Raw genomic sequence first — 267,705 nt, 5'->3', positions numbered from 1 at the left:
ACATGTTATAAGAAACTAAAGTTGATTTGAAATAACCTTAGATAAAACACTATTCTATATAGAATACTCCTTCATGCCTTAGGATTTAAATGTTGTTGAGTTTTAAAAATGTATAGAAAGCTAGTTAGAAACTAGGTTTAAGGTTTTAAGCACCAACTCTGAAGCTTAAAAAGAAAACTAACAGTGTTGACAGAGAGCTCCAAAAATAGACCCTTAACGAACTAAACTCAAATCAAAGAAACTACATTCATATCATCTAAGCTAAATTCATAGAAAAATGCATCCAATCAGATTTCTCCAATTTTAGATCTACTAATAACTCTACGATTAAATGTTCATTTTAGCTCAAACAAGCTCGGTAAACTAGATTAAAACATCTAAAGCAGAATTTCAACAAGACTAAATTGAAATTCCAAAGAAATTTATAAGATGTACCTCTTAAAAGGCCACGAGGTAGGAAGAAAATTTGATTTGTAGAAACACTTAAGATCTCTAGATTTGAAGCAGATAAAAAATCTATTAATGAAGTGAAAATGCTAGGTGTTCTTCGATTTGAGCTAGCTCTGGGAGATTGAGGGACGTGAGTGAGAGTGAGAGATCGTTCAGTACTCTTGAATGTTTGGTTTGATTGATCGGTGTTCTCAAATGCCTCTCGAATGTTTGGTTCGATCGATGTTCTCGAATGCCTCTCGAAAGTCTGGTTAATGCCTATCGAATGTCTGATCGATTTGCGTTCAATATTAAAGGATTTGTGAATGTCGATCGAAGAGGGAGATTGAGAAGAAATTCTCGTTTTCCCTAAGAAGGAAAATCGAGGGTTTTAAGTTATTTTTTGGTATTAAAAAAAAAAAAAAAAAAAACGGTTGTTCATTGGGCTTGGCCTATCGATTTATTTTGTTGGGCTTAAAAACGGGTTTTGGGGCGAAGAAAATAAACGTGAGATTTGGGCCGTTGAATTTAACGCTATAAGAATAAAGAATTTGGGTTTTTTTGAGGTAGTGAACACAAACTATAATATCTTGTTTAAACAAAAACACAAGTGTCATCTCCATTGAATTTTGTGTAACAATTCCATGTTTTGATCTGATTAGAAATTTATAATATCTTGAAAACAAACTCCCTGCAATTTGTGTACACTACAATAAGATCAATAGCGAGAAGTAATGATTAAGATACTGTCCATCCTTTAGAAGAAGAAAGAAAAAACTTAGAAAGAGTTTAGAAATTTAAATAAATGATCTCATTTGGATTGTTTAGAAATGATTACATAGGAATGAAGTATGTTAATTCAATGACCACTCTATCCACTCATTCGTTCTATTCCACTAACCCAATAAGAATTGTAAAGATATCCATTCTCAAGCCTCTTGAGAGGGCCATAATGTCCCAAGACCATCTGATGATCACTATAATGAGTAAAGAACAGGAAAAGAAAACTTCTCTTTTGCTTCTTCTACATCAAGTTTTGTAAATCACATCCAAGGACTTCTAATGTCACTCAAAACCTACTGGTTACAGCTCTACTATTGAAACCTCACTAACCAATAAACCATACAAGATGGAGCTCTACCATTTAGGACCTATAATTTGTGGTGTGGTCTAAGCTACTTACTAATGTATGCCCCCATGTGCATAATAGCATAAAGAACTTAATATGTTAAAGAAATTTTTATGCTAGAGGGGCAAACAAATACTAAATTTTTTTTTAAAAACAATGTTTTAAAGATGCTACAATCAAAATAAGAAGGTTTATTAATAAAAAAAGATTTGATAAGTTGTAAAACTTTTAACTTTATATATCATGCTTGTGCTACAACTAAATATTAATAACTTTTTAATGTCAAAATTTTCCATATAAACCTTACAATTGTAGCAAAAATTTCCTGCAAAACAAAGGTTCAGATATCGATTGATGAAACAAATTTGAAATTTATAATTAGAATCTACTAAATTAGGTGAATCCTTCAAATGTTTTTCACAATCAATCACGAAAATACCTATATGAAGTTCTGATCTATTATTGTGTTTCAGTTTCTGCTCGCCGCATCAAAATAAAAGATTAAAAAAATAATTCCCCTTTGACTAATATGGATCAAATCAAGGAAGAAATCTTCTATCAATCAAAATTGCAGAATAAAAAACAGAAAGAAAAAAAAAAAAACATCAGATTTATTCCTAAATGAGCTCAAAAATTTAAACACCAAATCGTTTGTTACCTGTCAGAGAACTTTTCAGCTTAAGATCCGTAGATTTGAGACGAATCAGGGAAGCTGTGCAGAGAGAGAGTGCAAACCCTAGATCTGGGATGCTGTGGAGAGAGAGAGAGAGAGAGAGAGAGAGAGAGAGAGAGGGAGAATGAGAACGTGCGAGTGAGATCGTTCTCTCTGGAAATTTTCTCTTTCTTTTTGAAGATTGAGATTTTTTCTAGTTATGCGCCTTAAGCCAATAACGGCAACTTAATGACTGTTTGGAACTGTCACAATTAATGACAGCCATTAGCAGTCGTTTTTGGTGCATAATTGCTGTCGCTGAAACCGCAATGTGACATAGTGATAGCCACATCGTTTTTCTGAAAGTTTCCTTAGCAGTTGTATTTTGGTAACTTTACTTATTGAATCTTCATTCATCACCAGACACTAAAATCTGGAGAAGAGCGTGTTTGGATTTTTCAAGCATTTGTCATCAAATATTTAATTAGAAAACGATATTAATGGTCCAAACCCCAGGCGTTGCCTTACATATTTGGTAAATTTTTTTTAAATTAAAGAATCAAATACAAAGATTAAAAAAAAAAAAAGAAGAGAAATTTTTCACGGAGAAAGAAAGAATGACATTGTGTTAGTTTGTGTCTCCAATCACAACTCATCACAACTAATACTGAATCTCTCTCTCTCTTAAATCTAGAAGTACAAGATGAAGCATTTCTTGTATATCGAAAATGAATTTTTAGAACCCAAGAAAAAAAAATCTGGGATTTGGGTTTTTTAGTATTTGTTTAGTTGTTTTCAGTTATCTTCCAAAAAAATTAGTTGTTTTCAGTTTTTCTTGATTGTAGAAAATGGGTTCTTTCTGGTCTCTATTCTGGGTTTCTTCTTCTTGTTCTTCTACTGACCAAGACAGAGAGAGGATTACTAAGTTGCCAGGTCAGCAAAGTAATGTGGGATTCTCACAATATTCAGGTTACGTGACAGTCAGCAAACAAGCTGGGCGAGCCTTATTTTGCTGGTTGATCGAGTCGCCCACGAGTCGTAAGGCCGAGTCAAGACCACTCGTTTTGTGGCTAAATGGAGGCCCAAGTTGTTCATTTGTGGCTTATGGAACTATGGAAAATTTACTTAATTTTCACATTAGAGTGCCACTCTTGTTTTGTTTTTTCAATTAATTTCTGTTTTGAATTTGTTTGACTTCCATTGCTCAACATTAAGTACATAAGATAGTACTTTTATCATTGTGTTTGTCATAGTTTAAATTTGAACATGGTTTTTAAATCCAACCTGTACGTGATACCTGTCTTAATTGGTTTGGCTTGATTCTTCTATTAACTCATGGGTTCAGGGGTCGAGTTAGGATTTTCTTGTAGTGGGGGAAAACTGTGGTTAGTTGTATAATTGAAGAACCGGGCGGAGTTAGGATTTTCTTGAAGTGGGGGAAAACTATGGTTAGTTGTATAATTGAAGAACTTGAAGATGAATGGTTTCAGAGAGAAATTCAACAAAAAATTGAGAGGGGGGGGGGGGGGGGGGGTGGGTTTGGAATTGGAGGGAGGTGAGGGTGTGGGGGCAAATGGGGAGAGAGGTGAGGGAATGAGGACAAATGGGGCATGTAATTAGTTGAAAATACAGGGGTGACAAAGTACTGTGGGGGCAATTGCCCCACCAGCTCCTTACTAGCTCCGCCCCTGCATAGGTTCAACTATACCAATCCTATTCCTCCATTCAATTCTACCTACGACATTGGAGGGTGTTGATCAAATTCATTTGTTCACCTTTCCACTTCCATGTTTTACATTCTGAAATTTGAATTCAAATAACAGCACTTGAAGTTATCATGGTCGCTTTTGCTTCACTAGAAGAAAAAGATCTTGGACCGAGCTTCCGAGTGAGCTTCAATGGACGAGAGTGAAGAAGACAGTGAATAGGAGAGTTGAGAGAAAGAGAGAGAGAGAGAGAGAGAGAGAGAGAGAGAGAGAGAGAGAGTCCCAAGGGCTCTGTTGTCAAAGTACAGTTTTTTTATTTTTCTAATAGGGAGAGAGGTAGATAGTTGTAAATTTGAAAGGGTTTATTTGTAAAATTCAGAATTTTACTTTCAATGTGGTTGAGTGTTGTCTAGTTGTAAAAACAGATCTCGATAATCAATGTGTCTAGATCTAATGGATTTAATGCTCTGTATTTTGCTATGTTTTCTCACATGTCCCTTAAGCGCCCCATATATATAGGGAAGCGTTCGAAAGCCCTAAAGAGAGCCAAACATTATGCCAAACATTTTTCAAAATAGGGGTTAAAAGTTTTAGAATGGGCTGATTTTGGTTAGGATGATCTCTATGATGAAGAGGTCATCTGCACCAAAAATGAGCTCATTCCGTAACTTCTAACCCTAGTTTACAAGTTGAATAATCATGGGCCATTTGATGTTTGTAAACTACTTTTGAGGGTGTTAGAAGTTTCGGAATGGGCTGATTTTTTGTGAGCATAATCTCCTCATCATAGACATCATCCTCACAAAAAATCAGCTCATTCTGAAATCTCTAACCCATACATTGAAAAAATGTTTGACTATCTTTAGGGCCTCCAAACACCACCCACATATATATATATATATATAGGGTCCCATTCAGCACCAAACATTTGGGCCAACATTTTAGCCAACCATTTTTGTCCTACATGGATTAGAAGTTTTGGAATGGGCTGATTTTTGATGAGGATGATCTCTATGGTGAGGAGATCATCCTCACCAAAAATCAGCCCATTCCAAAACTTCTAGCCCCCATGTTTACAAGTTGAAAAATCGTGGACTGTCCATTTTTTGTAAACCATTTTTTATGGGGTTAGAAATTTTAGAATGGGCTGATATTTGGTGATGATGATCTCCTCACCGTAGAGATCATCCTCACCAAAAATCAGCCCATTTCGAAACTTCTAACCCATGTTTTGAAAAATGTTTTGCCAAAATGTTTGTTGCTGAACATTTCCCCATATATATATATACTATTTATCTTTATATAAGTCGTTATTGTTACTAAATTAGATAGTATTAAGGAAGAATGAACCAGGTCAACCAAACTGATCAACTTGACTAATATTATTCATTTTTCTTTCAAAATGATGATTATGAATGCAGAATTTAAATATACCTTAACTTGGTGAGTAAGCGAAGGGTTGAACCACAAGGAAAGGGGGGTTGAATCAAAGTAAAGGGAAAATGGATCAAACCAAATTTTAAAACAGTTTGAGTTGAAAGTAAGTCACAAAAATAGAGAATAAATTAGCTAAAATTAAACTAGAAATTATGGAAAGAAAAACTACTAGAGAGGGGAGTCCACCTAGAGCCATTTATCCAAGTATAATCTAGATCCTATCATCTTCTTTACTCAATCCAAGAAGCTTGGTACTGCATCTTGGGTTGGAAGATAAACATGAAAATCTAATGTAAGGTATTGTGATTGGGGTTCCTTCACTCATTAATATAGGAAGCCCCTACCATCAATTATCTAACTTAAACATGAATCATCTTGATCTAATCTTAGTATGAATTTGTTGAATTAATGTGCGATTTATCCTAATGTTTGAATGGAAGTGGAAGAAAAGTAAAAGCAAAAGAAAAAGTCAAAGTAAAAGTTAAAATAAAAAGTAAAAGTAAGAGTTAAGTAGTTTATTTTTCAAAGTTGTGGTATAAAATTTTAGTCCCACATCGAATAGAAATAACTAAAGAGTGTAAATCTTATATAGAAGCTCTCGCATAGTGTAGGAAGTGTGATAAAGATATGGGTCAAGCTCAATCACACATGAGAGTCCATGGGTTCTAAAAGGGATTTGGACCCATTGGTCTGAAAAACCTTAGTGCGTGTGTGCGCATGTGATGCGTGCGTAGGGGTTCAGATTTAAACCTCACGTAGGTAACTCAATGAGTTACAATTTGTGACTGTTCTAAGAGACTCGAGTAAAGTCAACTCATGATTGTTCTAAGAGAAACAAATGGTGTCTCAACTCTATAGACATATGTGTCTATTCAAATAGTCTCAACTCAGCTCTACAGACATGAGACTCAAGTAAAGTCAACTATGATTGTTTTAAGAGAAACAAATGGTGTCTCAACTTTATAGACATATGTGTCTGTTCGAACAGTCACAACTCAACTCTACAGACATGTGTGTCTGTTCAAACAGTCACAACCCAAACTCTATAGATAGGTGTGTTTGTTCAAAAAGTCACAACTCTTATCAACAATTTTGGTAACTGTCTAGTGAGGCACTTCTATTTTTATAAATTCACATTACTTTTTTCATTCAAATTCATTCAATTTTCATGTTATTACTTGCATAGTGTTCTTCTATTTTCAAGAGGTTTTTTCGTATGTCTTTGAGAGTACAATTCACAGTACAAGTTCATTTGTACGTGTACATTTGAAGTGTTGTCTTATACACGTGTAGAGCGTTGTATCTTGGGAGACAAACGTTCAGGAACTGTTGGCACATCACATGGGAAAAATCTGTCTTAAGGCCAATACAAGCTTCGCTCATTTCAACATTAAGATAGTATATTTTATGATATTTGGAATATACTTTGTTACTTTATTTTACATCATTTTTCTGTTTATTGTTGAAAGCGCCCTCGATCCGTGGGGTGCACGGATCCGCTTTTGACCCTTGAGGTTTGGGAGTCGCTACCTAGTTATTACGGTCTAGGAACCAAATTGACCCTACAATGGATAAAAAGAACTAATCTACTATAGAAATCTGAATCCGGGGATCATGTTACGGGGTTGGAAGGTGTTAGGCACCAACCCCGCCCAGCCAATGCCGGTCTCTACTTATCCCAAATAGATCTACATTGCTAATGATAAACCTAGATTAAAAAAAATAAAAAAAAATTTACCTTTGATCTGCAAAAGTGTTATTCCCTCAGATCTGGTGAGAATGGCTCCTTGTACCGTATTCCTTACTTCGTTCTATCTCCGGATCTGATTCCTGATCTCCGAGGTAAGGTATCTCCTTCTTGGATCTGGGTACTTCGAATTTGTTGTGGATTTTTATGATGTTTTTGAGAGGTTTTTGGGTGTTTTTTAGGTTAAAATCGGAGTAGGGGTGTTAGGGAAGGAGTTGGGACTCCAAAATTAGGGTTTTGGGGAGGCTATGGAGGCTTCTTTACCTACTTTTCCTAGGGTTTTCTCTTTTGATACGAAAATAGGGTGTGGAGGCTCCTATTTATAAAGTTTTTAGAAGCATTAGGGTTTGATTAGGGTTTCAATTTGGGTTTTGACTTAGTCTTTAGGGTTTTAGGGTTTTGACTTTAGTCTTATGAGATTGACTTGATTAGTTTTAGATTAGGGTTTGGATTTAGGGTTTTGACCTTAGTCTTATGAGATTGACTTGATTAGTTTAGATTAGGGTTTTAATTTAGGGTTTTGACTTTAGTCTTATGAGATTGACTTTAATTTTGACTTCAGTCTTGCTTGATTGACTTTAATTTTGACTTCAGTCTCACTTGATTGACCTTGACTTCAGTCTTGCTTGATTTACTTTTATTTTGACTTTGGTCTTATTTGATTGACTTTAATATCTTGACTTTAGTCTTGCTTGATTGATTTTAAATTTTTGGAGAACCCCTTTCTATTATATCTTTAATTCTTTGGACCCCCAAATGGAGGGGTCCTTAAAGAAATATCCCACGAACCCTCAACAATTTTGCCTGAGAGTCCAATTAATCGATTTTTTAGGTTCAACTTTTTAAATTAATTTCATTAATGTTTTACTTTAATTATTTAATATTTTATTTACTAATTTCGAATTTTTTAATTATGAAAATTGTGAAATTACCGTTTTGCCCTCAGAGAGGATTTTTTACGTTTTAAGTCGTTTTTCAATGTTCCAAGATGTTTTGGAATCAATTTTTCATAAGAAATTCAATGGAAATGTTGGTTTTTGTCATTTATGAAGTTTTTTATATGAAATGATCGTGAACTTTATGAGGGGTATTTTCGTAATTTTGTCAAATTTTGTGAAAATTGGCGAAGTGGTTTACTTGGTTTCGATTTGTTATTTTATGTGTTTGAACAGATTTTCCTAAGCGTAATGTAGGCTCTAAGGTTGTTTTGAGGTTAGGGGTATTTTGGTAATTTAATCATTTTTAGTGATTTTTATCGTGAAGCTTCTTTTTGGTTTGCAAGATGATGATTTCTATGTTTCTGGGGTCGTATTTTCCTAGCGTAGTGTGGTTTCTAAGTTTTGTCAGTTCGAGATACCTCATCCGGATTTCTGAAACATATCTGGTAACAAAATAAAGCATTGGAATAGACATCCATCATTGGGAACCTTTGCGATCGGGTTGACGACTTGATTAATCAGGCGGATGCAAAAATGGGGTGTCTACAATTGTATGTAATCTAACATCAGGTTGTAACAGAATCATCAAATTATAGCATAAAAGTTGTAATGGATCAATTATAGCTTTGCTCCAATAGAGCTGGACAAGGCCTTGAAATGAACCCAATAAAGAAATTAAAGAATAAAGAAGAGTTAAATATAGACTGTGACAATGGTAAGAGTTGCTCTTAGGCTTCTCTCGTTTCTAATGAAGGGAGTCTAGCCTATATGGTCATAGGAAGAACAAGAAAATAAAAGGGAACAATACTTGTATTCATGAAAATAAAGAATTATACCCTCTCCACTCTCACTATTTATAGAAATTAGAAAGCTAAAAATGGAACATAAAGAGATAATTGTGTTAATTCCATATTTTTTGAATTTCGAGATTATGTTGTGTGTCAGACTAGTTTGCATTTGAAAACATATGAAGACTTCGATAAAGTCCTTTAACCTCAAGTACTTCGACCAAACACTCCAAATATGTGTGCATAAAGTCTAAAAAGTAATAAGAGCACCTAGACCATTTCCCACCACATATATGATTGTTAGGTTGACTTATATTGGTAAGATCATCTTTTTCCTCGACCCGTTCGATCATCGAAAAATTCAGGAGCCAAAAATGACTTATAAGAATCAAAATGGCTATAAGGGTATTTTGGTAATTTTATCCTCCTTAGGATCTTTTCTTCCCCTGGTGATAGTTTGAGGACCCTATATTGATAAGATCTTCTAAATTCCCGAACCATTTGATCATCGGGCTTCTTGGAAAGCTCAAAATGACCCAAAAGGGCATTTTGGTAATTCTACCTATCCCCGATAGAAAATGCCTATTCTTTATCAGGGTGTTGGTAGAGCCTCCCAACGGTCAAAATTTTGAAAATTATGACCATTGGAGCTACCTGGGGCCCCTGATAGCTTATGGTTAGCTTTATAATTCTTTATAACTATGAGTTGAATCAATCTCTAGAGAATTTCTCTCTCCTCTCTCTACTCGTTGAGAGCATTCTCTACACATGAGGACCTAGCCTTAGTTGAATGCACCCTTAACACTAAAACTCATTGTTTGATCCCATTCTTCATCCCTTCACCATTGACTTGCACACATATTGAAACATCTCAATGGAGCATGGAACATCCTTTTGAAGCAAGGAATACAAAGTAATAAAAAAGGAAAACTCAAGGACATAAAAAACTCAAACATTAAATTGGAAGATCTACCAAGTTGAGTTAAGTCCTTGTGAGTGTATTTTTTTTTTTACTTTTCATTCTCTAAGGTTCTTGGTTTCTAATCAACTCTAAGCTCTTGTTAGAGTTGAAGACTTTAGTCAAGAGATCAAGGTTGTGGATTCCCTAAGGACAAAATCCACAAGTTTGAGAAAGAATATTTCTTCTCAAATCATAGGTTTAGATTTAGCCTATATAAAAATCTGAGTTGTAAGATTTTGAGGTGAACCATAAATTTCATTTGTTAATAGACCCTAAAGTAGGGTGCTTGATAGTGGATGTAAACAAGTTGGCGAACCACTACAAATCTTGCATCCCTTTTATGATTATGTTTCATGCTTTGTTTTGTGTGAGTATGAGCTTGAATGATGATGAATAACATGAATGCCATGACTTGCATGTCAAATGTTTGTTGTTTACATCATGTTTTAGATTTTTTACCTTGCTATAAGTTCATTTATTGCTCTAGCATAAACTTGAGACCTTGACATGCTTTTCCTTCAGTATATAGACTTAAATGGATTGTTCTTTTTCTTTGCCTTACCTAAAGAACCTAGTTTCTATTAAAATATTTTTTATTATCTTATTCACTCCCCCTTTAGGATTAGACAAGGTACAAAGCTTAGAATTTCAATTGGTATTAGAGCGGGTTGCTTTAGAAAGGTCTAACAACCTTGAGTTGATCCGATTGGCTTTGAATTAGGTTTAAAGTTGAGAAGTGGACCTCTACTCACCCTTCCATGTTCGATGGTGTCGAATACATTTAAAAAAAAAAAAATTGAGGATACACATTAATTTCCTAAGTAAGGATGTGTGAAATATGATCGAGGAAAGTTGGAAACCTCCCGTTGACACCATAGAAGTAAATTGTGTCTTTACTACGGTTCCATTGCCATCAAAGTTCTTAATGCCATAACTAATGTCATCTTTTATGATGAATATCAAAGGATATGCACGTGTATGTCAGCCAAATAAGCTTGAAAAATCTTACGGGCCGCACACGAGGGAACTAGTATTGTGAAGAAGTCTAAACTCCAACTCCTTAGAATGCAATTCAAAAATATTAAAATGGAGGAGAGTGAAACTATCTAGGAATTCTCTGCAGGGTTAAGTGATATGCAATTCTATGTTTTATGTAGGGGAGTCTGTTCCACAAAGTAGAATTTGTGCCAAAATCCTTAAATCCTTACCCAAGAGGTTCGCCTCTAAAGTTATTTCGATTGAGGAATACCAAGACGTGGTGAATATGACAATTGAGGAATTTATGGGTTCCTTCACCACTTTTGAGAAAAATCTCGAAGGTTCTCCTTATAAAGGGAAGACATCGATCCTTAAGATCTCATCGTCTAAGGCATCCTTTAAACAGTCATCTTGTACTTATATTGAATCCTCTTCTCAAGATAATAATAAAATTATGAATGAGGAAGATGACGAGAGTGAGATTGAAGAAGAAGACTTGGCCTTGCTTCCCTTAAGATTTCATAAATTCTTTAAGAGGAAAGTATCAAATAGCACTGATAAAAATGGTCAACCTATGGAAAGACGACTGACAATAGAAAAATTCTTGTCCAAATCTAACATCGAATGCTACAACTATGGCGGAAAAGGTCATTATTTCACCATGTGCCCCTTTAAGACAAAATCAAAAGGTCATCGAAGACCTAAGTCAAAAGGAACTACTATGGATACAAAAGTCGTGTAGGATGATGATTCAAATGAGTTGGGAGGTGAGGAACAAAAATCTTCAAATTTTAAATATTATAATACCCTTCGAATCCTTATGGCTTCTACCATTGTCTCTATCCCTAATGAAGATAAAGTTGAGGGAGAGCAAGAATTTAAAAATTAGAATCCTCTTCAAGATGCCTTCTCCTCTGATGAGGAGAGAGAAGATGTCAAAGACAATAAATTGAAATTTGAGTCAACGTTTGACCAACTGTTCATTAGTCATGTGAAACTGAATAAGAAAAACTTCAAAAATAATAATGGCATATTGAATATGAACAGGCCAGTGAGGAAAAATAGTCCTTAAGACTTCAACTAAAAGATATTAAAATTCAACTTGAAATAGCCTTGGAAAGACAATTTAGCTTGGTCTTAGTATCTGAGAAGGCCACTAATGAGAAAAATGAGATGCTCACCAACTGACAACAATTGAGAACTCTTCTTAATATGGCGAAGTCTACAATACCTTATCAAAATTTAGAACTATCAAACCTCCGTGATGAAAATATAATTCTTAAGTTTGACATCAATAAGCTGCAAAAATAAAATGCTAGAATTGAACGTAACTACATTCAATAAAGTTCAGAATTAGAAAAATTTCTAGAAGTTCAAAAGCTCTATGGGGATAAAGGAAGTATGGGCTATGATAGGTATACATTTACATCACCTCCATCTCCTACTGTGGCACCCCGCCAAACACTAACACAAATCCCCATATCAGATCTAGAGGTACTAGGTGGCACCTCGAAATTTCGGTATGGTCTCTTCTGTTTATGTTAGCATTTCAAGGTGTTCAACCTGTACCTGATAAACGACATACAATCCTGCATATAACAAATAAAATATAATACTAGCGGAAGCCTATATACATCTAATAATGTACGATAGATCAGAGTGCGGAAGAAGAAAAATTATATACAGGATTATACAGAGACTTCTTACTCTAATAAAATTCCTAACGCTCAAAACAAAAATCTATATTACTCTTGGACGAATCGACACCACTAAGGATAATAACCCCAATACTCACCAAGTGATGGACTCTGGTTGTCTACCTGACCCACCAGATGATTCTCACTCGTTTTCTACACTTATTTCACTAAGCTTCGGATCTGAAACTAAAAAAATAGATAAGGAAATGGTGAGTAACAATGGTTACCCAGTAGGAAAACAAATAATTTCTGCCAATAACCCCTTCTATCATGAACGAATAAACATACTGGATCATTTTAAAATATACAAAATTTTACAGAATAAACTACGATTAATTGGTACATATAGCCAGGGATGAGCAACTGAACATTTTAAAACTGACATTACATCAATCAACAGTACTCACTATACCATTTGCTTTATGTACAAATCTAATTGATCAAATAGAAACATTAAACATGCATTTCATTTTATATATCAAAGTAAAGCAACAGATACATAATACACAATGGTGGAGTATTGGAATTAGAGAGTTGGGATTCACGACTGGATCGTTCCCAATCGAGACATGATGTTACAATTCTTTTCTGGTTTTTAGTTCCTGATTTTGTGGCTGGTCACTGTTTACCACGCTTGGTTGACCATTTATCCGGCTCAGGTTGGCCGTTTGACGTGACCGTAAGCAATGGGTCTTTTTTCGATGTGTCAGAACGTTTGACTACTATAGATTGTAAGTGATCACTGACTAATCATCTTCGTCTATGCCTATCAGGCGTACATATGATTCTCGAATATACAAACCATTCGTATACGACCACCTTTACATTACAAGTTCACTGGTAAAGATAGAGAGGAATAAACCCGAATTCCAGTTCTGACTCCACTCTCATACGCATCTTATACCACGTATGAGCTTGGTGGTCCCTACCGTACATCCCAGAATAGTATACCACTCCGGATGATATGACGCACTATCCCTTCAAGCATTCACAGACTCTTTAACAGTTCACAAAATAGCTACATATATATATATATATATATATATATATATATATATATATATATATATATATATATATATATATATATATTTTTCATTTGAAAACAAAAGAGAAATTAACAATACAAGGTTGAGAATGGATATCCAGTTTCCTACCATGCAAATGTGGCCACCCGACCTAAAATAAATAATATAACGGAAATGTAAACAACACCTCACGCTAACAGAAAGTAAATAATCATGCAACCAGTAATATTATCTCTGGATATCTGTTCACCAATCTACACACAACACAACAACGTAAAATGTAGACATTACCCCTCGGGTGTGACTGACATTTTACCGTTTCATACCCTTTTTCCTTTTTTCGATTTTTACAGTTTTCAATCTCTTTAATAAAATATTTATTTTCTGATATTCATCAACTCAATATGAGATCATTGAATATTAAATCACATTTTCCAACTGAAGAATTTATTTTTATCAATAATATTGAAAAAAAATACAAATTTTTTTTAACAAAACGGGGTCCGAGCAGTGCACAAGACCCAATTGATGGAAATAACCCGTTAAAATACCCTACCCACGTATAATTTGTTAAAAAATACAATTAAACATATCAAACATGCAATTTCTGGCTTGAATTTTTAAATAACAAAAGAATTCTATATTTTGGAAATACATAAAAAAAATTTCAATCAAATCTTAAATGCAATTTTCACAATTTACGATTACTAATAGAAATTGAGAGTTCCTTACAATCTCTAGGCGAAGGGATCAAAGCGCGTGCGCGAAAATAGAGACGATCGGCATAAAAATCGAGACGGACCGAACTTCGAAGCGACTGATTTTTGAAATCGGCCTGGTGGTTTCGAAGATCTCGATGTGATAGTCTTTTCTCCCTTCTACGGCGGAGGACTGTTTGACCCCGAAACGGATGAAATCCAAGGTCGAAATTACGAAATTTTCGTATAAAAATACGACTGATTTTTGACAATATGGGGTGAAATAGAAAGTGAAATGAAAAAAGGTTGGGTGAATTTTATAGATGTCAAGGCTGCGAACGTTTCTCCCTTTTGCGTCGGAAGACGGTTTAACCCCGAAACGAACGAAATCAGATGTCAAAGTTTCAAAATTTTCGTATATAAATACGACTGATTTTTGACGATACCGGGTGAGAGAGAAGATGAAATGAAGAGTTCTTGGGTGAATTTTGTAGATGTCGAAGCTACGGATCTTTTTGTCTTTTGCGACGATCGTCGAAAGTGGACCGTTTACGAGGGATTTGAGGTGGAAGATCAGAAGAAATCGAAGAAAATTCATTATTTCATTGGCTTTTTTGGACGAGTTGGAGAAGATAAATAATTAAAAAAAAAATTAAAATTTTTATTTATATAAAATTTGGGACGAATTCGGTATTTTGCCAATTGTTTCTATCGACGATAATTTTACCATCCGGACTCCAAAACTGACAAATGAATACTCTATTTCACCTAATTTTTTGTTCTAGATCTAATGGTGTAGTCAATTTCTATAAATTTTATCTCTAACAAAAATTTACATTTTTGGCCTGAGGTGACCCTTTAAACTTGATGTCGTTTTCGTTTTTGATGATAATTCGACTTCCTGATCTCCAAAAATGATAAATAAATAGTTCATGTTCAATAATTTTTCGTTACGAACCCAATGGTATGATCGAATATTAATAATTCTTTTTCTAGCAAAAAATCACTATTTTAGCCTAGTCCGACTCGATAATCGAGGATTTTGTAATTTTTATATTCGGACTCGCATTTGAGCGTGCTTATAGGTTAAAATATATTTTTCGATCATTTTGAATCCAATTGTGAGGTTAGATTTCATTAAAAATGATCAGAAATATCCTAAAGTTTTACCCCTAAGTCCCACTTTCAGGATTTTCTCAAAATTTCATTATTTATTTTTCCTCGAGATACGAATCCAAAATTCGGAAGAAAGTCATTATATGCAACTTCTGTGGTGGTACGAGTTACATGAAATTTGAGTGTATCGAATACAAGACCATTTATCACACAACCATACAAGCTCTTATTAGTAAATCCTCAATGGTTGAGAAGAAAAAATATGATAAAAGGAAAACTGCTCTGCAAAGCAATGCTAAAGTGCTAAGAAAGAAGAGTATCCCAAGTCCAAGGGAGTGAAAAATCCATCTCCTCCTAACTAAGACAACAATGTTAGGAAACTTTACAAACACATTGCTTTCCTGAACTTAAAAGCTTGAGAACTTGCTGAGTCAAGTGGAGTAATGAAACCGTTGTCATTTCATCATAAATTAATATTTACTATTCTTAACTTGTGAGCAAATGAGGGATTGAACCCAATAGAAAAGGAGGATGTACCAAGTTAGCAAGAAATGAAGTTAATCTAAGTTATAATTTAAATCTATTTCTGTAGTTTTGTGAACTAAAGTGGAGAGTAAAATGTTGCTAAAAATTAAAATAATAATAAAAGAAAATTATACTAAGTAAATAAAAGATAAAACATCCATTAGTAAGTAGAGTAACTTAGGATTAGTACATAAAACTGTATTTGAGTTTATCCTTATTTGTATTCAACAACAAGGGCTTGGTGTAAGCTCTTTGAGTTGGAAGACATGGCATGAAACTTTTGAGAAAACACTGTAGTTAGGACTCCTTCACTCATTAATGTGTGAAGTCCCTATCACAAAATATCTAATTTAAGCATGTTTTATCTTGATCTTATCTAAACATATAACATCTAAGTTAAGTATATAAGATGTAGAGATTCAACTAAAGCTTTGATCTATTAGAGTTGGATAAAACATTGAAGTGGATCCTATAAACATTATGAAAAACATGGAAATATATATAAAAAAATAACATAAAATTAAAGCTTGATTTTAGGCTTCTTCTTCTCACTAATGGACGGAGTCTAACCTATGATCATGGCAATGATACAAAGAAAGTAAAAGAAACAACACTTGTATTTATGATAACCAAGCTACACTATCTCCTTGAGAAATTACAGAAGTTGTTAAATTAAAATCTAATTAAAAAATAAAAATTACAGAGAAAATATCAAGGGTATTGGGGAAGAAGAAAAGAAGGGACAAGAGTCCAATGACTCTTTCTAAATTAAGAAAATGATATATTTATAGACTTGAGGTATTATCGAATGATTCAAATATAATCACTATCACTCTTGCGTATAATCTTATGTTCGAAGCAAATAAGAGAAATTCTAGGGCATCCAATCGAGGTAGACTGTGCCACATTGAAATTTCATTGCATCGCATTGTTTAGGAAGCATTAAGATTTCATCTTTTGATTGAATACTTGATCTAACCTCTTGATTGTAGTGTACTCTTACTTAAGTGATGTGGTGTTCGGATGAGTTGATCATTTGCCTATACAATGAACACACACAATCAGTTTTCCAAAATTTACAATTATTTTGTGCAATTAAGCCTAATTAACATTATATAACATAAAATGTGATAATTTGAGGTTTAACATACTTATTCATCTAAACTAACAAAATAATGATAGAAATCAAGATAAATGTCTGGGAAAAGTGGGAATAATTCAGTGTTTTAAGACATTGATTACTCTCCCAAACTTACATTTTCCTAGTTTCTTAAAAAATAAATTTGTCACTTTTGCAGACATCTCGACTGCATTTAGCGAATGTAGCAAGCCCTTAAATCGTTAGGTTATCCCTACTGGATGAGTTTGACTTATGAGAGTTTGTAAAGAATATACCAACAAAATTTGAAACAATTTTAGAATTAATAATAATCAAAATCAAAACTTATATTTAAAAGCACAAGTTCTTTTATGATTTGTCAGTCATTTGGAAGTAATACTTGGTATGGAGTTCAACTCTTATTTCTCTATGACAAAACTTAGACTTAGATTGACCTTTAAGACATAGTGATTCTAACTTAAAAACTTTAGAAATTCAATTTCTTAGAACGAGTTTCAACCTTCTAACTAATTTGGGATACTTGGATCAACTTAGGATTTAATTCTAAACTTAGCATCTTGTTTGGGGTAGTGCGAAGTATGAATGTTCACTTTAATACCTCTAAGGGATTTTATTTGTGATATTCCAGCATACTCACATTTTTACTTCTAGTGGCTTTCACCCTAGTGAAACTTTAAACTTTTCTACTTTGATTATTTTCAATTTTTCTTTCTTTTTCACTTCAAGGGATCTTTTTCTTGTTTGCTCTTTTGTTTTTTATTTTTTTTATTTTTTATTTTGTACTCCTTTTTCATTCTTTTTTCTAAGAAAAGTAGGCAACCCTTTTCAAAGTACCCAGTCTAATTCAATGGTTCCTGCTCAAAACATATTCAACCCAGTTCTATTTTTTTTTAAAATTAGCCAACCAAATGAACAAGGAAGTCAAAGTTCATCAAACTCGATTTTTTCCTTATACTCTTGGTAGAAAAAAGGTAACAAGCTCACTCAATTAAACATATACTCTTGGTAACATTATTGAAAGTAACTATAAATAAAAGGTAATTTTACTCTAACTTTTGCCTAAGAGAAACACGAATGGAAACTCCAGATCAAAGCTTCCAACCAAAGATTGATTTAGTAATTTTTAACTAAGTGTTTAAAGATACACGCTAGGATCTTAAACAAAATACAACAAAGTTGCCAAAATATTTTTCAAAAATTTTCAAATTTTTATGATTTTGAATATAAAAGAAAATAACTGGCAATCTGACCTTACATTCCCAAACTTAAACATAATATTGTCCTCAATATTTTAATATGCATATGTCAATGCAAAACTAAAATTGACAAAAGGAAGTGAAGTGGGTTGGATAGTATTTGAAAAATGATCCTATAATCTTGTGAGATTAACATAATATTTCTTGAAATGAGACAGCACACCATTCACCACTGTCGCAACATCGATTGTATCTGTCGTATTAATCGTGATCATTTTGTATGATGCCAAAATCACCACGAAAGATACTGTGATTATCGATTAGGTAATTGGTTCCTAAATTATGTTGGAAACACACTAAAAGCGCCCTCGATCCGTGAGGTGTACGGATCCACTTTTGAGATTTGGGAGTTGCCGCCTAGTTATTTCAGTCTAGGAACCGAGCATTGACTCTAAATAGATAAAAATAACTAATTTACGAATAAAAAAAACTATAGTCTGGGGATCACATTACGGGGTTGGAAGGTGTTAGATACCAACCTCGCCCGACAAACACCGGTCTTTACTATTTTCCAAAAAATATTACATTGTTAAAAAACCTAAAATCAATAAATAAAAAAAAAGAAATACAACATTGCATCTTGAGGTACAACATTGATGCTTGAGGATGTGGGTTCATTCCTCAGGTTGACTCTAACCTTGGAGCTAATAGGTGTTATCAGAAAAAACTTGATTCATCCCTTTCTATGGCATTTACTATGGGTCCATTGCCTCCTCCGTTGTATATCGGTAAGGGGTTCTGATTGATGTTTTGGTGAGGCGCTTGGACTGTTGGACCGTCCAAGATTATTATTTTCCTATCGATCAGATTTTGAATTTGATGCTTAAATTACCAGCATTGATCGATGGCATGTCCCGATGCACCCATATGAAACTCATAGAATTGATTGGGATTGTACCCCGATCCCTTTATTGCCTTTGGGTTCGGCTGTCTCTTGGTGAGATGTTTACCCCTGAGTAGTGCTGGGAGTAATTTTGATATTGTCAAAGGCAAACGAGTGAAGACTCGAAGGATCTTGTTGGGTTTGTGATGCTCAGTTTGGTGATTTTGAGTAAACTGTGAGTTCTGACCAAATACTAGATTTTGTCCCAACTAGAATGCTTGTGGAATAGGTGTAGTTTGAAGTGGGTTGACCTTGAAAGGGACTTGAAGTGCTACTGCTTCTGGTTTGGTGCTGAGATGAAGAAAGGTTGAACAGGTTGTACACTGTTAACTTGTGCTTCATCTTTCTTCTTATTCAACACTATCGATTTTCATTAGGTGGACCCTCTATCGGTGCTCCTAGACTGGATAAGTTGTAAATCAGACTTGACCGGATACCGTCTTCTACCTGATTCACCACTTGGACCAATGACGAGAAGCTTGTAGTTGTATGACCCACCAGATGCGTGTAGAATGAGTGGCCCAAAGTTGATATGAATATGGTGTGCATTTCTTGTTCAGTCATTGGTGGCTTCACTTTGGAGGCTACTTCCCGCCACCTTTGGGCATATTCTTTCACGTTTTCTTTGGACTTTTGAGTTATTTTTGTCATATCATTCCTATCCAACCCTATGTCTATATTGAATTTATATTCCTCTAAGAAAATCGTGGTCAAATCTTGCCAGTTCTTAATTCAAGAATGATCCAACTAAAAAAACCATTAAAGGGCCGCCCCCGTTAAACTTCTTTGGACTAATAACCTGTCGTCATCACCAAACTGGCACATGGATCCACAATAGAGCTTTAAGTAGGATAGAGGGCATCCGATGCCATTATACTTCTCGAAGTCAGGACACTTGAATTTTGGCAGTAATGATGCATTAGGGTATAGGTATAGATTACTGAACCTCATTTCATTTGCAGAGTCCTTTCCGTTCATTCTTCAGATCTCCTCCTCAATCGCCTCAAGCTTGTTAGCAAGTTTTTCTTCTGTGGTGCTTCTCACCTTGGTTGCTCTAAATTCGCCTTATTCTTTTTTAACAACATCTTGTCATTGTTGGTTGCAATGAATGTGAATTGGTGGTCCTTGATTAGTCGGAGCCATGGGTGGTAGGATATTCTATTTTAGTAGAGGTTGTTGTTGTGGTTATTCCAACATGGCCTAATTCGAATATGAGGTTTGATGTTGAACAACCTGAATGATACTCGAATTTGCCATTAATAGAACCATAATCTTATCATGTTTTTCTAATACCTTCACTACAATATCTAGTTTCGATGTGAGATCTGTTATTACTTCTTTATTGACTGTTGAGATTGCTCTGAAGTGCTCATGGTCAGTTACGAGCGTAGAAAATAAGGAGGATTGTCAAGTGGCAAGTATTTTTTTCTAGGTCGTTTGGCCACCTGTGGACAAGAGGTTGAGTATTATTATATTATTTACACAATGAGAATGCATGGTGGTTTATTAGGTCAAATTGGATTAATTGGTAAAGTTGAATTAAGAAAGCCTTGGATTGAATTTGATGTTGAACTCAAATTTTTTCAGCATGGAGCAGGAGGTTCGTCGACACAGAATTGAAAGATTGTCAATACGGAGCTCAAGTTTGTGATCACGGAATTGGAGCTTGTCTGCATGAAGCTAGGAGTTCACCGACGTAGAGCCGGGGGTTTGTCAGCATCGAGCTGTAGGTTTGTCATCATGGAGTTGGGTAATGGTCAGCACAGAGTTGGAGTTTGTTAACATGGAGCTGGGGTTGGTCAACATAGAGCTATAGATTTGTCGGCACATAGCCGTAAGTTTATTAACATAGAACCAGGAGTTTATCGACACGATGCCAAAGGTTTGTCAGCACGGAGCTGAAGGTTTATCGACACGGAGGTGGGTAATAGTCAACACAGAGCTGGGGTTGGTCAGCAAGGAGCTGGGTATTTGTCAACATGAAATTGGAGGTTTGTCAGCACATAGTTAAGTTTTGATCAACATGGAGCTAGGGTTTGTTAGCACAGAGCTGGGATTTGTCTGCACAGAGCTACGGTTTGTCAGCATAGAGCTGAAGGTTGTTGATTGTGGGTACTTTCAGGGTCGATGCAGATGATAGACCCGATTAGGTTTAACGACAGATGGTAAACTTGATTAGGGTTAAGGAAGAGGTGAATTACCCAATTATAGTCTATTTGATGGGTGTGGACCCAATTAGGGTCGACTTGATGGATATGGACTCAATTAAGATCAAGGCAAAAGTAATTGACCCAATTAATGTCAACTTGATGGATATGAAACCAATTAGGGTCAAGGGGTGGCGAATAACCCAATGAAGGTCAACTCGATGGGTGTGGATCTAATTAGGGTCTATTTGACAGTATATGGACCCAGTTAGGGTCAAAGAGTGGTGAATGACTCAATTAGATTCAACTCGATGGGTGTGGACCCAATTAGGGTCAAGAAAAAATGAATTATTCAACTAGGGTTCATGGATGGATATGGACCCAATTAGGGTCAAATCGATTAGTATGGACCCAATTAGGGTCGAGGAAAAATTGATGATCCAACTAGTTATTATGGTCTAGGAACCAAACTGACCCTAAAACGGATAATGAACTAATCTTCTACATAAAATCTGAATCCAGAGATCATGTTACGGGGTTGGAAGGTGTTAGGCACCAATCCCGCCCGGCCATTGCCGGTCTCTGCTTATCCCAAATAAATCTACATCGCTAATGACAAACCTAGATTAAAAAAATAATGAAAAATCTTACCTTCGATCTGCAAAAGTGTTATTCCCTCAGATCTGGTGAAAACGGCTCCTTGTACCGTATTCCTTACTTCGTTCTATCTCCGGATCTGATTCCTGATTTCTGAAGTAAGGTATCTCCTTCTTGGATCTGGGTGCTTCGAATTTGTTGTGGATTTTTGGGATATTTTTGAGAGGTTTTTGGGTGTTTTCTAGGCTAAAATCGGAGTAGGGGTGTTAGGGATGGACTTGGGCTCCAAAATTAGGGTTTTGGGGAGGTTATGGAGGCTTCTTCACCTACTTTTTCTAGGGTTTTTTCTTTGATATGAAAATAGGGTGTGGAGGCTCCTATTTATAAAGTTTTTAGAAGCATTAGGGTTTGATTAGGATTTCTTTTAGGGTTTCAATTAGGGTTTTGACTTAGTCTTTAGGATTTTAATTTAGGGTTTTGACTTTAGTCTTATGAGATTGACTTGATTAGTTTAGATTAGGGTTTTGATTTAGGGTTTTGACCTTAGTCTTATGAGATTGACTCGATTAGTTTAGATTAGGGTTTTAATTTAGGGTTTTGACTTTAGTCTTATGAGATTGACTTTAATACTTGACTGTAGTCTTACTTAATTCACTTTAATTTTGACTTTAGTCTTATTTGATTAACTTTAATATCTTGACTTTAGTCTTGCTTGATTGACTTTAAATTTTTGGAGAACCCCCCTCTATTATATCTTTGATTCTTTGGACCCCCAAATGGAGGGGTCCTTAAAGAAATATCTTGCGAACCATCAACAATTTTTCTTGAAAGCCTGATTGATCAATTTTTTAGTTTAAATTTTATAATTAATTTTATTAATGTTTCACTTTACATTATTTAATGATTTATTTATTAATTTCTAAATTTTTAATTATTAAAATTGTGAAATTACCATTTTGCCCTCGAAGAGGATTTTTTACGTTTTAAGTCGTTTTTCAATGTTCCAGGATGTTTTGGAATCAGTTTTTCGTAAGGAATTCAATGGGAATGTTGGTTTTTTTCATTTATGAAGTTTTTTGTATGAAATGGTTGTGAACTTTATGAGGGGTATTTTCGTAATTTTGTCAAATTTTGTGAAAATTAGCGAAGTGGTTTACTTGGTTTCGATTTGTTGTTTTATGTGTTTGAGTGGGTTTTTCTAAGCGTAATGCAGGCTCTAGGGTTGTTTTGATGTTAGGGGTATTTTGATAATTTAGTCATTTTTAGTGATTTTTATCGTGAAGCTTCTTTTTTGTTTGCAAGATGATGATTTCTACATTTCTGGGGTCGTATTTTCCTAGCGTAGCGTGGTTTCTAAGTTTTTTCAGTTCGAGATACTTCATCCGGATTTCTGAAACATATCTGGTAACAAAATAAAGCATTGGAATAGACATCCATCATTGGGAACCTTTGCGATCGGGTTGACGACTTGATTAATCAGGCGGATGCAAAAATGGGGTGTCTACAGATGCCCCTCTTTGGTAGAGGGTTGAACCAAACTAGATAGCAAATCTATTTTGGTAGATAGTGCGATATTCGAATGCCAAAGCTAGTGACAGTTCATTTTACAGCTTGATTTAACAATTCGTCGGGATATTCGAATCATTGAGCGTAAAACTCTCCCCGAACTAGAAAAATGTCAGGTCCTTGAGCGCGAGCTCTCACTGGCAGTGTCAGATCCTTAAATTTTAAAAAATTCTCCTTGACTGATGTAACAACTGTGCAAGTGTGTGGGCTAAAAATCTGAGATAGATTTCAAAGAGTTTGAGTTGGAAATGAGTCAAATCTGAGCATGAAGGAAATATAAACTGAGCATAATTCCAAGAAAACCCTTGGCGGCATCTGAGCATAATTCCGAGAAAACCCTCGGCGGTAACTGAGCATAGTTCCGAGAAAACCCTCGGCGGCATCTGAGCATAGTTCCGAGAAAACCCTCGGCGGCATCTGATCATAATTCCAAGAAAACCCTCGACGGCATCTGAGCATAATTCCAAGAAAACCCTTGGCAGCATCTGAGCATAGTTCCGAGAAAACCCTCGGCGGCATCTGAGCATAATTCCAAGAAAACCCTTGGCGGCATCTGAGCATAGTTCCGAGAAAACCCTCGGCGGTATCTGAGCATAATTCCGAGAAAACCCTTGGCGGCATCTGAGCATAGTTTTGAGAAAACCTTCGGCGGCATCTGAGCATAATTCCAAGAAAACCCTTTGCGGCATCTGAGCATAGTTCCGAGAAAACCCTCAGCGGCATCTGAGCATAATTCCAAGAAAACCCTTGGCGGCATCTGAGCATAGTTCCGAGAAAACCCTCAGCAGCATCTGAGCATAATTCCAAGAAAACCCTTGGTGGTATCTGGCTGAGTAAAACTGAGAATGAATGAATAAATCTGGGAAAGAATGATTGAAAATGAAATCTGGAAAAGAGGGGTTGAATACGGGAATGAATAGATCTAGGACAGAATAGATGCCCTATCTCCTATGTGAGATCTAAAATGAATGTTTTTGAACCTCAAGGTTTTATCCAAAAGTTTTATAAATTTAAAACCTGAGTTTGAACCTCAAGAGTTTTTCGAAAAACTGCTATCAAGAGGGTAGCCTTAAGTTTGGAGTTCTCATTATCTTTTAGGATTAACATTGCTCAAAAACAAAATGTCCCTAGTTTGACAATAAACATGGCATTGAACACATCATTAAAAAATGCCCCCTAGTATAAGGGGGGGAATTACATATTTAGAGGAAAAAGAAAAATGCCCCTTGTATGAAGGTTTGAAATATTTGATTACCACAAGCGCAATAAAGATCCAACTTTTAATTTTGATTAATTTTATTGAAGATTTTGAGTCAGGCTCAAGAGAACAAAATATTTCCTTTTGAGACTCATCATAGAATTCACCCTTCTCTCCATTGGTTCACTTGGGGAAGTAAGAACTTTCAGATCGATCGTAGACAAGATACTTGTGGCTTCTGAATCTATGCCTGGTTTAAGCTGAGTATTGAACTTGATTATTCGGACTTCTGATGTTTCAGCTCGAACCGCTCTCAGCTTGGGATTTTTTTCTATTTTTTTTTATTTGCTCTAACTTTTGCCTAGATCGCCTTTTCAGGTTTTCAATCTAGCGACCTTGCTCTAGCTTTTGCCTAGATCGCCTTTTCAGGTTTTCGATCTAGCAAGCTCTTTCTTTTTTTCTTTGCTCTGATTGTTGCCAAAGTTGTCCTTTCAGATTTTCAACCTTGCGAGCTTGCCTTAATTTTTGCCTAAGTCGCCCTTTTCGGGTTTTCAACTTAGCAGGCCTTATCAAAATTTTTATATTTTTCTTCTCCTCTGAAGTTCTAAAATTACTATCTGATCATGCTTTGCTACCCTCCTTGACTTTTTCACACGATACTTAGGAGGACTTTTATAGGTAGGCTTGGGACTAGGCATAAAAAGAAAGGAATTTTGAGGCTCAAAAACCCAAATGCCCCTTGTGTGGCATTTCATTTAAAAAAATTTCTTGAACTTTCTTCCCTATTTTGGATGATATTTCTTTTTCTTTTGAATTTTTTTCTTTTTAGATTTTTCATTTGTCGAGGAATCTATTTTTTTTTTTTTTGATGTGGTCGGGCCTGAAGTAACTTCTCAGGTTGCCTACGTACCCCAAATTTTTGGGATCAGACCAAAACGTAGTTCGAATTTTTCCCTCCCCTAGGTTAGGTGATCAGGCTAAGAAATAAAAGGCACAATTTTTCTCTTTTTGAACAGGCTGCAAAGGGGTTGAGAAAGGAGATAAAGAATTAGGTAATAGGAAAATTGATTCGGCCAAAAATGGCCTCCTTAAATGTACTACCGTTTGATTTGGTCAAGGTTGGTTGGTTCTGGTAACTCGATTCCATCATGATCTTGAAGCCTGACAGCTTTTCCTGGTAGTATCTCCTTGATGATGTACCGACCTCCCCAATTTGGTTTGAACTTCCCTCTAGGGTCAAAGATAGGTGCCCGATTCTCTTTGAGTACTAAATCCCCGACTTGTAAGTGAAGAACCTTGATCTTTTTATCAAATGCACGGGCAACTCTTCTTTGATAAGCTTGTACGTGATACAAAGCTCTCAGTCGTTTTTCTTCAATCAAATTCAATTCTTCATACCGCTGGCGAACCCAATCTGTTTCTGACAATTGACTTTCCAATGGAATTTCCATTTCAACTGGCAAGACTGCTTCCATGCCATACACTAAGGAGTAGGGAGTAGCTCCAGTAGAGGATCGAATTGAAGTTCGATATGCCCATAGTGCAAATGGCAGTTTTTCAGACCAATCTCGATGTGATTGACACATTTTCCTTACGATAGTTTTAAGATTCTTATTAGCTGCTTCGACTGCTCCATTAGTTTGAGGGCGGTAAGGAGATGATTTGTGGTGTGAGATTTTAAATTTTGAACACAAAGTAATAACCTCAGCTTTGAAATGTGACCCGTTGTCAGAAATCAGTTCCGAAGGTACCCCGTACCGGCTAATGATGTTCGTTTGGATAAATTTTGCAACTCGAAATGCAGTGAGGACAGCATAAGAGGCAGCTTCGACCCACTTAGTAAAATAATCGATAGCAACCAAAATGTATTCATGCCCATTTGATGCTTTAGGCGATATTTTACCAATAATGTCGATTCCCCAAACTGAGAATGGCCATGGTGAAGTTAGACCAACTAATCGAGAAGGTGGCACATGTATGAGATTTGCATGTATTTGGCATTTGTGGCAGGTCTTGACCATGTGATGACAATCTGTTTCCATCGTTGGCCAGTAGTACCCTTGTCTCATAATTTTCTTAGCTAACATTTTCCCACTCATGTGAGGGCCGCATTCTCCTGAATGTAGTTCAACCATTATCTGTTCAGCTTGATCTTCATCGACGCATGACAAATGAATCCCATCATAAGACCTTTTGTACAAACTTCCTGCGCACAGGATGAATTGAGATGCTAATCTTAAAAGGGTTTGCCGTTCCTTCCTCGATGCTTCTTCTGGAAATTCTTGTTTTTCCAACACCTTTTTAATATCTGTGTACCACGGCTTTCCATCGGGTAGTCGAGTAGCAATATTGATCTGACAGCAATATGCAGGTTTGTCTTTGACTTCAACAGTGATCGGCCTCAATTCCATGCCAGGGGGCAAATGGATCATTGAAGATAGAGTGGCTAACGAGTCAGCAAATCTATTATCTTCCCTTGACACGTGTTGGAACAGAATAGCTTCAAACTTACTCACTAAGTTTAACAAATATTCATGATAAGGCTTCAGCTTTTCGTCCCTAGTCTTCCATTCTTCCAATGACTGGTGTATGACCAAGGCTGAATCCCCAAAAACTTTAATTTCTGTAATGCCAAGATTCAAAGCAGCTTCAAGTCCAGCGATACATGCTTCATATTCGGCTGTGTTATTGGTGTTAGAGAAAGCTAACTTAATAGCAATCGGAACATGACATCCTTCCGGAGAAAATAGGACTGCCCCTATTCCATACCCATTCTGATTGGCGGCTCCATCAAAATACAACTGCCATGTTTGGTTCTGAGGCTCTTCTTCAACATGCAAGATGTTCTCATCTGGGAACTGATCAACAGGCCTTATTCCTTCTGCTACTGGGTGATCTGCCAAGTATTCTGCTACAGCTCTCCCCTTGATGGATTTCTGTGTAACGTGCGTGATGTCAAACTCTGATAACAACAATAACCATCGTGCGGTTCTCCCTGTCAGTGCCGGTTTCTCGAAAAGATACTTGAGAGGATCCATCCGAGATAACAAGATAATTGAGTGAGATAGCATATAGTGTCGAAGTCTCTGAGTAGCCCATACTAGTGCCAAGCAAGTTTTTTCCAGGGCTGAATACTTTCGTTCATACTCTAACATCTTCTTACTGATGTAGTAGATAGCCCTTTCTTTGCGAGTATCTTTGTCATACTGTGCCAGCATGCATCCCATAGCTTCTTCTGTGACTGACAGATAAAGAAGAAGTGGTTCACCCGGTGTGGGTGGAACCAAAATAGGCGGGTTCAAGAGATACTCCTTGACTTGGTCGAAGGCCTTTTGACATTGCTCATTCCAAACTGTTGGTTCATTCTTCTTGAGGAGCTTGAAAATAGGTTCGCAGACGTTGGTGAGTTGAGCGATGAATCTACTGACATACTGGATTCTGCTTAAAAAACCTCGAATTTGCTTTTCAGTTTCCTGCGGTGGCATATCTTGGATAGCTTTAATCTTCATAGGGTCTACTTCGATCCCTCTTTGACTGACCACAAATCCTAACAATTTTCCAGAAGTTACTCCAAACACACATTTCTGCGGATTGAGGCGGAGTTTATACTTTTGAATCCTCGAGAGAAAATTTCTAAAACAGCAACATGCCCCAGTCGTTCTTTGGACTTGACTATCATATCGTCTACATAGACTTCAACTTCCTTGTGTATCATGTCATGTAGTAGAGTCGTGGCTGCTCTTTGATAAGTGGCTCCGGCATTCTTCAGACCAAAAGGCATAACCTTGTAGCAAAAGGTTCCCCACTGTGTGATAAATGACATCTTTTGCATATCTCGAGGATCCATTTTTATCTGATTGTACCCCGAAAAACCATCTATGAAGGACAATAAAGTGTGCCTTGCTGTACTATCTACTAGAACGTCTATGTATGGTAAAGGAAAACTATCCTTTGAGCTTACTTTGTTTAGATCTCTAAAGTCCACACACATCCTGACTTTTCCATCCTTCTTCGGCACCGGGACGACATTGGCAATCCACTCAGGGTATTCTACTACTTCCAAGAATCCAGCGTTAATCTGCTTCGTAACTTCTTCTTTTATTTTCAGAGTCCATTCCGGTTTCATACGTCGAAGTTTCTGTTTAATGGGTCGAGCATCTGGATATAACGGAATTCGATGTTGAACAATGTCTGTGCTTATTCCCGGCATATCCTCATAAGACCACGCGAACACGTCTTTGAACTTTCTGAGCAACTCTACTATCCCTTTGCGTTCATCGGGGGATAATGTGATCCCAATCCGAATCTCTTGAGGGTTTTCTTTGTTCCGAGATTGATAACCTCTACTTCCTCCATTGGAGGTTGAGCCCGACGTTCATTTTCTTGTTCAAGTAATTTGATTATTTCAGGGGGAGGTTCTTCATCAGAAGATTCTCCCTCCGAAGTCAGATTATTAGTTAAATTATTATTGCGCTCGGGGTAACCAAGAATTTCTTTCATTTCATTAAAAGAAGATGGGGTAACAGGACTCATTGCCAACTTGACAGACTCACTTAACTTAGCAGCAAAAGTGGACTTACTTGACTCAACAGAAACAAATGACTCATCTGACATGTCAGACTGAATAGGACTAAGGGGACTAACAGACCCAGTCTTGACATGCAATACAGGACTAATTACATGATAGCTAGAGAGACACCCTACAGCGGGTTTGATTGCAGACTGAGGATTTGGGATCCCCTTCTCAGTTGACAACACCAAGACACTGTGATCTTCAATGAATAACTGGTCGATGTTGAGGGAGTCTAGATTGAACTGTCAGTCTTCAATTTTCTTCTCTTCAACTTCTGTGCTTGCTTCCTCTTCAGGCCAATCCATACCAAAGAAGATCTCAAATCCCGGCAGACGAGTACCTGTGATGTGGTCAATGAATGGCTCGGGGAACCCACAGTAACGGAAATCTTCTCCTTCCTTCACGAAATAGCCATTAAGGGTCTTACGATAAGGCTTCATTTTGATGAGATCCGTGGTGCGTCTTTGCCTTTTCGCAATTGCCTTGTCTCGCTTTGTCTTCCAGTATTGGGCCCAATCTTCATTAGTAGGCTTATATCCTAGCCCAAATGTGTCGATGACCTCTTTAATCACTGGTGCCTCTTTAATACCTTGCTGCCTGCGACCTAAGCCCATGCCAGGGAAAAATCTCATTTTCTTGAATATATTAGCCATATTGCAGTTAGAAGTATTTTCCATTGGAAAATATTCTTTCATGGCTTGATCCCATTGGACTGAGCATATTTTCTCAAACTCGAACCCACTGAGCTCTACTTCCTGTTGTTCTGGTTGAATCTCAAGCAGCGGCTCATCCTTAGCTTCAGTACTATTTATGATCCCTACAATTTCAGCATCTCCATGGAGAGTAATTACTAGTCCATCTTTGATAAACTTGACCTTCTGGTGCAGCGTGGAAGGTATGGCTTTGATTTGGTGTAGCCACGGTCTTCCTAATAACAGATTAAAAGAGGATTGGATGTCTATGACCTGAAATTCTACCAGAAATTCAGCTATGCCCGTGGACAATCGAAGGTGCAGAATTCCCAGTACGTCCCTTTTAGTGTTATCATAGGCCCTAACCCCTTGGTTAGTGGGCTTGAGATCTTCAGTTTTAAACCCAAGGCAAGTGGCGGTCTTCAAAGGGCAAACATTCAATGCACTCCCATTATCGATCAATACCAGAGGTACCCTCATCCCGTTGCAGTCAACTGTGATGTGCAATGGCTTAGTGTGGTTTGCTCCTTCCTTTGGGAGATCGGAGTCTGAGAAGTATAAGATATTCTCTACATAAGTCACCCCTACTATGTTGGCCAGCTGATCTGGAGAAGTATCAAGGGAGACTTGGGCTGTACTTAATGCTTTGAGAACAGCCTCCCTATGGGTAGTGGAAGCCATAAGTAAATCCCAGACTGAGATGTTGGCTCTTGATTTCTTCAGTTGCTTGATCACGGAGTTATCTTCTTCAATATTTTCTGTGATAGGATCTTCTTTTTCTTTTCTTGCCAAAGCTGTCCGATTATCAACACAGAGTTCTTGTGGCTTAAAAACTCTTCCTCCTTGAGTCATATGTCTAACTTCATCACAGGAGAGAGAGTAGGGCTCATCTTCTTCAGTCAGCAAGTATGGATCTTCATCTGTCAAAGATACAGGACTTTTCAAGTTCATCTGAGCCAACAAGTAACTCGTGAATGCGGGACTACTGTATCGAGGTGGGGATAAACAATACGTATCATCTGAGGTTAAATCGAATGGTTCACAATTTGTGGTGAAAACCTCATCAGTGAAGGCTATCCCGGCCAGGGGGTAACTAGGCGGTTTGCCTTGGATGGGATGGATAAGAGAGACAGGGTCGAATGGTAATGGTGTGTGAGAAACCATATTCAAAGTTGGTGGGGGTTGATAGGTAGGTAGTGGATTACTGGTGACATTCGGTGGGCTAGGGATTGTGACCTTTTTGTTGTCTATCAGGTTTTGAATAGCATGGCGTAAGGTAATACATCGATCCGTGTGATGGCCAGGGTTTTGATGGAACTCGCAGAACAAGTTAAAATTGTGTCCAGCTGGCAAGGGATTAGGTAAAGGTCGGGATTGGATAGGGGTAAGAAGTCCTTTTTTCACCAATTTGTGAAAAGCTACAGTGAGACTCATCCCTAGATTGGTAAATTGACACGGAGTTCGAGGTTGACTTGGGTGAGCCTGGTTATTAGTTCGGACTGGGGGTTGAGCTGGGGTAGCTGATGTGTTGGCTATGTAGACATGGTTGGTGCTAGGTTTAGAAACATAGGGTTTCTTAAGCTTGTTATCCGAGGGGTTAGAAAGAATCCCAGAGGCAAATGCATCCTCGAGTTGGCTTCCGACTTGTAACAATGACTCGAAAGTAGGGAGATATTGGGCCACTAAGTGTTGAGCATATCCTTGCGAGAGGTTCTTTAGGATAATCGCTACTTGTTCTTTCTCTGACGGTCTATCCCACATTTGGGCAGCCTTGGCCCTCCAACGACCAATGAAATCAGTAAATGTCTCCCCATTTCTCTGCTTAGTCGCTTCCAAATCTCTTCTTGAAGTTTCAATCTCTGTACTGTACTTATACTGATGCCAAAAGGCCTTTGACATGCTCTCCCAGGTGCCCACAGTAACTAGATCTTGAGACATTAGCCAACGTAGTGCTGACCCTGATAAAGTCCTTTGAAACAACAACGTCATATGTTCGTCACTGAGCCCCATAGTGCGCATGTTAGTGACATATACCTTAAGATGTGTTTTTGCACACCCTATACCACTAAACTTGTCCATTTCTGGCATCACGAACTTCTCGGGCAGATGGATTCTAGGGATGCGGTTCAGAGCTTCAATACCTGCTGCAATTTCATTGATGCCTTTTATACTTTTCATAGCCGACTCTAATTGAGACATTCTGTTAGCTAACATCGGATTTTCATTGGTATATTCTTCATCTCCGTCGAGTTCGAAGACTTTATGTGGACGTCTCTCTTCTACTTTCTTTCCTTTTGGATCATTTAAGGGATTGCCTGTTGATTCCGAGGTCTGTTCTAGCACTTCCACTTTGCCCTTTATACTGGTGATATCATTGGCAAAGGCTGCCAAGATCTTACGGATCTCTGTAAGTTCAGATTCTGAAGCCATCTCTGCTTGTTGATTTGGTACCGTAGCTCGTTCTAACCGACTGGACTTACGACTCCAACTAGGAGGTGGACGCTTGAGTTTGGGCGCAATGATAATCCTATATGACCCCATCAAAGGTAAATTTAGTCAATTTCAGTATTACCCTCTTGATAACATTTTAAGGAATCATTTCATTGAGGTTTGTGCACCAATCCATTAATTAATCCATTCACATAATGAACATTCAAAGAAGAAATCAATATTTATTTGAAAGAAAAATAGCTTTATTGAAAATGATAAAACATCTTTCAACAAATTTGAATTGAATTATTTTTACATGGACGCTTGGCTTTGTCTTGACGGTCATTAGGATTGCTGTCAGGCTTGACCCTCTTGGCTCTAACAACTGGCTCTTTGAATTCTGCCGGTCCGTCTGGATACCCTAAGGTGCGCTTGTTCCAAGCTTTCTCAATGAGGTGTACTAACTTTTCAGTCAATGGCTCGGGGGGAAAGAAGGCTTTGTGCTGAGGTAAAGATAACTCTGTAGGTACGTCGTATTGTTCTGGGATCAGATTAGGATGGTAAAAAGATGTTTCTTCTAAACCAATCAGACGAACATAGTATGATCCTTTGGTTCCTAGAATAGGGGGATCAGTCATCCACCAAGGGCACCTAAAACCAATATGACAGGCAAGGCGAGAGTCTAACCATTTGCTCCAAGCTTTGACTGAGTTGTGACGCACTAACAGGTTTCTCTTGGAAAAGTGTTCTGGCCCATATTCGAGGTTTGAGGGAACCTCTACGATTTTGAGACGGTCACAAAGCCACATATAGAGTAAGTAGGGGCTTCCTTTGAAGCTTTCCCGCTCACCATTTTTTATGGCATCTAAACCTGAGAAAGTTTCGGCTAGGATGAGAGGTACCGGGTTGGCTTTCCTTGAGAGCTGAGAGGCTATATCTATGAAGGACTCAGGGATAGTTTGGCCATCACTATTGGAGGTCAGTATGTATTGGGCTAGGATTCCTAGGCACAATCGATAATCTCTAGTAACTCGCCAGGCTTCGGGTTTTACATTGATAGGGTGACTGCGGGAGCGATACGGGCCCAGTAAAGGTACTAAGTTCAATCTCCCGTTATGAACTAAGGCCTTGGCTTCTTCCTTGGAAATGTTTAGTCCTGTGGCGAGTTCACCAGAATATCCGGTCTTCAATGAGGGCCTGACTAGAGGTCTGAAGTGGATATCCTCATGATGCCGCAATAATCCTCGTGAGTGGGGCACAAATGCATATACCCCATATGGAATATGTGAAGATAGGGGTTCCAACGCTTAGCCATAGCATGTAGGAGGTTCCAGTCTATCTCAAACTCATGGAAGTAAAGAGCACTCCTCAACATGAATCTCCCAAAATTGATCTTCTCTACAGGGTGCATTCGTATGACGGTTGTTTTGACTAACTGTTCGATTGGGTTGTCGCCTGCGACTAGCATCCTGGTTTGACACAAAAGGGTATTTTAGTACTCTTCCAATGGTCCATGTAAAAGATCAATTTTTTATTTTCTTTTGGCAAATCTTATTCTTATGGAAGATATTTTCTGGAAAACATTTCTTCTAAAGAACACTTCTTTTGGAAAATAATCTTTTCTGGAAAATATTTTCTTTCTGTAAACTATTTGTCTTCTTTTGCAAATTTGATATTTTCAATTTAAATGGCTCGGCCCACCATGATTGTTGGATTGGGATGGACTGGGTCATTATTGTAAAAGAATGGATTCTTTATTGGATCGGTGGACCCATTTTAATTTTCAAAAACAACATTTTTGATCCTTGAGGACAACCATACACTCTGATCTCACCATTCATATCACTCACATACATTCATCAATCAATAGGTTCCAATCAATAAACAACCCGGGAACACCCACGATAAGTTCGAGTCGTGACCTACTGGGAAGGTTTCTAGACTCTAAGCTTACTACGTGCAATGCATTTTTTATCTGGCCACCCGTGCCCAAGCACACCTATATACCTTTCGATACGTGGTGACTTGGTTTGATATACCGTATAAGTGATAATCTAAAACCTCAATTCACTTCTCTGAAGCCAAAAACAGCCAGTTTGATCTCCAGTTGAGAGGTGGCGCACAATGCTGAGCAAGGGCCCACTTAAATACCTCTCGTCTAGAATAGACGTAGTCTATCCCCCTCGTACAGTAGGGTACAGCGGGGCAAGATCTGCTTAGGCACCGGTTTTGACCAAGAAGTGCAATTGATATACTTAGATTATCTTTTATACCTATGGGTACGAGTCAAGAGTTGTAGCTTTCATAAATGGTTTGGCATCCCACGAGGGGACCGACCACGTACTAGTACTACGTTGGCAATCGGGACATGTGACTATGTGACTTACAATAGGTCAAAGGCTCAGGTCGCTCCAGCCTGGGTGCATCAATATATCTCTTAGAATCACCTGATCAGACGGTATTAATGCCCCCAGTTTGATATACCCTAAGGTACGTGACTGGAGTTGTGGTTTTCATGAATGACGTCGCATCTCCGAAGAGACCGGGCCACGCACTAGTGCCACGTTGGCTATATGGGACGTGTAAGTGCACAAAACAGTAAACGTGCATGTGATGTGTGCAAAACAGGGTGGAGTGTGCCCAGGGCCTTTTCGAACAAATGGGCCCATGGGTCCAATCAAATTATCACAACATTGATGTGACATGAATATTAAATACCAATCCGATCACATTCCATCATATCAACATTATGATCAACATCATGCACATATCTCAAACAAGATTATGGCATGTTAGATATGCAATTAACATAATATGGTCCCATTTAAAATTTAAACGTGCACATTACCTTCATACATCAATCATGGCAAATTAATCAATGGATATGGCATATGATAATCAACCAGATTCAATCATTGCAATAGGCGTCATTTTTGCAATTTTTATAGTCTAATCAAGGGTCATTTTGGGGTGACCCTAACCAAATTGATATTTCTGAGGATATTGGATTAAGAACAAAATGACAATCGTTGGGATGATGATTTTTACGCGAATTGAGAGAGAGGAAAAGAATAATAAAAAAAAAGCATTAAAAAAAACCAATCGATTTTTACTTTTATAAACAAACTTAAAAAACACATTTTTTTTTAATTAATTTTTTTAAACTATTAAAAAGACAACAAGTAAAAACAGCAGAAAAAAAAAACTAAATTAAAAAATATAAAAAAAAATGAAAAAAATGAAACAAGAGCAATTTGGTAGGTTGTTATAACAACTAATCATCATTTTCAATGAAAGGAGGTGTGCCCTTAGTAAAAAAATAAAATTTTATTTAATTTTCACACCATCTTCTCCAACAGATTTCAGCCATGTTCGTCAAAAATTTAAAAAAAAAAAAAAACAGAGAACGATCTTGCTTTTTCAATCCAATTGGTTTGAGGTCACTTTGGTCGATTTGAAGTTCCTCGTTTCATCGATTTCTTATGACTTCAAATCCAGATTAAAGAAAGAAAAACGCTGCCATTGATGGTTTATTAAAGCTCAAAACCGATGCATAAAATACCATGGAATCCATGGTTTTCATTCGATCTTTACCATTGATTTTTAAGGTTCCCCATCTTCGATCAAAACACAGCAAGGTTTAGATTCACAACCCAATCAGATTTTCGCTAAAAACCCGAAACAAACCAAAACAAAATTTTTTTTTTTAGTGATCTCTTTAACCTTCATCTGCCATTAACGTTCTGTTGCAGCCCAAAACAGTCGCAAAAGCTCGCAAAAACTCAATGGAACCCATGGTTCTCAATCTCCATCATCGATTACAAAGTCCTTCTTCTTCAGCTCCCACACATTCTCTTTTGATACAGAAAAGTAAGTTAATCTAGCGGCTCATCTCAGCGGAGAGATCAATAGAGATTTCACTCGGACTCTACTTGTTAAAGCCCGATGTTGATGTCGACAACCAAAAAAACCAGAGTTGGGTTTTTTTCTTATTAAGAGCAGTCGGTCTCTGTTTGGAGACGATAAAAACTCCTTGGCAGAGAAGAAATAACAAAGAGAAAGTGATTTTTTTTTAAATGTATCCATTAAAAACCAATTTTCACTTGGGACACACCACCCAATAACTAAAAACGAAGATTGGTTCCTAAGTCACAGAACCTCTCAAAACATTTTTTTTTTATTTCATTTTTCTTTCTTTTCCTCTTGTTGTCATTGGACACGACTTGCAAGAGAAATTTTTATATATTAAAAAAAATAATAATAAAAAAAAAAAAAATCAAGCAACAGATCAAGCACACACTAAAGCTCTTTTTAAAAAAAATAAAAGAAAAATCTGCCCAAGCATTTGAAAAATTTTACTGTCCAACTATCAACATCCCGTTCTTAATAAAATCATCCATATTGAAATATCGCATTATTTAAGATCACCTTAGACGGCCCTTCATTAACTCACAAGAATAATATACCGAAGTCACATATCTAAGGTCAAAAATGGCATGCTCAATAATCGAACAAAACAAAAACATAACTTGAAAAACAGAGATGCAAATAATGAACAAACAAACAAAGAATAAATAACAATAATAAAAAATCTAGGTTATTTTAGCGATGCTCCCATACTTGGGGTTTTTCAAGTTTGATCCTCAAGATCCCCAGTGAAGTCGCCACTGAAAGCTTCCTCGATCCGCGGGGTGCGCGGATCCGCTTTTGACCCTTGAAGTTTGGGAGTCGCCACCTAGTTATTATGGTCTAGGAACTAAACTGACCCTAAAACGGATAATGAACTAATCTTCTACAGAAAATCTGAATCCGGAGATCATGTTACGGGGTTGGAAGGTGTCAGGCACCAATCCCGCCCGGCCATTGCTGGTCTCTACTTATCCCAAATAAATCTACATCGCTAATGACAAACCTAGATTAAAAAAATAATGAAAAATCTTACCTTCGATCTGCAAAAGTGTTATTCCCTCAGATCTGGTGAAAACGGCTCCTTGTACCGTATTCCTTACTTCGTTTTATCTCCGGATCTGATTCCTGATCTCCGAGGTAAGGTATTTCCTTCTTGGATCTAGGTGCTTCGAATTTGTTGTGGATTTTTAGGATATTTTTGAGAGGTTTTTGGGTGTTTTCTAGGCTAAAATCAGAGTAGGGGTGTTAGGGAAGGAGTTGGGGCTCCAAAATTAGGGTTTTGGGGAGGTTATGGAGGCTTCTTCACCTACTTTTTCTAGAGTTTTTTCTTTGATACGAAAATAGGGTGTGGAGGCTCCTATTTATAAAGTTTTTAGAAGCATTAGGGTTTGATTAGGGTTTCAATTAGGGTTTTGACTTAGTCTTTAGGGTTTTAATTTAGGGTTTTGACTTTAGTCTTATGAGATTGACTTGATTAGTTTAGATTAGGGTTTTGATTTAGGGTTTTGACCTTAGTCTTATGAGATTGACTCGATTAGTTTAGATTAGGGTTTTAATTTAGGGTTTTGACTTTAGTCTTATGAGATTGACTTTAATACTTGACTCTAGTCTTACTTAATTGACTTTAATTTTGACTTTAGTCTTATTTGATTAACTTTAATATCTTGACTTTAGTCTTGCTTGATTGACTTTAAATTTTTGGAGAACCCCCCTCTATTATATCTTTGATTCTTTGGACCCCCAAATGGAGGGGTCCTTAAAGAAATATCTTGCGAACCATCAACAATTTTTCTTGAAAGCCTGATTGATCAATTTTTTGGTTTAAATTTTATAATTAATTTTATTAATGTTTTAATTTACATTATTTAATGATTTATTTATTAATTTCAAAATTTTTAATTATAAAAATTGTGAAATTACCATTTTACCCTCGGAGAGGATTTTTTACGTTTTAAGTCGTTTTTCAATGTTCCAGGATGTTTTGGAATTAGTTTTTCGTAAGGAATTCAATGGGAATGTTTATTTTTTTCATTTATGAAATTTTTTGTATGAAATGGTCGTGAACTTTATGAGGGGTATTTTCGTAATTTTGTCAAATTTTGTGAAAATTGGCGAAGTGGTTTACTTGATTTCGATTTGTTGTTTTATGTGTTTGTGTGGGTTTTTCTAAGTGTAATGCAGGCTCTAGAGTTGTTTTGATGTTAGGGGTATTTTGGTAATTTAGTCATTTTTAGTGATTTTTATCATGAAGCTTCTTTTTGGTTTGCAAGATGATGATTTCTATGTTTCTGGGGTCGTATTTTCCTAGCGTAGCGTGGTTTCTAAGTTTTGTCAGTTCGAGATACCTCATCCGGATTTTTGAAACATATCTGGTAACAAAATAAAGCATTGGAATAGACATCCATCATTGGGAACCTTTGCGATCGGGTTGACGACTTGATTAATCAGGCGGATGCAAAAATGGGGTGTCTACAGGGTCAAATCGATGGTTGTGAACCCAATTAGGGTCAAGGGAAAGTTAATGACCCAATTAGGGTCAACTTAATGGATGAGGCCTAATTGGGTCGAAGAGAAAATGGATAACCCAATTAGAGTCTATTTGGTGGATGTGGACCCAATTAGGATCGGAAAAAGGTGACTAGCCCAGTTAAGGTCCATTTGATGGATATGGACCCAATTAGAGTTGTCTTGATTGATGTGGACCTAATTTGGGTTAAATTTGGATTGTTAACCTGATTTGAAATGGATATAATTCGTGGACCCAATTTGGATTAGATATGGGTCGGGGACCCGGTTCGAAATGGGTGCGGGTCGTGGACCCGGTTCGACATGGATACGGTTCGTGGACCCAATTCGAATTGGATACGATTCGTGAACCCGGTTCGACATGGATATGGGTCGTGAACCCTGATTCGAAATATGGATATGGGTCATGGACCCAATTTATATCATACATGACTACTTATAAGATTCGAAAATCCCATTTAAAATAGTGACACGTGTTGGGCCCTGAACTTAGTGATAAAAATAATTTAATTAAGCATTTTTAGACCTTAAAATCCAAAATAAAAATAAAACGTAAGAAAAAAGTTGTTAGGATTGATGTAAGGGACGAAATGAATTTTTTTTTTTGGAATCCATTTTTGAAAAAATAGATAAGCATAATTCATACTTATCCATTTTTTAAAAACGGCTAGGTATAAAATTATACCTCTCCATACTTCAAAAACGGATAGGTGTAAGTTATGCTTATCCATTTTGCAAAAACGGACCAGAAATATTTTTTTTTTTCAAAAAACTTTCATGGGCACAATGCTCACTAGTTTTGAGTGCATTATTAACTATTATTGTTTTTGGGTTGAAAATTTTTCAATTTTTTTTTACCTATGCAAAATGAAGATGCTCCCGTTTTACCTAGGGGCGAGTAAAAGGAAGAACTAAATTCTATACAATGTTGCTCTCATGAGTTTTAAAATAAATTTTACAAAGTTGTCTCCTTGAATTGAAAAAATTACAACAACGAGAGGGTTGATAAATCATTTTCCCAAAATTGTGTCTTAAGTCTCTAATCGTGTTTAATGCATGTGGGTATAAGTGGCTTCACGGTTACCCATTCTTCAAACCTTGATGTATGCTGAAGTACACATGTCTTAGGTTGGTTATTGGGTTGGATATGTTCGTCCCTGTACCCGAAATAAGCGATCTCGAGTCGTGAACTGCTAGACATCTAAGTTTTAAACTTTCATAGGTAAAGGAGGTTTGTGTAATAAGCTAAGCAAGAGTAAGTGCACAAGTGCATTTCAAAAGACAAGATATCAACTCCTTACAAACATTCAACCCACAAAAGAAAATGACAATATTACAATCATTCCTAAAAATAAAGAGCAAAGTACCAAAACAAATACAAACAATAAAATATTAGTGAACACATCGATTTTTTTTTAAAATTTTATAAAAATGGCCAAATAGTCATGGTTTGAACTCGCAAACTTCCCAATGAAGTCGCTAAGTTGTAAATATGAGAATGTTCATCTTTGAACATCAATACTATGTTGTTTGGAGTCGTCACAATTCTTTCTTGGAAATCGGTGTGAATGGGCACCCGAATCGATTTTTTAGAAAAAATCATTTTTCATGGCATTTTAATGACTTTCATTCATGAAAAATGTATGGTCTACTTAAAATCTAGGTAAGAGGATTCGGTTAAAGAATGGAGAAGGTGTTAGACACTTCATTCTCTCCACCTAGGGTAGTTATCTTTAAATTTGATCATTTTTTAAAATAATATCATAACAATAAAAATGTATTAAATACATGAAGTAGGTGTGTGCATATAGTGAGTATGTACCTCTTTGAAAGAGAATTTAATGTTAGCATTGACATGATAAATATCCTATAGAAAAGGATATTGTAGACATCCCATTTTTGCACTCGCTTGATTAATCAACTCGTCAACCTGATCGCAACGATTCCCAATGATGGATGTTTATTCCAACGCTTTATTTTGTTACAAGATATGTTTCAGAAATCCGAATGAGGTATCTCAAATTAACAAAACTGTAGAAATCATGCTACGTTAGGAAAATATGACCCCAGAAACATAGAAACCATCATCTTGCAGACCAAAAAGAAGCTTCACGATAAAAATCACTAAAAATGATAAAATTACCAAAATACCCCTAACATCAAAAGATCCCTAGAGCCTATGTTACGCTTAGAAAAATCCATTCAAACACATAAAATAACAAATCGAAACCAAATAAATCATTTAGTCAATTTTCACATAATTCGACAAAATTATGAAAATGCCCTCATAAAGTTCACGATCATTTCACACAAAAATTTCATAAATGACACAAACCAATATTTCCATTGATTTCCTTATGAAAAATCGATTCTAAAACATCTTAGAACATTAAAAACTGACTTAAAACGCGAAAAATCCTCTCCGGGGGCAAAACGGTAATTTCACAATTTTTATAATTAAAAATTTTGAAATTAATAAATAAAATATTAATTAATTAAAATGAAATATTAATGAAATTAATTTAAAATTTTGAACTAAAAAATCGATCAATCAGGCTCTCAGGCAAAATTGGTGAAGGTTTGTAAGATATTTCTTCAAGGACCCCTCCATTTGGGGGTCCAAAGAATTAAAGATATAATAGAGGGGGGTTCTCCAAAAAATTAAAGTCAATCAAGCAAGACTAAAGTCAAAATTAAAGTCAATTAAGTAAGACTAAAGTCAAGATATTAAAGTCAATCAATTAAGACTAAAGTCAAAATTTTAAAGTCAATCAAATAAGACCAAAAGTCAAAATCCTAATAAAGTTCTAATTAAATAATAACTCTATTTAATAGAATTCTAACTAAAATATAACTCTACCTAAAACAATTCTAATTAAAGTATAACTCTACCTAAAACAATTCTAACTAAAATACAACTCTAACTAAAATAATTCTAATTAAACACTAATTCTATCTAAATAAACCCTTAAAAAAATCTATAAATAGAGGTCCTCACACCCTATTTTCGTATCAAATCATAAACCCTAAGAAAAGTAGGTCAAGAAGCCTCCCCAACCTTCCCAAAACCCTAATTTTGAAGTCCTAACTCCTTACCTTACACCCATACCTCAACTTTAGTTCAAAAAACACCCAAACACCCTTTCAAAACACCTTCAAATCCATAAGAAAAATCAGAAAACTCACAGATCTAAGAAAAAGATACCTTAACTTGGAGATTTGAAATCAAATCGGTGACGGACGAATAGCAAGGAAATACATACATAGATACTCTTCGCTGGTGCTGAGGGAATTGTTGTAATCGGCAAGGTAACTTTCTTTTATATTTTTTTTATTATAATTATTTGTTATTTTTGGTCTATTTTGCAATGTAACCGATTTTTGGGAAGAAGTAGAGACCGGTACTTGCCGGGCGAGGTTGGTGCCTAACACCTTCCAATCTCGTAATGTGATCCCCGGACCCGTATTTTCTTTCGTAGATTAGTTGTCTTTGTTTTTAGAGTCAATGATTGGTTCCTAGACCGTAATAACTAGGTGGCGACTCCAAAACCTCAAGGGTCAAAAACAGATCCGTGCATCCCGCGGATCTAGAGCGCTTTTAGATATCCCATAGAGTCATCACATTTTACATGAATTACAATGTTGGTTTAGGATTTTAAAAAAACTTCTTAAATAAAAATTTCTTAGATCCATAACCTTAATGCATGTATGTTTTGCTAGAAACTTAGTATTTTAACCCTATCAAGAGAATTACACTTTTCTTCATCATGACCAAACATGTGTGGTATGTGTGCATAATATACATATGATGCACGAGAGAAAATGGGTTAAGAATGGCTCCAATCTCCATCTTTTCGACTAAACCATCTCAAGCATTCCATGCTTAAGGTTAAAGTTCCATCTACTCGAGATGCAGGAAGATTTTCCGTTACATCTTAAAGGCTACTAAAAGAAAGTGAATGGTGGAAGAAAAAAATGCAAGCTAAAAAAGAGTACAAATAAATAAACTACAACACCCACCTTATCCCTTTGATAGTCTTGAATGAACTTGAATCTTGAAAGATGAACTTGAAGGTTGAATGATTTAATTAAAAGTAGAAGATGAGGATTTTTGAGTTGAAGGTTGGGAGATAAGAGAATGATTAAGGATTTTGATAGAGTTTTAGGTTGAGAGATGGGGGCATGAGAGCATGAATTGTTCATAGAAAATAAAGGTATTTATAGAGTTTTTGGAGAATTTTTAGAGATAAAGTGGTTCAACCCTAAAAATAAAGAGAATGGACATGAGATTTAAGTTATTTCTTTTTGGATTTTTCATTTGTATGAGGATAAAGATGACATTTGTGAAGAAATCCTAAAAATATTATTTGATCTTTGATTTTAATAAATAGAGGTGAGAGAATAAAAAGTACTTTTAGGAGGATGAGTAGGGGAGTGACATGTGTAAAGGTGGAGTGGTAGGTGAAAAGTAAATCTTGGTTCATTTATAAATAACTTATAAAGTAAGGGTAGATGTATATTTTTGAAATGGACTAATGGGAGAACAAAAGTACTTTTGAGAGGGTGAGTAGGGGAGTGACATGTGTAAAGGTAAAATGGTAGATAAAAGTAGACCTTGATTCATTTGTAAATAACTCATAAAGTAAGGGTGGATGTATATTTTTGAAATGGGCTAATAAGAAAGTTTTATGTATGTACTTGAAAATTCTCACCTTTTGAGGGTATAATTGAAAGTTTTCTCGACTTTATAGATTATTCCTAAAGACCAAAACACCTTTTTGATTTGACCACACTTTTTAGGAAATGTATTCTTAGATTGTCACAAGGGGGAGTTGACTCTCCAATTAGATTGAAGCATTGGGTATTGGAGGCTTATAAGAGATCAACATGTGTCATCTTTTGAAGGGATGTGAGAGAATGAGTTTGGTATTGGGCTTAGGGGATGGACTTTGAGTTAGGAGATGGACTTGGTTTAGGGATAATGGTATTATGGACTTTGCGTTAGGTCTTAGGATGATTTGGCTTGATTAGGATATGGATTTTGTTTATAGATTTGGGTTAAGGTGTGGGTGATGGGTCGGTTAATGGAGAATGAATATATATTCGGATTAGATCATGAAAGTGGTATGAAATTAGATTGGATTATATGCATAAAGATTGGAATAAATGCATGAAAGTTGTATGAAATTAGATTGGATTAGGGACAAGGTTGAGCATATAAAATTATATGACATGATACATGTATGTATGCATGAAGATGATGCCAAGTGGCAATGCGGGCCCGTTAAAAAGTTTAAGTTTTTAATTGAAATTAATTTGAGAAAACTTAGATTTTCCTTACGGGTTCGTACAAATTGGGGTGTCTACACTTATATTCAAAACATTTTACACAATGTCAAGCATGATAAATGCACAATTGACAAGTTGGAATACCATAAAAAATTAGTTGGTTGGTAGACTAGTTATGGTGGATGAAATGACATTTTGAGAGGAAACATCTCCACTAAACAAAGAGTAGATAGCATGAAAACAACTCTTTTTGCTTCATTGATTAGTGAACTAATTTTTCGCATCAGTTTCTAGTTTTTGAACAGAATGGAATAAATCAATTATAACAACGAATTTGGGGTGGTGTTGGGATTGAGATGGCATGCTCAAAGGTCATCTTTATGTTATTTATCTTAGTGGGATTTGAAATCTTGGTGCTCAATCCATTGACTCTCTAGTTGGCAAAATAACACTTTATGCTTGTACGGAGATTACCAGTCGAACATTGCATATACTTTGAGGTCACTCATCTTGTTCATGCATCTATGTGTAGTAGACGTTTTTTCCCTTCGTCCATCTCTTTTTCCTTTAGTGGATAAGTTGCGAATTGCGATTGAATCCACATATGGAGCAGACACTCGGATATTTGTTGACACTGAGTGGAATATCTAGGTGATCTTAAGGTGTTGAAGTTATATAATCTGGATCGCCTTTTAGGATATTCTTAGGTAAATTCAATGAGTTTTTTTATTTCTACATGCGTTTTTTTTTTTTTTTTTTTTTAAATTTTCTGAATGGAAAGGAGCAGATAAGATGTTGTTAACTTCTTGTTATGTTTCTCTAGCTGTAAGTGAGATTAGTGTCCAGAGGTGGTCTTCGATAATTGCTTGAGAATATACCTTAGTTGTATTGGCAAGTTGTTATATTTTCACTTGTGATAGTTAATCTTTTTTTTTTTCCTTTTGTTAATGGATATTCTGAGCCAATTACCATTAGAGAAAAGGGGTATGCCTATCAGTGATAGCTCTATTATAGCTCTACTGTTTTTTCCACCCTTTGATTAGCAATTCTCCCATGGAAAATTGAGATTAGTTTTCGGGAAAGTTCCTGCTGTATTAAGTCTTTGTATTTAATATGTTCACGGAGATGTGATCTGGCAAGACAACATCTGTCTTAGCCCATTATTATCATCTATGCTTTATATGAAATATTGGGGTTGGAAACAAGAATCTTGTTTCTGCATTCAACTTTCTCTTAATCCATATCGTCAGTTAAGGTGCCTGCATGGATTCTATTACTACTTCCATCATTGTCATTTCATCCTTCCTCTCACTTTTTTTAGATTCGTTGACTTGCAGCAAAGCACTCCTCATTGGTGCGGTCTCTGGTCTTCACTGTACATGCCTATACCATCTCAATTACCTTCTAAAATACAATAGTTCTTGAAATAAAAATTAAGGCGGCTACTAGAATGTGGATATTTTGTTTTTGTGACTCTGTCTTTAGCTTGGAACTTGATTTTGATCTAGATGTCAATACAATTTTGTAAGTTCTACGAGCCAAAGTTTTAGTTGAAGTATTCGCTGAAATGATATTTATTCATGGATTTGTGCATGGTGATCCACATCCTGGTAACATATTAGTCTCTCCTGAACGTCGAAATGATTTTTCTCTAGGTATGTGCTTCAACAAGGATACTAGGCTGATCTAAGATGAAAGTGTTTTATTTTTAGTCTATTTTTAAAAAGACTACTCGCATGTTCTTGTTTACATCATAATTTTTTTATTTTATAGATATTGCATTTCACGGATGACATTTGCAGTTCTTTTGGATCATGGGATCTACAAAGAGTTGGAGGAAGGGTTCCGATTGGACTATTGCCAACTATGGAAAGCATTGATTCTTCAGGACTCACACAAAATAGAACTTCTAGTTGAACGATTTGGTGTTGGAAAGTATTCTAAATATTTTCCAATCATATTCACTGGGAGAACTATTGACTGGTAATGAAAACTTTCCATTTCACAGCCATCGTTTTGAATGGTGAAACTGTTTATTTCACATTAATTATACACTATTGAACCAATATTCATCTCCAGATGCAACTCTTCTTTTGTTTCAATCATTGTCAGATGTTCGGTTGTTGGCTTAATTCAGCCAATTTATAGGTTTTCTGTTGATTAAAAAAAAAAAAGGAAAATTAACTTTCTGCTGATTAGAAGGTAAATAATGTCGTACTTTTTATACTTCGATTGCCAAGCAATTTATGTAACCAAGTGGTTTTGCAGTAAATAAGCTCTTGGGAGAGGATTGTCAGCCGAAGATAGAGAAAATATCTAAAACTAGAATTACTGTCTTTGAAGATGGAAGATATTTCTTCCTTTATGGAATCCTTGCCACCTGACTTTCTTACAATACTGCGTAGTGAGTAAGAAACCATTTTTTCAAACAGTCCTGATGTGAAATGCAGAAATAGTTTCTTTTCCTTACCTGTATTTTCTTTCCCCATTTTTCCTTGTTTAAACTTCCATTTCAGTGGGCTACTGAGGTCTATAATTAGCAAGTTGGGCGGGTCAGGCTACTTACCTATGCTAAACAACGAAATCAAAACCTGAATCTGGTGAGTCAACAGCTATGTGCCCCGTTAAAAAATCTCAGTTCAGCAAGTTTACTTGATGACTTGGACAATATTTAACATATATAAAAAGAGTAGTTACTACTTGTAAAATATATAAATGTTGCTTGTCAAGAAGAAACAATGTAAATAGATTAGAGCATGGGAGGATATTGAGATGGATGAGTGGAAAGACCAAAAAGATAATAAAATTACAACTGAAAAGCATTTGTGAAAATTTATGTTGAAGGAGATGGTTTGGTCAATTACAAGTTTACAACCACTGGTTTGTTATTCAAGTTGAACATTCTAAAAGAGCGAGATGAAGACCCAGCAGAACGTATCTCAAGGTAGTGAGAACAGTGGGCTAAGACCTATATAGCTCAATTGACAATATTGCAGGTTTGTGGATTCGAGTCTAGCTTACCCATTTTGAAAAACGTAGTGAGAACAGATACGAACACACTTGCAATACCAATAGACATGGCTTTATATGCAGATTTGGGCCTTAATTCTCAATCAATAAACAGAATAAATAAACTATACCTAGTTATGAAGCTAACTTACCGAGATTTCTAACATTGCTACAAACTGACCACAAAAATGGATGGCACTAATAATAACTATCATGTATTCAGATCTCACGATTGGGTTCTTGATCTCTAGATTCAAGGGAAGCATCAGTTATTTTCAGTTAAGGCTGTTTCTTGGTAAGCCTGCAAACTAGTCCTTTTCCTGCTCGGTAATAAATTGCAAAAGATAAAAGCAATGTGGTAACTAATGTGTTTTTCACTTTTTTCAGTATTTCTGGAGTTGCTTTTTCAGATGGAAGATTTTCGGCATTCAATCATGAATAAGTTGAAGCGGATACTGGTTGAGGCTGTTCATTTATTTATTGGAGTTCATTCCCTTTGACGTCCTAAACCTATTAATTGGAGACGATAAGGATTGGCTCAGTGAAAGGAACTAATACTTTGATAATGGAAAAATGAAGTTGCTTATGCAGACGACAGAGCAACAACGCCGCAAGATGAGATTTTGGAGGATATGGGCCTCTTTAGTAGGTATTCTATTGTAATTTTGGGTTCTTTTATTTGTTGGATCAATATGCAACATACCTTCTTTGCTTATGCTTTTTAATTTCTATTGTCAACTTGAACTGTTGAACATGATGTTTAGAGTAGAATTCCTGTTTCATTCACTGAAATAGCAAAAACTGCTGCAATCAAATGGAAAATATATCATTTAATGGTTCCATTTTTATTGAACATGAATTGTTCTACTTGATAGTGGATTAAACTTTTCCAGAATTGGAATGTCAAATGTTGAATCACACTAAGGCTATTGATGGATTGGATCAGACCCGAAATCTGATCCATTCTGTGCAATAACTTTCAATAAGGATCCGATTTGATAATCAATTAAAAAGTCTAAGTTATTACATATTTTGTTTAAATATATGAAGTTTATTTAGATTTTGTATATCTAATTGGATTTGGTCTGATCTAGACCCAATCCAATTATTATGAGTTTAGTTTCGGATCCTAATATTGAGATCTGATAAAAATGTGATCCTTGTTGGATTAATCCCAGATCGACTGGACCCAATCCCTAAATCATGATAATGTATTTGCTGTTTGATTCAAGACTCTGACCAAGTCAAATGGTCAATCATGGAAAATCCATGAGCAGAAAGAGCCAATCCTATGTGTGTTAACCAGGTGAGAGATTTTCTTGCCCGACATAAAAAAATTGAATTCACACTTGTGACCTATTGGCCCATGAATGTTTGTATTCAAGAAAACTTCTATTGGCACACCAAATTTCCATATAAAAACCCAATATCCTTATTTTTAAATTAGCATGTGCATGGCACATGCCCATGCCCTAGTCTTAACAACAGCTACTGAAGCTGTGGCCTCCGTTTGAATCAATGAAATTAAACAATAAATAAAGATCAGCTTACCTTTCCCAGTGCTGTTGTTATCTCGGAAGCTATTCCATCTTCCACGTAACTGACATCCTCATCAATATGTTGACCAAATTTTTTGTCAGAAAGAACTCCTGTTATTAGGTATAAGTTGCAAGGGCATCCCCAAATCCTCCAATGAGCAATTCATTTCAAAGGTGCAGTGTTGCAATTTTCAAGTGCTAGAATTTATCCAATTTCACCCACCAAACGAAAAATAATACAACCGAGGATTACCCAACGATGGACAATCCATCCCATTGGGCGTCAAGGTAACAGATTAAGGGAACCATTCTCCTCTAACTAATAAATGATTGAAGAGCTCTCTTGCAGGTTTCGAAATGGAACTCCAGAAAGAAATCTCCTAGTCCGTTAGCTGACAATGGATAATTCTTTCGGGTGGTGTTTTGACATTAGAAGAGCCAATTGTAACACACCTTGCTGGCAAAGTCTCACAGGATTCTTGAAGACAGTGATGTTTGCTTTATCCGAGCCCATCAAAACTACGTGCACAATGCTGAAAGAATCACCTCTTTCGATTGCAAATTGCCATTCCCTCATTGATATATTGAACCAATCCTTTTTGCATATTTGGTTGCTTTAACTTCAACATATTCCTTGTGCTCATCCTTCTCTCCAATAACTATGTCAAAGGGAAGACCAGTCTCTTTATCTTCATTAACCCATTCCACACCTGCCTCACCAATCTTCTCGGTGAAATACTTGAAAGCTATGAGCTCTCCCAGTCTCCCTGTTATAGCTGCCTGGTACTCATTACGTGTACCAAAAGAAATTTGCACTCTACTGTCAAATTGATTCGTGTTGAGGTTTTCGGGGACGTTAACGACACCAACAGATTTGTTCAACACATCCAAACTAGAATTCATCTCTCCACATACAGGATCAGGGCTTCCCACTAATGGAGGTTGATCTTCCATGGTCCTTGAATCTTGCAAGACTAACGCCATTGTAGTCGCCGCTGCATCGTCCTGGATGACCCAATTTACACCAATTCCAACAGGCAGCCTATCATCTGTGTATGTAATGATTCCTTCAGGTTTATCCTTTATTTGTGAACAACCCTCACTAGGTAGCGGGACCGCCGGGAATGTCTTGAATCGATTTGCTTGGGCAAAACTGAAATCTGGTGCAGTCTTCCAATCTACAGGAGGCCAATTTGGATTGATACCGGGTTTTCTTTTGGACTTCAACAAGTTTTTCTCATCAATTGTGGCTGAAATACAATTTGTCTGGGGTGTCTCATCCTCGTCTGGAAGTAATGATAGAGATGATATGAACCAAAGGGGTTCGTCATCTGGAAGTTTAGGAACCTTTTGACTGTTGACAATGAAGAACTCTGTTTGATCCATTGTGGAGCCTGATTCTTGCATGGTTGCAATCATGTGGAGGAAATTTGCAAGGTGAAGTTCAGGAGTGCCATTGAAGAAAAGGCGAGATAGTTCCAAGAATATCGAATGGGAATCTGAGTCCCTAGTCATATACAAGTTGTTATCCTGGAATAAAAAGAAGTAAATTAAATAAATTTAAAAAAAACGAATACAACATTGGATTTCTATATGCCATAATAGTGCTACCTACTATCATAGAAAATTGAAATGTTACTACAATGTGGCAGTTTCAAAACAACACTACTGTGATAATTATTCAAAATAGAGGAGCTGTTTTGAGGTGTTATTATATTAGATAGAAGTTGGAGGCTGCAAAGGAAAGAACTCAGGAGGAAAAGGATAGGAAATAATAATTTAGCATAATTTTAAGAGTTTCATAATATCCATAAGTTGGCCCAAATGATTCCCCTATGAACTTCAAATGTGCAACTGAACCCGTTAATAGGAAATTCAACCTTTTGAAAATCCTGTCATTGATGGAAGTATGCAGCAACCTTTAAATTACATAGTTTCATTGTTAGGTTGCACAATTTGCATGTAATCCATCCATCTATTCAATCTCACCCATACTAACCAAGTTCGGATTCAGCAATTTCCCGGTGCAGAGGTCAATATGGTTAATACAGATAAATTTTGAGTAGAGGATAGGCCGAAAAGATTGTTGATTTTTCTAAATAATCAGAGATAAATTGAAAAAAAAAAAAAAATCAAAGAAAAATCCGACTGGCTGATTAATCGCCAATTTTTCTGGTGGACCCCTTATCTGACATATTTTTCAAATTTTTTGCAAGAATCTGGCAAATTTAGTGACTACGATCTCACCAACCCGTATACTCATTCATCATCAATCCAATAAACCAAGCAGCAAACGAAGGGATGAATTTTGATTTGCATACCTGCAGAAGACAGCAGCATTCAAATCGCTTCTTTGATGCACTGCTGCATCCCTTGATAATATGCCTATAAAACAATTTTTCGACCACAAAAAGTCGTAGGTTACTCAGGTTTTCAAATCCAGACTGCTTGAGTTGAAAATACTTATCCAGGTGCAATTTATAAATGTAGCGTTGTGCATAGGGAAGAACCCAGTTCACCAATGAAGCTTTGTCTCTTTGATTTTCCATACCATAAAATATTGCTTCCCGACTTACAACCTGATTAAAATCAATGAAACAAAAGTGACGATGAAAACTTGAAGCACAACAAGAACTTATCTCAGAATTGTCTCAGTCATAACACCCAGCAAACTGAAACAAAGACACCCATTTGGTAAAGCTAAAAACCGTCTCCAACTAGCATACCAATTGCATGGCACACATAAAGAGGCATGGACTTATTCTAAGTCCCTTCCATGAAAGCCCTTGATCGATCCAGATAGTTGGGATAATTCATTCTATGGACTATTTTTCTACCCCATCTTCCTCAAATTTTGATAACGCATAAGGTTATTAGTCAGATGGTTATGGCTGTTTGAACAAGTAAATCTTAGAATATATAGACTTCCTAGAGGTGACTAACAGTACAATGTGTGCCACCCATCCGCACATGGTGTGCAAGTATAAATTGGTACATTCTTCCTTCTGTTTTGTGTGTGTGTGTGTGTGTGTGCATACACAAACACAATGTTTATAAATGTTATAAGGCCCGAAGTGATGAGTTTCACCAACCAAAGCCCTGAGGTTATGACTAGAGGCATAATGTGTCTCAAACGCGTGCATTTTTTTTAGTAATAATAATTGAATATAGAAATAAATAAACAGAAAAAAACATCTAACAAAAGGAAAAAAAAAAAGGAATGTTATGAATATATATATATACTTTGAGCCAAAAAGGCTGTTCCATAAAGTCTGTAGGCCTTTTTTGAAATCCTCACCGAGGCAAGCCTCACAACATAAGCCTCCAACCGTGGAAAGCCTTTGAAAACATTGTTAGAAAGTATTACCTCCGAAAGTGAAGGAACTCCCATGGCTTGCATCAGGCCCGCAACTTTTGCTGGAATCATTTCTTTTTTGTCCTTGCTAAGTTCGCCAAAATATAAGAAATCGATATTGTCAGAATGCTTGAATTGCTTCTTTAATTCATCATCATCACACCAACATACAATGCCAAAAGATGGGTGGAGGGAAACCCATTTATCATGCATGGTTGGAAGTACTGTGCTTTCCAATTTGAGAAGAAAGGCTTTCAAATAAACGACATCTTCTGATCCCACTAATCCAGATTTGAGATCATCGGCCCACTTCAGAAGAACTTGGAAGATCTGATACATGAAATAAAATACTTAAACGTTACTGATTACCCACTATGATACAATCTGAACTGCTGTGAATATGAACACTTACTACATTAGCTGCCTGCGAAGGTAAAGAAATATTTGATAACTTCAGCAAAATCTTGAAGTAACTTCGGAAAGGAGGGGTCTCATGCACCCCACATTCATTCACAAAAAATTCATGAAGGCCTTGATAAACACAATCAAGTGTCATGCTTATGGGAAAACTAGTCTCATTAAGTGAGCCACATTGAAGAACAAATTCCTTAGTTCGGTCCAAGGCACCAGTTGGATCGTGCCAATACACATCCTCTGGAGACAAAAATATACCAGATACAACATCATCATGCCTAGAGACATTTGAAAATGGAACAAATATTGAGGGTCCCGAACTAAACTCCGCTGTGATTTTCGCCTTTGAAGTGCTTATTCCATCCGAAATGAAGGCATAAAATTTGGACATTTGTGCAACACTGGTATATCCACAAAAAAAAGGATCCCCCTCTGTAAGAATACTTATAGCAAGCTACCGGAAAAAGGGAACCTAGAATTATATTCAGCTTTGAAACAATACATATGAAGTACAACAAGAAACAGTAATACCTGGCCTTGAAAGGCGACTTGGATATTCTCCAGACTTGAATAATTTCCAGAGCGTCGTCAAGGGTAACATGACTCTTAAATCCAATGTCATTTAAAAGTTTTATGCTCCTCACCTGATTCAAAGATAAAAGTTTAGGACAATAAGGTATCAAAAGTCTGTAATTCAGAGCCTCTCATTCCAGCAGTACAAGAACCACATATGGCTCAGCTGCACCTAAATGCTTTACAAATTTATATTTTAAAAAGTGAAACTAATTTGGAAAACATAGAGAATAATAAATGACTTATATAGTTGTGTCCTATGGCCTGAATAATAATTATTATTATTATTTATTTTCTATAGTGGGATGTGGGATGTGTGTGTGTGTGTGCATGGAGGGGGGGGGGGGAGTGTCAACAGTGAATATTGAGCCAAATCTCCATGTCAAACAGCATAACAACCTTAAGAAAGAGGAAGAACTCCGGCCTAGGCATCAGGCATGAGGTCATCATCACACCCAGTGTAGAAGTTACCATCAACAGAAAAGACATGGAGTATATGCTTGTGGGACCACATGAAACATTATGAGACAAACCTCTAATGTCAGCAAGACATTACAAGATGCACCACTAATGTCTTGGTCCGATCACTTTGGTGAGCGAGACATCAAGGTAGACACTCTGAAACCAGATGACGCATGGAACCATAATTGGGATATAGGGAGATTTCTTGTTATAAATTTATTAATAAAGCAAAAAAGAATTCTACAGTTAACTGAAATGAGATTACCAATTACTAACCTAGGGTCAAACATTTTCAAGCTGTGTCACATTTTTAAACAGGGAGATCATGATATGTGCATATATCTCATAAAAGAAAATCTTGAGGAACAAACTGACCTGTGGAACAGCATATGGAGCAAAAGCTCCAAGGATAGACCTCACTGCCTCACAATCATAGAATAGATCTTTAGGATAATGAAGCATTTGATCAATACTAGATGCTACCCACTGAACATCATGAATGCTATTTATGAATGAAGACTTTAAAGGTTTGCTATCTTGGATGGATTTAGAAATGCAGCATCCAGTGACTTTGGCACTAAAACAATCATCCCACATTTTATCGAGAACTTCCAAGAGATATTTACACTTTTCTTGGTTATTCTGTGAGGATAAAACAGACAACATACGAACCAACTCAGGAGATTCCCAATCTTTGATGATTGAAATAGAGGGGATAAGGCCCCCATCAGAAATAATAGTCTTCAGAACAGTATTGGATGCATCAATCATCTTCTTGTCAGCTTGAACTACTTGCACGAAATCGGTAATACCTAGCTCCTGAAGAAACTCCCTCCACTTCATCAATCCACATGATAATGTTTTGGTACTTGGATGTGTCAAATAGATGATATCAACTTCATGCCATTCAGAATCCACAGCATCGATCAACTTATGCACATCAACAGGATTCCCAAAATCTCTACTGAAGTGAATTGATACCTCAACAAGCCTTTTATATCCATGATTTGTCAAAATGAAAGCTTTGTTTTGCAACTCTGAGATTATGCACTCCCTTTCAATACGACAGCTAGGGCAACTAGATTGAAGGTGGAGCATTACAAATGATAGGTATTCAGCCATCAAATTCTTGTCCCTATTTGTAATTCTACCATCAGATATGGAAGGTAAGATGTGCACTTTAATAATTTCATGTGCAGTGAAGCGTTCGACACCAATTTTATGTAGCATCCTTACAAGATTGTCTACTGATTTTTCTTCCATGCTGTAGGTAGTTATAGAAGCTGCATGGAGGAAGGCAGGACTCACAGTCCGAAGTTTTGCATATAAACGTGGAAAAGCTTCAGGACCATGTTCACCTTCAAACCCATTGTTTAAGGCATCACAAGGTAACCAAATTGTACCTTCGTCCACGGAGCCATAGGTACCATCCGAAAGCGGGATGAATGGTATTTTTCTAAGGATCTTATTGAGATCTGATTCTTCCCCGGCATTTAGAGAGTTTTTCGCAGAAGAATGGACAAACATCATATAAAGAGCATTAAGACAAGACGATAACCAATCTAGACCCACGAGTTTGATATCATTATTTGTTTGAGATATGGATGACATAATTTCAATTAGAATCTTGGGTCCATAGTCTTGTACACCCAAAGCCTTTGCTAAAGGATCAGAAAGAATGATGTTCTTATCCAAGTAACCAAGTCCAAGATGCTCATGAAGTAAGCTCTCAGGTAAAAGAACACGAGAATGATCGTTCCAACCTCTTAGAACCTTGCATGGAGGAACCCATTCATTTTTTTGTCCTTCAAGAAGCAAACAACTTGAAATGCGTAATTTAGAAATAATCATGCGAGGAACATGAGAAAAAAATCCATGAACTTCCCCCACAAGTGGAACAAAGCTCAAATAGGCTGCCACGGCTTTTCCTGGACTCTCTTGAAAGCAAGGAAGGTCACAGAAGGATCTCTGTGCACTAACAAACAAACCAGGTAACTCTGTCAACAACCATTGGTTCCAAGCACTATCTCCATCAACTTCTTCTCTAGATGAAGTCAGGACAAAATCACCTTGAAGAATAAACTTCAAACCATATGTTCTTAGAGGAAGAAAAGCAAAGACGGGCTGTTGGTCAAGATGTGGACTATATTCTCCATTAGTAGATTCCTGCAATGTCAAGGCTATTGCAATCTCTGTAGATTGCACGTCGGGGCGAATGACACTAGGCTCCAATTTCTGAGTTGCTACAAACCAAGTCATTTTCTCTTTTCCATAGGAAACCTTGACAATGCCATTTCCTACAGTTTGTCTTCTCATGACAATGAATGAATCATTGAGCATGTTCTTAAGCTTTATACATTGAAGGCGGTGAAGAAATAGTAACAAGGATGGATGAAGATCTGAAAACATATATGTGATAGTGCTTATACCTGCTGCTCCTCTTAGATTTGACTTGAAGGGAAGCACAATGCAAGTATTCCAACAAGTGGTATCAATTTGATCACTTTTACTAGGCACCAGTCTCCTAAACGAGTCAATATCACAAGGAGAGACCATTGTAGGCAAAACAAAACCAATCTGACCTTCACTTATGTCAAACTTGATATGAAACCCATTGGAATGAATCTCCGGAGCATCTGTGACCTGGACATGGACCAAACCAATTTCATGAAAACTGAATATCAATAAAATACAATCAACCATGCAATTAACATATGAAAACAATGGATGCCTTTTGTTGTACTTGTTAGAATTGAAAATAACCCTATTAGTTAGTTGGAGGGAGCTAAAAGATACTACCCAATATTGTATTGGTCAAAATCACCTTGGTCAATTGGATCTTGATCAATACGAGTTCAAGCGCGACCTCAATTGACTGAGATCAAACCCCTTTTGATGGACAGCAGAAAGAACAGTACAAACACACACGCACGGACGAATGTGCGGCATGCACACACACACACACACCCAATTCCGACAGAAATTAAAGTACTAGGTTATCATTGTTGACAGAAACATATCCAATTCCAACAGAAACTCTTTTTGCCTTACCCGAAACACTGATTTGAAGCCAATGCCTTTCTGACCTATATATCCTGCACTTGATCCTCTCTTTGTCGAATTTCCAACATCACAAAGTGCTCTGATGTTTTTTCCAGAAAACCCTTGCTCATTATTTAAAATAATGATGCCAGTAGTCTGAAGAATAAAAACCAGAGTGGGTTCTACTTTCTCCGGGTACATGTTATCGTCTGCATTCTGAACCTGAAGCAATAACATGGAAAGTCGGCTTTATTAAAATAACTCCAAACATTAGATCTTTACGAATGTAACAGTGGTAGATAACAATTAGTTAGCAAGAGTAACTGCAGCATAAGACACCACTAAAAGTTAATCAATCAAATTCAACAGAAACTCAAGTAAATACTAAATATTTTGTTTGCCAACCAATAACAGAAGTGATTGCCAACCGAAATAAACAGTGCGGAGACAATCAGAAGGAACACATTTGCACATGGCACAAATGCCATGGAAAACACTGATACTCGAGCCAAATCAAATGAACAAAAAAATAAATATCCAATCACCAAGCCAATCAACAGTTACATTTGAAAATTTTTCATTTTATTGGTAAGTCATCCGCATAATGGGAGGAATATAGAAACATACAAGTTCAAGATGATCATATTTTCACTTGGCACAAATGAAAAAAACCATTTCTTTTATCCTTTCATGATTTTTCAACTTTTTTACTTGTACATTAAGTCTAAAATATGTCAAACTAATGGCTTCTGACTCTATGAGAGAATTAAGAATACATTTATTTACATGTAAAACTAGCAATGCCGTGTGATTGTGAACTCCAATTTCCTAACATGACAACCATTATAACCTTATTTGTCATCTTTTCAATGACTATTGATTATCATTACTATTTTAACGACTGCCTATGTTTTATGGAGTAGAGCACGGTAATGGGTCTCTGAATTGAGCTGATCCAACACAAAAATTAAAGCAAATCTGAAACAACCCTAAGTGAGTCGATGCAAGACAGAGAGAAAAGTATTGCTCTAAACCATCAACTCAGGAATATCCAGGACTAGGTCAAGAAAGCCCCAAGACTAATTTGCCTTGGGTTGGCCTTTCAATTGTTTTACAACTAACACCGAACTAATGCAGACTTGACTTGGCTTAGGTCAGCATTGTCCAAGACATGAAAACATGGTGCCAAGAGTTGGGTGAACATGACTACTTAGAATGAATGTAGTTAAGATAAGTGTGATCGATGAGAGGCAAGACCAAGAAACACAAACAAAAATGGAAGCATCAATGAACACGGAAACTCTAAAGGGTGAAGAAATAAACAGTCAATTCAGAAGGTTTGATTTTGTGGAATTATAGCCATTGATGGCACCAGTGCAAAGTGCTCTATCATAGGTTAAAAGATCTAAAGATATGGATCAACCAGTTGGGAAGTGACGTTGGAGATTTAGGATTAAGCAAATAATTCTTGAAAAAAGGTAGTTGTGAAAAATTGAGTTTGATCTGTTGGGGTAGGGGAGTTAGAGGATTAGGAAACTGTAAGAGTGGGCTATGGGTTGAGATACAAAATGGGTGGCTCAGGTTCAACAAGGTATTAGAATTAAGGTTGGCAAGAATGATAGAATTTGATTTTAGTAGGATCTAGGATGTGAGGAGTCCTCTTTGATGAGAAACTTCCAGGGGCTCTATCCCTTCCAAGAAAAATATTTCAGTCCTTTCAAATATGTATTTTCTTTCAGAGAAAAAGTTATATTTTAAAGAACCATTCTCAAATGAATCGACTTCGAAAAATACCGAGAAATGGAGTTAGATCTCGTAGATTTAACTAAATCATTTGATAAGTAGCCTCTAAGCATTAAGGATTTCAAAAAATACCCAAAAAAGGAGTTATCACACCATTTCATGAGAAAATAAGTAATCCATACGGCTAGTCTTAATTGTATCCGTATCATAGAGCTATGATTGACTAGTCCCATGGTAAACAAAAATGGTGTTTTTTTTTTTTGAAAAAAAATGCATTTAAAACACGTCTTGTACATCTTACGATAAAAATGATAAAAACGTGACTTTCTAAAAGATCATATTTTTTTTAAAAGTTGTGTTTTTTGCGTTTTAAACAAGTTTTTTTTCAAAAAACAAAATTATAAAAAATAAAACTAAACTAAAACATTTTCTTTTTTTAATGTGGGATTTGATACATAATAGAATTTGTTGAATCATAAATGTAGAAATATGAGATGATAGTAACTTGATGTTATGGTTTTTAATATTTTAAGTAGTATATTATATTGAACAAAAGATATGTTGATGAGCATCGTAACATGTATAATTATGTTTGAGAACGTGTTATATTAAAAACATAGAATAAATTAAAATAAATGTCTTATGTATTATTAGAAATATACGTTTTTAATATATTTTTATCTTCTATGTTTCATCATTTTTTTTCCCGTTTCTTTCCCATTTTCTTGTGACTATGACTAGCCCTACCAAGTATGAGCAAGCAAGAGGCAGTTATTTTGCAAGTATGTCTGTCATGCAGAAAAATTCATACACGCATTCTAAAAAGAAAGCATGAGTGGGTAAGACAAAGATAGATAAAATTAGAAATTAAAGCATTTGTGAAAGTGTAGGAGTAACTCCAATAGGTGATAACTATTGAACATCGACTAAGGTGGTTTGGAAATGCACAACGAAGGTCGATTACTGCCCTATTTAGAAGCAATGTGCAAACTGAAACTTCTGAAGACCAAAATGAAAGTAGATTGTTGTAGTAAGAAAGGAAATGAACACACTTGAATTAACAGAAGATGTGGTTTGAGCAGATTTGAATGGTGGGAATATGACTTGTTCAGCCTCCCCAAAAAGAGATGCATTCACTAAATATACTCACCAGCTCAAGAAGAAAATGTGAATCTTGTGAATATAATTCTTGAGAAAGACAATGGAGGGCTCTCCCAAGGCGAGCATGCTGCTTCTTTAATACACTACTTGCTTCATGTGTAAGACTTGGGACCAGACCAAATTCCTCTCGCCTAATAGATTCAATAATAAAAGCTGCATCCTGGTCTTCGACATGTACTTCATTCTTCTCTTTGATGTCAACGGGAAATATCACTTTATCATCAAATAAGATATGATTATCCGAAGTATCGGCTGAATACTTCAAACTTGAAGCATTAACACTTGAGGTCCTGAAGGACACAAACAATTCATTAGCAGTGGAAGAACTGAATGCATGATAGTCTGCAATCCATTCCAATATACCAAGAGATAATCCAATGTCATGAAGCATGAGACGGTGATCAATTTGTCTACACTCTTGTAAAATGGCTGAAGAAGCATCTTTTATAAAAGACTGCAATCCTGAAAGCAACACATCAGCAGCAAAACTACGAAATTCCGGAGGTAGATAACCAAGACAATCAAGAATAAATCTTGATGCAAGAGGAACTGCTTTATTTATCCCCAATTGGTCATTGGAATGGTCATAGCTTGCCATATCTGCAACAGTAACCAAAGAATCAAGAATAAATGGGTTATTGCTGTTTTTTTCATCAAGCGGTTTTCCACTCAATGCTTTTGCATGCATATCAACATCCCACGTGGCTTTTACTTCGATGGAATCCATTGAATTTTTTAGGATGACTTCAATCGCTCGGCGTGCATGGATTTTTAAAAGGGTCAGGGGAGCATGCCTTTCTCCCCCATACAAAGAAAACAAAGACAATAACTTTACTGCTGTTTGAAATGAGGAACCTTTAACTGAGGCTTCCAAAAACTCATCAACAGTCGCCAAGTGATCAATCCGGATTAGCTTCCCATCTTTTGTCATTAAACACAATAACTCTTTGGTATGAACTTCATTCAATAAACATTCCACAAGAGGCCCAAGTGAGGGAGCAAATATAAGGTCCCAGTGTGACCATGCCTGTAGATCCGATAACATCGGTGCTTTGAGTAAACATTCAATTGCATCCTTGAATGAAACAGATCCAAGAGGCCCAGATTTCTGGCCTAGGTCGGCCTTCACGCCAGTGGTTTCAGACATATGGTTCTGATTTTCCACCAATGAGTCCCTAACATAGCATCTTCCGAACAACGTTACAGAAAACAAAACACAGCTGCTAATGTCACTATTTTTGTGATGCTTCAAAATTTCAGAAAGATCTAAAGAATCACTTCCACTCACTTGAAAGCTGATTAAAGGGAATTGCTTCCTCAGAAGCATTGAAATGTGCTGTTTGGTTATAGTATTTTTCTCCCCCAAGTTGCTAGCAGCTTGTGATAGCAATATCAATAACTGATGCCGAAACATCGATACCTCCAAAAGGGACTTATGGCTTTGGTATCCAATCAAACCTTCAAGAAATTCAATTGGGAGCAAAGAAGTATTTTCTTCCAACAATTTGAAGAACTCCCCACAACCAAGAGAATCAAATTCCTTGACAGAAAATTGCTTCGTCAACCATATCTCGCAATCACGTAACTTTCTCGAAAACATAAATTGTTTCTCTACAGATGATTTCCCTTCCCCGGGAATAGAATGATCAAGCTCTAAATATACAGCAACTTTTTTTATAATATCATCAACAGTAACACCTGCAGAATATATCAGGAAAATAGCCTATTAAAACAAACTAGCTACAGAAACATGCGGGATATATCATATTTTCCCATTAAGACAAGATCATACAAGAGAGGGAGCGAAAGGGTATAAAGAACTGCATAGATTTATGAATGCTAAATAATAGTAATTCTAATCTGATTATATAACAGTATCAGGTGTTTTCACAATAAAAGAAAGATATTTCGAGGAGCCAGCATGCCATTAACAATGACACTCCATGTCACGAACCAATACCCTAACATGCATCCCCATGATTAAGTGAACAATCTCGAGGTGTGAGATATTTCCCACATAGTTAAAACGCATATAACTCAATAATTTCAGACAATAGTAACATATATTGCAGCGGAAGCATAACTAAATACGGTACATAAACAAAAGCAACAATCCTCTCTCGAACACATAAATTGTTTCTCCACAGAAGATTTCCCTTCCCTGGGAATAGAATGATCAAGTTCTAAATATACAGAAACTTTTTTTATAATATCATCAACAGTGACACCTACAGAATATATCAGGAAAATAACCTATTAAAACAAACTAGCTACAAATGCATCCAGGATATATCATATTTTCCCATTAAGACAAGATCATTCAAGAGAGGGAGAGAAAGGGTATAAAGAACTGCATAGATTTGTGGTGTTTTCACAATAAAAGAAAGAGTTCGTGTTTAGAGAGAAGAAGATTAAGGGAAAAAATTAATCTATTGATTAGCCCTAATTAGACCATATAATGATTACATAATGTTAGTTATTTCCTGGGGCGTCCATGTGGACCCAAACAATTAATTATCCACGTATTAGGACTCCTTTTGGAGTTAAGAGTCCTAATAGGGTTTACTTCTTATTTTTATCTATAAATAGATAGATGTGGGACGTGAATAAGAGATAGAACAAGAGAAAAACGAAATACAACATTCTCCCAAAACAGAAACTTCTCTCTAAGTTGCAGGTTTCTGGGTTTCTATCAAGAGGACCCTAGGGTTTAAGGAGTGGAAACATCGACAGCTCTAGTAGCGTCAACGTGATGGTATTTTGGACTTCCGATCTCCGGCGATCGACTCAACATGACGCGAAACAAGGTTCGGATCTCCGTTGCAAACAAAAAGGTACGCTCCCTATTTTTAATCAACATTGGTATCAAAGTTGTATAGTTTAACAACACCGGTTATAAAAAATGCTCACCAACTTCATCTAAGTTGGTCTATTTCTTTGGTGTAGCCTTGAAGCAATATTTAAATTTTAAGATTATTTTTTATGAACATCACTCTTCAAAGTTTGTATGGTTACACTTTACGATAACTAAAATTGCTTGTTGATAAAGTAGCACATACCATGCAAATGAATATCTATGATACATCCATGTTTAATTGCTTGATTATAGTTGTTTGTAGAACTTGATATTAACAATTATTTTTTGTGATCAAATTTAGATATTTTTTAAATTATTACTATTTAGAGTGGTAACCTTTGGGGTTCCTCTTAAAAAAAAATAAAAAATTTTGCGTCACGGATTTAGCAATTGAGATCAAAATTATGATCAAAAGAGATGATTGCTAACTATGACAATTGTCAATGTTTAGTTTTTCGATCTAATGTCATAATATTGATCTTGATTGGCTGATTTGGGGGATTGAGCAATTTTTTTTGTGTGTGGCATAATTGATAGATATAACAAAAAATAAAATTATAATTTTTTTAACCAATTTGTACACGTTTTTTTTTTTTTTACAGTTTTTTTTTTTGCAATGGCATCTAAAAACGTAGTGGCGGATTTAAATAAGGGAGAAAAACTGCATGGTAATAATTATGACATTTGGCACCATAAGATCCAATATCTCTTAGATGAGCAAGGGGTCCTGGATAATTTGACCATAGTTATGGACAGACCAGAAGAAGGGACTTCTGCACAACACCGTCGTAGCATGGGCACATTCCTGAATTGGCAGAAACAAGATCGATGCGCTCGCTTTACCATGCTGAGTAGCATGCACAATGATTTTATTGGCGAATTCGAGGGTTATCAGACTGCCAAAGATATGTGGGATGCTTTGAAACTGTCATTTGCGGGTACTTCAGCAACCAGATTGCGCGCTTTGACGCTGAAATTTGACTCGTATAAGAAGGCTCCCAATGACACCATGGTTGAGCATCTTAGGAAAATGTCTCAAATGATACGCGATCTGAAAGCTGCTGGAAATGTTCTGATAGATGAGCAGCAAATTCTTGTTGTTTTGAGATCTTTACCAGATTCTTGGGAGCAGATGAAACTTAAAATGACGCACAATGAGAGTATCACCAACTTCTCTCAGTTGTCGCGACATCTTGAATTAGAAGTTGAACGTCAGTCTGCAAGGACTAACAGTGTCGTTTTCACTGCTGAATCCGGTAAGCGCGGGAACTTTAGATCCAAGCGCAGACCAATGAAAAGAACTCAGACTAATGAAATTTCGCCTAAGAAGAACTCGAATTTCAAACACCGCAGAGGAAAACGTGGTGGAAAGAAAGACAAATCTAAAATGGCATGCCACAACTGTAAGAAACTGGGACACTTCGCTCGTGAATGCACTGAGCCGAAGGTAAAAACCAACTCTAAAACCTTCTTTCATTGTTTTGTTTGCACAGAGGTGCTTGTTGCTGATTCTTGTGATCCTGATTGGATTGTAGATTCCGGAGCAACCAAACATATAGCAAGGGATAGAGCAGAATTCGTAGAGTTTCGTCGAGTCTCGCATGGTAGCATGAAGATTTTCATGGGAAACAGTTTTAGTGAAGACGTAGTGGGAGTGGGAACATACCAACTATGGATGCGTACAGGACGCACATTGTTGCTCCACGATGTTCTTTATGTGTCAGGAGTTCGACGTAGTTTGCTTTCAATTTCATCGCTATTAGATTTAGGTTTTGATTTCCATTTTTCGATAAAAACAGTTAGCATTTCTTTGGATTCAGTTGTTTATGGATACGCTTTTAATTCAAATGGTTTATTTAAATTAGATATTGTTTTTAGTAATTTAAACCCTGTTGTTATTCGATTTCCAATGATGTTGTTTCTGATTCTGTGAAATGACTTACTAGATTAGGCCATATTGGGCAAGATAGGATGAAAAGACTTATGAAGGATGGATTATTAGGTTCACTTTCTAAAGTCAATCTTCCGGTCTGTGAACACTGTCTAGCCGGAAAGTCGAGTAGGAAACCATTTGGAAAGACGGTACGTGCATCAATTCCTTTAGAGTTAGTCCATTCTGACATTTGCGGACCACTTAATGTGAAGGCACGCCATGGAGCGACCTATTTCATCACATTTATTGATGATTATTCGCAATTTAGATATGTTTATTTGATTTCACATAAATCTGAAGCATCAGATTGCTTTAAGAAATTTATGTTGGAAGTTGAAAATCAATTAAAGAGGAAAATTAAAACTCTTAGAACTGATCAAGGACGCGAATATTTATCAGAGACTATGAAGAGGCTCTATGAAGAAAAAGGTATCCGTAGGCAATTAACAATTCCTTCTACTCTGCAACAAAACAGCGTAGCAGAAAGAAGGAATAGAACCCTTTTAGACATGGTGAGATCGATGATGGCGCAAGCAAACCTTCCTATTTCTTTATGGGGAGATGCTCTTTTAACTGCAGCCTACATCCTCAATAGGGTACCCTCCAAATCTGTTACATCCACTCCTTATGAGTTATGGACAGGTAGAAAAACCGATTTGGGTCATCTACATCCATGGGGATCATCTGATTTTGTTCATATTCCTTCCCATCAGGTTGGGAAGTTAGACATGAGAGCTAAGAAATACACGTTTATAAGATATTCTGAGCATTCTAAGGGCTTTGTGTTTATATATGAACGAGATAATGGTGGAATAGTAGAGATTGAGTCGCGGGATGTGGATTTCATTGAGAATGATTTCCCAAGCAGAAAGAAAACTCAGACATCACATGAGTTCTATGAATTGATACAACTAACTCCGGAATCAGAAGAGGAATCTCCACCTATTCTCGACGAGGGTGGGGTAACTAAACCTTCTGATGATCCGATGATCGTCGAGGATAGTGGGAGCGTACCAATCAGTGGAAGTGTACCACTAGATGTTATTGATAATGATCTTGAGTTACGTAGGAGTAAACGTGGAACAATACCCCGTCGTCGATTTGAGATTGAAGGGGAATCATTCATGTTTGCTCTACTTGATGATGATGAACCTAGGAATTACTGGGAGGCATTGTCATCATTTGCTTCTAAAGAATGGATGACTGCTATGCAAGATGAAATTAGTTCTATGATGAGACGTAAGACTGTTGGAAACAAATGGATTCTAAAAGTCAAGCGAAAAGCCGATGGAACTATTGATAAGTATAAAGCCCGTCTGGTTGCGAAAGGATATACCCAAATAGAGGGTATTGACTATGATGAAACTTTCTCACCAGTAGTAAGACTCACATCCGTTCGCCTCATTTTAGCCATTGTCGCACATTTAGACTTAGAACTTTTTCAGATGGACGTTAAGACAACATTTCTCAATGGAGATTTGGATGAGGAGATCTATATGGATCAACCTGTAGGCTTCAAAATAGAAAGACATGAGCGCAAAGTTTACAAGCTTAAAAAGTCTATCTATGGTTTGAAGCAATCATCCAGGCAATGGTACTTTCGTTTTCATCGAGCCATTACTACAAATGGGTTTACGATAATGGAAAAGGACCATTGCGTGTATGTTAAACGGAGTGGAAAGAGTTTCTTAATATTATCTATGTATGTTGATGACATTTTGCTGGCTGGAAATGATATGGAGGTGATTGTTGCCACTCAGAAGTGGTTATCCTCAAATTTTAAAATGAAGGATATGGGTGAAGCGAATTTTGTACTTGGAATTAAGATCACTCGTGATCGCTCTAAGAGACTTCTTTTTTTGTCTCAGGAGACTTACATTAATAGAATGCTTGAGCGTTTCCGTATGCAAAATTGTAAACCCATAGACACTCCAGTCCAAAAGAGACATTCTTTACATTTTGGTTTTTGTCCTATGACGGATGCAAAGAAGGATAAGATGGCACAAGTGCCCTATGCAAATGCAATTGGGAGTCTGATGTATGCTATGATGTGTACTCGACCGAATATTTGCTTTGTAGTAGGATTGGTCAATCGCTATCAAAGTAATCCAGGAACTATTCATTGGAAGGCAGTAAAGAGAATTTTTCGATACTTGCGTAGGACTGCAGACTATTCACTTTGTTACCAGGGAGCAGACTTGAGATTACAGGGCTATAGTGATGCGGATTGGGCTAGTGATCTAGATGAGCGTAGATCTACTTCAGGTTATGCATTCTTGCTTGGAGGTGGTGTTATTTCTTGGTCTAGCAAGAAACAGTCATGTGTTGCATTATCCACGATGGAATCAGAATATATTGCATGTAGTGCTGCAGTTCAAGAAGCTGTGTGGTTGAGAAGGTTCCTTATTCGACTCAGTATAGTGCATAGTGCCTCACATCCTGTATCATTGTATTTTGATAGCATGGCAACACTAGCATATGCCAAGGATCCTAAATACCACAGAAAATCGAAGCACATCGATATTCGTTATCAGTTCATTCGAGATATGGTTGCACAGAAGGAGGTAGTCTTATCACATATTACTTCAGGACAGATGGTAGCAGATCCTCTGACTAAACCTATTCCCCGAGACATTTATCATACTCATGTTAGGAGTTTGGGACTTCGTAGGTTTTGATTTGTGATTGTAATAGACTTCTTATGTTTAATGGATATTTCTTTTTATATATAAATATTTGTTCCTTCCATTCGTTTAAATCATCATAATATTGCAAATTTCTTTTTGGATTATCTTATGCCCACACTTTTTTTTTTCTTCTATGTTTTTTGAACATGGACTTGTTTTTTCGTCATCAGGCTAAGATCATTCACTCACACAATGATCGCCCTGGCGCATAGACTGCGAGTAGGAAGGTATTATTTAGACAATTAAACCTTAAGAGTTGAACCAATTTTACAAGGCGCAATGATTGCGAGCTTGATAATTGTATTATTGTCACCTCGAATATTGTCGAGATGAGATTCATAAGGCTTGAGCAAGCCGGATGTGAATTTTAATCAGGTGCTTTGGTAAGCAATTGGATTGGAAAGTTCAAGTTAGGCGCTCATGGTGCGACTAGACTTGGATCCATATGGTGTTGAGGTTGACGAACTCTTAAGGAGCTCCACCATGGCATGTAAGTCATACTACGTGTGCTATTTATTTTTGACCTTTATTATTACCTATATGAGTAAGTGAATAATTCCCTGTTTCCTTACTGTGTGAGTATTTTGAATAATTAGGTAATTTTTGTGCCCTTAGTGACTTATGACTATGTTGTAAAGTAGAGGTTAATGTTTACTAACTCTAGCATGTTACCTATGACTAGGATTGATAAGGTCTAATGGAACATGACTGGGAAAGTAACTTAATCAAAACTAAGCAACATGAGGGCTTGAGGAAGATTATTTGGCATCACATTCTTATGATAGATTGTACATAATGACTGGAGCTTGTGCCGGCACTGATATTTTTACTTTCAATTTTTTTTTTTAAAGTATACTATTGTATATTCAACAAAATATATAATTTTACAAATTATTTTGTTTTTTGAAAGGAAGCTCATGCATCGTGTACAGGGTTGATCATTGTTCTGAGCTTAGGCTCATGAGGGTTTGGAAAATGTTCAATCCGATGTGGCCAAATAAGTCTGGGGCATATGTGACATATAGGAGATGAGATGTGTTTTGTCAGTTAGATAGAAACTTGGCATAATGCTCTCTCCGGAAGTTAAACTCTCGTTGGTCGCACACCTTATTCTCTTGTATGAAGAAAATATATGCATAACTTGAAATGAGGAGATGATTGTTGAATCCTACCATGAACGAGTGGGAGATGTTAGTTATTTTTTGGGGTGTCCATGTGGACCTAAACAATTAATTATCCACGTATTAGGACTCCTTTTGGAGTTAGAGTCCTAATAGGGTTTACTTCTTATTTTTATCTATAAATAGATAGATGTGGGACGTGAATAAGAGATATAACAAGAGAAAAATGAAATACAACATTCTCCCAAAACAGAAACTTCTCTCTAAGTTGCAGGTTTCTGGGTCTATCAAGAGGACCCTAGGGTTTAAGGAGTGGAAACATCGATAGTTCCGGTAGCGTCAACGTGACGGTATTTTGAACTTCTGATCTCCGGCAATCGACTCAACATGACGCGAAACAAGGTTCAAATCTCCGCTACAAACAAGAAGGTATACTCCTTATTTTTAATCAACACATAATATAAGTAAAGTGAAAAGACCAAAAAGGACATAGCCTCAAAACAGACTTATTTAACACTCCCCCTCAAGTTGGTGAGTGGATATCAACAATGCCCAACTTGGACAAGACATCTTCAAAGGAGGCTTTACTAACACCTTTAGTAAGAATATCAGTGAGTTGTTAAGATGTAGGAACAAATGGAGTACAAATTTGTCTAGAAACAATCTTTTCTCTAATGAAATGACGATCAACTTCGATATGCTTCATTCTATCATGCTGAACCGGATTTGTAGCTATGTTAATAGCTGACTTATTATCGCAATATAGTAAGAAAGGGACCGGCACAGGAAGACATAAATCAGCTAGTAAGATCTTGAGCCACAACAACTCACATACTCCAAGTGCCAATAGCTCTGTATTCTGACTCAACACTCGACCGAGAAACCACATCCTGCTTCTTACTGTGCCAGGTTACCAAGGGGGCGATTGATTGCGCTTCTAAACGCAATTTTACCGGCGTTTGCATCAAAATGCGGCGTTTTATTTTTTTTCCGTGTTTGATAGAGCGTCAAAACGCATCGTTTTGAAATTTTTAACGCAAATTTTCACTTTTTACCGCTGCTTTGAAAAGCGGTTGGGAGGAGCTTCGCGCAACAGCGTTAAAACGCATTGATGTGAAATGACTGTTATGCCCTTTGACTTTTTTAAAATTTCCATCACTGTTCGCGATTATAACCTCGTTCACACTTCACCCTTCGATTTCTACAACCGATTGATCTCATTGAAGACGACGACCAGTCGACTGATCTCATTGACAACAACGACCACCGAAGCACCGATCTAACCCTTTGACGACGACGGTATCTTTGTTCAAACGAAACCTATCGACGACGACGTTAGCTTCGGTCAAACGAAACCCACAGGCTTGAAAAACCCACCGTCGATCGACACCATTCATCTTTGAACCCAACCCCGATCAAGACACCGACGAAAATCGACGCCATTAACAACCCTATTGAATCCGACAACGATTCAAAATCAGATCGAAATCAATCCCTTCGTATGACCCATTTCTTCGATTAACGCCTTTTCAAATCTCTGTGAGCTCTCTCTCTCTCTCATCGATTTCAATTTGTGTGATTGTTGACGAAATTGCATATTTCAGGTTAGATTAACAAAAAAAAATTTGTTAGGGTTCTAATTTTTTGGTTGATTTTTATTAAAATAAAATAATATAAATAATTTTTTGGAAGAAATTTTTTTGTTATAAATTTTTGTGAATGATTGTTGTTGATTTTAATTGTTGCTTGTTTTGTTGTTTTAATTATTGCTTGTTTTGTATAATTTTTCTTTGAATTTGTGTGAATTTGTAAAAAGAACTTGGAATTTTTCGATTTGGAATTTTTCTGTTTATAAAATGAATTTGTAAAAATAACTCGGAATTTTCCGATTTGGAAAAATAACTTGGTTTTACTTATTTTAATGTTCTTCGAGTTTCGTATCTCTTTATAATTCATCGGCAAATAATTTTTTCCTTCTATTTTTAATATTCTAATAATTATTTTAATTTTATTTTTATTCATTCCCAATTTATTATCTTCGATTATATTTTAGGGATAATCATCGAATCAACAAAATTTTGGATCTGTTTATAAAGGGATTGCATGTAATGTGACATTAAGGGTTATGTCTTTGAATTCCAATAACGTGAGATGTGTGGTGCGAGATATTATGCCTTTCCGGCCTTCTCATTCGACATTCTTTTCTCGATGAGAGTTATAGAAATTTTTTATTTTTCAAATTTCACATAGTATTGACTTGGATCAAAGAAAACTATATTTCTTACTTGCCAAAATTTGTTCAGGAGTATTAAAGGGTTAGTTTGATTTTCAACACTTATTGATAGGCTTTGACACTATATTTGGAATGAGAACAAACACTTTCCTCTCCATTTGTCTTGTTTGAGAAATAAGTGAGGAAAAAAACGAAGGTTAATGGAAAGAAAGTAGGGGAGAAATCCAATTCAATTTTATTAGTCACTATCTCAATTCATTATCTCAATCCAATTGAAATCCAATTGTTTCACTCTCATTATCTCAATTCATGTTCTTTTAACACAGTCAACTTGTATATTTCTTCTAGCAAATAAAGTTTAAAGTAGAAATATACTTAGAAACTTCACTTATATGAACATAGCAATGGTGCCACTTCTAACAAGAATTCGGGGTTTATTCTTGTAAATGATCATGAAACTGGGATATAGTACAAAGTCATAATAGTACTAAAATTGATATGAACTTCTTATTGGAACTAAATATTATAATGTGTGTGATTTTTTCGATTTTGACATTAAGAAAACTTGGATTAAGCTTAGGCCACCATTGTATTCATTATAACTTTGAAATACTAACACTAACTAAAGGTTTAAATCGAAAGATACCTTTTCATATGCATAATAATGTCAGTATGATTATGTTTCTAATATTACAATCTAGTGGGGGATTGTAAGATGTATAATAATATTTAAAAGTGACATTTTTTGTTTGAAATGTTGTGTACCATATTGAAGAGTTGCAATAATTACCTTTTGAAAAATTGTGATCCAAAAAGCTTTGAAAAATTGCACCCAAGTGGACGATTACTTTAATAAGGTATTTTTTTAATAGGTACAATGATTACTTTAATGGAAAACTTTGAATGGGTACAATGATTACATTAATTGGTGTACTTTGAATATGTAAAATTTTGAAGAGGTAAAACCTCACCATAATAATAAATAAATAAATAGTTATATTTGAGTGTGAGGAATGCTATCCCTTCTTTCACATGAGTAGTTGCATCCCCTGTTTGTCGTCATCATCATATATGCCTTATCTCAAATATTAAGCTTTGTAACATCTATACCTTGCACAGCTATTTTAATACTTCTTTCAACATGATTTCAATAGTAATGAAATTATCACTGTGATTATGTACTTGTAGGTGAATACGAAAACTTTTTTTTTTTTTATGTAAACCTTTTGATTTATATTTGAATAAAAGTATGGCCCTCTAGCATAAGTCATTTTTAAAAACGATATTCAGTTGAGTAGGCAATTGCTTTGTTTAAATGCATGAAAATAACTTGTATCTCTTTATGAATTGGCCTCGATAAAATTTAAATTTTAGTTAGTTACGTTCAAATAACTAGTGACTTTTCAGTCTCATCTGTTGATTGTTAGTTCAAAACATGAGAGTTGGTTCTAGTTCAATAGTAATTGAAATGAGCAGTCCTAGGTTTTTTTCCATTTACATTTATTTTTCCAAGTGTAAAATACAGTGCAAGTCAATAACTACCGTGGGACTGAGAACTGTGCGTTCTTCCGACTATCTATATGATAACCTGACATTGCCTCCTGGTTTCTCTCTTTGATTATACACTGTGCAAAAATTTTAGGTTGAGATGATGTAAGTAATCAAATAATTTACATGATTAATTGAAATAGACCATTTAATATTCCGTTCTACTATCGTCTCTTGTTATTACCATTGGCAAATGGAAGATAACAATTCAAAGAATGCAAAAGCAGATTGGACACCCAAACAACATGAAGTTTGGGTCGAGATCTGCTATGAATTAGTTAAGAAGGGGAGGAGACCGCATAAAATGCTTGACAATACCGGTTACGATTTCTTAGTTAAGGAGTTTAATAAAAGAACTAATGTTTATTACAATAGAAGGCAAATAAAGAACAAGTGGGATAGACAAAAAGGCATTTGGGGATATTGGAATAAGATTTGCACGAATACTGGCATCTCTTATGATGTTGATAATGGCATAGTAGATGCAAGTGATGAGTGATGGGATGGGTGGTTAGAGGTACATTTATTGTTAATTTGTCATTTTATTTCTTTTAAGATCTTTGTCTCTTTATGTAAAATAAGGTTTTTTATTTTTTATAGCATCATCCAAAAGATGCAATATTTCGAAAGCAACCTCTGAAGTTTGCGAAACAATTGGATTTTATCTTTGGAGGCACATATGCCACTGGTAGCCAGATATGGTCACCTGCATCTGGTACAATGCCATCTACATCAGTACCTCAGGAAGAGAATCTTGATGATGATGATCTAGATGATGTCATGCCGACCCAGCATCCAGAGTCTCAGACACCTCTAGACTTTACTCCTGATGATATTGATGAGTTTGGGGATGATGCTACTCCTATTGTACCCTCACCCACAGCCCACGTTCGACGCAAAAGTGGAGATACTCTATTACCTCAAGGTCGTAGGCAGAAGATTACTACTATGCAAATTGGCCAGTCATTGGAGAAGCTCGCAGACGCAGTCCACAGTCAGATATCCGCTTCTACCAATCCCACTCTACTTAAGAAAGGCAGTATTCAAGAGTCGATCGAGCTCTTAGACCAGCTACCAGATGTACCCACCAATAGTGATCTCTATCGTTATGCGTTGAAGATGTTTATAAAGAACAAACAATTCAGAGAGGTTTTTTGTGCATTACGATCAGCAGATGTTCGTCTTGAGTGGTTGGAGGGTGAAATGTCTGATTTTATGGCTGGAAAAGGCATTTAGACATGTTTTATATGTTACTACAATATTTTTGTAGGTTTTATGATGCACTTATAGAGTGCAATATACATTGGTTATTTTTGGTTGTTGGATGGATATTGTGCATATTATATTTTCTGTTATATGGATATTTTAGTTGCTGTTAGATGGATATTGTGATTAATATTTTCTATTAGATAGATATTTTATTTGTTGTTAGATAGATATTTACCACTAATATGGATTCATAAGCAAGTCATGGATTCAGATGTTGATACCACGAATACTATCGATTCAGCTGATACGGCTGATACCATCGATTCAAATGATGATTCCACCAATACTGTCAACTCAAGTGTTTTAAGTATGGTCACTACCGGAGGCGTCCTAGGTTCTTTAATTTATTGCTAGAATTTCTTATATAGGGAGCCACATAATAATAGTCAGTTAAAGGGGATTGATTTTGTGCGGGAAACACTGGATGATAATCGTGCGACGTGTCATTCATTATTTAGAATGGAACGACATGTATTTTTGAATCTGTGTAGTATTTTAGAAGTTCGAGGTCTACTGAAGATGGAACGCTACATTACTATTCAAGAACAACTAGCGATGTTTTTATTGATAATAGAACATAATCAAGGACAAAGATTAGTAACAAATAGTTTTGATCACTCAGTTCAATCGGTTAGTAAGTATTTCAACAAAGTTCTTTTGGCTATGGTGAACTTATCAATGTCCTTAATTGTACCTCCCAACCTCAATGAAGTCTCTTGGCACATCCGTAACAATCCTCGTTTTTTACCATATTTTAAGGTAATATATATATTAAAAATACTTGCTTCATTAATGTTTATATATTAATATACCTTAAAAATATGTATGATTGTATTGGAGCGATAGACGGGAAGCATGTTAGTGTATTTGTACCAATAACGGAACAAATACGATATCGAGGATATAAGAGACTCACACAAAATGTAATGGCAACATGTTCGTTTGACATGTTGTTCACTCATGTGGTGGTTGGTTGGGAAGGGTCGACTAATGATTCACGTGTTTTCCTTGAGACATTGAATACTCCTAGTTTAAATTTTCCATATCCTCCACCAGGTCTGTATTTAAAAGTTTTTCAATTATATCTGTTTATATTCAATCTTAGAAATTAATATATTTTTTTGGATAATAAGTAAATATTATTTGGTAAATGCTGGGTACCCACTCATGGATGGTTATCTCGCACCTTATTGAGGTGTTCGATATCATCTACAAGACTATAGGAGAACACGGGCAAATGATCGAAATGAATTATTCAATCATTTACATTTTTCACTTCGGAACGTGATTGAACGAACCTTTGAGGTTTTGAAAGCAAAATGGCCAATCTTGAAGTTGATGCGTTTATATAATTTGGACAAACAACGAAACACTATTATTGCCTGCATGACATTGCACAATTTTATCAAAAAACATGCAATCGTCGATAAAAAATTTGCTCGATTCGAAAAAGAAGGATCAACGGGAGTAGAAGAAGAGGGCATCACTAATCAAGAGTATCCAGTTCCCCCATTAGTAAGTCGTCAGAATCAACAAACAATGAAAATACATAAGGATTTAATAACTGATGTCATTTTTACTGGCAATCATTGATGTATTTTCATATTCTATTTTTTTATTTTGTATTGTAATTATAAATACTGTTAAACAATGTTGGAATAAAGATTATACTGTTTTTAAGTCTATTTCGAAGATTCTATACTTATTTATTTATTGTCTTTGTGTATGATGAATAGCATTGATGGCGAACTATACATATCCACCATGTTGTTCATGTGGTCGAGTGATGACATTAGTCACAACTAAAACAAAAGAAAATTATGTGAGGATGTTTTATAAGTGTCCATCTTGGCAAGTAATATAGTATTGATATTAATGTTGGGTGCGTATTTATATTTGGTGACATTGATATTAATTCATGTGTTATTTTACTTTATAGAGACATGCAAGGTCTTTTTTGTGGGTAGATGAAGTTGACATTATCAAAGATAATGTTCCTCAAGATAAAGTAACGGAGTCAAATAAGAAGAATGAAAAATATATTCTGTATGCATTTGTTGAATGTATATTTTTTATGTTTTTATTTATTTCAATTTTACTTATTATATTAACTATGATTATTATGTTTAAATGATGTCAGAATCTAAATGTGGTGGTTGTGGATGTGTTATGTAAAATGTGAAATTTGGATTGCATATTATGCAAGTATTTTGTTTATCAGGAAAATTTCATATGTTCAATTTTAAGAGGAGATGTCGAAATTTTTATAGAATTTTCTTATATTTATCTATATTTAGTGTAATTATATATTTATAGGGGTATTTTAGTAATTTTTTATGCATTCTGCGTACATTATGTTGGATTATGTATTATGCAGGTATTTTGTTTATCAGGAAAATTTTATGTCTATTTTTAATAGAGATGCTGCCGAAATTTCTATAGAATTATAAATTTTTCTATATTTTTTTAGAATTATAAATATTTCAAAATTAATACAATTATTTTTTTAATTTTTTTATATAATTTTATTATATTTATATATATTTACTGTAATTATATATTTATAGGGGTATTATGATAATTTTTAATGCATTCTGGGTGTACTAGCAACCTTAAGGGTATTCTGGTCATTTTACCCTAATACAACAGATTCTTGAAGCTATATCAAACAGTAATTACCAGATTCTGGTCAACAACACAGCACTTTTACAAAGCTCTATCAAACAGGCTTTTCAATGTTTCAGTTTCTGACAACAAATTTAAGAAGCTAAATCAATCAGCACCCAAGTTATCACCAACTTTAGTACAATACCCAGAAGTAGACCTTCTATCAGTCACTGAACCAGCATAATCTGCATCTGTCCATGCCTCAACACGAAGATGACCATGATTTTTGAATAAAATACCTCGACCAGGACATCCCTTAAGGTATTTAAGAATACGATAAACAACATTAAGATGAGATGTTCGAGGCAAGTGCATAAACTGACTTATAAGGCTAACAGCATAGGCAATGTCAGGGCGAGTCATAGACAAGTAAATCAATTTTCCCACAAGACGCTGATATTGACCAATATCTGACAAACACTCCCCCCCAGAATCAGCCAACCTGTGATTCTGCTCAATAGGCGTATCAGCTGGACGAGATCCAATCTGACCAAAGGCACGGAGTAGATCAAGGACATACTTACACTGAGAAATAAATATACTGGACTGGGACCGTGCAACCTCAATACCAAAAAAATAGCGACGATTTCCAAGGTCCTTAATTTCAAATTGACGGCCTAAGTAAGTTTTGACCACGATAAGGCCATCGTCATCATCACCAATAATGACAAAATCATCCACATACACAAGCAGAGCAACAATTTTGCCTTGGGAGTGACACAAGAACAAGGTGTGATCAGCAGAACTCTGATGAAATCCAAACTGATGCATAGCCTTAGTGAAGCGCTCAGACCAGGCACGAGGAGACTGCTTCAGGCCATAAAGAGACCAGTGAAGACGACAAACATTGGCAGGAGAAGCAGACGTAAGAAACCCAAGAGGTTGGACCATATAGACTTCTTCCTAAAGATCACCATTGAAAAAAACATTCTTTACATCTAACTGAAAAAGAGGCACCCTTTAATAGTGGCAACAGAAAGGAAAACGCGAATGGTAGTCATCTTGGCAACCGGAGCAAAAGTTTCCGGATAATCAAGCCCATAAGTTTGAGTATAACCCTTGACCACCAGACGGGCCTTATAACGAGTAATGGAACCATCCGGATTATGTTTTAGCGTGAATACCCATTGACAACCCACAGCTTTCCTTCCAGGAGGAAGAGGAACAATTTCCCAACTTTGAGTCTTTTCAAGAGCAGTCAACTCATCAATCATAGTTGCACGCCACTCAGGATGAGCAATAGCATCTGCAACAGTAGTAGGAAGAGAAACAGCATAAACAAAAGCAAGAAAACTCCGATAAGAGGGTGATTATGCAGAATCAGATATATAATTTTAAATGGGATAAGTACAAGTACGCTTACCCTTACGAGTGGCAATAAGACGATCATCACAGGGAATAGACGGAGGCAGAGCTGGAGGCAAGTTGGTCGGACATAGAAGTGATGGTAGTATCACGTGGGCGTCAAGAGTAAACCTGCAATGGAGGAGAGGACAAACTAACGGGGGGTGGAGAGGGAGGAACTGTCACGGCCCTATTCTTTCGAAGCGGGGTCGTGCGGCGCAAGGGGGTCAAATCCACTTGCAAGCCTGTAAAATGATCGTACACCACACACACGTAGCTAGCAAACAAGTAAACGAGGCAACACGAGGCAAAGCCCGGAGGCAACTTTGTTGATATAATATTGACTTACACGGTGCAACGCGTTACAAAAGCAATAAATGCGTTACAAGCAAATGATGATCCTATGACACGCGGGACTTCCACGGAGCTGGGCTTCAACAACGTGGGTGTAGGCCGGGGATTGGGATAGCACTGACACCCTTCCTACAAAGTGTATGCTAAGTCTTTCCCAGGTTTCCAGAAGGAAACATCAAAAGTGGAGGCCGGTCATACTCCCTTATTACTAAAATGCCACTAAGCTAACAAGGATGCCCTGGCACGGGACTGACATGTACCCTAAGCTAACAGATATGCCCTGGTACGGGAGCTGACATGGCTTCATAACGAGCCTTACATAGAATTACATGGGTGCTCCCGGGTGACTCCGGGGCGAGCTACACCAAAACTCTAGGTGTCAGAGTACATGGCCGTTACAGTCTCCCCCACCTATTCTGCAGACGTCCTCGTCACATTGTCCCTAACAAACTCTTCAATCTTCTGCTTGAATGGTTGTAGGTTCTCTACTCTCTCCCGGGTGGCTTCGCATTCTGGTAAGTTCTTCCATGTGACAAAGTACTCCATGTGCTGCTGCTTGCTTGAACTGCTGCTGACTTGACGCTCGGCGAGAACTTGGTCGACAACACGTTCCTGCTGGATTGTTGAACGAGAAGGTGAACGTGTTGGAATGTTGCGTGCTGGATCTGCATGAATGGCTTGAGACAGCTGGCATGGAAGACAGGGTGGATGTTGCGTAACCAGTGCGGTAACTTCAGCTTGTAAGAGACCTTGCCAACTCGAGAGAGGATGAGCATTGGACCTTCATAATGCTGTAGTAGTCCCCTATGTGCTCCTTGTACTCGGTTGAACCTTCTCAACTGATCTGTCTTGAGTAGAACTAAGTCACCAACTTTAAAACGATCTGGTCGACGATGTTCATCAGCCCATTTTTTCATCCGCTTCGACGCTTTTTCAATGTAAGATCTGGACATTTCATTGTTGTCCTGCCAAAACTTAGCAAACTTGTACGCCCTTGGACACTGTCCCTGATATCCTGAAACAATAGTATGAGGAGTTAAAGGTTGTTAGCCAGTAATAAGTTCAAAAGGACTCTTGTTGGAGGAAGAGCTCTTCTGAAGGTTGAAACAGAACTGTGCGACATCAAGTAGATTCGCCCAATACTTTTGGTTGGCAGTGACAAAATGCCTGAGATACTCCTCCAACATGGCATTAAATCTTTCAGTCTGCCCATCTGTCTGAGGATGTCTGCTGGTCGAAAAGTCAAGCTGAGACCCAAGTAATCTGAACAATTCGGTCCAGAATCTCCCTGTAAATCTTGAATCTCTATCGCTGACGATGTTTTTGGGCACACCCCAATACTTGATGACATGCTTGAGGAACAAGTACGCTGTTTCTTCTGCTGAGCAATATGTCGAGGTCGGTATAAATGTAGCATATTTGGAGAAACGGTCCACAACCACAAGGATGGATCCATACTCTGCAACCTTCGGCAAACCTGAGACAAAGTCCATAGAAACACTTTCCCAAGACCTTTGGGGGACTGGAAACGGTTCCAGTAGCCCGATAGGTTTGTCGCGCTCGATCTTGTCTTGCTGGCAAATGAGGCAGGTCCTCACATAGTCTAACACATCATCACGGATGTTCGGCCAGTAGTATCCTCGCTCCAAGAGAGCTAATGTACGGCGCCAGCCCGGATGGCCAGCCCATGGAGTGTCGTGACACTCCCTCATCAGTTCTCGTCTTAGCCCGTCCGCAGGTCGACCAAACATGCGGCTCTTGGTGGTGTATAACAACCCATCACGAATCCAGAAACGGCGTGCTTTCCCCTTCTGTACCATATCCAATATGGCCTTTGCTTGGGGATCACTGTTCAAACCATCATGAATTCTCTGCTGTAAAATGCTGGTAACCTGAGAAACTTGTCGCTGAAGTGCTGCTAACTCTGCTTTGCGACTCAAGGCATCGGCCACGCTGTTGTTCTTTCTTGGCTTGTAATCCAAGGCCAAGTCAAACTCTGCGAGGAATTCTTGCCAACGAGCCTGTTTTGGTGTCAACTTCTTCTGAGTCAGGAAATGGCTCACTGCCACATTATCAGTCTTCACATGAACTTGTGACCCCAACAGATAATGTCTCCAAACTCTCAAACAGTGGACAACAGCTAACAACTCTTTCTCCTGTGCGGTATAGCGTCTCTCAACATCATTGAGCTTCCGACTTTCATAAGCAAGCGGATGCCCATCCTGTAACAACACTCCTCCGATAGCAAAGTCAGATGCATCTGTCTGAACTTCAAACGGCTTGGTGATGTCGGGTAGAGCTAAGACTGGGTCTTGCATAACAGCAAGCTTGAGGTCTTCAAACGCCTCATGACACTTGTCCGACTAGGACCAAGTGTGATATTTCTTCAACAGGTCTGTGAGAGGTGCAGCTCTTTTGGAATAACCTTGGACGAAACGTCTATAATAGTTCACAAGACCGAGGAATGACCTGAGTTATGTGACAGTAGAAGGGGTTTTCCATTCATCAATAGCTCGCACTTTCTCCATGTCCATCCGGATCTGTCCATTACCCACTATGTGGCCAAGAAACATAATCTGCTCTTGAGCGAATGAACACTTCTCTAGCTTAACATACAACTGATTGTCACGAAGCACTTGGAATACCTTGCGTAAATGTTGAACGTGCTCTTCTAAGGTAGAACTGTATACTACGATATCATCTAGATATACCACAACAAACTTGTCGAGGTACGGTCTGAAGAGGTCGTTCATCAAGGTGCAGAATGTCGCAGGTGCGTTCGTAAGGCCGAAGGGCATGACTAAGAACTCATAAGCACCATACCTAGTAGAACAGGTAGTTTTCGGCTCATCTCCATCTGCAACCCGTACTTGATAGTACCCTGATCTCAAATCCAACTTGGAAAAATACTTGGCTGCCCCAAGTTGATCAAAAAAATCGGCAATCAGTGGAATCGGATACTTATTTTTGACGGTAACCTTGTTCAGCGCTCGGTAGTCTACACAAAGTCGCAATGACCCATCATGCTTCTTCTGGAATAAAACAGGTGCCCCATAAGGTGCCTTTGAAGGTCTGATAAATCCAGACTCCAGAAGTCCATCAAGTTGCTTGCGTAGCTCAGCTAGTTCCGAAGGACTCATCCTGTATGGCCCTTTTGCAGGAGGCTTGGCACCAGGGATTAGTTCGATTTGATGATCAATCGGCCTACGTGGCGGTAGGGTCTTCGGAAGCTCTTCCGGCATAACATCATCAAATTCGGTCAAAACCTGTTTTACCAATGGGGGAGTTGAACTATGGTCCTGATCATCAGGTTCAACTCGCAAGGTAGTAAGAAACGTTTGCTCACCTTTCTTCAACCCTTTCTTCAGCTGAAGGGCTGAGATCATCTTTCCCTCTTCTTTACCTGTAGAGAGAGGAATGAAGCTTGGACTTTCACCTAGCAAGCCCAAAGTGTTGGCAAATGGCATCGGAACGGCCCTGTTCTGTCGCAAAAAGTCCATCCCAATGATAACTCGGAACTCATCGAGTGGAACTGCGAGAAGATCTAGCTTACCCTTCCATGGACCTATCTTGATGGCCACGGACTTGGCCGACCCTTGTATAGGAGTGGCCTCGGAGTTAACAGCTTTCATACGGCTTGAATCCTTTTCGAGCCGGATATTGAGGCATTTCGCCTCTGCAGGGGCAATGAAGCTATGTGTAGCTCCCGTATCAACCATTGCCTGTGTGGTCTTACCACCAATCTCCACATCAACATACATGAGACCCTTACGCTGACGGATCGTCTTAGTCTCAGAGGTCTGTTTCATTGCATTCAACTGATGCATAGCTCCCATATGAGAAGATTCATCCTCATCTTTCTCACTTGAACTCTCGTGACTAGGGTCACTCTGGGAAGCTAACAATGCGTTCAACTTGCTTCTTTGCGGGCAATTGAACGTCTTATATTGACCACCACACAAGTAACACTGAATCTTGTTGCGGTGATTGTTGGACTGGGTACCTGTGTTCTTCGAAGGGGAGGAATCCCGGTGGGATCTCCTGCTTGGACTGTGTCTAAATCCTCCATTTCTACCTTTGGAAGACCCATGGGTGCGTTCACTCTGCGAAGAGTACCCTTTCGACTGACTGGATACCTTCTTCATTCCCATCCACGGGAGAATAGTCTGTCAACTGCTCAGCTGCGGCGATAGCAGTCGTGAGGTCTTCCACACGTTGCCTCTGTAGTTCTGTCTGAACCCAAGGCTTAAGCCCTTCTGTAAACGAGAACAGCTTGTCTTTCTCTGACATATCACGGATATCAAGCATCAAGGCGGAAAACTGCTTGACATAGTCGTGCACGGTACCAGTATGTTGGAGTTGCCTCAACTTTCTGCGGGCAATGAACTCCACATTCTCGGGTAGGAACTGATTATTCAGCTCCCTTTTGAGGTCTTCCCATGTATCGATGGAGCATTGGCCACTCTCCATCTCGGTGTACTTCGTTCGCCACCATAGCTTAGCGTCACCTGCAAGATACATAGAAGCAGTTGTTACTTTTACCTCTTCTGAATCCGGACGAGCTGCACGGAAGTACTGTTCCATATCAAACAGGAAGTTCTCGAACTCTTTCGCATCGCGTGCACCACTGAAGGCGCGTGGCTCGGGGACTCGCAAGCGCGAGGGAGAAGCTTCACTACCAGTAGGCCGCTCGTTACCAACGGCTCTTACCAGGAGGCCTACCTTAGTAGTGAGCTCCGTAATCTGTTCCTGTAACGTGGCTATGGATCCTCAGGTATCCTCCTCGAGGTCAGTCATTCTGGCTCTAAATCTCTCGGATCTTTCCTCCAGCGTGTTCTGGCGATCATCTATTTGCGCAATACCATCAACAATACCGGAGAGCATGGCTATCTTCTCCTCCAATACCTCTATGCGTTCCTTGTTTGTACGTGGTGCTGGTGTGTTGGGAGCGGGTTGATCCACGGTACTAGCAGCTCCTCGTGCCATTGTTCGCGTGAACTAATGGAATCTCGGGGGAAGAGCTAGGGGGAAACCAACTGTGCTCAAACAACTGTAGCTCTGATACCAACTGTCACGGCCCTATTCTTTCGAAGCGAGGTCGTGCGGCGCAAGGGGGTCAAATCCACTTGCAAGCCTGTAAAATGATCGTACACCACACACACGTAGCTAGCAAACAAGTAAACGAGGCAACACGAGGCAAAGCCCGGAGGCAACTTTGTTGATATAATATTGAATTACACGGTGCAAAGCGTTACAAAAGCAATAGATGCGTTACAAGCAAATGATGGTCCTATGACACGCGAGACTTCCACGGAGCTGGGCTTCAAGGGCTTCAACAACGTGGGTGTAGGCCGGGGATTGGGATAGCACTGACACCCTTCCTACAAAGTGTATGCTAAGTCTTTCCCAGGTTTCCAGAAGGAAACATCAAAAGTGGAGGCCGGTCATACTCCCTTATTACTAAAATGCCACTAAGCTAACAAGGATGCCCTAGCACGGGGCTGACATGTACCCTAAGCTAATAGATATGCCCTGGTACGGGGGCTGACATGGCTTCATAACGAGCCTTACATAGAATTACATGGGTGCTCCCGGGTGACTTCGGGGCGAGCTACACCTAAACTCTAGGTGTCAGAGTACATGGCCGTTACAAACAGGCATGGGAAGGGGAAATAAAGAAAGAAAATGAACATCAGGTGAATCTAGAGGAAACCACTCAGATTGAATACTAACGGACCCACTATAGTAAGGAGTATGCTCAAAAAAAGAAACATCTCGAGAAATGAAATGTCGTCGAAAAGAAGGATGGTAACAACGGTAACCTTTCTGAGTAAAGGAATAACCTAGAAAGATACATTTGACAGCCTTAGGGTCAAGTTTAGAACGAATTTGGTCAAGAATTTGAACAAAACAAACACACCCAAAAACACGCGAGGAAGTGGAAACATGGGACGATCTGGAGAAAGCTCAGAGAGGGGTGTGACAAATTGAAGAACACTGGAGGGAGTCCGATTAATAAGGTAAACAGCCGTAAGAACTGCATCAGCCCAATAGGATTGAGGCACATTCATGCCGATAGAAATAACACAGGCCAACTCTAGAATATGACGATTTTTTCTTTCTGATCGACCGTTCTGCTGGGGAGTCTTAACATTGGACATTTGATGCTCAATACTAGACTCTAAACAAAGTTTCAAGACCTCACTATAGGTATACTCAGTACCATGATCAGAACGGAAGGTCTTGATGGTACGACTAAATTGGGTTTGAACCATATCAAGAAATTGCTTAAAGATCTCATAAACCTCATTCGTGTGTTTCATAAGATAAACCAAAGTGGTACGACTGTAGTCATCAATGAACAAGACAAAATAGAGAAAACCGAGAGTGGATGTGACGGGAGAAGTACCCCACACATCAGAATGAATTAAGTCAAACATAGCAGGTGTAGTTGGATGCATACTAATAAGATAAGAAGAATGCACATGTTTAGCTAATTGACAAGTTTCACAAGAAAAATCAAGCAAATTGTTATTATTAAATAAATTAGGGAACATGTATTTCAAATATCCAAAAGAAATATGGTCGAAACGTAAATGCCAATGCATTACAATAGCCTTATTAGACTGACTACTAATACTACTAAGCTGAAGAGCAGAATGGGTGCTAGGGGAACTGGGAACATCCAGGAGATACAATCCATTCACTTCACGTCTAGTACCAATTGTCATCTTCGACTCCAGATCCTGAAAAACACAATGAGAGGAATAAAATGTTCCACTGCAGTTCAAATTTTTGGTAAGACTACTAATGGATACAAGGTTAGTAGTAAGTTGAGGAACATGTAGTGTGTTGGTTAGGGATAAAGAGGATGTAACAGGTAAAAGACCTTGACCAGCTATGGAAGACAAAGAACCATCAGCCAAGCGAACCTTACGATGACCAGAGCAAACACTATAGGTTTTAAATAGGGAGGACCTACCAGTCATGTTATCTGAGGCACCAGAATTAATGATCCATGGTGAGGAAGTGGTGGAAGCACTGTGTGCAGATGCAAAGGTACCTGAGTGAGCGAAGGTAGAGACCGGCTGAGATGAAGTCTCTATCTGATTGAAGAATTTTCTGAACTTGTCAGATACCGAATCTGATGGGGAGGTAGTAGCTGAAAGAGGTGCTAAATCAGTCGTCTGCTGAGAAACTACATGAGCTGAAGATTGTTGAGACTGTTGACGATGTTGATTAGGACAACCATGAAGTGCATAACAACGAGCCTTCACATGACCCAACTTTCCACAATGATCACACTCATGTTGCTGACGGGTAGGCAAAGACCCGTTGGGGGGCTGTGGAGAAGGTTGGCGAGCAAGCATCGTAGAATGATCTCCCGAAGAAATGGGTAGGACAGCTGCGCGACGACTCTCATCAACCAAGACATAGGAATACGCAGTCTGTAGGGACGAAAAAGGATCCATACCCAATAAATGAACTCTCGCATACTCAAACTCATCCTAGAGACCAGCCAGAAACTGAAAAACCCGATTCTTATCTAGGATGGACGCATACAATGTCTCATCAAGAGGGTCCTTCCAGGCAAAGGACGATGAATAGAAGGTCAACTCCTCCCACCGAGCACGTAGCTGTGATATATAGGTGGTAACTGAAGAATCACCTTGCGAAAGATGAGAAATCTCACGTTCTAAGTTAAAAATCCGAACGTTATTTTGACGTTGCGAGTAAATGCTTTTAGCAGAATCCCATATCTGTTTTGTTGTAGACGAGAACATAAAACTAGCTGCAATATGTGGTTGCATAGATGTAACCAACCATGATCGGACCATAAAATCATTAGCAAACCAATGGGAGTAAGAAGCGTCGGTCTGTGCAGGTTGTTTCTCTACTCCTGTGAGATAACTGATCTTTCCCTTTCCACCAATGAACATTTCAACTGATCGTGCCCAAAGGAGATAATTAGGACCATCTAATTTCACGGTAGTAATTTGAATGCTTGGAAAATCGGTTAAGTGAAAAGGAAGGCACTCGATCCAATACTAGTGATCGAGGAAGAGGATATTTCAGAGGCCATCAACGAATCCAAATACTTAGATTGGAATAGAATTTAAGCAAGATAAGGGCACAACTCCCTAGGATAAAGCGACTGCAGCACCCTAAAGGGGACAATACACGATAAAAAAAAAAATTTCCGTGAGAGCTGATTAAACACTACTGTGTTACCCATGCAGTCATTCGTGCAAGCGCAGAAACTCAAGGAATAAAACTACTGCTAGAACAACCTCAAGCAGCATTCTGTTGTAACCACAGGCTTCCGTAGGTATGCAAAACAACTGTCGCCACCTGCTGTAACCTAAAAAAAAACTTATAACAGCAGTCTGTTGTGTTGCACAAGGCAGGAAAGTTGATTTCAAGGCTTATAGCAAGAATTTGTTGTGTCGCACAGGACAGGGGAGTCTCTAGTTGGTGTCGTAAGCTGAAAAAACGATCACCTGTTGTGATCGCAGGGCTCAAACAGCCACCTACTGACGTCGTACAGAGTTGAAACTACTATTTTGGGTGTCGTAAGACTTGAACAAGCCCATCGTGGGTATCGTTGGTCCTAACCAGCATCACTGCTGTGAATACAGCATCACTGCTATGAATACAGTCTGATCGCAAGCTCCTAACAGGTCTTAACTCTCTATCGCATGATGCGATTAGGGTGTTTTTCGACAGATAACCCCCGTAGGGGTGATACGAATTGAAAAACAGAAGGTGTAGAGTGTTGTTTAAGAGAGAGTAGTTCGATGAAGTTGATAGTAGGAGTGGAAGGTCGATGGAGGTAGAGAGGGAGGCTCTGATACCAAGTTCGTGTTTAGAGAGAAGAAGATTAAGGGAAAAAATTAATCTATTGATTAGCCCTAATTAGACTATATAATGATTACATAATATAAGTAAAGTGAAAAGACCAAAAAGGACATAGCCTCAAAACAGACTTATTTAACAGAAAGATATTGCTCTTTTCGAGGAGCCTGCATGCCATTAGCAATGACACTCCATGTCACCAACCAAAACCCTAACGTGCATCCCCATGATTAAGTGATACAATCTTGAAGTGTGAGGTATTTCCCACAAAGTTATAACACGTATAACTCAACAATTTCAAACAATGATAACATCTATTGCAGCGGAAGCATAAATAAATACGGTACATAAACAAAAGCAACAGTCCTCTCCCACAACTCCCTTTATTTATATATAACAGAAAGAAATAATGGCACCTACTGCCAAGAATATACTAACCTGCTCTTTCAACATAAACTGGCATACTATCTATTGACACTAACACATAAATGATTGCTAATGATCATTGGGTAGCTAGCTATGTTTATACCCATCGAGAGTGCGTGCGAACCTCAAATAACTCTAGTCTTGTACAGATACTACATTTACACCTTGTTCTTTAATAAAGGTATAAGAGAATTTCCTAAATATCGAGAGTGGTGTTGATCTCCAAAGCATCCCATACTACTAGGGAGATCAAACATCTCAATCTATATCCTAGAGTAGCATGTCGGTCCAGAAAGTTATTACCAACTATTCTTTATAGGTACTCTCTAACTGTTTGATAGATCACTAAAATATATATAGGTATAATTATTCTTTTTGTTTTCAAAACATTAAAACTTTTTTTTCTTTGAAATATGAAACTATTCTTTTTTTTTTCAAAAAACTAACGTCACAACATTTTTTTCACTAAAATGTTAAATACTATATCGTCACAACATCCACCTCGCAATCACACTAGGAAAAGAAATAGCACCTCACGATCACGCGAGCTATATCTAGGAAAATTGATGTAGGGTAAAACACACAAATCTGGAGTTTACGTTAAAAATCAGGTTCTAGGGTGAAATCCCAAGAACTAGGAGTAACCAAGTAATTAAGAATCTCTATGTTGAGCAAAACAAACTAGAAACTTCAATCTAGGTCTAAGATTAATGGAAATCAATCGCAAACACTAAAATTAAGAACCAATATCGGATTTTTATGCTCAAAATAAATAAAAAAACAAAGAAAGGGAAGAAGTCTCTTCTTTTTCTTTTATTAATCAATCTTAAAAAAAAACTAACTTCCTGAATTTGTTTATTGGAGCTCCTTACATAGATAACTCCTTAACAACTTACCTTCTAAAATACTAAACAATAACTTTCTAATCTATTTATAATATATTACTAACCTTCAAATTTTATTTGAACTCAATTTAGACATCTAAAAGGACTTATAATCAAAACCTAAAGAATAAAAACGAATTTTAAATAAAAAAACAAATTAGAAACTAACTAGGAAAAGAAATTTTTTAAAATTGAAATAGAAACTAACTAGGACTACATAAGCAACTTAAAAAATAGAAACTCAATAAAAGAAAGAGCCCTAAGATAAGTTGGACTAAGTCTTGAGGGCCGATCAAAGCTTGGGTCGACTTGACTCGAATAATGCTACTGATTTCTTTCTTTAATGCATCTTAACTCGATGATAGGAATTGAGATAAGTATCGACAAGCCTATCTACATCATCCTCCCCAGGTTGGAAAGAATTCGCCCTCAAATTCATAGCAGCATCATCGGAAGGATTATCACCAAAGTATGGAGATAGGTGCTTGACATTAAATATCAAAAATGCATAAAGTAGCGGGTAGTTTGAGTTGGTAGGCATTAGAATTGATCTTCTCTAGCACTTTGAAAGGCCCAATCTTCGTAAAAGCAAGCTTTCCTTCCAAAGGTATCTTGTCTTTAGTTAGGACAACCCAAACAAGATCACTAACATCAAAGTCAATCAAACGCCTTAAGTATCTACATCGAATTAGTATTGCTAAGTATTCTCCAAAAGCTTTTCCCAAGTGCAAGCATGAATGTCCGATGATGTATCTCCCACGTGTATAAAACTCCTCTTTGCAAGCAAGTTCTCGTTATCAAGAGGACGAATGGATGCAACATCTTTCTTTGGGTAGAGGACCATCTTCTTGCCATTCCACATCAAGGAATACATGTTTTTCTTGTCGTCATGATGCACATCTCTGTCATACTACCACAGCCTACCCAAAAGTAAGTGACATGCATCCATAGGGATCACATCACACCAAACCTGGTCTTTGAAGGTACTCATGATGCACCAAACACTACTTGTCTAATTGAGCCTTGTTATTCTTTTGGAGCCAATGAAGTGTGTATGGAGAAGGATGTGGTTTTGTAGGAAGCTTCAATTTATCAACCACCAGTTGATTTAAGACATTCTCACAGCTTCCAAAGTCAATCAAGATGTGACATACATTTCCTCCAATGCTAGCAGTAGTTTGGAAGATTGTGTCTTAAGCACTTCTCATCATTGAGCCCTCGGGGTGTGAAACATGTCCTTTTAACAACTGAAAGTGGCTGTCCATCTTCATCATGATAATCATCTTGGTCTATAGACTCAATTTCCTACGCTTCCTCATGGTCTTCAACTGGAGGATCATCAATACCATCATTAGAACTCAGTAAGGCAGCAGTAATCTTCTTCTTTTTTGGACAATTTACAACCTTGTGTCCAAACTCCAGACATCACTTCCCACTAAAAGGAACACTCTTCTCCTTGTTGGTTCCTAAAGTAACAACCTTTGGTGTAGGGGCTTTAGTGTTGTGACCTTGGGATTTGGAATAAGAGGAGATCCAAGGAGTTTCACTATTAGAAAATTGCAACTTAATCAACTGCGCCCGCTGAAAGGCTTCTGTACCATTTGCTGGCATGTATTGTAATAACAGGATTTGAATATTCTACCTTAAACCACCAATGAAGCGAGATGTTAGTTGTTCCTTTGTTTCTATAAGAGTGTTCCGAACGCGCAATTTAGTGTACTCCAAATAATAAGCAGTCACTGACAAAGACCCTTGTCTTAAAGCTTGAAACTTGTTGTACATCTGCCTTGAGTAATTAAAAGACACATAAAGTTTTCACCATCAATTTCTTCAATTTTTCCCACGTATGTATAGGAGTCTTGTCGTTGTATTTCCTAGAATCTTTCAGTTGCTTGAACCACGCGGTAGCATTATCATGAAAGCGAGTCATTGCATAACCAACATGCTTATCACCCGGTATGCCCTTCAATTCAAAATTTTCCTCAGTCGTAGTCATCCAATCAAGACATAACTCGGGTTCCATAATCCCATGAAAGGTAGGCACCTCAAGTTTGAAAGCATTTTCCCACTTCTTGTTTTCACGATACGGAAGGTCATTGTAGTGGCGCTGAAAATTTTGCCTTTGTGTGGCATTGCCATACTCTAGAAAAACATTGAACTCCTCATGGTGAGTGTTACTCATATGGTAGATTTGGGTAGTGGGATGATAATCGTTGGCTGGTTTTGGTGAATAAGCCGGATCATATGGGAATTAGTGATGGTTTTGGGGCAGATTTTGGTGTTTTGGAGAAGTATAATGTTGGGGAAGCCCTCTGTGAACAATTTGGTCTGAAAGTGGTGGAATAAAGGAGTTTTGTTGAGGAGGAACGGTTGGGGGTGAGGAATTTTGATTTTGGAGAAGATTTTAGATAGCAAAGACAACTTAGGGATGGGAAGAGATACCTTCCTCAGCAAATTGAGGAAGAGATTATAAAACATCTTCTTTAACTTGGCGAACCCTCTATAGTGGCTATTCTAAGTCGACCTTGACTATGGATTGAATTTCACGCTGAAGTGATTTGAGTCTCTCATCAAGAGCTTGTTTCTTCCTTTGAAGTTCCTCTAACTCTATATCATGTTTCGCTAACTCTATATCATACTTGGCTTGAATTTGCTTTAAATCCACCTCCAATCTCTTGTCAATTGATTGATTAACAATATCAAACCGAGCAGTAACTTCCTCAAGTAAGCTACATACTTCTCCACACTTAATATGTTCTTATGCGTCTCCCTTCAAAAGATCGTGACTCCTTGTACCCATCAACATGATGAAGAACAAAAGAGTATGGCTCTAATACCAATTGATGTAGTGTAGAACACACAAATATGGAGTTTATGTTAAAAATCAAGTTCTAGGATGAAATCTCAAGAATTAGGAGTAACCGAGTGACGAAGAATCTCTATGTCGAGCAAAACAAACTAGAAACTTCAATCTAGGTTTGAGATTGATGGAAATCAATCACAAACACTAAAATTAAGAACCAATATCGGGTACTTATGCTCAAAATAAATAAATAAAACAAAGAAAGGGAAGAAGTCTCTTCTTTTTCTTTTATTAATCAATTTTCAAAAAATCTAACTCCCTGAATTTGTTTATTGGAGCTCCTTATATAGATAACAACTTAGAAACCTTCTACAATACTAAAAAGTAACTTCCTAATCTATCTATAATATATTACTAACCTTCTAATCTTATTAGAAATCAATTTAACATCTAAAGGACTTCTAATTATAACCTAAAGAATATAAACAAATTAGAAACTAATTGGGAAAAGAAACTTCTAAAATTGAAATAGAAACTAAGACTACTTAAGCAATTTAAAAAATAAAAACTCAATAAAAGAAAGAGTCCTAAGAGAAGTTGGACTAGGTCTTGTGGACCAGTCAAAGCTTCGGTCAAGTTGACTCCGTCAATGCTGTTGATTTCTTTCTTCGATGCATCTTAACTCCATCATAAGCATTGAGACAAATGTCAACAAGGCTATCTACGTAAAAAATAAAGCACACCTCGCGATCACGTGAGCTAAATCTAGGAATGTAAAGCATACCTTGCGATCACGCGAGTTAATCTAATGTATCTGGGCATTCATACACCATACACACCAACAAGTACAATAACAAACAACCAGGATATCTTTTGAAAAATCATTTTTCCACCAATCCAAACCTTGAAATTCTTTTACAAAATTAATAAAACCCTTCTTGACATCACAATAAAATTTCTTTCAAAAATCTTTTTTTTAAGAGAACTTTTAAAGGACACCTTTTAAAATTAAAACTTTTTGTTGCATGTTGAAGTCAACAATAAAATCTCTTATAACCTAAATACAACATCGATAGGTCTAAATTCTAAACTAACATGCATGAATTTTTGCTAAAATACTTGCATTAAACATAAATTTTGAAATAAGCATTACTTTGAAACAAAAACAATTTTTTTAAACCAAATCTACAACTACAATTAAGAAATTGGAAGTTCTCTTAAGATACAATTCTCAGCTTTTGAACTTGGCGTCCTAAATCTTTTATCAACCAATCCATCTTTTTATTCTCTTTCACATTCTAACGCGATCAACACTTAAATTAAAAGTCAAGAGACAAACAACTTTAAGAGCCGACTTCTCTTAATAGGCTTATAAAAATGAATATGAATTACCTCTTTATATTCATAAATATTCTTCTAAAGTATCATTTTGGATCAACTAACTTAAATCATCATATCAAACTCATGCAAAACTATGTTTCTCGACAGTTTTAAACCTACAAACAATACTTGATTGACTCACAAACTAACCTATCACATCTTTGATTAGTAATCAACAAATTCATAAAATTTATTCGTCAAGATATGTAATAAATTTTTCAGCGTATTACAATTCCTCCCACCCCTAATAAAAATTTCGTCCTCGAAATTTAAGACTGCATTTTATTCCTCAATAGTCTTCACAATCAATATCTAGACTTATTTCTACATATCTAACTCTAGTTCCATTCATGATGTCTCCCCAAAACTTTTTCCCATTAGAACTTTACAATCAAAGACCTTATTAATCAATACAAATCACGCATCAAACATCTTAATCACCAAAACTCATATGCAAGGATCTGCATTAATTCTTCTTCATGTATCTTTTTTTTAACTACAAAGTCTTTTAATCTTAACAACAGTCTTACACTCACTTACATCTTCTATTTTCTGCAGAATCCTCAATAAATCTCCATGAAACTTGATTTTTCTCAATTAGAATTCCCAATTTGATACAAGTCTTTTATACAATGTTACTCAACAAAAATGCCTTAGTTATCTTCTAAACCAATAAACTAGACTTCTCCAAGGCGAAAAGCTCAATATCAAAAATTTCAAATTTATGAATCATTGTATCTAAAACCTTAGCTTTCCTTCTTTTATTGAATCTATACATTTCTTTGATAAGCGAAATGATCTTATTGAAAGGGATGACAAGATGATCTCTAAGAGAAATTGGAACACAAATTAATTTCTACCCTTCAAATTGCTTACACCATTAATATAGTAAACTTAAGATGCTAATAATGATACCCAAACAAAGTTATTGACTCCTTGAATGATATGCCCATTGCTTTCTTTCCATAAGCCCCCACAGATGACAAATGGGATTGAGAGACAGAAGATTCCTCTTCATATTTGACCTTAATAACACTCCTCCACAAACCATTCATTCCATTCCCATAGCGCCATATCCATTTTCCCAATAAGACTCTAATGATAATTTTCTAACTCTTCCAATTGACCAGATGGAACTTCTAATTATCGACTTTAAAATTCCAAAGAAAATTTCTCACCAAAGCTTCTAATTGAGATTCCACATTCTTCTAGACGAAAACAACGAAAGAAAATAAATCAGAATGCTCGATAGAGTGTTCCTAATCAACGTAAATTTCCCACTTTAAAGAGGTATCTGACTTTCCAAGACCTTAGTCCTTTCATTACTCTCCCACTTACTGGATCTCAAATTCTTAACAAAGTTACCGTAGGTACAAAGATACGATCTATCTCATATCCAGTCACTAAGAAAATCTCTCTTCTTGGAACTGTCCAATTTACTAAAGTAAGACTACTCTCTACTAGAATATTGATCATCTTAAGCAAGACTTTTTCTATAAAAATACTATATCCCTTCCTTTCTATTTACAATTAATCTCAACAACAATTAATATTCCCCAATTCATTATCATCACAATTTACCTGAATAATTTATCTTCACCATACTTGGGAAATCAAATATCCTTATCACTAAAACGTCAAAATTATTAAAACCACAATATACTCAACTTAACCACCTCAATCTTTCTTATAACACATTAATATACTTTATCATCATTTTTATCTTCAGTCTGATCCTTTGAAATTTATCACTCCCAAATCATGTGACAATACTCTCCATAATTATCACACTAGTAACTTAAATGTTTATAAATTACCACAACCTTACTATCATATCTAAAATAATAAATCAATATCCTTTACTATTACGAATCTATACCAAAATAAATTCCAATATTTCTTAGATACCAAACCAAATTTTGCTTGTTCCCTACACAAGCCATACGGCCATTATTCGAGGAGAACTCATCTTCGCAGTTACGATACCATGTTGACTTCATTGTAGGGTTTCTTGGGAGAGGGAAGAGGAAAAGGAAAAGGAAAGAAGAGAGAGGAGAGGAGAGGAGAGTAGAAAAGATGAAAAGAGGAAAACAAATCAGATATCATGTCTCATATCCTCATCCCTTTTATAATAGAACTTTTGGAAATTGCAAACTACTCCTAATAAAGGAAACAACAAATTAACCCAAAATGCATAATAAATTAGCTATCTAGTTCCTATTATTACAACAACACTAATTCTAAGTATGTTTTGTTTACCACTTTTTCGAATTCTCCAATTTTAGTTATCTCCAATACCATATGTTCTTAGGAAAGTTGGTAAGGAGTTGTTTCATTTAATTTCTTCTCCTACTTTACTATCTTTATCATTGGTCTAATCCCTTTTGGTTAGTAACAAATTTATACCAAAAATTCCTGCTTGGAGCATCTACTTTGTCTCTTTTGGTTGAGTCGCACTCTCATATCAAACTCAAATGTCATATATCATTACACATGCGACTCTGGGCCAAATTTTTGCATATACCATCAATACGCAAAAAAAAGTCATTATGTGTATATTCAATCGCACATAGTCCCAACGATCAGTATTCTGATCCTTCGGCAATAACTTAATTTTTTTTCTTCCAAAAACTTTTATAAATACCTAATGCGGAACACAAATCAAGTCAACGGTAAAAGGATCCAATAGAAAATTTGTAATTATTTAGGTTTTCACTTATTTGGGTCTAGATATATTTTTTTATTGTTTGGAATTATTTTAGATTAGTTATTTATTTAGTTTTCTATTTTAGGGCTTTAATTTTAGGTTTTTGGGACTTATTTACGTGTTTATTGGCCCATGATCTTCATATAATATTTAGGGGCAATTTAGTAACTTTAGTTTATCTTTTATTTAAGTTTATTAGGGTTTGAAAATTTAGGAGAGAGAAAGTTACGAAAATTACGTTATTTATTTGGTGTTTTAGTTTGATTAGAACTCTTAAATTTATTTTCTTTATATAGATTGTGTTAGGATTTTTTTAATAATAAACGAAGAATGATGAACAAAAACAAAGCTTGAGCTTGATCTTCCCAACGATGGGTGTGGTGTGACGATATTTTGGAGTGAGTCCAATATATTCTTTTCTTCTAATCTTTATTTTTCTTTTCTATACTTTTGTTTTTCTTGATTTTCTTTTCGTTCCTTATTTTTTATTCTTGATTCTTGAAATCTCATTCTTAATTCTTGATTCTTGATCCTTGAAACCCCTTTCTTGATGCTTGATTCTTAATTCTTGAAACCTACAAATCTTTAACCATTTTCATTAGGATTGTGGTCATACATACTATCTGTGTTTTCATTTTACCTATTGAGTTTACCCAATCCTAAACCAAATTCACTAAACCTCCCATATTTTCTTATCTCCTCTCATTGTCCTGCATCATATTTGATATCAAAGCTAAACCTAAAATAGATAGAGATGGTATTAGAAGTCAAAACCAGATTTGTTTTACCTTCTAGAAGGTCATTCAGGGTATTGTGTAGTGATGAATACGAGGAAAACATGATTTCCACAAGTTTTTCTTAGAAGATTTTGCAGAATGTTGAAAATAAGACTTATTGCGGTTATCATGATTACGGCTATGTCGTTCAGTTCTAACAGAGAAATTTTATCCATGGTGTTGAGTGCAGTGGTTCCTCTAAAAGATTGTCATATTGTGTTGGGTCAAGTTTGGACCTCACACATACAAGCTACGTTTGATGTAGAGAGAAATATTTAACGCATTACATTAGACAAACAATACTTACTCAAGGTATGTCCATGGAAATCAACTCCTACGGTACCATCAGTCCAATAGCAGATTGAAGAAAAGACAGATCAGACATCAACTTCAAAAGAGGGTGTGCCTATAGCTCTAGAATCAATGTAGGAACAAAATTATGAAGTGGAAAATACATCAAAAGAACTTAAGGAAGATCTTTTGGAGACAACATATATTATTTTTGTTCATTATGCAATTGTTCCATCACTACCTCAAACCGACTTAATCATCTTAAATGCTTCAATGAAGACTTTGCAAAGATAGAATATCACAATTTAAAGTTAATGGGTCAACACAACATCAAGATACAAGGACGAATCTTCGCCAAAAGGGATGAACCACAAATTTTCATAATCCTTCTCAAGCACTTTAAAACTAGAAGACGACTTTTCTCCAACCAGAGGAGAATAATACGGAATACAAATCAAGTCAACGATCAAGGGTTACCTAAGGAAATTTTGTAATTATTTAGGTTTTCACTTATTTGGGTCTAGATTTTTCATTTTATCATTTGGGATTATTTTAGATTAGTTATGTATTTAGTTTTCTGTTTTCGGGCTCTAATTTTATGTTTTCTGGGCTTATTTTCGTGTTTTATTGGCCCATGGTCTCAGTATAATATTTCAAGTTCTAAATCTTCTCTTCAATTTCTACATTCTAACCTTTTCTAGTTATTCTAATTTCTAACATTTGAGATTCAAGGATTCAAGCTCAAGATTTTTAAAGATTCAGGAATTTTGCAACATTCAATAGTCAAGAACCTTGATTGACATCATCATCAAAAAAAAAAGGCTTGCTTGACGAGTTGAATCACTTCATGTAATTTTTTTCTTAGATCGTTGAATCATTAAATTTATAAGAAAATCATCACATCTTCCTCTTCGGCCAATTCTTCTCTAAGGTCTAAATCTAATGATCTTGGTTGGTAATACGACCACCTTAGTCTAAACGAGAAAGCTCAATTTATTTGTGAACAACACAACTACAAAAGGTAGGGTGGCATTGCACGTCACAAACACCACCTTGAGCATATGTAGGAATCAAATGCTCGAGAATGCCCAAATGTAACTCTTAAAATCTGAAGAGAAATCACACAAAGCATATTGCCAACTACTCTAGAAAAAATTTATTTTCAATATATATATATATATATAGCATTGTTCATGAAAAGCATTGTTTAGCTTCCTCTTTGTTTCTTAAGACAATTTCACACTCCTTTTCAAAGGCATACATACATAAGCAACAATAACCAATATAACCTACAATTTTAACTTGCCTATAATCTTGTTTCAACATTCAATTCCATCTAGAGTCATATTTTCCATTGATGCATGTCTTCAATCATGTCTATCTACCTGAAATCTTGTTCCAAAAATCGACTAATTTATGGACTATATTTTTCTTTTTTTGATAAGTAAAATTTATTGAAGACGAGGACAAGTAGTCCACAGAAATATATATATATATTTTTTAAGGAGTATAATGTCCATAGTTCAAAATGTCGTATTGCATCGACCGGTATCAGCCGACACCAATACGAAACATTGTATGTATCAGTATGTATTGGAATGTATCAGTCAAGATAGTATCGGTTTTTTCCTTGACCAAAACATGGCCTTGAGATGAGATTTTAAACTTTGATGATGTCTTCGACTGTTTCAACATACTGCAGTGATAAAACAGGCAGCCAACAGGTAGCTTAATGCTTCACATAGAAAAGCAAAAAAGGAATTAAGAAAAATAATGGGAAATACATACTTATGCTTGCTCTATGAAGGGAGGACTAAAAAATAATAGTGGTTCGGTCAAACCTGGGTTGTGTTGCGAACATAACACGCTGCATTCAAGTTGAGAGGAGGGCTCATTGGTTGATAAGGCATTTTTACTCGAAGGCTCCACAGCTATGCTTTCAAATTCACTAGGAGCAGAAATTTGGGTGACAAATCCATGTTCACCAATGGCTTGAAAAGTATCATAGAGGCTATCCCACATTCCACGTTTAATAGATGTTACCTGTGAAATTTAAATCCAAAAACTTTATCAATGTAGCAAAAAGTATGTCGAACGCCAATATAAAATTTTGATACATTTGCAAGGCGCAACGCAGGATGCATTTTAAAATTTCATTTTACCCGTCTCTTATATTTGCGTAACATGTATGTATATTCTTCACTTACAGGACAACATATTACACACCCAAAAACTAGTATATTTCAAGGTCTAACATGATTATATTGTATTCAGTCTTGTTTCTTTAAAGATACATGTATTGCTTATCAATAACATGTAAACATAATGGAACATTGGAAGGTGGTAGACAAATATTGGGAACTTAATTGTATCTCTAGGACACATTAGGAAGCCCTCATAAATATGTTAGAAAATATTGTACCTCTGCAATCATAATCCCTCTAAATATTCTGAAAATCGAACAGGACAGAAATATTTACTTTAGATCATAAAAATTTTGTTTCTATTCATAAATAAAAATAGAAAACTACTTCTAAGTGTTTAAAATGAAATTTATAGTTAAATATTACACATTTTTTTCATTGATATGTATGAAATTTACTTAGAAACGTTCTGAAATTAACATAGGAATCTTGAATCATTGCATTTAATGTATGTATAGTGTTGTTAACATCTTCTTATTTGATTAAATGAATATTAGAAGTTACAAAAAAAATTTAATGGTTAATTTAATATTGAAACATTGCATTTGATGTGTTTGGGTATGTTTTGTGAAACATTCCAGAATGTTCTGCAACATTTAAATTTCAGTGAAAGATTTTTGTTCTACCGATATGTTTTATGAAATATTCTGAAACATTGCCAAATTGAAATTTTCGCAATGTTCCATTGTGGTATGTCAAAAACTGGGATGTGCAGCTGAAACATTCTGAAATAGAGTGAAACTTTGAACCATGTTTGCACCTGTTAGGTATGTAAAACGTTAAATGAATGTACTAGCATGGTTACAAAAAGTGACAAACGTATGTATTTAATGCACTCAGTTTTGTAAATTTTTATATTTTCAATCAAAATTTATCTTTAGCTATCTGTTTATCACAAAAGTAACTTCTAATATATAGCTAAACTAGAATCTCTTGCCATCACTCCAGCTTGTGGAGGAACACCTATGATCCTTCTTCGACATTCTTTATACTTTTCTTTTTCTTCCTCAATTTCCATGGAGGATCTTGATCCTTTACTCAGTCCATCACGTGAACTGCTGCAATGTATTTAGGCTTTTAAGCTCCTCATATGTTTATTGATTTCTGGTCTCCTTTCGTGTTCCATTTTGGTTGATACTGTTTATTTATTAGTTGACATGACACAGTCTGATGAAGTGACTTATTACTCTGATTTATTGCTGCATTAGATGTAACAGTTTGATTCAGTGATCTGTGTACATATTAATTTATCATCCTCATATCTTGATGGTCAATCTTCTAAATATAGCTTATGCATTGAAATGTGATATGCTAGCTCATGGTGAGAGCAAGAAAAGGCAGGAAAGCGACAAAAGACAAGCTCAACTTACGGCAACATTCAGTAATCCAATACATGGGAATAAAGAAAAAAGTGATTTTATTTTCTCTCTTTTTCTCCCTTTCATAATTTTCTTTATTTGCCGAAACTGCTCTTGTCCCCTTTCTGCTGTATGATAGAAATGGAGCATCCTGTCAAAAACCTATAAAGTAAAACAAAGAATGTGTATGAGAAATAGCATCATATGTTTGAGAGAGCAAAAACTAATAATAATAATAATAACAAATAAAAATAAAAAGCTAATTAAATCATCTTTAAAACAAAATTAAAATTGTCAAAAGAAAAAGATCTAGTAAGAATTATTATGAAAAATAGAAATGCAACTGTTGTGTTTCAGGGTAGACCACTCTGTCGAAACACACATTAACTACAGAAATAACAACAGCAACAATGATAGTCAAGTCTCAGATAAATATGTACTTAATGACTACTACTTTTATAATCGGAGAAAAATATGTATGAAGAATAGAGATCATCCTCACAATCCGAAACTTTTAGGCCATATAAGACAAGGGCGTTGGCTCCGTGTTGGCTCCCTAACGTTGGCTGCCGAATGGGACCCATATATCCATGTATGTATGTATATATCCAGTTGACAAATATTATTCTGTATGGGTTAGAGGATACGGAATGGGCTGATTTTTTTTAAGGATGTTATCAACCCCATAGAGGTCATCCTCACAAAAAATCAGCTCATTCTAAAACTTCTAATCCTATCAAAAGTGGTTTACAAATTGAAGAATTATGGACCATCAATTTTAACCGCTAAATTGTAAATCACTTTTGATGGGGTTAGAAGTTCCGGAATGGGCTGATTTTTTGTGATGATGATCTCCTTACCATAGAGATCATCCTCACTTGATCCCGACCCAAATTATAAATATAATTTATGTACTTGCATCACATATTATCGGATAGTCCCTATTGGATCACAAAATTGTTTGTCTAAAACAGCTCAAAAAAATATCAAGAAAGATCCATATCGAATCCCAAGTCCTCAATTGATGAGGTCAGATGTAGTCTCTAACCATGTTTGAGTTCCATTTTGGTGAGTCTTGAGCGAATCAATTCACTAAGAAGATTTAACCTCGACATCGACATAGTTGTGGATGTTGAAGATCCAACACTTCATCTAGAGATCCGCATCATTGAAGAAGTCGAGGGATGGAGCTAACTTTAACATGAAGAAAACATTGGGTTCAATAAACCAAGAACAAAAATAAACATAAGGGGGGGGAGGGGATGTCCCATGCTCTTAGGAAGGAGTTTTCACATTGAAATTGATTAATTTGTTAGGTATGGGAATTAAGTTGGTTCACTAAGGTGGTTCGAAAGTTGTCATTAGGTACATAGGTGGGCACAGAAAAATTTTATTTGCATAAGATGTTTTTGTATTTATGTGGTAGTTGAGGGTTGAGAAGAAATCCCCCTAAGTTCAATTTCACAAGTAGAGAGAAATACAATGAGTCTATAAATATTTTCAGAAGTACTTATCTTCTTGAAAGAGTTATGAGAGTGAATGCAGTATTGCTCTAATTTAGGTTGAGCGGATCCATGATGGTCAAGTTGATATCCAATTAGGTAAGTCTAGTTTGGTACTCCTCTTGCGTGGAAACATTCCGCACTTTATCCTTCTCTTATCCTTTTTCTTCTACATTATATAATTAATCATTGTCACCAAAACCTCATTTTCTTTTAAAAGTCTCATTCAAAAAAAGTTTTGTACCTCTAACCATTAAAACAATAAAAAAACACTCAACTTTTTCAACAATAAAAAATGTTTTTTTTTAACATGTTTAAACGTGTTTTTATGTTTTTAATATGTTTAAACATGTTTTTATGTTTTAAATTGTACTTGTTTCATAAAAATAATAAAAACCTTTTTGTAGGCCTGTGATCTTTAAAAGATTAGGATTAAAGTGAAAAGGAGGAAACTAGAGAAGAGAATGAGTAGGTTTGACCCCCAATAGGGTTCAACCTTTCTTTTGTATGAAAAACATGTGACTAGTCATGAGGGCTTAAGTATTGGGCCCACACAACCTTACATTAATGAGAAATAAGACATGGGTCGTGTGGCTTAAGTATTGGGCCTACATGACATTAAATAAGAACTCTCCCCCTCAAGCTGGAACATACAAATCTGACATTAAACAAGTGTTTTTCTAACTTTATATAGGGCGTAGATATCTTCTTAGCCACACCATATCGAGAATAAAGTGGTCATCAACCTCAATGTGCTAGGTTCTCTCGTGAAATACTGGATTACTAGCATATAACTAGCAGCCTAGCTATCACGATACATAGACATAAGAATAGGAACTTCAATCCCCATCTCCTTTAGAAGACTCTGAACCCAAAACATCTTACATGAAGTATGTGTCATCGCCTTGTATTATGCTTCAGCACTAGAACGAGTTACAACTTGTCGTTTCTTACTACGCCAAGTCACCATATTACCTCCCACGAAGGTACAATAACCAAAAGTAGATTTACGATCAGTCTAATTCCCCGCCCAATCAGCATCTAAGAAACCTGAAATGGATATAAGAGGTGAAGGTCTATATAATAATCTTTTGCCTGGTGATCCATTTAGATACCTCAGTATCTTAAACACAGCATCCCAATGAGTCTATCGCAGATCATGCAAAAACTAGTTAACTACTCCCACAACAAAGGTAATATTTGGGCGAGTGAAAGTCAAATAGATTAGTTTGCCAACTAACATACGGTAACACCCTGCATCTGGATAAATTTCCCCTTGTTCAGCATCAAGCTTAATAGTAGGATCCATAAGAGTATCAGTTGGTTTAGAACTCAAAGTACCAATCTCAGATAGCAAATCCAGAACATACTTCCTTTGAGCGTAACTAATACCTTCTTTGGAGCAAGCTACTTCAATACCCAAGCAGTAGCGAAGACCCAAGACTTTAGTGTGAAACTGTCTGGCTAGATTAGTCTTCAAATCTAAGATACCACTAGGATAACTTCTAGTGATGACTGATGAGGATATCATCCACATAAACTATCAACACAATAATTCCACCAGAAAAGTGACTCACAAACACTAAATGATCAGTAATAGACCTAGAAAATCCATAGACGAGAACAACTAAGCTAAAATTACCAAGCTCTAAGTGATTGTTTCAACCCACAGATTGCCTTCCCTAGGCGACACACTAGTCCAATGTTATTAGAGGAAATATATCCAGGTGGTTGCTCCATATATACCTCCTCTTGCAAGTCTCCATGCAGAAAGACATTTTAATATCCAACTGATACAAGGGCCTAGAATAAACACTACATCAGAAATAAGAACTAACAGTTTTTAGAGTTCAGGCGAGCCACTAGAGAGAAAGTTTGAATATAATTAACCCCTTAAGTCTGTGTGTAACCTTTGGCTACAAGGAGAGCCTTCAACCTCTCAACAAATCCATCAGAAAGATACTTGATTTTATACACCCATCTACACCCAACAACTTGCTTCCCAAGTGGAAGGGGAGATAGATCCCAAGTATAATTATAAAGTGCTACAATCTCCTCGTCCATAGTTGGTTTCCACCCAGAGGAGAATAATACCTGCGTATAGGGTGTAGGAACGGAAATAGCAAATAAAAAATGCAAACTGGAAAAATGAAGGTGACAGCCTATGAAGAGACAAAAATTAGTATAAGATCTAGTACATTTCCTTAAAATAATAGGAAGATCACAAGAGGTAGAAGTAATTGTTGGTGGATGTGGAGGAACCTCAAGTGAAGCTGATTATGGATCTAAGGTTAGCAGAAAAGATGAAAATGCTCATAAATGAGTCCGTTGATATACTTGAAGAGGCATCGTGGAAGGATACTTGGAAGAAGAACTAGAAGCACATGAGAGGAAGAAACTATAGGATACAACTCCCCCAGACGAGAAAACACAAGATCCAAATCAAACAAGGTACCAATAGAAGAAAAATAAGGTGTAGACTAAAAGAATGCTGCATCAACAGTTACATAAAGTGTTGAGTGACAGGACAATAACACATATACCCTTCTATATACAAAAACAACCTAGAAAGACACATTTGATGGCTTTTGGAGAAAGCTTATCCAACCCAGGCTCAAATAAGTAAATAAAGCAAACACAACCAAAAACTCTAGGAGTAACAGCAAAAAAAGAACTTGAGGATAAACCAGAGAGAAAGGTGATTGACCATTTAAAATTGATGATGGCATACGATTAATAAGATGACAAATTTTGAAGATAGCACCAATCTAATAATGGTACGAGCATCTGAAACATAATGGTGCAAGCAACATCAAGCAAATGACAATATCTTCGCTCAACAACACCATTCTGTTGAGAAGAATGAGTACAAGTACTCTAATTCAGAATGTCATTATGTGAACAAAAAGAATGAAGAGAAAATTGCATGTATTCTAAGACATTATCAAAACGGATACTTTTCACAAGTTTGTCAAATTGGATTAAAATTTATTTATAAAAAAGCAAACCACGGGATAATTCAGTTCGATCTTTCAATAAAAAGAGTCATGATATATGTGAATAATCATCCACAGACACCACAATGTAATAAAAATCATATCAACCTTTTGTTCTTGACAGACCCCAAATATCCGTATGAATGACATCAAAAAGACTAGATTGACAACTCTCAATACGACTAGGAAAACAACTATGGTGATGTTAACAATCAGAAATGTGGGATTACCTGAAGCAGCCAAAATAGCTATGGGTGGAATAGGTCTTGCAGCCAATGTAGTCAACTTCTAAAGAATCTCTATCAACTATGTGGTAAGATCGGAAAAAGCAGCTCTAGATGCAGTCTAATAAGTGGAATTAGTAGAAGTCTTAGGAGGTTCTTCTAAGCCTGATTTGCCTAACCAAGTTACCCTACTAATCCCAACAAAACTGCTCAGTGTGGCCAATGTACCTATAATAGGTACACTTCAGATCACCACCACAGCCACCTCCACGACTACTACAACCTCCTCTACCACGACCTCCTTTACCTCAGCCACGAGAAGAGTCGGATGAACCACTAGAAATCAAACTTGACGACTCTTTAGTAATTGTAGAAAAGACACTCCTAAGAGAAGCACGTTGAAGATGAGAGAAGGGATTGGTAGTAGTTGGTAAAGACTCACTAGCAGGAATCTAACCCATCAAAGAAGCATATTTTGGATTTAAGTTTAAAAGAAACAATGCAACCTAAAATTCTTCTCGCTGCCTTTTTTAGGTATCAAAATCTATAGTCAAGGACTAGTATTGCTGAAATTCTTCCCACGAACCTCGGAGAGAGCTATAATACTCACCCAGGATCTCTCTCCTTGTTTAATAGTGAACATGGCCTCAAATTGATCATATAACCTAAATATGTTTCTTTCTTGATAGTGCATATCTTGTATGGCTAGCCAGATCTGTTTTGTTGTATCCAAATACATCACATTGAAGAAAATAGAAGGTATCATACTATTCCAAACCCATGTCATAACCAGGAAATTATCACTTTGACAATCTTCATTCTGTTTGTCATCCCCAAGGAGGTGGATCTTCAACCAAAACCCTTAATTTCTTCTTAGCACAAAGGAATACTCGTATAGAGTGTGACCATAGGAGATAATTAGTATCCTTCAATTTAATTGAAGTGATTTGAACCCCAACACCAACAGCAAGTCATGTATTTGCCATCCAAAACCCGAAAAAAATCAAAAAATCAAAGTGGAAGAAAAAAATCAAAAAATTTCAGAATATTCATAGGAATATCCCAAGGGGGTGGTTGAAATTGGAAGCCCTAAAAATTCTAGTATAAGAGAAATCTAAAAACCCAACGAGACCTAAAAAACTAAATTTCGGGAAAATTTGCACTTTTTGGTGGAGAAGATGAGGAAGCCCAAAAAGAGAAAAAACATCCCAAAATACCTTACGAAAAGGGTGGCAGGTTAGGAATACCCTATTCCTTCAAACCAACCCTAGAAATGAAAATCCGTCTCGAGAGTCGAAAACCAATTCCTCAACCATTCATAAACACCTTAAACAAACACAAACCAAACCCTAGATAAACATCTAAATCAAACAAACAAACCTCAAACACCTAAATCCCTTTTTGGAACCAATGTCTTAGTGTTTGGAACTACCGAACTGAAGAGAGAGAAAGGGAATAAGAAAAGGGAAGGGAAGAAAAGAAGAGAAATCAAGCAGATTTAATGGTAGAAGTGTTCTAATACCATGTTAGAAGATTAGGGTTAAAGAGAAAAGAAGGAAACTAGATAAGAGAATGAGTAACCCTCAACAGCGTTCGGGCTCTTCTATATTATAAACATGTGGCTAGTCGTGTGGGCCAACACAACATTAAATATTAACTCTAACAGTGATTAATTTATATATCCTTATGGATGTTAGTGAAATGGTTCATAAATATTGTTTAATGAGGGATTTGATGATAATGCCTTGATCTTATTTTTTTTTTTTAATAGTGTGTTATTTTGCTCAAAAGATATGTTGATAGTTGGACTTTTTTTAGCATAATAAAATGTATAATATAATTTTGTGTGGAAACATGTTACAATGCATAGATATTTTATGCTCAAAAAATATACTGGAAACTTAGAATAAATGTTTAATTATTATATTTAGCATATTTTTGCATAAATATATTTTATTATATTTTTAGTTTTTTTTCCATTTTGTTCTCGTTTCTTTCACTTTTTTTCTAGGTTCTCTGTTGTTTTAAACTCGTATTAGGACTTGGTAACTATGTCTAACAAATCTTCGAATCTTTACCTTGTAACCGATGCTATTTAACCATAAGAAATTATACTTTTTTTGTCACACCCCAAAATCCTAACACGCATCCCCATGATTAAGTATTAGAATCTCGAGGTGTAAGAAATTTCCCATACATAAATAAATACATATAACTAAATAATTTCAACCAATGATATCATATATAGCAACGAAAACATATAGTTATGCAATACATAAACAAAACAACAATCCTATCTCACAACCCCCTTTATTTATGTATAACATAAGGAAATATTGGCACATACTGCCAAGAATATACTAACCTGCACTCTCAACATAAACCTACTATCTACTGAATCTCACAACACACAAACCTACTGATCTCAAAACTACAACAATCATAAAGTTGATCATCGATCACAGGAACTTCATGAGACTGAGATGATTGGTAGGGTGAGTAACAAGGGAGTTACTCAATAAGAAAGTACGACTATTCTTCTCTATCCAAACTCCTTAACAAATTGCAAATGAAGTGATGCTCCAGAACAACTTCTCACCTATGAATGAGAATCCAAAGGAAGACCAAGAAGCAAAAAGAACCCGAATTGTTTTAGGCAAGCAAGTTGATACTCCGAACAACTTGAAGAAATGAACCCAAATCTCTCAAGTGAAATTGCAATGGAGTAGAAAATGATCCAATGATTCCCCATTTCTCAAACACAACAAATAACTCACGCCGAACATTCCTCGCCGCATCAAAAAGTCTACCGTTTGGATTCTACCTAATGCCGCGGTCCAAGTAAAAAAAAAAATGCTACTTTCCTTGGCACTTTTGGTCCCCAAATAGCGACATGAGGAAAAGAAAGCCCTTCAATATCACACAAAAAGTAATAGAATGACTGCATCGAAAACCTCCCCTCCATGTTCACCATCCTCACTCTCTCATCCTCTATCTACACCTCTAAGATGAGCGAAGAAGTGCCAACAATTAACCTACCAACCTTCTCCATCTCCCAATCATTGAACATTCTACGAAAACCTAGAAGGTCAATGTCTTCAACCGGTAGGATTACTAGAATCCACAAGAGGAATAGGTTTGAAACCTTTTAAGAAAATTAGAATTTATTTTTATTATTCTCAATTTTCGGATTTGGAGCTCCTTATATAGATAACTCAATCATAAAAACTTAGAATCCTACTAAAATACTAAAAATTAGCATTCCTAACTTATCTATAACATAATAGCAACTTTCTAATCCTATTGCAACTCAATTTGGATAGTTCTAAGCACTTGTAATAAGAATCTAAATAATAAAAATTAGAAACTAACAATGAATTATACTCTTAACATAACTTTGAAATTGAAATCCTAATAGAACTAGGATTAACATAACTGTGTGTACGAAGTCGACCGTACACAATCTCAAATAGTGGTTTCCCAATAGAGCGATTAACCACATTATTGTACGCAAACTTAGCTTGGGCAAGAGCAAGGTCCCACTATTTAGATTTCTCACTAGACAAACTCCGCAAAATATTGCCCAAGGTTCGATTTACATCCTCTGTCTGACCATCTATCTATGGATGACACATACTACTGAACTGCAATGATGTATCCAATCATTTCCACAAATTACGCCAAAAGTGACTTAAGAATTTACTATTACGATCAGAAGTGATAGTCTTGGGTATACTATGCAAACGCACAACTTCTTTAAAGAACAAGTTGGCAATGTTGGTAGCATCCGATGTCTTCTTGCATGGAATGAAATGTGCCATCTTTGAAAACCTATCGACTACAACGAAAATAGAATCCATACCCCGTTGAGTCCGCGGAAGATCCAACACAAAGTCCATAGAAAGATCTTCCCATGGTGCATTAGGCATTGGCAATGGGGTATAAAGACCTGTTTTCTGTGTTTAAACTTTGGATATTTGGCAAGTACATCGTTGTACATACCATCCCACGTCTCTCCTCAATTGTGGCCAAAAATACCGTTCTTCAACTAGAGTTATGTTTTTGTCACACCATACATGACCTCCAAGTCTTCCACCAAGTTTTTCTCGAATGACATATTTTCACAATGAGCTCTTAAGAATACATAACCGAATTCTTTTAAACAAAAAACCATCCTGAATTTGGTATTCACTTGAACTTGGTTGTTTTGATATGCATCTAGCCCATTCATCCTTAAAATCTTCATCATCAACATACAAATCTTTCAAATAATCAAACCCAATTGCCTCACTTTTGATTGTCGTAAGGTCACTCGTCAACTTAAAGCATCTACTACCTTATTATGTTCCCCAGACTTGTGTTTCAATACGAACGTGAACTCCTGGAATGTTGTAATCCACCTAGCATTCATGCGATTTGGAGTTGTCGAACTATTGATGAACTTTAAGGCTTGATGATCGGTATGTAATATAAACTCTCTCTACACTAGGTAATGCTTCCAATGTCTTAAAAACTGAACCACGGAATACAACTCTAACTCGTCCGTGGACCACCTCTTTCTAGCATCACTCAACTTCTCACTATGTAAGGCAATTGGTCGACCTTCTTGGGAAAAGACAACTCTAATGCCTACTTATGAGGCAATCACAATCCACTTCGAACAACTTCTCAAAATTGGGCAAAGCCAAAACAGGGGCAGAAGTCAACTTCTCATTGATCAATGCAAAACTCTGCTCAGCCTTTTCCGTCCACCGGAACTGTTTTTGTTTCATGCAATCTGTTAGTGGTGTTGCAATGCTGATGAAGTTCTTCACAGAGCGCCTATAGAATGTTGCTAACCTATGGAAATTGGGTAGCCCTTACTTTATCTTCATCAACTTTGATTCCCAAAACACTTACCACGTACCCCAAAAATGTAAGACTATCAGTCATAAATTTGCACTTCTTAAGATTGATATACAAGTTATTCTTTTGAAATATAGTGAACACATCCCATAAGTGTTGAACATGTTCTTCCTCATCACAACTATAAATTAATATATCATCAAAAATAAACCACCACAAACCATCCAATGAAGGGTTTGAGAACCTGATTCATCACCCTCATAAACGCACTTAGTACCTTGGCCAACCCGAATTGCATCACCAACCATTCATAGGGTTTTGAAAGTTGTTTTCAACTTGTCACCTGGTCTTATGCGAATTTGGTGGTACCCACTTTTTAAATCTATTTTAGAAAACACCTTAGACCCCTCTAGCATATCGAGCATGTCATCTAGTCGTGGTAGAAAGAACTTGTAGTTCACGATTATTTTGTTGATGGCTCTACTATCTATGCACATCCTCCAACTCCCATCTTTCTTTGGAGTCAACAAAGCTGGGACAGCACATGAACTCATATTTTCCTTGATAAATCCCTTACGAATCAATTCTTCAAATTGATTCCGTAGAATTTCAAACTCTTTTGGGCTCATCCTATAATGTGGTAGATTAGGCAAGCTTGCACCAAGAACCAAATCAATATGGTGTTGAATATCTCTCATAAGAGGAATCCCATCTAGAAGGCCTTCAAGTACAATCCTCTCAAATTCAACCAGCAAAGGTTTCGCCCTTTTAAGGACTTCCAGAACCTTATTTTTCTTCACTTTTCACTACTAAGTCATACGTATCTCCCATTTCCTTGGACCCTTGTAAGATGTCACTAACAATTAAGAAGGATTGCCCCTCCACTTTAGTAGTTTTAGGATGATTCTCTCCTTTCATAGGGCCAAAGACAATTTTAATCCCATCCTTAGAACATGAACATGTTGTTTTTGCCTCTATGGGTAGAATCTACATCATACTACCAAGTAGCATATGGCAGGCATCCTATCAACCATAAGTAACCATATCATTGTAAAATTTACCAATTGAAAATGGAATTTGACATTTTGCAGTTACCTTTGTTTCACCTACCTTCTTGATCCAATCGATTGTATATGGGGCGAGATGTTTCTCAGTCCACAACTATAGCTTGTCAACCATGGTCTTAGATACAATGTTTTCACTATTGCCATCATCTATTATCAAATCACAAACCCTTTGGTTGACTGTACACCAAGTCTTGAAGATGCTTGTCTTTGTGGATCGATTTATTGCCTTGATGTATACATCAGTCTACGAACAACAAGAGAAACTCCTTCGTCTTCGTGAGTCTAAGTCATTTGTTCCACTTCTTCTACTTTTTCTTTAGGATCTGATTCATCATCATTTACTACTTCAGTACGAGTTGTTAGATTAGCCGCTGGATGTTGTGGGCACTCATTAGAACGATGTCCTAGTTGATTGCAGCGAGAACACTTATTCAATGTGGGTGGGCATAAGGATTTGAAGATGAACCTGATTAGTATTGGCTTTTTCAATTGACTTAGCTTAACTACTCCCCGAATCTCGATTTGTAACATGTGTTTGGGTATTTTCTCAAAACGGTGCTTTACCTCGATTTAGTTCCGATTACGATATTGTCATAGTGGTCACAATCTTCCCAAAAGCCTGATTCCACCAACTTGGATGATCCAATAGGGTTTCAACTCTTGTTGCTAACTGAACTGCATCATTCAAAGTGTAAACAAGTTATAATGAAACCCTTTCTTAGATGGCCACACACAATCCACCCAAAAACCTAGCTAATTGTTGCGATACTGTTTCAACAAGATCATTACGGGCTAACAGTTGAAAGAATTCAGCAACATAATCCCAGATTGAGTGATTTCCTTGGCGACAATTTTGGTATTGTTGGAATAGTACCTAATCATAGTCCATAAGGAGGAAGCGTTCCCTCAATAGTTGTTTCACTCTCTGCCAAATTCAGATTGGGGCTTTGGCTTGTCGAGTTCGTGCCAACTGCAACTACTCCCACCAAGCCGAAGCTCCTCCATTAAGCTTGTAAGCTACAAGCTTAACTTTCTTTTCTTCCGCAATACCCATGTAATCAAAAAAATGTTCCACATTCAAAAGTCAATCAAGAAAATCCTCTATATGACCGTTGAAAGAAGGAAAATCAACCTTAATATGGAAGTCTCGATCTCGCATTACACCCCTTCGTTCACCATGTTGACGTACTATATCATTAATCTCTTCATCACAAGACTTAGGGTATGTTTGATTGCATGGAAAGTCACTTTCCATGGAATTTGAAATCCATGGAAAATTAGTTGTGGAAAATAGGTAGGGTTGGAAAATCAAATTCCATTGTTTGATTTCACTTGGATAAAATCATGGAAAAAATATAAGAAAAAAGAAGAGGAGAATGAGGAAGAAGATGAGAGGAAGAAGAAGATGGCGAGGAAGAGAGAGGGGGAAGGATGTGGCGACGGTGGCGAAGGCGACGGCTACAGTGACGGTGGCGGCGGCTACGGCGACGGTGGAGGCAGCGACGGCGACAGTGGAGGCGGCGACGATGGCGGCGATGGAGGTAAGTGAGGAAGATGGGGGGGGGGAGAACGTGGTGGTGGTGGTGGCGGAGGAGGTGAGGGATGGAGAAGGAGAAAAAGAAAAAGAAGAAGAGAGAGAGAGAGAGAAGGTAGTCGGAGACAGAGCCGACGGGGACGGCGATGGTGACGACGGCGAGGTTAGTGTAATGGTGGTGGTGGTGGTGGTAGTGATGGTGGTAGGGAAGAATTGAGGATGGAAAATATGTGTGGATTTCATTTTCTCACCCATATGGGTGGGAAAGTGAAATCCATGATTTAGTGGACTTTTTGAATGGGGTGGAAAATGAATTTCCATTTCCATTTGCAATCAAACACTTGAAAAATGTCATTTTCCATGGAAATTGATTTTCCACCCTATTTTCCATGTGCAATCAAACATACCCTTACTTTCATTGTCTCGCCCATAGTCACCAAAGTCATCGATTTTTTGAATAAATCGCAATTAAATCGATGTTTTTTCAACTGGTAATTAAATCACGAAATTCGTGATTAAATCGTTTAGTATTTTTTTGTTAGAAATTTTAAAAAAGATGTTTTTTCAAAATTTATTAAACTTTGAGGGATGTCTTAAATATTTGGTAAAATGAAAAAGGTTAAATTGTAATAAATAAAACTATCTCCAAAAATAAAACCCAAATCACTCTTCGTTGTCTTTATTGAAACCTAAAGAGAATCGAAGAGAAAACTAAAAAGAGGAAGCCCTAGAAATTTCGGTTGTCTTTGTGATTGCGACTGCAAGCCTACAACTCTCGACGACGACTCTCGCTCCTGCAAATCCATGTCTCAACTCTCGATGACGTCATCTTCCTCAAACTTAGCCACTAATTGCTTCTTGATATTTGCTTTGAAGAAGAAGAAGAGCAGCCTAATAGGTATATGCCTCTCTCTCTCTCTCTCTAAAGTCGAATGGATTTCGAGTTGGATTTGATCCCTTGTATTGCGCTACTTGTGCATACTCAATATAAGTATAGCATTAAAAGTTTGCTTATATTAGATTATACATCTTAAAAGCATATTAAATGTTTGATAAAATGCCAAAGCCTGAACTGTGTTTTTTTATTTGGCCTCTTTAATGTTGCAATATATTTATTCTTATTGCATTTTTTAATGTTATTATTGCTAAATATATTGTGTTATTTGTTATTGTAATTTTTTTAATGTTATTGTTGTTGAATCTGTTATATGTTATTTGTTACTAGCTTGTTGCAATTTATTTTTTAATATTATAGTTACTGAATTTAAATCACTGTTAATTCTCTTTATTTGTTAAATACTCCCTATGTTTGTATGTTATTGTTGTTGAATTTATTATCTGTTAGTTTTTGCTGCAATTTTATTTTTTAATGTTACTATTGTTGAATTTAAATTGATATCAATTGTGTTTGAATGTTTTAAATACTTTCTATAGCTTGTATTTGTATGTTAGAAACATAAAACATAAATGTTAATTTTTCAATGTATATCAAAATTCAATACATATTTAAGTATATATATACACGTTGTTTTTAACTTTTATTTGTTATTCATTATAGAATGCCGAGAGGAAAGGATCCATTTTGGGAATACTTAATCGAAGAAGAGGGTAAGATTAAGTGTAAATTTTGTCAAGAGTCTTTCGTAGGGACGATAATAAGAATGAAGACTCATTTATCAAAATTACTTCAAAGGAATGTTCGGCCATGCCCTTCAGCTCCCGATTCGATCAATAATAAAGCATTAAATGCTATAATAAAGATTGAAGGGAGAAGAAAAAAGTAAAAGATAACAGATTATGTGACAAAATCATGTAGTGGTAGTACGTTTGGAGGCGGCAGTAGTTCGACGGGACCTACCGGTTTAAAACAACTGGGAAGCTCACAACAATCGACAATCATTTCGCTCAGGAAGAAGGAAGAAAAGAAGATTGTTGACAAAGCCATGGTTAAAATGGTTGTTGCAAACAATCTACCTTTTAACTTGTCGAGAACGGTAGAGTTTCAAAAAGTAGTGACTGCAATTTCTAATCATGGTCAAGGATATGTTCATCCTTGTAGTGAAATGGCAAGAACCAAAATTTTAGCATCTTCAAAGGGAGAAGTATAGGAATATATTGAAGAAATCAAGAAATCTTGGATTGTTTCTGGATGTACCCTTATGTCAAATTTGTGGACCGATGAGAGGAAAAGGCCACATATTAATTTGTTAGCATCTTGTCCGAAAGGGACAATTTTTTTGAAATCCGAGTGCACTGTTGGGAAGAAGGATGCCAATTACATAGCAAATTTTATTTGTTTTCATATTCAATAAATAATAATGTATTTGTTTCTTTATTAGAAATTTGATGAGATATGTGGGGGAGTGAGGCTCCAAATCTTCAGAAGTTAGCAATCAAATTGCATATCCAACCTTGTAGTGCCTCTAGATGAGAAAGAAATTGGAGTGCTTTTAAGGTTGCACATACTAAGAAGAGAAATAGATTGGAGTCAAAGAAGTTGCTTGACTTAGTATTTGTTTGGATGAACATGCATTTTATGAAGACGTGTGAAAAAAGAGAAGAAAAAAATTCAGAACCAATCATCTTGGACAAAATTTCAGCCTTCCCAGATATCCCAAATGATGAAGAAGTAAGAGGGGATAATGTCAATGAAGATGATGGTGACAATCATAGTGATGGAGCATCAGAGAGTACGTATGGAATGGAGGATTATGTTCGAGTTGATGATTTTGATGAGTTGATGAATCGTAGTTTTTGATTTATGATTGTAACGCTTTTGTATTTTGAAGTTTGAACTATTTTAAGAGGGTGGGTGTTACTTTTTTTGTGAATTTATGAATGACATCAGTTTGGGATTTTATGATTTATTCTTATGGTTTAACATAGGATTTAATGATATAAATGATAATACCACTTAGTAGAAAAAATTACATTGTACTAATACCATCTCAATTTTTTAGTTTTTTTTTTAACTTTTTCCCTTGCCAACTTATTCTCAAACCCCAACTTGGTGACTATGGGCTCGTCTACAAATGTTCATAACCCTCAATCCTTGAACATGTTGATCTTTATCATTAATTATGATTCGTTCATTACCTTAGATCTGATTCTTATGCAAAGCCTAAGTTAACTGCTCGATTGCGGTTTGCATAGTTTGCAACTATCGTTGAGTCTCTCATTGAAATGATTTGAAGGTTCCTATGGTTACGACTCGATAATCTAGAGCATCATCTATGAGATTTGTCGAACTTGATCCGTCTTTCGTTGCCATAAGAATGAGGACCTCACTCTGATACCAATTGACGTAGCGTATCATAGCGTGAAGTAAATGACAATTATGAACCAAGAAGATCACCGTCTTCAACCGGTAGGATTACTAGAATCCAAGAGAAGAATAGATCTGAAACCTTTTTTTTTTTTTTTTTTAATCAAAATTTATTTTTATTATTATCAATTTTTGGATTTAGAAAACTCCTTATATAGAAAACTCCATCATAACAACTTCGAATCCTACTAAAAATTGGCATTCCTAACCTATCTATAACATAATAGCAACTTTTTAATCATATTGCAACTCAATTTGGATACTTCTAAGCACTTCTAATTAGATCCTAAATAATAAAAACGAATTTTAAACAAATTAGAAACTAACAAGGAATTGTACTCCTAACATAACTATGAAAGTGAAATCCCAGTAGAACTAGAAATAGAAATCCTATTAAAACTCTAACTAGAATTGTAGATGTCCTACATCAAAAGCCCACTCTCCACCCACAAATCTTCTAAAAGTGGAGATTGGTAACTTTCTTCAAAGACATGGACTATAAAGATAGGAATTACTCCCTAAGGGGGCAAGAGCCACAAAAAGTTTCCTCCCAAAATCTCACCATGTTACCTTTACCCACCTTAAACTTAGCTCTCACCTTGAACAATAGGACAGTCTTCATGTTATCTTTCCTTGGACTGCTCCCATGCGAGTGTCTAATTGTCCCACTCTCACCCCAAAGACTCAAAACCAAACTTGGTGCAAACTTAGAGGATCATAGACTTTAGAGTGGTATTAAAGGAGGATTTTTCACGTTGAGATCTATGTATGTTTCCGGGCTACCGCTCTCGCCTTCAACTTCCAGATTCCGACCATCGATGCTGGATAGAGTTACTACGTTGGATTAGTTGATTAGACAAGTATTCCAAACGCCCAATTGTTGCTCACTGTGTCTCAATGACGCTAAGAGTGCTCATTTTAGAATGGCAAAGAGGATCCTTTGGAGTCTCCTTCCGTTCACTATTTCTTGAGGGGTTTGGAGGGAACGGAATCGACACATCTTTGAGGATAAAGAGTGCAATCTGCAAGATCTTAAACTAGACATCTTTGGGTTATTGTAATTTTGGGGAAAAGCCTTTAAATTATTCAAGGGAACTTTCTTTGAGGATTTTCTAGTGCATTGGGATTCTATTTGTAATTTACATGTTTCTTAGTCGCTTGTGTTTTCACTCTTTGATGAGTGTTGTACAGTTGGGGCCTTCTCATCCTCATTTTAATGTGGTATACATATAAAGTCAACAATCAAGGGTTCCGACAAAAAAATTGTAATTATTTAAGCTTTCACTTAACTAAGTCTAGATCTATCGTTCGAGATTATTTTAAATTAATTTTTTTTTTTTAGATTTGAGTTGTTTGCAGGCTTTATTTTTATGTTTTTTTGGGCTTATTTTCAAGTTTTATTGGTCCATGGTCTTAGTATAATATATAAGGGCAATTAGTAACTTTAGTTTATATTTTATTTAAGTTTATTAGGGTAAAAAAATTAGGAGAGAGAAAGTTACGAAACTTAAGTTACTTTATTTGGTATTTTAGTTTTATTAGGACTCTTTAGTTGATTTTCCTTATTTATAAATTGTATTAGTGTTTATTGACAAAGAATAAATGGAATAAACAAAATTACATAAGTCTCTATTTTCTTTTAAATGTTAATGCATTCAATGTGATTGATGCATGGATCATTTTTTTTTTCCTTTCTTTAATCTTCTTATCCTCTATCTTCTTCTTCAATCCATCTTTTCTACTCTCTCTTTTTTTTAAGATCAAGAAATCATCAAGACCCCTCTAATCCTTTCAAAAAACCACCCATAAAATCTGTTTTCTTGATCTTTTTTTTTTTTTTTAATTCTTAATTTTTTTTATTTCCTGAAATCTTGAATCTTGAATTTCTTAAATTCTTGATTCTTGATTCTTAAATTCATGATTCTTGATCCTACAAACCTCAACACTTAAACATTTCTCCAGTCTCTTAACCATTAATCATTACCCTATAAACCTTAGCCTTTAATCCTTTACTTACCCTATAAACATTAACATTTAAGCCATTTCATCTATCCCATTGAAAATGTCGTAATTGTGAAAAAAATTATTTTACTTTTTTGGGTTTACTCATCCTAGCCCAAATCCTTAACCTAATCCCCAACCAGATTTCCCTAAACCCCCTTATTTTCCCCTTCTTCCCTCTTCCCTCACTGTCCTACATCACAATTCTAATCAAATTTAAACTTATTAAAAAAAGATTGCCAACCTCCTATAAGGGCACCCAAAGGGAGCCCAACCCAAAAAAGCTGCAGTAACGCACGAATGGAACCCTACTAACGGGTAACACCTTGCTCTTTCTCATATTCACTAGGATGCCAGAGACGGCTTCCAAACAACATAAAAGGCCACCTAATCTCCTCATCTAATCTAAGGAAGCATCAAGAAAAACTAATGTATCATCTGTGAATTGAAGGTGAGAAACCGTAGTATCCCCGGCACCAACCAAGAACCCAAATGTCTCCATTCGCCACTCCTCTATCCCATTGCAATAGTGTCCCCGACGACCCATTAAAATCCCAGGTAAGTCTCCATTCAATTGGCCCCATCTCTATCTCACTACATCATTTGGTATCAATACCTACATCCTCAGGATTCATATAATGTGGGAGTCAACGATTTGACACTTCATCTCAAGATCCACGTCGTTGAAGACGTGATGGGGGGACATCAGAGTTCATGGGCCTAACCTATTTGGATAATGTTTTAGTTTTAGGATTTTATTTTATTTTAATTATTGGGCTTTAGTTATAGGCATTTTCATTTTTTTAGTCTTATTTACTCTAAAAATTTATTATTAAGTTAGTGTAGGAATTTAATTTAAATCTAAGTACTATTCATCTCACTTTTATTTAGACCTTATTTTGAGGGATCAAAACTTATCGTATTAAGTTGATTTGGTATCGTTGAAAGGTTATTCAATTACTTATCTAATAAGCCCATGATTTTGCGATTTCGATAAGTTTTGAGAAAGTTGTGGTCAAAATACTGGTAGGATATCAATTCTATATGGGATTTGCATCTCAAGGTCAAAAGTGTCAATTTTTATGTAATTTTAAAATTAGGGATTTGAGTATAACCTATATATATATGGCTATTGTAAATGATTTCAAAGAATTGATGAATGAATAAATATACATTATTGCTTTCTTATTTTGAATGTTGGTACATTCAACATAGTTAACGCAATGAAAATCATTGAGGTGATTCCAAGGTAAATATATCGTTTTTTCTTATCTTTCTTTTTTTCTATAATCTTTTTTTATCCCTCATCTTCTTCTTCAATCCATATTTTCTACATTGTTTTTTGTTTATTTGTCAAAGATTAAGAAACTATCAAGAACTCTCTAATCCTTTCAAAATTCTTGAAACATTTTTCCTCTCAAAAACCATTAATCATTTCCCCATTATTTTCACCTTTAATCCTTACCCTACAAACTTTAACCTTTAACCTTTCCTTTGCCCTATTGAAAATATCGTAATTTACAAAACTTTGCATTTTACATTTCAATAGCCAATTTAGATTTTGTAAACCCTTTTCTTATTGTCACCCAAATGCTTAACTTAATTTCAAAGCCACCCAAATCAAATTCCTTACCACTTGTGTTTTCCTCTTCTTCCCTCATTATCCTTCATCATAAGGCCTTGCCCATTGGAGGTAGGGTCTTCAAAGGAGTGGATTGGACTTGAAATCCAATCCATTTAAATAGATTATGTAGGGGTTGGATTGATGATGTAACAAAAGAATTGATGCCAATCAAAAATGTAATTTTCTATTGATAAACAATACCGCTTACAAGATAGATTCTCGAAGATCTATTACAAAATAAAATGGAAAATGAAAAAAGGATAAAAGGATAGATTCGTGGATGATTCCACCCAATGACAAGGAGAACTCAGCTTAGCGAATTGAGGATCAATTCAACTTGTCAAGCACTCAACCTGAATTAGAAAAGTTGCACACCCTTTCTCATAATTCCATCCAGAATGAAAGAAATTCGAAAAATATTCATCAATTGTCTCCTCATACTTGTGAAAATGAAATTAGGGCGCTGTGTATAGGATTTGTTCTCAACCCCCAACTATTATTTAAGACAACATTTTTATTACAAAAAAAAAATAGGGAAATTTACCAAATCAGTATATAAAAATTGAAAAATTACCAAAGCGATGCACTATTCATCTTAATTCAGAAAATGATCAATTACCGTTTTTTAGAAATAATTTATTTCACCAAAATAGTATAATTTGAAATGAACAATGTTTAATGCCAAAAATGCCCGTTCTACATTTTGTTTCTATAAAATAGTATAAATATCATCCCCTGTTTAAGTAGATAGATAAAAATTAACGGTTTTAGTAAAGTGATGTTTCCCTTCAAGATTTATTTTATTTAATCACTCAATACTAAAATAGTTACATTTCCATCTATTTACTCAAATAGGGGATGTATAATGTTTTACAAAATAACGGGGATGTGTAGTTTTGGTATCAAAACATCATTCATTTCAAATTTTATCGTTTTGGTAAAATAACTTATTTCCATTTTCAAAATTAAGATGAATAGTTCACCATTTTGATTATTTTTCAATTTTTGGTGCATGTTTTGGTAAATTGCCCTAAAAAATATCATACCTACCCAACCTACTTAATTATTCAACTTTCCAAGCACCTAACTTCATGTAACACTTCAAGGTGAGAGCACCTTCCCAAAAGCATGGGATGCCCCTCCTTATTTTTGTTGTAGGCTCATTGAACCTAGCTTTTTCTTTATGTTAAAAGCAAGCTCCATCTTTTCGACTTCTTGATGTAAGACAGTGGGGGAAGAAGAGAAAAAAAAAATGGGGGCGGTTAAGGAATCTGGTTTGGGATTGGGTTAAGGATTTGGGCTAAGATAAGGAATTTGATGCAGGAGGATGAGGGAAGAAAAAGAAATTTGGGGGGTTGGAGAATTTGGTTTAGAATTTTGGGTAAGGAATAAGGATTAGGGATTGGGTTTATGGTAAACCCAAAAGGTAAAATGAAAAGTTATGCAATTATTGTATTTTTCAATATAGTAAGGGAAAGGGTTAAGGTAGAGGTTTGTAGGTTAAGTATTTTTTCCATAACTTCCTCAAAAAGAAAAAACAATTGGATTTGCAAAAAATTTGATTTGTTTGATAGGTAACTGATTAACCTTTTATATGACAAGAAAATCAATATAATACGACAAGTTTTGACCTCTCAAAACAAGGCTTAAGGAAAAATAATGTGCTGCTCAGACTGCAATCAAATTTCTAATAACTAAAAAACAACTCAAACCAAGAATGTAATATATCTATCTAACTAATTAATACTAACCCTAATAAAATAAAAGTGATGAAAAAAAATCTAGACCCAAACAAGTAGAAACCCAAAAAAATTGTCATTGGAGCATGTGACAATTGGCTTGGTTTGTGTCCCGCATTATTTACGCACGTTAGGTAAAAGTATAAGAAAATGTAATTCACGATCAGCAAAGCCTTATTCCAATATCTGGGTCAATTAAATGATTCTTCCTCTTCCATTCAATTACTTATAAGGCATGTCTTGTGGTAATTTAAATGTTTCTGAATGTGTCCACTCCATCAATCCATATCATTTTTTGGTTTCAAACTGCAAGCTCCTTCTAACTGGGGTTGCTATCGGTCCTCGTTACACATGACCAAAACATGATAATTGACTTTCCTCTTGTATATTACAATTGCAGCTACCATATTTTAAAAACTGCATTCATTTCTGACTTCATCAATGTAAATCGCTGCAATCAATTATGGGCCCACCAATTTTTACGCAAAATGGCTCCAAAATTTGAAGCAAAAAAGAAATGGCTGCAAACAATTAAAAAATTGCCTCACACAATCACCACATCTGCATACCAACCTCGTTCGTTAAGCATACTCATGCATCATGCTTGTCTTTCTATATTAAGTGTAATAATAAAACCTAATAATTGAGTAATAATTTACTGATTTTATTGAATGCATGGACGGCTTTTAAAATTAACAGTGGCAATTACATTGGCATGTTCGAAAAATTCAGGTTCTCAACATTGAAAAAACACGATTAGATACAATAAGCAATGATCATATACAAGGCGAGAGAAACAATAAGAAGTAAAATTAAAATTAACTACTAACTACGAAATAATATTCAATACAGATCAAAAGAGGTATTTAAACTACAATAATAAAAGGGTGAAAAACAAATAATATTTAATACAGATCATTTGAGCGCATATTAGGTCACTGTCATAGGATATTATATTGTATCACAACTACATAAATATATATAGCAAGGAAATAAAACTCCAAATGAAAGCATACCTCAGCAACAGAGTGCATCCGACATGATTCCTTCCAGGTTGTGATGAACTCCTCCATGGTATCACCACTAAGCATAAGGTCACCAATATTATCCATATCTCTACGTGCTGATTGACTTTTAGCACTTTGGGATTGCCTATCATTGCTCTCTTGGAGAAGATCCTGATCAACCTCATTCAAATCAGCATTGCTTTTTTTGGGTAATTTGTGAGAATAAGGGGCATCAGCACTTTGAGCCCCAAATTTTCTTCTTTTCCTCTTCTTGTACCTTAAGCTACCACTAACAGGGGATGGCTGACTACCTGTTTCCATTTTCAATCCAATCCGTACCATCTCTTCATCCGCTGATGGGTAAGGGCAGGTACTCACACGTTGATCACAATTTTTTCTCTTTTCAGATGAAAGATTACCCTTACTGCTTAAAACATTGTCACCTTTGCAATCATCATCCGTATCACTTTCATCCTCTGAACTTGACGAAACAAATTTTAGGTGCTTATCACCAAAATCCTCGTGCATTGAAGAGAATGACTTGATGCTCTGAGATATATGCTTAAAACGACGATCCAGCACTTCTTTCTGAGAAAGAATAGAAGGATGATGATGTTTCAATTTTCTTTTCGTTTTCCTGGTTTGCATATTGGACAGCTCCTGGAGGTATTTATTTAATGTGGACTCTTCTGCTTTCATGGCTTCCTGTATAGTAGTAGTATGCATCCTATAAAAGATTTGAGACGGAACAAATTAAAAAAATGTAAATTCAGTATCAATTCATATTCATGAGAGATACAAGACATTTACCAGGTATTGGAAGTTTTGCAATATACGCACATGGTTTTGTAAGCTACAAATATGAATGAACATTGTAATTCATGGGGCCTGAACTGAATATAACATGGCATCATCTACTAATATCAGAAGTTAAAATCGGAACAAAAGATCAACTTCACCAGACTTGCATTTAATTCCAACTTACCCAGATACTTCAAAATGATGACATACCAACTCAACTGCAAATGCACTCCATGGCCAACCACTGCCATATCCATGCCATAAAATAACTTTTCAAGTTTGGTTGTGACAAGTAAGAAACCAAGTGGAAAGAAGGATGAGATCACAATGCAAAATGCAAAATTATAAAAACCCTTTTCCCTTTTTAGCTTGAGAGACGAGAAATTCAACAATGCTTTTGAAATTGAATACATATGACTAAAGATTTTTCCATTCTTCTTTGTGTGGGTACCTGCAACCTCATGGTTGCAGAGCAGCTTTTACATGTTCAGTGTTCCTGCCAGGTAAGTCAGTTTTTAACAAGATTATTTTATCACTAAAAAAAATGTGTGATACTGACAAGTGGGCACCAGGCAGCACATAGGTTTTGCACGTGACACAATAAATTCTTAAGTATTGGTTTTTTTTTTACAAAATATATTTTTTAGAAAAATCAAGGGTTGTCACAATAGATCCTATATGATGGATTGAAGATAAAATTGAATAGGTTACAATATGTTAAAAAAATAGTTTACCCACAGTTTGGATTTTCTGAGAAATTCACAGTATTGTGCTTGCAATAATATGCACTTAATCTATGTCGGACACATGTCATGGCATCCCACCAGCAAAGACTGGAGAAGTCAGGAATCATGATAGAACATGAGTAATCAGAAGTCATGAGAGAACATAAGAAGTAGGGAGTTGTGAGAAGTCGGGAGCATGGTAATCGTGAGTAGTTAGGACACCAAACATTCCCATTCACTATTCAGGTTGTCCATAAGAACAGATAAAGAGAAAAAAATTTAAATAAAAATCTAATCTTACCAATTGAAATTTGGACAGAAATAATTTTTGACAAGAGAAGCAAACTAGAGAATGGACGTACTTGCCAAAATTCGGTGATGAACCCCTCTCTTCCTCTCATCCCAACAAGAAATTTCACCATCAGATTAGAAATATTATTTATATGCATGCTATTTTCAAACTTCTCTAGGACAATATTTCAAGTAATCTTTGAGTGTCACCTAGCCCCCAAGGGGAGCTCAAGATAAAACAAGGGAAGGGATGCAACAGCACAACCTAATGATCCACAAGGTCACGATGATCTCATAGTTTCCAAACCAAACACGTTGATTTTTTCCCAAACATGAGATTGCTTCAAAGCAACAAAAAAAAAGATCAAACAAGCTAGTTGCTTGTAAGTCATCCCAATGAACAAGAGAATGTCATCTACGAATTCTAAATTAGTCAAATGATGTCTTCATTCTCAATCTTAAAACCCTCAATAAGGCTAATCTATGCCGCTCTCAAAAATTGTTCTAGAAAGTGCCCAGGAGAAATGCCATTTCTTGCTTATAAAAAAAATTATATCATTTCCTCCATCTCAAACCCTAAAACTTCTGGGGGAAAAACAATATAAGATCCACTAACCACCACAGAATAGAAAATTGAAGTGACATACTTATATTAAAAATACATATTTTAAACCAAAACCATTCTACCCAAGAGACAATCCAAGAATACCCAATGAACATGGTCATCAGTTTTCTCTACATCAACCTTACAAACAATCCTTGGAGTTTTTGCCTTGTTTCTAAAGCAATGATAGAATTTTTTTTATCAATGAAGAAAGTTCCCTTTGTCATCTTCTTCTAGGGTTTTTTTCTTCCCTGTCAAAAATTTGATTTCTTGTTTTTTGTGTAAATATGTTTTAAGGGCTTCCGTAAATCTTCTAACTACAAATATCTTCCTCAAGTCCTCAAGATTTTTTAGATGACCAGAGTTGGGGACTATATCCTTTAAATGTAGTTGAGTTTCTCTTTCCAAATCCTTTTTTATTTAAAAATAAATAAAGTGAAGTGAAACTAGATTTTTCCATACATTTTCTAGTAAATTTTTTTACTTACTTGTTTGTCATTTGGTTGTTTTCTTTTTTAATAAGTTTTGGTAGTGTAGAACAGGGGTCCGAGTATGTGCCACGTCAAGCAACTAATATGCCACCTAGGTATTCCATGTATGCGCCACATCAAGGACTAATGTGGTGACTAAGAGTGCCATGCATGATAAGTTCGTACACCAAGAGAGGAGCCGAACTGATGCAGGACGGTGAGGGAAGAAGATGAAATTTGGAGGGTTTAAGGAATCTGATTTAGGCAGATTTGGGCGACAATAAGAAAAAGGTTGGTAATAGAGTATAGGGTAGATTTGGAAAATAGATTAATGAAATAAGGGTTAAAGAAAATGGGAAAAGATTAAGGATTGAAATTTGTAGGTTTCAAAAATAAAGAATTAAGACTCGAAAATCAAGAATTAAGAATTCAAGATTTTTTGAAAAAAATAAATCAAGAAAAAAAAGTTCATGGATTGGTTTCTTGAAACTTGAAAGGATTAAAAGGTTCTTGATGGTTTCTTCATTTCTCACAATAGACGATAAGTAGAAAATTAAAGAGAGAAAAAAAATGATATTTACCTTGGAATCACCCTAATGATTTCCAAGACATCAACCACATTGAATACATCACCATTCAAAAGAAAACATTTTATTTATTTTATCATTCTCCTCATAAATAAACTCTAATACAATCTATAAATAAAGAAAATCAACTAAGAGTCCTAATAAAACTAAAATACTAAATAAAATAATCTAATTTCATAATTTTCTCCCTCCTAATTTTTCATCCCTAATAAATTTAAATAGAAGATAATTTAAAGTTAATATTGCCCCTAAATATTATACTAAAACCATGGGCCAAGAAAACATGAAAATAAGCCCAAAAAACATAAAAATAAAGCCTTAAAACAACTCAAAACTAAAAAAAAAAAATTAACTAATCTAAAATAATCTTGAATGATAAAACGATAAATCTAGACGCAATTAAGTGAAAACCTAAATAATTACAAATTTTTCGTCAAAAACCTTGACCGTTGGCTTGATTTGCGTTATGCATTACGAACATAGCTTTTATGGAATTAGTACTGGAGTTGCAAGCTGAGAGCCGATATCAACAGAGCATCAATAAAACATTATAGAAAACTAGCCACATGAGCACAAAACTGAGATTGTGGTGGTACAGGAAAACAATTATCGCCAAACCTATAGAAAAGTGACACATGGGTGCCCCAAGATTGATGTAGGACATCTACAATCCGAGTTAGAGCTTTACTAGTATTTCTATTTCTACTTCTAGTAGGATTTTTATTTATACTTCTAATAGGATTTCTATTTCATAGTTAAGTTAGGAGTTTAATTCCTTGTTAGTTTCTAATTTGTTTTAAATTCGTTTTTATTATTTAGAGTATAATTAGAAGTGTTTAGAAGTCTTCAATTTGAATCTAATAGGATTATAAAGTTAGTATTATATTATAGATAGATTATAAATATTAAATTTTAGTATTTTAGTAGGAATACAAGTTGTTATGATGGAGTTATCTATAGAAGGAGCTCCAAATCCGAAAATCAATAATCAATTCAATTATCTTTTCTTTTTTAATTATTTTCTTAGTTTTATGCTTTTTTTTCTTTCAAGCTATTGCTTGTTTATCAATTGAATCTATTGATTCAAATTGATTTTGAGTGTTCCATTGAACACAACCTATCGAATCTATTGATTCACACGCTTCCACTACGTCAAGTGGTATCAGAGCTCTTGCTACGATCCACAAAAGATGGATGGTGAAAGTGATTTTATCACAGCATCTTATCTAGAAACTCAATTGGAAGCTAAATTGGAGAAGTTTGAAGAAAGAATCACCAACAAAATTATGGTTATGTTGGAGTCCCATGTTCAAGGCATGGTTCTCAACACCATTGAGAAGGAGAAAGGTAAGAAAACTTTTGGAGATGAAGATGCAAAGGATTCCCACCATCCCTCCTGCAATTCCCCTCATAATTCGGCCCGTAGAAACTCTTAGGGAGGTCGAATTCCCTCAAAACCAGAACCTTACCCATAATTTTAGTTTTGCCCAAACCGTACCACTTCCCACACCTCATACCACCCTCCCTCAACCTTCTAACCATACCGCATCAATCTTATACCCTCAAAATAAAATCCCTCACCCTCCAACAGCCACATATCCGCTCCCACAAAACGTTTTTCCAAATTCTCAAAACCCATCAAATAACTTCAATGACCCTTCAACAACCATAACAGCCCCATATATGGATTACATAGATGAATTGGATCCTTATACTATCCCTCCCCCAACTAAACATCCCTATTTTGACCATGATAGACTTCTCCCTAACCCTCCCCATACTCACCCACCTCCATATTGCAAAAGCCAATGCAAGACGGAGCCACTATCACCCACCCACAAATCAGCCCTTCCATGCTTTGGAAGAGGTTGAACGCGTGTTCATGCATGATGCACCACCACATCCTCGCAACAATGTGCAACAAGAGCGGTCTTTTGACTATATAGACTTAAAGCAGATATTCCTACCTTCAATGGGCTCTTACACATTGAGGACTATCTTGATTGGATCTCCAATGTTGAACGATTCTTCGAGTACATGAAAATTTCGGAGGATAAGAAGGTCAAACTTGTGGCTTTTAAGCTAACCGGGGCAGCCTCCTCTTGGTGGGACCATCTCCAACGAGATCGACTTCGTCAAGGCTTTCAACAAGTTCAATCATGGCTAGCCATGAAGCAATTGCTTAAGCAACGATACTTACCACCGGATTACATCCAAACCTTGTTCATCAACCTACAAAATTGTAGGCAAGGGTTTCACAGTGTACAAGAATATGTTAATGACTTCTCTCGTCTTCTATCAAGGAATGAACTTCAAGAGAATGAAGACCAAACTATTAGGCGTTTCATCAATGGGTTGAATAGAAGAATTCAAGAGAAATTGACCACGCATCAATACACAAGTTTGCATGCAGCCATAAATAATACCCTAAAGGTAGAATCATTTATGCTTGATTCTCGTCCTTCTTATACCGACAATTGGAGGTCTAACTATCCTCAATCTTCTCTCCTATCTCATCAACCTCATCTATCCCATAATCAACCCCCTTATGACAACAATAACCATGCTTCCACCTCTCTAGCTCCACCTTCACATCCTAAAACCCACCAACCTACTTCTTATACTTCCACCTCTCAAGCTCCACCTCCACATCCTAAACCTCACCAACCTAATCCCTATGCACACCCAAAGCAAAATAAGTGTTTTAAGTGTGGAAAAATGGGTCATACCTCCGATGGGTCATACCTCCGAAATATGCCGGAGGAATCACAAATTAGTAGCCGAGGCTAATTATGAAAAGAACGAAGATGACTCCTATGTTGATAATGATGCGACTATCTTCTTTGAGGCTTATGAGGAGGACAAAGGTGAACATCTAAGTTGTGTTATTCGGAACTTATTGTCGGTACAACATGTTGCTCCTTCAACTAGACATAGTCTTTTCCAAACTACATGCAAGGTACAAAGCAAGTTGTACCAATTAATTATAGATGGTGGAAGTTCAAAAAATATAATTTCAAGCTACATGGTCGATGCACTCAAATTACCCACTACGCAACACCCTACACCTTATCGTATAGGTTGGGTGGACGATGAGTGCAAGAAGAATGTGTCAAATCAATGCTCTATTTCTTTTAACATTGAACAATATAAGGATGATGTTATTTGTAACATCGTCCCAATGAGAGCATGTCACATCCTCTTAGGAAGGTCTTGGCTTCATGATAATGATGTCACCTACCGAGGCAAAGCCTACACCTATTCTTTTATGTATAATTGTGTTAAAGTGATCCTACATCCTTCCTATGCCAAGCCCAACGCTTCCCACCTAATCAAGGAGAAGAGAACATGTTTTCTTTCCCTCAAACACAATGAGGACTTAAAAGAAGTAAGCCAAGTGTTCGCAGTGGTAGTACAACCTTTCAATCGGGACCCTCCTCCTCATGTTCCTACTCAAGTGCAACCTCTTATTGAAGAATTTTCTTATGTTCTTCCTTCAGACTTGTCAGATTCATTGCCTCCCATGAGAAATATACAACACCACATTGATTTGGTGCCCGGTGCAAGTCTCCCAAATCTGTCCCATTATAGGACGAGTCCAAAAGAGCATGACATATTGAAGGAACAAGTGGAAGACTCACTTTTTAAGGGTCTCATTCAACCAAGTGTTAGTCCATGCGCGGTTCCGACCTTATTAGTACCTAAGAAAGATGGTACATGGAGAATGTGTATTGATAGTCGTGCGGTGAACAAAATTACTATAAGGTATCGCTTTCCGATTCCAAGGCTTGATGACATGTTTGACATGCTAACGGGTTCAACCATCTTCTCCAAATTCGACTTGAAAAGTGGCTACCATCAAATACGGATCCAACCTAGAGATGAATGGAAAACGGCCTTTAACACCAAGAATGGCTTGTATGAATGGCTAGTTATGCCGTTTGGTTTATCAAATGCGCCTAGCAATTTTATGCATTTCATTAATCAAGTACTACAACCCTTCATTGGTAAGTTCGTTGTGGTCTATTTTGATGATATCTTAATCTACTCCAAATCTGATTCGGAACACCTTCGGCATCTACGGACTATTTTTTAGGCTCTCAAAGCCAACTATCTTTACATCAATTTGAAGAAATGCCACTTTTTCACGTCTTCAGTACTTTTCTTGGGTTACATAGTCTCCAAAGAGGGCATACAAGTGGATGAAACTAAAATTGCAACCATAAGGGATTGGCCTTCTCCAAAATCAGCCTCTGAAGCTCGAAGTTTCCATAGGTTAACATCCTTCTATTGGCATTTCATCAAAGACTTTAGCTTCATCGCAGCATCTTTAACTGACACATGGAAGAACAAAAAATTTACTTGGACCGATGATGCCGAAGCTAGCTTTCATCTCTTAAAGGCTAAACTTACTTCTGCCCCTATTTTGGCACTTCCTTGTTTTGGAAAAACTATTTGAAGTCCATTGTGATGCTTTCATACATGGAGTAGGGACTCTTTTATCTCAAGAAGAAAAGCCTATTGAATTCCTTAGTGAGAAGTTAACGGAGGCAAGGCAAAAGTGGAGTACATATGAACTCGAATTCTATGTTGTTGTTCGTGTTCTTAGAAAGTAGAGGCATTACTTGATCCAAAATGAATTTGTGCTCTATTCGGACCACCAGGCCTTGAAATTCATCCAAAATCAAAGTCCAACCAGCCGCATGCATTCTTCATGAATCACCTTGCTTCAGAAGTTCAACTTCACTATTCAACACAAATTTGGCCTCAACAATAAAGTTGCTGACACACTAAGTCGTAGTCCTTCTCATGCTTCGCAAAATAGAGATTCTTTACTCATTACTATAAGAAGCAATGTGATAGGCTTCAACTTCCTCAAAGAACTTTATATTGACGACCCAGAATTCCAAGTTATGTGGGAAAAGTGTAACTTGGGACAGCAAGGTACTTCCGACTTTGTGGTTCAAGATGGGTTCCTCTTCAAAGGAACAAGGTTATGCATTCCCAATGATTCCATTCGTGAGCATCTTATCAAAGAGTTACATGGTGGCTGACTCTCGGGACACTTTGGACGAGACAAGACCATTGCACTTGTGGAAGAACGGTACTTTTGGAAGTCCCTCAAGAAGGATGTTGAAGATTTTGTCCATCGATGCCTCATATGCCAAAAAGGGAAGGGACAAGCACAAAACACTGGTTTGTACACACCTTTACCAGTCCCTAATGGCCCTTGGGAAGATCTTTCAATGGATTTTGTGCTTGGACTACCTCGAACACAACGAGGCAATGATTCCACCTTCGTTGTTGTTGATCGCTTTTCTAAGATGATACATTTTATCCCTTGCCACAAGACTCACGATGCGATATATATAGCCAACCTCTTCTTTCGTGAAGTCATACGTCTACATGGCATCCCCAAGACCATCACTTTAGATCGTGACTCTAAGTTTTTGAGTTGGTTTTGGAAGACTTTATGGGCTAGATTGAAAACTGAACTTAAGTTTTCAAGCATTGCCCATCCTCAAACAGACGGACAAACAGAAGTTGTGAACCGTAATCTTGGCAACTTGATTCGGTGACAAACCGAGACAATAGGACTTGGCACTTGCACAAGCTGAATTCGCTTATAATTCAGTCCCTAATCGCTCTACGGACTACACACCATTTCACATACTCTATTCCAAAATGCCTAATCATACTTTGGACTTGGTACAACTTCCTTCTCTCCCAACTCCAATGTGACGGTCAATGATATGATTGAGAACCTTCACAAGCTCCACTAACAAGTGAAGCAGAACCTTGAAGCTTCTAATGAAAAGTATAAAGCAAATGCCGATAAGCATAGACGATTCAAGAGCTATGAAGAAGGAGATTTGGTCATGGTTTATCTTAGTAAAGATCGCTTCCCTGCTGAAACTTACAACAAGACCAAGCTAAAGAAAATTGGGCCCCTTCGTATCTTGAAGAAAATAAACGATAACGCTTATGTAGTGGATTTGCCTGATGATATCCCCGACATTCAACGTAAAGGACATCTATCCTTATTTTTCGAAGGATGGTTTTTCTACTCATACACCAAACTCGGGGACGAGTTTTCTCAAAGAAAATGAGCCTGATGTAGGACATCTACAATCCTAGTTAGAGCTTTACTAGTATTTCTATTTCTACTTCTAGTAGGATTTTTATTTATACTTCTAATAGGATTTCTATTTCATAGTTAAGTTAGGAGTTTAATTTCTTGTTAATTTCTAATTTGTTTTAAATTCATTTTTATTATTTAGAGTATTATTAGAAGTGCTTAGAAGTTTCCAATTTGAGTTCTAATAGGATTAGAAAGTTAGTATTATATTATAGATAGATTATGAATATTAATTTTTAGTATTTTAGCAAGATTACAAATTGTTATGATGGAGTTATCTATATAAGGAGCTCCAAATCCGAAAATCAATAATCAATTCAATATTCTTTTCTCTTTTAATTATTTTCTTAGTTTTATGCTTCTTTTTCTTTCAAGCTATTACTTGTTTATCAATTGAATCTATTGATTCAAATTGATTTTGAGTGTTACATTGAACACAACCTATCGAATCTATTGATTCGCATGCTTCCACTACGTCAAAGATGAACCAAGTAGTGGGCCCAACTCCCAAGGGGATAGACGTTGATAAGAATCAAGAGACGTTTTGATAAAAAGTTGCCAGTTGGCACGCAATGATTGGCAGAGACTACCATAAAAGGGGAGGGACCAAAATGTAAAAAGGGACGCTATCCACCTTTCCTTTCGGTCCGCCTGCCCTCTTCAGGGGAATCTCATCTCATCACTGTTAAGAGAGTACTCATCTAAAGGAGATATGTTGGGAGGAAGCTTGATAAGTCGTGGGTTATTCATTATCACCTCTTCATCTACTTCGATGTATGAGGAAAGAGGCGAGTCGAGATATGCAAAGATTTTGTCAAGTGTCTTATGCGATGTAGAAATTCTTATAAGGGTTTCTTGGTTATTTCTAATCTTCCAAGGGTTCTTTTGTTATTAGTAACACTCTTATGATGTTAATATATATATAAGTGAGAGAGAGAATAAAACAACTCTCTCTTCATCTCTTTTCTTCTTCTCCACAAAAACCCTAATCCTAAAACTCTCAAATCTACTTGGTATCAGAGCTCAAGATCAATAAGGACCTTAGATACAAATTTAAAGAAAAAGGAGAGAGACAAGAAGACTCTCTTACTTGCTGCGTCTGATGACATCAGCAACCGACGTGCTGACGTCATCTAACGATGTTTTCGTAGGATATTGTGACATTTTCTGATTGTTTCTAAGAGAGGGAGATTTTAGAGAATTTTAGGAACAAGTTTCGTGCGATTTGGAGTTGTTTTGAGCAATTTATGATGTTTTTAGTAAAAATCAACAAAAATGACGGAAATTCAGGATCTGTCATTTTCTCTCCGTTTGTTCATTTCGATTACTTGTTTCTGAGTTTGGACATGAGTAGTTTGGTCGTTTTTTTATGAGGAATCTAATGGTTGTGGCCGTTGATTGATTGGTCAAATATTGAAGCTTCGGTGATCCTTTCTTTGGACCCTTTTTTTTATTTTTTTTGCTGAAAATGGTGTTTTTCATGCAAATCTGATCTCTTGTGGTATTTTCTGATATGGATTGACTTGTTCTCCATATTCTAATTGCTTACCATGTGTTGTTAAAGAAGATAATAAGTGTGTTTCTCCATCGGGTGAAGTGTACATTACCTTCGGATATCTAGTGGAGTATATTTCGTGCTCACAAGGTGTTGTTTTTTTTCGACAGTTTCTTTACAATGTCTGAGGTTAGTCAGTCTTCAAATGTGTCTTTGAATGGTGAAGGGAGTATGAGTAATCCTCAAAGTATTGCTCCTAATCTTCAGATCACTACGGTGAAGCTAAATGGCCATAATTTCCTTGCTTGGTCTAAATCGGCCATACTATACCTTAAAGGAAAAGGTAAAATGGGATATTTAACCGGTAGGTTACCAATTCCTAATTCTGAATATTCAACCTTTGACAGATGGGATGCAGAGAATGCTATTGTTATGTCTTGGTTACTCCATTCTATGCAATCCGACATTAGCAGTAATTACTTATTTTTGCAAACCGCCAAGGAAATATGGGATGCAGTTACAGAGACATATTCAGAAGTAGGCAACACAGCTCGTGTGTATGAGTTGCGCCATAGTATTTGGCAGATGAGGCAAGGTGATAAGTCCTTGTCTACATATTACTCCACTCTCCGACGTCTATGGGAAGAGTTGGATCATTATCAGACATTTCGGGCCCATTGTTCTATCGATGCTATTGCGTATAAGAAGTTGGTTGAAGAAAATCGTTTATTTGAGTTACTTGCCGATTTAAACTACGAGTACGAACAAGTCAGGGTTCAAATTCTAGGAAAGGAGCCTCTTCCATCATTAACTACAGTATATTCCTATTTGCATTGTAAGGAGTGTCGTTGTAATGCTATGCTCCAACCTACCATTCATGAGAGATCAGCCTTAGCCTCGATGTCCCAAAGAGGATGTCGCAATAGTAGTCGTGCTCGAGGCGGTGGTCGTTCAGGGACAACTGTCGATGATAAAAATAGGTTGAAATGTGACAATTGTGGTCGTACTCGCCATACTAAGGATACTTGTTGGGATCTTCATGGCCGTCCATCACATAGAGGTTCATTCGCCGTTGGCCGAAGAGGTAGTCGTTGCAATAGTGGAAGGAGTTCAAGTGCTCTTTCTATTACTTCCATGGAGACATTAGAGCCTACTCGAACTCTAACATCGGCATCTGATAGTACTAACCTCTCTCGAGGTGAGATTGAGGCTTTTCGGCGTTTTATGGCTCAATTGGAGCCTCTTAGTACGGCTTCTACATCTGCGATCGCTTACTCAGGTACTTCGGCCTCGGCCTTCAGTGCATCTGTTTCCACTCCTAACAACAGCTCTTGGGTTATTGATTCAGGGGCATCGGATCATATCACTGGTATGTCTTCATTTTTTTCATCCTATCGTATATGTTCTGGTAGGGACAAAATAAAAGTTGCCGATGGTTCTTATTCTTCTATAACTGGCAAGGGTAGTGTTATTGCTCATCCATCTATGACCTTATCATCTGTTCTTCATGTTCCTAATTTTGCTTTAAACCTCCTTTCTGTGAGTCATATCACGAAATCATTAAATTGTAGTCACTTTTTTTCCTTCTCATTGTGTTTTTCAAGACTTGGATACGAGGAAGATGATTGGTACGGGGCATGAGGAAGGACTTTATTTTTTGGATCCCCCATCACGGGTTGCTACCTCAGTCCAGAAGCTTCCATCTACTGTTCGGAGTGGCCATCGTTTTGAGGAGTTATTACAGTGGCATAGGCGCCTTGGCCATCCCTCTTTTTTGTTGCTTAAACGATTGTTTCCTCAGTATTTTGTTCTATTTCTGTGTCAGATCTTCAGTGTGAGATGTGTGAATTTGCTAAACATTGTCGAACCTCTTATCATGATAGTGGTAACAAAAGCAGTTCACCTTTTTCTCTTGTTCATTCTGATGTGTGGAGACCTTCCCCAATTACCTCATTACGTGGTTTTCGTTATTTCGTTACATTTGTGGATGATTTTTCTTGTGTTACTTGGGTTTACTTACTCAAAGCTAAAAGTGATGTGTATTCTGTATTTAAACTCTTTCACAAAATGATTGAAACACAATTTTGTGTCAAAATTAAAATCCTTAGATCTAATAATGGTGGAGAATACATGTCTGATGGTTTTGCTTCATTTTTTAGTGAGCATGGTATCATTCACCAAACCACTTGTGTAAGTACTCCTCAACAAAATGGCGTGGCTGAGGGAAAAAATCATCACTTATTGGAAGTTACTAGAGTTCTCTTATTTACAATGAATGTACCGAAAGTGTTTTGGTCGGATGCTCTCTTAACTGCTACGTTTCTTATTAATCGCATGCCTTCGCGTGTCTTGGGATTTAAAATTCTCATTGAGGTTTTGTCTTCTCCTGATAAGGTGTTTCTCATTCCCCCCAAAGTCTTTGGGTGTATGTGTTTTGTTCATGTCTCTCGAGCTGACCGCACAACTTTGACCCTAAAGCCATCAAATGTGTCTTTCTTGGGTATCCTTCTAATCAAAAGGGTTATAAATGTTATCATCCCCCTTCTCGTAAATATTTTGTATCTATGGATGTAACATTTTTTGAGTCTACCTCCTTTTATTCCTCTTGGAACACCTCTCCAAGGGGAGACAAATGAAAGTAGAGAAATGTTTTTTCCCCGAGAGTTGTTGTCTTGTCCTCTTCCTCTTCCCTCTAACAATGTTGATAGTGGTCATAATAATGGTGATGATGGCCAGGGGGAGATTCCTATTATACAAGAGAGATAATTACAAGTTGGTAATAATAATGGCCAGGGAGAGATTCCTATTATACAAGAAGAGAAAGAATTACTTACATATTCTCGACGTGACAAAGGCACTAAAGAGAGTCCTCATGAGCCCAACCAAGAATCCTCCCCAAATCCATCGGTCAAAGGTAATATCCCTGCTCCTGAAGTTGATAATTCTAATCTTCCCATTGCAATTAGAAAAGGTGTTCGGTCATGTACTCGACATCCTATCTCTAATTTTGTTTCATATGATGTTTTGTCTTCCTCCTATCGTGCTTTTGCTATTGCTTTGTCATCAATATATGTTCCTCGTAGTGTTGTTGATGCCCTGTCTCAACCAAGTTGGAAAAAAGCAATGGAAGAGGAAATGTAGGCCCTTGAGAAGAATAATACTTGGGATATGGTTGTTCTTCCTAGAGGAAAGAAACCAGTGGGATGTACATGAATCTTTACTGTGAAGCATCGCCCAGATGGATCAGTGGATAGGTATAAAGCCAGACTTGTCGCCAAGGGTTACACTCAAACTAATGGCATTGACTATTGCGAAACATTTGCTCCGGTAGCAAAAATGAACTCTATTAGAGTGTTGTTATCCCTTGCAGCCAATCAAGATTGGCCATTGCTACAATTTGATGTGAAGAATGCTTTTCTGCATGGTGACTTGGAAGAAGAAGTGTATATGATACCTCCTCCTGGTTTTAAATGTCCAGTTATTGAAGGGAAAGTGTGTAGACTAAAAAAGGCGTTATATGGCTTGAAACAGTCTCCTAGAGCATGGTTTGAAAAGTTTCACTGTGCCATGGTGGGGTATGGTTACAAACAGAGTCAAGCTGACCACACATTATTCATTAAACATTCCAATGAGAATTACTGCTCTTATAGTCTATGTTGACGACATTGTAGTGACTGGTAATAACTACGATGAAATGAAAAAATTAAAATACCAGTTAACATAGGAGTTTGAGATTAAGGACTTGGGTCAATTGAAATACTTTCTTGGGATTGAAGTTGCTAGATCAAAGAAGGGTATTTTCATCTCGCAGCGGAAGTATGTTATGGATCTCCTTCATGAGACAGGTATGATGGGCTGCAAGCCTTGTGATACTCCCATTGAGTCAAACCATAGGCTTCGTGAGTCTAATGGTAAACCCTGCATTGGTGTTGAGAGAATATCAGAGACTTGTGGGCCGGCTTATTTATCTTACCTTAACCCGCCCAGATATTGCTTATGCAGTTAGTGTGGTAAGCCAGTTTATGCATGCACCAACTGCAACTCATTTAGATGCTGCTTATAGAATCTTGAGGTACTTAAAATCCACTCCTGGACAAGGTTTATTATATGTTTGTCATGGTGGTTTGCGTGTTGAAGCCTACGTAGATGCAGATTGGGCAGGATCAGTGTCAGATCGTCGTTCCACCTCTGGATATTGAGCATTTGTTGGGGGTAATCTTGTTTTTTGGAGAAGTAAGAAACAGACAGTGGTTGCAAGATCCAGTGCAGAAGTTGAGTTTAGGTTTATGGCTCATGGGGTGTGCGAGCTTCTATGGCTTCAAATCCTCTTAACCGAATTGAACTTTCCTATTCATGGGCCGATGAGTTTGTATTGTGACAATAAGGCAGCCATTAGTATTGCTCATAACCCAGTTCAACACGATAGAACTAAACACATTGAGGTAGATAGGCACTTCATCAAAGAAACGTTGCAGTCTGGACACATTTGTACTCCATTCGTGCAAACTGAAGATCAGTTGGCTGACATCCTTACTAAGGGGCTGGGTAGTTTACATTTTCATAACATTGTTAACAAGTTGGGCATGAAAAATATATATGCACCAACTTGAGGGGGAGTGTAGAAATTCTTATAAGGGTTTCTTGGTTATTTCTAATCTTCCAAGGATTCTTTTGTTATTAGTAACACTCTTATGATATTAATATATATATATGAGTGAGAGAGAGAATAAAACAACTCTCTTCATCTCTTTTCTTCTTCTCCACAAAAATCCTAATCCTAAAACTCTCAAATCTACTTGCCAGATATTCTGATAGTTAGGATGGGCATAGCACTAACGCCGATGCAACATCAAAGAGAATGTGGGATCCCTAGAATCACCCTTCACTCATCACTATCTATAACAAATATCATAAGCGCCATCGAGGAGGAAGGCCTCTTTCCTCAATTACTAGGGGTAGCTTGATCAAAAGAACATAACCAAACACACCAGTCAGGATTATATTCTTGAACGCCCCCAAAGATAGCTTACTACAAAGCCAGGAGTGGTGCTTAATAAAGCCACCAGTTGACCCTCGCTCCATGTCTCAGTTATTTCTAAAGCGAGTTCGACATCATTGTCTTGGGAAAAAGTTGAACACTTGGGAGGCACCATGAGGAATACGTGTGTAAGGGAAAAAGTGCACATATTGGATAGAATCCATCACAAGGGTAAGATCCGTCAAAGACTTGCCTCTAGCCAATGCCATGCTCGTGGAGCGCTGGAGGGAGTGTCGACTTTTGCCTCCAATCCATTTTTTAGAAGATTGCCAGCCTTGACGATATGAGGGAAAATCATAGGAAGCGGCGCTGAAGAACTGAAATGCTTCCATGCCCACATCTAAAGGAAAGTAGTATGAAGCAGAGAATGGATAACGAAGGCGCCACGAGATATCGTCAAGTCGCTCTCCAAGGTGTCAAGGTATTGGTAAAGATTACCATAGAAAAAAAACGCCAAGAAGGAAACATGAGCCCGAAGCCAACTTTATAGCCAAGGGGAAGATGAACGGTTGGACTTTCTCATGAGGCTCACACTTAATGACATGTCGAGATATCCAATACGATATCAATGCCTCTAGATTGAATGAAGATTTGTTCCCTTCACCCTCGATAAAAGCCTCGCCTAATCTTTGCCCCCAGAAATGCCTCACCCAACCTGCGAAATTGGCCATCTTAGATCGCACCGACTTGATATGAGGATCAAAAGAAGGATTAGGGTTCATCTTAGAAGCAAATAGCGCCTAGTTGAGTTGTTCTTCAATTAATAGTTCTTGAGTGGTGAGAGACAAACTCGCCTTGCCAATTTCGCCAGTTATTAGAAGACCCATCAAGACAAACATGCCCTTAAGATTGATAGTGAGTTCCCCCCATGAAAAAATAAAGGTGTGGGTGTCACAACACCAACGACTGGCCAAGCCCGCTAAGATAGGGACTCCTTTTCCACCCGAAGACGAGTAGAGACGCAAAGGGCATCAAAGATCCAAGTTGCCTTTAATCTTTCTACAGATGAGGCATCAATCATCGTGTCCATAACCCCCTCGACCCAAGCGTCCGATGGGGAAGTGTGGCTGTCAAATTTTACGTGCAAAGGCTCAACCACACCTCTAGCCAAAGGAAACCAAAAAGTGGCATCTAGTTTGGCGTGATGACTACCATCACCTTCCGGCCATAGGAAGGTCCATTCGTGATCCTGAGGTGCCAAAGGGTATTCCGCATTACCGATCTTTAAGGTGAAGTTGTCTTCCACGTTGGGTAGATCAAGCGCCTTTGTTGGGTGCCCCTTGTCCTTTGTAGTTTTTACCTGATGTTTCTGGTAGTCCTCATTCAACAGCCTAACCTTCAATAGCCTAAGGGTTTTCCCTCTACCCACCATGTTTGCGCAAAAATGAATTTAAGGAACGAAATTGGGCTAGAAGAGGAGCAGGAACGATGGCAGAGAGAGTCAAAGAGAGGATGCAAAAAGGAAAGTGAGGAAATCAACAGTGCCAGCCCTTATAAAGGGAACGTCAGAAACGAGGCCAATTAATGCCACATCGATCTAGAACAAAGGGTTTTATTGAAGGACACAGTATTTTGGACGATGTACTACTAGCCGATCTACCCATCGATTCAAAAAGTTGAGAAAGGACATCGAGGTTGGTGCTTAAATTGGATTTGGAAAAGTCACATGATCATGTTAATTGGGCATTCCCTTCCTTCAATAATTATTAAGTAACTCTCCTTGTGAAAGCCCATTATGCATGATTGCTAGGTTCACAACGGCCTAGTGCAACTCCTGGATCCACTACTTAAAAGGTCAAGCCTTACTTCAATCGCTTTCCTCACGGCAGCTTGGAACAAAAGAGATATTCTATCAAGGAAAGGGTTTGAAAAGGCAATTGATTGGTGATTTCATAATTATAAAGCTATAAGGACAATGTATTCCACTCCAAATTGAGGGATTTGTGGTATCTGACCTCTTTTGTTGTTGTTTGGGGGATTTGGAGGGTGAAGAATAGTAGGCTTTTCAATGAAAAAAAAATTCCATGCAAGATGTCATTCTTAACATATTGGCCCAAACCCTTTTTATTTTTTTTTTTTTGATAGATGAACAAAAACAAATAAAAGCAATAGTTCGAGATGACCTACTAAAGAGGAAAACTAAAACAAAAAGCAAGAAAAAGAAAAAGAAACAAACACAAATGGTGGTTGAATTGTATAAATACCACATTATTAGCCTTTTATCATTCCCTTTTATATTTTCCTTTTGTTCTCTTTTTATCTTTATTTTTATCCTTTTCTTTTTATCTTTATTTTTATCCTTTTCTTTTTATCTTTATTTTTATCCTTCTCTTTCTCTTTGTATATAAGTGGCCCTCTAGATCTCCTTTTTTGATATGTAAATTCGCCTTTAAAAAAAGGGGGATTTGGGTGCAAGTGGATAGGGTGATTTGTAGTGTAACATCAACTCGTTCTCAATGTTAGTCAATCATAGTCCAATTTATTTTTTTCAAAAGTTTTAAAGGTCTAAGGCACCCAGTGTCACTTGGGTGTGTTTGGAAGCGAGAGATAGGTGGAGTTGGAGTTGCATTTGGTTAGAGTTGGGGTCATTGGAGTTCCATAAATAAACTCTGATGTTTGGTTTTCTTTATGAATTCAAGAGTTCAGTGGGAGTTCAATAGCCATCTATTTTCAAAACCTTGGATCAAGCTCAAATGTATTTATTTATTTTTTTGCATCTGAGTTTTTCCGTGAAGATTTGAAATCTTACTAAGTTTGCAAGGAAACTATTCTTCTTAGGGATATTTGTGTCCAGAAAACAAAAGAGATGTTCTAAAGCTCTTCCTACATGTACTTTGAGAGTTCTTCAAAACCCAAAAGGAAAATGTAGAACTGACATGAATTGACATCGTTTCACACATTGTTGATGTGGATGTGTGTACAGAACCATAGATGCATATCATCAAGATACGATTGAGAAGCATCTATGTTTTGTGCACATCCATGTGTGAAACAATGTCAATTTCAGTGTCACTCCAGCACGCCTCAGCCCAAAAACATAGTAAACGACGAAAAACAAATAAGCCACACTCAACAACTATAAAAGCAAAAAACAAAAAAACAAAAAAAAATGCATTTTTTCATGGCTTTGCAAAGAGATTAAAATGCACATACAAGAAGGAATGACAGGGATAAGACAAAGGAAACGAAAATCAATCCACAAATACAATGAAGCAATGAGCAATGTAAAGGGAAATAATGGCATCTTAATCCAAGCCCTACACGTGTCCAAGCCGGCTAAGTGGTACCTAACACAGATCAACTTATGAGGCATTGCCCAGCCAGCAGGACAGGTTAAAGCAGTGATCTCCCTAGTTAGGCTAGCAGGGCTACATAGCAATAAGCAAAGCCAGGTCTGCCAAGCAGGGCATGCCAGGCCTTGAGAAAACCGCAATACTGTTGCATGCACATCAATCTCGGAGGGGATCTTCGCAAATAACTTCGATCAATCCAGAAGATCCCGGTTAGGTAAATCACCCCGCAAAACCAGCAAAGACCCCATGACTATAGCCTATGAGGGGGGAAACCCTAGGGCAGGGGGATAAATAGCACAGTAAGCACTATTAAAAAGAGGACTGGAGAGATCGAAGAGAGAGGAGTACTGATTATTATTCCTGGGTCCTTTTAACTTGAGCGTCGGAGTGACTGGCAGGTACCGCACAGCCAAAAAGAGCGGAGCGCTAGGAAGGACTTCGGAACAGTGCGTTCAGGACCATCAGAGCCGTCTACCGGATTCCGACCGCACAGAACTGGCACCGTCTGTGGGAATACCAGAAGCATATTGATTTCGGTTGAAACAATGATGAGATTCACAAGAATGAACGAGGTCAATGCACCCCCACCAGCAGTTCCAACCGCAGATGCGCAACTTCTGACAATGTTGGAGGCAATGAGACAGCAGCAAGAGGAGATGCAGAAGAAGATGGAAGACTTAGTAGAATAGAATCGGAATTTAAGCCAGCATCTCGATGACCGACAGCAGGCAAAACAATACAAGATGTCGGAAGATCCTCAGACGATAAGCAAAGGTGACCATGCTTCTAGTACGGAACGAAGCACGTCGTTACTAATCCCAACAGGGGAAGACGGAACGGAAGTTGCTACGGCAGCTACTCGAACTGAATCCACAGCAAGTTTAACTCGAGAAGAGGTTAGGGAGATGATTAGGAAGGAGAAAGAAATGAAGGGTGCCGACGTCGGCACGACAGCAGCACAAGCAATTCGGGGGATCCAGATGTCGTCATTTTCGGTAGAAATCTTAGCCGAAAAGATTCCCAAGAAGTTTATGCCACCACGATTTACTCCCTATTTAGGGACGAAGGACCCAGTGAAGCATTTGTTTCATTTTCGGCAGATGCTCGCACTGTGGGAGGAGAAAGAAGGATTTGTTTGCAAGGGAATGCGTTGACATGGTTCCATAAGTTACCGTGTGGATTCATTACCTCATTCAAGGAACTTTGCACTACTTTCGTTACACAATACATTGTTTTCATTGATGCATTGCTTAGCATGAGACTAGGCTCAGGGGTAAGCCTCAGAGAGTTCACGAGGAGATTCAGAGAGGAAGCCATGTCGCTAGAAAGCTATGACGAGAGAACGGTCGTAGTAGCATTCAGGAACTCCTTACCCTCTGGTTCCGGGTTATACAGATCCCTCGTAAAGAAACGACTAAAAACCCTGAGTGAGTTGTTCGAACAAACGGAAAAGTACATTCACTTAGAAGATAACCCTCGAAGCTCAGCAGGAAAAAGCAAAGTCATACACATTGTGGGCAAGCCCAGCAAGCAGCATCAGCCACAACAGCAAAGTAGAAAAAGGCCACTAGAGCAAGGTGGAGAGAGAAAAACTGGGACGTATTTCGCTATGCCACCTAGTGAAATCTTGTTTCTTATAAGCCATGAACCATATTTTGAGTGGCCCGATCCGCTTCCACGAGACCAGATCAACCAGGGCGAGAGATATTGTGAGTATCACAAGGTGCGAGCGCACACCACCAATAGATGTCAGGCTTTGAGGAGATTTCTGCAAAAGCTGGTAGAGCAGGACAGGTTGAGGGACCTGCCCAGAAGGCAGAGAGAGGACTTGCCCCAGGATAGGAATCGCAGAGGAAACCAGCCGCAAATTGAAAGGCAGGATGGAAGGGCAACAGTGATACACGTTGTCCTTAGAGGGGAGAGTACAAAGCCTGAACATAATGGAATCAGCGACAGAGCAAAGCGGAGGAGAACTGAGCATCTGGCTCATGTTTTCACAATGAGAAGTGGGCCCACCATGCAATTAGAACCCTTTGGGGAACAAACGGTGGCGTTCACCGAGAAGGATTTGAAGGGGTGGTGAGACCCCATTATGATGCACTAGTAGTAACCTTGCTGGTAGGCACTTTCACGCTTATGAGAGTGTTGATTGACAATGGGAACTCTGTGGACGTTTTGTACGCATCGGCCTTTTTGAAGATGTGCCTCAGTAAGAAAGTACTCACCCCAGCGAAGGCACCGTTAATCGGGTTTGACGGGAAGTCCAACCAGCCATAGGGAAAGGTAGTGTTGCCAATACAAGCAGGGCCAGTAACCTTGATGACCAAGTTCGTGGTTGTTGAGGCGAGTTCCCCGTACAACGCAATTCTGGGGAGGTGGTGAACGCATGAGATGCGAGCAGTTTCGTTCCACCTATTACCAGGTTCTTCGGTTCCCCACACCGTAGGGGATGTGGGATGCGCGAGGAGACCAAACAACAGCTCAGGTGTGCACATGGAATAGGGAGGAACCATCTGAGGAAGCAGCACAACAATAGCAATTACATTAGGGGGAGGTCAAACTTGGCGGGCCCCATGTCTAGAAGGCATTCAGATGATAGATCTGGGGGAAGGGAAGTAGATAGGTGTAGGGGTCGAGTTAGCGCCAGAAGAGTTGAAAGAAATAACAGAGTGCTTGAAGAGAAACCGAGACATCTTCGCCTGGTCCATCGAGGAAATGCCAGGAATCAGCCCAAAGGTGATTTGTCACCATCTAAATGACGAGCCAACCTTCAGACCAGTGAAGCATAAACCAAGGAGACTAGCACCAAGGTTCAGAGAGGCAGTGAACGAAGAGGTGGATAGACTGATCAGGGCAGGATTCATCAGAGAAGTGCAATTCCCGGAGTGGATAGCAAACATTGTGGCAGTACCCAAAAAGAATGGGAAAGTCAGAATCTGTATAGATTTTACGAATTTAAATAAAGCGTACCCCAAGGATAGCTTTCTGATGCCCAAAATTGATCAGATTGTGGATGCAACCTCTGGCCACGGGAGATTGTCCTTTATGGACAATTACTCTGGCTATAATCAAATACAGCTCAGCCCGAAATATCAAAAGAAATCAACGTTCATTACAGAACAGGTGCTCTATTGCTACAAGGTGATGCCCTTCGGACTGAAGAATGTAGGGGCTACTTACCAGAGGTTGGTGACAACTTTTTAACGATTTGCTGGGTACAATTGCTAACGTGAACATAGATGACCTGTCAAGAGCAGGAAGAAGGAAAATCATGTCAGAGACTTAGAGGAGGTCTTTTCCAGAATGAGGAATGTGGGGATGAAACTCAATCCAGAAAAATGTACCTTCGCGCTGACTTCAGGAAAGTTCCTGGGTTATTTGGTCACAAAAAAGGAATCGAAGCCAACACCGACCAAATCAAGGCGCTCGTAGAGATGCCTTCGCCAAAAACTCATAAGCAAGTCCAAAAGTTTGCAGGGAGAATAGCCACTTTAAATCGTTTTATAGCAAGATCTTCCAACAAATGCAAACCATTATACTAGTGGCTGCAGAAGAACTCTAGGTTTGAATGGACAGAAGACTGTGAGTGGGCATTTTCTGAGTTGAAACGCTATCTTGGTAAGCCACCCATACTTTCCAAGCCAGAAGCAGGGGACGAATTGGGGGTATATTTGACCACTTCAGAGTTTGCACTCAACTCAGTGCTAGTCAAAATTGGAGCAGCAGCAGAGCAGCCCATTTATTGTTTGAGTAAAACTTTTACGGATGCAAAGATGCGTTATTCCAAACTTGAGAAAATGGGGTTAGCCTTAGTCTATACGGCGCTACACTTGCGACCATATTTTCAAACACATCGGGTACAAGTCATCACGGAATTCCCCTTAAAGTCTATGTTGGGAAAAGCAGAAGGATCCGATAGAATGGCAAAGTAGGCAGTACAGTTAGCAGAGTTCGATCTTGAATTCAAGCCACGAGTGTCAATGAAAGGCCAAGCAGCAGCTGATTTCTTGGCGGACTTCCCAGTAGAAGAGAAGGCAGACCTTCTCGTGGAAAAGTTAAAACAAGTAGACGATGAGTAAGAGCACATGGGCAGTCTGGGATGGAAAGTTTACGTGGACGGGTCGTCCAACCTTGAGGGATCGAGCATCGGAATGGTGTTGATCACTCCAGATAGGGCAAAAATAGATAAGGTATTGACATTGGGGTTCAAAGCATCGAATAACAAGACAGAATACGAAGCGATGTTGCTCGGCCTCGAATCCTTAGCAGGTCTGGGGGTGACTGAGGCCACGATTTACAACGATTCACAGTTAGAGGTTTGAATGGAACGTTCGAGGCTTGGGACCCTCGAATGCAGCTTTACCTCGAAAAAATTCGAGCTACTATACATCGAGTGGGAGATATCAGGATTGAGCACATACCACTAGCAGATAATAGGCATGCAAAGGCTCTGGCCTACGTCGCCTCAATATTGGCAGGGCAGGACAAGACAGAGTTACCATTAAGCTATCAGGAACACCTGTCAATAGACGAGCCTGGGTTATTCAGTTTAGTAACAGTAGTAGAAGACCAAGGGTGGAAAATTCCGATCCAAGTCTACTTGCAACACGGAAAACTGCCCAATAATCCAAAAGAGGCCAGGAGAATCAAGAGCAAGACAGAGAAATACAAGATTCTGGATGGGACTCTATATAGGAAGTCTATGGGGGGTCCACTCTTGCGATGCCTGGCTCCTGAGGAAGCAAAAGAAGTTCTAAAGGAAATCCATGAGGGCGACTGTGGGAACCATTTAAGGGGGAGGACCTTGGCGCATAAGGTAATCCTCAAGGCAACTTCTGGCCTTATTTGCAGGACGCAGCATCATACGTCAAGCATTGTGACAGCTGCCACAGTGTCACGGCCCTATTCTTTTTAAGCGAGGTCGTGCGGCGCAAGGGGGTCAAATCCACTTGCAAGCCTGTAAAATGATCGTACACCACACACACGTAGCTAGCAAACAAGTAAACGAGGCAACACGAGGTAAAGCCCGAAGGCAACTTTGTTGATATAATATTGAATTACACGGTGCAACGCGTTACAAAAGCAATAGATGCGTTACAAGCAAATGATGATCCTATGACACGCGGGACTTCCACGGAGCTGGGCTTCAAGGCTTCAACAACGTGGGTGTAGGCCGGGGATTGGGATAGCACTGACACCCTTCCTACAAGGTAGATATCTTTCCTTTGCCAGGTTTCCAGAAGGAAACATCAAAAGTAGAGGCCGGTCATACTCCCTTATTACGAAAATGCCACTAAGCTAACAAGTGTGCCCTGGCACGGGGCTGACATGTATCCTAAGCTAACAGATATGCCCTGGTATGGGGCTGACATGGCTTCATAACGAGCCTTACATGATATTACATGGGTGCTCCCGGGTAGCTCCGGGACGAGCTTACACCTAACTCTAGGTGACAGATGATGTGGCCGTTACAGTATCCCCCACCTATTCTGCAGACGTCCTCGTCGCATTGACCTGGCGAACTCTTCAATCGGCTGCTTGAAAGGTTGTAGGTTCTCTGCACTCTCCTGTGTAGCTTCAAATTCTGGCATGTCCTGTGTGACGAAGTACTCCACGTGCTGCTGCTGCTGTTGCTGGATGGAACTGCTGTTGAAATGACGTCTTCGAGAACTTTGTCGACAACACGCTCTGGCTGAAAAGTTGAATGAGAAGTGGTACGTGTTGGAATGCTGCGCGCGGGATCTCCTAGATCTGCTTGGTATGGCTTGAGACTTCTTGCATGGATAACAGAGTAAATGCTGTGTAACCTGTACGGTAACCAGAGTTTACCAAACCTGTACGTCCTTGGACTGTGTCTCCTGTAGCCTGAAACAATAGTGTGAGAAGTTAAACACTGTTGGCCTGATATAAGTTCAAAAGCACTCTTGTTGGAGGAAGAGTTCTTCTGAAAGGTGGAATTGAACAAATTCGCCCAATTCTGATGATCGGCATTGGCAAGATGCCTAAAATACTCCAACGCAGAACTGAATCTCTCCGTTGGCCAATCTGATTGATGATGTACACTGGTTGGAAAATCAAGCTGGAACCCAAGTAGTCTGCACGGTCCGTTCCATAACTTTCCTGTGACTCTTGAATCTCTGACGCTGACAACACTCTGAGGTACATCCCAATTCTTGCTGACACTCTGACTAAGTGGCTGAGGGGCTTCTTCTGCAACTTGAACCTTACAATAACCTGATCTCTGACCTAACTCTGAAAAACACTTGGCTGTCCCAAGCTTATCAAACAAGTAGGCACTCTGCTGGATAGGATACTTGTTCTTGATGGTGATCTTCTTCACTGCTCGATAATCGATACAACGTTGCGAAGACCCATACTTATGTTGCTTGCTCAACTCAGCTAGTCTTGGATGATTCATCCTGAAAGGCCTCTCTATAAGAGATGTGACAACAGGTAGCAATTCATTCTGATGATCATTCGACCTACGTGGCTGTAGTGTCTTCGGAAGCAAATTCGCTATCTCGTCATCAACTTCTGCTAAAACCTGTGTAACTTGTGTGGGAGTTGAACTATGGTCCGGTTCTTCGGCTTCAACTCTCAAGGAAGCAATGTACGGTTGCTTACCTTTCTTCAACTGAATGGCTGAAATCAAATTTCCCTCTTCCTTGCCTGTGAAAACGGGAACAAAGCTTGGACATTCACCTAGCATGCCCAAGGTGTTGGCAAATGGCATTAATACAACCCTGTTCTGTCGCATGAAATCCATCCCAATGACAACTCTGAACTCATCGAGCGGGACTGCGAGTAAATAAGCTTACCCTTCCATGTACCTATCTTGACGGATACTGACTTGGCCGAACCTTGGATAGGAGTGGCTTGGGAGTTTACAGCTTTCATACGGCTTGAACCCTTATCTAACCGAATATTGAGACGCTTCGCCTCTGCAGGGGTAATGAAGCTGTGCGTTGCTCCTGTATCAACCATTGCCTGGGTGGTCTTTCCACCAACTTCAATATCGACATACATAAGACCCTTCCGTTTCTAGCTATTCTGAGTCTCAGATGTCTGCTTCATTGCATTCAAAAGATGCAAGGCTCCCATGTGAGGAAATCTTCATAATCTCGCCCACTCGTACTTTCGTGACTAGGATCACTCTGGGAAGCTAAAAGTGCAGTCAGTTTGGCTCGCTGTGGGCACTTAAATGTCTTGTGAGGCCCACCACACAAAACACATCCATGCTTGTGACGACGCTTGACTGGCGAGGTACTTCTGCTCTGTGAAGGAGAGGAGTTCCGTGAGGATCCCGGACTGGAACTCTTTCTGTGTCCTCCATTCTTGTCATTCGAAGACTTCTTTGTGTACTCAGGTTGCTGGTAGTAACCTTTCGATTGAGGATGTACATACTGTTAGCTCCCTCCCGCGGGAGTATAATCAGTCAACCGCTCGGCTGCTGCAATTGCAGACGCGAGATCTTCCACACGTTGCCGTTGGAGTTCTGTCTGAACCCAAGGCTTGAGTCCTTCTTGGAATGAGAACAGCTTGTCTTTCTCTGACATGTCACGGATATCAAGCATCAAGGCGGAAAACTGCTTGACGTACTCGTGAACTGTACCTGTATGTTGGAGTTGCCTCAACTTTCTGCGGGCAATGAACTCCACGTTCTCTGGTAAGAACTGGTGCTTCAATTCTTTCTTGAGGTCCTCCCATGTATCGATGGAACATTGGCCACTTTCCATCTCGGTGTACTTTGTCCGCCACCATAGCTTGGCGTCACCTGCAAGATACATAGAAGCAGTTGTTACTTTTACCTCTTCGGAATCCGGACGAGCTGCACGGAAGTACTGCTCCATGTCAAACATGAAATTCTCGAGCTCTTTCGCATCGCGGACACATCGAAGGTGCGTGGCTCGGGTACTCGCAAGCGCGAGGGAGAAGTATCACTACTAGTAAGCCGTTCGTTACCGACGGCGCGGACCAGGAGACCTACTTTTGTAGTGAGCTCTGTAATCTGTTCCTGTAAGACGGCTAGGTTGCCTCGGGTATCTTCCTCGAAGTCTGTCACTCTAGCTCTGAATGTCTCGAATCTGTCCTCCAGCGTGCTCTGGCGATCATCTATTCGCGCAATACCATCAACAATACCAGATAGCATACCTATATTTTCCTCCAATACCTCGATGCGTTCCTTGTTTGTACGTGGTGGTGGTGTGTTTGGAGCGGGTTGGTCCGCGGTATTAGTAGTTCCTCTTGCCATCGTTCGCGTGAACTAAATGGAATCTCGGTGGAATAGCTAGGGGGAATACCAACTGTGCTCAAACAACTGCTGCTCTGATACCAACTGTCACGGCCCTATTCTTTTTAAGCGAGGTCGTGCGGCGCAAGGGGGTCAAATCCACTTGCAAGCCTGTAAAATGATCGTACACCACACACACGTAGCTAGCAAACAAGTAAACGAGGCAACACGAGGTAAAGTCCGGAGGCAACTTTGTTGATATAATATTGAATTACACGGTGCAACGCGTTACAAAAGCAATAAATGCGTTACAAGCAAATGATGATCCTATAACACGCGGGATTTCCACGGAGCTGGGCTTCAAGGCTTCAACAACGTGGGTGTAGGGCGGGGATTGGGATAGCACTGACACCCTTCCTACAAGGTAGATATCTTTCCTTTCCCAGGTTTCCAGAAGGAAACATCAAAAGTAGAGGCCGGTCATACTCCCTTATTACGAAAATGCCACTAAGCTAACAAGTGTGCCCTGGCACGGGGCTGACATGTATCCTAAGCTAACAGATATGCCCTGGTACGGGGGCTGACATGGCTTCATAACGAGCCTTACATGATATTACATGGGTGCTCCCGGGTAGCTCCGGGACGAGCTTACACCTAACTCTAGGTGACAGATGATGTGGCCGTTACACACAGGCATGGGAAAGGCCATACAGAGTGGCAAGAGTTAGCCAAAAAGGAGTCTACTATTTGGTCATACTATCCGGTCAGGAGTTACCTAAACCGTGGAACACAAGTAATCTGAAAAAATATAATCAATAAATGTTTTACCTTGTGCATGTTTTCAGCTGTGTGCGTGCAGAGACCAATTGAAAAGGGGGATCCGCGCCTACATGGGTCTTCTCTACCTTCATTGACAGGATAAAAAGCTGATCGGGGCCCAACTCTGACACAAGTAACAATAGCTGTGTGGATCCAACCGGGATCCGAACCTACGTGGGTTTCCTCTACCTTTATTGACAGAGTAAGATACTAGTCAGGGTCCTGCTTTGTCATGAGTTTTGAAGACATTTCAGTGGAATCCAGCCAGGATTTGAGCCTACGTAGGTCTTCTCTGTTTTCATTGGCAGAGCAAGAAGCTAGTCAGGGCTCAGCTCTAGTATGAGTAACAAAAGCCGTGTGGATCTAGCCGGGATCCGAACCTACGTAAGTCTTCTCTGTCTTCATTGACAGAGCAAAAAGCTGGTCAGGGTCCTACTCTACCACGAGTTCACTAGCCGAAAAATTAGCCGAATGTTAACGTTAAAAGTTTTTAACAGAATCAGAGCCTTCTTCAAGGACAGTGACTCAGATAGCCGTTTACAAGCTCACAATGATGCAAAAGTTTTTAGTAGAGTCAGAGCCTTCTTTAAGGACAGTGACTCAGATAGCCGTTTACAAGTATACAGTGGTGCAAGAAGTTTTTAGCAGAGTCAAAGCCTTCTTCAAGGACAGTGACTCAAATAGCCGTTTCCAGTGGTGCAAGCAGTCTTTAACCAAGGACAGAGCCTTTTTTTTCAAAGGCAGTGACTACAATAGCCGTTTACAGCATAACCTTAGCCAAGGTTCCACCAAAAGTAAAACTTACTTTGGGTAGAACCTAGGGGGGAAGTATGTGCATAGTTTATAAGAGAATGAGTTGATCAGTGTGTAATCAGAGTGTGTTCAAGCAGTTAACAGCAAGATGAGTTGATCAATGAGTAACCGGCGTATGCCTAAGCAATTTGCAACTGAATGGGCTGATTGTTAAGGCAAAACAGCAGTTAGTCTATTAATAGTTTAATTAGTATATGCATGAGCCGTTTTAGATAACATAAGCGTAAGCAATATAGTTAGCGCAAGCAGGACAGTAGTGAAAGAAAAGACAAAAAAGAAATTGTAAAAAGGACAACAGTTGTAAAGGCGAAGCTTTTTCACTAACAAAGAAGAGAAAGTACAAGAGAGAAATCCCAAAATATGGGATAGTACAGAAAGCATAGCATAACAGTAGAAAACAGGTCATTGCTCAGTAGGACAAGATTGAGTAGCAGGAGGAGGGGCCTGCATAACGGCAGCAGTCAGATCGACTTCAGTAGTAACGACAAAGGGATCAGCAGCCTCATCCTGGTCCACATCGATGACTGGAATGGACGCAAGGCTTGAAATGTGAGCAGGCGACGGATTGATGGGCTGAGTTAAGGGATCCGTAGGACGAGTAGGACTCAATTCTAAGGTAGCACCAGCCTTTAGCAAATCACCGGGAATGTGCGGCAGATCTGCAAAAGGATTTCCCGCCTCATCCAGCTGAATGGGCGCGGCGTGACCATAACGCCTAGTTCAAATCATATTCCTCCAGTGGTGATGGGGATGTTGTCCTCTTCATCGTCTTCCTCGCCCTTTTCCATTTCCTCCTCATACTGAAGCCGAGCAGCCTCAAAGCCTTCGTGGTAAGTCTTTGTAGAAGCTTCCTCTACTAACCGAGGGTATTAGGCATGTAGTTGCCCCAGAAGCTTCCTCGTTTCAGCTTCATCTTCTTTGGCCTGAGCAGCCCTGGCTGAATCAGCACTTATCCTCAGAGAATTTATTTCGAGCTCTTGATGTTGTACTCTCTCTTGAAGTTCCGCTAGCTCTGCATCTCTTCGTTGCACTCTTTCTTTGTAGCTGGCCATCTCTAATTGTAAGACATTCTGTAGATCCGTCAGCTTCATGTTAGATGCTTCCAAGGACAGGTTGGCCTTGGAGAATTGGGCCAGATTGGCCTCCATCTCCTCTCTAGCCTCTTGGGAAAATTGGCTAGAAGAGACCAACTCAGCCTCAAGTGCAGATATTTTTTCTCCCTACTATCTGATCAAGAGGCCTGGTTTTCAGCCTCACGCCACTTCAGAAAGGCCAGAGTCCCATAGACGTGGGCCTGCGAAGTAGAGAATAATGTCAGAGCTCAGATAATGTCAGACGGCATAAAGCAGATAAGAAGGATAAAAAAAAGACAATAGTTACCTGGTGAAAGCCGTGGACAAAACGACCAAAGCCTAGGTCAGTATTAGCCTGGTCAACAACCTCCCAGTCCATGGGGGAAATAGATTGGGAGAGGAGGGAGGCAGCGATTACAGGGTCTTTGATCCCGCAACCTTTATTGTGGACGTGGCAAGAGGGTCGGAAGAGGTTGCCTTCATTCCCATCTTGTACATAAGCTCCATGGCCATCCAAGCAAAGGCAACCTCCTCCATAGGGGTCTTGCGCAAGGAAGGGCCCTCACCCTCAGACCCCTCAAAAAGGAAGGGACTCCTCAAACTTTTCCTGACCAGCCGACCCTTTTCCGTAGTCGGGGATCAAGAGCAGGGCTATCCTTCCTGGGGGTGGCAAAACTCTGCCCCGCTTCATTCTGAATCTCCTCAGGAAGCTTTGCAAAAACAGCAACAGCACTAGTAGTAGCACCAGTAGCATCCACAGCAAAAGCAAGGGCAGGAGCAAGGGCAGCAGGCTCCCCAACAGCCGCAACTAGTTGGCCGACCTCCTCAGAAAGGCTAGAACCACGAGAAGTATAGCTCTTCTTCTTCCTCCGCCTCTTAGCTGGGACAGGGGGAAAAGCAACTCTGGAAGCAGTGAGGAAAGGGGACTCCGAGATATCAATATTCATGGTGTCGGAGAACCCTAGCAGAACCCCAGAATGAGAACCGCACCACTCAGAATGGATCAAACGATCCGAACTTTGCATGCTGGAAGGAAGAGTCAGATGACAGGGATTCCGTCGTCGAGCAGATCCCAGAGCTGACGAAAGCGGATCGCAAACCTCTACAGGCCGCTCAGCGTGGCTGGAAGGGGCTCGTCGTGCAAATGGCCGATGCACGTCACCAAGGAGGTCGTCCACAACCGCCTTCTCTGCAACCCTGGTTTGGAGGTCTACTGCCATTAGCCTCCGAACTTTGGACACTCTGCGCTGTTTTTTCTTGGTCTCCACAACCACGAGAGCAAAAGAATCTCTAAAAAGTAAAGAAACAATTAAAAGCAGGACAAGACCAACAAAGAATGAGATACAACTATCAACTCAAAGCTAGTAATTACTCTGAAAAGTTTGAAGAACCCTGAATACCTCGTAGGAAACGCCAGGGGCAAATTCCCAATCCTCAAAAATGTAAAGGGGATCATCATACCACTCTTTATCAAAACTGGGGAGAGAAGGAACCAGAGCCACTGCTGCGCTCTTGGAGGACAGCGAGAAGTACCCCGAGCATTGGGGGATAGCCTTCAGATTATACCAGAAAAAGAAGGCATTTGGAGTAATGCCCATTTTCTCTGCAGCCTCCACCAGGCAGTAGAAGTTCCCAGACATTTGGCAAAGGGTCCGGTTTATCTTGCTTAGCACCTCTTTAAGAAATGCAGAGAGAGGGAAACTAAGCCCCGCCTTAATTGGCCAGCAAAAACTAGAATCTCTCCCTGGCGACATTCACCAGGTGCATCAAAATCTTCAACGACTCAAATGTGTACAGAGGCAGGAATGTAGAGATTCCGCCGGAGTTGGGATACAGAGATAGCCATAAAGAAGAAAAGTTTACAAATGAAGGAAAACAGAGAAAAAGAGAAGGAGAAATTACCTCAAAGCAAAAGAGATAACTGTAGCAGCAAAGTAAAAAGAGAAAGGGAAAGAGTCTTCGCAGAAAAGCACAAAGATGACTTTACAGAATTTCAGCACAATAGCACATGGAAAAATGCACTAAATCCCCAATTTATAAGAAGAGGCGAAGGAGTATGTACGCCCAAGAGGTCAACTTGAGTCCAACCAAAGCATTGCAAATTGGGGGTAGTGCAGATAGGCAGAGGACACGTGGACAGGTGCAGATGAAGAAGAATCCATCTGAACCATCAGTAAAGATTTGAAACGCCGTTGCATTGAATGCGTCGATTCGAAAACAGCGGGTGTAATTATGAAAGGCATAGGTAGCCAATAGGAAGGCTGAAATGTGTCTCAAGGAGACGAAGAGACCTTGCGCCTCCTCGAGATGGGGTAACTGTAAAGGGAAATAATGGCATCTTAATCCAGGCCCTACACATGTCCAAGCCGGCTAAGTGGTACCTAACACAGGTCAGCTTATGAGGCGCTGCCCAGCCACCAGGGCAGGTCAAAGTAGTGATCTCCCTAGTTAGGCTAGTAGGGCTGTGTAGCAATAAGCAAAGCCAGGTCTATCAAGCAGGACAGGCCAGGCCTTGAGAAAACCGCAATAATGTTGCATGCACATCAATCCCAAAAATCCCGGATGGGATCTCTGCAGATAACTTCGATCAATCCAGAATATCCCGGTTAGGTAAACAACCTCGCAAAACCAGCAAAGACCCATGATTATAGCCTATGAGGGGAGAAACCTTAGGGCAGGGAGATAAATAGCACAGTAAGCACTATTGAAAAGGGGACTGGAGAGATCGAAGAAAGAGAAGTACTGATTACTATTCCTGGGTCCCTCAAACTTGAGCGTCGGAGTGACTGTGGCAGGTACCGCGCCGTCAGAATGAGGGGAGTGCTAGGAACAACTTCGGAACAGTGCGTTCGGGACCATCAGAGCCGTCCACCGGATTCCGACCACACAAGCGAGCTTTATGAATCTACTGTAGCAAGTGAGAAAATTGATGAAGAAACCATTGCAAGAAAGAGAGAGAGAGAGATGAGCATTTACTTCATTTTCTAGTAAATTCAAGACTTCAAGGTCCACTAATGGCAGTTTTATTTGATGTCTGAAGTGGTTTCAGATCTTCAGTGAAAAAATGAATCCTGTTGATAGCTTCCCCCATTACCAACTCTCAACAGTGTCCATATTCCCCTTAGAAGAGGATCGAAAGTCTTTGGGATGAAAATCGAACAAGGTTTCTCCATGAAGTTGCTTCACAAAGCTTTAAAGCATGGTCAATCTCTTTCAAATTTCCCAATGTCTACCATTTTGAGCCGAAAAAAAATCCCTTCAAAGGTAGCTTTTGTTTCACTTGGTTTGCTAACTTGAATAGAATCCTAACATTGGATAATGTCATTGCTCGCGGTATTACTTTTATCAATTACTATTGCATATGTAAGGCATGTGTTGAGTCGATAATAAATTCAATGTTCATTTGCTTCAGATGCTTGGTCCCATTTCATGTTTCTCTATCACATACTTGGCAATTTTCTTCAAACTTTTTTTTGTTTGAAAGTTGGCCATCATGAGCCTTTTGGGGGAGAGAATGGACAGTACGGTCTCTAATCCATTTCGTTGTGTTCAAGCCTTTGAAAAGAGAGGGATAAACAAGTATACGAAGGGAATGAGCAATCACTTCAGGAACTTATCATCACCATTCTTGATCTATTATTTTTGTGGTATAAGTTGTTTAAGGACTTCACGGGTATCTTCTTAAAATAGTTTCTGTGTATGAGAGATGTGATTTGTAGGACTACATATTAAGGACCTTCATTTTGTAACGGTTGTTCACCTTGATCACTGCTTTTTTGTTTGAATTAATATGATCCACAACAGTCTTCCAAAAAATTTATTAATCGAAGCGCCGATGAACTAAAAAACAGATTTATGGTTGTAATAAGTATCTTAATGGAATGGCAATTTTTTGCAACAACAAAGCAAACCCATCATAAAATAGTAAGATTGGAGCGAAAACCACACACCTCAAGCTCTGAATTCGAATGCCAAGATTTTCCCTAACTCCAATCCATCGTTTCCTTGCTAGGAAATCCAAGAACCCCTCGGCCTGAATATCTTTACCTTTGTGAGAATCCATGTACTCAGCTAGGCAATAAATTATTTCCTTGCTCGTTATCTTAAAAACTTCTTTAGCATCTGAAGGAACCGAAAAATAATGCACAACAAGTGGATGCCGCAACAAAGGACCCAATTTGAGCTCTTCAAACCCCTCAACACCTTCATTCTTGCAAATTGCAACCTCTAACTCAAACAACGAAGTTATTCTCCGAACACCAACGAAACAATGGATAAATGCATTAACCTAAATAACAAAAATATACATTAAAAAAAAAAAAAAAAATTTAATCAATGAATCAACCAAAAAATTATGTAATATAAGAAGACACAGAGAGATTATTTAGTTCAACCTTTCCTTCGGTGGCCATGAGACAGCACAAAGAAGGAATTTGTTGCATTTGAAACCCTAATGAGCTCCATGAATCGGCTCGGAGAGACAAAAGTGCAGTCTCAGAGACTCTCCATGACGAAACACTTTCTCCAGTGGCGAGAAGATCATGATGAGCCTTCGCAACTGCACAATCAATCCTTTCTAGGGTTTCCTTTGGATTTGGATTGATAGTGTGGGGTCTTGGGAATTGTTGGATAGGGAAATTAGGGTTTTGCTGGTAAGGATTGTGTAAGGCTGAGAAAGTAGGGTTTTGAAGGTAGGGAGTGGAGTTTAAGATGTAATGATTAGGGTTAGGGCTAGGGTTTTGAGGATAGAAGTGATGAGAAGGTGCTTGAGGTTGCGCAGCCCCACGAGCACCGCCGCCAGGGCGGAAGGGGTAGCCTTGGCCGTACATTGAGCGAGAGTTGTCAAAACAAAGGGACTGAGATTCTAAGAATTCGAATTCAACGTCGGTTAAGAAGTCTTTCTTCTGTGCTCCTGCGATGCACGATTGTTATCTAATCCGACGATAGTTAGCAATTCGGTGAACGGCTAAAATGGGTACGAATATACCTCGAGTATGATTCGAAATAGTGATTCATCAATCCGTCTAAAAATTCAGTGAAAAAAAAAAAAAAAACCGGACGGCAATAATACGATACGAAAATAATTCGAATATGATTCGAAAATAATAATTTTTAAAGTTTCAAAATTTTGGATATATATTAACATCTTTATATTAATAAACATAAATAAAATATAATTTATCATAATAATTCTTATTTAACAATTATATATCAAAATTTAATAATAAAAAAATATTAAATAAGTATATAATAATCCACACCAGATTCTCTTCTAATAAATTAGAAATTCACAATTAAAGAAATAATCATTAATGTCAAATTTACTAATCTATATTATCTATATAACCATATATGTTTAAATTTAACATTCTAAAGTTAAATTATATTTTATTTGATAATCTAAAAAATTTTAAGAAAAAAGTAAATGAATTACATAATCCTCTTTTGACGAAGCCCATTTTTCTTTAGAAAACGATTATGAATGCCTATGGCATCTTGATTCAATATCCCCTACCTCATCTTTTATAAATATGCTCAAATTAAACATCTTATCAGAAAATGAAAAATTAATGTTAAAAATACTTGATGAAAAATCAGACAAAGATCAACGTAACCAACATCTAATTCAAATAATAGAAAATATAAATAATCAAGTTCAAAAGAATCTATCTCAACTATACCCTTTAAAATAAACCTATTAATGAAAAAACTCAAAATTTCTCAACATCATCTCAACTGTACCCTTTAAAAGATGTTTATTTAAGAGTAAATAAAATTTCTTCAAAAGAATCTATCTCTTCAATAATCCTTTCAAGTTTTAAAATAACAAATTAATCAATTAAAACTACAGTATCCATTACTTATCATTTGGTGACTAATTAATTCCTAGATAGGTGGGTTTTTATTTTCGCTGTGTAATTCGTAAATGATGCCATTATGGTTTGACCATTTCCATGAGATTTTCTAGTGATGCCACATGCCAATCTTTTATTACATTGATAGTATTGCCCATAATTTGTTCTACAGTATAGAACACAGTGCACGAAATGTGTATCATTTACAAAATCTGAATCATGTCTGGAACTTATGAGTAACATTTTTTTTATTGATATATTATATTTATTTTCTATAGTTTATTTGAACATGAAATTGTCACATATATGAAACTATTTAAATGATGACATGATGTGATTGATGATAAATTATTTTTGCAAAGTCATTATTTCAACTCGAAATCCTATTTTATGAAATAATTTTGGTGATCATGGGTTTCAAGTTGTAGTCTGGATCTTAATACTCATATCCCAAGTATTAAGAAAATAACTTTGCAAATTTTTGAATAGATATTTATATGTATCTTTGATCATGAAAATATTTTGACTTAGCCCAAAAGTGCAACACTTTTCTTATGATTAATATATTAAGGTATAATAATTAATGTGTATCCTTAATTGAGAGTTAGAATCAAATACCCAAAGGTAACAGACCTATCGGATTATTGATACATTATTAATTATTTTTTAATAAGTGAAAGGGAATCACCATAATAGTCAAAAGTTTAATTTTGTATGTTGTAATTTTCATCCAAAGATGTGTTACAATAGTACTATTTATTGTTTATTATTTAACTCAAAGTATTAATGTGTGAGCATATATTTAATTGCAATTTCAGTTTCTATTTCACTGTATTTACATGCTTCATCTGTTCCAATCCTTAATGGAATAAATTTCTCAGATTGGTCTAAGCAAGTCTAGTTTCACCTAGGTGTACTAGATCTTGATTTAGTACTCCGAACTAAGAAACCTCCTGTTATTACTGAGGAAAGTAGTGCGGAAGAAAATACTTTAAGTCATTCTTGGGAAAGATCGAACAGATTGAGTAGTATGTTTATGCGAATGAGTATAGCAAACAACATTAAGTCAATACTTCCTAAACTTAACACTGCTAAAAAAATTTTAAGATCGTGGATGAGCGTTTTCATTCAGCTGACAAGTCTCTTGCTGGGACATTAATGGTTGAACTCATCATCATGAAGTTTGATGGTACTCGTGGGATGCATGAGCACATCCTTGAGATGTCAAATCTAGCTACTAAACTGAAGGCTCTTGGGATGAATGTGGATGAGTCTTTTCTTGTTCAATTTATGTTGAACTCCTTGCCTCTTCGATATGGGTCATTTTAAATTCATTACAACGCTATTAAGGACAAGTGGAATGTAAATGAATTGGCCAATATGCTTGTTCAAGAAAAGACAAGGCTTAAGCAACACTAGCATCATTTAGTTCACCTTATAAGCAAAGAAGCCAGTAAGAAGTGGAAAAAACCTAAGAAGGAAAAAAGAGTAGAACCACCTAAAATCAATGGGCCTCCTCAAGGTATAGAGGCTCATGAGAGGGGACAAAATAGTATCAAGTGCCATTTCTGTAAAAAGTTTGGGCATGTATAGAGAGATTGCCACAAATGTAAGGCATGGTTTGAAAAAAAAAAGGATAAGCCTTTAGCCTACGTATGTTTCGAATCAAACCTTACTAAAGTTCCTTCTAATACTTGGTGGATTGACTCAGGTTCCACTATTCATGTTTCTAATTCGATGTAAGGCATCCTTACAATCCAGACTTTAAACCAAAATGAAAGTTCCATAGTTATGGGAAATGGAGTCAAAGTTCTAGTGGTTGCTACATTTTGTTTATTTTTAGACATTGATTGTTATCTAGATTTGTTTCAGACACTTTATGTTCCTTCTATTTCTCGTAATTTAGTTTTTATGTTTAAACTTGACCTTGAAGGTTATTCATTTCTATTTCATAATAGAAGATTCAGTTTGTTTAAAAATTCTTCTTTCATTGATTCTAGTAGTTTATGTGATGATTTGTATAAACTAAATCTTAATAGTTGTTTTGTTGAAAGTCTTCTAACCCTGCATCATAATATTGGAACTAAACGTAACCTGATCAATAAAAGTTCTTCTTACTTGTGGCACAGATGTTTGAGTCATATATCCAAAGAAAGAATGGAGATTACTAAAAGATGAGATTTTGCCTAACATAGATTTTACTTGTTGTAGATACGTGATTCTCGATTACGATAACCATATCTACTAAGGTTCGAAGTCGTCACCATTCATATTGTAAGAGAGTGTGAATGGTCACCCGATGCACTTTTTTTAAAAATGTGTCATTTTGACACGTAATGACTCTCGATGGATAAGATACCAATCAACATCGAGATCAGGTTAAGCAGCTCGATTGGAGAAAAGGAAAGGTGTTAGGCACCCTTTTCTCCCCACCAAGGGGTGGTAACCTCAACTCAACTCGGTCATTTTGATAAAAAAAAATGCAAAAAATAAAATGCCACATGTCGTGAAATTGTACCCTAAGTAAGGATTTATTTTTAGTTTGTAAGGATCATCTCATTGAAGGAGATGATCCTAAAGGGGCATTAGCCTTGGACATATTTGGTGTTTGAAAGTATTGGCTAAGGTCTTGGATCCATTCTCATGGGTTGAGGAGGATCCAAATTCCAATTGCCTCAAAATAATTTTGACGGATAAAATCGATTTTGATTTTTTTTAAAAGGGATTACAACCCCTATACTTTCAACTGAACCGAAGTCCAATCTATCGGAGATAAGGGAGGGGGAACATTACATCCTAAGTCCTTTTAAAAATATAATAAAGAGAGGTGGGGGATAGTAGAAGGGGGATATGGAGAGGGTAGAGAAGAAGAGGGGGGATATTAAGCCTTGAACCCTTTCTTCTTTCTTTCTTTCTTCTTCTATGTCTTCTTGAGTCCTTAGTAGAATATGAGAGAGTGTGTATATATTTTTTTAGAAGATTATTGTTAGAGTAGGAGAGTAGAGGAGAGATAAGTAGAGATTAGATTTTTTTTATGTGAGACTTGGTGGAAGAGAATTGGTAAGACTTGGTATGGGAGATTTGATAAGACTTCGTAACCTTTTTTGGAAGGAAATGGGGAGTATTTATAGGTGGGTTTAGGATATTTTAGGGATATAATAGGGTGAAAAGTTGAAAAAAAAAGTAGAATGGTTAGGGATTGAATGTGAAGGGTATGTAATTTTGAGTGCATAAGAGGGTAATTGTGTAATGAAATAAATGGGTGGTGTTTTGATCCAAATGGTTTGTATCGTACCCAAACCTTTTGGATAGAGTGTTTGATGAGATGAGATGAGATGAGTGATGGAGAATGGTGGTGTAAGGGGTAAGGTGTTTGATTGAGTGTTAGGTTGGTTGAGGAGGTAGGGTGTCTAGATTAAGATAATAGGTTGTGTAAGAGGTTGATTGGTTGGATTTTGGGAGAATTGAGGGGATGATGACATGTGGTAAGTGGAGATGGGAGAGTGAGGTGATATGATTGGTTGATAGGTGATAATGGTTGTTTGATTAGAGAGAATGAGTGTAAGTTAGATTTGTGATAATGGTTTTGTAAGAAATGATGAGAGGGGGTGTGGGTGGTGATGTGAGTTGGTGGAATGTTTTAGGGAAAGGTAATGGGTTAGGGTGTAGAGGATATGGGTTTTGATGTTGGTGATTGATGGTGTTAAAGAAGAATGATAGGTTAGGTTAGGGTAGGATATGGGTTGAGGTGATTTTTGGAGAGTGGTGAGATGGTAGATAAATTGTTTAAAGAAAGGTGATGGGGGTAGGTGATTAGATGAGGAAGGTGGGAGGAGATGATGACATATGTCATCTTTTGATGATAAGAGGGTGATTGGTTGATATGGATAGTGGTTTATAGGTTACGGTTGTGGGTTGGATATAAATTGGATATGAATTTGGGTTTAAGGGTATTAGACTTGAATTTTAGGAAGGTTGTAAGTATTTTGAGATTGGGTAGGGTTGGGTGTGTTGGAGATATTTTGGGATTTACATTATGTGGAGTTAGGTTTAGGTTAGGAGGTAAGGTGAGAGATTGCTTTTAGAGAGTTGAAAGTTGGTAGGTCATAAATAGTTTTGGGGTATTTTTGATTTCGGAGATGGAGCGGTGAGGGTAGAGGAAGTGATAGGTGTCCCAAGTCTCATTTTTAATTTTATTCATTTTTTGAGGTTTTTGAAATTATTGGATCAATCAAAATGCCACGTGTTGGCAAGTTGGACTTTTTAGGCCCGTTGGTGAATTTTATTGATAATTGGGTATTTTTGGATGCAAGAGTGGTACGATGAAAGTGGGGTACACCAAATATTTTTGGGTGGGCTTACTTGACCATTAGGGTCTTAGGAACTCGGTTCGTTCATGTAGACACCCCATTTTTGCACTCGCCTGATTAATCAACTCGTCAACCCGATCGCAACGGTTCCCAATGATGGATGTTTATTCCAATGCTTTATTTTGTTACCAGATATGTTTCAGAAATCCGAATGAGGTATCTCGAACTGACAAAACTTAGAAACCACGCTACGTTAGGAAAATACGACCCCAGAAATATAGAAATCATCATCTTGTAGACCAAAAAGAAGCTTCACAATAAAAATCACAAAAAATGACCAAATTACCAAAATACCCCTAATATCAAAACAACCCTAGAGCCTACGCTACGATTAGGAAAACTCATTCAAATACATAAAATAACAAATCGAAATCAAATAAATCATTTCGCCAATTTTCACAGAATTCGACAAAATTACGAAAATGCCCCTCATAAAGTTCATGATCATTTAATACAAAAAACTTCATAAATGACAAAAACCAACATTCCCATTGAATTTCTTATGAAAAATTGATTCCAAAACATCCTAGAACATTGAAAAACTACTTAAAACGCAAAAAATTCTCTCCGAGGGCAAAACGGTAATTTCACAATTTTAATAATTAAAATTTTTTAAATTAATAAATAAAACATTAAATAATGTAAAGTGAAACATTAATAAAATTAATTTAAAATTTTGAACCAAAAAATCGATCAATCAGGCTTTCAGGCAAAATTGTTGATGGTTGCCAAGATGTTTATTCAAGGACCCCTCCATCTGGGGGCCCAAAGAATTAAATATATAATAAAATGGGGTTCTCCAAAAGTTAAAGTCAAATAAGTAAAACTAAAGTCAATCTTAAAGTCAATCAAGTAAGGCTAAAATCAAGATATTAAAAGTCAACCAAGAAAGACTAAAGTCAAAATATTAAAGTCAATCTCATAAGACTAAAGTCAAAACCCTAATCTAAACTAATCAAGTCAATCTCATAAGAATAAAGTCAAAACCCTAAATTAAAATCCTAAAGACTAAGTCAATCTCATAAGACTAAAGTCAAAACCCTAATTAAAACCCTAAAAGAAACCCCAATCAAACCCTAATTCTTCTAAAAAAACTTTATAGATAAGAGCCTCCATACCCTATTTTCGTATCAAAGAAAAAATCCTAGAAAAAATAGGTGAAGAAGCCTCCACAACCTTTCCAAAACCCTAATTTTGAAGTCCCAACTCCTTACCTAACACCCATACTTCGATTTTAGCCTGAAAAACACCTAGAAACCTTTTAAAAACACCCAAAAAATCCATAACAAATTCGAAACATCCAGATCCAAGAAGGAGATACCTTGTCTCGGAAATCAGAAATCGGATCCGGAGACAGAACGAAGCAAGGAGTACGATACAAGGAGCAGTTTCACCAGATCTGGGGGAATAGAACCTTTGCGTATCGAAGGTAATATTTTTGTTATTTTTTTTTATCTAAGTTTAGTCATTAGCAATGTAGTCTTATTTGGGATAAGTAGAGACCGGCATTGGCCGGGCGGGGTTGGTGCCTAACACCTTCCAACCCCGTAATGGGATCCCCGGATTCAGTTTTTTTTTCTGTAGTGGATTAGTTTTTTATCCGTTTTAGAGTCAGTTTGGTTCCTAGACCATAATAACTAGGTGACGACTCCCAAACCTCAAGGGTCAAAAGCGGATACGCGCACCCCGCGGATCGAGGGCGCTTTCAGATCAAAATGTTATTTTTTAGTGATTTGGGCCTTTGAGACCCGTTGGCAACTTTTGTTGAAAAATCGATATTTTTGGATCCTTTTGAGTAGGAGTCCGTTCAAATTGGGATGTTTACAGCTACCCTTCTTTGCAGGAATTACGTGCAAAGTACTACAAAGAATAGACTAAACCCCTATTTGTATGGAACAAAAAACTTTGCTGAAACACGACTTCGAATTATCGGTTGAATTGATGACTTTTGTAGAAAATGGCTACTCAAACACGGGGTCTGATAGAGTCTTACCTTATTAATTCCTTAATCTCGATGGCACGAAGTTCGTACGAGATCTCGGATTTGATGAAAGTTTGATAAGTTTATAAATTTGGATATTTTTTATCGTATTTTCACAAATCGGAGTTGAATGCAACTCGAAAGGATTTAAATTCTTTTGATTTTTTTTCCATTTTCTTGATTTTTGATTTTTAATTTTTTGTATTTTCTAGATTCTCGATTTTTTTTTTTTTTTTTTAGATGTAAGGTGCGTTCTTGACTTCTTTACTTTCTTTCTTCTAACACCTAAAATCCATTCTTCACTATCTTCTTTTGTTGATCTTACTTTTTTTTACCATAAGTCAATCCTCCCAATTCATGCATTGTCCTTTGTAATGATGCCTTTTGATCTTTTCAACGGTGTAAGCGATAAGGTTGTTAACAGTTACCATAGATCCAAGAGAGTTTTGCTGTTGGAGTTGAATCAACTAAGATCTAAAATGCAACAGTCAGGAGAGATCCCTCAAACCCAACCTCAGTAATTCCACCTCTATGAATTGTTGGTCAATCTGAAAGTATAGCGAAATCTAAAGGTAGGAGGGCTACATAGTTTGGGTCACCCCCATTTAGAACACATTCATTGCAAAAATATCAATAGGAGCATAAGCTGCCAATGAGCCTATTGCATCAGTGCTACTCTCTTGCAATATCAACATGTCGTTCTGGTTGGAATTTAGAGTATTTATTCGCAGTAGAGACACACAGTTACCAGGATCTTGGCCATTGAATAACACCACTGTTAGAAAGGATATCCCACTTATCACAAGAATTCTCATTTCGGAAGGAATCAAAGACTCTCTTTGGTGGAACAGGAAGTCAGAAGGAAGTGGTTGCACTTTAGCACAATATCGGGAGGTCGGTCTGGGTCGTTTCTTTGACCACCGTGATCGAATGGAAGAGATGAGGGTATCTCATAAGCGGATTGAGATGCTTTGGCAATGTTCTGAAAACGAATAGAAGACCCGGATAACTCATTTTAAGTCTTTGAGGAACGATAAATTTTCCATTATGAGGGTTGAGTTTGATGATCTGCAGGAGAGGCTTGCTCAAGTTCTCTACTTTGATGCCTTTGCATCTTACTTGATGAGTCATGATGTTTCGAATGCCAATGTGGTAATGATGTTACCCTATTTTTTTTTTTTTTTTTTTATGTTAGCAAAAATGTAATGTGAAGCTTTTGAAATAAAAAGAAAATAGGTTTTTTACTTACCAGGCCTCAGGTGTATCTAATGCTTTGAAAACTTGAAGTTTGAATAAGTCCTAGATTTTTCTTCATCGGACAAAATAGTAGTTTTTCTTTTTGAAATTTTATAAAATGTCTTTATCAAATGAGTACGATAAATTCAAAGTTTGTAAAATCTTTAGTTGTGACGATCTTGGTGTTTTTGCAACCATAAAGGATATAAATGTCAATTGCTCTTTTGGCTCATTTAGAGTCATCCCCAGTGCCCTGGTATTGGAAGAATATTATCTATTTGGGTCTCAGTATTTTAGCAAGATTTCGTCATTCATAATTTATACTATTGCGGGCTAGGAGTTTTTTTTTTATTTTTTGTTTACCCTTATTGCCCCTGGTGCCAATCACGGTTTTCACCAGACCCGATTTCCACATTTTTGAGCATCGATGCCTTTTGGGTTTTCATCGTGCTGGTGGCTTTGATCTTGCTATAGTCTAATTTTTTTACTTATAGTGTCCTTTCAGATTTTCACTATGCCCTTTCAAATTATGCTTGTATTTTTTTTTTATTTTTCATTACAATTCTGCTCGGAGTCTCTGTATCTTTGTGGCTTGGTGACTCAAGTTGAGCTGCAAGATCGACGACTCTAGTCTTATAGTGATACTCTTTCTTGAGTCATCGATCTAGATTCTCCTCTCGAGTTTCCAACGATTTTCGTGGCTCGGTAACCCAAGTTGAACTCCAAGATCGGATACTCTACGCTTCAAGACACTCTTTTTTTTTTAATATCCGATTTAGATTCCCCTCTCGAGTCTTTCAATGATTGATGAGACCTGAGGACCGTATTAAGTTATAAGATCATTGGTGTTGCCACCGTCACTGTGTTCCCTAGTACATTCCTTGATCAAAAATGACTTTTGGTGGGAAGAAACGTTAGCTTAGGTTAAACGGTAGTGGAAAGATTCAAAAAGGTTAAGGTCTAGATGTATTTAGAGTGGTTTACACATGGGACTTGTCTATTTTTGTTTCGAAAAGGTGATCTATGTCTCCTCCCAGCGTCTCTCGAACTTGTTTAGGTTGGAGATTTGGGTCGAGCTCAAGATTAAGTGTCCGAATATTTTGACTTTTTGATTTTTTTGTATTTTTAGCCGTTCACAGTTTATCCTCATGCGGGCCATGAGTAAATTGAATGTTTTTGCCATTTTTTTATTTTCTTTGTCTTTTTTTTTCTTGCTTCTTTTTGTAATTGTTGACTTGCCCTAGTCTTAAGTTAAGAAATGAATGTAATGGTTCAAAAGGATTGATTAGGGTTAGATAGTTTGTTCAGGATAACAAAGACTTGTCCGTCCATTCATCTCAGGGTTCGATCTCAGGCGTAATATTTCTTAACAGTGTTAGCATTGATCGGTTGAGGGAAGACTTGTCCGTCCATTTCTATAAGAATCAGAGCTCCTCTCGTCATTACCTTCTACACGATGAATGGTCCCTCATAGTTTGGTTTGAATTTTCCTCTAGCATCTTTTTGGATTGGTAGAATCTTCTTCAATACAAGGTCTCCTAGTGAGAAATCTTTAGGTTTGACTTTCTTGTTGTAAGCAAGAGCTATTCGTCGCTGATAGATTTGTCCATGGCAAATGGCTATAAGACATTTTTCTTTGATTAAATTCAATTGATCAAATCGAGCCTTAATCCATTCAGTTTCATCTAACTTTGCTTATTTTAAGATCCGGAGGGAGGGAATCTCAACCTCTACAGGTAAGACTGCTTCCATTCCGTATACCAGTGAGTACGGAGTTGCCCCAGTTGAGGTCCTGAACGAGGTTCGATAGGCGTGAGTGCGAAAGACAACATGTCGTGCCAATCTTTGTACGTAACTGCCATCTTCTCGATGATTATTTTGATGTTCTTGTTAGTAGTCTCAATTGCTTCATTCATCTTGGTTCTATAGGGTACAGAGTTGTGATGAGTCATTTGGAAGTCTTCGCACATCTTGATCATGTCCTTGTTCTTGATGTTCTTAGCGTTGTCAGTTAGCAATCCGCTAGAAAGCCCATATCTACAGATAATGTTGTTTTTGACATACTTCATGACGTTATTTTTTGTGACGTTAGCATATGAAGCAGCTTCTACCCATTTGATGAAGTAGTCGATAGCAAATAAGATGAGGCGATGCCCGTTTACAGCTTTCAGCGAGATCTGCCCGATGACATTAATGCCCAGAGCGAGAAGGGCCAAGGGGTAGTCATATTATGCAGTTCTGAAGGTGGAGCATTGATCTTGTTAGCATAAATCTGGCATAGATGGCATTTGCGAACATGCTGATAGTAGTCACTCTCTATTGTTGTTCAGTAATATCTCATCCGCATAATCTTCTTCGCTAGTATATGACCATTCATGTGGGGTCCACAGACTCCACCATGTACAGTCTCGATTAATCGTTTTGCTACTACTTCTGCCACACATCGGAGTAAGTCCTCGTGATGCGATTTCTTGTACAAAATATCGTTGCTCAAGATGAATTGTCCTGCAAATTTCTGAATAGTCATTCGATCATTAGGCGTTGCATTTGAGGGAAGGGTTCGATTTTCGAGATATGCCTTCATGTCCGAGTACCATGACTTTTCTTCAAATTCTTATACTTCGATAGGTAAACAGTAAGCCGATTCGTCTTGAATTCCAATCTCAATGGGGTCGATGACTAAGTCTTCTGAAATACTGATCATAGAAGCGAATATAGCTAACGCATCTGCGAATTGATTTTTAACTCTCGGCATATATGTGAATGAAATCCTTATAAAGTTTGAGCTTAATTCTTTGAGATACTAATGGTAAGAGACCAATCTCTGTTCTCGGGTCTTCCATTCTCAAGTCGTCTTATAGATTACTAAGCTTGAATTTTCGAAAACATCGATCTCATCTACCTCGAGATCCAGTGCTGCTTCAACCCTGTTATGCATGCTTCGTATTCAACTTCATTTTTAGAACATTGGAATTTCAATCTAATGGCGATTGACACGTGGGATCCATCTGACTTGATCAAAACTGCCCCTATTCCGTTTCTTTTCTGATTAGCTGCTCTGTCAAAATACATTTTCTGGCATGGTTCATCATCATCGTCTTCAATCTCGATAAATAGTATAGCTTCATTAGGGAAGTTTGTTTTTAATGGCTCATAATCAAGCAATGGGTGCTCAGCTAGGTGGTCTGTAATGACTTACCCTTTGATAGCCTTCTGAGTGACATAGGTGATGTCTAACTTAGATAACAATAATTGCCATTTTGCTATGTGATCTGTTAGCGCTGGTTTCTCGAACAAGTACTTCAGGGGATCCATCCTGGCAATAAGCATAATCGAGTAACTAAGCAAATAATGACACAATCGTTGAGATACCCAGACTAATGTGCAGCAAGTCTTCTCAAGCGTTGAATATTTCGATTCGTACTCGATAAATTTCTTGTCGAAATAGTAAATGGCTTACTTTTTTCGTCCTGACTCGTCGTGTTGCCCTAGTACCCACCTCATTGACGTTTCTTGCACTAAGATGTACATCAGCAGGGGTCGTCCTGGAGTAAAAGGGACCAAGATTGGGGGATTGAGCAAATATTGCTTGATTTTGTCGAATGTTTCTTAACAGTCTTTATTCCACTTCTTTAGTATGTCCTTCCTGAGTAGCTTGAAGACTAGCTCACAGATAGGCGTGAGCTGAGCAATGAAACGGCTAATATATTGTATTCTCCCCAAGAATGCCCGAACATCTCTTTCTAAAACAGGTGCTTTCATCTCGAGGATCTATTTAATTTTTGCCGGATCTATCTCGATGCCTCTTCTGCTGACGATGAATCCTAGTAGCCTGCCCGATGTTGCCCCGAATATACATTTTTTTGAGTTGAGCCTTAAGCTGTACTACCTTAGCCTGTCGAACAACTTCTTGAGATTTACCAGATGGTTCTCCTCTATGCCGAACTTAGCTATCATATCGTCTAAGTAAACTTCCATTTCTTCATGGATCATATCATGAAATAATCGGTCATTGCCCATTGGTAAGTCGCTGTAAACACCCTATTTATGCACTCACCTGATTAATCAACTCGTCAACCTGATCGTGACGATTTGCAATGATGGATGAATATTCCAATGTTTTTATTTGTTACTAGATATGTTTCAGAAATTCAGATGAGGTATCTCAAGCAAATAAAACTTTAGAAATCACGCTACGTTAGGAAACTATAACCCCAAAAACATAGAAATCATCATTTTGTAAACAAAAAGAAGTTTTACGATAAAAATCACTAAAAATCGATCAAATTATCAAAATGCCCTTAACATCAAAGCATCCTTAGAGCCCACAGTACGCTTAGAAAAACCTATTCAAACACATAAAATAACAAAGTGATACCAAATAAACCATTCCGCTAATTTTTACCAAATTCGATAAAATTACGAAAATGCCTCTCATAAGGGTTGACAATCATTTCACACAAAAAAATTTCATAAGTGACACAAACCCATAATCCCATTGAATTCCTTACAAAAAATTGATTCCAAAACATTCCAAAATATCAAAAAACAATTTCAAACACAAAAGTCCTCTTCGGGGACAAAACAATAATTTTTCAATTTTAAAAGTTTTAAATCTTGAAATTAATAAATAAAACATTAATTAACGTAAATTGAATTCTTAACCAAATTAATTTAAAAATCTGAACCAAGAAAATTAATCAATCAAGCCTTCAGGCAAAATTGTTGATGGTTGCCTACTGTAGATACCCCATTTTTGCATCCGCCTGATTAATCAAATCATCAATCCGATCGCAATGATTCCCAATGATGGATGTGTATTCCATTGTTTTATTTTGTTACCAGCTGTGTTTCAGAAATCCGGATGAGGTATCTCGAACTGATAAAACTATAGAAACCACGTTACGCTAGGAAAATACGACCTCAAAAACATAGAAATCATCATCTTGCAGACCAAAAATAAGTTTTACGATAAAAATCACTATAAATTGACCAAATTATCAAAATACCCCTAACCTCAAAACAACCCTAGAGCCTACGTTACGCTTAGGAAAACCCATTCAAGCACATAAAATAACAAATCGAAACCAAATAAATCATTTCGCCAATTTTAACAGAATTCAACAAAATTACGAAAATGCCCCTAATAAAGTTCACGACCATTTCACACAAAAAATTTCATAAATGACACAAACTAATATTTTCATTGAATTCCTTACGAAAAAATGATTCTAAAACATCCTTGAACATTAAAAATCGACTTAAAACATGAAAAGTCCTCTCTGGGGGCAAAACGGTAATTTCACAATTTTCATAATTAAAATTTTTGAAATTAATAAATAAAATATTAAATAATTAAAGTGAAACATTAATGAAATTAATTTAAAATTTGGAATTAAAAAATCGATCAATCGGGCTTTCAAGTAAAATTGTTGAGGGTTCGTGGGATATTTCTTTAAGGACCCCTCCATTTGGGGGTCCAAAGAATTAAAGAAATAATGGAGGGGGTTCTCCAAAAATTAAAAGTAAATCAAGCAAGACTGAAGTCAAGGTATTAAAGTCAATCTAGTGAGACTAAAGTCATAATTAAAGTTAATTAAGCAAGACTGAAGTCAAGACATTAAAAGTCAATCAATTAAGACTAAAGTCAAAACATTAAAAGTCAATCAAATAAGACCAAAAGTCATAATAGAATTCTAATTAAATAATAACTCTATCTAATAGAGTTCTAACTTAAAAACAATTCTACCTAAAACAATTCTAATTAAAACACAATTCTACCTAAAACAAGTCTAACTAAAATACAACTCTAATTAAAAGAACTCTAATTAAATACTAACTCTATCCAAATCAACACCTAAAAACATCTATAAATAGAGGTGCTCACACCCTATTTTCGTATCAAATCATAAACCCTAAGAGAAGTAGGTCTAAAAGCCCCCATAGCCTCCCATAAACCCTAGTTTTGGAGCCCCAACTCCTTACCTAACATCCCTCCTTCAATTTTAGCCTAGAAAACACCTAAAAGCCCTCCAAAAACACTCTCAAATCCGCAACAAACTTGAAGAGTCCAGATCCAAAAATAAGGAGATACCTTGATCTCGGAGATCCGAAATCAAATCCGGAGACAGAACGAAGCAAGGGAGTACGGTACAATGAGTTATTTTTGTCAGATCTGAGGGAGCAAAATCCTTGCTATCGGAAAGGTATAAATTTTTTTTTTATTTTTATCTAGGTTTTTAGCAATGTGATTTATTTGGGAAGTTAGTAGAGACCGGCTTTGGCCGGGCGGGGTTGGTGCCTAACACCTTCCAACTCCGTAACGTGATCCCCGGACTCTTTTTCTCTTTCGTAGATTAGTTTGCTTTTTTTAGAGTCAGTTTGGTTCCTAGACCTTAACAACTAGGTGGCGACTCCCAAACCTCAAGGGTCAAAAGCGGATCCGTGCACCCCGCGGATCTGCGCACCCCGCGGATCGGGGGCGCTTTCACCCACTTATTTAAGTGGAGCCCCCTGATATTTATTAACAGACCCTTCCATCTGGGGATCCAAATAATTAAAGATATAATTAAGAGGTTCTCCACAAAACTTAAAAATATATTCTTTCATTCTACGTAAGATTGAAAAATATAATTTCAAAGACCAAGTCAATCTCATAAGACTTAAGTCAAAACCCTAATTAAAATCCTAATCTAAATAAACCTAGTCAATTAAATAAGACTTAAGTCAAAATCCTAATTCACCTTATTTAAAAGGAGACTTTGTCAAACCCTAATTCTCCCAAAAAAACTCTATAAGTAGGAGTCTCCACAACCTAATTTCGGAGGTCAAAATAAACCCTAGAAAAAATATGTCAAAAAGTCTTCGTAGCCTTCTCCAAACCCCAATTTTGAAGTCCTAACTCCCTATTTAACATCCAAACCCCAACTTTTGCTTAAAAACACCCAGAAATCCTCTAAAAATTTAAAAAAAGAACTCAAATCTAAGAAGAAGACACATCAACTTGGAGATCTGAAGTAGATCCAGTGACGAAGGAAAACAAACGAAACTCGTACAAGGACGCTCCCAACTAGTATTGAGAGAACAAATCGTTGCGATCATCTAGGTATTTTTTTTACTTTTTTATTTATTTTATTTATTTATTTTATGTCTTTTAGCGATGTAATCCTTTTTTGAGAAATAGTAGAGACCGACGTTTGTTGGGCGGGGTTGATGCCTAACACCTTCCAACCCCGTAACGTGATCCCCGGACCATAGTTTCTTTTTATTCATAGATTAGTTGTTTTTATTTATTCAGAGTCAATGCTCGATTCCTAGACCGTAATAACTAGATGACGACTTTCAAACCTCAAAAATCAAAAGCGGATCCACATACCCCGCGGATCGAGGACGCTTTTAGTGGCGACTCCACTGAGAATTATTAAAGATCAGACTTGAAAAGTCCCAAGTATGGGAAGCATTGCCAGAACAACCTAGTTATTTTATTTTATTTTATTTTATTTTTAGTTGTTTATTTCTTTGTTTATTTTTATTTTTTATCATTCTTTTTTGCTCGATTATTGATTACTTCTTTGAATGGTGAATATTTTGTTTTAGCAAATTTTTTCTATGATTCAATTTAGGGTCATTTTTGGATGACTCTAAACAATAAAATATTTAAATTATCATATGAATTGAGAACGGAATGATGGTGGTTTTAATGAGGAGTCATAGACTTTCAAAAGAAATTTCTTTTAGATGAAATTTTTTTAGCACGTTAATATGCATGGGTGATAAGTTGTGAAAATAAATTATTTGTGAGTGATGTGCTAAGAAATAAAAAAATTATTTCTTTAATGTTGTTTGTGATGAGGAGAGAATTCCAAGAAAAAAATTATAAAAAAATCATAAAAAAAAATATTTTTTTTTGCGTGGGGTGCCAATAGTGTAAACGTTTTTTTTTCATATTTCTATCTTCTTCTCCAATGAGAAAGAAGATGACTAAAAACAGCAAAAAGAGACATCTCTCCTTCCTCTCTCTCTCTCTCTCCACACCAAACGCCTTTTACGCTCTCTCTAAATGGATCAAATAGTTGTTCTCGAATAGAAATTTATTTGAGAAACTAAAATTCAATTTAAATCCCTCTTTGAGTAGCATGAAACAGAGATTCAAATTAGATTTATTGGAGACTAGGTGCCATGAAAGAAAAAAATAAGAAAGAGAGAGAGAGAGAGAGCAGTGTGGACAGCAACGATTGTGAGTTTAGTTGTGTTGTGTGGTGTGGCAGCAACCTACATTAAAAAAAAAATAGAGTTTTGAAGGCATGTTGTGGCAACAACATATATTTAAAAAAAAAGTTTTTGAAGATATGTTGCTAGCATCAACATATATATATATATATATATATATATAAGTTTTTTTTTGTGAGTATGGTGCATAGTTGTTGTATGTCCTGGCAGCAATAAAACGAAAAAAAAAAATTGTTTAACATGATGCCATTTGCATTCTCTGCGTGTGGGTGTTGTGATGGCAGCACATTAAAAAAAAAAAGAGCTTTTGTTTTGAGTATTGCTGCCAACAACCTAAATCTTTTGTTTTCTTTTATTTTGTTTTCGATTTTATAAATATAAAAAAAATGCTTGGGCTAGTCTTACTAACGTAGTAAGATTCGTTTCTTACTAAGAGTCATTGATATCACCACGTGGCACTCAAAAAAATGATCCAACGCCACGTGCTTGTGGCGGATGAAATTCTAAAAATTTTTAAAGGAAAAATTTCAAGAAGATTTTTAAATTAATTTTTATTTTCGAACTTTAATTTTTTAACATTTGCAATTTCATAATCACTCATTTTCAAAACCTTGGACCTAAATTTCTCATTTTTAAAATTGATTTTTTTTCTCTTTTGGTCCAAGTCTTTTTCGTCAAATCTAACAGACTATGGTATTGGATTATCGATGCAATGAACCATGTTGTCCTAATGACTCTTAGTTAAGTTTGAAATCTTGTAAATCTCGAGTTTTCAATTCGTATCTCGAAGAAAAATAAAATAGTGGAATTTTGAGAAAATCTTGAAAGTAGGACTTAGGGGTAAAACTTTAGGATATTTCTGATCATTTTTAATGGAATCTGATCTTATCATTTGATTCAAAATGATCGAAAAACATACTTTAGCTTGTAAGCACGCTCAAATTCGAGTCCGAATATAGAAGTTTCAAAATCTTCGATTACCGAGTCAGACCATGCTAAAATAATTACTTTTTGTTAGAGTAAGAATTATTAAGATTTGATTACACCATTGGATTCGTAACGAAAAATTATTGTATATAGATTATTTATTTGTCATTTTTGGAGATTAGAAAGTCGAATTATCGTCAAAAATAAAAATGACATCAATTTTAAGGGTCACCTCAGGCCAAAAATGTAAATTTTTGTTAGAGATAGAATTTGTAGAAATTGACTACATCATTAGATTCGGAGTCCGGATGGTCAAATTATCGTCAATCAAAATAATTGACAAAATACCAATTTTGTCCCAAAATTTTATATAAATAAAATTTTAATTTTTTTTTCTTCTCGCTTTATCTTCTCCAACCCGTCCAACAATAACCCATTTTAAAAAAAAATTAGTTTTTTTCTTCGATCTTCTACCTCATATTCCTCGCATTAGTAATTCTGCATTGGGATTGTGAGCTCTTCTGTATTTATAAATCCTTAGAGCTTAGCAAGCGTAGGATAAGACTATAGGTTCATTCTGTTGGTAATGAAAATGGTATTCATTACTAGTTTCCTTATTATACTAGTAGTTAATGCTTCTATGAGAATGATGTTGGTGTGGTTCGGAGAAGTGCCTTAGTTATGATAAAGTGAAGATTTATGAACTTACAGGTTAGGAAATATGCAAGGAAATATTGGTGCAACTGGACCCGTTACAAGGAGTCAAACTGGTGGGGAAGACCTACCTGGGTCGAGTAAACTCACCAAGTTAGAACAGTTGATAAAAGCAGTCTTGGAGTTATCCCAAAGGCAGGCTTGTATGGAAATGAGACAATTGGAGATGTTTGAGGCTCAAATGATTATGATGGGTCAACTGACAAAGAGATTAGAGAGAATAGAAGAAAGGCTCGATCATTATTTTAAGGATAAATCCCAAATGGATCAAAGAGTAAATATCCCACCACAGGGAGGATTACAAGAAGAAATAAGGACAGTACAAGCATCGTCTCAAAGCCTAGTAGAAGAAAGGCAGTTAGGATTTAATAAGGGGCAAACAATTATGAAACTAGCAAAGACACGGGGAAAACAACCATGCATAAGAAGCGAGACTATAGAAATATCTGCTCAAGAGATGGAAATATTTTACAAGAAACAACAACATATAATATTAAATCAGTTAAAAGAAAGAGTAGTGGCATGTTATGAATGTGGTAAGTTAGGACATAAGAGGGAGCAATGTTTGGGTCGACGTCAACCAATTAAAGATCCGTGGCCAAGGAAAATGTTAGATGGGCCAACTCAAGGAACAATAAGGCTATTGGATTTTAACAAGATTGATGAAAAATTTATGCCACCGCAATCAGATCGAACTAGCGGTCGAAAGCGAGAAGGAATCGAATTACAAATTTTCCGGGGACATATTAGTCAATCCCAAACGTCTCTTCCTTCCAGATCGGATCTAACCAAGAGACCGGTGTATTCAAGACCGAGTGCCTCTAGACCCGCATATCAGTTGTACCGAGCTACTACTCCACTATCGAGTTACAGGATTTCTTCCTCATCAAGTCATAGAATAATTGAGACTCCAATGATGCCAATAGGGCCAAAGGAACCAACAAGGCAGGTTCAGAGCCTATAAACCCCAGTCCACCAACTGCCTGCTTCACAGAGATCTATGAAGACAAGATCGTTGACATGCTACGCATATGGTCAGGTGGGACATATTAGGAGAGAGTTCCCTCTATCACAGTCGCGAGCAATGGTTGTGACCTAGGAGAAACTACTTGTCTCTAACAAAATTTTGGAAGGTACGATTTCTAATTATGATGTTAGAAAATTGGACTTCTATTCAATGATGTTTCCTTTAGATCATATGCTTCTGATAAGATTATGCACACTTACTAAAGTTAGAAATTGTCAAGATAGGCCGAGTAATAAAACTATCTACGCCATGAGAAGACTATGATTGACAAAAGGTTGTTGAGTACTAGGAGACAAGGAATGCTGACGAGATATGCACAGTAGAGTAGGGTAGAAAAGAACATTAGACGGGGAAATATGTATTGTGGGGATGAGTACATCTATAACATGGTAATAATATGGTATTGGGTTTGTATGCGTAAAGGCTAAAAATATTTGTTGGTTAGTGATGTTTAGGATGATACCTTATGAAGAAAGAATGAGATTTTTTTAAAAAGATTAGGTAAGAACCGACAGAGTGTAGGTGTGCAATCTAAAACTGAAATTTGGTAGACGATTAAAATGAATGAGTATTTGGAGGTAAACTCGACGTGTGAATAATGAATTTAATTAGGAGATGTATGGGGTAGATTTATAAATAGTGGAACATGTTGGATTTGGCAATTGGATAAATTAAAAGTAATGTTAAAATGATTAGAATTATAGTAGGGAAGAGTTAGATAGAAAATGTAGTTTTGAAAGCAAGGTAGGTCAATGTAAAATGCGAAAAGGAATGACTTTGTGACAATGTTGCATTAATGGTGACTTAATGGAACTGTGAGAAATAGATGAAGAAGTTAAGATAGCAATATTGCTTATGAATTGAAAGTCATGAGAGATAGTTGTAAGATTTGCAATGGTTAATTGTGGTACTGTCAATATTGGATGATAAGTTGAAATATGTATGATTTAGGTAAAATATAAAGTTACATGAATAAGTATTAATTGATATTACAATGATATTTAAACAGTAACTGGTCAATATTATAATTTTGGGAATAGAGAAAGAAAGTGTGTGACTTGCAGCTTATGGGACCGGTTGAAGTAGTTGAATAGATTTTGAGCAAGTTCACCAGATGTTCCACGTGTCCATGTTGAAGAAGTATTTGCGAGGCCCTTCACATGTGGTTAGTTGCGAAACAATTTATTTGATGTAAGATTTACCCTCTTGATTAAGGTTTTAAATCATGAAAATTATAACAAAAGCCTTGGGAAAATGTCACGGTAAGCAGAAATGAAATATTGCATTAAATATAAAGATATTGATGTATTGGGAATAGAGATTTTAATGTAGTTTGCGAATTTAGTGTTAGTAGATATTTGTATTATAGTAGGGATATGATAAGTGTGAAGGTTGTGTATTATTTTATTAAGGAGAATTAAATAGTGTGTAAATAGTAGTGATGTGTTTGCAGTAAGTCTATGCAATGAGGAGTAATAATCAGGGTAAGTATGAGTAAAACCTAATAGACGGTGTAATTGATGAGAGAAGTAAAGATAAAGAATATAGAAGATGTGAAATGATTGTTGTTGATAAATATTGGTGGGAAAGTGATATAATGTGAATTGATTATTATCTTAGGGTTATACAAATAATGGATTAGTTGGAGTATGAGTTTGAATTAGAGTGATTAATTAATGAATGTATTGGGTTGACAGAGTATGGGAGACATAAGTCTACGAGTTATAAATGAGATTGACTTGGGACTAAGAATAGATGGTAATCGAAAATAGGTGTTGTTTATTATACATGTTGTGTTAGTGGAATCGCGATAAAGCTCGATAAGGTATGATTTTAATTTCGAGGACGAAATTTTTATTAAGGGGGGAGAATGTAGAATCCCGAGTTTTCAATTCGTATCTCGAGGAAAAATAAATAGTGAAATTTTGAGAAAATCTTGAAAGTGGGACTTAGGAGTAAAACTTTAGGATGTTTCTGAACATTTTTAGTAGAATCTGATTTTACCATTGGATTCAAAATGATAGAAAAACATACTTTAGTCTGTAAGCATGCTCAAATGTGAGCCCGAATACAGAAGTTACAAAATCCTCGATTACCGAGTCGGACCAGACTAAAATACTGACTTTTTGTTAAAGTAAGAATTATTAAGATTTTATTATACCATTGGATTTATAACAAAAAATTATTGAACATGAACTATTTATTTGTCATTTTTAGAGACTAGAAAGTCAAATTAGTGTCAAAAATGAAAACGATATCAATTTTAGGGGTCACCTTAGGTCAAAAATGTAAATTTTTATTAGAGACATAATTTTTAGAAATTAACTACACCATTAGATTCGGAACAAAAAATTAGACGAAATAGAGTATTCATTTATCAGTTTTGGAGTCCGGATTGTCAAATTATCGTTGATCAAAATAATTGGCAAAATACCGATTTTGTCCCAAAATTTTATATAAATAAAATTTTAATTTTTTTTTCTTTTCACTTCGTCTTCTTCAACCCATCCAACAGCAACCCATTTTAAAAAACAATTATTTTTTTCTTCGATCTTCCACCTCAGATTCCTCGTAAATGGCTCGTTGTCGACGATGGACGTAGAAGAGAGAAACGTCCGCAGCCTCGATATTTACAAAATCCACCCAAATTCGTTCCATTTTCTTGTCTTTTTCACTCCGTATCGTCAAAAATCAGCTGTACATATATACAGGGATTTCGAAACTTCGACATCGAATTTCATCTGTTTTGGGGTTAAATCGTTCTCTACCGTAGAAGGAAGAAAGGACGACGACATCGAGATCTTCGAAACCACCGGATCGGTTTCGAAAATCAATCTTCTCAAAGTACAAGTCACCTCGATTTTCGAGCACATGTTTCAATTCCTTCTCATAGAGATTGTATGGAACTTTCAATTTCTATTAGTAATCGTAGATTGTGAAAATTGCATTTAGGATTTTATCAAAAAAAATTTGATGTATTTCTAAAATATATAATTATTTTGTTATTTCACGGCATAAATTGCATGTTTGATATGTTTAATTGTATTTTTTTACAAATTATACGTGGATAGGGTATTTTAATGGGTTATTTCCATCAATTAGATCTTGTACACTGCTCGTACCCCGTTTTGATACAAATTTTGTATTCTTTTTCAATATTATTGAGAAAAATAAATTCTATAGTTGGAAAATTTTATTTAATATTCAATGAACTTATATTGAGTTGATGAATATCAGAAAATGGATATTTTATTAAAGAGATTGAAACCTGTAAAAATCAAAAAGGAAAAAAGGGTATGAAACGGTAAAATGTCAGAGTCACACCCTAGGGGTGATGTCTGCATTATACGTTGTTGTGTTGTGTGTAGGTTGGTGAACAGATATCTAGGGATAATATTGCTGATTGCATGTTTATTTACTTTCTATTAGTGCAAGGTGTTATTTACTTTTCTGTTCTGTTATTTATTTTAAGCTATTTGGCCACAGTTGCATGGTAGGAAACTGGATATTCATTCTCAACCTTGTATTGTTAATTTCTTTTTTGTTTTCAAATAAAAATAATATATATGTAGCTATTTTGTGAGCTGTTAAAGAGTCTGTGAATGGCTGAAGGGATAGTGCGTCATATCATCTGGAGTGGTGTACTATCCTGGGATGTACGGTTGGGACTACCAAGCTCATACGTGGTTTGGGACGCGTATGAGAGTGGAGTCACAACTGGAATCCGGGATATTCCTCTCTATCTTTACCCTTGAACTTGTAATATAAAGGTGGTCGTATATGAATGGTTTGTATATTTGAGAATCACATGTACGCCTGATAGGCATAGACGAAGATGATTATTCAGTGATCACTAACAATCTATAGTAGTCGAACGTTCTGACACATTGAAAAGAGACCCATTACTTACGGCCACGTCAAACGGCCAGCCTGAGCCGGATAAATGGTCAACCAAACGTGGTAAATACAACGACCAACCACAAAATCAGGAACTAAAAGTCAGTAAAAAATTGTAACATCATGTCCCGACTGGGAACGATCTAGTTGTGAATTCTAACTCTCTAATTCCACTACTCCACCATGTGTATTATGTATATATTGCCTTATTTTAATATATAAAATGAAATGTAAGTTTAATGTTTCTATTTGATCAATTGGACTTGTATAAAAAAAATGCTATAGTGAGTCCTGTTGGTTGATGTAATATCAGTTTTAAAATGTTTAGTTGCGTCTTTGATTATATGTACCAGTTAATCATAGTTTCTTTTGTAAAATTTTGTATATTTTAAAATGATTCAGTATGTTTATTCGTTCATGTTAGGAGAGGTTATCGACAGAAATTACTTGTTTCCCTACTAGGTAACCATTGTTACTCACTCTTTCCTTTTCCATTTTTTTAGTTTCAGATCCGAAGCATGGCGAAACAGGTGTAGAAAATGTGTGAGAATCATCTGGTGGGTCAGATAGACAGTCAGAGTCTGTCACTTGGTGAGTATTGAGGTTATACCCCCTAATGGTGTCAATTTTCCCCGGATTATTATAAATTTTGTCTTGAGTGTTAGGACTTCTATTAGAGTGAGGATGTTTGTATAATTCTGTGTTTTGTTATCCTTCCGTACTCTGATCTATAGTTCGTTGTTAGATGTATGTAGGCTTCCGTTATTGTTATATTTGTATATATATATATATATATATATATATATATATGTAGGAATGTATGTCGTTTATTAGGTGTAGGTGGAACACCTTAGAATGCTGACATAAACAAAGGAAACCATGCCAAAATTTCGAGGTGTCACCTAGTACCTCGGGATCTGACATGGGGATATGTGTTAGCATTTGACGGAGCGCCACAAATCTTATGAGTTTGTCAAGTTAGCCTATGTCCTCAAAGGATTTGCTTTGCATGTTTCTCAAAGAAAAAAAGTTATCTCCCCATCTCAACAATTATCATCCTATTCTCGATTCAATATTCATTAAAGTGTTGATTTATTTTGGATCACCCAAAAGCGATCCTTGATTGGACCATGGGTATATATATATATATATATATATATTATGCCTATTTCAATGTTAGATATGATTGATTATTTTTTATATCCTGATTGATTGCCTATCTGCTATGTCATGATCTCTACATATATATTTTTGATGTGTTTGCTTTGATCTTAATTTCAATGTGATGGGTTTTGTATTATTTTGATTAATATTTATGTAGTACCCGTGTTGAGATGATCTAATCAAGCCCATAGGTTCATTAATCAGAAAATGCCTCGAGCACACTCCACCCTGTTTGCACATACTATTTGCACGTTTATTTTGTTGCATTGCATACTTGCATGTCCCTATAGCCAACGTGGCACTAGTGTGTAGCTCGACCTCTTCGGAGATGCGACGTCATTCATAAAAATCACAACTCCAGTCAAGTACCTTAGGGTATATTAAACTGGGGCATCAGTTCCCTTGCTCAGCATCGTGCGCCACCTCTCAATTGGAGATTAAACTGGCTGTTTTTATTTTTAGAGATTTGAGTTGGAATCTTAGATTATCACCTATACGATATATCAAATAAAGTTACCACGTACCATCTGATTGAGTATGCTCGAGAGGTATATAGGTGCACTTGGGCAAGGGTGGTCAGATAAATTGCATTGCATGTACTAAACCTAGAATCTAGAAACCTCCCCAATTTTTTGTGTTAGCTTCCAATTCAGTTCTATGAAATCAAGGTCAGCTAGTTAGATCCCCAGAGAAGAGGCAACGCACAATTCTTTTGCAGGGGCACTCTTAAATCATCTTATTTCCTTGAATAGACGTAGTCTATCCCCCTTGTATCAATATGGGAAGATCGTTTCTAGGTACCGACTTTGATCAAGGACTATAATAGGACTTTTAAATCTGTTTTTTTCTTTTTTTTCTGAAAAATATTAAATTTATATGAGTGGATTGATCGGTTGTCAGTCTTGTTAGATCATAGATGGATCATGGACTTGGCTCGAAATTGGATATGGGTCGTGGATCCAGTTTGAATGAACATGGGTTGTGGACCCAATTTGAAATGGATCTAGGTCATGGACCCAATTGAGGTGGATCTGGGTAATGGACTTAATCTGAAATGGATCTGGGTCGTAGACCCCGTTGAAAATGGATATATGTCGTAGGCCCATTTGAAGCAGATAAGGGTTGTGGACCCATTTGAAAATGGATATGGGTTGTGGACCCATTTGAAGTGGATATGGGTCGTGGACCCATTTGAAGTAGATATGGGTCGTGAAACCATTTTTGAAGTGGATATGGGTCATGGACCCATTTGAAATGGATATGGGTCGCAGACCCATTTTAGATGGATGTGAGTCATGGAACTAGTTTGGAGTGGTTACGGGTTGTGATCCGATTCGAATTTACCATCGATAATGGATTTGCTCATGATTAAAAGTACGCCACGTTGGGTCTTGGTAGAGAATAGGCGGACTCAATTTTGATCGCAAATGGATACTTAGGATAATCAAAATCCTATTTAAAACGATGATGAGTGGTAGGCCCTGAACTTAATTTCAAAAATGATCCATTTAAGTATTTTGACGCCTTAAAATTTAAAATAAAAATAAACTCCATAACAAAAGTTGTCAAGACTGATGTTAGGAATAGAATGATCAAACTTTTTTTTTACATCCATATTTCAAGTACGGATACGGGTATTATTTTTTTGGCTATTTTTTTTTTTTTTTAAAGTTTGTTAGTCCAAAATTGAGGCACATTGCCTCTGGTTTTTTTGCTTGGGCCAAGAAAAATTACATTTTATTTATTTTTTTTCATTTTTTTTGTTTTATTTTTATTTTTTTGATGATATGCATAACTAAAAAAAAAAATCAGATTTTTCCTTCTTACATAGGGGAATAAGTAAGGAAAAAGTAGCACCTAAGCCTATACAATTTGCCTTCGTGGGCTTACAACTTGGGCTTTCAGGCCCGACAAAAACTTCAAGCAAATACAATTTTGTTTGGGGGTCGATGTGAACTTGATAACACGTGTCCTAGCTCATCTAATCGGACACATGCATGAGTCTAATAGGTGGTTTCACGACTACCTGATCTTCAAACCTCGATGCATACTGAAGTACACACGTCGTTGGTTGGTGATCAGATTTGATGTGTTCATCCCCGACACTTGAAATAACGATCTCAAGCTATAGAACTACTAAGCATCGGGGCTAAATATATTGATGGTGGGGTGGTCATGCAATCGGGCTATACTCGCAAGTGCACGCGCAATTTTTCATTTCTTTTCATCGACCGCCTTACAAGTGTGTAACAAAGCGGAACAAAATAAATATTACATGTCATTGCTTGAACAAAGAAAAGAAAATAACATAAACAACAAACACAAACTATGTTAGTAAACCAAACAAATATATATGTATATATATATATATATATATATATATATATATATATATTTAAATGGGTCAAGTTGATGAGAGGGTGGAACCTAGCTCCCCAGTGGAGTCGCTGGCTGTAGATATGTGGTTCTCGATTAGGATGGCCTCATCTATTAAGGTTTAGAGTTGTCACCATTCATATTGCAAGAGTGTGTGAATGGTCACCCGATGCACTTTTTGATAAATGTATCGTTTTAACACGTAGTGACTTTCGATGGATAAGATATTGATCAACCTTGAGATCGGGTTAAACGGCTCGGTTGGAGAAAATGGAAGGTGTTAGGCACCCTTTTCTCCCCATCAAGGGGTGGTAATCTCAACTCTACTCTGTCATTTTGATAAAAAAAAGGCAAAAAATAAAGTGCCAAATGTCGTGAAATTGTACCCTAAGTAAGGATTTGTTTTTAGCTTTAGGTTGTAAGGAGCATCTCATTGAAGGAGATGATCCGAAAGGGGCATTAGCCTTAGACATATTTGGTGTTTGAAAAGTATTGGCTAAGGTCTTGGATCCATTCTCATGGGTTGAGGAGGATCCGAATTCTAATTGCCTCAAAACAATTTTGACGGATAAAATTGATTTTGATTTTTTTAAAAAGGGATTAAACCCCTATACTTTCAACTGAACCGAAGTACGATCTACCGGAGATAGGGGAGGGGGAACATTACATCATAAGTCCTTTAAAAAATAGAATAAAGAGAGGAGGGGGATATGGAGAGGGTAGAGAAGAAGATGGGGGATATTAAGCCTTGAACCCACCTAGAAGCTTTTCTTTTCTTCTTTCTTTCTTCTTCTATGTTTTCTTGAGTCCTTAGTAGAATATGAGAGAGTGTATATATATTTTTTTAGAAGATTATTGTGAGAGTAGGAGAGTAGAGTAGAGATTAGATTTCTTTCTATGTGAGACTTGGTGGGAGAGAATTGGTAAGACTTGGTAGGACTTCGTAACCTTTTTTGGAAGGGAATGGGGGTATTTATAGGTGGGTTTAGAATATTTTAGGGTGAAAGGTTGAAAAAAAAAGTAGAATGATTAGGAATTGAGTGTGAAAGGTATGTAATTTTGAGTGGATATGAGGGTAATTGTGTAATGAAATAAATGGGTGGTGTTTTGATCCAAATGGTTTGGATCTTACCCAAACCTTTTGGGTAGAGTGTTTTGGTGAGATGAGATGAGTGATGGAGAATAGTGGTGTAAGGGGTTAGGTGTATGATTGAATGTTAGGTTGGTTGAGGAGGTAGGGTGTCTAGATTAAGATAATGAAATCAAATGAAAACAAAAAACCCTAATTTTTCATTTCACACCAAAAAATTTCATTAGTGACACAAATAGATAATGTAAAAAAATTTCAAAACCCTAACTAAATCCTTAATCTAAAAAAACCTAGTCAATCAAGTAAGACTTAAGTCAAAACACTAATTCATCTTATTTAAAAGGAGACCTAGTGAAACCTAATTTTTTCAAAAAAATCTATAAATAAGAGCCTCCACAACCTAATTTCACAAGTCAAAATAAACCCTAGAAAACAGCCTTTCGAACTCTTTAAGGGCACCATGAATTTCTGGTGATGCCCTTTGGTCTTACAAATGGTCCTTCAACTTTTCAGGCATGCATGAATGAGGTATTTAAAGATTTATTGCGTAAATTTGTTCTTGTATTTTTTGACATATTCTCATATACAGTCAAAGTCTGCATAAACATATGGAGCATTTGCATTTGTCTTCAATGTCTTGAAAACTAATCAGTTGCGAATCAAGCTAGAGAAATGCCAATTTGGGAGACAAGAAGTTCAATACCTCGGCCATGTGATTTCACAGCACGGAGTGGCAATTGATCTAGCCAAGATAGAAACCATGTTAACCTGGCCTAAACCAAAAAATCCGAAGGCAATGTGGGGTTTCCTTGGTCTTACAGGTTATTACCAAAAATTCATACAACATTATGGAAAGATAGCCTCCCCTCTCACTAAAATGCTGCAAAAAAATTCTTTTGAATGGTTTTTGGTAGTGACTCAAGCACCGTTACTAGCCCTCCCTGATTTTTCCAAATCTTTTATAATTGAATGTAACACTTCTGGTCTTGGTGTTGGAGAAGTTTTGTTACAAGAGAAGCCTATTGCTTATTATAGTAATGCTCTCCAGGGGAAGCATCTTCTCTTATCTACATATGAGAAGGAAATCCTTGCTTTAGTATTAGCAGTTCAGAAATGGAGATCGTACCTTTGGGGAAGAAGATTTATAGTTCGCAGTGACCATCAAAGTCTCAAACACTTTTGGTCGTAGAAGATTACCACCACAACCCAGCAAAGGTGGCTATATAAACTAATGGGGTTTGATTTTCAGGTTGAATACAAGAAAGGAAGAGAGAATGTTGTTACTGATGTCCTGTTTAGATGCCACGAAGTCAAGTCTGATGATGGATCCCTTTTTGCTTTGTCCCAGTTGATCCCACATTGGTTAGATGCTATTAAAGAGGAAGTTGAAGACTCACCAACACTACTGGAACTGAGAAACAAAATTCTACAAGAAGAGGCAGTTGGACCCTGGAAGTTAAATGAAGGAATCATTATGTTCAAAGATAAATTTATCTTGAGCATAATTTGAAGTTAGTGCAGGACATCGTGAGGGAGTTTCACAGAAGTACTCATGAAGGATTTGTAAATACCTTTCAACGAATTAAAGCCAACTTTTATTGGAAGGGAATGAGGAAACACATTAAAGCGTTTATACGTCTTTGTGATGTATGTCAGCGACATAAAATAAAGTTAGTAGCACCAGTAGGGTTGTTACAACCCTTGCCAATTCCGAATCAAATTTGGGAAGACATTTCTATGGATTTCATCGATGGGTTGCCCACTTCCAATACTATTTTGAATCAGAGAAGGAAGAAAGGACGACATGAGGTTTTTATCCATTGGCGAGGGTATCACCCGCGAGTCAACCTGGGAAATAAAAGAAGTGTTCAAAAAGTGATTTCCAGACTTCATCCTTGAGGACAAGGATGTTTCGAAGAGGGAGGGAGTTGATAAGAAGTAATAATTGGTATTTGTATTTATTAGCTGTCATGTATTGTATTTAATAATTCATATTCTCATTCTTGGACTAGTCAAGTAGGTTAGGAAGTGTTATTCTTTTAGTTTATTAGTTGTCTTCTATTATTCCTATTTTTTAGTTTGTAACCGTTGGCTCAAAGTCCTTTTATAGGCTTGAGAGCTATGAATAAAGGGAGAATATATGATTACTAGCAAACTCTGTGAGTTGTTTTGGGAGGTGTTGGTTCCTCATATAAGCCAATAAATCCTTTTTTTTATTATTAATTCTCTTATTTACTCTGTTGCTAATTTGGTGTTTGTACCATCTTTGGTATTAGAGCCAAGCAATGGAAGATCGACTGAAAAAAATGGAAGAGGGTGTTACTTCACTTTCAAATGGGCAAAAGGAACTCTCAACTAGCCAAAATGAAATGATATCTCATCTCATGGAACAGATGGAAAAAATTGACTCAGTTGGTTACTGGGAAGATTCGATCTGAAGCCGGAGAGAACTCAAACAATCATTTTCGGGAGCGAAGAAATGCAAGACCTCAAAATGATGACAACCATTCTTTCAATAGCTTCATTCCGAGAACATTAAAGATGGATTTTCCCAAGTATGATGGGCAGGATGATCCAACTCAATGGTTATGTAAGGCAGAGAATTATTATTATTAAAAATCCTTTTGGATTTGGAGATTCACCATTTCGAATTAGTGGCTTAGGAGGTCCGATCTCCCTCGAACGAGATCAATCTCAATCTTTTTCTTTTATTTTTTATTTTTTTTGTGATCCGATCTAAGTAGGTACGTAACATTGGTATCAGAGTGGTGATCCTCACGTGGAAATTGAGTAGATGGATGATGAATTCAAGGAGTTTTGCTAGTTTATGCGTGATGGTTTGAGGAAATGTTGTCTCATAATCGAGGAATTTCTGGAAAAAAAAAATGAAGAAATTATTCGAAGAGGACAAACTATATTTATTGGAATCGATGACCCTACAAATGAGAACTTAGATGTGATCGAAAATTTACCTCCACAATCATTTTTTTATTTTTCATCTTCTTCTCAAATAAATTATTTGTGAGTGATGCACTAAGAAACAAAAAAATTGCTTTTTTTAATGTTGTTCGTGATGAGGAGAGGATTCTAAAAAAAATAAAATAAAATAAAAAATCTTTTTTTTTGCGTGGGGTGCCAATAGTGAAAACGTATTTTTCATATCTCTTTCTTCTTCTCCAATGAGAAAGAAGATGACGAAAAACAACAAAAAAAATAAGAGAGAGAGAGAGAAACGTCTTTACCCCCTGCATCTCTCTCTTTCTCTCTCTCTCCTTCCTCTCTTTCTTTCTTTCTCTCTCTCTCTCTCTCTCTCTCGTTTATTTGTTGGGTTTCTTGAGATCAACAACAATGGCAGCAAATCCCTCAAATGTCAAACACCTTCTCAAGTCCAACTTAAAAAAAACTATCCCAAAGGCGATCGATTCATATTTTTTCTTCAAGATTTTCTCAGAAAAAGAATTGTCAATTCTAATAGAGATCTCTGGAAAACTTGACGTGAGACTGAAAGTTTCGAATTCAACACAAGATCGCTTTTTGTTATGGAGAATGGTAGAGAAGAGGTCCAATTGAGATTGATGCCTTTGTTGATCAAATCGAACGAGAATAATCAAGTAATCGATGCTCAAGATCTTTTGGAACGATTCACTTTTGATAATGTTTGTAAAGTTGCTTTTAATGGAGTTTTAGCTTGTCTAGTTGGAGATGGAACCAAATGGTGGTCCCAGAAAAAAAAAAGCAAATGTTTTACCCCGAAATCATCTTTTAAGTTCTTAATTTATGGCGAGATAGGATGGATTGGTCGTCTTCTTTGGAAGATATGTGACAAGCAAGGTATTTCTTCCGAGTATGGGATGAGAACGACCTTTGACAGAACCATCAAGCCCAAAGGAGTTCTCACAAAATTGAACTTATATGGATAAGTCTGTTGACCTTGGGGAGGTTATATTTGGAATTGGAAAACAGGTCTATTCAATTCTTTTATTGACTTTACTCTTCATAGAGGATTTATACCATACATCGGGAAGGTACTTAATTTCTTACTTCTTTTATGTTTGGAATACAAATGGAATCTTGCTAATTTGACTTTGGACAAAAGGATGGACCTCTTTGAATCAAACTGGGCCTTTTTCACCGGGTTTGCCCATGTGTTCGATTTTTATTTTTATTTTTTTATTTAAAAAAAAATAGAATTCAGTTTTTATTTTTATTTAAAAAAAAAATTGTTATAAAACTGAATTGGGTTTTTCTCTGTTTTGTTTTTAAATAAAAAATTAGGAAATTTACTTGGCAACTTATTATTGCATTTGGGAAAAAAAATTGGGAATTGCTTTCCTTACAAATTTAGTAAGATCTTAAATCTTGGTAGCGGTCATTGACCTCACCATGTGGCAATAAAAAAAAGATAATTTCCCTTTCTTAAAAAAAAATCAATCAATTTGTTTTAAAAAAAGAGGGGTTCATCGCTCCTTTTCTTCACAACTATCTTTCTATCCTCATTTCAATATTTGTTGAAATCTTGATGTGTTTTGGGTTGCCCAAAGTGATTCTTGATTGCACCATAAAAATATTTTTTTTTGTTTTAGTTCATTTTAAAAAAATAAAAGAATTTCTTGTGCCTATCTCAATGTTTATATGCCATCTTGATTGATCACTTTCGTTTTATTTTACCATGATCTAATTGATTGTCTATCTAATATGCCATGATTTGATTGATCTCTATGATGTGCATGCTCTGATATCGAATTGGAGGTTTTGGAGATTTTTGTATTTCTTGATCAATTTTTTTAATATCCATATGTTGATGGTTTGATCTGGCCCACGGGTTCATTTATCTGAAAAATGCCCTGGGCACACCCCATCCTATTTTGCACACACCTCTAACACGTTTCTTTTGTTGCCTTGCACGCTTGCATGTCCATTATAGCCAACGTGACACTAGTGTATGGCCCGGTCTCCTCGTGAGATGCGACATCATGAATGAAAACCACAACTCCAATCACGTACCTTTATGATATATAAAATTGGGGCATCAGTACCATCTGATCAGGTGACACTAAAAGGTATATCAATGCATCCAGGCTGGAGCAACCTGAGCCTTTATTCTATTGTAAGGTACAAAGTCACATGTCTCGATCGCCAACTCTAGACTTGTACGTATACGGTATATCAAAGTTAATCTAAGTTCACTAACTGCACTTCTTGGTTAAAATCAGTGCCTAAGTGAGATCCTGTCCCAATGTACTATGGTACAAGGGGATAGACTACGTCTATTCTAGACGAGAGGTGATTTAAGAGTGCTCTTGTTCAGCATCGTGCGCCACCTTTCAATTGGGGATTGAACTGGCTGCTTTTAACTTCAGAGATTTGAGTTGGAGTCTTAGATTATCACCTATACGGCATATCAAACCAAGTCACCACGTACCGTCTGATTGAGTACGCTCGAGAGCTATATAGGTGCACTTGGGCAAGGGTGGCTAGATAAATTGCATTGCACGTAGAGAACCTAGGGTCTATATACCTCTCTATAGGTCACAACTCGAACTTTTGTGAGTGTTCTCGAGTTACTTTTTGGAATTGGACCTTACAAATGATGAGATTAGGAATGTACGATTTTTTCCTCAAGGATCTATTTTTTTTGCTTAACCTGATTCGAAATTACTGTATTACTGGGTGCACCAACCCAATAAAGAATCCATTTTAAAAACTTAGCCATGGTTCATAATGACCCAGTCCATCTTGATCCAATGATCATGATGGACCCAACCATTTAAATCAAAATGGAATTCAAACTCTTTACTAATTTGGATTTCAACCCATTTTAAAAGAAGAAAAATATTTTTCAGAAGAAGAATATTTTCAAGAAAAAATATTTTTCAAAAGAAAAGAAAATGAAGGAAAAATGATTTACAAAAGACTTATTCTTTCATAGAAAAATGACTTATAAAAATATATTTTGCATAGACTTTGGAAAATTATTAAAATATATTTTTTCAAAAAACAAAGTTTAAATCAGATTTGTTAAAAATTTTATTCAATGAAAAAATTATTTATCAATAATTTTCAATAATTCAATAAAATTATTTTTTCTTCTAAATAATGCAATGAATTGTTTAATGCATTAGGGCACAAAATTCAATAAAATCTCAGGGTTCATTTAAAATGTTATGAAGGGGGTAACACTGAAATTGATTAAATTCACCTTTGACTGGGGTTACAAGATTATCCTTGTACCAGAGTTCAATCGTCCATCGTCTAGGTAGAGTTGTAAGTCCAGTCAGTTAGAACAAACGTCAATACCAAGTTAACAGTCAAAAATGGTCTCAGAATTTCTCAAGATTGCCTAATTGTTCCCTGAAGATCATAATGCCTCAATTCTGCCTGTTGTAAGCAATATCTTGAGTCCGTAGTTTGTAATCAAACCCGTTGTGGGTACTGGTTTTAAGTTTACATGAGCCATTTAGATTAGCTCGAGTTCAATATTTTTATCAATCCATCAATGTCATGTTTTCTTTAGATCGATTCTACTATTTACCTGTTGAATCTAGTTAGTTTGTCGAGTCTATAGAGGTGTCTGTCGTCCCATCTGAATTTGATTGTATAAAGGAAATTTTTGAATACCTCGAGCGCATTAACGAATTAACTAATAATCTGATAGATTTCTCTCTTGAACAAGAAGATAAGGGTCAAGCTCAACCTTTAATAATTCCCAAGGAATTCAGATAGAAACCATCCTATCCCTAGAGGAATACGAGGGGATAATGAATTTATTCAGAAATTTTAAAAGGTTTGTTTGTGTGATCTTATGAGGATATGTTAGGTACAAGCTTTGGTGTTGTTCAACATGGAATAGATACTTGCCTATATCAATGGAATCAAAGAAGATGTTAAAATATGTATTAGCACTATCCTCACTATATTTTGAATTATAAAGTTCATTCAAGCACATATTATTTGTCGATATGGTAGTACCTTTTGAGCTGATCTCTGATAATGGGTCGTACATCAAAGCTTAAGTCATTACTTTATGTTCAAAGTTCAAGATCCGGCATGACAAATCATCTTCCTACCGTCCTTAGACTAATGGAGCGGTTAAAGCAGCTAATAAAAGTCTCAAGGCATTCATTAAGAAAATGTGTCAATCGCACCATGATTGGTCAGAGAAGCTACCCTTCAAACTACAGGGATATAGAAACAGTCTTACCAGTTGAAAGGGAAATCCTGTATCTTAAGGTCTTGATGGAAAATTAATTACTAAAAATAGACTAGGCTTGTCATTGAGTACGGAGAGCTAAACTTAATTGAAGAAAAAGAACTTAGAGTTTTGTACCATGTGCAAACTTATCAAAGAAGAATCGCTCGCACGTTTGATAAGAAGGTTAAAGTTCGCCACTTACAAGTCAAGGATTTAACCATCAGACTTTAAAGAAAATTAAGCACTCCTCCTCAATTATAAGAAGAAGTTTGAACCCAATTGGAGAGATTAATTCATTAAAGAAATATTGTCTGAAAAAGCCGTCAGACTTCAAGATCATGATGGAATTGAATTACGAGAATCAACAAACCTTGACCAGATCAAGCAGTACTATATTTAAGGAGGCCATCTTCGGCCGAATCAATTTCTTGTTACCCAGTTCAATATCTCATTTCTCAGTCCTTTGTAGCATTTTTCAACAAAAAAATACTTTTTTTTTTCTTAACCTGATCACCTAACCTAGGGGAGGAAAAATTTGAACTACGTTTCGATTTGATCCCAAAATTCTGGGGTACGTAGGCAACCTGAGAAGTTACTTCAGGCTCAATCACATCACATAAAAAAATAGATTCTCAAAAAAAAATGTCAGAATGGGGAAGAAAATTCAAAGAAAAAGAAAACAATTTAAAAGAAATACCACACAAGGGGCATTTAAGTTTTTGAGTTTTAAAATTGCTTTTTTTTATGCCTAGTCTTAAGCATACCCATGAAAGTCTTCCTTAGTACCGTATGAAAAGTCAAGGAAGGTAGTAAAACATGATTAGACAGTAACTCCAGAAATTCAAAAATAAAGAAAAAGAAAAAAAATGGAGCCTGTCAGGTTGAAAATCCGAAAGGGCGACTTAGGTAAAAATTAAGGCAAGTTCGCAAGGTTGAAAATTCAATAGGGCGACCTTGACAACAATCAGAGCAAAAAAAATTTGTAAAGCTCACTAGATCGAAAACCTGAAAAGACGATCTAGGCGAAAGTTAGAGCAAGCTCGCTAGAGCGAAAACCTAAAAAGACAATTTAGGCAAAAATTAGAGCAATCAAAAAAATAAAAAAGATCTTTATTAAGTTGAAAACCTAAAAGGAAGTTCGAGCCGAAACATTAGATATCCAGATGACCAAGTTTCAGTACCCAGTTTAAACCAAGCAAAGACTTAGAAGTCATGAGTATCGTCTATGATTGATCTGAAAATTTTCTACTTCCCTAAGTAAACCATGAGGGAAAATGGTGGATTCTACAATGAATCTCAAAAGGAAATATTTTATTTTCTTGAGCAAATATTCAATCTAGAAAGTTGAAATTAAAAGTTGAATTTTTATTGCGCTTGTGGTAATCAAATATTTCAAACCTTCAAAACAAGGGACACTTCTTTTTTTTAGCGTGTAGTTTTCCCTCTTATACTAAGGACATTTTTCTAAACTTTGTTCAATTATCTTCAGTGCAGTGTTTCCTATCAAACTAGGGGCATTTTGTTCTCAAGCTTGATCAATGTTAAACCTAAAGGATAAGGGGAACCCCGAATTTGAGATTTCCCTTTTGATAGTAATTTTTTGAAAACCCCTGAGGTACAAAGAAGTTAAAAAATTCATAAATTTTTTGAAAAACCTTAAAGTCCAAACAGAAGCGTTTCTGATCTCATATTTGGTTTTGCCCAGAGATTAACTCATTATCCTTTCACATAAAATAGGAGATAGAGCATTCTTTCTTTCCTAGATTTATTGATTCATTCCCAGATTTATTCTTTCTTTCTCAGATTCATTAATTCCTTCCCAGATTTATTATTTCTTTCCCAGATTCATTGATTCCTTCCCAGATTTATTCATTCTTTTTCAGATTCATCCATTCTTTCCCAGATTTATTCATTCTTTCTCAGATACCACCGAGGGTTTTCTCGGATTTTGCTCAGATACCGCCGACGGTTTCTCAGATTATGCTTAGCAAGTTGCCACCGAGGGCTTTCTCGAATTATGCTCAGCCAGTTTCCATCGAGGACTTTCTCGGATTATCCTCAACCAGTTACCACTGAGGGTTTTCTCAGATTATGCTCTACCAGTTGCCGTCGAGGGTTTCTTGGATTATGCTTAGCCAGTTACCATCGAGGATTTTCTCGGATTTTGCTCAGATTTCACTCAAATTTTTGTTCAAATTTTACTCATTTCTAATTAGATTTTGATCAGACCCCCTTGAGATTCATCTCATATTTCAAATACACACACTTGCACTTGTTAGTTAGGAAGAATTCTCTAAAATTCAAGGATCTGACATCGTCAGTGAGAGCTCGCACTCGAGGACCTGACAACTTTTTAGTTCGAGGAGAGTTTTACCTTCAAGGATCCGAACGTCATAACAAATTACTAAAGCAGGCTGCAAAATGAACTGTCACTAGCTTTAACATTCGGATATCGCACTATCTACCGAAATAGATTTGCTATCTAGTTTGCTTCAATCTTCTGCCAAAGAAAGGCATCTGTAGACACCCATTTTTGCATTCGCCTGATTAATTAACTCGTCAACCCGATTGTGATGGTTCCCAATGATAGATGAATATTCCAATATTTTTTTATTTGTTACTAGAGATATTTTAAAAATTCAGTTGAGGTATGTCAAGTAAACAAAACTCTAGAAACCACGCTGCACTAGAAAAATATGACCCAGAAACGTAGAAATCATCATTTTCAGACAAAAAGAAGTTTTACGAGAAAAATCATTAAAAAATGACCAAATTACCAAAATACCACTAATATCAAAACATCCTTAGAGTCCCCTTATGCTTAGGAAAACCCATTTACACACATAAAAACAACAAAATGAAATCAAATAAACCATTTCACCAATTTTCACAAAATTCGACAAAATTACAAAAATGCCCCACATAAGGGTTGACAATCATTTCACGCCAAAAAATTTCATAAGTGACACAAACCAATAATCCCATCAAATTTCTTATGAAAAATTAATTCCAAAACATACTAGAACATCGAAAAATGACCTGAAATGCAAAAGTTCACTTCAGGGGCAAAACGATAATTTTTTAATTTGAAAAATTTTAAATTTCAAAATTAATAAATAAAATATTAATTAATGTAAAGTGAAACCTTAGTAAAATTAATTTAAAAATCTGAACCAAGAAAATTAATCAATCAAGCCTTTAAGTAAAATTATTGATGGTTGCTCAGTTATTTAAGTAGAGCCCCATTGATATTTATTAAAGGACCCTTCCATCTGGGGGTCCAAATAATTAAAAATATAATTAGGGGGTTCTCAATAAAACTTAAAAATATATTCTTTCATTGTATGCATGATTAAAAAATCTAATCTAAAGAAACCTAGTCAATCAAATAAGACTCAAGTCAAAACCCTAATCTAAAGAAACCTAGTCAATCAAGTAAGACTTAAGTCAAAATACTAATTCATCTTATCTAAAAGGAGACTTAGTCAAACCCTAACTCTTCTAAAAAAATATATAAATAGGAGCCTTCACAACCTAATTTCGCAGGTCAAAATAAACCCTAGAAAAAGTAGGTCAAAAAGTCTCCCTAGCCTTCTCCAAACCCTAATTTTGAAGTCCTAACTCTCTACCATCATCCAAACCCCAGTTTTTATTCAAAAAACACCTAGAAACCTTTCAAAAATAGTCAGAAACCATTTTAAAAAATACAGAAAACACTTAGATCTAGATACCTCAACTTGGAAATCAGAAACAGATCTAGTGACGGAAACAAAGTAAGGAATCTCATACGAGGAGTCTCTTCGTCAGCTCTAAGGGAATAAATCGTTGCGATTATTTAGGTATACTTTTTATTGTCTTTATTTATTGGTTTTAAGTCTATTAGTAATTTAATCTTTTTTGAGAAATAGTAGAGACCGACGTTTGTCGGACGGGGTTGGTGCCTAACACCTTCTGATCCAGTAACGTGATTCTTTGATTATAGTTTCTTTTTATTCTTAGATTAGTTATTTTTCATCTATTTATAGTCAATACTCGGTTCCTAGACCGTAATAACTAGGTGGCGACTCCCAAACCTAAAAATCAGAAGCGGATTCGTACACCCTGCGGATCGAGGGCGCTTTCAATGGACTTGTGGTATTTTTAGTTTCAGAGATGAAGCGGTGAGGGTAGAGGAAGTGATAGGTGTCCCAAGTCTCATTTTTTAATTTTATTCATTTTTTTGAGGTTTCTAAAATTATTGGATCGATCAAAATACCACGTGTTGGCAAGTCGGACTTTTTAGGTCCGCTGATAAATTTTATTGAGAATTGGGTATTTTTGGATACAAAAGCGGTACGGTGAAGGTGGGGGTACACTAAATATTTTTGGGTGGGCTTACTTGACCATCAGGGGGTCTTAGGGACCTCGGTTCGATCAAAATATCGTTTGTCAATGATTTAGGCCTTTGAGACCTGTTGGCTACTTTTGTTGAAAAATATGTATTTTTGGGCCCTTTCGAGTAGGGGCCCGTTTAAATTGGGGTGTCTACACTTGTAATACCAAAAGTTTTTAATTTGTATCTCGAAAAAATCTAATAATGAAATTTTGAGAAAATTCTAAAAGAAAGACTTAAGGTAAAATACCCGAATATTGTTATGTTTATTTTCAATAAAAATTGACTTCACTATTGGATTCAAAATGGTCAAAATATATATTTTAGCGTGTAAACAAGCTCAAATTCGAGTTCAGATGAAAAAGTTATAAAATCTTCGAATTTCATGTTGAGTGGGACCTAAAAGAATGAATTTTTCGTTAGAGCGAGAATCAGAAAAATTCGACCACACTATTAGGTCCGTAACGAAAAAATATTCAAAATGAAATACTCATTTGTCATTTTTCAAGTCTGTATAGTTAAGTTACCGTCAAAAATAGAAACAAATGGAAAACTTACAAAAGATGCCCTCGGCCCTTTTAATATAAAAGAGAGTTGACATTTATTTTATTTCTTTTTCTTCTTCTCCAAAAAATCAAACACCATCCCTTTCTCAACCCAAGGGTTTTAACCCATTCTCATCCAAATCTATCGCAAATGAGCCCAAGTTGATCGTTGATGAAGAAGATAAAGTTGTCAGCATCGACGAGCTCCACATTCTCATTGTAGATACGTGATTTTCGATTACGAGTACCACTTCTATGAGGCATTAGAGTCGCCACCATTCATATTGTAAGAGGGTGTGAATGGTCACCCGATGTACATTTTTTGAAAAATTGTCATTTTTGACATTTTTGACATTTAGTGACTCTCGTTTGGATAAGGTATTAATCAACTTTGAGATCGGGGTAAGCGGTTCGATTAGAAAAAATGGAAGGTGTTAGGCATCATTTTCTCTCTACCAAGTGGTGGTGACCTCAACTCAACTCGGTCATTTTTTATTGAAAACGTAAATGGGATAAAGTGCCACGTGTCGATAACTTGTACTCTAAGTAAGGATTTATTTTCGACTTGATTATAGGATAATCCCATTGAAGGAGATGATCCTTATAAACCCTTTGCCTTCGAAACTACGTATGATTTGAAAAATATTGGCTATGGTTGTGGGTCCATTCTCATGAGTTGAGAAAAACCCGATCACCAGTTGCCTTAAAATGATTTAAATGATTAAATCGATTTTATTTTTTAAAGTGGTTACAACCCCTATACTTTCAACCGAGCTGAAGTCTGACCTACCGGAGATAGGGGAGGGGAGCATTATATCTTAGAAGTTTTCTAAAATAAAAATTAAAGAGAAAAATGGGATAATAGAAGAGGGATATAGAGAGGGTAGAAAAAGAGAGAGGGGGATGAGGTATTCCTTGGACACACCTAGAAGCTTTAAAGCCTTCTTTTCTTCCTTTCATTATTCTTATTCTTCTATGTCTTCTTGAGTCCTTAGTAATTTTTTGAGAATGTAACTATCTTTTGAATATATATAAATAACGGAGTAAAGAAGAGATGAATTAAGAATTGAGTTGAGCGTAGTTGTTTTTAGTATGACACTTGGGTACACATTTTGGAATGGGAGGGGGGTATTTATAGGTGTTTGGGGGTTACTTTAGGGATATAATAGGGTGAAGTGTTGGGAGAGTAGAGAATGGCATATGTTTTGAACTTGAAGGGTATGAAATTAAGAGTTGGAATGAGGTTACTTTTTCAACACCTAAAGAACCTCTGAATACAAGGCAACCAAGCTCCTCTCATACTGAAGGGCCCCTCATTTATTTTTGAACATCTTAATCCTTCATAATTAAGTTCGTCATGCCTTATAAAAATTCAAAATGTAATTTTCAGATAAAAAAGTCTGATAAGTTTCAAATATTTTTTTCCTTATGTATCCCCACCCTTTGGGTGAGATAATACCCACGTGACAGGCCACCGTCCCCTCCAATAAGTTTCAATATAGCATAAATAAATGATGACCTAATCATTTTTCTTGAATAGGCCCTGATGGTGGGTCAAACAGATTTCATCAATAATTTATTCAACTTATATAGGCATTAACAAAACTTCTAGGAAGCTCCATCTCTAGTAGGTTATCGATTTTGGCAAATTCATATTGATTAGAGTGAGTTTGATGGATGATCTTAAGAGTATTAAATAAAATGAACTATAATATGATATACCTTGATATACGCTATCATATTTCAAGATTAGATCAAATAATTAGAAATCAAAATAATTTTATATTTAGGGAAAATTACTTGATGGATCCTGACGGAGGGACTTTAATCTAAATAGTCCCTAGTTTAGGGCATTCTCTTAATGGTCCATTTAGTAATTTTTTCTTTTCTTAATAGTCCCTTACTTCATCTCATGTGTATAATGTCTTTGAAATACTTAAACTACCATTCTCTCATCTTCTTCACTTAGGTTTTTTAATGGTGATTGCAATCATTTTCGACGATCTTTAATCATGAATAGAGAATGATATCATCTTAATTTTGAACATTTAGACGCATTTTTTTATGCTTTATCCCAAAAAAATAAAGAAATAAAGAAATAAATTGAGATTCTAAATTTTTTTATGATTATATTGTAGTTTTTTATTTGCAACTATGATTTATGCATTTTAGATATTTCGAGAAAATTTACCTAGTATTGAACTCAAAAAGAAAATTGAAAGATCTCAATCATATTTACAATGTCAAGTTCAACACTTTTTACTGTCTATTTCAACATTTTTATTGTCGAACTCTAATTACTATTGAGTTCGACGTTTATTTTAATGAAAATATTGTCAAACTTGACAGTAATTAAAAATGTTGAGCTAGATCATAAAAAGTGATAAATTCGACACTAGTGGTGAGTTTGACACTAAATGTTGAGCTAGACAATAAAAAGTGAACTCAACACTTTAATGTGAATCAAATTTTCCATCTTTTCAACTTCAATACTTGGTAAATCTCCTCAAAATACTCAAAATGCATATATTATAATTCCAAATAAAAAATTACAACATAATCATAAATAAAAAAAATTAGAATTTCAATTTCATTATTATTTCTTTTAATGAAAAATCCTAATAAATAATAAAAAAATGTCTAAATATTTAAAATTAAGAGAATATTATTCTCTATCCATCGTTCATGATCAAAAAAGCCATTGGAAAAACCTAACTAAGTTAAGGATATTAGAAAATGGTAGTTTGGGTATTTCAAAGACATTATAAACGTGAGATAAGGTTCAAGGACCATCAAGAAAAGAAAAGTTTACCAAATGGACTATTAAGAGACAGCCCAAAACTTAATGACTATTTCAGAAAAAAGTCCCCTACCAGGATCCTTTAAAAAATTTTCCCTTATATTTATCCCATCTGCTAGAATTTGTCATTATCTTCTAATATAAACCCTTAGGGTTCCTCTAATTAATTATCTAAGAGGATAAAAATAAAGTCAACTCATATAAACTAAAACCAGCCCTAAAAGAACATAACACCACAAATCACTAATCCACAGCCATGGCTTCTAAACCACCATTAGCATCCTCTATGTTGTTTTTATGCTCTTCCATGGCAACTCTAAGCTCCTCAGCCAAATTCCTATACTCCTCCTCTATGGTATTTTGCAACTCATCCACCTGCGAAGATGGGAAATACAACAAAAGATAAATAGGTCATAATACAAATCCTCATACATTTACATGACCCACATTTCTATAAAAGAAATAAACATAGGTATAAGAGATATGTATATCAAAAGCAGAGAATGGTAACATAAAGGAGTTCGAGGAAAGATGTTAACCAACCAACTACTCCAAAAGACCGATCTCATGGGAGAAGGGGAGAACTGTGAATATAAGAGGGTCACAAGGCTAAACTGGGGTATGACACCCGAGAGTGGAGGAAAATATACACACAACACTCCCTCTCACTCATACGGGTGGAAAAAATTGAACCTGTGACCTATACGGACATAGCACTCTAATACCATGTTAACCAACCAACTACTCCAAAAGACTGATCACTTGGAGAAGGGGAGAACTATGAATATAAGAGGGCCACAAGGCTTAATTGGGGTATGACACACCCGAGAGCGGAGGAAAATATACACTCAACCCTCCCCTCACCCGTAAGGGTGGAAAAAATCGAACCTATGACCATTACTGGCATAGCACTCTGATACCATATTAATCAACCAACTACTCCAAAAGACCAATCTGTTGGAGAAGGGGAGAACTACGAATATAAGAGGGTCACAGGGCTTAACTGGGGTAACACACTCAACAAAAGAGAACAAAAAATGAAAATAAAACAGAGGAATCAAACGAAACAATGCAAATGACCACTTTTTACAAATGGAGACATAGTGGGAATATAGATACTAGAAACACTCAAATGCTTACAAATTGTGATATGGAATCAAACAATGGTCGACCCCATAGATTTGGGAAGATGCTTTGATACCAACACTCTCGATCTCAAAACCATTTCATGGAAGCATACCTTAGAAGAAATAAGGTCTTGAAATTGTGAGCAAGAGAGATATCTATGACGTGCTTAACTAATGCACATATGCAGTGTTAGAGAGATTCCATAAGACATACATTTATACCTCACCATCTCTACATCTTTCTTAAAAAAAATTATTTGATAAAAAAATAATAAAAAGTAAATGTGAAATCCAACTTACCACGTGCAATAGAAGAGAGAATTGTTTCTTGCGAAGCTCCAATGTCCTTGAGCCAGCAGTGTTCTCGGCCTCCAACACTGCAATTTCTTTCTTGAGATCTGTGATAATCTTTTGGGTCTCTGATCTAGGCGGCTGCATAGCTATCAATTTCCTGATTGCCTCACATTCCTCTTTGTGCTGCTTTTCAATCTAACTCCCTTCCAACTGTTTCTTCAGATCTTCGATATCAGCTTGAGCTTGCAAGATCTATCAGTGTATTTCTTCTTGGAGTTCGTTAAAGTTCTCCTTCTCTCTGAGGTTTGCATCAATAACTGCCTTGCTCTTGAGGAGTGGAAGCTCAAAGGTGGTCATCTCTTATAAGAAGGCTCTGTACAACCTCTCACATATACTATAGTTATTTGCATCTTTGTCAATCTCAAGGGTAAAAGATACGAACTTCTTATGAAGTTTCTTCAATGGGGGCTCACCCCTTGGTTGTGGTCCAGGTGAGAAGTCTGTGTTTGATGATCGTATCATCTTCGAGGGGACCAAAAGCATAATGTGCAGTCATCTCTTCTCCTCTGCCGAAAAATTTCCTACCTTTTACCGACATTTTTTAACAGTCAAGAATTACTCCAAGCCTATAGTAGAAGTAAATGTAAATAAATATGGGAATAATTTGTGTCAACAACATAACAAATGCATGATTATATTTGATAGGAAGTTCACTGAAGAGCCCACCGCCCAGTTTGAATTTCAGAAAAAAAAAATTGTGTTTTTGATAGGTAAATGCAATTTATATTAAAAATGGTCGAGATGGCTATCAAGAAAGAGTACAGAGAAACAAACCAACCCAAAGCAGCTATTACAATCAACAACCCAATCACATATCCCTATGAAGTCATCAAAGAAAACTCCTTTGAGCTCCACAAAAACTTTACACCAAGAAAATAAAAACCTTTTATTGACACTAACAATTCATCAAAGGAGGCTTCCTTCCCGTCAAAGGCTTGATGATTCCTTTCTTTCCAAATGCCCCAGCACACCGCAAAGGGAGTTATATACCAAAGAACCCGCTTTGCCCCCGGAAAGAAGTAACCCATGCTCAACCAAGACTCCGAGAGATCTCACAGAAGTGACCCAAGCTGTCTTTTTAAGAGAGCTTCTATTTTTATTTTTATTTATAAGTGTAAATTTTATTAATAAAAGAGGAAAAAGAGACTGTCCAAGGACGACTCAAAACCCACTAGTCCTCACATAAAGAATCCCACCTAAATAAAAAAATCCTCAAAAACTACAACCTTGAACTTCAGATTAAACTTACCCCAGAAAAAACAGAACAAGAAAAAAAAAAGCAATCCCAAAGCATCTAACCAAACATCCTATCTTGAGGCCAACTTTAATACCCCGAATTCTTATTAATATCTCGAGGAAATAAAATAGTGAAATTTGGAGAAAATTCTAACTAGAAGACTTAAGGTAAAATCCCCAGACTTTGTTCTGTTTATGTTTAACGAAATTTGATTTCGCCATTGTTTCAAAATGGTCGAAAAATATACTTTAGTCTGTAAGCACAATTTAATTAGAAATCGATCAAAAAAGTTATCAAATTCTCGAGTTTCGCATCAAGTAACTACCAAATAGGTAAATGACAATTTAGAAATATAATTTGAGGAACCCGATCGTACCATTAGATTCGTGTAAAAAAATCACCCGAAATAGAGTATAAGTTTGTCCCAATTGGCATTCGAAAAAAATAATTCCCAAAATGACACTTACGTCCCACTTAAGTTATAAATATCTGAATTTATAAGAAAAATCTAATTTTTCTTATTCTTTTATCTAGCTAAAATATCAGTCCATTTTTTCTCGAGATTTACAACTCAGATCTACCCCAAACTAGAACGATTCGAGTCTTGTCGCAAGAAGGAAAGTTGTACACGTCGTCGAGGACTACGCGTGGACGAAAGAAAATACGATTTTCGTCAGAGGAAAAATTTTGAGATTGGCCAAAGGTAATCTTAAACTCCGTTCAACTGACGAATATAGTCTGAGGTAGGTTGCCTTCCCTTCTACCTTCTAGTTATGCGATAATTTTATAGAAAATCCATGCAATCTTCGATAAATTGATTATTTCATTACATTTATACATATTTGAACGATTCAAAGCATGTTTGCATGAGTAGTTATGATTGATTTTAGTTCATTTGATGTATTTTAATCATTGTATAATTAGTATAATGTTTGGGTCAAGTTTCGGCGATTTTCGAGGAAAAAAATTCGCGATCAAAAAAATCAAATATTTGGCCTTCATGCTTGCTGAATTTTTTCCTTCAGCTTTGTTTACCACACAGCTTATATACTATTTTTCTCTTTCCATTTACCTTAAGTTCTTTACTAAAATTAAGATTTTCCCCCCCATTTGAAAATGATTTTGAGATCCAAATCTCATCATATCAAAATGTAATTTTTGGTTACAAGAACAAAACGCAATATCTTGAACGTTCATTTGAATTAAGTAATAAAAATTATATGGTATTTCTCATGTTGTCGAGGACTTTTACGTACAAAAACCCGTTTTCAATTTCGACAACTTTGAAAAATCACTTTTTCCTATACTAAGCCAAATTTTCACAGTTTTTATATCTTATGACTTTATCATGTTTTCTGAGCCTTTCTATTCAACCAAAACCATCGAATGGAATTGGTTGATACTCTATGGATTTCAAATAACTTTAAAAGAGAAAATACTTTGATAGATATATAGAACGTTAGATAATGGATTGATTGATTGATTGATGGATTGATAGAGAGAACGTATGTTCTCTACTAATTGCTAGGACAGTGCCTCCAGTTCTACGTGAGGGTCATGCCGCGTAAGACATGATAGATAGATAGATGGATGAAATGTTTGATGGATGAAAATGATAAATGGATGTCACTGGAGGATACTACCAAATCTTGTGTGTATTTTTGATAAAAAGAAATGATATACTATATCCAAAACAAACTGATTTGTTTACCAGAAAAGAGTCATGGAAAACGTACAAAGAGTGATGCGTTGCTGTATATCCGGAAACGGTGGGTCAATTTAAGATCAGTACTAGATGTTATATGCTCTTCGATAGTATGAGATACCTTAGAGCATATTACAGCTTATGAGATCCAGGAATTTCTCCTACTTCTTTCTTGAAGAACGTTCTGTGTAAAGGCGGTCTCTGTATAGTGTAGAGGTAGGCAGGGTTCACATGTATTGTCTCTTGATAGGCTTCAACGCGAGGGGTCTCCTGGACTAATTAATGAGTACTTTTAATCTGTAGTCATCAAACGGTAGGCTTCACCGTAAGGTGAACTCATTGGGATCTTGGCCAACAACCAGTCTGAGCTAGATAAACAGTTCTATAATTGTGGTATGCCGACCGACCACACAATTAGATTTTAACGATAGCATTCCATATAGGAAGTAAAGTTTGGAATATCGATTGCCATGCCGAGGCCGTTGTATCGACGTGTTCTTCTGCTCTCTTATCGATTACATTACCATGTTTTTATTATGTATTTTCTTCCTTTTGTGATGTTGATAGATGTTTCATTTGAAAAATGTATGTGTTACTTTAAATGATAGAAATGATAGATTGAAATTATTTACAACTATTTACTAAGTGTGCTTAGACATTTATCGTATGATACATTATGAAAATCTACATGATTTAACTATTCTATTTGATCTTGTGCATGTATGACTCGCTGTTAGAACCGCGTTCATCCTACTGAATAACATTCCCTTGTTACTCACCCTATCCTTCCCCTTTCAGATGCTTTAGCTTTTGTAGTGCCTGCCTATTTGGAGTCATTCGAGAAAGTTCTTGTAGAGGGTTTTGTCTTGAATCTACAACCACCGCCAGCTTGAGGATTAGTCTGGTGATTCAGTGGGTGTGTTGTAATGTATTTTGTGAGGATTGAGGTATATTATTTTGAAAGCTTGTATTTATGAAATGTTTATGATGTTATGAATTCAATGAAATTAATTGATGATGATTAGCTTCTGTTTTACTCTGATTTGAGTTTATCTAGTTTAGTATTTCCGTTGCTTGTATTTTTCACTTCATAGTGTTATTATCTATGATTGTTCTATTAGGTTGTGTGTACATCACCTCACACCTCAAGATTCTGACTGATGAATCATAGGGATTCGTGTTGGGATTTCGGGGCGTAATACCAACTTTTGCTAACTCCACCCCAAGATGTGTGCTAATTTTTTGGTGATTTACATATGAACTATTAGCAAAAGATGGTGTGGCAATAGAATCTCTCCTTTTTTAAATCTATCATTACAAGTGGGTTAATTTATATTTATTTGGGTTAGCCAACCCCAGATACTTGGGATAAGACTTTGATGATTGATGACGATAATTAAATTTTTGTGGGCTACCACTGAAACTCTTAATCATTCAAAACATCACAAAATGAAGACCTAAGCTTTAGTGCAAAGTGAAGGAGAAAGTATGAAGGGCTGCAATTCCCAAACAACTGGGAATATTTTACAGTGTTTGACAAGAATTAGTAATGATCAATATGTGGGAATTTAATCACTGTTCCAGTCCTGACTAAATCATGACATGAGATGTAATCTCAACCAATATGATAAACCTACTAAAAGAAAATCAGAACAAATATGTACAGGTTACTAGAGGAGAACAGATATACTCTCAGGTCTTTTTACTTATTCACCACACCCATTTATAAAGTCAAGCTAATATTTCTAAAGATCATTGATCCCACTTGAATCCTTCATCACCTCAACAACGATAAACACAAGTAGAGTTCGAGTTTCAAAAATCTTTTAGAAACAAACATATTATATGGGATACAATGAATGCTAGGATTAGGTTTAAAAAGGCCTTTGACAATTTTGTATTTTAGGGAAGACCATAAGTTTACTGTGAAGCCCTATTCTCCCCCTTTTTTTTTTGGGTGCGGGGGTGGAGGGCATTTTGATTTTTTCATTTCTTCTCATGTATAGGATTTTTCTGTACATAAAAGAATTAATTTTCATTCTAGCCCCAGGGATGTGCAAATTACCTCAGTTTTAGATATAATTAAATAAAAGGCTAAAAGACGGGCTAAGGTAGCATAAATTTTTTAGAAATTTAAATGTAATACTTTTTACCTGATCAAAGTTTACATGCAGTCCAATTTTTGGAGTTGGGTACATTGTTTAGGATCCTAACCATCCTCTCTAACAACATTGTCCATGAAAAATAGTTTTGCGGAGCTTTTCCTCAATCACTCTCAGTTGGTATTCAAAATAAATATTCCGCATCTTTTGTACTAAGACAATTTTAAACAGTTATCACAAAACTATGTTCTTTTTTCTAGTAGGCAGAAAAAATCTTAATTAGAGATCACCGATATCTTAAGTACCACCTTTTTTTTTTCTTTTCGATAGATAAAGGAATATCATTAAAGAAAGAGAAAGATACTGAGAAGGCCATAAAAGAAAGTGAAAAGCAAAAAAAACACATAACAAAAGTAGACAAAATAGTTAGGACTCCTCAGAAATTATAGAATCCCATCTAAACAAAAAGGCCCCAAAGAAGAACCACCTAAAGTTCTTAAACTGCTTACTCCAAACATACAACAAACCCATAATGTTGTAAGGATTTCATTGATGCCTAGCTCCCTTCCCTTGAATTCTCGTCTATTCCTTTCCTCCAAAATCCCTAACATATGCAAAACAGGAGAATGCTCCATAGAATTCTTCTTCAAATATAAAAGGATTTGAAGCCCAAAGCCCATGGAGTGGAGAAAGCGGAGGTTTACCACCAAAGTTGAGAGGAAAAGCTTCGAGCTACGAAAGTGTTGGGTGAAGAGGCATAGAGGGATTGAAGTGGTTGATCTTGGTAAGAGGACGGGGCCGAGCATTACTCTGGGAGAGGATAAAGCAATCTGGTTCAGCAAACAACTTGACATCGCAGTTGCCTCTACGAAGGGCTTCCAGGTTAAGTTTTCTAGGGTAGAGCCCACACTAGTTGTTAGGGGGGATCAGAATCATTTTAGAAGATTTTTGAAGCTCCAACAGCTCTTTGCGCAAGCTTGATCTAGATTAGTTATCTGTCCAGAGGGTAAGGATGGCATTGGGTGGAGGGCCCTAAGCTTTGACATTAAAATGTTTCTGAAGGAAGAGGAGAAAATGGCGGATTTCACAGCCAAGGACAAGGAGAATGTCTTTGTCACAAACAGATCATAGGCTGAAGTTCCTCGTAAAGGGAAAGCTTTACTGGGTTTGGATCAGATCAAGGGCAGTGGCCATACTTCGGGTTGCTTGCCTAAAGAGGATTCTCTTGACCTTCTTTGTGTTAAGCCATCATCATTACAATCTAAAGACTAGGACAACAGAAACTTCAAAACATGAAACATTGGAAAGGGTTTCAATAAATGGAGATGGGCATTGATTTGTGAAGCTTCGGCTCTGGAAGCAGATTGGGGTGCTTTCTTAGAAAGTATTTAGAGATGTTTGGGGTCTTCCTCAGTGACGAAAATTAAACTACTATTCTGGGAAAACAGTAAAAGGTTTTGGTGTTGGCTATCAACTAATCAACCTCTCTACATCAAAAGATGACACATGTTATCACCACCCTTCACCTCCCTCATCTAATCACCCACCCCCATCACCATTCTCTAAACAATTCATCTAACCCATTTCACATCTATCCTAAATTACCTCAACCCATATCCTACCCTAACCTAACCTATCCTCAATCTCTAACCACCAACATCACAACCCATACTCAACATATCCTAGCACACCATCATTCTCTAACATCAAGAACCACCCACATCACAACCCATATCCACACCCATCCTCTTCCTTAAAACACTCCAACAAAATCCCATCAACCCATATTTCACTCATCATCAATCAACTAACCCATTTCTTTCTCTCTAATCAAACAACCCCTATCAACCAATCAACCAATCTCATCTCCTCACACTCCTATCATGATTGCCACATGGCACCATCTCTCTTCTCCTCCCAAAAACCAATATACCAACCTCTTATACAACCCATTCCCCTAAATCTACACACCTCACCTCATCAACCAACCTAACACTCCTTCTTTAAACAACCCTCTTACACCCCCATTCCCCATCAACCATCACTCATCTCACCCTACCAAACACTCTACCCAAATGGATTTGGGTAGGATCCAAACCATTTGGGTCAAAACCTCACCCATTTTTCATCATTTACACAAATACCCTGACTTGTATTCCAAATTTCAAACTTTCCATCTTTAAAACCAATGTCATTATCACTCCTTTCAAAATTTAACCCCATTATACCCCAAACCTCCTCCCAACTCCTATAAATACCCCTTCCCTCCTCCCAAAAATGGTTACCAATTATTACCAAGGAGTTACCAAGTCTCCCTAAAAAAAAAGCATACTCTCTCTACTCTTTTTTACTAATCTCTCATAACATATTCTAAAAAAGAAAAGTTTCATTCTCAACTCACCAAGGACTAAAGAGAAGTTAAAGGAAGATGAAGAATAAGAAGAAAAGAAGAACTTGAAAGCTACAAGGTGGGTTCTAGACCCCCCCTCCCCTCTCTCTCTCTAATCTTCTTCTCTTCCCTCTTCTAATACCCCCTCTTCTACTTTATTTTAGCTTTTCTTTTATGATTGGACCCCAAGGCTAAAGGGCTCATAAGGGTCATTTTTATCAATAAAATGACCCTATGATCAAGCCAAAAATGAATCCATAGCGAGGGTATAAACACTCTCACGTGGCACTTTATTTCTCAATATTTTGTCAAAGTCGAAATGATCGAGTTGCATAGAAGTTACCGTCATTTGGCGGGGAGAAAAGGGTGCCTAACACCTTCCCTTTTCTCCAACAGAGCCGTTTGCCCGAACCTCTAGGTTGGATTAGTTTCCTATCCGTTGCGAGTCACTAACGCTAAAAAATGGTAATTTTTCGAAAATGTGTACCGGGTGACCATTCACACCCATTCACAATTTGAATGGTGGCGACTCAAATCGTAGTCTATGTGGTCATCGTAATGATGAAGACCCCGTAGCTACATTTCATTTTGAGACTCATCATAGAATTCACCCTTCTCTCCCTTGGTTCACTTGGAGAAGTAATAATTTTTAGATCGATCGTAGACAAGATACTTGTGACTTCTGAGTCTGTGACTAGTTTAAGCTAAGTATTGAACTTGATTATTCAGACTTCTGATGTTTCAGCTCGGAATGCTCTTAGCTTTTTAACTCCCCGAAGGTTTTTTTTTTCTATTTTTCTTTGTTGTTCTAACTTTTGCCTAGATTGCCCTTTTAGGTTTTCAAACTAGCGAGCATGCTCTAGCTTTTACCTAGATCACCTTTTTAGGTTTTCAAACTAGCAAGCTTTTTTTTTCTTACTCTGATTGTTGCCAAGATCGTCCTTTCGAATTTTCAACCTTGCGAGCTTGCTTTAATTTTTGCCTAAGTCACCATTTTCGGGTTTTCAACCTAGTAGCTTTTTTTTCTTTTCTTCCTTTTTGAATTTCTGGAATTGCTGTCTAATCATGCTTTGTTATCTTCCTTGACTTTTCGCACGGTACTTAAGAGGACTTTTATGGGTAAGCATAGGACTGCATATAAAAAAGAAAGGAATTTTGAGGCTCAAAAACCCAAATGCCCCTTATGTGGAATTTTTTCCTTATTTTTCTTTGAATTTCCTTCCCTATTTTGGAGATTTTTTTTTTAATTTTTTTCCTTATTGGATTTTTTTTTGTGGGGAAATCTTTTTTTTTATTTTGATGTGGTCGGACGTGAAGTAACTTCTCAGGTTGCCTACGTATCCCAAAATTTTGGGATCAGACCAAAACGTAGTTCGAATTTTTTCCTCCCCTAAGTTAGGTGATCAGGCTGAGAAGAAAAAGGTTTTTTTTCTTTTTTTGAAAAAGGTTGCAAAGGGATTGTAAAATGATATCTTGAACTAGGTAATAGGAGAATTGATTCGGCCAAAGATGGCCTCCTTAAATGGAATACCGTTTGATTTGGTCAAGGTTGGTTGACTTTGGTAGTTCAATTCTATCATGATCTTGAAATCTGATGGTTTTTTCCAAGCAGTATTGGGTTCAAACTTCCTCTTATGATCGAGGATGAGTGTTCAATTTTCTTTGAAGTCTGATGGTTAAATCCTTGACTTGTAAATAGTGAACTTTGAATTTCTTGTAAGTGACTCTTCTTTGATGGTACAGAACTTCTAGGTTGTTTTTTTTTCAAATCTGGTTTAGCTCTTCATACCCAATGACGAGCCTAGTCTATTTTAAGCAATTGACTTTCCATCAAGACCTTGAGATACGAGATTTTCATTTCAACTGGTAAGATTGTTTTCCATATCATATACTAGAGAGTAGGGAATAGTTCCAGTGGAAGACTGTATTTGACGTACGACACCCCCATAGTGTGAATGGTAGCTTTTCTGACCAATCTTGGTACGATTGATACATTTTCATGATGATTATCTTGAGATTCTTACTAACTGTTTCAACCGTTCCATTAATCTGAGGATGGTAGGGGGATGATTTGTGATATCGGATCTTGAGCTTTGAACACAGAGTAATGACTTAATCTTTGAAGTATGACCCATTATCAGAGATCAGTTCAAAAGGTACCCCCATATCGATTGATAATATGTGATTTGCAACTCAAGATGCAGTGAAGATAGCACTGATACATTTTATAACATCTCTATCGATATTTTCATTTTATCGGACGAGTATTTATTCCATGTCAGACAACACTCAAGCTTGCACCTAACATATCCTTATCAGACCACGTGAGCAAGTCTTTTGAAATTTCTGAGTAAATTCATTACCCCTCCGTGTTCCTTTGGGGGATATGATGGTTTCTATTTGAATCTCTTTAGGAATTATTTTCTGTTCTGAGGTCAATGACCTTTGTTTTCTCGATTAAAGGTTGTGCCCGACTCTTATCTTCTTGTTCAGGAAATAAATCTATCAGATTATTAGTTGATTCGTTAATGCGCTTGAGTTATTCAAAAATTTCCTTTATCCAATCAAATTCAGATGGGGCGATAGACGTCATTCTAGACTTGGCAAACAAACTCGACTCATAGAAATAAAAGGGATAGACTCAACCTAAAGAAGACATGACCTTGCTGAAAAAAGAACTCTAATTAACCCAAATTACTCATAAAAACTCAAGACAAGTACCCACAACGAGCTTGATTGGGACTGAGGACTGAGATATTACTTACAACTGGTAGGATTTGAGTACTATGATCTTTAGGGAACAACTGGGTGATGTTGAGAAATTCTGAGGTCATTTCTGACTATTGACTTGATATTGACGTTTGTTCTAACTGATCGGACTTACAACCCTAACTAGACGATGGACGATTGAGCTTAGGTACAATGATAACCTTGTAACCCCATCAAATGTGGATTATCAATTTTAGTGTTACCCCATTGATAACATTTTAAATAAGCCATGAGATTTTATCGAATTCTATGCAACAATCCATTAAACAATTCATTTAGGCAATGATTATTCAGAAGAAAAATATTTTATTGCACTCTTGAAAATTATTGAAAAATAATGTATTTGTTATAAAAATTTTCACAAATCTGATTATTTTTTGCAATCATTTTCTTTTTATTTTTAGAAAAACATATTTTGGTAATTTTCCAAGGTCCATGCAAAAAATAGATTTTTTATAAAAAACATATTTTAAATATTTTTCATGCAAAAATAGATCTTTTGTAAATCATTTTTCATTCATCTTCTTTTTTTTGGAAAGCATTTTCTTTTGAAAAATATTTTTTCTGAAAATATTCTTCTTTCAGAAAATATTTTTCTTCTTTTAAAATGGGTTGAAACCCGAATTAGTAAAGAATTTGAATTCCATTTTGATTTAAATGGTCCGGCCCATCATGATTGTTGGATCGAGATGGACTGGGTCATTATGAATTATTGCAAAAAATGGATTTTTTATTGGGTCGGTACACCTATTTTAATTAGGTAAAACAAAAAAAAATTTAATCCTTAAGGACAACCATACATTCTGATATCATCATTCACATACATTCTGATCTCATCATTCACATATATTCATCATTCACAAGGTCCAATAAACAACCCGGGAACACCCACGATAAGTTCGAGTCGTGACCTATAGGGTAGGTTTCTAAACTTTAAGCTTACTACATGCAATGCATTTTTATTTGCCCACATTTGCCCAAGTACACCTATATACCTCTCGAGCGTACTCAATCAGACGGTACGTGGTGACTTAGTTTGATATACCGTATAGGTGATAATCTAAAACTTCAACACACTTTTCTGAAGTCAAAAGCAGTCAGTTTAATCCTCAGATCATAGGTGGCACGCGATGCTTGAGCAAAGGCACTCTTAAATCATCTCTTTTTCTAGAATAGACGTAGTCTATCCTCCTAGTACTGTAGTACATCGGAGCAGGATCTCGCTTAGGCACTGATTTTGACCAAGAAGTGCAATTGATGTACTTATATTATCTTGATATACCTATGGGTACGAGTCAAGAGTTGTAGCTTTCATAAATGGTTTGGCATCCCACGAGGGGACCGACCACATACTAGTACTTACGTTAGCAATCGAGACATGTGACTGTGCGGCTTACAATAAGTCAAAGGCTCTGGTCACTCCAGCCTGGGTACATCGATATACCTTTCAAAATCACCTGATCAGATGGTACTGATGCCCTAGTTTTAAACACCCTAAGGTACATGATTGGAGTTGTGATTTTCATGAATGACGTCGCATCTCCGAAGAGACCGGGCCATGCACTAGTGCCACGTTGGCTATATGGGACATGCAAGAGTGCAAAGCAATAAACGTGCCAGTGGTGTGTACAAAACAGGGTGGGGTGTGCTCGGGGCATTTTTCAGATAAATGGGCCCATGGGCCACAAAAATCAATTGGAATTCCAACATGCAATATCAATCAAGATCACAAAAGATATCCAATAATGCATAATCAAGATCAAGATAAGAAGATATTATCAAACCTGCTATCACTTATCATAATATGCCTCAAAGCACTTATAAGGATCAACTATCAAAAATTCAACCACGTGATCGAATCAAACAAGGCATCAAAAGGGGTCATCCGCCCAAGTTAGCACATGATATGTCAAAGCATGGGTTTTCTGAGTCCACTGAGTTGATTTGACATTTTTTTTATCAGGCCAACCCATTTGTCGAAATTTTTATATAAAATTCCCTTACTTTATGAAGTTTGTCACCAACAAACCTAGGATGAAAATGAAGCTTTCCCAACTAGCACAATAGAATTTCAAATTTTAGTAAAGGTCAACTCGCCAATGTGATCACCTCATTGATAATCCAATTCCAAAACTTTTTTAGATTTGATGGAAAAAGTTTGGATTGAAAATTTTGTTTTTTCACTTAAATCCAAGATTTTGAAAATGGATGATTATGAAATTTCAAATTTAAAATCAAAGTTCAAAATGAAAATTAATTTTAAAATTTTTTCTTGAAAATTTTATTTTAAAAATTCTTAAGAATTTGTTCGCCACAAACATGTGACATTGGATTATACTATTAGATGCCACGTGGCGAGATCAATGACCTTTAGCAATATTTGAAATCTTACTAACTAGTGAGGAAATTTTTTTTTATATAAAAAAATGTGTTGCTGCCACCACAACACTCTCAACTCAGAATGTGCGTGACATCATCCTATTATGATTTTTTTTTATTGCTGCTAACCCACAACACTCACAACATGTTTTTTTTAATGTTTTTATATGCTGCCAGCACACATCAAAAGAATGCATTTATTTTTCCCTTTTTTTCCTCTTCATTTAAAAAACTCACTAGTTGTTGCTAGCACACGTGCATACGTTTGGCAGCATCATTGTGTCCTCTTAGACTTGGTCTATTGGAATTGTGGGTCCAATATACCTCAATCATCCAATGCCTTGGCCTCCTCTCCACAGTAGAATTCATTATACTCCAGGCTGCCATGAAGCAAATAGAAATATTCTTCTAAAAATCACTACAGTTGTAGAAACTTCTACGAAGCCAAGTAAGCTTTTCACTCAAGATGGGGATTCCTCAACTCTCTTTTTTAACCTGGTTTTCAAGTTGAACTTTGTTTTCTTCCCTTCTTTGAATCTAGTCATTATTAATTTCTCAAAAGCAGCTTCTATAAATTCTTCACTTCTTTTATGTCCCGCATATTGTTGCAAGAGAAACTTACATGAACTCCAGATTTCTTCTTCTGAGGCATCACTGGTTATACCCAGGCGCTTATAAAGATCCCATATGTTCATCCGGGGAAATTTAGGAAGGTTTCCTAAATTACCTCCGAACGATGTATCCATTGCACATCTAGGAGTTCTAATAACAGCACCATAGTTCTGGATTTCTTCAAATTTAGTTGTTTCTCGAGGTAAGGTAGAGAGAAGTTAGAGTTTGAGAGCGAAAGGACAACCATTGTTTCAGTTTCAAAAGCTCTGCGTAGAAAAACCCTAACTTTGTCTCTTTCTTCGACTCCACAGAGTTGAAATTGAGGTTCGCAATTGCACAATCGGAGAAGAGAAAGTTGAACGGGAATTTGATTTATAGAGGTTCGATTTGGATAGAGTGGAAGGTTGCGATCTGGTTTGATTATAGAAGGTTATTCTGGTGGTTATCAAAGTGGGTGAGCATAGGTTCGATTTAGACATTAATGGAGGCTTGGTCGGGAAGATGAAGATGAAGATGAAGCTGAAGGGGGATCCTGTCAGGAAGAGGATGACGATGGGAGTTGGCGAGAGAGAAGACAAAGGTGGTCCCCCTCTATCTCCCTTCTATTATCTTCTTTTTCTCTCTCTCAGATTTCCTTTTCTTTTGTTTCTCTTAACGTTTAAAGAAAAGGAAAAGAAATTTGCTATTTTTTTTCTCCACTTCTTTTGCTCACATTGGAGAAGAAGTAAGAAGCAGTAAAAACGCATTTTCTACTAATGGCATACCACGTATAAAAATTTTTTTTTCGATTTTTTTTCTTGGAATTCTCTCCTCATCATAAACAACATTAAAAAAGGTAATTTTTTTTTATTTCTTACGACATCACTCACAAATAATTTATTTTCACAACTCGCTGCCTATACCTAGTAACGCGCTAAAAAAATCATCCAAATTTAAAAAAAATATATCTATAACTCACATCCCAACCGTCATCATTCCATCATCAATTTATATCAGTTTGAATATTTCATTATTTAGGGTCATCCTAAAATGACCCTAGATTAAATCATAAAAAGTGATATTCCAAATTGACATACCCAAAATCAATCCAAATAATGCCAAGTGTAGACATTAGAATGTTCATCTTTGAACCTCTATGCTACATTGTTTGGAATCGCCATCATTCTTTTTTGGAAATGGGTGTGAATGGGCATCCGAATTGATTTTTTAGAAAAGTCATTTTTCATGACATTTTAGTGACTCTCATTCATGAAAAAAGTATGGTCTACCTAAAATCTATGTAAGGGGATTCAGTTAGAGAATGGGGAAGGTGTTAGGCACCCCATTCTCTTCACCTAAGGTGGTTATCTTTAGATTTGGCCATGTTTAAAAAGATTGACATAACAAAGAAAATGCATGAAGTGAGTGGGTGCACATGGTGCACATGTACCTCTCTGAAAGAGGATTTAATGTTAGTGTAGACATGAGGAATATCTTATAAAAGAGGATATCTCATAAAGTCATCACATTTTTACATGAGTTGGAATGTTGGTTTAGGATTTTAAAGAAGTTTCATGAATGGAGTTCCCTTTAGATTCACAACCTTAATGCATGCATACTTAGCAAGAAACTTAGTGTTTTAGCCCCATCAAGAGAGCTACACAATTTTTCATCATGGCCAAGCATGTGTGGTGTGTGTGAATGGTGTACATTATGATGCATGAGATAAAAATGGATAAAGAAGGACTTCAAACTCTATCCTTTCGACCAAATCGCCTCAAGCATTCTATGCCCAAGGTTAAGGTTTAATCTACTCGGGATGAATGAGGGTTTTCCATTATATCCTAAAGACTTCTAAAAAGAAAAAGAGAGGGATAGAAGAAGAAGATGCAATTTAAAAAATAAATAAACAACTACTATACCCACCTTGTCCCCTTGGAAGTCTTGAATGAACTTGAGTTTGAGAGATGAACTTTGGAGTTGAAGGATGTAGTTGAAGGTTGAGAGAGTTGAAGTTTGAGAGAAGAAAGAGTTAAAGGTTGAGAGATGAGAGATGAGTAGAGATTTTGATAGAGTTTTAGGTTGAGAGATGGGGGCTTCAAAGCATCAATTATTCATAGAAAATGAGGGTATTTATAGAGTTTTTGAAAAACTTTTGGGGATAAAGTGGTCCAACCCTAAAAATAAAGAGAATGGACATAAGGTTTAGGTTATTTCTTTTGAGATTTTTCATTTGTATGAGATGAAAATAACATTTGTGAAGAAACTTAAAAAACATTATTTGATCTTTGATTTTTTGGTAAATAAAGGTAAAATAACAAAAAGTACTTTGGGAGGATGAATGGAGTGACATATGTAAAGGTGGAGTGGTAGGTGAAAAGTAGACCTTGGTTCATTTGTAAATAACTTATAAACCAAGGGTGGAAGTATATTTTTGAAATAGACCAATGGGAGAACAAAAGTACTTTTGGGAGGGTAAGTAGGAGAATGACATGTGTAAAGGTGAAGTAGTAGGTGAAAAGTAGACCTTGATTCATTTGTAAATAACTCATAAAGCAAGGGTGGAAGTATATTTTTTGAAATTGACCAATGGGAGAACTCCATGTATGTATTTGAAGATTCCCACCTTTTGAGGGCCTGATTGGAAGTTCTCTCAACTTTATGGATTATTACTAAAGATCCAATAATCTTTTTGGTTTGATCACACCTTTTGAGAAGGGCATTCTTGAGTTTTCACAAGGGGGAGTTGACTCTCCAATTAGATGATGCATTGGGTATTGAAGGCTTATGGGAGATCAACATGTGTCATCTTTTGGGAGGTGTGAGAGAATGGACTTAGAATGGGCTTGGTGTTGGGCTTGGAATGGACTTGATTTTGGGTTTAGGATATGGACTTGGGTTTGGGCTTAGAATGGACTTGATTTTGGGTTTAGGATATGGATTTTGTTTTGGACTTGGGTTAGGTTGGAGAATGAATATAGATTCGGATCGGATCATGAAAGTAAGTAGAATTTGCTTGGATTAGGGGCAAGGTATGGGTATGCAAAAATAATATGAGATGATGCATGTATGCATGAATAATGTTGTCAAGTGGCAATGCGAGCTCGTTGAGAGGTTTGAGTTCTAAATCGGAATAAATTTGAGAAAATTCGAATTTTCTTAACGGGTTCATGCAAATTGGGGTATCTATACCAAGAAAAGATAATAACCTAAAAATATAAAATAAACCAAATAATGAAAATGGTTCAACAACCATTTTTTTTTCACACTATTGTCCTCTTGACATCTTACATTATTTAGGGGTCATTCCGAATGATCCTAGATTGAACCATAAAAATGTGCCAAAACAAAGTATTCAGAATCTAAACAAATGATTAATAATTAAGCAAAAAAGAATGATAAAATAAATAAATAAATAGATAAACAAATAACTAAAAATAAAATAAAATAAAAGGTCCTACTGGCAATGCTTCCCATACTTGGGGATTTTCAAGTTTGATAATAAAAAATTTCAGTGGAGTCACCACTGAAAGTGTCCTCGATTCGTGGGTGCGCGGATTCGCTTTTGATTTTTGAGGTTTGGGAGTCACCACCTAGTTATTGTGGTCTAGGAATCAAACATTGACTCTAAAAACAAAGACAACTAATTTACAAAAGAAAATACAGGTCCAGGGATCACGTTACGGGATTGGAAGGTGTTAAGCACCAACCCCGCCCGGCAAACGCCAATCTCTACTTATCCCAAATAAAACTACATTGCTAAAAAAAGACCTAGATAATAAAAAAAATAAATGAAATTTACATTTTTGAACGCAACGGTTTTGTTCCCTCAGATATGGTAGAAACAGCTCATCGTACAACACTCATCGCTTTGTTCTGTTACCGGATTCACTTCAGATATCCAAGTTGAGGTATCTCCTTCTTAGATATGAGTTTTTGATTTCTTTATAGATTTCAAGGTGTTTTGAAAAGGGTTTTTAGGTGTTTTTTGATCTAAAATTGGGGTATGGATGTTAGGTAAGGAGTTAGGACTTCAAAATTAGGTTTTGGGAAGGTTGGGGAGGCTTCTTGACCTACTTTTTCTAGGATTTTCTTTTGATCCGAGATTAGGGTATGGAGGCTCCTATGTATAAACTTTTTGGGTAGAGTTAGTGTTTAATTAGGTATCCTTTAAGATTTTAATTAGGGTTTTGACTTTAGTCTTATGAGATTGACTAGTTTTTTTAGGGTTTTAATTAGGATTTTGACTTTAGTCTTATGAGATTGACTTGATTAGTTTACATTAGGGTTTTGACTAGTCTATGAGATTGACTTGATTAGTTTAGATTAGGGTTTTAATTAGGGTTTTGACTTAAGTCTTATGAGATTGACTTGGCCTTAGGGTTTGACTTAAGTCTTACTTGATTGACTTTATTTTAGGATTTGACTTAAGTATTACTTGATTGAATTTAATTTTAATTAGGATTTCACTTTACATTAATTAATGTTTTAATTATTATTTTTAGAATTTTTAATTATTAAAATTATAAAATTATCGTTTTGCCCTCGGAGAGGATTTTTCACGTTTTAAGTTGTTTTTCAATGTTCCAGGATGTTTTGGAATTGATTTTTCGTAAGGAATTCAATGGGAATATCGATTTGTGTCATTTATAAAAAAATTTGTGTGAAATGGTCGTGAACTTTATGAGGGGCATTTTCGTAATTTTGTCAAATTTTGTGAAAATTGGTGAAATGGCTTATTTGGTTTCGATTTGTTATTTTATGTGTTCGAAAGTATTTTGCTAACGTAATGTAGGCTCTAGGGTTGTTTTGAGGTTAGGGGTATTTTGGTAATTTGGTCATTTTTTAGTGATTTTTATCGTGAAACTTCTTTTTATTTGAAAAATGATGATTTCTATGTTTTTGAAGTTATATTTTCCTAGCGTAGCGTGATTTCTAGAATTTTGTTGGCTTGAGATACCTCATATGAATTTCTGAAACATGTCTAGTAACAAAATAGAGCATTGGAATGATCATCCATCATTGGGAACCGTCGCGATCGGGTTGACGAGTTGATTAATCAGGCGAATGCAAAAATGAGGTGTTTACACCACCTCAAACCAATTTAGGGCCTATATCTATGGGGTTGGAGGGCCTTCAGGCAGGTCTAAGTGGGAAACAACATTGAGCCAAGCCTGTTGTTGGTATAGTTAAGGATACCATGACCCAAATTAAGAGTGGGTGTGCTTCGAGGGCCCAGGCAAGTTCTCAGACTTCAGAAAAGATGGAGGGCCTGGATCGTAGAGTTGATGAGAAACTCAAGTCGGCTGAGACTGGGACTTATGAGCTTGGGCTGGGCTAGTAAATGGTGGATGAACCTGAGCATCACTCAGATCTTCAAAATCAAATAAGAACTGGAAGGCCCAACCCGATAGAGGTAAGTGGCTATGTCATTAACATAACCTCTCTGCTAGTTTAAAAAGTAGGGCAGTAGCTTGCAAAATTGCAACGGAGAAAGCAAGTGAATCGAACAACATCACTACGCGCACCTTAGAAGGACAGAGGAGTAGATTTTTGGACTCGGCAGTAATCTCTGGAGGATGATTTCATACAAAAGTTTCTAAGGTTCTGATAGAGAATGGAATCAACACCAATGGGGCTAAGGCTTGTTGAAGGCAAATTGAAAGGCTTGCTAAGTCAAGAAAATTGCTAGAGAGGGTTGTGTGGATGTGCTGGAACTGATCTATCTGGCTAAGAAGGATGGCGATGGGGGATATTTCTTAGGGAGATAATAGTAGGGCTTGTGTGGAGAAAGGGGTATACCCTCCTCAAGTAATGAATGGGGTAGATGGGGGTGAAGGTTGTAAACAGGCTATGAGGGAGGATGAAGATAAGTCAAGATGGCTAGTCCAGAATGAGCTTAATGTTTACCTTTCAGTTGGTCTGCATATAAGTCGTAATCACAGAGAATCTAAGCTATTACTAGAGATAATCACAAAGAATCAAGAGGGTATCACATGTTGTCTCCAAAAGGTGGTAGCTTCCTGGAATAAGGAAGATGAACTAGTTCGATTACCCGATAACCTCCTTCAGGTGTCGAAGGCAGGCACTTTGACGCAGGAGTTTGTTTTGAGTGCACCTCCACTATAGGAACTAGATGTGGAGGCCCAAGTTATCGAAGATAGGAAGTTGAGACTAACCAGGGAAATCCAAAACCTGAGTGCTTAGCTGGCGGTGACCTGGTTTGGTGGTGTAGCGGTTTGTAGGTCCAAATTTGTTTTGAGTTTTCTATGTCGATTAAAATCATGTCTTGGAATGTTAGGGGCTTGAATAACAGAGGCAGGCGACCAGCGGTAAAAGCAATGGTGAGGTCTGCCAAGGCTCAAATCATGACTATACATGAAACTAAAGTTAGGGTGTGGATGACAAGTTTGTTGAGGAATTGTGGGGAAATCAAATGTGGGTTGGGCCAACCTTATTGCATTGGGGGTAGTAGGGGGTGTGTTAGTCATGTGGGACAAACGCGGTATTGAGGTTGAGGATGTGTTAATAGGAGACTTCACGGTGTCTATCATTCGCAATTGTGTTGAGACGAGTTTAAGTGGATCTTCACTGGTGTGTATAGGAAACGATAATTTTGGGATGAGCTAGATGATGTGTACAATTATTGGGTAGGACTTCAAATGGGACGGATTTTATCCAAATCCACATGCACCGAATCCGAATTTAGCGGGTTTGGTCTCATCAAGTATATCCGAATTAAAATATGGTTCGGATATGGGTTGATGTCCCATGATCCAAGTCAGATACAGATTCATTCATATATCCACCAAGATCCGAATGATATATTACTTTGCAAGTTGTATTTATATATTTTTCAAGTTATTTTCCATCAACCAACAATAGTTGGGTATAGTGGTCAAGACTTCTCTTTAAAATGGAGAGGTCTTGAGCTCAAGGCACCATTTGACCACATTTTTGCAATTTTATTTAAAATAACCTTAAATGGTTTTACATTATCCAGACTCGAATCAATTAATTTGATCGGATCAAATCTGGACATGGATTTGACAAAAGTAAAATGGTTTGGATATGGTTTTAGCTATTAGGATCTAAATCGGATTCGAACATAAATCTGAATAAAAAATTTGGAAATGGATATGGACATACTCATATATGAAACTGTATCCGACCCATTTTAAGCCCTATTATTGGGATACGCTGTGGTGTTTGGGGAGTGACTTCAATGTGATTCAGTTCTCGTTCGAGAAGCTTGGTGGGTCAAGGGTGACTTCGAGGATGAGGAGGTTTGGAGAGTTTGTGATAGAAACTAACTCATTAATCTTCCTCTCCACAGCAATCGCTTTACTTAGTCGAACAACCAAGAAAGGTCGGTGCTCAAACCGATTGGATAGGTTCATAGTTTCAAGCGATTGGAAGGATCACTTCAACTCAATTTTGCAGGAAATAGTGACGAATCCAGTCTCCAATCATTGCCCTAGTTGCCTCCAAGTGGGTGTGGTGAGGAGGGGCCCAAGTCTGTTTCGCTTTGAGAACATGTGGCTACTTCGAGCAAGGTTCAAGGATTTGATTCATGGCTGGTAGGAGGAACTATGCTTTTAGGGGAGGCTTGGGGCCATTTCAAGTTGAAGCTTAAAGAGATTAAAGAGAGATTGAAGAAATGGAACGTGGAGACTTTTGCAAGGATAGAGACTAAGAAGAAAGGATTGTTACTTGAAATAGAGGTACTAGATAGGGAAGAGGAGGAAGGGACGCTATCCTTGGAAAGGCACTTCAAGAGAATGGATTTGAAAGAGAATTTTCAAAAGGTGGCAGCTATGGAAGAGGTGTGTTGGCGCCAAAGAAGGAGACAATAACATGAAAGTCTTCCATCGGATGGCAAACGGTCATAGTAAGGCAAACCATATCTCAAAGTTGAAGATTAATGGTGTTTGGAGGGAAGGGGAAGATGAGGTAGCTAGCGGTGTGGTGGATTATTATAAAAATTTGTATACGGAAACTTCTAGTGTTCGGCCAAACTTGGATGGCTTGCACTTTGATGGGATTTCCACAACCCAAAAGAGCTTTCTGGAGAGACCTTTCCAGGAGGAGGAAGTCCATCCAACTATCTCTGCCATGAGTAGTGATGAGGCACCGAGGCTAGATGATTTTTCTATGGGATTCTTCAAGGAGAGTTGGGACACAGTGAAAGGGGACCTACTAGTGTGGGAGTTTTACAACGAGATATTCTTGGATATCGGCACAAATTGTTCTTTCATTGCTCTTATTGCAAAAGCCCATGGGGCGGAGGACATTGTGGATTTGAGACCAATTAACTTGGTTGGGTCAACATATAAAATTATATCCAAATTGCTTGCAGAAAGATTGAAGTGTGTTGAATGGGGTAATTAGCCAAACACAGAGTGCTTTCATCAGAGGAAGACAAATCTTGGATGGTACTCTCATAGCTAATGAGTGCATCACTTCAAGAATTAAATCTGGAAGGTCTGGCGTAGTTTGCAAAATAAACTTAGAAAAAGCATATGATCACATTAGTTGGAAATTCCTTCGATACATGTGGGTCACCTTGGATTTGGAAGGATGTGGACTCGTTGGGTGATGAGATGTGTTTTGACAATTTCTCTCTCCGTCCTTGTGACCTGTTCCCCACATGATTTTTTCAAAAGCTCGAGAGGCTTACAAGGAGATCTACTATCTCATTTTCTTTTCTTCATTGTAGCAGAGGCCTTACGTAGGATGATCGCCAAGGCGGCCTCCAATGGTGATTTGCAAGGTTTCTCGACATGAAGGGGGTCACAAGTATCACACCTCCAATTTGCATATGATTTGTTAGTGTTTGCAGAAGCTTCACATAAACAGTTTGGCATCCTAAGTAGGGTTCTTTGTGGCTTTGAGGAGGTCTCGGGATTAGTTATCAATTTTCGAAAGAGTACAATCTATGCGGTTGGTAGTGTGCATAGATCTAATTTCTTGGCTGCCACACTTGGTTGTTCGGTGGGGGCACTTCCCACTTCCCGCTTAGGGTCGTAGCTAAGAGCAAGATCAGTTGGAACCCTGTATTCGAAAAGGTTGAAAGAAAGCTAGCGGTAGCTTCTTTCTTCTCGACCAAAGGTGATGGGTGGGCATGGAATTTTGGCTTTAGGAGGAATTTTAATAATTAGGAGGTGGGTTTGGTGCCTCCCCTTCTTGATAGCTTGGAGGGGAATGAGTTGAGGATTGATGTTAAGGACTTGACAGTGTGGATTGGAGGGAGAGAAGGTGACGTAGCAAAGCGTGAAGTAAATCATGATTATGAATAAGGAAGAAGATCACCATCTTCAACCAATAGGATTACTAGAATCCACAAGAGGAAAAGGTCTGAAACATTTTTTTTTAAGCATAATTTATTTTTATTATTATCAATTTTCGGATTTGGAGCTCTTTATATGGATAACTCCATCATAACAACTTAGAATCCTACTAAAATACTAAAAATTAACATTCCTAACATATCTATAACATAATAGCAACTTTCTAATCCAATTGCAACTCAATTTGGATACTTATAAGGATTTCTAATTAGAGTCTCAATAATAAAAAATGAATTTTAAAACAAATTAGAAACTAAGAAGAAATTGTACTCCTAACATAACTATGAATTAAAATCCTACTAGAACTAAAAATAGAAATAGAAATCCTACTAAAACTTTAACTAAAATTGTAAATATCCTACATTAGCCCCCTCCACTTGAAAAGAACTCATCCGCGAGTTAACTAATGGTAACCAGTGAAAATTTGGTGTGTAATACTTAGACAAATATTGTACGTTGAAAGTCCTCGAGATAGCCATGTTATTAGGAAGATCAATGGCATAAGAATTATCGTTAATTTTCCGCAAGATCTTAAATGGTTAAATTTCCTTTTACTTTAATTTGTTGTACGTGCCTATTGGAAATCTCTCTTTGCGAAGATGAACCATAACCATATCACCCTCTTTGAAAACCTTCAGCCAATGGTGTTTGTTAGCGGTAGCTTTATACTTGCTAACTAATTCCTCCAACTGCTTTTTGACATTAGCATGAATTGAAGTCATCTTTTCAACCATGTGATATGCAATAATGCTCATACCTAGTAACTTTGATAGTGGAACTAAATCCATTGTGCGTGTAGGAAGTCGATTGTACACAATCTCAAATAGTGGTTTCCCAAGAAAATGATTATAAATTAATATATCATCAAAATAAACAACCACAAACCGTCCAATGAAGCGTTTGAGCGTATTTGGTGCATTGGATAACTTGACTGGCAGTACCGACCATTCATACAAACCCTCTTTGGTTTTGAAAGTTATTTTTCATTCATCACTTGGTCTTATGCGAATTTGGTGGTACCAAATCTTTAGATCTATTTTAGAAAACACCTTAGACCCCTCTAGTATATCAAGCATGTCATCTAGTCGTGGTATAGGGAACCTGTACTTCACGGTTATTTTGTTGATGGCTCTACTATCTATGTACATCTTCCAACTCCCATTTTTATTTGGAGTCAACAAAGTTGGGGCAGCACATGGGCTCGTACTTTCCCTGATCAATCTCTTACAAATCAATTCTTCAACTTGATTATGCAAGATTTCAAACTCCTTTGAGCTCATCCTATAATGTGGCAAATTAGGCAAGCTTGCACCAGGAACCAAATTAATATGATATTGAATATCTCTCATAGGAGGAAGCCCATTTGGAAGGTCTTCAAGTACAATCCTTTCAAATTCAACCAGCAAAGGTCTCATCCTTTAGGAACTTCCAAAATCTTATCTTTTTCACTTTTCACTACTAAGGCATACATCTCTCCCATTTCCTTGGACTCTTGTAAGATGACACTAACGATTAGAAAAGATTGCCTCTCCACTTTAGTAGTTTTAGGACAATTCTCTCCTTTCATAAGGGCAAGGACAATTTTAATCCCATACTTATAGAACATGAAAGTGTTGCTCTTGCCTCTATGGGTAAAATCTACATCATAGTGCCAAGGTCTACCAAGTAGCACATGGCAGTCATCCATATCAACTATATCACAAGTACTTGTATCCTTGTAAATTTTCCAATTGAAAATGGAATTTAACATCTTTTAGTTACCAAGCCCAACCTTGAAAAATAAGAAACACAGACTAGGAGAAGACCCAATCAATGCTTATCGAGGAAGTGAAGGAAAATAAGATATCTCTAGCACAATAACAATGAATGAGAAATGTAGTCTACCAACTCCCCACTAGCTTTTCATAGTGGACAATAGTTAACAAATTTAAAAATAAAAAAATAAAACTAACCATGAGGTTCTGTAACATCAGAATCTTATCTAAAGGGGGAAGTCTAGATGAAAAAAGAAACCTTGGATGGAACAATCGAACCCTATATGATTGCAACGAGAAATGATGAACAAGTGAAAATCGTAAGAAAGTACTAGTTATATAGTTTCAAAACATTAATCTAGTTAACTCAGCTTCTTGTGGTGTTCCCTTTATACCACATTGCCAGTCCAAGCTAGGATAAATGAGGGTTGTGTCAAGTTGGCAGTGCGTGTAAAAATCTGCCATGCCCTAACATTCATATCACATCTCTCAAAATTAAGAAATAATTGTACAAATATGCCATGCAACAAGTTTTTCAGGATTGGGTGTCTAATGCCTTGTTTTCATTATAATAATTGAAGAGGCTCTCAAAACAAGCTGAGTTGGACCAATCTTGATCGGGGCATGTGAAATAGAGTTGAGCTCAAGCTAAGCTCAACTTAATCAATAAAACATCAATCATCCATCACACAAACACACACACACACAAAATCATGAAATGTTTTACTAATTTCAAGATCCGGATTGGTACCATGGTCACAGTACCATTGAAACGATCTAGATGCCACCCCATTCATGTGAAAAGAGGCCAAGAGCACAATCCTTGTTGCTGGTCGTACGATGATTGCAAAAAAAATTGCTCAACTTATAAAAAGAAATTCCAATGGAATGTATCCATCAAAATGCATAAAATCAAATATAATGTATATTATATTTTCTTTATACTTTTATCAAATTGAATGGGATCAGATTTGGAGCTGGAATAGCATATGTTATTTTGGGTCTGATAAATTTCTTATCAGATTAATACCAATTTAGTACCAACCAAATACGAACTTGATCCATTGAAAATCCTAGGGACAATGTGATAGGTAAGGACTAAAGAAGAATACTTTCTGGATCGTAATTAATTTTTGGAGGCAATGACTTCACTAATTGAAGTGGTAGAGAGATGGAAAATGATTTGTCGCAAAAGCAAACAGATTGAATGTCAAATCCAGCAAGTTATTTTTTATTATTTTGAATTAGACATGTTTTAATCCTTCATTATCTTTAAAAAAAAACTCACCCATTTAAATTGCAAATTTTGTCACTTTTATTCCCAAAATGAAATTTTATAACCCTTTAAAATTCAAATGTCGTAGTACATAGCTCTGATATCAATTACATGAATGTCCAACACGAGCCAGTTTTCAGATTCCACACAGCTGGGAGCAAGAACTTCCTACCATTCACCCATGATCATTGAAGCACTCACCAGTACTTGGAGTCATATGAACCTTACCAGCATACCTTGGAAATGCACCACTATCGAATATCCCTGGACAAGCAGACACGGCCTCAGCCAGATCAATCTCGTACCCTTGGAAGAACCCTGTATTATAAGGGTTCATCACAGTTCCAGCCAAGGCTGTAGCCAAGCCAATCACCATTACATCGGCACCAACATTCCTATTCGGTGGTTGAAATGTTAGTGACTGAGGCCCATAATCAGCTTTATGAAACAACCATGCACACATGCTAGGACACTTGGTCTCTAGGTTCCCCACAACCATGTATAAACTACGAAACGGACCCTCACCCACTATGCCATGGCTCGAGCACCAACCCATACATATGCCATCAACTGACACGTCCCTAGCCGTAAATATCATTGCTATCGTCGATGACACGCCCCCAGTAGCTTTTGCTACAAGAGTAGGGAAGAAGTATTGGGTCAAAAAATTTCCTACCAAATATAATTTGTCTGTTTTCTGCCTCACGATACATACCCGTATCCCCGGACTCCTTCTTTAGGTACTCCCATGGATTACGGATTGGTATTGCTTCACAATACTCTACCAAGTTGAAACCTGTGGATCCCTGATAGTGTTGTGATTTGCGTTAATCAAACGAATGAAATCACCGATGACCATTTTTCGAGCATATGGAAAATAAGGTGAAAAATCAATTTCCATGGAAAATGACATTTTTCAAGTGTTTGATTGCACATGGAAATGGAAATTCATTTTTCACCCCAATCAAAAAGTCCACCAAAACATAAATTTCACTTTTCCACCCATATGGGGTGGGAAAGTGAAATCCACCCATATTTTTCATCCCCAATTTTTCCCCACTCATATCTTCTTCTTTCTACCACCACCACCACCATTACACTAACCTCATTGTCAACGTCATCACCATCCCCGTCGTCATCGTCGCCGTTTCCGTCTCTATCATCACCATCTTCGGCCACCTTCTCTATCTCTTTTTCTCCTTCTTCTTCATTTCTCACCTCCTCCAACACCACTACCACGTTTTCCCCCCATCTTCCTCATCATCTTCTTCTTCACTTACCTCCACCGTCGCCACTATCACCATCACGTTCTCCCTTCTTCTTCCTCACTTACCTTTACTGCCACCATCGTCGTCGTCGCCGCCACCACAGCCACCACCACCGTCTCCGTCGTTGTCACCGCTGCCGCATCCTCCCCCCTCTTTCTTCCTCCTCATCTTCTTTTCTTCTTTTTTCTCATATTTTTTTCATGGTTTTATCCAAGTTAAAATCAAACAATGGAATTTGATTTTCCAACTTTACCTATTTTCCACCACTATTTTTCCATGGAAAGTCACTCTTTCCATGCAATCAAACATACCCTAAGAAGAAAATAATAATGGGGATTGGGGGTAATTTTAGGGGGGGTGTTTTGATTTAAAGATACCCCTCCATATTTTGATCAATAATGACTTAAACGCCATTTTCTTAAACCTATGAAAAAACCTTTAATCATCTTTCAACCTTCTTAAGATTCTTCTTCAACCTTCAAACCTAAAAAAAACAAGATATAATTTTAGAGAAGGAAAAGAATATATATTTTGGTGGAAAAATGGAGGATTTCTACAAAACATTTAAGACTATAGGTTGAAAAGAAAATTGAATAAATTAAAAATGATCAATTAGAAGGATTAAAAATTTGAAAATGAAATATTTTTTAAAATTTTCTTCCACCTTCAACCTTAAGAATGCTGAACAACTAAAGAGCAAATCAAGAAGCGGTGCAGTGGCCAAGGCATCCCTCTATCAAATGATAGGGCTTGAGTTTAAGCACTCTCGTTGCCCACCTATAGGGACTTATCCCTACTTACCTAATATGTTTAGTTCATGATTTTAAAACTCATTTTGACATCTCGTCTCGTCCATGAACAAGATCGACTCGTCTCGAATGAGATATATAATTTATTTGAGTCGTCTCAGTTGATATTTCAAAAAATGCCTTAGAATTAGAACTCATGTCTTTGAGATGACTTATCAACTCGTCTCGTTGGTGAATGATACCAAGACAACACAAATAAGTCGTCTTAGTCTCAGACAAGATTTTAAACCATGGTGTGATTTGTGAGAGTATTGCATGTACTCGAGAGATTTGGGTGAGATATGGTGTTCTAAGAGGCCAATTGCCTCGCCCCTACTAATCGGGCCTACGAATCTAGAACCTTTGTCATAAATAAATATAAAAAAAAAAAAAAATCAAAACAAAACACTAATGAATTTTTCAAAAAGGAGAAGGTTGACTTTTTTTTAAGATAAAAACTCAAGGATTTTTTGTTTACGTTAAAAGAAGAGATTGAACATGCTTGATAAACGCATTTAACTCAAGGATTGACTTTTTTTTTAATAGGTTAAGCTTTATAAACGCATTTAAGTCACTTTTGTATTAGTCTTTTAATATGTTTAAGCTTGATATTAACAACTTGATAAGGGAGTTTAAGTTATTTCATATTAGTCTCAAGAACAAAATTATGTCAACGGGAGCATGTTTTCACATGTAAAACATAGAGATATCTCTGACTGTAGGCATAGGTTTAAATCACTCTTATTATATGGTAACCCTCATTTTTTGTTTAAAAAAATAAGGATACACCCTAATTTTCCAACTTGATAACCTACCCCCCTTGACTTCGGTCTAGTAGACCAATCTAGTTATGACTCTGATGAGTCAATTCTGCTAGGTCATTATGATGCAACATTTTAACATCAAAGTTATACTTTGAGGATCTCGTAAAAAACTTTACCCAATAGAATTCCATCAAGTGGCAAAAAAAAAAAAAAAAGGATGGAGTTTTAAAGTATGCGTGGTACAAACAATCGTGCTATTCACTCTCTCCAAGTCAGCCATCCACATAGGAGAAAAATCATTTTCAACTTTCAAAGAATATTAGGGTATCCTTGCTTTTCAGACTAATGTCAAACACCCCTTGACCACGATCTTCTTAGATAGATTATGTAAAATGATTGAAAATACTCCCACCTTCAACTTCTTGCAATTGCTTTCCCCAAAAATCCTTCGTTAGGGAGGAGCTAGGATTTTGCTCATGTGGGGGCAATCAAAAGTAGACAAAAAATTGTGGGGCCAACTAAGACAGGAAAAAAATAATTTAGAGACAATAGTAACAAATATTTTTTATCTGTCATTAATATCTGTCGCAATAACTCATTAATACATAGTCTTCAAAATTTCTTGTGGAGGCAAGTGCCCCTACAACCACGCCCCTATCCTTCATCCTTCAACCCCACAACCCCCACTGTAAATCCACCCTTATCCTTCATTTTTCCATATTTGGTTTTGCATTATAAGAAAATATCCCAAGTGTAACTATGATTGTACTAGTCTTTGGACTTAAGTATTTTGTAGAATGAGAATCTTGGATGTAACATATGTCACTAATTTGATTAGGACGAAGTTATCCTCCCATAAAGATGAAGTTTTTATCTAAATGAATAGTTTTTTTTTTTTTTTTTTTTTTAAATAAATCAAATATTTATGTAGGAAAAAAAGAAAATACAAAAGTTGCCAAATAAATTGAAACGTTTTATCCTCATAGAGATCAAAGGTTGAAGTCGATGTTTTGGCCAGATGATGAAAATGGAGAGTATTTTGGTCATTTTAACTTGGTCTCACATAAAAGACTAGAGTCAAGGGTATGGCACCATTTTGACATGCAATTGCATGGGTATCTCAAATATTCACTAAAAAACTAGAGGGTTTTTTCTAAATTACCATGTAACTTTCCCCATTGTATGAATATGATAGTAAGGCAGCTGAGCCGGACAGCCTCCACTCTTTCCAGTTTTTTAAGACTGAACTGTTTACTGTCTGAATCAGAAACCCTAAACCCTAAACTCTGTAAACAGAACCCTAGAGAAGAAGAAGAAGAAGCCCTAATAAAAGATACGCAGATCTCCAAATATCAGGAACCCTCAGAAAACTTAAGACCAGAGAGAGAAATTCCAGCCCATCGCGGACCACGTTAATTCCCTGCATCACCTTCTAGACCCAATTAACTTCCCCTTTCGTTGGTCTTGGCGTGACGTGTCAATCAAGGTTCAGAACATGCGTCACCAGTACCTTGGTGTCAAACGGAAGATTAGGGTTTCAGATGATGAGTTCAACTGGACGGACGGTCGGTCAGGATCATTGGACCAATTTCTTCAAGTATAAGGAGGTGTTTGGAGATGTGGATCTCGAGGTTGGAACCTCGACGAAGCGAGGGGGAGTGATGGAAGAAGATGGGTGTTGTGTTTTTGGTGTTTGTAGTAATGGGAATGATGGTCGGGGAGAGGAGGAGAAGGTTCGAATTCGATCGAGTGATGAAGAGGAGAATTTGGGGTCGATTACTGTGAAAAGATTGAAGAAAGATGGTGGGTTTAGGGTTTATGGGATCACAGATTTTGGAGTTGAGAGAATTGTTGGGTACGAGAGAAGAGCAACGAAGAGAGAGGGAGATTTGTAGAGAAGAGGAGAGAGAGAAGAGCAACGAAGAGAGAGGGAGATTTGTAGAGAAGAGGAGACGATGAGTTGAGAGGAGAGGAATCTAGAGAGGGAGAATGGGAAGGAAGAGCGATGGAGGGAGAGAGAGGAGAGGTTAGAGGTTCGGGAATTTGAATGGGAGGAGAGGCAGAGAGTATGGACGAGGAGAGAATTTGAGTGGAGATTTCGATTCGAGAGAGAATTTAATGAAGATCTACGGTTGTGGTTGATGAAGATTGTTATGTGCCTAGAAATTTATTATCTTGTATCAAGATTTGATGCATCTTGATGTATTTTATTTTAATTGTTTTAGAATTTCAATTAGTTAAGGAGTCTTAGGTAACGGGTAAGGGTAGTTACGAATTGTGTAGGAGTTATGGAGTTATGGTTATAGGGTAGTTACTTGAATGAATAGGAGAGTGGGTAGTTTGGATAAGTGGATAGTTAATGTAGTATTTCTTTGTATTTAAATTCATTATTAGACTAATGAAAATATGCAGAGAAATTAATATTGAGATCCTATTGGATTTTGGAGATTCACCATCTCGAATTGGTGGCCTAGGAGGTCCGATCTCCCTCGAACGAGATCAATCTCAATCTTTTCTTCTTTTTTATTATTTTTGTGATCCGATTTAAGTGGGTACGTAACATTGGCATCAGAGTGATAGATTCTGGAATGGCGGAAGGAACACAAAATGCCAAACTCGATGAGATGATGGATTTCTTGAAGGAAACCATAGAGATCATGGGAAGATGCTTAATGAGCTAGTGATGAAGGTTTCAAGTTTGGACACCAAAATTGAGCACCTCTCTAAAGAAAAAGGCAAGGAGATAGGGGAGAGTTCCAGTAAGACAATCAACAGACTTGATGAACCTTATCAATTTGATATTGACAAGGGAATTCAAACTCGGATAGTACGACTGGAATTTCCAAGGTTTACTAGGGTGGATCCAAATGGTTGGCTTTATAGGGCAGAGCAATTCTTCTTACACCAGCAGACACCCTTCACACAAAGGCTACTTATAGCCTCCTTTCACATGGAAGGGAAGGTACTCCAATGGTTTCGTTGGATGGAACGGTCAGGAGCGATTTCAAATTGGGAATCATTTGCTTCTGCTTTGCAACTTAGATTCAGCTCTTCACCATACGAGGATCCAACGGCTCTGTTGTCTAAACTGCAACAAACGTTTTCGGTGGAGCAATATCAAACTCAGTTTGAAGAGTTAGCAAACAGAACTGAAGGTCTTAATGAGTCCTTCATGGTGAGTTGTTTTGTGGGAGGATTGAAGGAAGAAATTCGTTTGAGTGTTCAGATGTTGAAACCAATAACACTCACTGATGCAATCGGCCTCGCTTGCATGCAAGAAGAAAAAATATTGGTTCGAAAGCGGATGAACGACCCTAAAAATGACACTAACACAATCGTTCATTCAGGAAAATCATTATCAGTTGCTTTTAAACGACTCTCACCTGTAGAGATGAAAGAGCGTAGAGATCGTGGGTTATGTTATAATTGCCATGGGAAATTCTCCCAAGGTCATAAATGTAAAGTTCAGTAGTTTTTCCTTTTAGAGGGGAATTGGCCAAAAGAAATTGATGAAATTGGTGAGCGAGATGATGGAAAGGAAATTGAAGATGAAGGGGGAAGGAATACTTTCTAGATTGAAACCTTTAGGACAAGGTTTTTTTTACAAGGGGTAGAGAATGTTATGTGCCTAGAAATTTATTATCTTGTATCAAGATTTGATGCATCTTGATGTATTTTATTTTAATTGTTTTAGAATTTCAATTAGTTAAGGAGTCTTAGGTAATGGGTAAGGGTAGTTACGAATTGTGTAGGAGTTATGGAGTTATGGTTATGGGGTAGTTACTTGAATGAATAGGAGAGTGGGTAGTTTGGATAAGTGGGTAGTTAATGTAGTATTTCTTTGTATTTAAATTCATTATTAGACTAATGAAAATATGCAGAGAAATTAATATTAAGATCCTATTGGATTTTGGAGATTCACTATCTCGAATTGGTGGCCTAGGAGGTTCGATCTCCCTCGAACGAGATCAATCTCAAGCTTTTTCTTCTTTTTTATTATTTTTGTGATCCGATTTAAGTGGGTACGTAACAAAGATGGAACAGAAGAGAGAAGAGGAGGAGATGGCGTGGAGAGAGAGAATGGTGGAAATGCAGATTGAGCATGAGAAACAAATGATGCAGATGCAAGCAGATGCGTCACAGGACCAAATGCAGGTTCTTGGGGTATTGGATCGGCTTATGTGTCAATTCTTTGGATCGGGAAATGATGGATTGGGTGGTGGACTTGGTGCTTTGCCACCGCAGGTTTTGCATTACAACATCCCAATGGTTTGGTGGGTGATGACAGCAAACCCGGCACCAACTCAGATTCGCATTTCATGTAATGTAGAGACTGTAAGTAGAAATTTATTGAGTTGTAATCTGTTTTTGATTATTATTATTATTATTGTTTTTATGAAATTTGTGAGGTTGTGTTAAATTGAGTGAATAATTTTTATTGTTATTAATTAATGGATTTAAAGTGGAAATATGTAGGTGACATTTGTATTCTTGTGTTATTTATATAGGATATTGTTTTATTTCCAAGTCTCGACCTTTTTATTTATTTATTGGATATTCTTGACAGAATGATTAAGATCCTTGCCTTTTAGGATGATCAAAGAAGTTCTCTTGATCAACGAATTAATTGAACATGTGGGGAGTGGATGTTACCAAAAATTAGTTTTCAATTACATAATCTTAAAACTAAAATGTATCGAAAAAAAAGTAGACATTTGAAGGTTCCAACTTGCTAAGTTTGTGAGTGTTGATACAGACATGCATGGGTTCAAACCCACTTTCACCTTTGAGTTGTTGATCTCATTGAATACAAGCTTACCCCATAGCAAAACCATACATGGGTATATTTATAAAGCAGATTTTTTTGTTTTTTATTTTATTTTATATAACAAGGGTATCCGGACCCATAGACCTCCGACTAGTAGGGGCGAGGAAATTGTCTCTTGGAGCATCATATCTCCCCCCAAATCCCCCCAGGTACATGCTATACCCCACCAACCACACATACCAGGTAAGACGGGGGCAGAATTTTGAGCACCAATATTTCATGGAATGAGGACAACAGATGTGAGGATGTTGAGATAGAACTTAGACGAAGGAGTGTTGGTTGAGATGGTTTGGGAATTGAGAACATATAACAAAGACCAGGGATAGCTCAGCCGCTCAAGTGAGCATGTGCACTTTGTTGTTAGTTGAACGTTCTAAATTGCAACAGGGAGGTGGAAAAAGGTGGATTGAGGTAGGAAGAAAAGATCTAGAATCAAATGATTTGATAAAAGATAGAGTTGAGAGGCAAAAATATCGTTCAAGGTTAGTTCTTGACTTCCTTGGTTTCAAATGGAACTAGTTCTGTGCTTTGGTTGTTGGACAAAGAGAAAGGCCTTTTCTGAAATTTTTTTTTTTTTTTTTTTTTTTGCTCCTTTGAAAACCTGTTTCAAAAAAGAAATAGTTGAACTAGTTTTAGGGCCAAAAATCTTATATGTGAGTTTAGAAATTTGCACCCCAAAAAGTTGCCAAATGATATCTATATGCTCAGACTAAAATTGACCTTGACTTGCCCCGATTTTTGGATTCTCAAACATGCCCTTAGATTTCGAATGTATAAAAAATTTGCCCAAGTATAATTCCGCACTTTTGAAGGAAAAGGCGAGACAATTGATAACATCGTTATGTCAATCTTGCATTTGTTGTTTTTTTGTGTGTGCACGGTATTCAAAGAGTTTAGGGGGATCTTTTTTAAAGATTTTGTTGTAAGATGGGACCATATTTTTCTCATTGCATCCGTTTGATTGCGCCTTTCTTGTATTCTTTCTTTGCGTCAAGCATTTCAACCGTCTTAATGACATGATATTTTTATCTATCAAAGAAAAAAAACCTTGGCCAAATATAGTTCCTTTTGGACTTGTTCTTTCCAGACCCATTTCTCTCGCAAGCATTTTTTATTCTATTTGGCACATGTTTGTTGTACATTTACTGATTTCTTATACTTCATGAACTCCGGAGTACTTATCCATTAACCCTTTGGTGTTTCCAAACTCCAACTTCCATCATGATAGCATTACGAATGATGAATGAATTGTTTGAAAATAACGAGTGTAACACATGGGCTACTTCTTTTTTACTTCCACTGGAACTTTGTTTTCTTGTTCTGCTTTCAACATCATGCAAAATAAAGGTGGAAACACCACTAGGAGACCCATTAAGGAAAATGGAGAAAGAAAAGGTGGGCACACATTTTTTTTATCGATCAAATTACTTCGTCACCGAGTCCATAGAATGCGTAATTTTAATAGGATTTGGCCGTATTCATCTTTATTGCCATCCACCCATGCTTTCCTCTTTTCTTATATAATGCATATTTGTGGGCAAATAGCAGTGTTCTTTCCTCAATGTATAGGAGGTACAAATCATCTGAAGAGGAAATAATGAGTTCATGGGGTAATGGTCTTAATCTATTAGCTAATAGCTTTGAGATTATTATTATTATTATGTAGTTTAAATCATATAATGTATTTGAAGAACTGACATTCTGTCATGTCTAGAATCTTCTTCAGGCTTGTGTGCATCCTCATAAGATTCGAATTTGCAGATGTTTTCATTTTCATCTCCATTTTCCTCTTTCAATGCAACATTCAAATAAATCGTCTACAAAACCAAAATCTTCAAGATGGTCTGATGTAAAAAAATTCATAATCTCAAATGAAAGTCTCACCAATTCACTCAACCCTCCTCATTTAACCAAATTTCACGAGATGTTTGTCTCAATGACGAATTTTCCCAAAATAGACACTCCCAACTACTTTCAAATTTGTTTCTTCCAGGTGATGGTTTTTTATCTTGATTTGCTTTAATTTTCGTGTATCAACTTTGTTATTTTTATCCATAATAGTCAAGAAAGATTTACATTCCATTTTTGCAGAGCTTCAAGGATCGATAAGAATGCATTTAAACATCATTCTGCCAAGCTTTTCAATTTCAGCCTTCCACAAAATCCCTCCAACTCATATCTCCAAGAATTAAAATGGGTTCTTTCTTCCATTGTGCGAGATGTCTAAACCTAGGGTTTCTAAATTTTGCATTTTCACCTGAGAGGAAAGCGAGAGGAAGACCCAAAAGAAGTTGGATGGAGAAAGTTAGAATAAATATATTATAAACTCACTTTTGATAACAAAAGACTTGGGTGGTGTTTGATTGAGCTTCAAAACGCAGATTTTACAGCTTTTGCAGTGTGAATATGAGTTTTGAAGCTGAATCAAACACGACCTAGGAGCTTTTTGAAATTGCGTTCATATATTGCATTTTGAAATGCAAATGGGTGAAGCGGTGTGGAGGAGCTTTTTTTATTTGCGTTTGTGGGAGAAGCGAAGATCGAAAAACGGTTCAAATGAAAAGACGCAAACGCCCTCATCCGTTTTCTTCTCTCTTCTCTTCTCTTCTCTATTGACAGAGCTCACACAGCTCTCTTTCTCTCTCTCTCTCTCTTCGTTCCACCCAAACTCATTGACGATGATGCTGTTTTCATTCAACCTGAACCCATCGACGACGCTGTTTTCGTTTAACGACGGCAACCACGATTGACGCCATTGACGACCCCGTTCGCGATCGAAAAAACGATCTAGGTAAGTCTCAATTGTTAGAAATTCGATCTTTGAACTTGTTTTATTTGAAATCTGTGGATGCAAGAGGTGTTACAGTTAGTCCTCTTGTGATCTCTGGTTTAATGCTGTTTTTTTATGGAATTGGAGTGATTTTGTTTTGAGAGAGATGGAGATCTTAGGTTTTGAGGTTGAATGTGAGTTTGTTTTGGTTTGATTAGTAGTAATTTGACGAATGTTGGATTTGGAGGGTTTTACTAGTTGATTGTGTCGTGAACTTGTTGTAATTAAAAGAAGTTGTTATATGTTTCTGAGAATTCGATCTTGTTATATTTGCTTTCTTTTGAGTTTTAAGTATATAGATGCTTTTGATTTTGACTTTAGTTTAAGATTTTGGTGGGTTGAGTTGTTTTGGTTCCAATGAAGTAAGAATTATAGAGCTCAGGAGCTTACAATCGTGTAATGTTGTTTCTAGATGTGTTATTCTCTTTATTATTAGTTCTGATTTGTGAGATCCTGAGTTGAAAGCTCAATTTGGTGTCTAAAGGTGTTTAATTTGAAGATTTAGGGCCTATTTGGGTCTCCAATTGTTTGCTGGTGAGTTTGATTTCTATAATTCAAATTAGATGGATTTTCTGAAAGGTCAGCTCTTATGTTGAAAGCATTGGTGATATTTTGACTTGATAATTGATATTGGCCTATATAGGATTTGATGTTTTTTTTTTATAAAAAAAAAAAAACAGAAGAGCTTCAGGGGTGTTCTCAGATTATATCACCAATTCTCATATGAAACCACAATTATAAATTACCAAACCCCCATATGGATATCATCCGTGCATCCACAACACATTCAAGGTTTATATTATTCAAAATATAAAAATATTCAATGTCATACTCGTTATCTAATGTTGCATCTATAAAGGTAACTTTTCAGATGCCGGACGATGTATGTGGAAAAGGACTTTTTATAGCTCATTCACCATGAATTTGAAGTCAGTTAGGCTGCTACTTTAATTTCATGACAAATTGACATTATAGCTCATTCATCTTTGATGTCATGTCCAATTTCAGCAAAAGTCAGGAATCTGTCTGATTTGGCCCATGTGGTTATTAGTGTTTCTTAGTGGTTCATATGCTCATCTCTTGTAGTCTATTTTACCTCAAGACATCGGATGCTTTACTTTCTCACTGTAAAACTGATTCCTTGGCTTACCACCCAGTTAACTTAATGTGTAGTTAGTAACCATTCTGGCATGAAAATATTTCTGTCAGTTCCTACATAGTGCAGAAGACTTTCCTCTTGTTTCATATATCGTCATTTGTTATAAGGTACACTTTTGCCGATACTGGAAAATCAAGACCTAGTTTATGTGTAAACCAAGAATCCTCATGTTTGTAATCAATTCATTTAATATTTTGTTTGACTTTAGACACCATTGCCATTTTTTCCAATTCTGCTGTGCCTTATACCATAATGTTTATTTCAAATTTTGTGTGTCTGTGTGGTGTTGATGCCATTGCACAATGATCAGCGGCAGCATAGGGTCTAGACATTGTGTAATCTCATTATTTAAGTATCAGTCATTATTTGTAATGTTTCATGGTGTATGCCACATCATTTCATGTTAGAGGTATGATACGTACGGGTATGCTATGTATCATTACATCATTACAATCTAAAACTGTTGGTATAGGTCACTATGTCGAATGACATCAGTATGTAACATAGAGACATGGTAGAATTTTTCAGCTTACCAATACTTAACATGGTACTTGTAGTTTAAACCATTGTGTTGCCTAAAGCTACAACCCTCCTTGGTAATTCGAAGGATTTTGCTTGAAAGGATTCAGAATATAAAGGAGGTAAATTTGGTTGCTGTCCAATGGTATCTATTTCATTAGGCATTATTTCTTTCCTTTATATTTGATTTGGATTCCTTTGGAAATCTATAGATGGAGGGATTTGATGTTAGGGGTGATATTGAAGAAACCCTTAATTTAAGTATTTTATATAAGCAATTGGATTGTCATCCGTAAATTCAAGAGATTTGAAGTTTGTGTGTGTGTGTTTTGAAGATTTTAAATTGTTTTATGTTCGTTGTTGGATTGGATTGTCTATGTAATTCTATGAACAGGAACGTATTTTGTGTTTGCTAGAGCTGATAGAAATGGAAAAAAAAAAGATGCATCCGAGAATAGATTTTGCATGTTTCCAATGCCCTTCGATGAAGCCACTAGATTGATAGATTATGATTTCTTTTTATTAAGTTATATATTGGTTTCTTTGATGTAGTGTGCAACGAAAGTGTGGAGCATAAGAAATTATGCTTGATTTATCAATTTGATATTGATTCCTATGCTAGCATGGTTGCTAATGATCATCCACATTCTATGATCACTTTGTCTTGTTTTGGATCCCTACCATAAACTTGTTTTTCATTGTCATGTAGAAAGTGCCCTCTTTGATGCATCACAATATGCATTCTTTGGCAAGGATGTCCTCGAGGAAGTTGAATCGGGGGGATTAGATGCATTTTGTACTTAGTATCTACGTTATGGTTATCGATTTTTTTTTTAGATTTACTGTTCTGATAAACATTGTGAAATATTGGTCTTATTGTTCTTCTAAATCAAAATGCTATTGTGGTCCAAATTTATAGCTTTACTATATCTATTTTGATCTTAGACTGTTTTTTTCATTATATATTTATAAGGGTATTTTGATAATTTTTTATGCATTCTAGGTGTATTATCAACATTGCGTATTATGCAGGTATTTTGTTTATTAGGAAAATTTCATATGTTCATTTTTATGAGGAGATGTCAAAATTTCTATAGAAATTTTTTAAAATTAAAATAATTATTTTTTGAATTTTTAATATAATTTTATTATATTTATATATATTTAGTATTTTTATATATTTATAGGGGTATTTTGATCATTTTTTATGTATTTTTGGTGCATTATGTTGGATTGCGTATTATGCAGGTATTTTGTTTATCAGGAAAATTTTATGTCTATTTTTAAGAGGAGATGTTACCGAAATTTCTCTAGAATTATAAATTTTTCTATAATTTTTTTTAGAATTATAAATATTTTAAAATTAATACAATTATTTTTTTTAATTTTTATATAATTTTATTATATTTATATATATTGAATTTAATTATATATTTATAGGGTATTCTGATAATTTTTGATGCATTCGGAGTGCACTATCAACCTTAAGGGTATTCTGGTCATTTTACCATAATACAATAGATTCTAGAAACTGTATCAAATAATAATTATCAAATTCTGGTAAACAACACAATACTTTTACAAAGTTTTATCAAACAAGTTTTTCAATGTTTCAGATTTTGATAGCAGATTCAGGCAGTTGATACAATCGGGTCTTTGATTTTTTGATTAAATGGAGTGGAGGAACAGGATTTGTTTAGCTAACTAAGTCTTTTTGTGATAATGCTTTGTTGTTGTTGTTGTTGTGTGTGTGTGTGTGTGTGTGTGTGTGTGTGTGGGATTACCAGTAAAATTATGGGATTGTTTTCTTCTAATTTGATAAAAATAGCAATAAAATTAAGGTTGATTATATAGCATTGAAATCTGTCATGCAGATCCAGAGGAAGCTTGCTAATCATTTCCAAATATGTATCGCCTCTGGATCAAACATGACTTCCAACTTTAATTTTGGTCCAGCTTCATCTTTTGAAATATTTATCAAAAATTCTAAAGGGCTATCTATCTGATTTAGTGCTTTATTTTTATCAAAATCGTTACAACTTGTAATTTTTTACATTATAATTGTAACTTTTTCTTACACTTGAATTCTAAAGTGAACCAAAAACAAATTATTTCTTCCTACCCAATGACACCCAGGTTTTCCTTTGGGTGGAGAACCATTAACTTGAATTCATCGAAAAGAACAAACTCTAGATTCGCTTTGAGCTTTTTTAATTTAGGCTTTGTATGATTGCAAGAAAATCGTTTTCTCGAAATACAAATTCTATAAATTCCACCATTTGGTATAGTGTAGGAAAATATCAGAGTTGGTTTTCATCATAATTTTAAAGAATAATATGAATGCGGCTAACGTGGCAAGGGCACAGATCGACAAATCTTTTTCATGTGTATCCCAAAGAAAAAGATCTATGGTTCTGTGCTCTTGCAACGTCAGCTGTGTACCAACCACGTATCCAAAACTGTGTGCATTCAGCATGAATCAACTGAGCCCCTGATGGACCCTACTACTAGCCAGGACGACATGGCAAATCATAAGTCAACTCGGAACTTAATTGAGCATTATTAAATTTCTTTGAACAAAAGAAACATTTTAATTATTGTAAAATATTAAAAATCAAAATTTAATATATTTAATGACATCAAAGTTGACACAAATTATCAACTTGACTCGATGGACATCCGAGTGGAGTTTTCAGGTTTTTAGTTCATAGGTAGTTTTGATTTTCCAACAATGGGATGGAAAATCTTTACCAACGGGAAATAGAATTATAAGGAAAAATACATTATTATACCTTAAAATTCACTATTTTGAAAGGGAAAATATTTTTCCATCCATGGAGCATCAAAACATAAAAAGGTTCATACTAATGGTTTTAAAACTTGGTTTCTCCTCTCGTCCACGCCAAATACCAAGTTGTCTTAGACGAGTTTTCTGAAACGTTCAAAAATGAGAAAAATGAACATGGGATTTTAAATCTCATCCGAAATATTGACTTGTCCGTCCGCCTCGTCCATAATGCCTGATACTGAGACGACTCAAGTGATACATCTCGGTCTCGTCTGAGTTTTGAAACCACATTCATACTTGCCAGGCAAGAGCCATACTTGTAAACTGTAGTAGGATCTTCATGCAAAGACATAATAGAAGATATATTCAGTTGAGCCAAGAAACTGAACTTCTATTAGGATATTGACCTTCTGACAATTGAGAATCAAGTCAAAGAACAACAAAAGATGCATCCCAAATAATTGGGGTCGGCTAATCAATTCCTTAGTCCGATTTATATTTCGATCAGCTTGGAAATAAAACTAATTCATAGAAATATCATAATTAATATATTAAAAATATTGTAGAATTTCATAAATTATCAAAATATTATAGAATTCTTACAAAAAAAGAAAAATATGCTTTAAAAATTTAAGAAGTGATAAAACAAGACAAAGCACATTCACAATTCTTGACACAACAATAAGAAACCATTTGAAGAAAGAAAGGTATGATCAATAGTGTTTGCACATGCAGACACAAATTGGTACCTATGTTTTAAAATTTTATGGGAATTACCATTGTTTGTCCAACGAACTACTAACTATGCTATAAATTTATTATAATATACTATAATTTTTTTAAATAAAATAGAAACTATACTCTGTAGAAATAGAAATATGCCAGTTATGCACCTTTCAAACACTTGAAATAGATGAATGAGAACGCCGAGTGGATGGGGAAACAAGTAGGATAGGTGAAGTAGCATGTTTAGGCAAATAAGATGGTAGAGTGAATTAATGGTGGCAACTTGAATGTGGAAACTAAAGACATGAGTATTTCACATATTCATGAATGGTTGCAGTCTAGGTCAGTAACATCATAATTGAGTATTAAAATTTTTTTAATCCTTTTATAACTAACTTATGAATTTGTGATTCGCAACCATCAATTTTCCTTGCATCCTAAATGTAACCAAGGAGACATTTTCACAAACATCTGAGGTGCCCCAAGTTGGCTAGTCTCTGCATGCATTAAGCAGTTCTAAATTTGAGAATGTGTCAAACTTGGCACACTCACACTATAATCTTCCCCCACAGTTCTTTGTGATTCATGTGGCCTTTGCCACCGACCCGCCCGCCCACATAAGAAACTAAAAGCAATACAAAAATTACAATTCAGGCGTGGAGTATTTGGATAACTATGGGTATAGACTGAAAGCTTCCTTAACTTCAACGGAGGCAACATACTATAGATGTGAGTTATAGGGCAACTATGAGACTGATATTGATTCTAGTTGAGAAGGCAGAGAGGGAAATTCTTCCAAATGTGTTTTGCTTGTGTTCCTCCACAAAGTTTAGAGGGACTATATTGAGCTGTGTATGGGCCCATAAGAACATAGTAACTAAAAAGCTTCATCTGCCGCTTCTTATTTACAACAACAAAGCCTTACCCTAAAAATTAGGGGTCAGCTAAACAAACCTTGTTCCTCTATTCTACTATGCCTACAGCCACGTCTTTTGTCATTGAAAGTGAGTCCGTATCGATTTTCAATTCCAACCATGTTCTTTTGGGTCTTCTAATCCTCTTTTAAGACCAACTTGAATGTTTCTTCTAATTGGGGCAATAATCAATCAGCCTTCATTGAATATGCCCAACCATCATGGTATCAAAAGACCAAGGGTGTATGAGAACCCATACACCCGAAAAATCAATTTTCATGCCAAGTACATGGTTCCAATAAGGCACAAACAAGGAACTTATATTAAAATTGAAGTATCTTGAGACTAATAGTCTAACACGACACCCATTTGGTAGTAACCAGGTTACATTCCACAACTAACACAAGGATCCCCACTTTCTCACATTTCTAAATATGCTTAATAAGTAGGAACAAAGAACTAATCCAATCTCTACTTCAAACAATAAAGAAGCAAATATCCCAACTAGAACACAGAATTGGGCAGAGTGAATGTACCTAGCAAACAATCAAGAATTACCATACAAAATGAAAAAGAGGATATTTTCTGACCATTGAGTTCATAACACTTATCCATCATCAAGAAAAAAAATTACCCAACTGATTATTAGATTAGATTTGAAACTCACAGGATTGTATCAGCTTTAGGTATCAAAACCTGAATTCATCTAAAGAAGCATATATAAAAATCATAACTTTAAAGAGACATGTTCTCTTACTTATCAAAGAAAAAAAAATCATACCTTCTCTCCATCCTCCAATTACCATCACAAAAGCAACCCTCCCCATAAATATAAGGTGTTTCTATCGAAATCTGCATCACAAAGAAGATTAATACCCAGGACCATTAACCTTGCCCACTGTCTGATTTCTAGGTACTTGAACCCATCCTTCATCCATTGATTTTATACTTCCATTCAACCCATCGTCGACAAAATCACCAACTCGCTTCACCTTAACTTCCTTCGGTGGGATAGGATACTGCCCAGAGAAGCAAGCATAACAAAACCCCGAAGCGTCCTCCCCTTGTAATTTCTTCAAGCTCTCAATTGGCAAGAACGCGAGTGAATCACACCCAATAAACTTCCTAATCTCTTCGACACTCATCCTATTCGAAATCAATTCCTCCGAACTTGGCGTGTCCACCCCATAATAACAAGAACCAATAATCGGTGGGCTTGCAATCCTCATGTGAACCTCTTTCGCTCCTGCTTCCTTAATCAATCTTACAATCTTCGAAGACGTCGTCCCCCTCACAATTGAGTCGTCTACAACAACTACCCTTTGTCCTTCCAATACAGCTTGGACTGTTGCAAGCTTTAGCTTCACCCCAAAGTCTCTAATCTTCTGTGATGGCTCAATGAACGTTCTTCCAACATAATGTGATCTTATTAGCCCTTGTTCGAATGGGACTCCAGCCTTGGCAGCGTAACCAAGCGCAGCGACCACCCCAGAATCAGGCACAGCTATAACAACGTCACAATCTACAGGGGCTTCAGTTGCTAATATCTCTCCAAATTCACGTCGAGATTTGTAAACCGAACGACCAAATACTATCGAATTGGGTTGCGAGAAGTAAATGTGCTCGAAGATACACGCCTTCCTTTCTTGGTGAGGCATTAAACAAAGCGATTGAATCCCATCTTTGTCGACCACCAATACTTCTCCCGGGTTCACCTCACGCTCGTAAGTTGCTTCAATTAGGTCGAGTGCACACGTCTCGGAGGCAAACACGACCGCACCATTACTCCTCCTACCCATCACCAATGGCCTAAACCCAAACGGATCACGAACCGCGACAAGCTTGTCTTCTGTTAGAAAAACCATTGAATAAGCCCCTTGAAGTTGCTCGCAAGCATTGACAATCCGTAGAAAGAAAGGTCGAGCCTTTGAAATCGCAATTAAATGAAGAACAACCTCTGTATCAGAGCTGGTATTAAAGATTGAGCCATTCTCTTCTAGCATAACTCTTAGGGATCTATAATTCACTAAATTCCCATTGTGGGCAACCCCAACAGACCCAAATCTATACCCCGCGACAAAGGGTTGGACATTCTTGAGCATTGAAGACCCCGCGGTCGAATATCGAACATGCCCAATTGTGGATTCACCGGGAAGTTGATCAAGCTTTGATTCATTGAAAACTTCAGATACAAGACCAACACCTGTGATGGATTTAAGGACGTTATCGTGAACTGTAACAATACCAGCCCCTTCTTGTCCTCTATGTTGGAGGGCATGAAGGGCAAGATAGCAGAGACGAGAGGCTTCTGGGTCTCCAAAGATACCAACAACACCGCATTCTTCTCTTGGTTTATCATCAAATTGATGAGAGTTGATTAGATGGTCATCTGAGTTTGTTTGAGAGGCGAAATCTGAGTTGGAGTTGCTCTTCGAGGAGAGAAAAAATTGGGTTTTTTGGTGGGGAAGAGAGAGAGATTGAGAAGATTGGTTTGTGGGTTTGGTAAAAGAAAAGGGTTTAAGGGGGGTTTTAGGAGAGAAAGATGAGAACTTTTTCTGAGATGATGGGTGTGAAGAAAAAAGATGGGTTTTTTCTAGAGATGATGAGAAGGAAGAGAGATGGGTAGAAGCCATTGAATCAAATATGAGATGGAGGAGACGAAGACCTCAACGGACAGAAGTGGAAAGAGCGTAAGAATGAGAGAACGAGAGGGTTTTGGAGCCCTTTGTGGCTTTTTTGGTTGGAGCCCAACTTTTACTTATTTTACTCCAATTAAAATAAAAAGCATATTGTTTTGCCAAATTTCCTTCATTTAGAAATAATTTTTTTTTTTTAAATTAGTGGGTTCACAAACCATATACAACATAATTTAGTACAAATCTTCATCAAGCTAGATTTGGTTTGGTTTGATTTTTAAAGTAATGAAGGAAAATAATTTGAAGTTTAGTAAAGGATACAAATGATATTTAAAATATATTATATTCAAAAATAAGGATAAAAAGTTATTTATTTAAGAAAATGATGCAATTGATATTTAAATAAAGGATGAACAGTGATGGAGCCGAGGACTTCAAAAGTCTGTGGGACTTTAAATATAGAATCGTGAATAGTGATTTGGAACCCTAAGGCTTTAAATTGGAGTTTGCTTTGAGGATTTCATCTCTAAAAATCAGAGTTTTGCAACCGATTAGAGATTGGAGTTGCTTTAAGTTTGATCAACAAAACTAAGTAGTAGCTTCATATGGCTTGGTAGTTACTAAGTCAATAATCATCTTCTATAAAAATAATAAATATTTAATGGGTTGCAATCCATTGACTCATGGAAAAAACACATAATCCCAACCGTGTAAACATGAAATTTATCCTCGAAATAAGTTTCATCGTATAAATTCTGACTGCTGGATTTCAAGACACTCCATTACTAAGTCAATTCTATAGTTGAAATTATTGAGGAAATAAACAACTCTTCAGGGTGATTCTTTGGATACTCATCTTGATGTTTATAAATACATCTTTCAAGCCCTACTTTCAACACAAAGAAATTCAGATTTCTAACATATTTTAAACTTGCAAATCTAAATTTTTTCTTTTTTACTGGGTTTAATAGAATCTTATTGTTTAAATGAAATTTATATTCGTGAACCCAGGTCATGCTTTCAAATTTCTATACACCCTTTCACAAAAAAGATGACTATTTAATGTTGTACACATGCCGAGTGGGATGGCACATGTAAAACAAAAAAAATTGTATAACGAATTTGTTGATATTCCATTGAAATAAAAATAAGGGTATTATTGGAATTCTATTATACTATGACAAGTTAAGACTACGCTACTACTATATATATTACTACGAATTTTCAAAGGCACTTCATCATGATTATGAAAGTCTTGGTCATTGAGAAATTTGGATTGGATTGGAAATTCAAGTGGAAGGTTGTAGGCCCAAAGACTAATTCTAATTTTGCCTTTGTCTTGAAAAGGAATCCCAAAGTAGCGTAAACCAAGAGAAATGGCTAACAAACGTACGAACCACATGGTTCCTGGATGGGCATATTCAATTCACACAATCACACTTTGATGTTAACCTACTTTTCTTCGTGGAGCTCTAGGTCCAATAACAAAGTACCACATGGTCCTCTATCTCTCTCTCTCTCTAATATTTGGTCAATCCATTGAACCCACACAAAGGAGAGTTTTTGCTGGTCAAAAACATGATATGATACTACAGAGTTATAAAAGAAAAAATTCTAAGAACTTTAAAAAATCAATTGAAAATAAAAAAAAGTTAATTTTCACCGTTAATTTTAGTTTTAAATTTGAGAATTTGGTAGCCAACCATTTTCAACACCTACGATCAAACTAGAAAAATTGTTTTTTGAAAGTTTTCTTTTGAATCTGATTTTTTGCAACTTAATCTAGAAAGATGTGTGTTGCGTTGCTAATTCTATATCCACGTGGGCTAAACAATCCTTAGTAAGATTTGAAATCTTACAAAGTTAGTCATGCTAGCCTGATTCATGGAGCCCAGGACTTCAAAAGTCTATGGGCTCTAAATATAGAGCCGTGATTAGTGATTTGGAGCTCTAAGGCTTCAAATTGGAGTTTGCTTTGAGGACTTCATCTCTAAAAATCAGGGTTTTACAATCCTATTAGAGATTGGAGTTGCTCTAAACTTAATCAACTAAACTAAATGTAGTTTTATATGGCTTAATTAATAGTTACTCAATCAAAAATCATCTTCTATAAAAAAATAAATATTTAATGGGTTGGGATCCATTGACTCATGTGAAGAATAACCCTCGGAAAAAATACATAATCCCAACCGTGCAAACATGAAATCCAATGATTGAAATTTATCTTCAAAATAAGTTTCATCGTATAAGTTTTGACTGTTGGATTTCATGTTTACACGATTGAGATCAAGTGTTTTCTCAAGAGTCACGCAATCTCATCACATATTTAAATCATTAAAAAATTAAATACTATATAAAAGAATACCCAATATTAACTTAGTCAATTATGAATAATTCTATTGATATTTTCAATATATCAAACGAGCCGTCTAGAATCTAAAACAAGTCAATGTGATGGATGATTCACATTGACCATCTTACCCACATCCATAAAAGGCAACACTTGGTTATTAAAGATTTTGGAGGTGAATATACCAACAAAATTAAATGTTGAATTCATATCCAACAAATTTAATGTGGACTCATGTTTCCTCATCAATTGTACCCCTATTTGACAACAAATCTTCGTACTAAGTTGATATTGGTCAGTTAGCTTGCTTAGTAAAGTCTTTGGGTGAAGATACTATAGACCTGAGTTCAAATTCCATCAAAATTGAGTTATTAAACTCATTAAAGATAGGCTTACTAATATAAAAAATACTTAATCAAACTTGTGAATGTTAATGCTACATGCCGAGGATCAAATTCTGATGTTACCATTTTTCCTAGTAGAAAAGGGTTTCTTAACATTCAAAACACACAACAACAAAAAAAAGACCAAATGTATTAGATCATCAATGGATACTATTTTTTGTTGGAGCTAATTCATCCAACAAGGTTCTAAATTTTGATAGATGGCATGTAAAACGGATTTAATGAGCAACTAAAGGTTGTTGGATCAAATCAAGACACTCCCTTACTAAGCCAATTCCATAGTTGAACTTATTGAGGAAATAAAAAACTCTTCACGGTGATTCTTTGGATAGTCATCTTGATGTTTATAAATACATCTTTCAAACCCTACTTTCAACACTTAGAGATTCATATTTCTAACATATTTTAAACTTGCAAATGTAATCAAATTTCTTCTTCTTTACTAGGTTTAATACAATCTTAGTGTTTAAATGAAATATATATTGTGAAGCCAGGTCATGCTTTCAAATATCTATACGCCCTTTCACCAAAAAGGTGATTATTTAATATTATACATGTGTTAGGTGGGATGGAATGTGCGGCCCGTCAAAGTAAAATAAACTTGTGAAATGTGTTTGTCGATATTCCATTGAAATAAAAGTTAAGGATATTATTGGAATTCTATTATACCATGACAACACTACTACTATATATATTACTATGACTTTTCAAGGGCACTTCATCAAGATTGTGACAGTCTTAGTGAGAATTCAAGTGGAAGGTTGTATGCCCAAAGACTAATTCTATTTTTGCCTTTATCTTGAAAAAGAATCCTAAAGTAGCGTAGACCAAGAGAAACGGCTAATAAACGTACGAACACATAGTTCCTGGATGAGCATATTCAGTTCACACAATCACACTTTGATATCAACCTACTTTTCTTCGTGGAGCTCTAGGTCCAATAACAAAGTGCCACTTGGTCCTCTCTCTCTCTCTCTCTCTAATATTTGATCAATTTATTGAACTCACAGGAGAGTTTTTTCTCGTATTTTTAAGAATAATGATGAATGCACAAGGTTTTGATACTCGGCTGACGTGGGAAGGACATAAAATTGCACATCTTTTCCTTGTGTATCCCGATGAAAAAGATCTATGATTTTGTCAATTCCAAAGGAACTTTACTTTATGAAATTCGTTACCAACCAAACCTCACTTTGTCAAGTTTGTTCTTAGAATGGGGATCCTCATCATAAAATTCAAATGTTTGAGGTTAATTTGTTATTTAACATAGTTTGGAGTAGATTCTAACCCTATCAATTTTTGGCATCCAAAAACATGATATGATACTACAAAGTTATAAATGAAAAAATTATAAGAACTTCCAAAAATCAATTGAAAATAAAAAATTAATTTTCACCATTGAATTTTAATTTTAAATTTGAGAATTCGATAGCCAACCATTTTCAACACCTACGATCAAGTTAAAAATTTTTGTTTTTTTTGAAAATTTTCTTTTGAATCTGAGTTTTTGCAACGAAATCTAGAAGGATGTGTGTTGCATTGCTAATTCTATATCCACGTGGGCTAAACAATCCTTAGTAAGATTTGAAATCTTATAAAGTTAGTCATGCTAGCGTGATTCATAAAGCAAGATTTGTTCGAGTAACAACCTTAATAAAATAAGGGATTTTTTTGTAATAAAATTGTAATAGATAGGTCTACTCAACAAAACTCTCTTTTTAAATATGATTCTGACTTATAATCGGATTCTACAGATTAATATAATATTTGTTCAGATTATATAACCATTCTTTCAAAATCAAAATAAAAAATCAACTAGAATTAGGAACTAAGTAGGACCCAATGTCTTGCGTTTCAAAATCTATTTATTTTATTATATTTTCACTAAATTGACTTTTTACCATTTATGTATAAAGTATTCCATATTACAACTATAGAAATAAGGTCAACAGAAGAATATTCTATATTTTATATTCTACCATAATTTCCAAAATAATGTAGTAAAACAAGATAATGAATTTTTAAACTCGATTTCCTTAATCTTGTTCTAAAAACCCAAAACAAACAATTCCCCTAAAAGTCGATTTGATTGGTGATTCTTGGTTACTATGTTTAAGTATTTGCATATATGTACATAAATTCCATGGCTAGAAATCACCAATCCCGCGGATTCTTTACCTCGAGATGGTTTGACAGCCAGGGGCGGATTTAGAGTGGGGGCAATGGGGGCACTTGCCCCATAAGAATTTTCAAACCTTTTTTGGAGTAATGAACTATTGCTCTCTCAATTTGTTTTACACTCTTAGTTGCCCCCACAAAACAATTTTCATTGTTATGTTGTCCCCACAAAAAAATTATAATCTTCGTTGCCCTCACAAAAAAACTACCACTCTTACATTGCCCCCACATGAGAGAAATCCTGACTCCGCCCCCTGTTGACAGCTGTCATGACATGTGGAAAACTTGCAGGATTAGGACCCTCCATTTTGTGGGAAAATGCCTAGAGTTATCTTTTAGGTCAACGGTCAATCAAGCAGAGTGATCATGTCCCTCAAATTGGCGGAAATCAACTTTTTCTCTACAAAAGTAATGGGAATGCGACTATAAATAACCTTCTAGAATAGAATAACTTACTTGTTAATTTCTAGGGTTGTTTGGATACAAGGATACATCAAACACACATTTACTTGGTCTTTTAAGGAATAGGGGAGTCATGGATGCTACATTCAAATATGGGAATAATGTTTAATCCAATGAACATCTCGTATATTTATTATTATTATTATTGAAATTTTATTAATGCAAAGAAATGTTAAAATTCAATCAATGCATTACATGTGCTGACATACATGACACATGTTGATATTTGTAAAATAATAAAGGGTTTTGTTAACATGTATACTAAGGGTACATGCTGTGCATTAAATACACTTAGGAATTTGATTTTGTATAAAACATGACCTTAAAATTAATTTTATTACTTAAAATACCCCTAAAGGCTTATTCCCAAGGTGTATTAGAATAATCCTAATCTCAAACATTACTAGTTGATCTAACCATGCTAAATAATAGCAAACGAGAATTATGATCCTAAAATCTCGAGTTTCAATTTAATGGTTCAACAAGGTATGCTTTAGGGCTTGTGTAGATGTAGAAGTCAAAAGTACTTAGAACATAAGTTTTGTCTGAAGTAGTTGAATAAATGTCATGCGTTTGGATACATTTTTTTGAAAAGTATTGTCAGAAGTACTTTTAACAAAATTTTGTGTTTGAGAACTATTTTGATTTTTGATAAAATGATCAAAATGCTCTTATGTATTCCAATTATTATTTTTAACATTATAACTCAATTAATTATAACTTAAAAAATAATAGTTGTTGTTTTTAACATTATATATCCACTAAGAAAATATATATATAAAGTTTTGTCTTATATGACTAAAAAGTTTCGGAATAGACTGAGTTTTTGTGAGGATGTTCTCTATAGTTTGTAAATCATCCTCACAAAAAATCAATCAATTCTGAAACTTCTAACCTCATGAAAAGTAGTGACGGTTCACAATTCTTCATCTTATAAATTAGGGTTAAAAATTTCAGAAGTTACTGATTTTTTGTGTGGATGATTTTCTCATCATAGAGATCATCATCACAAAAAATCAGCCCATTCTAAAATTTTTAGCTCATATAAGACAAAATATTTTGTTTAGAATGTTGTATAGGATTTTGTCAAAAGAACGCCATCCATATATATATATATATGGGTTAGATTCAAGGGACATATGAGAAAACATATGTAAAAACAATGTAATATTAATAAATTTTCAAAATATGGGTTAGAAGTTTCGAATCAAGCTGATTTTTTTTTAGGATGATCTCTATGATGGGTAGATCATCCGAAAAAAAGAGAGTCAAATATGAAACTTCTAACCCCATTGAAAGTGATTTAGAATGTGGACCTTTGATTTTTTTATCAATTTTTATCAATAATTTGTAAATCACTTTTGATGGATTAGAAATTTTTGATTGAGCTGATTTTTTGTGAGGATGATCTTCTCATTATAGTGACTATCCTCACAAAAAATCAGCTCAATTCAAAATCTCTAACCCATATTTTGAAAAACCATTGTTTTTTCATATGTTTTTACATATGGCCCTTGAACTGCCCCTATATATATGATTTTAGAATATATAATTTCATATTTATAATTGATATGAAGTAATGCAACAACACCCCCTCTACCCCTAAAAATTGGAGTATGCACCTTAGTATGGGAATCAAATGAGAATCCATTAATGAAAATACACCCCAAACCTTGATTCTTCCATCAAAGCACTTTCTACTAAAATGGATGCTTCGAAATGCGTCAAAGTGGTTTCTTTCCAACTCAAAATGCAAATTAGTATAGGACCCGATCATAACCCATTAGCACAAACTTAACTCTGGATTGCTCCATTGAGTTTTAAACAACAAAAAAAAAAACATAGATTAGAGCACTTTATAGCAATGAGGATGCTTCTTTAATTTTGAATAATTATAAAAGCACCCCACAAATTAATAAGGGCAATCCACACCATAACCAAATTGTTTTGTCGTATATGAGTTAAAAGTTTCTGAATGAGCTGATGTTTTGTGAAGATGATCTCTTTAATGAGGAGATCATCTTCACAAAAAAACATCCTCTTCCAAAACTTCTAAGTCCATCAAAATAAGTTTAAGAATAGTAAATCATCCATTTATTATAAATCAGTTTTGATAGGATTAGAACTTTTGAAATGGGTTGATTTTTGGTGAGGACGATCTCCTCGTAATAGAGACCATGGTCACCAAAAATCAGTTCATTAAAAAACTTTTAACACATAATCCAAACCAATTTGGCTATGGTGTGGGTTGCCCTTATTAATTCATTTTATACTTGCCCTTTTATTTTTCCTTTTTCGTTTAGGACAATAAGAGAAGAAACATTAACAGTTATAGTTCGAAGACAATAAACAAGAACATCATGATCTGTGTTCACCTCAAGTCCATTTTCACAAATAATGGCAGCAATCCACTTCGCCGTACAAAGGTTCTCACAAATTGAATGTCAACTCCACGAGAGCCGTTTTATACCAACTAACGATATCTTGATGATGTTGCTGCTATTGAAGAATTTCGTGGATAATTCATGTTTTTCCCTTTCATTTGGTCTAAATCTTTTAATTTTAGGTCCAGTTGCAAAAATCGCAGCAAAAGCAACTCTCTGAGGAAACAAACGATCTCAATCAATGACGCCATTATTTCTAGAAAATCTCACCTCCCTTGTTGGAAATCAAATCTCCATTATAGACCTTCTCAAGTCCAAAAAGATAATTTTACCATGTGAGATTCCTCCAAGTTAACCATGCCTGAAATTGATGGAGTTTTTTGGTTCAAAAACACCTAAGATTGACATGGAGTCCTAACACAATGGAGAAGACGAGAGATGAGAAACAAAGAAGAATGAACGAAATAGATAGGGCCAATTGCGTAATTTCTTAAAATGTTGAGGGGGTATACTTGTCTCAAAATCGTTATTTTGACGATAGTTTTGGCACCCCGCAACACTTGTGAGAAGTACCTATGTTAGTGCTTCATCTAAACAACACTTCAAGTGCTTAACCAGGGAATGAATTTTTTTTTTTTTTTTGGGAGCAAACTATCCAAATAGTAGGTGAAGTGCTTTTGCTCCCTGCTAGAGCCAGAAGCATTTGGAGAAGTCAATCCAAGCAGGCCCTTAATGTTTGATAAATACGTATATTTTATTTATGATGGAGGTGTTAGAACTTCCGTCAGACTAGGGGGATCGGAAGAGTCAAGGCATATGGGTCCCTCTCCTGGCATGTGCAACGCCTGCACATCACATGCACAGGGTAAGTGAGGGTGTGCCCTTACGGGTGGCATTGAGGAAATACTGCTCATACTGAGTATTGAACTCACAACCTACGGACTCTCACTTGCACGCATTCCAGATACAAAATTAATAAACTTTGTTATTTTGAAAAAAAAGAAAAGAAAAAAGAATTGGCATATTTTTTTTCCATCTAAATAAGTGGATAAAGGAATATATAGGAATGTGGATCACCTAGCACCAATTGCACTCTATCACTTAAATAATCCTTTTGACATTCTATACGTGTGATTACACCATAAAAAGTACAAAAAAAAAAAAAAAAACATTGCACTCCTTACTCTTCTTCTTCCTCCTTAAAAGTGTTAAGGAAAAAGATTTCAAAGATTACGACCGAAAAGATGACCTAATCCATTATACCTTCCATTTTTCTCAATAGACAATTTGTCCCTAAAACTTAATTAGGATGATTTGATCACCATCAATATCCTTGATCCACCAAGCCTAAGATTGGTTGCACTCCTTAATCTTCTTCTTCCTCCTCAAACATGTGAATGAAAAAGGCTTTTAAGATTAAGATTTAAAAAAAAAAAATGTCCTAATTGATTATACCTTCTAGTATCCTCAATAGACTTTGTCTCTAAAAGCAATCTTAATGAAGATGTTTTTCCACCATCAATATTCTTGATTAGCTAAATCTTAATATTGATTGACACACTAAGTGTAGGTGTTTGTGACAGTGATTAGCTTTACCATTCAAAAAATACGAGCATAATAGAATGAAGTGTCTAAAAGAGATCACAAGACTACTCCCATAATGTGCAACTAGTAGGGTTCAAATATAATAATTAAAAAAGGGTAGGGCTCCAATGACTCATGAGTAAACATATTATCTTGACTCTGTAAACCCAGAATCCAATGTGTAAACTCACGTTTCCTGATAGCCAATTAAGCCATATGGGCTTTTAGTATTTTAATGAGATGAATTTCGTCATAAGGAAATAAATCAATAACTTCTGAAATTTCAGTTGAGAGTTTCTAGTTTTTAGAAAATCTCTATTATAGAAGGATTAGAATCCTTTGATGGGTTGGTTTCTAATTTTAGAGAGGATTTAGGCCCTCTACTCCTGTATATAAAAGATTGGATCAGCTCCCCCGTATGTGTGATTTGTTATTAAAGAAAATTAAGAACTTTAAGAAACCTACACACACTACATCATAATGCGTCAAAAACGACTGTTTAGGACAGTCATTCTTTAAAAAAATGACTGCCCCTACAATCGCAAAAGGAGTCATTTTTTAATTGCGACTGGCACTGCCCAAACAGTTGGAAAAAACGACTGTCCTTGACAGTCGGCAAAAAAAAAAACCGTCTTTGACAATCGGAAAAAATGACTGTTGCTACAGTGTTTGAATATTGGAGATACCCTACATTTTGAAATTGATGACCTAGACCCCAACTAACAACATGAAAAGACTCAAATGCCCTCGTCTTCAACTTTCTTAACTCAAATGCTGAGCCCACTCGAACCTGATGTAGTAGTGTGCACAGAACCAGTGTAAGATAACCACCCATAGCAGCGAACTCCCTCTTATAGACATACATCAGTGGATTTATAGCACCCTGAAGTAGCAGATAACAAAACAATGTAAACATTTCAGCCAAACAGAAACCATACTCATATTTAATGTAAACAATTTGTCCATCTCATGGGCCACCAATACCCATACTGACCAGTTGATTCCTTCCTCCATACTCATATTTCTGTGTCACATTATACATCAAATTGATTCCTTCCTTCGTTCCTTCATACTCATATTTCTGTTTTTCCAGGAAATATTTTTTGCAACCTCTGAGCATTAATAATACTTTGATTTTAGATCCTAAGCTTCAGCATTGAGTTTTCTAATGGAGACACCAGTGGTCTGGATGGTATTCAATGTATGACAAAGGTTCAATATTCTGGATTTCAGACCAGCCTACCAAATAATTAACCATCCACTAGTACCACAGAAGTAATTTTTGTATACTAGGATTCAAAACACAAATGGTCAATGCATATAAAAGGTCAAATCAAGAATTGGCACAAATTGGAAGCGAGGGATGTACTGGTCAGATCAAAATAACATACCAGTCAACAGTTCCAATTAAGCATCTGTCATAAATACTCTTTAGTTTACTAGACTCATTGATCAGAGCAACATTCATCACCCACACATCTCTATCTTTAAGGGCAGCAGCAAATCCACCAAGGTTTGAGTTCATATCCACGATATTTCTGAAAGAATTCTTCTGTATGACAGATTTCATCTGTTTCCAATATCCTATCACTCTAAAATGCCAGATGTACTGCATTACATTTCAAGACATAAATGTGATAATGGGAAAGACATGAATCCAAATAGATAAAGCAACATCCACAGAAAACTTCAGAAGCTTACAGTGTCTTCTCGAAATTCCTCAGAACTAATACCAAGTTCTTCCAAACGAGGGGGTGCTGTGGTAAGCCTTTGTGGCCATGGAACCAATTCACCACCCTTTTCTCTATGCATCTCTGCTTCCCCAAATAAAATTAAGTTCAAGAAACAAGAGAAAAAAAAACTGGATAAGTGAGTATTATAAAGCGAAAAAAACAAAGACGTTCTAACAAGTATGCAAATTAACATCTAATCAGTCCATTAGAGGATAGTCACTACACGTGAAGTCAAGCTATTTATATGAAAGAAATAATCAAACCAAAATAAGATACCATACTGAATTTTTTAGGACGATAATATAGTTGAAAAGAGCCATGCCTGAAGCTCAGAAGCTAAGTGTAACAATTATATCTCATAGAAGGGAGCCCCTTCAATGGGCTCTTCTTACATGCTAGCAGCTCATCTCTGCTTAAAGATCCCCTATGATTTCTAGGTTAATTATAATAAGCATATGAAGACAGAAAAATATAACACAGAATCCTGGATTCTTCAACTAACACTCAACTCAAATTATAGGTAGTTCACATTTTGTTGTGCTTTGAATTTCATAACTAAATAACAAATTGAGCACTATAAAACAAATTGATTCATATCCAACAAAGGTGAAGGGCACACGAAAGGAGTTAAGACATTCCTTCAGTGTCACCTTGGGAATCTAATACTTACAAAGGAATTTATATCAGAATATCCTAGATTGTAATCCTTTGTTGTTGTTAATACAATAGGTGGGGCCCCTTAGCCAGACTTATCGATCAAAAAAAGAAAAAAAAAACAGCCAATTCTGTTTCTAACGAAGTAGAACACTGTTTGACTATTGTCCTATCAGTAATTTCCAAGTTATGTACAAATCAATATGCAACATACCGATCACACGCTTCCGCTACGTCACAATATCATCAAGGGAAAGGGTAAGACAGGTAACCTTAAAATACTTTTTAAAAAAAAGACAGGTAACCTTAAACTAAAGCTGAATATTGGATGTGTGGAGAAACATATATCCTCCACCTCACATCGTCAGCAAAATCCTAGAATATTACAATTGAAAATAAAAATAAAACTAAAAGACAAAAAGAAAGGTTCACATAGTGTATCGATCCATCGGATCGAAACAAAAATGAATTCGAGAAGAGAAAATAGAATCCCCTTGATCAGATGATCGACTACATGGATTCATATAGCTGGTCTCAATAAGCATTTGATCACTACATGAATATAAATCGTCTTCACAATGTATCTATGCATCCCGACATTACTAAATCAACACTCCTTTCTCCTACAGAGAATCAAGCAAACATGGACAAAAATAACCTGCAGAGGCTGTTATTAGGGGTTTCAGGTGCCAGCGTTAAGATTTGAGAAATGATCAATCGATCGATTAACCAATCCAACCATTATCCAGATGCCAATATAAGGATTTCAGGTCACATTTTTATAGCCATTATCCTACAGTTATTTCACTACTGCAGCTCGATTTTTTCCTCTTTAATCAATAATTAAGAGGTGCATAATTTCAACCAAAAAAGCAGTTAATTTATCAAACTCTCCTAAACTTTGAAAGGCTAAGAATATCCAATCATGTTAAGAGGTGCTTATGTGGAGCTCAGTGTCTAATGTTGTTACCTCATATTTGTACTGGACGCTAACAGACGTGTCTTTGCCCACATAACATTGGTAGTAAACGAGTTTTGGGTCCAAATATTTTGAAAATTGTGTTGAACAAGGTATGGATAAATATTAACATGAGTAGATCAATGCTTCATCAGTCAAAGTTAAATTAATAAATATGATCAGCTAATAACTAATTGAATATATTGCATTCAACAACTGACAATTAGTGTAAAAGATCACCAAAAATTGATATGGTATCGACCAATACATTCTGGTATACCTGATGCATTTCCGAAACATCAAACGTTCGGGATCAATTTATCGTATCGGTCTCGGCCTATACATTCTGATATTTTAAACCATGCATCAGTGGTTGAAACAGTATGCTATGAAATTGTGTAAGATTTTATACCTTTTTCAAAAATCTTCCCTTGATGAATGACGGCAATCATATCAGCGTTCCTAACTGTACTCAAACGATGAGTGACAACGACCATAGTTCTATTGACCATGACCCTGTCTAACGCCTCTTGCACAGTTCGCTTGGATTCTGCATCAAGTGCACTTGTAGCTTCATCTAGAAGTAAAATTCTTGGGTCTTTCAGAATTGCTCTAGCTATGGCAACTCTCTGCTTCTGCCCTCCTGATAGTTGAGTACCATGTTCACCAACCAAGGTATCTAGTCCCTAAATAAACAATAGATAGCATTGAAAAACTCAATTGAATCACTGTGAAAAAAAAATAAAAGTGTAAAGAGCAATTTAAACTTGTAACCAAACGATTGAAAAAAAAAATTAAAACCTGTGGTAGTTTATCTATGAATTCGGCAGCATTGGCAAGCTCAGCCGCAGCTTTGATTTCTTCAAGAGTTGCACCATCCTTCCCATACGCAATGTTTTCAGTTTAGACATGGTCGACTTAATACCTTCTCACCCATGATATCCTGCCTCAAAAGAGTTTTCAAGTATAAGTTCCTTATTCGTGCAGCTTGTCTCTCCCCTGTGATCATCCAACAAGCCACCTCTGAAAAATAACAAACATGAGTTTTTTTTTGTTCTATATTTGGTGAGAATGTTGGATTCTTGTACAAGTATAGAATCGGATGTACTTACGAAAGAAAGATGCAACGCTAGAGGCGGCAGCCAAATAAACAAATTTCAATGCTACCTGAAATCATAAAATCACAATTAATCAAGTGCTTTAGCTGATATTTCACGGTTAACAAGTGAAAGAACGAGGGTTTTGCTAGAATACATTATTGAATCACAGAATAACTAACCGATAGCAAGTTTTTAGAGTAGAAATACTACAAAGAAAGAAATCGGGACCCTACTCTGCATTCAACTGGTGCTACAAATAATACAAAAAGTTTCGTACTTGACATGGTTTTCACATCTTGCATGTGAAATTAAGCTCAAAATCAAGCAATCTAGTAGAGTGTCCTTAGTATGTACCTTGGAAACCACACGAAGAGTACCTTGGAAACCTCAATAGTCATCCGGACTTGGGACCAACAATGTAAAACATATAATTAAGATATTTCTTTACTTGCATATAGGAGTGCTTTATAAAGAATTACAAAATTATATATGGCTGCTTCTTATAAATATACAGATATATTTTTGGATCATATAAGAGAACTCCAATCCATTTCACATTAATATACTTTTGAACAAGATTACCCTAGAAGTGATAAATGAATCCTTTATGTTTAACCCAAATATGGATCAACAATAACCACAAGCACAACTGAGACAATATAAAGTAAACTAATCCAGCCTCTCTATTTGAACCAAACTACTTCAACTCATCTTTTGTATCTCATCACAATTAACATGAGCAATGAACCAGGCTTTGATGAAGATTTTATAATTATATCAATTAAACAATTAACGTCCGAGAATATATAGCATTTTGACAAATAACATTAAAATTAGAATCTGAAACCTTAAAATAATTGAGAACAATCTGAATTTCAATCAAAAGCTTTAACATACCTTAAAATTAGATAACAAACCTAGCAAAAGGAAAATCCTAAATTAAGATTTGAAACCCTAAATTAATTAAGAAAACTCTGATATTCAATAAAACTTTAACAGACCTGAAAATTCGATCACAAACTAAGGAAAGGGAGGGAGATCGAACAAAGTCCTAAAACTTTCGATCAAACGCTGATCGATTCTGCCCTAAAACTTGCAAATCGAAATCTGATTGTGTCTTCAAAATCATAGATTCTGTGAGTCAGAGATCGAGCGAAGATCTTTCGATCAAACTCCGATCGATTTCTTTAAAAAAAAAAAAAAAATCCGATCGATTTACTTTCCAAAATGAAAAAGACAGATTGATTCTGAGAGAGAGAGTTGATCTTCTAGATCGAAAGTTAGAGAGTTGATGTTCTTCTTGAAACTTAGAGAGAGAGAGAGACAGACAGACAGAGATAGATAGATAGATAGATTCGAAAGAGAACAAGAAGACAGAGAGAGTCGAGTGAGAGTGAGGAGAGACAGAGACAAAGGGCGGAGATCGAGCTTCTGTCTGAGGTCAATAACTCGATGTTGGAAGCTTATTCTCATTAGTGAATGAGATAAGAGAGAAGAGAGACAGGGGGCGGAGATTGAGCTTCTATCTAAGTAATTTCTTTTAGAGTTGCTATTGGTACACGGTCAATTGGTTGAAACGACGATTAAACGATAGTAAAAAACTGTCGTAATTAACGATAGCCTTTAACAGTCGTTGTTAGCACAATTCTGGCGTCGCAAAAATCACAATATGACATAGTTACGGTTTTACATGATCAAGCTGTGGTAAGGAAAAGGGTAATTGAAGATCCCAATTCCATCAAAAAAGGCACATGATCCAATAAAGAAAGGTCAAGGAGAAGAATGTGAGTTTAGAGATCAAAGATCAGTAACAAAAGAGGATTAAATCAAAGAAGTATGTATATCAATGGCAGTTGCGACAATTACAGCTAAGTATCCATAAATGTTGACATCATTCTTAAATATTCACTATTAATCCATGTCGATATGGAGTATGATTTGTTATTCAGCATCTTAATCTATACGCAAATCTATTTATGGATATGAAGGCACATGAATGTTTGTATTGCAAGTAATGCTTACACAACGACCAAGAGTTTTACGTATCTCCATAACATACATCTCAAATAAACTTATCTCAAGGATAAATCTCAATCGTTGGATTTTGTCTTAAACAGTCGGGATCATGTTTTTTTTTTTCCATAATTCATTCTTCATGAGTCACCGAATCTCGACCCATTAAAAAATGGGAATATTTTTTATTTTGGCAAAATCAACAACTTGCGATCTACAAGTAATTGATCCCATGAGTTATTCTCTTGGAGTTCAAATCCACCTTCCAAAACAAGCCTCTCGAAATAGGGAGTTCAATTTGGTGGAGTTTCCCATCATCTATATATGCTTTGTCGCACTAAGGTGAGTAAGTTGGCAAGAGTTTTGTTAATGGAAGTTTCTCTACCACATCATTTTTTATTTAAAAATGCACCAATTAACGAAACTATATATCATACCCTAAATAAAATTAAGAGGCACGAGTTATGTTATTACTCTTAAGCTTGCATGTTCTCTAAGAGGGATCAATGATGGTGACATCGCCTCCTCCCATCCGAGCTCCTCGTAATTTCACCATTCCTTGTCCTTAAGGCCGAACACTATCCTTAAATCTTTCTCCTTTGGATAACCTTGAGAAAGGTAATCTAGATGATGAAGGTTGAACCCAAAGATGATTGGTTTCTTGTGTAGAGGTGTATTGTATTCAGCTTGTGATTGGGATTCTAGTACGTAGATTACTGCGCATTGGATTCTTGAGTGACCGAAGCCGTCATGGCAAGTGGGGGTTTGAGGGTCAAATTTTTTGGGGGACATAATGGGAATTATCTATGTTTCTAAGGGTATTTATGTAACCAAGCCTAACTCAAAGTATAAAGTTATAACTTTGACCTAGGATTTTCTTGTTGAGAAAAAAAAAAAAAAAAAAAAAAAAGGTTTGAGTGAGAGGAAGCCGAGGAGGTATTTTCTATAGTAATCTTTACTTGATATAGTGAAAAAGATTGACCTCCTCTGAGGTGGTAGCCCAGAAAAAAGGTGAATCATGTAAATCTCTGTGTTCATGTTTGTGTTTCTTCTTTATTTTTGCATTGTGTATTTGTTTTTCTTGTCAATTTTCACAACATGACTCCCATCAACGAGTAAAAAATGGCAACGGATACTACATAGATTTCCATGCTTTATTTATGAATTGGAATTCTAACCCATCCACTCCACGTTGCATTCACCATCTATATTGGATTTTGATATTTTTTTGATATTTCAATCAACTTGGAAATAGAACTAATTCATAGAAAAATCATAATTAATATATCAAAAATATTGAAGAATTTCATAAATTATGGAAATATCATACAATTCTTACAAAAAAAGAAAATATGCTTTAAAATTTTAAGAAATGATAAAACAAGGCAAAGCACACTCACAATTCTTGACACAACAATAAGAAACCATTTGAAGACAGAAATTGGTACCTATGTTTTAAAATTTTATGAGAATTACCATTGTAGGTCCAATGAACTACTAACTTATTATAATATACAATATCTTTTTTAAATAAAATAGAAACTATACTCTGTAGAAATAGACATATGCCAGTTATGAATTACCATCGTTTGTCCAATGAACTACTAACTTATTATAATAGATGAATGGCATCGACGAGTGGATGAGGAAAGAAGTAAGTAGGATAGGTGAAGTAGCATGTCTAGGCAAATAGGATGGTAGAGTGGATTAATGGTGGCAACTTGAATGTGGAAACTAAACACACGAGTATTTCACATATTCATGAATGGTGTCGTTGCAGTCTAGGTCAGTAACATCATAATTGAGCATTAAAAAATTATAAATCCTTTCATAACTAACTTATGAATTTGTGATTCGCAACCATCAATTTTCCTTGCATCCTAAATGGACACCAGGAGACATTTTCACAAACATCTGAGGTGCCCCAAGTTGACTAGTCTCTGCATGCATTAAGAAGTTCTAATTTTGAGAATGTGTTAAAGTTAGCACACTCACACTATAATCTTCCCCCACAGTTCTTTGTGATTCATGTGGCCTTTGCCACCGACCCGCCCACCCACATAAGAAACTAAAAGCAATACAAAAATTTCATTTCAGGCGTGGAGTGTTTGGATAACTATGGGTATAAAGTGAAAGCTTCCTTAACTTCAACGGAGGCAACATACTATAGATGTGAGTTATAGGGCAACTATGAGACTGATATTGATTCTAGTTGAGATGGCCGAGAGGGAAATTCTTCCAAATGTGTTTTGCTTGTGTTCCTCCACAAAGGTTAGAGGGACTATATTGAGCTGTGTATGGGCCCATCAGAACATAGTAACTAAAAAGCTTCATCTACTGCTTCTTGTTTACAACAACAAAGACTTATCCTAAAAATTAGGGGTCAGCTAAACAAACCTCGTTCCTCTATTCTACTATGTCCACAGCCACGTCTTTTGTCATTGAAAGTGAGTCTATCTATTTTCAATTCCAACCATGTTCTTTTGGGTCTTCTATTCCTCTTTTAGGACCAACTTGAATGTTTCTTCTAATTGGGGCTATAATCAATCAGTCTTCATTGAATATGCCCAACCATCATGGTATCAAAAGACCAAGGGTGTATAAGAACCCATACACCCGAAAATCATTTTTCATGCCAAGTACATGGTTCCAATAAGGCACAAACAGGAACTTATATTAAAATTGAAGTATCTTGAGACTAATAGTCTAAACCGACACCCATTTGGTAGTAACCAGGTTACATTCCACAACTAACACAAGCATCCCCACTTTCTCACATTTCTAAATATGCTTCATAAGTAGGAACAAAGTACTAATCCAATCTCAGCTTCAAACAATAAAGAAGCAAATATCCCAACTAGAACACAGAACTGGGCAGAGTGCATGTACCTAGCAAACAATCAAGAATTACCATAAAAAATGAAAAAGAGGATATTTTCTGACCATTGAGTTCATAACACTTATCCATCATCAAGAAGAAAAAAAAAATTAACCCAAATGAATATTAGATTAGATTTGAAACTTACAGGATTGTATCAGCTTTAGGTTTCAAAACCTGAATTCATCTAAAGAAGCATATATAAAAATCCTAAATTTTAAAGAGACACGTTCTCTTAGTTATCAAAGAAAAAAAAACGCTACCTTTTCTCTCCATCCTCAAACTTCCATCACAAAAGCAATCCTCCCCATAAATATAAGGTGTTTCAATCGGAATCTGCATCACAAAGAAGATTAATACCCGGGACCATTAACCTTGCCCACTGTCTGATTTCTAGGTACTTGAACCCATCCTTCATCCATCAATTTTATACTTCCATTCAACCCATCGTTGACAAAATCACCAACTTGCTTCACCTTAACTTCCTTCGGTGGGATAGGATACTGCCCAGAGAAGCAAGCATAACAAAACCCCGAAGCGGCCTCCCCTTGTAATTTCTTCAAGCTCTCAATTGGCAAGAACACAAGTGAATCACACCCAATAAACTTCCTAATCTCTTTGACACTCATCCTATTTGAAATCAATTCCTCCGAACTTGGCGTGTCCACCCCATAATAACAAGAACCAATAATCGGTGGGCTTGCAATCCTCATGTGAACCTCTTTCGCTCCTGCTTCCTTAATCAATCTTACAATCTTCGAAGACGTCGTCCCCCTCACAATTGAGTCGTCTACAACAACTACCCTTTGTCCTTCCAATACAGCTTGGACTGGTGCAAGCTTTAGCTTCACCCCAAAGTCTCTAATCTTCTGTGATGGCTCAATGAACGTTCTTCCAACATAATGTGATCTTATTAGCCCTTGTTCAAATGGGACTCCAGCCTTGGCAGGGTAACCAAGCGCAGCGACCACCCCAGGATCAGGCACAGCTATAACAACGTTTCAATCTACAGGGGCTTCAGTTGCTAATATCTCTCCAAATTCACGTCGTGATTCGTAAACCGAACGACCAAATACTATCGAATTGGGTTGCGAGAAGTAAATGTGCTCGAAGATACACGCCTTCCTTTCTTGGTGAGGCATTAAACAAAGCGATTGAATCCCATCTTTGTCGACCACCAATACTTCTCCCCGGTTCACCTCACGCTCGTAAGTTGCTTCAATTAGATCGAGTGCACACGTCTCGGAGGCAAACACGACTGCACCATTACTCCTCCTACCCATCACCAATGGCCGAAACCTGAATGGATCACGAACCGCGACAAGCTTGTCTTCTGTTAGAAAAACCATTGAATAAGCCCCTTGAAGTTGCTCGCAAGCATTGAAAATCCGTAGAAAGAAAGTTCTAGCCTTTGAAATCGCAATTAAATGAAGAACAACCTCTGTATCAGAGCTGGTATTAAAGATTGAGCCATTCTCTTCTAGCATAACTCTTAGGGATCTATAATTCACTAAATTCCCATTGTGGGCAACCCCAACAGACCCAAATCTATACCCCACGACGAAGGGTTGGGCATTCTTGAGCATTGAAGACCCCGCGGTCGAATATCGAACATGCCCAATTGTGGATTCACCGGGAAGTTGATCAAGCTTTGATTCATTGAAAACTTCAGATACAAGACCAACATCTGTGATGGATTAAAGGACGTTATCCTGAACTGTAACAATACCAGCCCCTTCTTGTCCTCTATGTTGGAGGGCATGAAGAGCAAGATAGCAGAGACGAGAGGCTTCTGGGTCTCCAAAGATACCAACAACACCACATTCTTCTCTTGGTTTATCATCAAATTGATGAGAGTTGATTAGATGGTCATCAGGGTTTGTTTGAGAGGCGAAATCTGAGGTGGAGTTGCTCTTCGAGGAGAGAAAAAATTGGGTTTTTTGGTGGGGAAGAGAGAGAGATTGAGAAGATGGGTTTGTGGGTATGGTAAAAGAAGAGGGTTTAAGGGGGGTTTTAGGAGAGAAAGATGAGAACTTTTTCTGAGATGATGGGTGTGAAGAGAAAAGATGGGTTTTTTCTAGAGATGATGAGAAGGAAGAGAGATGGGTAGAAGCCATTGAGTCAAATATGAGATGGAGGAGAGGAAAACCTCAAAGGAGAGAAGAAGAATGAAGGTTTTGGAGGCCTTCAGTTGTTCTTTTTTTTTTGGTAGGGGAGTATGGCATATTAGTTGCTAAATTGGGTGAATTTGAAGGCGGCGGATTAAAAGGATTGATTTTTGGTTAAATGATTATAATACCCTTTATATAAAATTTTGGTGGAAATGGTTTTGTATTTGAGAATAGAATTATGGGTTTTTAATGATTCTTATCCCTCATTTAACCCTTTAGATTGTATTAATTTTTTTTTTAATTGTAAGATTTATTATTCTGATTGTGGTTTCTAATATCGTTAAGGACAAGTAAAACTGTTTGAATTGAACTAAAATGTATCCATATTTAAAAATAATTATATTTGATATATAAGTAGTTTTATAGTAATATTTCTTATATTATTATTATTATATAGATAAATTGATTTTCAGAGAAATAATCAAAATAAGGGGTTGATTTTTTGTGTGTGTGTTATTTACTAAAAAATGATATATATATATATATATATATATATATATATATATATATATATATATATATATATATATATATATATATATATATATATGGGTCACGTTATTACGACCCCCTTTGCGACCCCCTTTGCGACACACCTTTTTGTCTTATATGGGCAAAAATGTTTGGAATGGGCTGATTTTTTGTGAGGATGATCTCTATGGTGAGGGGATCATCCTGGCAAAAAATCATCCCATTCCAAAACTTCTAACCCCATCAAAATTGATTTACAAAAATTGGACGGTCTATAATTTTTCAACAAAAATCGGACGGTCTAGAAGTTTTGGAATGGGCTGATTTTTTGCCAGGATGATCCCCTCACCATAGAGATCATCCTCACAAAAAATCAGCCCATTCCAAACATTTTTTCCCATATAAGACAAAAAGGTGTGTCGCAAAGGGGGTCGCAAAGGGGGTCGTAATAACGCTGTTCTATATATATATATATATAGATAGGGTCTCTATCCGTGGCCAACAGTTTGGCAAACATTTTGGCAAACACTTTTTCAAAACATGGGTTAGAGGTCTTGGAATGGGCTGATTTTTGGTGAGGATGATCTCTACGGTGAGGAGATCATCCTCACCAAAAATCAGCTCATTCCAAAACTTCTAGCCCCATTTTACAAGTTGAAAAATCGTGAACCGTCTATTTTTTGTAAACCATTTTTGATGAGGTTAGAAGTTTTGGAATGGGCTGATTTTTGGTGATGATGATCTCCTCACCATAGAGATCATCCTCACCAAAAATCAGCCCATTCCAAGACCTCTAACCCATGTTTTGAAAAATGTGTTTGCCAAAATGTTTGCCAAACTGTTGGCCATTGAACGCTACTCATATATATATATATATGGGTCACGTTATTACGACCCTCATTACGACCCCCTTTGCGACACACCTTTTTGTCTTATATGGGCAAAAATGTTTGGAATGGGCTGATTTTTTGTAAGGATGATCTCTATGGTGAGGGGATCATCCTGGCAAAAAATCATCCCATTCCAAAACTTCTAGACCGTCTGATTTTTGTTGAAAAATTCTAGACCGTCCAATTTTTGCAAAT

At 36.6% G+C, this 267,705-nt stretch overlaps 1 protein-coding gene, 1 non-coding gene and 4 pseudogenes across 5 annotated transcripts; all 6 read right to left on the bottom strand.

Annotated features, from left to right (window-relative positions):
- Nucleotides 1-48,524: 48,524 nt before the first annotated feature.
- On the bottom strand, nucleotides 48,525-156,204 carry NOV (Histidine kinase-, DNA gyrase B-, and HSP90-like ATPase family protein). 2 transcript variants are annotated; one of them, XM_086427552.1, is made up of 13 exons: nucleotides 155,647-156,204; nucleotides 155,203-155,540; nucleotides 120,884-121,601; nucleotides 99,023-99,172; nucleotides 97,290-97,491; nucleotides 59,302-61,010; nucleotides 56,418-56,630; nucleotides 53,742-56,009; nucleotides 52,863-52,975; nucleotides 52,330-52,732; nucleotides 51,930-52,247; nucleotides 50,884-51,141; nucleotides 48,525-50,092 (listed from the first exon to the last, which is right to left on the bottom strand). In XM_086427552.1, exons 1-13 carry the CDS (start codon nucleotides 156,079-156,081, stop codon nucleotides 49,136-49,138), a joined length of 8,082 nt encoding a protein of 2,693 aa, XP_086283678.1. In that variant the 5' UTR covers nucleotides 156,082-156,204; the 3' UTR covers nucleotides 48,525-49,135. The 2 variants fall into 2 exon arrangements, with proteins under 2 accessions (XP_086283678.1, XP_086283679.1); XM_086427553.1 differs by lacking the exons at nucleotides 155,203-155,540; nucleotides 155,647-156,204 and adding an exon at nucleotides 121,685-121,754.
- Nucleotides 156,205-199,144: 42,940 nt separating this feature from the next.
- On the bottom strand, nucleotides 199,145-201,046 carry LOC147382602 (THO complex subunit 7A-like; annotated as a pseudogene). Its single transcript, XR_015173878.1, has 2 exons — nucleotides 200,455-201,046; nucleotides 199,145-199,402 (listed from the first exon to the last, which is right to left on the bottom strand). The product of XR_015173878.1 is annotated as a THO complex subunit 7A-like (transcript).
- A 25,105-nt stretch (nucleotides 201,047-226,151) lies between these two features.
- Nucleotides 226,152-227,496, bottom strand: LOC147382601 (protein EXORDIUM-like 2; annotated as a pseudogene).
- Nucleotides 227,497-243,261: 15,765 nt separating this feature from the next.
- On the bottom strand, nucleotides 243,262-245,385 carry LOC147382600 (amidophosphoribosyltransferase, chloroplastic pseudogene; annotated as a pseudogene).
- A 10,777-nt stretch (nucleotides 245,386-256,162) lies between these two features.
- On the bottom strand, nucleotides 256,163-266,196 carry LOC147382598 (amidophosphoribosyltransferase, chloroplastic pseudogene; annotated as a pseudogene). Its single transcript, XR_015173418.1, has 6 exons — nucleotides 264,242-266,196; nucleotides 259,100-259,154; nucleotides 258,789-259,010; nucleotides 258,400-258,673; nucleotides 256,344-256,456; nucleotides 256,163-256,251 (listed from the first exon to the last, which is right to left on the bottom strand). The product of XR_015173418.1 is annotated as an amidophosphoribosyltransferase, chloroplastic pseudogene (transcript).
- Nucleotides 256,700-256,791, bottom strand: LOC147382599 (small nucleolar RNA R24). The gene has a single exon (XR_015174104.1). It is a non-coding gene; the product is annotated as a small nucleolar RNA R24 (small nucleolar RNA).
- Nucleotides 266,197-267,705: the final 1,509 nt, after the last annotated feature.

The sequence above is a fragment of the Akebia trifoliata genome, chromosome 16 (genome assembly GCF_017979445.1).
Source record: "Akebia trifoliata isolate Shusen 1 chromosome 16, ASM1797944v1, whole genome shotgun sequence".
Lineage (NCBI taxonomy): Eukaryota > Viridiplantae > Streptophyta > Magnoliopsida > Ranunculales > Lardizabalaceae > Akebia > Akebia trifoliata.
The sequence above is the reverse complement of the archived record's forward strand: the minus strand, read 5'-3'. Positions and strand labels throughout refer to the sequence as shown.

Coding starts and splice junctions, on each gene's coding strand:
- NOV (XM_086427552.1), bottom strand. CDS start 156,081: ATGTACGGCCAAGGCTACCCCTTCCGCCCTGGCGGCGGTGCTCGTGGG. Junction 121,602..155,202: donor ATTCGAATTCAGAGCTTGAG/GTGTGTGGTTTT, acceptor AATCTTTTATAG/GATGCATACTACTACTATAC. Junction 61,011..97,289: donor ATGTTCGCAACACAACCCAG/GTTTGACCGAAC, acceptor TATATTCTGCAG/GTGTTACTGTTGATGATATT.